Source organism: Microcaecilia unicolor, chromosome 1 (genome assembly GCF_901765095.1).
Source record: "Microcaecilia unicolor chromosome 1, aMicUni1.1, whole genome shotgun sequence".
NCBI lineage: Eukaryota > Metazoa > Chordata > Amphibia > Gymnophiona > Siphonopidae > Microcaecilia > Microcaecilia unicolor.
The window spans coordinates 595,849,986-596,138,343 of record NC_044031.1 but is presented as its reverse complement, the minus strand read 5'-3'; positions in this window follow the sequence as shown (position 1 = coordinate 596,138,343).

Genomic DNA, 288,358 nt, shown 5'->3' with positions numbered 1-288,358 from the left:
AGTAGGTTATTTTCCAAGTTTTCTTGGTAAATTGTTTTCTAAAACAAAACTCAATAGACTATGATATTCATGAAGAGAGTGAGGGGGAAGAAGGGATGTAGACTGAATAATTGCTAAGGAAGAAATTTAGGGAGTCTTTTACTAAGGCGCGCTCACGTTTTTAGCACGCGCTAAAATTGGGTGCATGCTAAACGTTAGAGACACCCCTAGGAATGCATTGGTGTCTGTAATGTTTTGGGCGCACCGAATTTTAGCGTGTGCTAAAAACGTGAGCGTGCCTTAGTAAAAGGGGTTCTAAAGACCCAATATTTAAAACAATATATAAGGTAAGAAAGATAAATGATTTGTTGCACTTTTAATTAAAGGCTATTATAGATTTGTAAGAGATATATAAGAACTCTCATTGGATTTATTATTGGGGCAGATGACGAGTTAGGTAAGACACAGGGCTGAAGAGTAGCAAATCTCCTGGACTGAATGGCATACATCCTAGAGTACTGATAGAACTGAAAAATGAGCTTACAGAGCTTCTGTTAGTGATATGCAATTTATCCTTAAAATCGGGCGTGGTACCAGAAGATTGGAGGGTGGCCAATGTAACGCCGATTTTTTAAAAAGGTTCCAGGGGAGATCCGGGAAATTATAGACCGGCGAGTCTGACGTCGGTGCCGGGGAAAATGGTAGAGGCTATTATTAAAAACAAAATTACAGAGCACATCTAAGGACATGGATTACTGAGACCAAGTCAGCACGGCTTTAGTGTGGGGAAATCTTGCCTGACCAATTTACTTCAATTCTTTGAAGGAGTAAACAAACATGTGGACAAAGGGGAGCCGGTTGATATTGTGTATCTGGATTTTCAAAAGGCGTTTGATAAGGTACCTCATGAAAGGCTACAGAGGAAATTGGAGGGTCATGGGATAGGAGGAAATGTCCTATTGTGGATTAAAAACTGGTTGAAGGATAGGAAACAGAGAGTGGGGTTAAATGGGCAGTATTCACAATGGAGAAGGGTAGTTAGTGGGGTTCCTCAGGGGTCAGTGCTAGGATTGCTGCTTTTTAATATATTTATAAATGATTTAGAGATGGGAGTAACCAGTGAGCTAATTAAATTTGCTGATGACACAAAGTCGTTAACTCGCAAGAGGATTGTGAAAAATTACAGAAGGACCTTACGAGACTGGGAGACTGGGCAGCTAAATGGCAGATGACATTTAATGTGAACAAGTGCAAGGTGATGCATGTGGGAAAGAGGAACCCGAATTATAGCTACGTCATGCCAGGTTCCACGTTAGGAGTTACGGACCAAGAAAGGGATCTGGGTGTCGTCGTTGATAATACACTGAAACCTGCTCAGTGTGCTGCTGCGGCTAGGAAAGCGAATAGAATGTTGGATATTATTAGGAAAGGTATGGAGAACAGATGTGAGGATGTTAAAATGCCGTTGTATCGCTCCATGGTGCGACCGCACCTTGAGTATTGTGTTCAATTCTGGTCGCTGCATCTCAAGAAAGATATAGCAGAACTGGAAAAGGTGCAGCGAAGGGCGACAAAAATGATAGAGGGGATGGGACGACTCACCTATGAAGAAAGACTAAGGAGGCTAGGGATTTTCAGATTGGAGAAGAGACGGCTGAGGGGAGACATGATAGAGGTATATAAAATAATGAGTAGAGTGGAACAGGTGGATGTGAAGCGTCTGTTCACGCTTTCCAGAAATACTAGGACTAGGGGGCATGCGATGAAACTACAGTGTAGTAAATTTAAAACAAATCGGAGAAAATATTTCTTCACCCAATGCGTAATTAAACTCTGGAATTCGTTGCCAGAGAACGTAGTGAAGGCGGTTAGCTTGGCAGAGTTTAAAAGGGGGTTGGATGGTTTCCTAAAGGACAAGTCCATAGACCGCTACTAAATGGACTTGGGAAAAATCCACAATTTCGGGAATAACTTGTATAAAATGTTTCTACGTTTGGGTAGCTTGCCAGGTGCCCTTGACCTGGATTGGCCGCTGTCGGGGACAGGATGCTGGGCTTGATGGACCTTTGGTCTTTTCCCAGTATGGCATTACTTATACACTTATGTACTTATGAAAAGAATTACCACCAAGGATCCTCCCATGTGTGTTGCTGAATTGTAGTGGCATATCATACCTATGAATGATTTAAGTTCTTGCTATGAAATCTTTGCGTTGGGACCTTTTTTGAAAACTTAAAGTTGTCCAACATATAGGGGCCCTTTTACTAAGCCGCATAAGCGTCTACACGTTCCCAATGCGCACCAGTTCCAAGTTACCATCTTTCTACCATGTGGCCCTGGCGGTAATTTCATTTTTGACACGTCAGAAAATATTTTTATTTTCTGGCACGCAGGCGGTAATTGGCATTTTGGATGCTCATTGACCATTACCGCCTGGTTAATGCGTGAGACCTTACTGCTAAATCAATGACTGTTGGTAAGGTCTCAGACCCAAAATGGAGGCATGCGAATTTTCATTTTGCCGCACGTCCAATTTCCGCCCCTAAAAATGGCATATTTTGACAGGTGCACTGAAAAGTGATTCTGTGCACATCCAAATCGTGCGCCTATACTAGCGCAAGCCATTTTTCAGCACACCTTAGTGAAAGGACCCCATAATCTGGAACGGCTTCATCTAAAATCTGAAATAAAAAAACAACTTTTTTTTGAAGATTGATCTATTACCAACGCAAATATAACTTTATTGGGATACTCAATTTGTGATTGGACAGCTTTCAGTTTACATCGCTGTCCAGATCTTGGAGAATTATTAATAATTCTCCTTTTACTTTTCCTTCTGCTAAAGGTTATAAGAGACTCAAAACTAATGAATTATTGTTGGCATATTAAGCCCCCTAATCTCCGACAAGAACTCTCAATATGTTTCTCTCAATCTGATTCTTATGTCCTATATAGGAGGAATCTTAAAATCTATCTTTTTCAGAAATTTGTTCTGTCTAAATAACCAGAGTTACTGATTCATAATCAATTTATGTGTAATTCCTGGGAGAATGTCTTGGCTTCTTAACAGCTATTTATTTATTTTCAGAATTTGTATACTGCCTAAATCTAGGCAGTTTAAAATTTTCTTTTTCAGGTACTGGTACTGTCCCTAATGGGCTCACAATCTAGTAATATATTGTTCCTGGGGCAATGGAGGGATAAGTGACTTGTCCAGGATCACACGGAGCTGCCGAGGGAATTGAACCTGATTCCCCAGGATCTGAACCCACTGCTGACTGTTAGGTAGCAGCAGGAATTGAACCCAGTTCTCTATCCCCTCAGTCTCCCCCCCCCCCCCCAACCCACTGCACTAACCATTAGGTCACTCCTCCACTCCAGCATTGTGAACTGCTTAGAAGCTTGTGGTTATAGCAGTATATAAACATCATTGTTGTGTTTTTGTTAGCGCCTAATTGACTAATTAGTTTACACACACATCTGGGATCCGCATACAACTTTGGGTGACCAATAAAGAATCTGGGGCATAGTGTTGACACAGTGACTGCATTATGGACTAGATTCCTTATATGACATAGAAAGATCATGCTGAAAAAAAAATAAATGCTAAACACTATTGTATAAATGTCGCTCCAATTTGGGCTTCATATATAGAATAGCGTCTAGTGCCAGGTGCTGGACCTAACTTTTAGGCTCGAGGATTTACACCAACTGTAACCTAATCTAAATCCCTGCGTTAAATCCTCATCTCCCCTTACATTCCTACCCGGAACCTCCGCTCACTAGACAAATCCCTCTTTTCTGCTCCCTTCTCCACCTCCGCTAACTCCAGACTCCGCCCTTTCTGCCTCGCTTCACCCTTTACCTGGAATAGACTTCCTGAACTGATACGTCAGGCCCCATCCCTACCCATCTTCAAATCCTTGCTCAAAGCCCATCTTTTCGACTCTGCTTTTGGCACTTAACCTAACCATTACTCCTCTATTCAATACCACTACCAATCTGTTTGTATTATGCATTTGCATACCTTGATTGTCTTTAGCTGTTTAGATCTATTAGTCTGTCCCTATGAACTATTGTGTAATCAGATGTACTATGCTGTCCTAATTTGATTGTCTCTGTTGTTATGTCCTTTAGATTGTAAGCTCTTTTGAGCAGGGACTGTCTCTCTTCATGTTTGACTGTACAGCGCTGCGTAAGTCTGGTAGCGCTTTAGAAATGTTGAGTAGTAGTAGTAGTAAATTAGGCACAAATCTGGAGTATTCTGTAACAGTGTGCATAAATTCTTGGAATGCCATGACAACTCCCCCTTTTCAGATCCACACACTAGAATTTACGCACATATCTTTATAGAATTGTCACGTCTTTGACCGTGACCACCCTCAGACTTACCTTATTTCTGGTGGTCAGCTTCTAAACTGGCTTCTGCCTATCCTTTCTGGAGTAGTTTTCCTTCTGTGTGCTGGCTGCTTCCAGCATGGCTCTAATTACTCCACTCTACTGCACCTGGGGGTGCTGCCTGAGTTAGCTCTACCTCTGTCTCCAGCCTGGCTCTGTTTGCTCCTCTGTGCTGCACCTAGGTATTCTAAGTCTCTCTATGTTCTGTGTGCTCTCTGCCTGCTCCTTGGTTTGTGCTCCTCTCACCCGCTGGTGGCCAGAGCCAGTGGCTGCCATAGTTTGTCTTGCTGTTCCTACCCGTTCCAGACTTTAGCCTAGTCCGGTCCGGTTCTTCCAGGCTGCTGGACTTGTCTCTCTTTTTTGTGCCTGGACAGCCTCCGTAGTCGCTTACTGATGGCTGCAGCTGCTCCTCAGGTGTTGAAGGGCTTTATTAATCACTTAGAGACTGCAGCCTTTGCACCATCTAAGGTCCCTGGTATGTTAGAGTGCTCTGTGCACTGCTACCTTGTCCAGTTCAGTGTGAGTTTCTAGCTTGTTACTAGTAGCTTGGGCATAGCTTTTCTTGTTGGTTTGTGTACAGCTTTACTAGTTCTCCTATGTGTTGTGTTGTGTGAGCTCCTAGCGTGTGACAAGTTAGCTTGGGCATAGTTTTGCTTGTTAGCTTGTGTACAGCTTTACTAGTTCTCCTGTGTTTTGCTTAGTGTGAGTTTCTAGCTTGTGACTAGTTAGCTTGGGCATAGCTTTCTTGTTAGCTTGTGTACAGCTTTACTAGTTTTCTTGTGTTTAGCTTTCTGGTTTTCCCGTGTGTGTTTTCCTTTGCTTCTGGAGCTTCAGCCCTAGTCCTGTCCGCTGCCAGTTTTCCTTGCTACTGGAGCTCCAGCCATAGTCTTGCTGCCTGCTGCCTGACCCGACTACTGCCTGAGCCCGGATATTCTCTGCCTGTGGCCAGACCTGACTATTGCCGGAACCCGGACATTCCCTGCCTGTCTGCCTTGCTTTCGCCTAGGTGCCTGGGGGCACTTCTGTATCCTGATTCCTGTTGTTCCTGCTTGCTAGTTCCAGTTCCGGTTTCCTGTAAGCCCTATCGGCTGCCTGAACCTGAGAGCTCAACCCTAGTGGAATGGCGGCTAAGTGTAGCTGAAGCCTAGGTCCAATGTGTTCCTGTCCAGCGGGTTCCAGTCCCGTGTGTTCCAGTCCAGTGGGCTCCACTCCAGTGTGTACCAGTCCAGTGGGTTCCAGTCCAGTGCGCACCCGTCCGGTGCGTTCCAGTCCTGTGTATTCCAGTGCAGAACTCCAGTCCGGGGTTCCAGTCCAGCCTTGCCTTGTCTCTGCTTTGAAGGTGACCTTGCCTGCCACTGCCACTCCACGGTAGTGGTCCAAGGGCTCACAACCCAGTGCTTCCAGGGAAGAGGCCTGACAAGAATACTCCTTTCAAGATGCACATGTAAATTCTAATTGTTGCCAATTAGTATTGATAAATGATTATCACCAATTATCGGTGCTAATTAGTTCGTTATTCAATTAAATTGCGTGCGGATAGTAGGCATGAACCCAGTTTCCTCTGGGAGTATAAGTATATTCAGCTTAACTACTTATATGTATAGTGGCACTAAATTTACATATTATTTTAAGTGCTGGCACTTAAATTAATATGGCCACTTGGCTGGCTGAATATTCATCATATTTTATTATTTTTTTTCAATCATTTATTTATAATTTTTCATTTTACAAGGGTCACTTGCAAACAGTAATACAGAGATGACTGTACATTAATACAATATTAGAGGAAAACAAGGGTGGTGGAGGGGCTTCTGTGTTTCAATGACTCAGAGGGCTATGCTGAAGGGTTACCCATATCAGACAGGCCTCTGAGGAGAAACCAGACAAAGAGTGTCCCAAACTAGAGAGAGTGGAAAGATAGTGACCTGAAGCTGTACGCTCAACGGCCCAGCTGTCCTCTGAAGTTCTGTCTTTGTTTACTTGAAATTTCCTCTCTGCATTTGCAGTTACTTTAACTGAGAGGAAGGGGACAATGGGGGGTCAGCCGCCGATGACCAGCGTTTTGTCCCCTGTGCAGCAAGTGTGGGACCGCTGCGTGATGAACTGCCCACAGATGACTGGGTTGATGAGTTCTTTGATTAGTGCCAGCGAAGGAGCATCAATGCTCTTGGACCTGGAAACAACTTCATCACTCCCGAGTCATTTAACCACCATGTCCAAAGGAGTGGAGGAGTGAGTTAGGAGTGTATGCTGAAATAGAAGTCATTTACAGCTGAACCCGTGTCCGCGGTGCCACTCCTAAACCCGTAAGAGCTATCAGCTTGGAGTTTTTGGCTCCCGTGGAGGTTACCTTGAATATCATCTGGAAGGCCCTCCAGGACCTAACGGTGGTAGTAAATAATTTTTCTTCAGATATAATCTTATTAGTGAGCCACATGGATAATCGAATCAAATCCTTTGAGAATGAAAAATTGATACAGCAAATGAAGTTCTACAGGAGTAGGAAACGGTTAAGATTTTGAAAATGATAATAGACCAGAAAAATTTGAACAAAATGAATATTATTACAGATTATTAATATTGAGATTGTTGTTTTCCCAGAGTTCCGGGTATGACTCCAAAAGTTTTTTCCTCTGAAATGATTCCTCTTAGTATATTAATTCAAAAGGAGTGAAGCCTGTGAAACTGGGATTACCTTAATCAGTGGGAATTGGATTAGAGATTCAAGTGTTTATATTGTTAAATAATCTCTGGTTTTAAAAGAGAAAAAAAATGAAATCAGGTGTATTATTTCCACTAATATTGGACAATAAGTATGTTTCCAACAAAATTAATTGACTATACACCGTCTTGGGTTTGAAGAAGCCAACCAGACGATCAATGTGGAATAATGATTCAGATAAATAATAATTGGGGATAATCAGGTTAATACCACGTTTTATTTGTTTACTGTTGTTTAACTGATCTCCTTGTCTTGTTTCACTCTCCCTATTTATTTTGTGGTCTAAGAAAGAGAAAGATTGTATATAATCCATATTTTATTTTTAATTATTGTAATACTCGGTATATTTTGTTCCAGTTTCCTAAAAATTAATTAGTATTACAGCTTCAGAATATTAGAGTAGCTCTGAATATTCCTAAAAGACTTGCATGTTTTGGTGGTTCAGCAGTAATGGTAGAACAATGGTTTGGTCACAGCTTTAATTCTACCACATCTCCAACAGGGTCCCTATCTCTTTTATTCTCTATTTCATCCTTTTATCAGGTTCTGTTTCTCTTCTCTTCATTAGTGCCTCTTTTGAGTCTTCCACAGCTGTCCTCACATCTTTCAATTTTCTCACGTATAGTATCCCTTCACTCCATTTGCCACTTTCCTTCCCTTCCAATACTTTTTTCTTTGTGTAGACTACATTTAGAAGCAGCAAAGTTACCTACTTATAGAGTTTCACTATTGTTTAAGAACGTTATTTCGACATTAAGCTTAGAAAGGCTCTGCATAAAAGGAGAGTGTCCTATTCACCTTCCACAACCTCAGTCCTCTCCACAATCATGTCTAAAAGGATGGAATCTGACACCCACACAGCAAATGTTTATCACAAAGGAACAGTAGAAGAGCTCAGACAAAGAGAAGCTACTCGAGTTCTAGGTAGGTTAGATTGGCTTTATAAGTTGCCTAGTTTCATCAAAGATCTTTTTTTGAGAGAGGTTTTATTTCAGTTCTTTACACCAAGGAATAGCTGGCAGAAAAAAAAATCTTTATGGAATTAGAACAGAAGGTTTAATACAAATACACCTACATTTTATACATTTATCCTCGTGTACAATTTTATGAAAGTCCTTTAACACATGAAAAACAGGCTTTATTTATGAATAAAAACTTCATAAAGTTACTCATTAAGGTAAATATTCAGCCTTGTTCTAATTTTTAGGGACATGCATTCATTTGAAACAACATAGAAAATGTAAACATTTTATACAGTTGCTAATCTAAAACTGAGGGAAAAAGAAATTTCAAGGTTTTTTTTCAGTATCTTTCATCATTTCCAGGATTGAACTAGCTATGAGCTGGTGCCCCTGGGGTTGGAGGACACCTGTCTTCTTGGACATGCTACTGCAGCTTGAATCTCTAGTGCTGCAGAGAAACTCCAGTTTTGTGGACCCTAATGCAGCTTTTTGGAAAAATTACCATGCGAAATGCTGGCCACTGTTGGTCCTGGGGAATGTGGAGTACACAACAAGATGTGTGTTTGTTTACGTTCAATTTTGAAGTTTGGACTGGTAATTCCGTACAGTATTTAAGTTCACTGTTTTCGTGGTTGGACATTTGAAAGTTTGTTATTTTGTCCTGTGACAAAACAGTGGATTATTAAGCCTCTAAACTGTATTAATTATTTCTTTAATTGTATTTCTCCTATTGGCTAGCAGGTGGTGTTTTCTTGTTGTAAAGTTGTGGCAGAAAGTTACTATTCTTTCCTTAGTTTAGCACAGAGAGGAAGTACCTGAAGTATACTTTTAAAATGTGCTGCTATGGGCTCTGATTGGCCCAGGAGTTCAAATCCAGTCTGAAAATACTGCATTTTTCTCCAGTCTCAGCCAGGGAGAAGAGAGAGAAAGATCTCTTCACTGAGACCCTGTGAGCAGTTATATTGTAACCTGTGAGTAGCTATATTTCCTGTACTCCCCAGGCACTATCCAGGTAGTGACTAAATGTTTATATAGTTTTAATATTGATCCATATTCAGTTACCCGTTACTGTGTGCTGTTTTTGTTCCATCTGTTTTTATGGTTCAATATTTTTATGACAATAAATCTCTTTTAGTTTATTGACTTTGCTTGTCTGGACTGACTAAGAATCCTGGTGGTTTGTGCATTGGGTCTGTGGGTCCTTTCCAGGAACCATGGAACCCCTGAGAGTGTGGCCCCTGTGACCTAGAATTCACCTTCAGAGTGGGAGACTCGCCCAGAGGCAAGTGGAACCCAGTCACTAGGGTGGAGGGTGCTAGTGTAGAGCATAAACAGTAGGTGCAGGTAGAGCTTTGCCTGGGGATAGACCCTCTATGTGGCCGCGGGTTAACTCCAGGCAGGTGGCTAGGCGTTTAGTGATATATACTATGGAAGTTATTTTGCTAATGATGATGAACAGATCAGTTAGATCATTATAGCTCTATAGGTCAGTTTTGACTTGGAGCTCTTTGCAGCTTTTTCCTTCTTTTTGTATATAATAATATTTTGTTGTTTATCCTACAGTTTGTTCCTTTGTATAAGTGGGACCATTTTTTGTGAATTGAGATATATTGTTGGTTACTATCCCCATTTTTGACTTCTGTAGTGGATTCAAAATATAAAGATAGACATATATTTTAAAAATGGACATATTCCAATCACTACATTACAAATTAACAAATACAAATAAAACAAAAAAATGGAAAATAAGATGATACCATTTTATTAGACTAACTAAACACATTTTTCAATTAGCTTTCAGAGGGTAAAAACTCCTTCCTCAGGTCAGAACAGTAAACTGCTGTTTATAATATGTTTTTATTTATGTTTATTGTAGTCTTGATATACCGCCTTAGCTTAAGAAAGGTTAAAGCGATCTATGAATTGCAAGATTAAAAACAGAAAGGAATTCCATTTAAGAACGTAAAGAAACATTCACACCCTACCCATCTTCAAATCTCTGCTTAAAACTCACCTCTTCAATGCTGCCTTCGGCGCCTAACCGCTTGAGAAATATAGAATGCCCCAATCTATCCACCCTATCAGATTAACTGTTCACTCGTCCTATAGATTGTACACTTGTCTTTAGATTGTTCTCTTGTCTTTTAGATTGTAAGCTCTTTGAGCAGGGACTGTCCTTCTATGTTTAAATTGTACAGCACTGCGTAACCCTAGTAGTGCTTTAGAAATGTTAGTAGTAGTAGTAGTAAGAGAAGAGGGAGTAGGAGAGACAGATTTCAAATACTGTGTCTCTGCATATAACCAAAGGGTCAGCACGTAATTAGGTAGAAAACCAAAAGCCTTCTAGAAAAAATAAGTTTTAAGTTTTGTTTTAAAGCAGGGCAGGGAGAGTTCAGATCTGATATCCACAAGTAAACTGTTTCAAAGGGGCCAGGAAAAAGAATGGCAAGTAGAATCATATTGTGCTTGTATCAGAGAGGGTAATACTAATCTGTTAGCATCAAGTGATCTAAGGGCATGAGAAGGGATGTATGGAATAATCAATGAGGCCATGTAAGAAGGATTGTTGAGGCTGGAGGGTTTTATGAGGAAGAAGTAGGACCTTAAATTGTATGCATTATGAAAGTGGGAGCCAATGTATCTTTGCTAGTAATGGGGTGGTTGGAGCAAATCGTTTAGCCCTAAATAACAAACAAACAGAGGAATTCTGTAGAGTCTGAAGTTAGCAAATTTGGGACTGAGGCAGTCCTGCATAAACTTATTCCCCAGTCTTTCATTAACTCTCTCCTCTGCATCTGCCCTCAACTTCCATCTAGTATCGCCCTCTTATCTCCCCCTCCCCCCCCCCCCCCCCCCCGCCACTGGACACCCCACAGCTGCTGCTTTTCCATATATCTCTCTTAATACATTGTGCAACAAAGCAGTGAACAACATAATATAAATTCTCTTAAAAATAGAAAGAAATACCAGAATTTAAAGGACAGGAAAAACCCAAACAAAATACACATAAAATAGTCTAAAAAGGCAAAAAATTTGAAATAAAGGGCAGAAAAATAATACAATAAAAAGAAAGCAAATCTACTGCAGGTATCCCTCTCTGCAGGTTCGACATAAGAGCCTTTAAGAAAAGGCTTGTTGGAATAGATACGTTTTAAGTAGAGACTTAAACTTAATAAAGACAGCCTCGGCTCTGAGCTTGCAAGGTAATGAATTCCACAGATGTGGGCCTAGAAAGTAAAAAGCCCAGTGATGTGGACATACCATACCATACCAGCAATAGCAGCAGCAAAACAGCATAAATCACTCACAGGGCTGCAGTCTCTAAACATGTAGTTGCTGTCTCTGGTCCACAACATGAAGATTATATTGGAGAGGATGGGACCATCATCCGCAAGAATGGAGACTGAGGTCCCACCAATGATTTATGTTGTTTTGCTGCTGCTGCTGCTGATATGGAAAAGCAGCAACAGCAGCAGCAGCGGGGGTGGCAGTGGGAGTGATCCGGTGAAGGTCCTGCTGACTTTTCTGTGTAGCAGGTAAAAAAAAAGAAAAAGGTGCACAGCAATGCAGCTTAGAGGCAACAGATCTTGGCACCAAGAAGTCATCTCTGGAATTTTGTGGTCACCTCTGGATCTGAATAGTATCCATTTCCCTAATACAAAAAGAAATTGAAAAGAGAAACTCTACACCTTCACCATATTTTCTTTCAAAATCTTTTGTGTAAATGTATGTGACCCTGCATTTCTTTAATTTCCCAGCTAGAGATTTTTATAACAATTACACAATTACCTTACACATTTCTCACACATTCTTCTGCTTTTTATTTCACTCAGTTATCAACTTAAAATCTAATTATTGCACAGATATGTTTTGATATCTTGGAAACTGGCAACATAAATTTGAAGAAATAAAGTCCCCCGTGCTAGAAAATAGAAAAATATTTCTGGCTCGGGAAACGTCATGCAGCAAACACAAAACTACTGCAGGGCACTTGGGAATGCCCAGCGGTACTGCTGCTTTGCCGCATACTACCTGCGCGGAAGCCCTACCGCCACTTTGTCAAAGGGCCCCATAATGAGATAGAGGGTTGTAATGCAACATTTTAAAAATTATTTTTCACAGAAGTCACAGACAGTAAGGGGTCCTTTTTACTAAGCTGTGTTAGGACCTACGTGCACCCAACGCATGCCAATTCTGAGTTACCGCGTGTGCCGGGTGATAATTTCATTTTTGGCACATGTCCACTATGCGCGTCAGAAAATAATTTTTATTTTCTGGTATGCGGCGTCACCGGGCAGTAGAAGGCATTTGACGCACATTGACTCTTACTTCCCAGTTAACGTGTGAGACCTTACCGCTAAGTCAATGGCTGGCGGTAAGGTCTCAGACCCCAAATGGAAGCGCATCAATTTTCATTTTACCGCACGTCCATTTTCAGTCAAAATTTTTAAAAAGGCATTTTTTACAGGTGCGCTGAAAAATGGATCTGCATGCGTCTACAACACTCGCCTACACTACCGCAGTCCATTTTTCAGCACACCTAAGAAAAAAGACCCTTAAGTCTTCACAGAGAATTCTAACAGCTTTTCAGCTAGTAAGACTGAAATGTTCCCAAGTCTTATTTTAATACATCTTTAAACTCACAGGGGCCCTTTTACTAAGGCGCTTAGGCACCAATGTGCGTCCATTTTAAGTGGGGCACCGTTTTTCTAAAGCTGTCGTCCATGAAAAGATGGATTGGTTCTCTCTATGTATGTGGGGTCTGGCAGGAGTGCGCACTTGCGTGGCTGCATGATCCTTCGAAACACTGATTTTTTTTTGTGTGTTTCCCTCTACCAGATCTCCTGACCGTTGGACCCTGAAGCAGGCAATGAAACGTCTGGCCGTGGTCTATCTGGAGGAGAGGAACCGAGAAAGACACGCCTAAGCTAAGTTTAATGCTCATGAACTTATTAGAGTACAGGCAATTTTTGCAAGTAGCGTCTTATGTTGTATGGATGCTGGATGCTGCTAACTGTACTGTAGGAGGTTTTTTCTTGCCAATGATGAAGCAGCCCTGCTCCAAGTGTTTTCAATGCATGTGAGCTTCTCGAGGCTTTTTCCTCCTGTACAGTCAGCGATCCTTTGTCAGATACTTGAATAGCTCCCACCATTTTGTGTGTGTATATTCCTGCCAATGGGGACAGGTGCAATGACATCATGCTTTCAGTCATGAAGAACAGGCAGATCCCTTGCAATCTGCCTGTCCGTTGAAATTCAAAGTGCAATGATATTGCACAAGGAGGTTTAATGACAGGAGATGGCATAATCCTATTTGGACCATTATCTGGGCTGAAGGCAATGGGCGGAGCTTGCTGCCATATTTGTCAGCACTTTTCAATAGCAATCGCTATTGAAAACAATAGCAAGCTTCTGCGGTTTATATTGTTTTATTAAACTTCCTAGGTTTTGCATTCTCTCTGTGAGGAGGGGATCATGGGAGAATGTACATAAGTACATAAACACCGCCATACTGGGAAAAGACCAAGAGTCCATCAAGCCCAGCATCCTATCTCCGACAGCGGCCAATCAAGGCTTCAAGAACCCGGCAACCCCCCCCCCCCCCCCAAAAAAATAATAATGTTCAATGGACTTTTCCCTCAGGAATCTGTCCAAACCCCCTTTAAATTCCGTAAGGCCAGCTGCTGTCACTACATTCTTCAGCAACGAGTTCCAGAGTCTAAATACACGCTGTGTAAAGAAAAACTTTCTCCTATTTGTTTTAAATCTACCATATAAGGGGAGTTGGTGGTTTGGGAGAGTTTTTGAGGGATCTGTGAAGGGGGGAGAGGGTTATATTCAAAATGTATTTGTCAGTGTTCCAGAGCTTACTTTTGGGCCCTCTTTCCCAATAGTTAGTAGTAATGTTTTGGTTAGATTTCTCGGTAATTTTGATAGAAATCAAATTCCAGTACTGTATATATTGGGTCTCGGCGGTAGCAGTGAAAGGTGAGCAGGCTCGGCGCTTCAACCTTCTCTTAGTTCTCTCTCAGCTCTGGTCCCGCCCTCATTTCCTGTTTCCACAAGGGTGGGACCAGAGCTGAGAGAGAACTAAGGGAGGGCTGAAACGCCGAGCCTGCTCGCCTTTCACTGCTGGCACCGGGACCCCGAGGTAAGATGAGCTTTAAATTCTGGGCGGCACGCAGGAAGGCGAGGGCAGAGAACTGTTGAGGGAGGGCGAGCACCGGGCAGGTCAGGCTGGCTGGGAAGGGAACTTCTGGCGGGTCAAATATTGGGGGTGCTCGAGCACCCACAGCACCCACGGAGTTGGCGCCTATGATTAAAGGAATGATTCTGAAATAGTGATTAAGCAAGAAGATAAAATTGGTGGGGTAGTGGTGTTAAATAAGAATTTCTGAAATACATAGACAAATCGAGACCCCGAGGTAAGATGAGCTTTAAATTCTGGGCGAGGGCGGAGGACTGTTGTGGGAGAAGAGGTCGGGCTGGGGTCGGACTGGCACTCGGAGGAGAGGGGGGCCTGGAACTCGGAGGAGAGGGAGGGGAGGGGAGGGAGAGGGGGGATGCACCACCTGTAAAAAAAAATTCAGCACCCCCAATCTTTTTGAAAAGTTGGCTCCTATGCCTTTAATGATTCTATAGCTCTTCTATATTGTGTTGACAAGTTGTAAAATGGTATTGTAGGGGTCCTTTCACTAAACCATGGTAAAAAGTTACCTGCAGTAGTGTGGGCCATTTTTTTACTGTGTCTGGGGAAAAAGGGCTTTTTTAATGGGCCGGGAAATGGGCTTGTGCTGAAATTAAAACTAGCACATGCCTATTTACGGCCTGAGCCCTTACTGCCACCCATTGATCTAGAAGTAAGGGCTCGTGCATGCCAACTGCTGATTACCACTGGGAATGCCCCCCACAGTAGAAAATAGAAAATTATTTTCTACTGTGAGAGTCGGTGCACACCAAACTCATAAATACTACCAGGCAAACATGTTAGCGGTTGTGCCGATTTGGCGCACGCTACCTGTGCATTAGCCCTCCCGCGTCTTAGTAAAAGGGCCCCTCATTTTTTTCTTCCAAAAGTGTAATATCCTTCTATGCTGGGATTACCACAAAACTCTTCTGTTCATGCGCCAAGCACGTTCCCCCCTTGCTTTCGCTTGAACAGCGTGTATATGATTTGCATAACATTTCCTTTGAGCATTGGTAAGCTAATTTTCTGTGCTATTCCGGTGGTATAGTTTCTGTGCTGTTGGCTTACAGCGGGAATTCTGAGCATCGGTGCCTGAGTCTTTGCAGTAACCACATATTATTTAATTTTGGCCAGTAATGCACGCTAACTGCAAAATTGTAATACAGCTTTATTAAAAAGGCCCATTGTCTTCTGGGGTAAAATCTGTGTAAATATTTCATAGGCAGCAATATCAGACTAGTTTGGAAGCTCATAGGCAGTATAGTCATCATTAGGTTGAATATAGTCGGTGAGAGGGAGGATCCCTGTGGAACTCCGCATTCAGGTGTCCATGTGGCTGATGTTGTTGAGTTTGATGTCACTTGATATGAGCGGGTGGTTAGGAAACCCTTGAACCATCTGAGAACGTTACCTCCGATTCCAAAGTATTCGAGGATGTGTAATAAAATTCCATGGTCGACCATGTCGAATGCGCTTGACATGTCAAATTGTAGCAGTAGTATGTTGTTGCCGTTTGCTATCAATTGTTTGAGTTTGGTCATAAGCGTGACTAGTATGGTTTCCGTGCTGTGGTTAGAGCGAAATCCTGACTGGGAGTCGTGCAGTATTGAGAACTTGTTTAGATACTCTGTGAGTTGTTTGGTCACCATGCTTTCTGTTATTTTGGTGAATAGGGGAATGGATGCTACTGGTCTATAGTTCGTTAGTTCATTAGTATTTTTCTTTGCATCCTTAGGTATGGGGGTGAGTAGAATATTACCTTTCTCCTTTGGGAAGAGTCCATTTTGTAGCATGAAATTCACATGGTTAGTTAGGTCCATTATAAATTGTTGGGGGGCCGACTTCATGAGGTTGTTTGGGCATATATCTAATTTGCAGCGAGATTTGGCGAATCTTTTAAGTGTCTGTGAGATAAGATCTTCTGGTAGTATAGTGAATTCAGTCCAGATCCTGTCTGCTGGGTCTAGGCATTCTAGGAGTGTAGTATATTCGTTTGGGCTGGCTGGTATTTTGAGTCGTAGTTTTATGATTTTCTCGTTGAAGTATTTCGCCAAGTCATCGGCTCCTGGAGTGTCTTTGTTATTGTTGGTGACTGGGGTTGTGTCTAATAGTTTATTCACGAGTTGGAAGAGTTTGTGTGTGTCTTTGTAGTTTGGCCCGACTTCAGTTTTGTAGTATTGTCTTTTGGTTTGTCTTATGGCGTATTTGTATTTCCTTCTGAGTAGTTTCCAAGCGTTAAGAGTGGGATCATCTTTTTTTTGTTCCACGTACGTTCTAGTTTCTGTTGGTGAGAACCTAAACGAATCTTCTAGGGTAGTACCTCCTCATATATACTCCAAATATCTTTTTTCAGCCATGATGAATAATTGTGGGATAAATATTTGATGAAAGCTTCCTTTATGATATGCTATTTAGCAAAACCTGAATAGTTCCTGCTACTTAGCCTCCAGAAGCCATGCATGATTTTATGTACATCAAGTTATCACAAAGTGATATATATATATATATATATATATATATATATATATATATATATATATATATATATATATATATATATATATATATATACACTCAACATCTGCCAAGCCAAGTGGGGAGATTGAATCTACCCCACAAATCTTATTGCCTATGAGCCAAGTTGCAAAGATCTGACTATGCATAAACTAGTGATGTATCAGTCTGTGACAGTTTTTTCCTCTGGGAGAAGAGTTGGATAGTTTCATTTTTATTGTCAAACTTAATGTGAAAATTTGAGTTTATTGCCATATGGGATGCAAGTACAATAGACAGAAATGCTTTAACAGGGGAAAAATGCATGATACTCTGGTTCTTGTAAGCTGCAAAATTGTCTACTATAGTCAAATACAATAGCATCAATTTAAAGGCTAATTACGCTCAACTTATTACTCAGAAACCAAGCCTTGCTCCAGATGTGCTTTGCTCCTGAGAATTTGCAGTGTAGTACTGAAATATATAGCTCACAGTACTATCAGAACACTAATAAAAATCCATTCATTTTCTTATGCTTTAAAAGCAGTCAAAGATGACTAGCGTATAAGATTCAGATCTGCTAAGTATTCTAAATGGCTCTGTCTTCCAAGGGTTCCACTTTCAGAATGATCAACGTTAGTGTTCTAGCATTGTTGTATCTCATGATCTTTCATGAGGGAATTTGAGTCTTCACATAGGGGCCCTTTTAGAAAGGCATGGTAGGCTCTACGCACATGCAGCGCATGCCAAAATGAGACTACCGCCAAGCTAGCGCACCACCCTGGCGGTAATTTCAGATTTGGCATGCGCCTATACCGCCAGGACCATCTTTATCCAACCGCACATGGTGTTTCCAGCATTAATCTGCAGTTGGCATGCACCGCCCAGTCACCACGCGTGTAGCGTTTTGAGCCCTTACCACTAGGTCAATGGGTGGCGTTAACTGGCTCAGGCCATAAATAGGCATGCGCTGGTTTCAATTTTACTGCAGGTCCTTTTCCCAGCCCATTGAATCAAAGCCCTTTTTCTCAGACACGATAAAAACTGGCCCAGCGCACGCCAAAAACATGCGCCCACACTAATCCAGGCCACTTTTTGCTAAAGCTTAGTAAAAGGACCCCATAGTTGGCTGGCTATTATAACATTTTCCTCCTTATTTACTAAGCTATGGATGTCATCTACTTAGATTTCAGCAAGGCTTTCGACACGGTTCCCCACAGGAGGCTCTTAAATAAACTAGACGGCCTGAAGATAGGACCCGAAGTGGTGAACTGGATTAGGAACTGGTTGACGGACAGACGCCAGAGGGTGGTGGTGAATGGAGTTCGCTCGGAGGAGGGAAAGGTGAGTAGTGGAGTGCCTCAGGGATCGGTGCTGGGGCCGATTCTGTTCAATATATTTGTGAGTGACATTGCCGAAGGGTTACAAGGTAAAGTTTGCCTTTTTGCGGATGACACCAAGATTTCCAACAGAGTGGACACCCCGAAGGGTGTGGAAAACATGAAAAAAGATCTGAAGAAGCTAGAAGAATGGTCTAACGTTTGGCAATTAAAATTCAATGCGAAGAAATGCAAAGTGATGCACTTGGGGAGTAGAACATGCGTGGGATAAGCGTAAAGGAATCCTGTGCCGAAGGAATGGATCCTCAGGAGCTTAGTCAAGATCGGGAGGCGGGGCTGGTGGTTGGGAGGCGGGGATAGGGCTGGGCAGACTTATACGGTCTGTGCCAGAGCCGGTGGTGAGAAGCGGGACTGGTGGTTGGGAGGCGGGGATAGTGCTGGACAGACTTGTACGGTCTGTGCCAGAGCCGGTGGTTGGGAGGCAGGGCTGGTGGTTGGGAGGTGAGGATAGTGCTGGGCAGACTTATACGGTCTGTGCCAGAGGCGGGGATAGTGCTGGGCAGACTTATAGGGTCTGTGCCCTGAAGAGCATAGGTACAAATCAAAGTAGGGTATACACAAAAAGCAGCAAATATGAGTTATCTTGTTGGGCAGACTGGATGGACCGTGCAGGTCTTTTTCTGCCGTCATCTACTATGTTACTATATTACATTCTCGTGCCCCTCCAACAGGCAAGCAACTGTAAATCATTGGTTACTTATTTTTCACTGCGTTCAACATAAGATACTTACGGACTTACAAGGTTCTAAACATACAAGTATTGCACCCTGTCTTTCCTCCCCTATTTACCCCTATATTCCTTCTTGTTCACTGCGTATAGGGCCCCTTTTACTAAGCGGCAGCAAGCCCAATGCGGGCTTACCGTTTGCTATAACGAAACCACCATCTCTACCACGCCATCATTTCCGGCGCTGCCAAGATTGATTTATTTTTGTAGCGCTGGAGTGTACCCGGCGGTAATCAGCGCTGCCCGGTTACTGCCAGGTTAGTGTGGGAACCCTTGCCGCCACCTCAATGGGTTGACGGTAAGGGCTCCCCCCCCCCCGAAATGGCCGCGTGGCAAGCGCTTTACTTGCTGCCTGGCCATTTCCTGAAGGAAAGCGAGACCTTCCCTTTTACCAGCTGCAGTAAAAGTGGGCTTTGGCGTGCGTGTAAAACACGTGCCAGTGCCGTCCCCCTTTTGCCGCAGCTTGGTAAAAGGGGCACCTAGTCTAACTACCTCAGCTGTTCACTGTTCTCATTTAGAATCAACCCGGCATAGCATTTTTTTCTGTTGCCCCATCCTTCTGGAATGCTCTTCCCTCAGTGATTCAATCAGAACAGTCTTACCCCAAATTTAGATCATTAGTGAAGACTCACCTTTTTGCCCAAGCACTCCCATAGGGGGTGGGGACTTGATTGGACAGATGAAATGATTTGCGTGAGCGTCTCTTTTTCTTTTTGCTATTTTTCAGGATATGTGTTTTTATGTTCCCTAGTGGAATTAGAAAAGGTGCAGAGAAGGGCGACGAAAATGATAAAGGGGATGGGACAACTTCCCTATGAGGAAAGGCTAAAACGGCTAGGGATCTTCAGCTTGGAGAAAAGGCGGCTGAGGGGAGATATGATAGAGGTCTATAAAATAATGAGTGGAGTTTAACGGGTAGATGTGAAGTGTCTGGCAACGCTTTCCAAAAATACTAGGACTAGGGGGCATGCGATGGAGCTACAATGTAGTAAATTTAAAACGAATCGGAGAAAATTTTTCTTCACTCAACGTGTAAGTAGGTGGTAAAGGCGGTTAGCTTAGCAGAGTTTAAAAAAGGTTTGGGCGGCTTCCTAAAGGAAAAGTCCATAGACCGTTATTAAATGGACTTGGGGAAAATCCACTATTTCTGGGATAAGCAGTATAAAATGTTTTATACATTTTTGGGATCTTGCCAGGTATTTGTAACCTGGATTGGCCACTGTTGGAAACAGGATGCTGGGCTTCATGGACCTTTGGTCTTTCCCAGTATGGCAATACTTATGTACTTATGTACTAAATGCAAGGGAGACGTATGTGTTAGGCGGGGAGAGTCTGATAGGCACGGACGGGGAGAGGAAACTTGGGGTGATAGTATCTGAGGACCTGAAGGCGACGAAACAGTGCGACAAGGCGGTGGCAGTAGCTAGAAGATTGCTAGGCTGTATAGAGAGAGGAGTGACCAGCAGAAGAAAGGAGGTTTTAATGCCCCTGTATAAGACGTTGGTGAGGCCCCACCTGGAGTATTGTGTTCAGTTTTGGAGGCCGAATCCTGCGAAGGATGTTAAAAAAATGGAAGCAGTGCAAAGAAAAGCTACGAGGATGGTATGGGATTTACGTTCCAAGACGTATGAAGAGAGGCTTGCTGACCTGAACATGTACACCCTGGAGGAAAGGAGGAACAGGGGTGATATGATACAGACGTTCAAATATTTGAAAGGTATTAATCCGCAAACGAATCTTTTCCGGAGATGGGAAGGCGGTAGAACGAGAGGACATGAAATGAGATTGAAGGGGGGCAGACTCAGGAAAGATATCAGGAAGTATTTTTTCACGGAGAGGGTGGTGGACGCTTGGAATGCCCTCCTGCGGGAGGTGGTGGAGATGAAAACGGTAACAGAGTTCAAACATGCGTGGGATATGCATAGAGGAATCCTGTGCAGAAGGAATGGATCCTCAGAAGCTTAGCTGAAATTGGGTGGCGGAGCAGTTGGGGGGAAGAGGGGGTGGTGGTTGGGAGGCGAGGATAGGGGAGGGCAGACTTATACGGTCTGTACCAGAGCCGGTGATGGGAGGCGGGACTGGTGGTTGGGAGGCGGGAAATACTGCTGGGCAGACTTATATGGTCTGTGCCCTGAAAAGGACAGGTACAAATTCAAGGTAAGGTATACACATATGAGTTTGTCTTGGGCAGACTGGATGGACCATGCAGGTCTTTTTCTGCCGTCATCTACTATGTTACTATGTAAGCCACACTAGCAGCTGCCAGTGCACTAATGCCAACACAGCTCATTCACTTTGAATGGGCTGTGTTGGCATTGCTGCACAGCAGCCACTAGCATGGCTTAGTAAACAGGGGGGATATGTGATTATTTGGAGTACTGCGCACCTACGGAAAGATATAAACAGGATGGAGTCGGTTCAGAGGGCGGCTACGAAATTAGTCAGTGGTCTTGAATGCAAAAATTATAGGGACAGGCTTATGAACCTCAACATGTATACGCTGGAAGAGAGGAGGGAGAGAGGAGACATGATAGAAACGTTTAAATATCTCAAGGGCATTTATGTACAGGAAGAGAGCCCTTTTCAAATGAAGGAGAGCTCTGGAATGAGGGGGCATATGACAAAGTTAAGAGGGAAAGTTTTAGGAGTAACCTAAGGAAGTATTATTTCACAGAAAGGGTGGTGGAGGTGTGGAATGGCCTCTCACTGGAGGTGGTGGAGTCGAGGACTGTTCCAGAATTTAAAAAGGCATGGGATAAGCATGTGGGATCGCTTAGGAGCAGGGAGAATTAGGGGTTACAGGGGATGGGCAGACTGGATGGGTCATATGGCCTTTATCTGCTGTCATGTTTCTATGTTTCTAGATGTGAGAAGGGTGGGTGTTGGAGGAAATTAAGGGGGTAATGTTATAAGGGATATGAGCAAGTAGAACAAGAAGGAAAGGTGATAAAGAGACTTTGTAAATACTGATTGTGTATTGCCCCTGGTATTGTTGTTGTCCCAATTATTTGCCCAAAGAGATTTTGAGTACATTTATTGGCTCAGAACACCTATACCAGAATGCCTGACTTATTGACTGTGTGGAGAATGCAGTGTTTGCAAACTACCTGCCAAACCAAATAAATTTTATATGGAAGGGATCCCAACTTACAGTCGCTGGGTAGAGACTGTAATTCTCTCTTACATACATAAAAAGTGGGTGCACTGAAATAATAGCACATAGGCAGGTGGGATCAGCATGTTTGTATGTATTGAATAAAATAGAGCATAAGTGACAATTCTTACTGGCACATATACACATATATAGTTAACACTTGCCTTGAATTAGGTATAAATGTGTGCATGTACTTTCAAGCGAGGTAATTGTATAAAGGCACATAGGCACATATGTTGCCTTTATACAATAAGGGCCAAATTCTATAAATGGTGCCTTAAAAATTGGCGACAAAAACATGTGGTTAGTGTGATTCTATAAACTACACCTAAAGTTACGCGTAGCTTATAGAAAATGTGCATGTACCATTCTTGCAACTTAAATTTAGGTGCACCCATTTTAGGCCACCTAAAACCAGGTCTAAATACCTATGCCTAAGTAAAGCGCAGATCAGGTATATTCCGTAACAGTGCGCATAGTTTTTTGAAACAACCATAACCCACCCATTTCATGCCCATGGATACACACCTTTTTGACTGCATATATGAGAATTTATGTGCACCGCATTATAGAATATACCTAGAAAGTTCTGCGTGTAAATTCTAATTAAATCAAATTAGTGTCAATAATTGGTTATAAAGTACCAATTATCGGCGCTGATTGGCTTATTAACCAATTAAGTTGTGTGTGCAAAACTTGGCCATGTATCCAAATTAGTGTGCACAACTTAAGGCATCATATATAGATTTTGGGGTAAGTATAATTAATGTGTCTAAAGAGCTCATTTTCACAAGAGAAAAATAAATGTGGCATAAATCTGAATTTGGATGTTTTTCTCACAAAAACATCCAAATTGGTATTTTTAAAACCAATTTTTAGACATTGTTCTATGAAGTCTGTCAGAAGTGCATTCAAATCACAAGGGGGCATGTCAGGCCATGTTAAGGGCGTGATCTGGGCATTCCTAACATTTGGACGTTTTTCAGCCATAATGGGACATAATAAAACTGTCTAGGACTAAAACTAAGACATTTTCAGCTAGACCTGTTTTTATAACAAGGCACAAAAAGGTGCCCTAAATGACCAGATGACCACTGGAGAGAATCAGAGATGTCCTCTCCTTACTCCCACAGTGGTCACTAACTCCCTCCCACCCACCCACCCCCTAAAAAAATGTGATTAAAAACATTACTTGCCAGCCTCTATGACAACCTCAAATGTTATACTCAGGTCCATTAGAACAGCATGCAGGTCCCTGGTGTAGTCTAGTGGTGGGTGCAGTGCACTGGTGGACAGGTGGACCCAGGCCCATACCTCCTCCCCTACCTGTTACACTTGTTGAGGAAACTGTGAGCCCTCCAAAACTCACTGGAAACCCACTGTACCCACTTATAGGTGCCCCCTTCACCCGTAATGGCTATGGTAGTGGTGTACACTTGGGGGTAGTGGGTTTTGGGTGTTTGTTTTTGGAGAGGGGGCTCAACAGACAAGGTAAGGGAGCAATGGTAAGATGTGTACTACTACTTAACATTTCTAGAGCGCTACTAGGGTTACGCAGCGCTGTACAATTTAACAAAGAGAGACAGTCCCTGCTCAAAGAGCTTACAATCTAATAGACAAGTGAACGGTCAGTCCGATAGGGGCAGTCAAATTGGGGCAGTCTGGATTCACTGAACGGTAAGGGTTAGGTGCCGAACGCAGCATTGAAGAGGTGGGCTTTAAGCAAAGACTTGAAGACGGGCAGGGAGGGGGCTTGGCGTAAGGGTTCAGGAAGGTTGTTCCAAGCATAGGGTGAGGCGAGGCAGAATGAGCGGAGCCTGGAGTTGGCGGTGGTAGAGAAGGGTACTGAGAGGAGGGATTTATCCTGTGAACGGAGGTTACGGGCGGGAACGTAAGGGGAGATGATGTGTACCTGGGAGCATGTTACAAAATTATCCAGATAATCTTATTTAGATGGCTAGAGTGGACATCCAGAAGGAACTGGACAACCTGAGATGGGATCTATCAAAATTAGAAGAATGATCTAATGTTTAGCAATTAGAATTTAATATGAAGAAGTGCAAAGTCATGCACTTGGGGTGTAAAAATCCAAAAGAGCAGTATGAAGTAAGGGACGAGAGACTGACATGCATGGATCAGGAGATGGACCGAGGAGTGATGGTGTTTGAGGCTCTCTGGGTGGTGAAACAATGTGACAAGGTGGTGGCTGTAGCCAGAAGGGTGCTGGGCTGTATAGAGAGAGGCATTACCAACAGAAGAAAGGCGGCACCGAGGCCCTGTACAAGATTTGTTGAAACCCCAGTGGAGTATTGTGTTCTGTTTTAGGGGCTGTATCTCTTCAAGGACATAAGTCTTGAAGCAGTTCAGAAGAAGGCAACAAAAAATGGTACAGGGTTTGATCCAAAAGAAGCAGGATACTGGGCTAGATGGACCATTGGTCTGACCCAGTATGGCTATTCTTATGTTCATATAACATATTAGAAGAGACTGCAAGACCTGTGTATCCATATCCTAGAGGAAAGGAGAGATAAGGGATATATGATACAGACTTTTAAATACAAATGTGTTCCAGAGATGGGGAAGCAGTAGAACTAGAGGACATATCATATCATTGTCTATGCAGTTTACAATTAAAAATATAAATCAATTAAAACAGAGTTGTATCAAGAGACTAAGGGCTACAATGTGCACAGACAGAAAAGCTGCAATTGAGGAGTTGACAGGAGAAATCAGTTGGCATATTGAAGCCCCAGGGCTATTATCTGTACAATGGAAAATCAGACATGCTTAAAAAAGAAAACGTTATTGCCTGTTTGGGAAATGTAGTTGGGATTATTCTGTGCAAGGGAAGGGGGAGGAGTCAGAACAGCTGTGATTATGGAACTTTAATGTTCAAAACTCATTAATAAAAAATGTAAAGCTAAAAAGAAATAAGTAATAGTATGACAGGCAGAAGTAGGTATTTTGGGGTTCCTTTATTTCACAGGCTTAATTATGCCAGCTGTTTGGACTCACAGATCCCAATTGTTTTTATTTATTTTATTTTTATTTTTTTAGCTCAGTTTTCTGTGACTTTTAAAGAAATCCAGCCTGCCTCTGCTTCCTTTTTTTGCCCTGTTTTTTTTCCCCCTCTTACTATGAATCCTTACTGGAAAGCAGGTGGTGAAAGCTATTGGAGGAGGAAGCAAGGACTTCTCTCAAATTCTCACATAAAAGGCTCTGCTGCTACAGTCTCATGAAACTAAGCGACTTTAAGAATTTCAGTAAACATATTGTACAGAGCAGAGCACATCCAATGGTGTGGCCTGCATTACTGAGAATACAAAGAGAGCAGTAAGTGTGTGATAATTGCCTTCAGCCCCCTGGAGCAATCCAGTCCTGGGCCCTGGTCCTAAAATTAATAAATTGTGTACTGGGAGAAAAATTCAGACTCTGGACTTAGCAGCCATCTAGGTGAACTGTACATACTGCTAAGATACACAGCCTAAACCAACCCTCAGGAGCTGCCTCTGTCATCTGCAACAACCACACCATCTCTGTACATCTAGAGAGCAAATCTATTCACAGTTCATGCCATATGTAATCAAGATGGGATTATTGTAATGCACACTACTTTGGTGCGACTACAAATGGTTTCCACATGCTCCAATTGATTTAGAATGCTGCAGCAGGGATGAAAGAAGGTTGCAAGTGATTAATCACAGCATACTCGGAGCAAGCCTGGAGTGGTCACCCCCAGAATGATTCAGTTCTTGAAGTGGTTGCGCTGGGTAGTGAACTGTCTAAAAATCTATGTGGTGCCCTCAAAGGAGTTGGTTCAACACCCAGGAAGGGAGTAGTTTTTCTAACCCATGAAACGATGGCCAGGTTCTTCAGATGATTGAGTTTTATTCATTTTTGGTCATCATGGTGGCTCCAGACTGGTCTTGCCATCCTTGGCATGTGGGCTTGATATATGTGATGGTGGACCGCCCGCTGTTGTTGCTAAGAGGACCAAATCTGCTGTGGCTGGATCTAGTTGTTATGGATGACCCAGATCCCTTTTGGCTTACATCTTGGCCCTTGAGAAGGAGGCATCCAAGATGCAAGGGTTATCCAGGTAATTTTCACCTTCCCTGGCATATGTTTTGGTGTGAATAGTCTTGTGCTCTCAGAAAGATCTTTTGCCTTGGTGGGTGGACTTGGTCTCCATCTTGTTTCTTCAAGGTGGGTTTGACTCTCAGGGATCAGGTGGCAGTCTTGGCCTGTTTTGGGACAGGACCGGGGGGGGGGGGGGGGTAAATATGTGGCTTCCATTGCAACTGGTTGTACAATTTATATTTTATTAAGATTTGATATACCGTCAAGCCTTTTCGGTTACAGGGGGTTTACAATTTAAAAAAAATTACAGATATAACCAGAAACTTGATAGGACAGATCTAGCGCATACAGCCCCATGTGCAAAAATAAGAAAAGAGAAAAGTGTGGGGGGGGGGGGGGGGGGGGGAGACCCATAACACTTTTCAATAATACCATGAAATTTCAACTCTGTCAATATATCTTACACTCCCCAGCTGCTTGGGTATCAAATGCTAAATTTAAAAAATGAGTAATAATTTTTAAGTACATTTAAATTCATCTCTGCATGTATCAACTTTGGAAGATTATTCCAAAGAACAGGAGCCAGAACAAAATCAGCAGAACGTATTAATTCTCAGCGAGCCCTAGAAATATGAGGCATTGCCATTCTAAAATCTTGCAAAGATCTAAGAGTCTTGGCTGGTGTATAGGGCAGGGCTAAATAAGAGGGATGCTGCTCATAATAGACTGTATGAGCCAAAGTGAGAATTTTAAGGGAAATTTGAAATGTAAATGATCATATTTACAAACTCCTCACAGCAGTATTCTGTACATCTGTAACCTTTTAATATTGCTCTTAAGTTATTTCACCATATACCATATTCTCATAGTCCAGACAAGAAATTAGTAGTGCATGTATTAAGATATGATGTGCTGCTTCATTAAAGCAATGCCTCACTGCTTGGAGTTGATGCAGAACAAAAAAAAACTCTTTGCAAGAGATGACACCTGATTCCAAAATGTTGACACACCCACACCCAGCAACACAACATAATCAAGGATCGCACTGGACAACTTACCACCACCATTCCCCTTGACCCAATGACGCCTGACTCACACCTACCTCTGACCACAACACAATTTTGTATTTGTTATCAAACGTAATGGCAAATGCCTTTACGGTACTTGTAAGCCACATTGAGCCTGCAAACAGGTGGGAAAATGTGGGGTATAAATGTAATAAATAAATACCATTTCTGCAAAAACTTCACTGGCTACCAGTACAATTCAGGGTTAAATTTAAAATTCTTTCTGGATTCCAAGGACAAGAATTGGGAAATGGGACAGAATTCTTGAACAGGATCTCCCTCAAGGAACCTCTAAGGTCCTCCAAAGAAGCATCCCTAACCACACTCTTGCCAAAGGAAATAATGAAATGTGACACCCACCAGGGAGCCATCTCAGCAGTATTTTATTTTATTTTTTGTTACATTTGTACCCTGCACTTTCCCACTCATGGCAGGCTCAATGCAGTGGGCAATGGAGGGTTAAGTGACTTGTCCAGAGTCACAAGGAGCTGTCTGTGCGGGGAATTGAACTCAGTTCCCCAGGACCAAAGTCCACCACCCTAACCACTAGGCCACTCCTCCGCTCCCATACTCTAAAAAGCACTCCTCGAAAGGATTCTCTCATTGTAAGACTATTCTATTTCAGGAAGCAGGTGAAAGCTTGGCTCTTCTCCCAAGCCTTTACTAGAAAAGATAATTAAATTGCTAGTCAAACACACACGGTTTAATATCAATGACACATACTGCAGCAGGATTTTTCTAGCTGAGATCAGTTGCATGTAACTTTTCAGACTACACATATAATTTTTTTCCTCAAATTAATCATCCCTATCTATCTAAACTCTTGTTAAACTCCTGCCTCTGTTCCATCTCTGCTTGTTCCCTTTGCTGTCTATTAAGAAGTTTAAATATGTATTGTGTTGATGCTGTAAGGAGAAACAGGGGTGATATGATACATACATTCAAATATTTGAAAGATATTAATGCACAAACAGACCTTTTCCAGAGATTGGAAGGCTGTAGAACTAGAGGACATGAATTGAGATTGAAAGGGGGCAGACTCAGGAATAATGTCAGGAAGTACTTTTTCATGGAAGGAGTGGTAGATCCTGGAATGCCATCTTGAGGGAGGCAGTGGAGATGAAAACAGTAACAGAATTCAAAATTGCATGGGATAAACACAAAGGAATCCTTTTTAAAAGGAATGGATCCAAAGAAGCTTAGCGGAGATTAGAAAGCAACACTGGTAATTGGGAAGCAAAGCAAGTACTGGGCAAACTTCTACGGTCTGTGCCCTGATTGTGGCTGGACAGATTCAGCTTCAGAAGTTGGAGAACAAGGCCAGTGCTGAGTATACTTCTATGGTCTGTGCTCTGATTGTGGCAGAAAAGATTTGGATGGGCTGGAGTGGAGCTTTTCAGGGGCTTCGATATTAACTTCAGAAATTTTAGAACAAGGTCAGTGCTGGTCAGACTTCTATGGTCTATGCCCTGAAGATGGCAAGACCAGGTATACATATAGTATCATATACCATATGTAATGAGTTTATCTTGTTGGGCAGAATGGATGGACCGTACAGGTCTTACTATGAGGGGCATTTTCGATTGTGTGTTTCAGTTGGACTTTGGATGTTTTGCGTTAACGTTCAAAATCCGAATAGAAAATACACCCATTTTCGAAAAAAAGAAAAAAGTTGATCATTTTGCGAAAATACTATTTTGAACAATGTTTTCTGCTTTGTGCGTTTATCTTTTCAGGCTATTAAAAAAAAGCACAAGTTCAAATCGAAAAAGCTCAAGCCATTGAGATGTAGGAGGGGCCAGCAATTTTTAGCAGACTGGTCCCCCACATATCCCAAGAGGGCAATGCTGTGCACTTCAAATAAATGCTCTGTGAACAATTGTGTACTTTTTATTATCTTTCTCCTTCCTCTGCTTAGTGTTTGGTTTTCTCTGTATTGCTCTTCTTTTGTTGTGGTATCAGAACTCCTATATTTACTTATTTTATTTCTTTGAGTCATGTTGCAGGTTCACCATATTCTTATTTACTCTATGTTGACTTCATCCAGAAGCTGCATGCCATTTCTTGTGTGCAACCCTGACTGTAAATCCTCTACTGTAACCATATGTCGACTGCATCCTCTTAATACCAGAATCACCACTGTAAATTCATCTGGCACATGAATATTTCTACATAAACATTATGGACTTTAATTTTCTATTTTTTTAAAACTTGTATTGAGACCAGTTACAATCTATAATAACATCTCTTTCTTGCTCTTTCTAGTTGAAATTGGGTAACCAGAATAGACCAACTTCTCGCAGGGGTAAGCCTGGTTACAAAGGGGAGGTACTTCAATAGGAACCCTCGTCTCAAACCTGGTGAAGAAAACAGCAACCCAAGCGAGAACTTAGGGTCAAAATGGAAGCCTTAACATCTGATCCAGAGGACCCACATGAGCAATGGACTGAAACAACAAATTGGAGTCCCCTTGGACGATTGGAAAAGGGGAAAGCAATCAAGACCTCACCGACAAACATATAATAATCCTATGAAAAAATTGTGATATAATTCCATTTTTAAGAGACATAGGAGTGTTCCACAGTTCCGATGTTACAAGATCTCTCTGCAACAGCCATGTCTAAGAGACACTAATATACAACTTACTGTATTTGAACTCTTGTTTGCTTTGGTATTTCTGTTATTATGGGAAAGGAAGTGTATTAATATGATTTTATTACTACAGTTTACCACTCAAAGTTTCAATTTGTAGATGAGCCAAAAATGGTGGGGGGGGGGGGGGGGGGCAGACTACTAACACTGCACCTATAACCAAAGCTTTGCAAGGACTTACTACTTTGGCTGACAAGTTGGCAGAAAACTCAGGCATTGATACCTCCTGGATAGGATGGTTGGACAATGCCTTTGGAAAATGGAAGAACTTCTTTCTGTATGGACTGACCACAATCATTGTTGTTATTTCTATTTTTATATTTTTGGGCTGTTGTATTATACTCTGTGTTAGAAGATTAGTAGAACGCTTAATTGAAACTGCCTTGAGTCAGCAAGATCCTATCGGACAATATGCGTTATACGAAAGAATGCTTCATAATGTTGCACCTGAACATGCTGAAATTCATGCTGATTTTGAAAATCTAAATATTAATGTTAATGAACAGTAATGTATAATACATCCATGCATGATCATCTTCCTTGTCACCAAATACTAATGGGTAACTTAATAAGACCATGGGTGGGTGTTTTAAAGGGTTCCACCTACACCTTATTGTCTTACTACACATTATGCTTTATATATTACACATCCTAGCCACCGTACCTCACAAATATAGTGCACTAGTGTCTCTCCTATTTACTATCCACCTCCTAGTGCTCATGCAATTGCCTAGCCATAACGGGTAAGTCAGGACGGAGTCTTTCCCCCTACTACGGGATTCTCAGGCCTGCAACCTAAGACAGCCTGGAATTGGAGCACCAATCATCAGCTTGCTGAGAACACACAGATCCTAAGGTGTGAATATTCACCTAGGGATAAGACTAGGTGTCATATAAAAAAACACTGGTAACTCCCAACTTTGGTGAAGGTCTTGCTTATGAAGACCTTCAAGGGAGGAACTGTTTATATGGGACATGCAGGTCATGAACCATAAACTAACTTTGCAACAGTAACTGAGAATTATGAGCACAGCTATGCCTCTGTGAACAGGCTATGAACAGGTTAAGAATCACTGAGAAGCTAAATCATAAGAAATTACACAGAATGTGAGTCTCATGTCAGCTTGCCCTTTCTGTTGAGGAGACAGGCAGATATGGAGTCATAACAAAGATATGTGTGGCAAGAGAATACTGTGCATGAATATAGTAATGTAAGGGAAAATTTGCTGCTGACCATGAAAGCAGACACAACGTTGGTTGCTGGGAAGATGGTTTTTGCAAACTAGGATAACCTTACTGACCTTACTTCTGATAAACAAATAAGTTATGAAGAGCTTTGCTTCTGTAAGATAGAATTTACTAGAATATGCTGACTTTGTACTTCCAATACTAGCCTATGGGAGAAAAGGGTATAAAAGGAGAATTATGGACAGAGGCAATCAGAGAGTTAATGTCAGAGGTCACGTTTGTGTCCCGTTTGCTGTCTCATATGAGAATTAATTAATTAATTATATTATGTATTCTAATTGTATTCCTGATTGGTAAGTGTAATAAACAATTACTGATAATACTCATATTACTATAGCCTTCTATGTCTTTCTGTCTCTCCACCTGGTGGCGTTAGGACCATAATTCCTGGAGTCCTGGACATTCCAGGTTATAGGTAACTAGTACTTTTATACCGGGTAGAGGGCAGAAAGGTAAACAGCTCCCTGGTACACACTTTACTGTTGCTCCCTTATCTTGCTGCTGAGCCCTCCAAAACTCACCCAAAACCCACTATCCCCAACTGTCCACTTCTACAGTAGCCATTATTGGTGAAGGGGGCACCTATATGTGGGTACAGTGGGTTTCTGATGAGTTTTGGAGGGCTCACAGTTTCCACCACAAGTGTGACAGGTAGAGGGAGATAGGGACCTGAGTACCCCACGTCATAGGGCACTGCATCCATCACTACACTGCATGCTGCTCTAATAGACCTGGCTATAACATCTGAGACTGTTATAGAGGTTGGTAAGTCATATTTTTATTCACATTTTTTGGGGGGTGGTAGGGAAAGGGGGGGAATGGGACTTGATATACCACCTTTCTGAGGTTTTTTGCAACTACATTCAAAGCAGTTTACATATATTCAGGTACTTATTTTGTACCAGGGGCAATGGAGGGTTGAGTAACTTGCCCAGGGTCACAAGGAGCTGCAGTGGGAATCAAACTCAGTTCCCCAGGATCAAAGTCCACTGCACTAACCACTAGGCTACTCCTACATGCCAATAACAGGGGGTTATTGACCACTGGGGGGAGATATTGGGGGATTGGGAGGGGGGGTCACACCAGATTCCCTCCAGTGGTCATTTAGGGCAACTTTTTGTGCCTTATTCATTAGGAAAACAGGTCTAGCTCAAAATGTCTTAGTTTTAGTTCTGGATGGTTTTGTTTTGTTCCATTATGGCTGAAAAACATCTAGGTCTTAGCAACACCCATATCCCGGCCTTAACATGCCCACGACATGCCTCCTTGAGATTTGGATGCACTGCAAACGAACAGCATAAAAAAAGTTCTGAAAAATAGGTTTCTAAAATACTGATTTGGACTTTTTGGTGAGAAAAATGTCCAAATGATGCTTTATGCCACTTTTTAGATGTTTTTCTAGTTCGAAAATGAGCTCCTATGTTACTATCGAGCTTATTTTCGAAAGAGAAAGTCGCCCATATTTCGACCCAAATCGGGAGATGGGCATCCATTTCCCGTGGGCGGCCAAATCGGTATAATCGAAACCCAATTTTTGGCGTCCTCAACTGCAGTCCATCACAGAGACAAACAAAGATCACGGGGGTGTGGCGAAGGCGGGGCTGGGGCATGGTTATCGGCCGAGGAGAGATGGGCGTCTTTAGCTGATAATCGAAACAAGAAGGGCGTTTTTTGACGAGAATTTGGTCCGCTTTATTTGGACCCTTTTTTTTCAGGTCCAAGTCCCAAAAAAGTGCCCCAACTGACCAGATGAACACTGGAGGGAATCAGGGATGACCTCCCCTGACTCCCCCAGTGGTCACTAACCCCCTCCCACCAAGAAAAACCCAATTTACAAACTTTTTTCCCAGCCTGTATGCCAGCCTCAAATGCTGTACCCACCTCCATGACAGCAGAATGTGTTCTATCCTCTGACAGCCTTTCCCTGGTTCTGATGTGGGTCTTGGGTGAGTGTGACACCTTTTCTGTTAAGGACACTGCAGAGTCACATCAGCAATGCATTGTGGTGGGTGTAGGGTATTGGGCTCCGTGATTCCACTAGCTTGTGTTAAATGCTCACGATGTTGGTAGTTGGTAGGCTCTACTCCCATGGTGCTTTTCCCTCTGCTTACTGGGTCAGAGTGTGCCCTGTTTTGTTTCCGGTAGTCCATGAGGTAGTGGCCATTTGTGTAAGACACTTTTAGATCCATTTCATGTGATAGCCACTTTACAGCACTTAGTTCTTACCTTGAATGTTGCTGAAAGAGGGCATTGTACACCATTCTGCCAGCTCGGACCTACTGCTAATCTCAGTACCAGCGAGACTCGTTGCCAGTGGGGCACAACCTCTGATCTGCAGTTAACTGTGAGTAAAGGTGCTTATTCAAATAAAGGACGTTTTCAGCGAGATTAGTCTTCAGGAGTGAACTGCTGTGCCAAGGTTATACAGCAACAAATCCTGTCCCTGGAGCACTTTTAGTGGGTACTGCAGTGCACTTCAGGCAGGCAGACCCAGGCCCATCCCCCCCCCCCCTTAACATTTGTGGTGGTAAATGGGAGGCCTCTAAAACCCACTGTACCCACATGTAGTTGCCCCCTTCACCCCTAAGAGCTATGGTAATGTTGTACATTTGTCTCTCCCACGACCAAATGGCTTGGATTGGGATGTTTCTGAGCTGGGCATTTATAGTTTCCATTATCGCTAAAAATAAAAAACGCCCATCTCAGAAGTGACCAAATCCATGGCATTTGGTCCGTCCAAACCGTATTTTCGAAACGAAAGATGGACGCCCATCTTTTTCGATAATACAGACTGTCCTGCCTCTTCACATGCCCATTTTCAGACATAGACGCCCATGAAGATGGGCGTTCGTGTTCGATTATGCCCCTCTATGTAAACAATATACTATGCTGTAAACCCCTGATTTCTATATAGGTCACCAAACGTTGAACACCTAAATTTGGGCATGGAGCCCAGATGTGTGCATAAACTAATTAGTCAACAGTGCTAACCAATTACTGAGATCAATTAGAGTTAATTGGCACTTAATTGGAACTAATTTGGATTTATGCTCATATCTGCATACGTGGAGGGGCATTTTCAAAAGGGACGTCCAAGTTGCGATTTGGACATCCTTGCAAAACGGCAAAATCCAAGGGTGTGGAAACCTGTATTTTCGAAACAAGATGGACGTCCATCGTGTTTCGAAAATACAGGTTTCCCCACCCCTTTCATTTTGAAAATACCATCAGGGACATCCAAATCCTTAAATTTAGACGTCCCTAGATTTGGTCGTCCCTAGACTTTCAGTAATTTTCAAAACCAAAGACGTCCATCTCAAAAATGGCCAAATGCAAGCCATTTGGTTGTGGGAGGAGCCAGTATTTGTAGTGCACTGGTCCCCCTGACATGCCAGGACAACAACCGGGAAGCCTAGGGGGCATTGCAGTGGAGTTCATAAATTGCTCCCAGGAACATAGCTCCCTTACCTTGTGTGCTGAGCCCCACCAAAACCCACTACCCACAACTGTACACCACTACCATAGCCCTTACGGGTGAAGGAGACACCTATATATGGGTACAGTGGGTTTGTGGTGGGTTTTGGAGAGCTCATTGTTTCCTCCACAAATGTAACAGGTAGAAGGGGTATGGGCCTGGGTCTACCTGTCTGAAGTGCACTGCACTACCCACTAAAACTTCTCCAGGGACCTGCATGTGCTGTCATGGACCTGAGTATGACATCTGAGGATGGCACGACATATTTTTAAAGATGTTTTTTGAGGGTGGGAGGGGGTTAGTAACCACTAGGGGAGTAATGGGAGGTCAACCTTGATTCTCTCCGGTGGTCATCTGATCATTTAGGGCACCTTTTTGTGCCTTACTCGTAATAAAAACAGGTCCAGGTGAAAATGTCCAAGTGTTCGTCAGGGACGTCTTTGTTTTTTTTGATTATGGGTCAAGGATGTCCAAGTGTTAGGCACGCCCAAGTCCCACCTTCGCTATGCCTCTGACATGCCCCCTCGAACTTTGGCCGTCCTTGCGATGGAGTGCAGTTGGAGACGTCCTAAATCAGGTTTCGATTATACCGATTTGGATGTCCCTGGGAGAAGGACGTCCATCTTCCGATTTATGTCGAAAGATGGATGTCCTTCTCTTTCGAAAATAAGCCCGATAGTAACATAGTAAATGATGGAAGATAAAGGCCTGAATGGTCCATCCAGTCTCCCAACAGTCACACTCATTATCAAATCATAATTAAACCAACAATTAATGCAATATAAAATACTTGATCATTGTCTCTCTTTGGCATTTCTGGGACATAGACTGTAGAAGTCCGCCCAGTACTGTCCCTAGTTTACATGCTATTCTATAACGTTGACCACCAAAAATATCTTGCACACATCCCCAAAAGGGGTGTGGTCATGAGAGGAGCATGAGCAGGTCAGGGGCATTCCAAATATTTAGGCATAGTGTTATAGAATACCAGAGTTATGCGCCCAACTTGCACACCAGGATTTATACCAGGTTCCAGCTGATGTAAAGTTGGTTGCAGAGTGCTCTGGGCTGAGCCCTTTAGAGAATAGTGCTTAGCATGAATTTTTCGTGGCACCTAAATTTAAGCACCATTCTTCGAATCTGGCCCAAAGTGTTCTGCTTTTTTTGAATATTTTACTATGTCTAAGTTATACCTGCTGTATATCACCTGTGGGGCTAAACAGATCACCCCACCTCTGTTCAGAGGGCAGAACAATTGGGAACATAAGACCATAAGAGTAGCCATACTGGGTCAGACCAATGGTCCATCTAGCCCAGTATCCTGTTTTCCAAACAGTAGCCAAGCCAGGACACAAGTACCTGGCAGAAACCCAAATTGTGGCAACACTCCATACTACAAATTTCAGGGCAAGCAGTTACTTCCCATGTCTGTCTCAAAAGCAGACTATGGTCTTTTCCTCCAGGAATTTGTCCAAACCTTTTTGAAACCCAGCTAAGCTAACCACTGTTACCACATTTTCTGGCAAAGAGTTTCAGAGCTTAACTATTTGTTGAGTGAAAAAATAATTCCTCCTATTTGTTTTAAAAGTATTTCAATGTAACTTCCTCGAGTGTCCCCTAGTCTTTGTGCTTTTGGAATGAGTAAAACGTTGATTTACTTCTACTCATTCTACATCACTCAGGGTTTTGTAAATCTCAATCATATCTCCCCTCATCCATCTCTTTTCCAAGCTGAAGAGCCCTAACCTCTTTAGCCTTTCCTCATATGAGAAGAGTTCCATCCCCTTTATCATTTTGTTGCTCTTCTTTGAACCTTTTTTAAAATTCCGCTATATGTTTTTTTGAGATACGGTGATCAGAACTGAATGCAATACTCAAGGTGAAGTCAAACTGAGAATCTTTGTCTTGCTAGTATTTAACTTCAGCATATATCAAGCAGTCCACTGTTCCATACCATTGAAGTATCTAATTATCTCATCAATACCTTCCTTAACAGAATTTGGTAGCAAAAGAATAATGGCAATATCATATGCATACAGGTACATAGTGGCCTTAGAGAAATCAAAAAACCTCCTTAGATTTATCATTAAAATATTAAAAAGAATCGGGGACAGGGAGAAGCCCTGCAAGATGCCCATCATAGTTACCCAAGATTCTGATATGTGTTGCCCCTTCTGAACCTTGTAAATCCTACTACTTAAAAATCCTTTAACCATTGGATCACAGAACCAGTCAAACCAACACTATCCAAAATAACGAATACAATAGAATGATCCACCAAGTCAAAAGCTGAAGAGAAATCAAATTGCATTAAAATGACTTGGTAGCCATATAACATTGCTAACCTAATCTAGGCTTAAGTAGTGCCTCAGTAGTATACCCCCATCTAATCCCAGATTGTGTTTTCAAAAGGAGACTGTGTTGATCTAAATAAGCTTCCAGCTGCTTGGCCACTAAGCCCTCCATGATTTTTGCAAACACTGGAATATTTGCTATGGGGTGATATGGTTTGCCTGTGCTGGATCCAAAGTAGGAGCCTTTAAAATTGGCCTAAGTAAGATATCAATAAACTCAAAGGAAACAGGCCTGCTCCTATGTGATCAATAATCATATAATCATAGTATAAAGCAAAGCCTTAAATTGTGGTGGATTAGATATCAGTATAACCCTCAGACAAATATCTAGTTGACATCAAGAACTGTAGAATTTAGTATACAGGGCCAAGAACTCCTCCATACTTGGTGCAGCAAAGGATGACTAGAGGTGATCTGCAGGGACTCCACAGCATTTAGGCAGACCGGCATCAGTATCTGCTAATTAGCTGGGGTTAATTGATTCAGCAGCAACTCAATCTTATGTTGAAAAAAATCCTGCAAAATCATTTGCTATGGGTTCCAATAAAGAATCCAAGCTCATGACCGAGGACAGTTCCAATTTAATTAAAGAGTTTACAATTTGAAATAATTGTTTAGTATTGGAAGCTGAAGAATCTATTAAATCACATTTAGCCTGTAAAATACTGGCTTTATATTTTCCTACCACCCTTCTCCAATCTAGTTTGATGTCACAGGTGGGCAGGGCTTAGTGCCACACCGCCAGACTTGAAGTTGGCAAAAAAAGTCTCAAGATTAAAATCCTGAGCAGGGCACCACGCACAAGGTTTTCCAGGCAGAGTACCTGATGCATGATGCATAAACTAGTTTCTCTGAATATGTCAGTCACGCAATATAGATTGTGTGGTACAAAAATGTAATAACTAAATAAAGGAAATGTACTTACACATAGTTTATTACAATCACTCCCATTTGTATATGGATATATATGCATGTGAATGGTTTCATATAAAATCTTGACAGGCAAAAAAATACACGCTGTGACATGATGATGCATACCTTGCCAGTGGGTATGTGCAGGGCTAGAGTTTGGACAGAGTGCAGTCTGAGTTTGCAAGTATGCACATAGATCAATCGAATCATGCACTTGCATAATATAAGTGCCTTCATTAACATCTGCTCTCGAGCAAGTATAATTGATGTCTACATTCCAGGTGCATTCTCTGACAGATACACTAGTATTTTATAAAAACAAACAGGCACCTACTTGTCATTATAAAATAGAGCCTAGGTAAGCATCTCTGTATGTTCCTATCTATTGTGCTGCTATAGAGTTACCTTCTATGAGGGTAATTTCATAACAGGTCACCTAGGTTTGGAAGTGGAGAAGGTGTCTATTTTTAGCCTGTATTATAGATACGCATAAGTGCCTAGCAAAAATCCTGTAAACTAGCAGCTAGATCGAAGCCATCAGCAAAAAACCCTTTAATGTTCAATATAGAAGCCTATTTACTAAAGCCCAAAAAACATTTTAGTTACTGTGGGTTAACAGCCACATTTTGAGGCTGATGCTCAAAGCTGGGAGCAAAAGCACATAATACAAAGCCCCATAACACAACAGCAACACAAAAAAATAGCAAAGTAATGCTGAAACAAAATCCTATAGGGTCCTTTTACTAAGGTGTGCCAAAAAGTGGCCTGCGCTGGTCTAGATGCTTATATTGGATGCGAGCAGGTCCATTTTTCAGCGCACCTGCAAAAAGGGCCTCTTTTTAGGCCAAAAATGGACGTGCGGCAAAATAAAAATTGGCGCACATCCATTTTGGGCCTGAGACCTTAACACCACCCATTGACCTAGCAGTAAAGTCTCAAGTGTTAACCTGGCAGTAATGGTCTACGCACGTACAATACCGATTACTGCCCGGCTACTGCCGCACACTGGAAAATTTCCAGTGTGTTTAGTGGACGGGCATAAAAAATGAAATTACCACCCGGGCCAAATGGTACCAGGCGGCAGTTCAAAACTGACGCATGTAGGATGTGCATAGGTACCAACACATCTTAGCAATAGGGCGCCCATGTAAATGATATGTGCAGTTAACTTTCACTAACAAACCAAAAGTAAGGGGACGAACATGCCTGGCACATGCCCACATAGGTTCTGAGGGAAGCGCTGCTCATACGCGCATGCCCAGACAAACCTGGAAGTTCAAGCACATATCAGCACTGTTCATCTACACTTAAATATGAGCCTTTCAAAAACTGTTTCCATTTTAAATTTTGGAAAGGCTTATATTTAAGCACAGAAAAACAGGCGCCAATATATGTTTTCACTTTTGGCTTTGCTTGGACTCAGGCATGATTTTTTTTTTCTCACTATCAGTGCTTAAACCTTGCACAGGCTTCCTTCTGCTTGTAAAAGAAGACAAAAACCTGCAATTCAATGTGAAAAACTGACAAGAAATCTTCTCCTGAAAACCTTCAATGCTGCCCCTGACCTGGTGAAAACATTTTGGCGTTACAGGCCATTATTTTCTTCTGTGCATTGCAGAGCTTCCATCTGAGCATTGCAAAAAAATGCTTACTGACTGCATTAATATCTATTTTAATACATTTTAATGCAATTTGTGACCATCTTTAGGGCACATGTGAACACTCACACTCAAGATCTTTGAGCTTTCTGTGTGCAATACCATGTGTGCAAATCTGGCGCTAACTGCTTTCCAACACTGGTGTTAGTTTTGAGCATCAGCCCCACCAACAAGGCTTACCTGACCCACAAATTTCTCCTACAGCCTGGATGCCCTTCTTCCCTTCTCTCCCAAAAGGGAAAGGGAAATGGGACTTGATATACCGCCTTTCTGAAGTTTTTTCAACTACATTCAAAGTGGTTTACATATATTCAGGTACTTATTTTTTTGTACCAGGGGCAATGGAGGGTTAAGTGACTTGCCCAGAGTCACAAGGAGCTGCAGTGGGAATTGAACTCAATTCCTCAGGATCAAAGTCCATTGCACTAACCACTGGGCTACTCCTCCACTACCAACATTCCATGTAGATCAGCAGTGCGGCTGCTGTTTCTGTGAGTCTGACGTCCTGTGCAGGACGTCAGACTCACAGAAACAGAAGCCTACGTGGCCGCATTGCTGATCTGCAAGGGCAGGCTTCTACATGGAATGTTGGTAGTGGAATAGCCCATGTAGAATCTCAAATAGGGAAAGGGAAATGGGACTTGATATACTGCCTTTCTGAAGTTTTTGCAACTACATTCAAAGCACTTTACATATATTCAGGTACTTATTTTGTACCAAGGGCAATGGATGGTTAAGTGACTTGCCCAAGGTCACAAGGAGCTGCAGTGGGAACTGAACTTAGTTCCCCGAGGTCAAAGTCCACTGCACTAACCACTAGGCTACTCCTTCACTCCACCACCCAAAGGGTTTGAGCTGAATGCTGTGCCTAAAACTTTGCCAAGAACGTCATGGGCCAAGTGCCAGAAGTCTTACATCTGGAGGTACAGCCAAAATATATACCTGAGAATTGTCACCCTCTATTTTCTGCAGTCAAGGGGATAAATACTCCCTTTTTGAAGTGGATTTTTTTTTCCATATTGAACTTCTACATGGAACAAGATTCCAACTGGGGAATTTGTGCTACGGTGCAGAGTCTTTCCTCTCCTATGAGCATAAAGCCTAATTCCTCATTCCTATTCCTTATGAGATAGTAACATACACATACACAGTATTGTGGTTTCTACTATAGCTCCTCCCCCCACCCTCAGTTGTGCCACAAAAAGGCTGTGACCATTTTTTATCAAAATCTTCATGTTCCCAGTAGTTGATGTTCTGTATTTTGAACTTATAGTAGCAAAATCTGATGCTGATACCTTGTGATTAGTTGTTTACTTTTGCTCTGAGTCAATAAAGATATATTTTTAAAAAATCATCTTCTAGTTAGTGTCAAAAATTGCTTGTTAAGTGGCAATTATTGAAGTTGATTGGCTTGTTAAGTAATTAAATTGTGCATGCAAATCCAGAATACGACCAGATTTGCATGCACAATTTCAGTCGTGCTATATAGAATCCGGGGATAACTGTTAATGTGGAAATTGTCATGCATTGTCTATGTTGCTGTTTGTGTTAACTGTTAGCATGTATTATTTATTGTCTTAATATCTACTGCAGCTTTGTAAATAAACCCCACAATGTTTTATTGTACAGGGTTCAGGGCTTGGAGCATATCATTCAGATAGGGCTCCCCCCCCCCCCTCCAACTGAATAGTTGGGAGAAGTCCCCTCCCCCGTGGCAGTAGGGCTGCTGATGTGGTTACAATTGCACAGGCCTTAGATGGTCCTGGCCCAGTGATCCTTTTGTGCAGTAGCTGCAGCTGTGAGGAGGAATGGGGAGTCATGGTACATAAGTGGCATGACAACCACAGCAGCAAAGCCCTGCTTACATTCCATTTTTTTCCAAGAAAATACATGAATGTTATATTTCTCCTGAGAACTCCACTCTAAATAAGCACAAATAGAAACAGGTATGCAAAGCTGATAGAAATGTAGTAAAACAAGTAAGATTAATGTCACGCAAAACCAGTTCAGGAAAAGGATCTAGGTGTCCTCATTATTGATCATATGTTGAAACCTTCTGCTCAGTGTGCACTGACAGCTAAGCAAGTAAATAGAATGTTAGGAATTATTAGGAAAGGAATGGAGAACACAAATGAGAATGTAATGTCTTTGTATTGCTCCCTGGTGCGACCACACCTCAAATACTGTGTGCAATTCTGGTCACTGCATCCCAAAAAGATATAGCGGAATTAGAAAAGGTACAGAGAGAAGAGAAATGAAAATGATAAAGCGGATGGGATGACTTCCCTATGAGGAAAGGCTAAAGTGGCTAGGGCTTTTCAGTTTAGAGAAGATACAGATGAAGGGAGATATGATACATGTCTATAAAATACTGAGTGGCATGAGTAGATGTGTATCACTTGTTTACTCATTCCAAAAATGCAAGAAGTCAGGGGCACACAACGAAGCTGCAAGTAGAGAATTTACAAAACTTTGGAGGAAATATTTCTTCATGCCACATCTAATTAAACTCTGAAATTCATTGCCAGAGAATGTGGAAAAAGCAGTTAGCTTAGCACGGTTTAAAAAAGGTTTGGAACCTTTCCTAAAAGAAAAATCCATAAACCATTATTAAGATGGACTTGGGAAAATCCACTGCTTATTTCCAGGGTAAGCAGCATAAAATTTGTTTTATTCTTTCGGAATCTTGCCAAGTACTTGGATCTTGAGTGGCAGCTGTTGGAAGCAGGATACTAGGCTTGATGGGCTTGATGAACCTTTGGTCTGTCACAGTATGTCAATGCTAATGTTCTTGTTTGGAAACAAACTAGCACAAGGTGAAATAAAGCCATAGTCTGCAAAGTGAATGTCAAAACATAAAACAAACAAACCAGTAGACTTAAACACCTAATTACATTTAAGGTCAATAGGCAAAATCCAAGAATAGAATTCTGTGGGTAATTAAGTCTGAATTCTGACAGGGCATGCTCCTGCATTATAGATATACATTTGTATTCTAGGAGAAAAATGCAAATAAAGACACATACATTTACAGCAAATCTAGCAAAGCTGAGGCCTTAAGTTTTTTTGTTGTTTTTTAAAACTCATTTTGACAATTTTTGGTGTGAGTGCTATCCTAATTGTTATCATCTGCTACTTTGTAATAAATTTCATTTACAATACAAGCTGTTTCCATTTCTCTTGGTTTGGCTTATAAAACAAACTGAAATGATAGAATTAAGTTTCCTAGATTCTTTCCTAGATTCTCCTTGTAGACCACGGGTGCTTTAAGGGGATAAAGAGATTGCTTGGGTCTGGAATAGAAGCAGACACCTATTTTATAAAGACAAGACACAGGGGTACTTTTATTAAGCTGTGGTAAATACTAACACATGCATACAGCAGGTTAAGATGCACTATTGTGGGGTGCGCTTAGGCTTCCCACGGTAGTTTTGGGATCATTGTCACAGATATCAGGAATAAGTAAGTAAACCCTTGTGCTGATCCGGAGACCAGCAGTCAGGAACCCAACGCTTCACCTGCAGCGACCACCATTCCCCAGCAGTTGAGCCCCTGGGTTCGGGTGGCCAACAGGACTTATGGAGTCAGGCGAGCGAGAAGGACAGAGTTAGGCAGTAGTCAGGACAGGCGGCGATTCAGCAGAGGTTATGGCAGGCGACGATCCAGCAGAGGTCAGGTCCAGGTAGTAGTCAGCAAAGGTAAACAGCAACAGAGAAAAACACTCCAGACACCAAGAAGGTAGTAGCTGAGGCAAAGAAGTAGTGAGACGTTCCTGGTTATAAAATGAGGGCGTCTGATGTCAGAGTAGGCACGCCCAGTTTAGGCGCCCCCAAACTGTAAGCGCTCTGGAGCAAGGAATTAAGCATGTCGCAGGCGCATGAGACTGGCTCCGCACTTGATGTTCCAGGTTTGTGACAATCATCATGCACTTCGCAGGAGCTAAAAACATCTCATTTATTTTTTAGCACTAGGGGCATGTCTGTGGGCAGAGAGTAGGTGTATTATGTGCTAATTGATTAGGGAGGATTCTATATATGGCACCTTAAAAAATCCACACTGAAAACATGTTTTCCTAAGCGTATTCCATAAGTGGTGTTTAGAAATAGGTGTGGTATATAGAATACACTTAGTTGATATCTCAGTGCCTAACACTGTGTGCATCCATTTACTCCAATGAAAACATGGCGTAAATCCCGGCACGTAGATTTAGGCACACTGGGCCATATTCTATAACTACGTGCATAAATTTTGAAATGCCCACAAAATGCCCATTTCTCTGCCCATAAGCATGCCCCTTTTTGGCTGCACATGTTAAAAGTTAGGCGCACTGTGTTACAGAATACACTTAGCGAGTTGTGCGTGTAAATTCTAATTAGTGCCAATTAGTGCACATTATTGCTTGTTAAGTGCTGTTGTCAATGCTGATTGGCTTGTAAAGTCAGTTAAGTTACACACACATTGTTACAGAATACGTTTGGATTTCAGCGCAGATCTCTAGGCGCACTATATAGAACCCAGGAGTTAGTGCACAATTAGCGTGCAAGCCCTTACAACCTAGAAAATAGGTATTAGTAAGTGCTCATGCGCTAATGGTGAGACACTAATGGGGGAAATTAGCACTTGTGCAAAAACACTCACTAGAAATCCACTCTAAGGAAAATGACCAATGTAGATAATAAAGGAAGGAAAAAGCCTCAAAGAGCTCAAAACCTAAGCAGATTCACAGAGCTGCAAAGATCTAAATGATCCTTTACTCTTTCATCGGCTGAGAGGTGCCCAGCTCTACCACCGGCTGCCTTTCAGGTGCTGTGGAGGACTTGCAGCTCATCTGCATATCCTTACAGCCTTTTCCGGGGTGACACCCAGGTCCACTCCGATCCACTCAGGGCCTCCGCGGGGCATTTTTCTCTTTGTATCTAATATTTTTCCAGTTGCTAAAGTACCTTAATCGTTTATGGCCCCTATTCACATTCTCTTCCTAGCTCTGTCCCTTCCTAATCTTTTCCCTCACCCCCTACCTCTCTCCGCTACAGGAACTCACTTCCCATCCATTGACTTCATCACCTCACCTTCTCTCCTACCCTCTTCCTCCCTCTTGGCTTTTAATCTCCGTCTCTTTCTTCCCTCCATTTTGCCTTCCCCGTTCCACCTAAATACCTCTCGCCTTCGACGCCTTCGTGGCCACACCTCTCCTACTCTCCTCCGCTCTCTTTTACTCCTTCTCTTACTCTCAGCTGGTGACATCAATCCCAATCCTGGCCCTCCTCACCAACTATTATCCAAACTCTACAGATCTCACCGTGACCTCTCTAACCTCATCTCTATTCCTCTACTCCCCTCCTCTTCTCTGCCCTTCTCTTGCGCCCTATGGAATGCCTGCTCTATCTGTAACAAACTCCCCTATATCCAGGACCTCTTTATCTCGTGTCACCTCCATCTGCTCGCCATAACAGAAACCTGGCTCTGCCCTGATGACTCTGCTTCAGTCGCAGCCCTGTGCCATGGCGGTTATCTATTTTCACATACTCCTCGCCCTGCTGGCCGTGGGGGTGGTGTTGGACTACTTCTCTCTCCCTCCTCCAGATTTCAACCCCTTCTTCCACCTCAATCTCACTGTTTTTCCTCCTTTGAAGTCCACTCTATCCGCCTTTTCTCTCCTCTGCCTCTTCGAATAGCGGTCATTTATCTTCCCCCTGATAAGTCCCTTTCATCCTTTCTCAGTGACTTTGACGCCTGGCTTGCCTTCTTCCATGATCCTTCCTCCCCCCTCTCTCATCCTTGGTGACTTTAATATTCCTGCTAATGATCCTTCCAACTCTTATATTTCTAAGTTACTCGCTTTAACGTCATCCTTTAATCTCCAACTATGCTCCACCTCCCCCACTCATCAAAATGGTCACTGTCTTGATCTCATCTTCTCCTCCAACTGTTCACCTTCTAGTTTCCTTGCCTCTGATCATCCCTCCTCTGATCACCATCTTATAACTTTCACACTTAAATCTCCTCCCTCCCAGTCCCGTCCTATCCTATCTAATGTATCTAGGAATCTTCACGATATTGACCCTTCATCTCTATCCTCCCATGTTTCAAACCTCCTCTCTACTGTGGCACCATCCACGTCTGTCAACAAGGCTGTTTCTTCTTACAACAATACTCTATCCTCTGCCTTAGACACTCTTGCACCTTTGATGACCCACCCTGTAAGGCGTACAAAACCCCAACCTTGGCTGACTTCTAATATCCGCTACCTACGTTCATGTACCCGCTCCGCCGAACGCCTCTGGCGGAAATCTCGGGCCCTTGCTGATTTCTTACACTTTAAGTTCATGCTGACCTCCTTCCAATCTGCTCTTTTACGTGCCAAACAGGATTATTATATCCAACTGACCAACTCTCTTGGCTCTAATCCTCGACTTCTCTTCACCACATTGAACTCTCTCCTCAAGGTGCCCCCTCCCCCAACTCCCCCTTCATTATCTCCTCAGACCCTTGCTGAATTCTTTCACAACAAGGTTCAAAAGATAAACCTTGCTTTCTCTACCTCACCAGCTCTCCCTCCACTAGTCCGTTCCCCTCTCTCTCCTTCCCCTCATTCCCTTTCCTCCTTTCCTGAAGTTACTATTGAGGAAACTACACTTCTCCTTTCTTCCTCAAAATGTACCACCTGTTCCTCTGATCCCATTCCCACCCACCTTCTTAATGCCATCTCTCCTACTCTTATTCCTTTTATCTGTCACATTCTCAACCTCTCACTTTCCACTGCGACTGTCCCTGCTGCCTTTAAACATGCTGTGGTCACACCTCTCCTTAAGAAGCCTTCACTCGACCCTACTTGTCCCTCTAATTACCGACCCATCTCCCTCCTTCTTTTTCTCTCCAAATTACTTGAGCGTGCTGTTCACCGCCGCTGCCTTGATTTTCTCTCCTCACATGCTATTCTTGACCCACTACAATCTGGTTTTCGCCCTCTCCACTCAACCGAAACTGCGCTTTCTAAAGTCTCCAATGACCTATTACTGGCTAAATCCAGAGGTCAATATTCCATCCTCATTCTTCTTGATCTTTCCGCTGCGTTTGACACTGTCGATCACAGCATACTTCTCGATACCCTGTCCTCACTTGGATTCCAGGGCTCTGTCCTTTCCTGGTTCTCTTCCTACCTCTCCCTCCGCACCTTTAGTGTTCACTCTGGTGGATCCTCTTCTACTTCTATCCCTCTGCCTGTCGGCGTACCTCAGGGTTCTGTTCTTGGTCCCCTCCTCTTTTCTATCTACACTTCTTCCCTTGGCTCATTAATCTCATCCCATGGCTTTTCCTACCATCTCTATGCTGATGACTCCCAAATCTACCCCTGATATCTCACCTTCCATCCAAACCAAAGTTTCAGCGTGCTTGTCTGACATTGCTGTCTGGATGTCTCAACGCCACCTGAAATTAAATATAACCAAAACCGAGCTTCTCATTTTCCCCCCCAAACCCACCTCACCGCTCCCCCCGTTTTCTATTTCTGTTGATTGCTCTCTCATTCTCCTTGTCTCCTCAGCTCAAAACCTTGGGGACATCTTTGACTCTTCTCTCTCCTTCTCTGCTCATATCCAGCAAATTGCCAAGACCTGTCATTTCTTTCTTTACAACATCCGTAAAATCCGTCCCTTTCTTTCCGAGCACTCTACCAAAACCCTCATCCATACCCTTGTCACCTCTCGTTTAGACTACTGCAATCTGCTTCTTGCTGGCCTCCCACTTAGTCACCTCTCCCCTCTCCAGTCGGTTCAAAACTCTGCTGCCCGTCTCATCTTCCGCCAGGGTCGCTTTACTCATACTACCCCTCTCCTCAAGACCCTTCACTGGCTCCCTATCCGTTTTCGCATCCTGTTCAAACTTCTTCTACTAACCTATAAATGTATTCACTCTGCTGCTCCCCAGTATCTCTCCACACTCGTCCTTCCCTACACCCCTTCCCGTGCACTCCGCTCCATGGATAAATCCTTCTTATCTGTTCCCTTCTCCACTACTGCCAACTCCAGACTTCGTGCCTTCTGTCTCGCTGCACCCTACGCCTGGAATAAACTTCCTGAGCCCCTACGTCTTGCCCCATCCTTGGCCACCTTTAAATCTAGACTGAAAGCCCACCTCTTTAACATTGCTTTTGACTCGTAACCACTTGTAACCACTCGCCTCCACCTACCCTCCTCTCTTCCTTCCCGTCCACATTAATTGATTTGATTTGCTTACTTTATTTATTTTTTGTCTATTAGATTGTAAGCTCTTTGAGCAGGGACTGTCTTTCTTCTATGTTTGTGTAGCGCTGCGTATGCCTTGTAGCGCTATAGAAATGCTAAATAGTAGTAGTAGTAGTAGTAGTAGTGGCAAAAAAACCTTCCAATTGTTTACTATAGGTGCTTCAAAATCCCCACATACAGGTATTCCAAAATGTGCTATTTCATCTTATTGTCTGTTTTCATAATAGTGTCCATAAACAAATTGCAGCACAAAATAAACACACTTATCTTTCAAGAGCCAGGTGTTGTGAAGAAATAGAGCCTAGCCGTCGCTTTTCAAATAGTGTTCAACACCTTCAGGCCAACGATGGCCAGCATTTCACTTTGCTGCTTCAGGGTCTCGAATGGCGAATATCTTAGGCTTCATCACAGTACTCTGCATTACTCCATGATCCTGGAGCTCCATGGAGTAACGCAGTGTACTGTGATGAAGCCTCACATCAGCACACATCCTACCAAAGACTATTGAGGAAGGCCTTCACTTTTTGTCACCCTTGTTGTGACTGTTTCATCTGTTTGACCTCAAGGGTTACTGTTCTTCTGTAGGTTATATGTGATATATAAATTTGTAACATAAATAAATACATCTTCTTGAGCGAAGTTAGCATCCAAATCAATGCCACGTCTCAAACAAATACCTTGTAAATACTGTAACACACATGATCCATGATGTTGACGGTGGTGGACTGGTCAAATAATACCAAAAGGCTCTTTTTCTCCTCCTCTGCTTCCATTTGTACACCCTTAACCTACAATAGCACCGTTTCAGTTCCAAGGCCAAAACTGAATCCCAACAGACATGGCAGGAAAAAAAGACCACGTCAGCAAAATCTAGTAATTGCAAGTACAGAATATTTTCCCACTATTTTACTAGGAAAAGAGACATTGGACAATATTTCATTCTAATGAGGTTGAATCAGTGATATTTTTTTTAGATATTGGTCTTAGAACTGCTTCTTTAATTGGCAGAGACACCTTGCTGTGCTCTAATATGTCACTTATGTTACTTAAATTATAGGTATTTGGAGGGAAACTGGGAATAGGGTCAGGGTAACATGATATAGTCTTAGTTCCACATAGAAGTTTTTCTACCTCTGCTGTACTGTTTTGAAATGGTGGGCAGGGCAAGATAAGGACACAGCATCTCCCCCTGTGTCCCTTAACTTCTCCCTGTGACCACCATCACCCCTCTGTGTCCCTATCCCCCATTTCATTTATGTTATTTATATTTCATTTGAACTTAGACTACTGCCCTTCCATTTTTTTCTATCTTCTGACACTAACAGCTCCTCTTTAAGGTAGGTACTTACCTATTTGCTGACACCAGTAATTTTGAAATATATGATTTTTGAGTATGGTATGTCTGGACTTCACCTTAGTCAGGATTATGGGGGACCAGGTAGACATCCACCTAAACGTTAAGACACACTGGGTTCGATATTCAAAGCAATTTAAACAGCCAGAAATGGCTCCTGGCCAGTTAAATCGCCTGTTCAGGGCTAACTGCTAATTTTCAGCAGCATTTAACCTGTTAGTGTTGCTGAAAATAACGGATTAGTACTGAACTGCAAATTGGATATTTTGGAGACATTTTGGGGGCAAAGTCGGCACTTGGCTGGTTAAGTGCCAATATAAATGCTGCAAAGTCAGTCCTATCTTTATGCAAAAACCCATAACCGGTTAAGTGCTGAATATCACACATAGGGGCCCTTTTACTAAACTGTGTAGGCGCTTATGCGTACACAATGCATGCCAATTTAGAGCTACCGCGTGGACCTGGCAGTAATTTCATTTTGTATATGCGCATCCAGTAGGTGCACTGGAAATTTTCCAGTGTGCAGCACTAACTGGGCAGTAATTGGCATTCTATGCACGCTGACGATTACCTCCTCGTTAACATGTGAGACCTTACCGCTAACTCAATGGGTGGTGGTAAGGTCTCAGGTCCAAAATGGATGGGCGCCAATTTTCATTTTGCTGCACGTCTATTTTTGGCCAAAATAAGAGGCCTTTTTGCAGGTGTACTGAAAAATGGACCTGTGCGTGCCCAATACACGTGTCTACAGCAGTGCAGGCCAGTTTTTGGCGCACCTTAGTAAAAGGACCACTTAACTAGTTATGCATTAGCCAGCTCCACGGAGCTGGAAATTCACTGCTGGTGCCCAGACATGCCCAGCACTGAATTTCTAGGTTTAACACTGACAATGTTCAGCGAAATGATGATCACTGATGGCTGATTATTGGGCCCACCGTCTCTTCTTGTGAGTATCAGGTCCCTGCATTGCTTCTTCCTTTTTCGGATCCATCACCATTTGTTTAAGCAGATCTCTTCAAAAGGCATCCAAAATTTGTTCATTTGCTTTATTTATTATCATATGTCTGAGCAGCTCAAGGTGATCTATATATGGTGCTGAAAAAAAAAACACGCTTAGTGCTATTCTATAAACCTTGCCTAAAGTTACATGCGGTTTATAGAATACATGTAGTGCCCGTTCCTGCATCCAAATTTAGTCGCAGCCATTTATGTCAACTAAAGCCTGGTAAAAGAGCACACAACTAATTTAGGCGTGGATTGGGCATATTCTGTAACACTGCTTGTAACTTTTAGGAATGCCCACAAACCGCCCATGCCCCTCCCATGGCCACGCCCCTTTTGAGATCCACACGGTCTGATTTACGTGCATTGCTTTATAGAATATGGGGTTTAATGCCTTTAGTAAAAGGGCCCCTATGGTTGTATCTAAGGCAAAAGAATGTTAAGTGACTTGCCTGAGGTCACAAGTCATATCGATGGGATTTGAACAGTGGTCCTGGGTCTCAGCTTATTGCTTGAACCATTCGGCTACTCTTCCACTCTGTTTGAGCCCCTGATCATCTTCATTGCTGTTTTTCTGGGATACACTTTACCTGTGTCCAACTGCTTGCTCACACACACATACACACTTATTGCTCTACAGGTCAAGACCCATGGCTTAGAATAGTCATCTCGCACTCTCATGCTTTGCACCCACTCAATTAAAGAAAAAGGAATTGAACCAGATCAGTACTATACAGCAAATCTTTAGGAGAGACAACAGACTTTTTCAGCTCATCTGCCTAAGATGGAAGACTATAAAAGAGAAAGAAGACAAAGCCTGTATTGGATAAAGAAATTTCTGGTAGCCATTCCCACTCTGTACCAGGCAGCTCAGATATTTCTTTGCAGTGTTTACATAAATAATTAGGCAGGTTAGAAAGGACCATGGCCCTTTCATGCCATTATTATGCCACTATGTACATTCTCTGAAAATAGACCTAAATCAAAACTAATCTTAAAATAGGACAGCTGTCTGCATCTTCTCTATTAGTTCTTCAATAGTGGAGTTTAATTGGTGTCAAGTTTATTGTATTTTTAGAACATAAGAATAGCCATGCTGGGTCAGACCAATGATCTATTTAGCCCAGTATCCTGCTTCCCTCAGTGGTCAATCAAGATCACAAGTACCTCACAGAATCCCAAATAATAGCAAGATCCATGCTATTAATCCCAGGGATAAGCAGTGGCCTTTCATACTTCTATCTCAATAGCAGACTATCCGTACTTTTCCTACAAGCACTTGTCCAAACCTTTTTTAGACCCAGATATACTAACCGCTGATACCTATCCTCTGGAAATGAGTTCCAGAGCTTACTTGTTCGTTGTGTGAGAAACATTTCCTCCCGTTAGTTTTAAAGGTAGTACCATGTAACTTCTTAGTGTCCCTTGGTCATTGTACTTTTTGAAAGAGTAATAATTCGATTTACGTTTACCTGTTGTACACTGCTCAGTATTTTGTAGACCTCTATCATATCCCCCCTCAGCTGTCTCTTTTCCAAACTGAAGTCCTAACCTCTTAAGCCTTTCCTCATATGAGAGGAGTTCAATCTCCTTAATCATTTTGGTCACCCTTGTTTGAACCTTTTGTAATTCTGCAATATCTTTTTGTAAGATATGTGGAACCAAAATTGCATGCAATTCTCAAGGTGTGGTCGCATCATGGAGTGATATAGAAGCATTATAATATTCTTTGTCTTATTTTCTATCCCTTTCCTAATAACTCCTAGAATTCTGTTTGCATTTTTTGGCCACCACCACACCGGGCAGAAGATTTCACTGAATTATCCATGATGGCACCTAGATCTTGTTCTTGGGTGCTGACTCCTAGGGAGGACCCTAGCATCAAATAACTATGGTTTTGATTATTCTTTCCAGTGTGCGTCACTTTGCATTTCTCCGCATTAAATCTCATCTGCCATTTGGACGCCCAGTTTTCGAACTTCCTAAGGTCTTCCTGCAATTTTTCACAATCTGCATGTGTTTTAACAACTTTGAATAGTTTTGTGTTGTCTGCAAATGTAGTCACCTCACTCATCATTTTTACAAGCTTTTATAGATAGCTGAAATATTGATGCACTAATAATCTATATATTTTTGCTTTTAATGTGAATATAGTTAAGCCACTGAGGTAGAAAGATTGCTATATATGAGGTGTAACATCATCTTGCAGTTTTAAACTACTGAATAAAACTGTACAGATGAAAGGGATGATGACTACATTTCAGAACAGTTTTCGCTGAATGGATGTGTGCAAAAGGAACAGATGAAATCATGGCCCCTTTCAAGGAGGATGAGCTGTCCCCTGTCATCCACTAGGGCCTGTCTGTAGAGCAGTATAATGAAGTGCATCAGCAGGGGACTGCTGAAGTGACAGGCTGTGAGGATGATTTTTTGACAGCCATGACAAAGGAGAAAGAAATTTGCTAAGCGAAGTCAGAGTAAAGGATGCCCTGAAAACCTCTCTCTGCCCTGAAGGTATGGACAGGCAGCCCTGACCTTAAGAAGAGTAATTTATGAAGAAGGCACTGGTAGTATGCCAAAGGGACCATGAAGTCATGTAGAGAGCAGGCCTGTCTTGGCTATATTACCACTGGACATGAAAAGCACATGTTACTTTTTTTTTCAGTGTCAGCATGCAGATGTCTTCTTTTGACTGCCCTGCATTTAAAAAACGTGGGGCTGAGATGCAGCCACGCAATATTAAAAAAATTAACCATTTAAGATCCCTATTTACTAAGGGGGAATTTTACTAAAAATAGGTGCGCGCTAAATGCTAGAGACGCAAATGTATTCCTATGGGTGTCTCTAGCGTTTAGCGTGTGCCTATTTTTAGTGTACATTAAAAATGCTAGAGGATGAATAAAACCAGATAGTGATTCATAGGGTCATAAACATGTACTAAGTCTAGTGAAAGTATCTAGGAAAATAACCATCATGTCTTCAACATATTCCTAAATTTAAGGTAGTTCTGTTCATCTCTAACGTCGAAAGGTAGAGTGGTTTTAAACAATTTTCTACAAGATATAACAAGATAGGTTTATCAGGCTAGAAAATGTGATGTACTTACCCCTTAATACATTGATAAACTAATATATAGAACTTAACCTCATACTTAGCCTCATATTGTTGAATTCTTGCACAAAGCAGTATTTTAAACATCGTAATTATACTATTTTTTTCTCAAGAAGCCTCTTTAAATAAATATCTGTATGATGTTAACTCAGATGATAAATTATTCCACAGTTTTGACCCTACAGTATTAAAAATTGAAGACCAATACTCCTCAAGTCTCACCACATGAAAAAAAAGAGTACCCACAGAAGGTTTGTAAAAACTGAATTCAAAGACCTAGGAGGCAGATAGACCTGAAAATTGGCTGCCAGAATTGCTGAAACTTTATAATTCAGTACTTTTAAAAATCAAAGACAAGAATTTATGTTTTATTCTCCATTCTATGGGAAACCAATGTAATCTGAACAAAACAGGTAAAATATGAACAAATTTAAAACATCTTTCAATCAGGTGCAAGCATTTTGAACAACTTTTGAGACTTGTAACATGCATCCCAGTAGGAATAATAATACATTACGATAATTAAAATGTGATGTAACTAACCATCCTAAAATTAACTGGAGACAAATAATTGTGTAAACATCTGTTTTTTAATTACATTTTTAAACATAACAAGTACAATAAGCACTCTAGGAAACATTTAACTGACATCAAGGAAGAAAGAGAATCAAACAAGTAAATAAACTATTAAATAAATCACCAAAATAACATTTCTCCTGGATTATGCATAACATTTATCCACATATGATTATACTATTTAGGTTCCCTATCTATTAATAGTCTTTTTAGCTGGTCTGGTTCAAAGAAGACATAATTAGCATCTGAAAACATAATAACACATTTTGAAGGAAATTATTTTTAAAAAGGTAGCTCCTAGAGCCACAATTCTATCCTTAAGTTTAAGAAATTGTCTACATCTAGCATGCATACCTCTAGGGACATCAGGAAATATCAGTAATTTCCCACCACAAAATAAATAATCCTTCTTAAAAGTAATTTTTCAAAACCAAAACTTTACCAAGCACTGAAGAAAAGGAGACCAGTAGGGTGGAACACACCAAGAAATTAATTATGATTGTAACCTGTAACCTGTTAATGTTACCTCAGATAGAATGTTCTTGGAAGATAAGGGAAAAGCTCTTCAAAACACTAACCTCGTCTCAAGTTCTCCCTGACAAGCACTTGAACGACTTTACTTGGTCCTTTTTTTGTTACAACCAAGCCAAGAAAAAGTGCCTGAACTGACCAGATGACCACTGGAGGGAATTGGGGATGACCTCCCCTTACTCCCCCAGAGGTCACTAACCTCCTCCCACCCTCAAAAACAACTTAAAAATATTTTTTACCAGCCTCAAATGTCATACTCAGGTCCATCGCAGCAGTATGTAGGTCCCAGGAGCAGGTTTAGTGGGTGCAGTGCACTTCAGACAGGCGGAGCCAGGCCCATCCCCTCCTACCTGTTACACTTGTGGTGGTAAAAGTGAGCCCTTCAGAACCCACCACAAACCCACTGTACCCACATATAGGTGCTCCCCTTCATGCGTAACGGCTATGATAGTGGTGTACAGTTGTGGATAGTGGGTTTTGGGGGGCTCAGCACACACGGTAAGGGAGCTATGTACCTGGGAGCATTTTACGAAGTCCACTGCAGTACACCCTAGGGTGCCCGGTTGGTGTCCTGGCATGTCAGGGGGACCAGCACACTATGAATGCTGGCTCCTCCCACAACCAAAGGGCTTGCATTTGGTTGTTTCTGAGATGGGCGTCCTCAGTTTCCATTATCGCCAAAAATCAGAAACGACCAAGTGTAAGGACGACCATCTCTAAGGACGACCTAAATTTCCAGATTTGGGCATCCCCGACCGTATTATCGAAACGAAAGATGAGCATCCATCTTGTTTTGATAATATGGATTTCCCCGCCCCTTCATGGGGATGTCCTGCGAGGACGTCCTCAGAAAAACTTGGGCGCCCTTTTTGATTATGCTCCTTTTAATGAACTATGTTTATTCTAATTGAACTTGTTTGTAGTATTTAAGGTTGCAGTACAATTTTCATTTACAAGAATATTCAGTCAACAAAAATCAAAACTCAGTCTTCAATGAATGTATAAATTCAGCCAACTTTTTACAACCCAAATTCTTACTCTTTTCTCACTTAACAGTCAACCAAAGGAAACTCTTGTATAGCTCAGAACTTCTCTGTACTTACAGCCCCTGGATCCAACATTTCACTACTTTTATGTCAGATTTGTGAGTTCTGTAAAAATTATGTTTGTTTCCACCTTGAATCCATTCTCTTAGGAATGTACATACTTTTTAGGAAATGGGTCCTCTCCCCTACTTGTTTTTTTTTTTTTTGTAGAGGTAACTCCCCATACTGGTCTACAACACAACCAGGCATTTTCTCTAGTCCCTTCTCCCCCCCCCACCCCCCACCCCCCCCCCCCCCCCCGCCTTTGTATCAGAGTCTCTTTAAATCTCTTAACACTCAGGGAGAGTGTAGATAGTTCATCCTATGTTTACTAAGGAGCATTATAGGTGTGTTAACATTTTTAACATGTGTTAACCATGTATATGCCTACAATATCCCTATATGCACCTACATGGTTAGCGTGTGTGCAAAGTGTAAGCGTGCTAAAAACACTAACACAACTTAGTAAACAAGACCCTAAGTGTGGTAGGTGCAGTTTCAGTAAATTTATCTGAAGATCTTCTAGCTTTCTTGGATCTTCTGCCTTCGCCTTGCTTGAAAACGGTGGGGCCCTGCTTCTTTTTCTAGTGAAGTAAGATGGAAACAGCTGCCATGGAATCTATTGCCTATTCTGAGAACAATAAATAAAAAGGAAGAAAACTGCCTCCTTATCACTGCAAATGCGTGCATCGTATCCCTCAGAGTGTTCCTGCCTCAGCACACAATATCAAATTTACTATATTTGATTCACTACTTTCAAAATAAAATTAAAATGATTTTTCTTATTTTAGTATAGTTAGATAGTAGATACTATAAACAGGGAGAAAGAGAAAGCAGCACCTACATATCTGATTGGAACAGCTACTGAGGAAGAAGACATCTACTCGAGATGCTAGCCAATGCAAGAGATACCTGAGAACAGAACATATGAGTTGCCATATTGGGCCAGACCAAAGGTCTATGTTGCCCAGTATCCTTTCTCCAACAATGGCCAGTCCAGGTCTCAGGTACCTGGCAGAGTCCAAAGCATAGGAAGATTCCATGATACTTAATCTCAGGAATAAGCAGTGTTTTTTCACAGATCTAACTTAACAGTTTATGGCGTTTTCCTCTAGGAATTTGTCCAAACCTTTTTTAAACCCAGCTACATTTGCTAATTTTACTGATTGCTACTGCAATGACTTCCAGAGCTTAACTATATATTGAATGAAAAATGTTTTCTCCTGTTTTAGATATGCTACTATGTAACTGCAAGGAGTATCCTACTACTACTACTACTATTTATCATTTGGAAAAATTCCTGGAGGAAAAGTCCATAGTCTGCTATTGAGACAGACATGGGGAAGCAACTGCTCTGCCTTGGGATCCGTAGCATGGAATGTTGCCACGATTTGGGTTTCTGCCAGGCACATGTGAACTGGCTTTGCCATTCTTGGAAACAGGATACTGGGCTCGATGGACCATTAGTCTAACTCAGTATGGCTACTCTTATATTTTTATGTTCTTATGCTAGACTGCATAGAGAGAGACATAACCAGCAGAATGGAGGAGATGATAATGCCTTGGTACAAAACATTGGTGAGCCCTACTTGAAGTCATGCATTCCGTTTTGGAGCCCTACTTGAAGTCATGCATTCGGTACTTTGCTAAGGACATAAAAAGATTTGAAGTAGGGTATGGGGTCTACATCAGAAGAGTCTTGAAGTCCTGAATATATATATATACCCTAGAGGACAAAAGATACAGACATTTAAATACTTAAAAGGTATTAATGAGCAAACAAAGTTTTTCAAAGATGAGTAAGTTGTAGAAGTAGAGGACATGAAATAAAACTGCAAGGGAGTAAATTTAAAAGCAACAAAAAGAAATATGTTTTAATGGAACAGGTGGTGGATGTCTGGAACACCCTCCTTCTGGAGGATGTTGGGGCAAAAACAATGACAGAATTTAAAAAATGCACGGGATAAAACACAGAACTTATGTAGCAAGAGGGTGGAGTCAAAAGCACAGAGCGACAGGTAGAACTCTAATCACCTTGCTGGACAGACTAAATGGATCATGCTAGTCTTTATCTGCCATCTGTTACTGTGTCACTATCAGGCTTACTTTTGAAAGAGAAGGACGCCCATCTTACGACACAAATCGGAAGATGGGCGTCCTTCTCACAGGGTCGTCCAAATCGGTATAGTTGAAAGCCGAATTTGGACGTCCCCAACTGCTTTCCGTCGCGGGGACAGCCAAAGTTGACGGGGCGTGTCGGAGGCATAGCGAAGGCGGGACTTAGGCGTGCCTAACACATGGATGTCCTCAACCCATAATGGAAAAAAAGGGCGTCCCTGATGAGCACTTGGACGACTTTACCTGGTCGTGTTTTTCTTACGACCAAGGCACAAAAAGGTGCCCAAACTGACCAGATGACCACAGGAGAGAATCGAGGATCACCTCCCCTTACTTCCTCAGTGGTCACTAACCCCCTCCCACCCTCAAAAAAAATCTTTCAAAATATTTTGTGCCAGCCTCAAATGTCCATCACAGCAGTATGCAGGTCCCTGGAGCAGTTTTAGTGGGTGCAGTGCACTTCAAGCAGGCGAACTCAAGCCAATCCCCTCCCCTACCTGTTACACTTGTGGTGGTAAATGTGAGCCCTCCAAAACCCACCACAAACCCACTGTACCCACATCTTGGTGCCCCCTTCACCTGTAAGGGCTATGGTAGTGGTGTACAGTTTTGGGGAGTGGGTTTTGGGGGGGCCCAGCGCACAAGATAAGGGAGCTATGTACCTGGGAGCAATTTATGAAGTCCACTGCAGTGTCCCCTAGGGTGCCCGGTTGGTGTCCTGGCATGTCAGGGGGACCAGTGCACTACGAATGCTGGCTCCTCCCACAACCAAAGGGCTTGCATTTGGTCATTTCTGAGATGGGCGTCCTTGGTTTCCATTATCGCCGAAAATCAGAAACGACCAAGTCTAGGGACGACTATCTCTAAGGACGACCTAAATTTCCAGATTTGGGCGTTCCCAACCGTATTATCGTAACAAAAGATGGACATCCATCTTGTTTCAATAATACGGGTTTCCCCGTCCCTCCATCGGGACGTTTTGCGAGGACGTCTTCAGCAAAACTTGGGCATCCCTTTCGATTATGCCCCTCCATGGGTCTCATTTTCAAAGCAAAGGGACGTCTCAAAATGGCAAAAAAAAAAAAAAAAAGAATTCATTTGTCAAAACAGTCCATATTGTGATCTTGGAATGGCAGAATTTGGACATCCTACACTGCAGTTCATCCAAATAGCAAGGGGGCATGTTGTACAGAGGTCTAAAGCATTGCATTTGATAAATTTTCCTAAAATGCTCTCTATTGCTCCTCTTATAACTTAAAAAAAATATCTATTGGAGATATTGAAGATTCCTGAGCAAGCCTATCCTCCGGTCTCTAAAATATATTATCTATTACCATATAATAAGAAGAATACTGATCAACCTATTGCTGAAGGAGCTGGTGTTTCCTGTGACACTTTAAATATTACACAAATGCTTGACGAAGATACTTTGGGCTCTAAACCTGCAACTTTGATTGTGAGTTTTGTATTACAACCTGATCGAGATTGGATATTGAGACAATTTTTTTCGTCACAGAGAGAAACTTTTTATGAACTATAAGATTAGAGTATTTCCTGATGTATCCAGAGAAACCCAAAAGAGGCGCTAACGTTTCCTTAAACTCCACCCGCGGGTTTTACAATTGGGCGGATTATTCTGGTTGAATTTTCCTTGCAAATGTGTATTGAAATTGAACTCAGTGAAATATGTTTTTCCTGATCCTATGCATTTAACATCATTTTTGGATTTATAAGACTGTTGTAACTCCAGTTTTGCAGCCAATAGTAATATCTTCATCTACTCTGTAATTTAACTTAACTTTAAGTCCGAACTGTTCTCTTCCTATATTTAACTTTAAGTAGTGATATAAATTTTTCTTGGAATTTTGCCTTGTTCTCTCCCCTTAATAGTGGACTAGAGATTGGATAAGATTATATATTGCTTATTTTACGTTTATGTAATATGAAGTTTCAATATTACCTATCTTTTCTGTATCAAGAATATTCTTGGAATTAATTCGCAAATTGTTAAAAAAAATTTAAAAACATTTTTTTAAAGAAAAAGAACTGAACCAACTACCAAGGAATATCAGCATTACCAAAAAGACATGCAGACAGAAATTCATGTATCATGGTAGGTAATCTTCTGGGCTTTGTATTTGGAGACACCATGGAAGAAGCATCAAAACAAGATGATAATCTCAGATAACTCATAGAAAGAGCTACTGAAGTCAATCTGAAATATAATAAAATAAGGAAGTACCACATATATAGGACACCACTAGCAAGCGAGGGCATTATAACATATCTCTACATCTGTAAATACGAAATTACTGGAGAATCTGCTAAGAATTAACTACCTCACAAAATATTTTCCCTTCTTTATCAAATGCCTGTAAATCTTATAACATCCTATATAATAAAACACACCTCCAACATTCTGAAGCTGAGAAAGTGAAGCCTTGAAGCATTCGTGCTCTCTCTAAAGCTGTATCCATCTCCTGAAGTGACGTCAGCGTACTTCCGGGTACATCACACGCAGCACTGACCAACCACAGGTGGGAGGGTGGGTGCACGGCGGCGATTGGCTCTACCGTTCAGTGGGCATGCATGCTGAGCTGTGCATGGCAGCGGAGTTTGGGCGGTTGGCGGAGGGGCAGAGATTTTGGCGGTGTGGTGCTGTAATGGGAAGGAGAATCGCTGGGTGGCTGGAGGGGGGCAGGGGACAGAGGAGACTTGGTGGGTGGCTGAAGGGGGCAAGGGAAAAAGTAGAATCACTGGGTGGCTGGAGGGGGAGCAGGGGAGAGAGGAGAATCGCTGGATGGCTGGAGGGGGGACAGAGGAGACACACTCGCACCCAGCAGTCTCTCACTCTCTCTCTGTCTCACACACACACTTGCACATTCACTCTCTCTCTCTCACACACACACACAGTCAATCTCACACATACTCTCTCAAACATACACACTCTGAGGAAAACCTTGCTAGCGCCCGTTTCATTTGTGTCAGAAACGGGCCTGTTTTACTAGTAAGAATATAAGAATAGCCATACTGGATCAGACTAATGGTCCATCTAGCCCAGTATCCTGTTTCACAAGTACTTGGCAGAAACCCAAACAGTAATATTCCATGCTACCAATCCCAGGGCAAGCAGTGGCTTCCCTATGTCTGCCTCAATACAGACTATAGACGTGTCATCCCAGAATTTGTCCAAACCTTTTTTAAACCCAGATACATTAACCACTATTATTACATCCTTTGGCTAAGAGTTCCAGAGCTTAACTATTCATTGAGTAAAAAAATATTTCCTCCTATTTGCTTTGAAGGTATTTCCATGGAACTTCATTGAGTGTCCCATAGTCTTTGTACTTTTTGAAAGAGTAACAAAAATCAATTCACTTCTACTTGTTCTAGAGTAGCGAGGATTTTGTAGATCTCAATCATATCCCCCCTCAGCCTTCTATTTTCCAAGCTGAAGAGCCATAACCTCTTCAGCCTTTACTCATAGGAGTTCCATCCCCTTTATCTATCATTTTGGTCACTCTTTGAACCTTTTCCAATTTCTGCTACATCTTTTTTGAGATATGGCTACCAGAACTGAAGGTAAGGTTGCAACATGGAAAGATACAGAAGCATTACAGTATTCTCGGTCTTATTTATCATCCCTTTCCTAATAAATCCTAGCATTCTGTTTGCTTTTTTGGCCGCCGCTGCACACTCTGGATAAGATTTCAGCATACTGTCTAGATCAACACTTAGATCTTTTTCTTGGGTGCTGACTTCCAAGGTGGACCCTAGCATCACGTAACTATGATTTGGATTGTTCTTCCCAGTATGCATCACTGTGCATTTGTCCACATTAAATTTTGTCTGCCATTTGGATGCCCAGTCTTCCAATTTCCTAAGATCTCTCTGCAATGTTTCACACTCCACACGTGTTTTAACAACTTTGAATAATTTTGTGTCATCCGCAAATTTAATCAATTCACTAGTCGTTCCAATTTCCAGATCATTTATAAATAGGTTAAATAGCACTAGTCCCAGAACAGATCCATGTGGCACTCCAGTATTCACCGTCCTCCATTGGGAGAAATGGCCATGTAACCCTACCTTCTGTTTTCTGTCCAATAACCAATTACTAATGCACAACAGAACAATGCTTCCTATCCTATGCATCTTTAATTTTCTCAAGAGTCTCTCATGAGGAATTTTGTCAAAACCTTTCTGAAAATCTAGGTACACTACATCAACTGGCTCACCTGAAACATAATACTAGATGAGGACACATTGTGAACTTGATTGGTCCAACATGGCATGCCTTTCAACCTAATGAATATGCATGACATGTATTTGCAAACACAGTACCTCCATGTTTGCAAATCCTATCTCTCTCTGGCATATCCATTAGGGAAATCCTAGAAACCCAACACATCTGTGTCCCTCATGGACTAATAGTGAACAGTATTGGTAAAAGGGAATTTTTTCTAATTTTAAAAGCCATTGCTTTGAATTTGAAAGATCTAGAACGTACTATAAAAAAACATTTTTCCTTACTTTTCATGGATCTAAACGTGGCCATATTGAAGATCAAAGATGCTATACACTTCCTTTATTGCATTGGTTTCTCAACCCAGTCTTCAGGAACCAATCAACCAACTTTATAAAAATAGATTACACGTTGTATATCAAATTATGTGCAAAATCCCCTTCCATCTTTTTTTTTTTAGCATTACCACTTTTGGAAACACTCAGAGACCCTTTTAACAAGCTGTGGGAAAAAGAACCCTGCGCTGGAGGCATGGACCGTTTTTCCAGCGTGACAGTGCCCTTTTTACTGCAGTGGATAAAAACTACCCCAACACACATGGCCATGCGGTAAGAGAATTCTTACCACTTGGCCATGTGGCCGGGAGCCCTTACTGCCACCCACTGAGATGGTGATAACGGCTCCCGTGCTAACCCGGCAGTAACCAGGCAGCGTGCGGTGATGCTCAATTGCTGCCGGTTTACCACCGTGCAAGTCATTTCCGGTGGTTTTCGTTTTCCCCCAGAAATGGTGCACGCTCAGGGCAGAACTACCACCGGTGGCCACAATGGGCCGGCGGTAGTCCCGAAAGAGAGAGCAGTAAGCCAACGTTGGGCTTATCGCCACTTTGTAAAAGAGCCCCTCAATGTGAATACTTCAGCAATCTAGTATTATTCTGAAAGTCTGCCAGCATTTTCCAATGCGTCTCTGTAACTGTTGCTTCAAAAGTTGTTACCATAGCAACTAACTTGAAGGAGAGGGTAGACTCAGTCAGTGTTCAAGATCAGGAAAGTAAAACAAATTCAGCTGTAAATGTTGAGAGGTTTTAAGAAAGCCTTCAAATGTGGAAATTTGGACTTTAAAATTAAAAGATAACTAATGTGTCATATGATAAAGAAAAAAAAGAGGCTGTTTATTTCATCAAAATGGGAGAGTTCTTCTATGAAGCATCTAGTGTATTTACAATGATTTTTATGATTTTGGGGTAGTTGTGGTTGGAAATAAAGAATAGTAACTAGAACATGATCTAATACTTCTCAGAAAAAAAATAGACTTGAAAGCTGGGGATTAGTCTAGACAGTCTGTCAAAGTGTTCTACACAGCAGACAGCATCCCTAATCACTAAGGAGGCAATTTTATAAAGTGGTGTAGGCACCACTTATGCAAATTACTTATGCACTTACCTGTAGGCACCACTTATGCACATAAAAGGCACCATCAAATTGACAGGTGACTATCCTGCTTATTTTCGAAGGAGAAGGGCGGCCATCTTCCGACACAAATCAGGAGATGGCCAGCCTTCTCCTAAGGCCGGCCAAATCGGTATAATCGAAAGCCAATTTTGGCCGGCTTCAACTGCTTTCCGTCACAGGGCAGGCCAATGTTCAAGGGGGCATGTCGGCAGTGTACCAAAGGCGGGATGGGGCGTGGTTAAGAGATGGAAAAAAGAAAGCCGGCCCTGACGAGCATTTGGCCGACTTTACTTGGATCCTTTTTGCTCACAACCAAGCCTTGAAAAGGTGCCCAAACTGACCAGATGACCACCGGAGGGAATCGGGGATCACCTCCCCTTACTCCCTCAGTTGCCACCAACCCCCTCCCACCCAAAAAAAAAATAATAAACATTTTTTTGCCAGTCTCTATGCCAGCCTCAAATGTCATACCCAGCTTCATCACAGCACTATGCAGGTCACTGGAGCAGTTTTTAGTGGGTATTGCAGTGCACTTCAGGCAGGCGAACCCAGGCCCATCCCCCCCCCCCCCCCCCCACCTGTTACACTTGTGGTGATAAATGGGAGCCCTCTAAAACCCACCCAAAACCCACTGTACCCACATCTAGGTTCCCCCTGTTACCCTTTCAGGGCTATGGTAGTGTTGTACAGTTGTGGGGAGTGGGTTTTGGGGGGGGGGGGGGTTGGGGGGCTCAGCACCCAAGGTAAGGGAGCTATGCACCTGGGAGCAATTTGTGAAGTCCACTGCAGTGCCTCCTAGGGTGCTCGGTTGGTGTCCTGGCATGTGAAGGGAACCAGTGCACTACAAATGCTGGCTCCTCCCATGACCAAATGGCTTGGAATTGGCAGGTTTGAGATGGCCACCATTAGTTTCCATTATCGGCGAAAACCAATGGCGGCCATCTCTAAGAGCGGCCCAAATGTTGAGATTTGGTCGGCACCGACCGTATTATCGAAATGAAAGATGGCTGCACATCTTGTTTCGATAATACGGTCGGGTACGCCGCTTTACAGGGCTGTCATTAGAGATGGGTGCCCTTATAGATGGGTGCCCCCGTTCGATTATGCCCCTCCATGTGCACTGGGGAAAATTCTATATATGGTGCCTTAAAAACCAGCACTGTAAAACCACACAGTGTGATTCTATACACTTAAAGTTAGGCGTACTTTATAGAATACACTCATGTGCTGTTCTTGCACCTAAAAATTAGGAGCAGCCACCTAAAACCAGGCCTAAATACCTGTGCCGAAGTTAGGTGCAGATCGGGTGTATTCTATAATAATGCGCATAGTTTTTTGTAATACCCACAACCTGCCCATTCCACACCCATGGCCAAGTACCCTTTTCAACTGTGCACATTAGAATTTACATGCACCATGTTGTAGAATATGCTTAGAAAGTTCTGTGCATACATTCTAATTGAAGCCAATTAGCACTGCTAATTGTTTGTTAACATCCAATTATTGTCACTGAGTGGCTTGTTAATCAATTAAGTTGTGTGCACAATTTGGCCATGCATTCAAATTTGTGTGCATAACTTAAGATGCCATATATAGAATTTGGGGGGCTGAGCGTTATTCTATAAAGTACTGCCTAAGTGCCATAGCACCTAATTGCACAGGAGGTACTTATGCAGGCAGAGCATGGGCAGGCCACACAAGAAAAATATCTAGGTGTCATTGTAGACAATATGCTAAAGTCTTCTCAGTATGCAGTGGTGGCGGTGGACAAAAAAGTAAACAGATATTATTAACATAGTAACATAATAACATAGTAGATGATGGCAGAAAAAGACCTGCACGGTCCATCTAGTTTGCCCAACAAGATAAACTCATATGTGCTACTTTTTGTGTATACCTTACCTTGATTTGTATCTGCCATTTTCAGGACACAGACCGTAGAAGTCTTGCCCAGAACTAGTCCCACCACCCAAACACCAGCCCCGCCTCCCAATCTCGGCTAAGCTTCTGAGGATCCATTCCTTCTGCACAGGATTCCTTTATGTTTATCCTACACATGCTTGAATTCCTCTATCGTTTTCATCTCCACCACCTTCCACGGGAGGGCATTCCAAGTATCTACCACTCTCTCCGTGAAAAAATACTTCCTGACATTTTTCTTGAGTCTGCCCCTCTTCACTCTCATATCATGTCCTCTCGTTCTACCGCCCTCCCATCTCCGGAAAAGGTTCATTTGCGGATTAATACCTTTCAAATATTTGAACGTCTGTATCATATCTCCCCTGTTTCTCCTTTCCTCCAGGGTATACATGTTCAGGTCCGCAAGTCTCTCCTCATACGTCTTGTAACGCAAATCCCATACCATTCTCGTAGCTTTTCTTTGCACCGCTTCCATTTTTTTTACATCCTTAGCAAGGTACGGCCTCCAGAACTGAACACAATACTCCAGGTGGGGCCTCACCAACGACTTATACAGGGGCATCAACACCTCTTTTCTTCTGCTGGTCACACCTCTCTCTATACAGCCTAGCAACCTTCTGGCTAAGGCCACCGCCTTGTCACACTGTTTCATCGCCTTCAGATCCTCAGATACCATCACTCCAAGATCCCTCTCCCCGTCCGTAACTATCAGACTCTCCCCGCCTAGCACATACTTCTCCCGTGGATTTCTACTCCCTAAGTGCATCACTTTGCATTTCTTTGCATTGAATTTTAATTGCCAAACCTTAGACCATTCTTCTAGTTTCCGCAGATCCATTTTCATGTTTTCCACTCCCTCCCCGGTGTCCACTCTGTTGCAAATCTTAGTATCGTCCGCAGAAAGGCAAACTTTACCTTCTAACCCTTCGGAAATGTCACTCACAAATATATTGAACAGAATCGGTCCCAGCACCGATCCCTGAGGCACTCCACTACTCACCTCCCCCTCCTCCGAGCGAATTCCATTAACCACCACCCTCTGGTTTCTGTCTGTCAACCAGTTCCTAATCCAGTTCACCACTTCAGGTCCTATCTTCAGCCTGTCCAGTTTATTCAAGAGCCTCCTGTGGGGAACCGTGTCAAAAGCTTTGCTGAACTCTAAGTAGATTACGTCCATAGCACGTCCTTGATTCAATTCTCCAGTCACCCAGTCAAAGAATTCAATGAGATTCATTTGACACAATTTCCCTTTGGTAAAACCATGTTGTTTCGGATCTTGCAACTTATTGGCTTCCAGGAAATTCACTATCCTGTCCTTTAGCATCGCTTCCATTACTTTTCCAATAACCAAAGTGAGGCTTACTGGCCTGTAGTTTCCAGCTTCTTCCCTATCACCACTTTTGTGAAGAGGGACCACCTCCGCCGTTCTCCAATCGCACGGAACCTCTCCCGTCTCCAAGGATTTATTAAACAAATCTTTAAGAGGACCCGCCAGAACCTCTCCGAGCTCCCTCAATATCCTGGGATGGATCCCGTCTGGTCCCATGGCTTTGTCCACATTTAGGTTTCCTAGTTGTTCATACACACTCTCTTCCATGAACGGTGCTAAATCCACTCCACTCTCACATGTACTTTTGTCAGTCCGTCTTGGTCCTTCTCCAGGATTTTCTTCTGTGAAAACAGAACAAAAGTATCTATTTAGCAAATTTGCCTTTTCTTCATCATTTTCTACATAGCGGTTCGCAGCATCTTTCAGTCTCACAATTCCCTTTTTAGTAATTTTCCTTTCACTAATATACCTGAAGAAATTTTTGTCACCCCTCCTTACCTTTCTAGCCATTAATAGTAAATAAGACCAAGAATATTATATTGCCTCTGTATCACTTCATTGTGTGACCTCACCTTGAGTATTGCATTCAATTTTGGGCACCGTAACTCAAAAAAGATATAGCAGAATTAGAAAAGGTTCAAAGAAGAGCAACCAAACTGATAAAGGGAATGGAACTCCTCTCATATGAGGAAAGGCTGAAGAGGTTAGAGCTCTTCAGCTTGGAAAAGAGACAGCTGAGGGAAGATATGATTGAGGTCTACAAAATTCTGAGTGGTATAGAGCAGGTAAAATGAATGGATTTTTTACTCTTCTAAAAAGTACAAAGACTAGGGGACACTAATGGTCTCATTTTCGAAAGAGAAGGGCGCCCATCTTTCGACACAAATCGGGAGATGGGCATCCTTCTTCCAGGCTCGCCCAAATCGGCATAATCGAAAGCCGATTTTGGGCGCCCTCAATTGCTTCCCATTGTAGAGATTACCAAAGTTCCCGGGGACGTGTTGGAAGCATAGTGAAGGCGGGACTGGGGCATGCTTAACACATGGGAGTCCTTGGCCGATAATGGAAAAAAGAAGGGCATCCCTGACGAACACTTGGCCGACTTTACTTGGTTCATTTTTTCTTGCGACCAAGCCTCAAAAAGGTGCCCGAACTGACCAGATGACCACCGGAGGGAATTGGGGATGACCTCCCCTGACTCCCCTAGTGGTCACTAACCTCCTCCCACCCTAAAAAAAACTTTAAAAATATTTTTTGCCAGCCTCTATGCCAGCCTCAAATGTCATAACCAGCTCCCTGACAGCAGTATGCAGTTCCCTGGAGCAGCTTTAGTGGGTTCAGTGCACTTCAGGCAGGCGGACCCAGGCCCATACCCCCCTACCGGTTACACTTGTGGTGGTAAATGTGAGCCCTCCAAAACCCACCAGAAACTCACTGTACCCACATGTAGGTGCCCCCTTCACCCCTTAAGGCTATGGTAGTGTTGTACAGTTGTGGGTAGTGGGTTTTGGGGGGGGGGGTTGGGGGGCTCAGCACCCAAGGTAAGGGAGCTATGCACCTGGGAGCAATTTCTGAAGTCCACTGCAGTGCCCCCTAGTGTGCCCATTTGGTGTCCTGGCATGTCAGGGGGACCAGTGCACTATGAATGCTGGCTCCTCCCACGACCAAATGGTTTGGATTTGGTAGTTTCTGAGATGGGCGTCCTCGGTTTCCATTATCGCCAAAAACCGGGGATGACCATCTCTAAGGATGACCATCTCTAGGTCGACCTAAATGTTGAGATTTGGGCGTCCCCGACCGTATTATGAAAACGAAAGATGGCTGCCCATCTTAGTTCGATAATACGAGTTTCCCCGCCACTTCGCCGGGACGTCCTGCGAGGACGTCCTCAGGAAAACTTGGGCGCCCCGTTCGATTATGCCCCTCTTTATGAAGTTACATGGAAATACTTTTAAACCAAATAGGAGGAAATATTTTTCACTCAGTGAATAGTTAAGCCCTGGAACTCATTGCTACTACTACTACTACTATTTAGCATTTCTATAGCGCTACAAGGCGTACGCAGCGCTGCACAAACATAGAAGAAAGACAGTCCCTGCTCAAAGAGCTTACAATCTAATAGACAAAAAATAAATAAAGTAAGCAAATCAAATCAATTAATGTGAACGGGAAGGAAGAGAGGAGGGTAGGTGGAGGCGAGTGGTTACAAGTCAAAAGCAATGTTAAAGAGGTGGGCTTTCAGTATAGATTTAATGGTGGCCAAGGATGGGGCAAGACGTAGGGGCTCAGGAAGTTTATTCCAGGCGTAGGGTGCAGCGAGACAGAAGGCGCGAAGTCTGGAGTTGGCAGTAGTGGAGAAGGGAACAGATAAGAAGGATATATCTATGGAGCGGAGTGCACGGGAAGGGGTGTAGGGAAGGACGAGTGTGGAGAGATACTGGGGAGCAGCAGAGTGAGTACATTTATAGGTTAGTAGAAGAAGTTTGAACAGGATGTGAAAACGGATAGGGAGCCAGTGAAGGGTCTTGAGGAGAGGGGTAGTATGAGTAAAGCGACCCTGGCGGAAGATGAGACGGGCAGCAGAGTTTTGAACCGACTGGAGAGGGGAGAGGTGACTAAGTGGGAGGCCAGCAAGAAGCAGATTGCAGTAGTCTAAACGAGAGGTGACAAGGCTGTGGATGAGGGTTTTGGTAGAGTGCTCGGAAAGAAAGGGGCAGATTTTACGGATGTTGTAAAGAAAGAAACGACAGGTCTTGGCGGTCTGCTGGATATGAGCAGAGAAGGAGAGAGAAGAGTCAAAGATGACCCCAAGGTTTTGAGCTGAGGAGACAGGGAGAATGAGAGAGCCATCAACAGAAATAGAAAACGGGGGGAGCGGTGAGGTGGGTTTGGGGGGGAAAATGAGAAGCTCGGTTTTGGTCATATTTAATTTCAGGTGGCATTGAGACATCCAGACAGCAATATCAGACAAGCACGCTGAAACTTTGGTTTGGATGCAAGGTGAGATATCAGGGGTAGAAAGGTAGATTTGGGAGTCATCAGCATAGAGATGGTAGGAAAAGCCATGGGATGAGATTAATGAACCAAGGGAAGAAGTGTAGATAGAAAAGAGGAGGGGACCAAGAACAGAACCCTGAGGTACGCAGACAGGCAGAGGGATAGAAGTAGAAGAGGATCCACCAGAGTGAACACTAAAGGTGCGGAGGGAGAGGTAGGAAGAGAACCAGAAAAGGACAGAGCCCTGGATTTAGTAAAAGGGTTAGAGCATCTAGGTTTTAAAAAGTTTTGGCAAGTTTCTGGAAGAAACAATCAAACAGTGCTATTGAGATAAACATGGGGGAAGCTCTCTTAAAATTCTGAGAGCTGCCATAGTACGTGGCCCATGGTCACATACCTGAAGGGGCAGGTCACGCTCTTTGGAGCCTCTTCAGAGCAACTGAAGAGTGAGGGAGGAGCATTTAAGAATTCTTATATCACTGGGTAAATGCTTGAAGAGAGTACGGTTTCAAGATCATTAATAGGAACTGTGCTGTTTTCTATCTCTCCTTTGCTATGTTGGAATTGCTTGAAGCTTTTTTTTTATATACACAAAGGAAGAGAAAAAGAAAATTGCTATATCCCAAGCAGTTAAAGCACAAAGGCCCATGAACTCATTTGTATCTCTTTCCACTTCTACCCTGGTGGTTCTGATTGGTGAAGGAGCTCAAGTTCTCCATACAGAGGAAAATCTTAGTTTGGAAACTCTTTTAAGCCCTAATTCATTCTCATCTCCCACTCCGCCTGTGGCAATGTTGACTGCTGTCCCTTCTACAATTGCCTCTCTGGAAAAGGGAAGTGGAGCACTTGCAAAAAGTTAATGGAGAAGTCAGTAGGACAATTATTAAAACTTATATGTCCCTTTAAGTCCCCTCTGTTATTATCTCACCTACTGAGGGTGATTGTACATCCTGTAGTATTACTGCTCAACTATATTCTGTAGTTAGTCCAACATCCTTGAAACCAGTGTTCTCCCAGAAATGGAGATGAGTCTACCAGGTTGTGTGGCACAGTTATGAAGGTTTTCAGGCAAAGCTGCTTCCGAAATGACTGCAGTTGAGAATGACCTGAGAAGATAGATCAGTTCTTACAAGATCATGGTAAATGTTTGGACTCTGTGGAAGCAGTAGGCTCCTCCTTAATTAAGGGAAGCTCTCTGCTGGAAAATAAGATAGAAAAGTTGGAAAATCAGCTGCAAGCTAATAATTTAAGATTTATAAATTTCCCTTATTGTAATTTAATCTTAGCTAAAGAACTGTTGAGTCAGTACTTAGCTGAAATTCTGCATATGGATCCTACTTCACTTCTGGTGTTAACTAAACTTTATTATATTCCTAGCACTATTAAAAGAACATCAGAAAGTGCAAGTTATGACCCTCTGGAGGGAAGCCTGACAACTATCCTTGAGACTTCTGTTCAGGAATCTGCCTTTAGAGGCACTCTAATTGTGATCTTTTTGAATATATCAGATCGCGAGTTGGTATTGTCAGGTTTTTTTAAAGGAATGATTAACCCCTTTCCATCATCAAGGAATATATGTATATCCAGATAGATCACCTAAGACTCAAGAGGCTCGTAGAGAGCGTCTCAAATTACACCCTAGAGCTATAGCTCTAGGGATGTCTTTTTTCTTCAAATATCCTAGGAGATGTTTAATTTCTTTTCAGACTAAGAACTATGGGGTATTTTATTAAAGCTTAGCTGGAGTTATCTGCAGCAGGGCCCATAGGAATAAAATGGGCCCTGCTGTAGATAACTCAAGCTAAGCTTTAGTGAAAGACCTCCTATGTTTTTTATGATCCTGTATGATTAGGGGAATTTCTCATAGCACAACAGCAGCTTGGGTCTCTTTTACCAAACCGTGCTAGCGATTCCTGATGCAGCAAATGTGCTGCAGGGCTGTGTCACATTTGCTGCATAGGAATCACCAACACGATTTAGTAAAAGAGGCCCCTAGTTAATAAAATAGATGCTAATATTAGTAGATTTGTTACTACAGGGTTGGGTGGGCAATAAAGTTATATTTGGCCCAGTAATATAGCATTTAGGCTGCTTATTTTTCTTTTGTTATATTATTCCTTGATTGGAACTCTTCCTCCCCCACCCCCCCATTAATACCTAGATTAAGAAGAAAGGATATTTAATTGGTTTGATTATATTATTTCCTTTTTTCTTATATTTCTTTATGTAAACGTGTATTTGTTTTCCTAATTGTAAATGATGAAATCTTCAATAAACATAAAGTGTAAAAAAATGGCATTTACTTGTGGACTGGTGCACATATGTGCGTACATGCCAAAATTTCACCGTAGCCTTATTCTGTAAATATGCACCTAACACAGCATGCATTTGCAATGGAGAGTATACATGAGTGGTTCCTGAACTGAACTTCTACTTACACACAAAACTTACAGAATAATGTAAATTACTTGCATTCCACCAGTGCCACTATGCTCATATTAACCCTCTCCTCATGTCACATCATTGGCTCCCTATCCATTTCCACATACAGTTCAAACTCCTCTTATTGACTTACAAGTGCATTCACTCTGCAGTTCCTCAGTGCCTCTCCTCTCGCCCTACATTCCTTCTCAGGAACTCCGTTCAATGGGTAAATCTCTCTTATCTGTACCCTTCTCCTCCACTGCCAACTGCAGACTCCGATCCATTTATCCTGCTGCACCATATGCCTGGAATAGACTTCCTGAGTCAGTACATTAAGCTCCACTCTGACCACCTTCAAATCTAGGATAAAGGACCACCTTTTTGAGGCTGCTTTAAATTCCCAACTCCTATTCACTTGTTCAGCACCCATGTCTGTTTTATCATTCCCACTTTAATTAATTCCATTATCCCTTATTTGTCCTGTTTGTCCTGATTAGATTGTAAGCTCTGTTGAGTAGGAACTTTCTCTTCATGTTCAAGTGTACAGTGCTGCGTACGTCTTGTAGCGCTATAGAAATGATAAGTAGTAGTAGTAGTAGTATATCTGACATTTAGGAACCAACACTTAAACCAGCTTTATGGCTGCATAAGCACTCATGACTAAATGATAGATGTTTATCTAACCTGTTAGTCTGATATTCTATAAAAAAAAGTAGGTGCACATTTTTGATATATCTTAGTCCGATTTGGGACATTTTATGAAAAACATCCAAAAATCGATTGACAAATAGAAGATTTTCAAACCAGAAAAACATCTAATTTTATGTTTCAAAAATTGCCATTTCCTAGATATTTTTATGCTCAGAGTTTAAAAAGGGGTTGGACGGTTTCCTAAAGGACAAGTCCATAAACCGCTACTAAACGGACTTGGAAAAATCCAAAATTCCAGGAATAACATGTATAGAATGTTTGTACGTTTGGGAAGCTTGCCAGGTGCCCTTGGCCTGGATTGGCCGCTGTCGTGGACAGGATGCTGGGCTCGATGGACCCTTGGTCTTTTCCCAGTATGGCATTACTTATGTACTTATGTACTTTCTTTAGGTACCATTAAAAAAAATGTCCTAAGTAAAAAACAGAAAAACAAGCTATTGGAATGTCTGAAGGTCAGTAAATTTAGTAGACTGGCCAAACAGGCATTCCAGCAGAGCAGTGGGGCAGACTAGGGGGCACTGCAGTGCACTTCACATAAAAGGTCCCAGGTACAGCTTTCACCATAATCCCCTTATATTATACTAGTCGTTAAGTCCATTAAAACGGGCGAGATTGCCAGCTACCCTCCTCGCTGCCGCTCCCTCCACCCTCCGTGCCGGGCCCCCTGCACTGACTTGATAGCGCCTCTCACCTCCATGTGAAAGCGCTGCAGGCAGCAGCAGATTGTTCTGCTGCTGCCTGCAGCACTTCCACACGGAGGTGAGAGGCGCTGTCAGGTCAGTGCAGGGGGCCCAATACGGAGGGGGGCAGGAGCGGCGGCGGGGATGGGGGGGAGGGTGGAGGTTGGTGGTGCGCGCGCTGTTCATTTCCAGGCGGCAGCGTCCGACAGTGACTCCAACTCCATTTCCCTCTCTGTTCCACCCTCTGACGTCATCACGTCTTGACGCGAGGACGGGACAGAGAGGGAAGTCTCTACTGCGCATTTGCAGGTGAGTCGGTCACTTGCCATTTATATGTTTGATTGTGAGCCGTCCAGGAATAGGATAAAAAAGAAAACTGTAGCTCACTATGCACCACTATAATAGGCCTCAAGCCTTTAGGTGTCACCTATATGTAGGTACAGCAGGAATTTAGTGGTTATTGTAGAGCTCACACTGTCCACCACAAGTATACCAGTTAGAGTGGGATATGGGCCTGGGTCCCCTTTAGATATGTTAGTGTAATTCCCCATTATTATAGGGATTACTAAAGTAATGGGAGCCCCTCCCTAGAGTCACTGGGAGGGAGGGAAGTGGGTTGCAAAGGGAGCTGGGGGTCCACAGGTGAATATGCGGGGCGTGTATGGAGTAAGGTAAGAAGCCTTTGGGCCTTGGTTTAATTTTATTTTATTTCAATGATTTTTAGTGGTTTATTTTTCAGGCCTTTTCAGGGTTAAAGTAAAATTTTTCTTTTTATGTTCGTGGGGTCCAGGGGTTCCCTTTAGATGGGCTGAGTAGTTAAAAAATGTTAAAATTCATTTTTAATGGTTATTTTGGGTAGTTTTGGTGTGAAGCACTTTATGCAGCTTAGGACATGGATTTCTGGAATCCGACGGTGGCATCTATAAGCGTAGATTTAATTTAACCTGTGTGGAAAATTTGGTAATTTTTTGGTGAATTTTAATAGTGCTTTTGTGGTAAAATTGTGTTATATGGGAATGGAAAATAGATTTTAAAATTTGAAATGTGGACTGGAATCTGCATGACATAGCATGAAGGATCAATATCTAAACAACTGCAAGGAGAGAAAAAGTATCTAAAGAAACTATTACCGCCACTCCTTTTCATAAACGATGCTGGTGTAGGATTATGATAAAAAAATAATTGAAATATAATTGAAAAACCAGCCTCAGATGCCCAGGGAACCTATGCATAGGACTCCACTGAATTGGCTAACATCACAGGCCCTACCACCTTCCGAAAAAGACCACAATCATCAAAAAATCCTCCTATAAGGAGAAAAAATATTGTGGCCAAAAAAACGGAACGTAAATCATGTATCAATTATCAAATTTTGATCAAACCACCCCCGCCAAACATCTATGATTAGTGATGGAACTGTGAAAAACAGCAGACCACTCACTAAACTATACACTTTAACTGACCGCTAACGGAGCAAGATTAAATAACTACACAGTTCTTAATTCTCAACATCTAGTGCTTGTTGTAAAATGTCACTAATCACAATATGACCAGCAAATGTTGTCTTGAAACTTATCTGAATGATTCTGAGTCATATTTTCCTTTTATTGCAGACACCGGTGTATAGATAAACAAAATTTATATTCCAGTGGTGGATTCTGTTCTGTCGTCCAACTGGATCTCAAAACATCTTTTGTGGGTTAAATAATTCCACACTCGCAATGTCTCTTTTTTCATTCAGATAAGTTTCAAGACAACATTTGCTGGTCATATTGTGATTAGTGATGTTTTACAACAAGCACTAGATGTTGAGAATTAAGAACTGTGTAGTTATTTAATCTTGCTCCGTTAGCAGTCAGTTAAAGTGTATAGTTTAGTGAATGGTCTGCTGTTTTTCACAGTTCCATCACTAATCATAGATGTTTGGTGGGGGTGGTTTGATCAAAATTTGATAATTGATACATGATTCACGTTCCTTTTTTTGGCCACAATATTTTTTCTCCTTATAGGAGTTTTTTTGATGATTGTGGTCTTTTTCGGAAGGTAGTAGGGCCTGTGATGTTAGCCAATTCAGTGGAGTCCTATGCATAGGTTCCCTGGGCATCTGAGGCTGGTTTTTCAATTATATTTCAATTATTTTTTGATCATAATCCTACACCAACATCGTTTATGAAAAAGGAGTGGCGGTAATAGTTTCTTTAGATAACATGAAGGATGACATGGTTTTCATTTAATTCCTGTGTAATTGAGACTTTATGTAAAAATTCATGTTTCCTATTGAAACTAAGTGGAAAAATGGATTTCAAAATGGAAAATTTGTCAAAGTTCCATTTAGAAAAAAAAAACAGTAAACAGTCTGTGTGACAACGTCTGATTGGCTCGGAGGAGTCAGGTGCCACAGCCGAGTCCCCGTTGCTTTGGCAACAGAAGTGGTTACAGTTGGCAGAGGAGCCCCAGGGATTGAATGTGTGTTTGCATGTGTGAGAGTAAGAGCAGATAAAGTAGTAGAAAAAAAAAATAAAAGTGACCTGTTTTAAAGACGAGAGTGACCAGGAACATAAGTAATAATGTTGTTCTGCCTGGTAAAAAAAAAAATAATAATAATAATAATTGTTTGAGGGAAAAATTATAAGCTGTACTCTCTTTAATACATCTTTGTGAATTACAGCTGACCTAAGTCTGCTGTCTAAAGAAAAGCAGTCTATCTAGCTTATTTTCAAAAGGAGAAGGGCGCCCATCTTTGGGAGATGGGCGTCCTTCTCCCGATGGCGCCCAAATCGGTATAATCGAAAGCCGATTTTGAGCACCCCCAACTGCAGTCCGTCGTGGGGACGAACAAACTTCACGGGGGCATGTCGGAGGCATAGCAAAGGCGGGACAGGGGCATGCTTATCGGCTGAGGAGAGATGGGCGTCCTTGGCCGGTAATAGAAAAAAGAAGGGCGTTCCTGGTGAGAATTTGGTCCGCTTTATTTGGTCCCTTTTTTATTAGGTCCAAGTCACAAAAAAGTGCCCAAACTGCCCAGATGACCACCAGAGGGAATCAGGGATGACCTCCCCTGACTCCGCCAGTGGTCACTAACCCCCTCCCACCCTCAAAAACAAAACTTTTAAAACTTTTTTTGCCAACCTCTATGCCAGCCTCAAATGTCATACTCTGGTCCATCGCAGCAGTATGCAGGTCCCTGGAGCAGTTTTAGTGGGTGCAGTGGACATCAGGCAGGTGGCCCAGGCCTGTCCCCCCCTCTTGTTACACTTGTGGTGGAAAATTGGAGCCCTTCAAAACCCACCCGAAACCCACTGCACCCACATCTAGATGCCCCCCTTCACCCCTTAGGGCTATGGTAGTGGTGGATAGTTGTGGGGAATGGGTTTTGGGGGGGGGGGTTGGGGGATCAGCACCGAAGGTAAGGGAGCTATGTACCTTGGAGCAATTTGTGAAGTCCACTGCAGTGCCCCCTAGGGTGCCCGGTTGGTGCCCTGGCATGTGAGGGGGACCAGTGCACTACAAATCCTGGCCCCTCCCATGACCAAATGCCTTGGAGTTCTTCGTTTTTGAGATGGGTGCCCTTGGTTTCCATTATTGGCGAAAACCGAGGGCGCCCATCTCGACATCCGGCAATCTCAGCATTTAGGTCGGCCATCTCTAATGTTGACCTAATGTTGAGATTTGGCCGTCTCCGACCGTATTATCGAAATGAAAGATGGATGCCCATCTCATTTCGAAAATACGGTCGGCCCTGCCCCTTAGCAGCGCTGTCCTTGGAGATGGGTGCCCTTAGAGATAGCCGGCCCCATTCAAAAATTCCTCTCCATGGCTGTGTGTGAGTGTGCTCTTTTAAAAAATAAAATTCACAGCAACTGAACTTATGCAATGTGAAGAGTGACAGTTGCTGGGGCACTGCATGAGTGCAAGGGAACTGTGCAGGCCATAGTTCAAAAGAATGACAGAGAGCTGAGTAAGCCAGGGCTGAAATAGGCCATGGCAAGAGAGTGGAAGTATTAAAAGAGTACTGCTTATTGACTGACTGCATGTAATACTGCTTGTATGAGCTAGTCATCCACAACACAGGCTCCTGAAGCATAGGGACCACAGTAAAGAGTAGGAAGCCTTCGTAGGGACATTAATTATTTCTTTGTGATTAGAGAAGACTCCCACAGTATTATAATTCCAGTTCCTTTAATTCTGATACAGGAAGTGAAGGGTTTTGCTTCCCTTTTATTTTAGTTAAAGCACAGGTATCAGAACATTTCTTGGCTTTCTGAGGGAATCGATGCAGGAGCAACAAGTGTTCCAACACCAGGAAAGACCTAAGTCCCATCCAAGAAAGACCTCCAGATAAGTGACGTCCGCACTACACATGAAAGAGTCAAGGAAATACTACCTTGGGACTTTGATTGAGTTAGAAAAAAGGTTGAGGTACCTACCTGTGGAAGATGTGCAACTCTGAAAAGAGCTCCATTTAGCAGAACCTGAAAAAACATATTTAAGCACAAAGAATCAGTTCTTTAAAATAAAAAAAAAGTTGAAAGAAAGGAAAGTTCAATTTTAAGGAAAAAGAGGTGATTTAACACAGAAATACTTATCTGATAGTTGACTGTGTTATGGTTGACACTATAAAGGTTCCGGGAATTTAGCAAGCTGTTATACACATTCCATAAAAACAATGATAAATTGTCTAAGTTAAAATTGTTGACTGATTAAAAACTGGTTGATGCAATTTATAATCATAGCACTTCTCCAATCAATTAAGCACTTTAAAGAACTATAACACTTGAATTGATTTTAATGCAGCTGCATATTTTAACTCAGATTTTAAGAAATACTTTTAACATTTATGTTTTTAAATCTGGTCTTAGTATGTTTTAAAATGATTCTATTTATTGATAGTATTGATGTGAAATAAACTTTCAACATTTGAGAGAGTTGACTGTATGTTTGTTCTCTGTTGGAAACTGTAAAAGATTCAGGAATTGTTCAACACACTTAACACATTACTTTTCTTTGTGGCACCCTTTTTAGTAAACGTTAAAGGGGGAAATCCAACACTGTGACAAGAATTAATTTTTAACAGTGATAACATTTTTACACCACTAAGGGGCGCTACACTAGGACTAACTCTGCTAGTGATTACCAGGTACTGCAAGCTTAGCTAAAATAATGATTTTTACTGATTTAGATATGCTTCCTGCTATATTGCAAACCTTCATTCTTGTATCAGTAATTTTACATTGTGATCTCTTTCTAATTGATGTCTAATTAAAACAACTTAATTTTCAGAGAACGGTTTCTTTCTTTTATATCACCTCTGGGTAAAAAGCATAGCTTTGGGAGAAAGAGTTAGACATATCATAGGCACTTTTCCTGTAACATTCTGAATGGGATTATTAGCAAGAATCCTAAATGAAGTTAATGCTAAAAAAAAAAACATAAAAGCATGTGTCTTGCAAGGTTTCTTTTAAAAAACAAGTTCAAAAATTGAGGCGAGTATGAGGGTTGGCAGAAGAAGACAATGGAAGGAGAAATTACTGGAAGGCTATGAGCACAAACTCTCGTAATTTGGGTAATGCGTTTCAGAATTGCAAGCTCTTAATGGCAGAGGCACATTCAAATGCTGTTGTTATCCTAGAAACTCGGTACGGTCTCGTGAGTGTGATAGAAGCTTACCCAGTTATAATCTTTACAGAAAAGACAGGGTAGGCAGAAAAGAAGGAGAAACAGCAATTCATTCGGAATCAGATTATATGCAACTGCATAGGAAATTGAAAACATTTTAGGTGATGAGTTTTAAATTTTAATTGTTTTTAAAGATACTTGGTCATAATATAATTTCTTATTCAATTGTGTGTTTTATTGATTGATTGTTATTCTTCATGTTATTCACAAGTTCTTACGTTGTTAACTGCCTTGAACCTCCTGTTGGGACTAATATGGTCTAGAAATCATGGACTGGATTGGACTTTACATGCGGTAAACAATAATGGAGGTATATGGCTTTTTTAATTAAGCATATAAAACAGGTTTATACCTGAAAGTGGCTTATTATAAAATTACCCATGGTTTATGTGGGTAAAGCTAGGCGCACGATACTATTGTGTGTATATCTTCACCTGTGATGAGCAGAGGCAGAGCTGGGGCAAAGTTTGTTTTTGCATGTCTACTTTTGGATTTTTTTGAAGTATGCACATATATTTTCTAGAAACTTTTGCAGGTACTAAATAGCAGACAAATATGTGTTTGTCATTTTAGTGGAGAAATTTTAAAAGAGAAAGTAGGTGAATATTTTCTCTATGCATCTTAATGCAGGTGCATGTGGTACAACTTACAAAACTACCCTCTTCTTAAAGCAACAGAAATGCTGTGACTATGCTGAAAGGAGGGGGTTCTGTGGCTTATCTTGGAATAAAGTGGACAACATTTGCATCTAAAGTAGAGTGACATAGATCTACAGCACAAAGAGTAGGTCAGAAGTCTAGAAATAAAAAACATACATAAGACTGGTAGAAGATTTTAATCTCTTGATTGCCGATTGGACTTCTCTATCTGTAGATTTGAGACTCTCTACAGGGAATTGTCTTTAGATAAATGGTCAAAAAACCCAAATAGGAGGGAGTGATAGATGAACTGGTGCTTACAAACTCCAGTGATCATGGAGACAACTTGGAAATTGGCATTCTTCTTCACAGCTCCTAAGCTGTGGAATGACCTTCCTCCCGAGATCTGTTAAGAGCTACCTTTCCCTAAATTCAAAGACTTTAATGTTGCTACTGTTTGGATTTCTGGTACTTGTGACCTAGATTGGGTACTACTGTAAGCAGGATACTGAGCTAGATCATGGGCTAGAGTATTGTGTTCAGTTTTGGAGGCCGTACCTTGCGAAGGATGTAAAAAGAATTGAAGCGGTGCAAAGAAAAGCTACGAGAATGGTAAGGGATTTGCGTTACAAGACGTATGAGGAGAGACTTGATGACCTGAACATGTATACTCTGGAAGAAAGGAGAAACAGGGGTGATATGATACAGACGTTCAAATATTTGAAAAGTATTAATCCGCAAACGAACCTTTTCCGGAGGTGTGAAGGCGGTAGAACGAGAGGACATGAAATGAGATTGAAGGGGGACAGACTCAAGAAAAATGTCAGGAAGTATTTTTTCACGGAGAGAGTAGTGGATGCTTGGAATGCCCTTCTGCGGGAGGTGGTGGAAATGAAAACGGTAACAGAATTCAAACACGCGTGGGATAAACATAAAGGAATCCTGTTCAGAAGGAATGGATCCTAATGAGCTTAGCCGAGATTGGGTGGCAGAGCCGGTGGCGGGAGGCGGGGATAGTGCTGGGCAGACTTATACGGTCTGTGCCAGAGCCGGTGGTGGGAGGCGGGGCTGGTGGTTGGGAGGCAGGGATAGTGCTGGGCAGACTTACACGGTCTGTGCCCTGAAAAGGACAGGTACAAATCAAGGTAAGGTATACACAAAAAGTAGCACATATGAGTTTATCTTGTTGGGCAGACTGGATGGACCATGCAGGTCTTTTTCTGCCGTCATTTACTATGTTACTATGTTATTGGTCTGACCCAGTATGGCTATTCTTAAGTTCTTATAGCATGTTTAAACTGAGGGACAAAAACACATTACACATGCTATTTTGCAACAGGAGATAGAAAGAACACACAAATAGGTGAATGTTTTACATGTATGTCCTTTGCATTCTCTAGTTTTCCAAGAGAAGTCATACGCCTATTTTTTGTTTGAAAATTTGCATAAATGCACTAAAAAAAACATACACATAGTTTGCAGCTATGTGGATTGTTTGAAGATTGTCTCCAGCATGCATGTTCAATTTGCTGTGGATTTTAAAGAAAACCAAAACAAGAATGTTTCAGATTTTCATTTAAATGAGAGAGCTCTACAATGGCTTTTTATATTGCTATTCTATGGTTCAATTTAGCACCTCTTTCATAGCTGCCTAAGTTTTCAGAAGGTCAAAGTTAGTTATTTGAGTCACTGAAATTACCAGGGGTTTGTGATGGCAGGTGAAAACTTGAGATGCCAAATAAAACTGTAAAGAAACCTGAACTGCTCAAACTCAGAGCAGTTGCAGGAGAATAGGTTATTAAAAATTGCTGTTGTACTACACTCTTGTTATCATTTTTCACTCATTTTATCGTTTTTAAGAATTTAGTCATTGCTCTCCAATAAAGTTCCCATCTGAAGCACATTTGATGAAACTATTAGATGGCCCCCCCAGGCGAGTAAATTTCAGCCTGACTTGGCTTTTGTCCCAGAAGGCAAGCATGGTATGCCATTACATTGCACAGTGTGACTAAAAGTAGTGAATTAATCATATTGAGTACTATTTTATTTGGACAAAATGAGTCAGAGTCCCAAGGAATCATTGCCCATTGTTAAGAGTCCTGCTGTCCTTCAGGCAAAATTAAAATTAAAAAAAAAAAAAGTCTGCCTCTTAAGGTGAACATTTTCATACCAAAGAACATAATAGCTGCAGTGTCAAAATATTATTTACTGCAGCATTTTCCAAAGAATCACATTTGCTCACTATTTTCACAATCTAACAATATTCTATTTTTTTAAAGTGTCCACCTAAACCTGATGGAAGCAGATGAGGAGGTTTGATTAATACCCAGAGTTGAGAGCAAACAACGCACAACTATTCAGTTTACTCAAATATTTATTGTCATTAAGGGGCCCTTTTACTAAAGCTTAGTGTGTGCTAATGGAATTAGCATGTGCTAAATGCTAAGAAGCCCAGAGATAAAATGGGCTCCTTAACCTTTAGCATGTGCTAATTCTGTCAGCATGCACTAAGCTTTAGTAAATTGGACTTGATATACTGCCTTTCTGAGGTTTTTGCAACTACATTCAAAGTGGTTTACATACATTCAGGTTCTTATTTTGTACCAGGGGCAATGGAGGGTTAAGTGACTTGCCCAGGGTCACACAGAGTGGCAGTGGGAATCAAACTCAGTTCCCCAAGATCAAAGTCTACTGCACTAACCACTAGGCTACTCCTCCACTAGCAGCATTTCATGTAGAAGCCTGCCCTTGCAGATCAGCAATGCGGCCGCGCAGGCTTCTGTTTCTGTGAGTCTGACGTCCTGCACATACGTGCAGGACGTCAGACTTACAGAAACAGAAGCCTGCGCGGCCGTGTTGCTGATCTGCAAGGGCAGGCTTCTACATGGAATGTTGCTAGTGGAATAGCAATGTCTCTGGTAACATTCAACTGCTAATAACCACAAACCAGGACTCAAAAGCCACCTACTGCGAGTAAGTGTAGTAATAAACAGTTATTTCACCCGTATGTGATCAATAATTTTTATGTGTAGAGTACCCTCAGATATAAACCACCGTGACTGCAGTCAATAATGCTGCTACAGCGTGGCATAGCACTTCTTTCATTGGGTAACTCCTACTATATTTTTTTGGGTAAAGAGCAACCTCTGCTCATATTTTTTTGCATCCCAATCACCACAGTGCTATAAAATCACTTATTCATTTGTTTAAAAGATTACATATACTAGGTGAAAAAAACTGTACACTTACCTCGTGAGTTCTTGCCTCTCTGGCAGAACTGTGTTGCCTTGCTGAAACAATTAGCAATTGCCTTCCCCTGGATCCGCCCGACTCCGCGGGGTTTCAAAACAATTTCCTCAGGGACAAAGGGTTAAGGCTACATAAATCGCTTCTTCTTCTTTATTCTGTCTCAAGCAATCCACAAAACAAGGGCCTTTGTCCCTGAGGAAATTGTTTTGAAACCCCGCGGAGTCGGGCGGATCCAGGGGAAGGCAATTGCTAATTGTTTCAGCAAGGCAACACAGTTCTGCCAGAGAGGCAAGAACTCACGAGATAAGTGTACAGTTTTTTTCACCTAGTATATGTAATCTTTTAAACAAATGAATAAGTGATTTTATAGCACTGTGGTGATTGGGATGCAAAAAAATATGAGCAGAGGTTGCTCTTTACCCAAAAAAAAAATATAGTAGGAGTTACCCAATGAAAGAAGTGCTATGCCACGCTGTAGCAGCATTATTGACTGCAGTCACGGTGGTTTATATCTGAGGGTACTCTACACATAAAAATTATTGATCACATACGGGTGAAATAACTGTTTATTACTACACTTACTCGCAGTAGGTGGCTTTTGAGTCCTGGTTTGTGGTTATTAGCTAGTGGAATAGCAACATTCCATGTAGAATCTCAAATAGTAGCACCAAAATCTCAATAGTAGCAACATTCCATGTAGAATCCTCAAATAGTAGCAACATTCCAGAATCTCAAATAGTAGCAACAGCAACATTCCATGTAGAATCTCAATAGGGAAAGGGAAATGGGACTTGATATACTGCCTTTCTGAGGTTCTTGGAACTACATTCAAAGTGGTTTACATACATTCAGGTACTTATTTTGTACCAGGGGCAATGGAGGGTTAGGTGACTTGCCCAGGGTCACAGGGAGCTGCAGTGGGAATTGAACTCAGTTCCCCAGGATCAAGGTCCACTGCACTAACCACGAGGGTACTTCTCCACTCATGAGCCCCTGAAGGAGATATTTGACTGTGATTTTTAAATATTTTAGAACTCAGAAAGGCACTAAGATGGGCCAGGAAAAGATATTCAATGCTGAGCCTATTTTTCTCCTCTGTCAGGCTCTGTCCCACCTCTGGTACAGACCCCATAGGGTTATTCACCTACCTAGATATGTAATTTTATTCATCTTCCTGCTCCAAATGTGCTTACTCTTGCTTGTAGCAGAAGTAAGCCCAAGCAATTATGCAGCTCTCATCATTTCAAAATGCATTATTTTGCTTTCTTCTGCTCCACCATGCCATCCTTTTCTTTGCTCTGTGTAATTTCATTGGACTGCAATTTGAAAAGAGCATCAAGAGAACTGAAACATTTTTAAAGTGACGTTAATAATGTACAGCAGCACACCACAACTCTTATCTTTGACAGTCTATGGTGCTCATTTTCAAAGCACATAGACTTACAATGGTACATAGAGGGGCATTTTCGAAAGGGACGTCCAAGTTGCGATTTGTACATCCTTGCAAAATGGCGAAATCCAGGGGTGGGGAAACCCGTATTTTCAAAACAAGATGGATGTCCTTCTTTTGTTTTGAAAATACCATCAGGGACATCCAGATCCTTAAATTTGGACGTCCCTAGATTTGGACATCTCTAGAAATGGACGTTTCTGACTTTTGGCGATTTTTGAAAGACATCCCGTGGGCATGGGAGGAGCCAGCATTGTAGTGCACTGGTCCCCCTGACATGGCAGGACACCAACCGGGCACCCTAGGGGGCACTGCAGTGGACTCCACAAATTGCTTCCAGGTACATAGCTCCCTTACCTTGTGTGCTGAGCCCCCCAAACCCCACTACCCACAACTGTACACCACTACCATAGACCTTACGGGTGAAGGGGGGCACCTATATGTGGGTACAGAGGGTTTCTGGTGGGTTTTAGAGGGCTCGCTGTTTCCTCCACAAATGTAACAGGTGGGGGGGGGGGGGGGGGTATGGCCTGGATCCGCCTGTCTGAAGTGCACTGCAGTACCCACTAAAATTGCTCCTGGGACCTGCATGCGCTCTCATGGGCCTGGAGTATGACATCTGAGGCTGGCACAAAATGTTTTTAAAGATGTTTTTTGAGGGTGGGAGGGGTTAGTGACCACTGAGGGAGTAATGGGAGGTCATCCCCGATTCCCTCCGATGGTCATCTGCTCATTTTGGGCACCTTTTTTGTGCCTTATTCATAATAAAAATACGTCCGGGGTGAAAACGTCCAAGTGTTCATCAGGGACGTCCTTGTTTTTTTTCAATTATGGGTCAAAGACGTCCAACTGCTAGGCACGCCCAAGTCCCGCCTTCGCTATGCCTCCGACATGCCCCCTTGAAATTTGGACATCCATGCGACTGACTGCAGTTGGAGACGTCCAAAAATCGGGTTTTGATTATACCGATTGGACGTCTCTGGGAGAAAGACGTTCATCTTCCGATTTATGTCGAAAGATGGACGTCCTTCTCTTTCAAAAATGAGCCCAATAGTAACCCATATAACTTTGTAAGTGTATTGTGCTTTGAAAATGAGCTTCCACATCTACCACATAAGCACCAACAGGTCACTAACCAGAGATGAGTTCCGACCAAGCACTTATTCTCTCACATTGCTACTTTACCAAAAACCTATATCGTATACCTCCACTCACAGCCTAGCACTTGGATGCATTATTTGTCCATCATATCCCTTCAAAGAACACGTTTTAGAACAGAAATATGATGGCCAATCCAGGACCGCTCAGTACAGGGATGTTACATTACAAACTCTCTCAGACATTCCATCGAAACCTTCTTTTCCTTAGACTTATAGTTTCGCCTACTTTTTCTGCCTCTCACACTTGTTCATTATGCTACATTTGTACATTTGGAGACCCCTTAGGTTCTATCCTGTTTAGCAGGTACAGACATCTAGAAATTCTAGTAATTATTGTTCATATGACCTTATTATGTCACCCAGTACATATAATTGGAGAGGAACTGAATGATATAAATACTAAGTCCAAAGATAGTTAGTTTCCGGTCTTTGGTTTAAGTGAATGTCCCCTAGTCTTTGTACTTTTTGAAAAAGAAAAAATTCATTCGTATTGCTAAGGAGACTAAGCCAGTACTGAATAAGCAAGAGGGGGCTTCAGCAAAGGTGAAGAGGACATTTCAGAAGATAACCTCAGCAGCTGAAACAAAGAAGACCAGGGTTCTACAGGAAAGAAATGGCTGCCACCAGGGCTGTGTCATGCAAATTAAACAGAGCGATACCAGCATATGGCCAAGTCTATATATGTATGGTCATTCTAAGACTCCAAGTAAAAACAAAAATCCATACTTGATTATATTTCATGAGGTCTCCCTTGAGTTTAAAGGTGCTTCTTTCAGCTCCCACAAAGTTTCAGACAGTACTTTGCCAACTCTCTGACTTGGGAGATGATTTCCAGAAATTAGTGTCATGAGTCTGGCTGCAAACAAGCTTTTTTTTTTTTTGCTCCTGGAAGAAAGCCCTGAGGCATAGGACTCTTTTATGTGCCTTCTTCATATTTCAAACTGCATTTGACACTTCCCCAGCCCCTACATTAAATAATTACATCCTTCTAAATATAGAAGTGTTTTGGAAACCAAAAATGAAAGAGTTGTCATTTTCTTTTCCCTATTGATTCCGGAGACGTAGTGCTTTATAAGTGGTTTTGAGTATACATAAATGAGGCAGTGTGTTGATTATAAAAGCATTTTTGGCTTCATGCCTTCGGTTTTGGTAGATATCATGGAGGGGATATGCTCAATGTATTTCTTCTGTTCAATTTCAGATGTTGGTGATGTCAGGAAAGTGACTCCGCCCTATGTACAGTGTGGACTGTATTTATAATAAAGTGGCAAGGAGTGGGGGAATAACCTAATGGTTACTGCAGTGGGCTGAGAACTGGGGAACGGAGTTCAATTCCCACTGCAGCTCCTTTTGATCCTGGGCCAACTCACCAAATCTTCCATTGCCCTAGGTACAAAAACTTAGGTGTGGGTAGTGCATGGCAAAACAGCATTACTGCCGGGCGTGCCTAGGTGCCCTGTGGTAGTTCTGGGTTTCCTGCGTGTCATTTCCCATGCTAGAAAATACTTTTTATTTTCTAGCACAGGGAGCGAGGAATAAGCATTCCTGGCAGTAATCGGGTAGTGTGGGCACATTGCCACACAATGCCCAACGCGAACCGCCTACTAAATAGGATGTAGTAAGAGCTCGGTGGGGTTGGGGGGGGGGGGCAGTGGATATGAGCTAATTGAAGTTAGTGCATGACCAAAGAAATGTAAATTTGGTCATTTTAGAGTCAATGCTAAAAAGTGCTGAGTGCATGGGAAACCCACATGTTAAACTACCAACAGCCACTTTTTTAGCACAGACTTCGTAAAAGGACACCTTAGAGACAGAGAAAGTACCTGCATATAATAAATTGTTTTGGTTTACCACAGAAAGACAGTTTATCAAATCCATGACCTTTACCCATAATGCTTCACATGATTCATGGACTCAATTTTTGTACTCGGATACAATTATATCACAGTGCCCACAAACCAGATTACAGCCACTATAAACCATTATGTAGAATAAATGCTACAGTTAGAGTTATAACTCATAAATACATAAATAAAATCAAAATCAAATCTGACAAACACCGAAAAAATCATTAATGCAAAGAAATATAGTATTTTTGTCTCACATTTGTCAAATTTCATGGTATATTTAATTAATTTTACTGATAGCACATTTCTAGCTACGTGCTTGGACCTAAATTATAAATTGATATTTCATGATAGACCGTGACCGAAAAGGAAATGTTTTGGGTTGATAATCAGAAGCACCGCATAAGTATTGCCATACTGGGACAGATGAAGGTCCATCAGTCCAGTTTCCTGTTTCTAACATGGCCAATCAGGTCAAAAGTACCCGGCAAGATCCCAAAAAGTACAATACTTTTATGCTGCTTATCCTAGAGTAATGCTGCGTTGCACTTGAGACTGTTACTGAACTGGTGACTCCCCCTTGAGAAAGTAACCACGAAACGGGGACTGTCGGGGTTTTAAGAGCACCAACTTGTTCAAGCTAAGTGCTACATAAAATAGATGTTAGCATATTTGACAAACAGAAATATATCTTTATATATAAGATTAGCAAAGGGTGGGGGAGGTTCAGTCAATGATTAGACAATACACACAGATAATACACCCAGTCATTGGGTGAAAAATCAAATAATCTTTATCGTGTGTTACATATGAGACTACTCCACTCTCAATAAGCTGAAGAAGCAATACACTTGTATTCATGTGTGTTTAAAACATTTTGTTATATTTTGATGCTCGACAGAGCACCAGGCACAATTGTTTGTTTTATCCTAGAAATAAGCATGGATTTTTCCAAGTCCATTTTAATAATGGTCCTATGGACTTTTCTTTAGGAATCCATCCAAATCTTTTAAAAGCCCGCTAAACGAAATGCTTTACTACATTCTCTGACAACGAATTCCAGAGTTTAATTATACGTTTGAGTGAAGAAAACTTTTCTCCGATTTGTTTAAATTTACTACTTTGTAGCTTCATCGCGTGACCCCTAGTCCTAGTATTTTTGGAAAGAGTAAGCAAGCGATTCACGGTCTACCCACTCCACTCCACTCATTATTTTATAGACCTCTATCATATCTCCCCTCAGCCATCTTTTCTCCAAGCTAAAGGACCCTAGCTTAGTTTTTCCTCATAGGGAAATCTTGCCATCCCCTTTATCATTTTCGTTGCCCTCTCTGTACTGTCCGTCTGTGGCCGTGACAACCCTCAGACTTACCCTGTTTCTGGGAGTCAGTGTCTGTGCTGGCTTCTGCTTGTCTCTGTGTCTGTGTCTTCTTAGGTGCTCTCTGGCTCTGTGTGCGATTGCCCTGCTGACCTCACCTGTGTGGCTATGCCTCTTCCAAGATGGCTGCCGCCTCCTCCTCTTTGCCAGTATCCAAGATGGCTCCCGCTGTTCCTTCCTATGGGCTGACTGCTCTGAGTGTCAAGCCTCTGTTTGGTTGCAAGGTGATTGCTGCAGCTGGGGCTCTGGTGTTGAAGGGCTTTATTAGTCACTTGAAGACTACAGTCCTGGCCTTTGCATCTCATCTAAAGGTCCTGGTGTATAGAGTGCTCTGTACACAGTTTCAGTGTTTGCTCTGTGTGAGTTTCTATGTTTGACTAGCTAGCTTAGGCACCGTGTGGCTTGTAGCCTGTGTATAGCTTTGCTAGTGCTCTGTGTTTGTGTAGACTAGCTAGCTTAGGCACCGTGTGGCTTGTAGCCTGTGCATAGCTTTGCTAGTGCTCTGTGTTTGTTTCCAGTGCATGACTAGTTAGCTTAGGCACCGTCTGGCTTGTAGCCTGTGCTTAGCTCTGCTAGTTCTCTGTGTGTGTTTCCAGTGCATGACTAGTTAGCTTAGGCACCGTCTGGATTGTAGCCTGTGCTTAGCTCTGCTAGTTCTCTGTGTGTGTTTCCAGTGCATGACTAGTTAGCTTAGGCACCGTCTGGCTTGTAGCCTGTGCATAGCTCTGCTAGTTCTCTGTGTGTGTTTCCAGTGCATGACTAGTTAGCTTAGGCACCGTCTGGCTTGTAGCCTGTGCATAGCTCTGCTAGTTCTCTGTGTGTGTTTCCAGTGCATGACTAGTTAGCTTAGGCACCGTCTGGCTTGTAGCCTGTGCATAGCTCTGCTAGTTCTCTGTGTGTGTTTCCAGTGCATGACTAGTTAGCTTAGGCACCGTCTGGCTTGTAGCCTGTGCATAGCTCTGCTAGTTCTCTGTGTGTGTTTCCAGTGCATGACTAGTTAGCTTTGGCACCGTCTGGCTTGTAGCCTGTGCATAGCTCTGCTAGTTCTCTGTGCTTGTTCCTAGTGTTGGACTAGCCGCCCTTGCTAGCCACTATCCCAAGACTGTGTTTGTTCCTAGTGTTAGACTAGCCGCCCTTGCTAGCCACTATCCCAAGACTGTGCTTGTTCCTAGTGTTAGACTAGCCGCCCTTGCTAGCCACTATCCCAAGACTGTGCTTGTTCCTAGTGTTAGACTAGCCGCCCTTGCTAGCCACTATCCCAAGACTGTGCTTGTTCCTAGTGTTAGACTAGCCGCCCTTGCTAGCCACTATCCCAAGACTGTGCTTGTTCCTAGTGTTAGACTAGCCGCCCTTGCTAGCCACTATCCCAAGACTGTGATTGTTCCTAGTGTAGACTAGCCAGCTTAGGCACCGTCTGGCTTGTAGCCTGTGCATAGCTCTGCTAGTTCTCTGTGTTTGTTCCTAGTGCAGACTAGCCAGCTTAGGCACCGTCTGGCTTGTAGCCTGTGCATAGCTTTGCTAGTTCCCTGGGTTTGTTCCTAATACTTGACTAGCCAGCTTAGGCACCGTGTGGCTTGTAGCCTGTGTAAAGCTTTGCTAGTGTCTGTGTTGTTTCCAGTGCATGACTTGTTAGCTTGGGCACAGCTTAGTTGTTAGCTGGTGTATAGCCTTCCAAGTCTCCTGAGTTTGCTCTGTGTATGTTCCTGTGTATGACTGGTTTGCCTAGGTATAGCATTCCTATTAGCCTGGGTACAGTTTACTAGTCATTGTGTTGATTCCTGCCGACTGCCAGAACCCGGACAGTCCCTGCTTGTCTGCCTTGCCTTCGCCTAGGTGCCAGGGGCACTCCTGGATCTTCATTCCTGCTGTTCCTGTAAGTCCTACCGGCTGCCAGAACCTTAGGGCTCAACCCTCGGGGAAAGGCAGTCAAGTGTAGGTGAAACCTAGGTCCAGGGTGTTCTAGTTCCGCGGGTTCCGCTCCAGTGTGTTCCAGTCCAGCGGGTTTCACTCCTGTATGTTCCAGTCCAGTGGGGCCACTCCAGTGTGTCCAGTCCAGCGGGCCCCACTCCAGTGCGCACCCGTCCGGTGCGTTCCAGTTCCGAGTGTTCCGGTATAGCACTCCAGTCCGGAGTTCCGGTCCAGTCTTGTTTCCTCTCTACCTGGAAGGTGATTTTGCCTGCCACTGCCGCTCCACGGTAGTGGCCTATGGACTCACAAACCCCGCGCTCCCGGGGAGGAAGCCTGAAGGTATGCCAAGGTCCTCGAGAGCGCGAGAGACGCGACAGTACCTTTTCTAATTCCCGATATGAACAGCTCCTCCCTGGCTGTGTCACTTACTGGCTCCATGACTGGATTTTCAGCTGGTTCTAGCCTTTTAATTAACATGTATATTCAGCTCGGCTATATTCAATATCAGCAACATTGATTAGACATGATTATACTGCCACCACCATTTTCCATTTAGTTTCGGCTTGCTATTCAGTGTCTGAAAATAGTCATGCACATATTCTGGATTTGCACACACAATTTAATTCGGTCATATTCTGGATTTGTGTGTGCAATTTAATTACTTAAAAAAACAATCAGCACCAATAATTTCCACTTAAGCAATTACTGACACTAATTGGCATTAGTTAGAATTTACGTGCGCAACTTGCTAGGTGTGTTCTGTAATGTTCTGTGATGCAAGGTGTGCTGCCAAAAAGAGGGTGTGGAATGGGCAGTCCAAGTTTTACTTGGTGTAAATGGACACGCCTGGAGTTAGGCTCAGGCATGGCTGCTAGGTGTATATTATAAACTGTGCCTAAATCTAGGTGCGATTTACAGAATACGCCTAGGCGGAAATATTTTTGTTGCTGATTTTACAAGTGCCATATAGAATCTAGTCCTATATTATAATATTTTCACTTTGCCCATAGGTGCTCAGTGCCACAGCTGATTGTGGAGGCAAAGGTGGGTGGGATGGGGTCAGGTTGGGGCCCTGAGTTCATAATTGTCTGACCACCATGCAGAAAGGTCAGCAAAATAGTTGCAGGTAGTATCTAATATCTAAATTTAATAAAAGATATGTAAAAAATGTCAGAGAATAAAGCGGTAAGAAAATTAAACTGGAAACTTCAGTGTCACTATCTTTCTAGATAAGATTTTAGGACAATGCTGGGGAGAAGCTGGTTGTCTTGGTACATATGGGTACCAATGACATAGGAAAATGTGATACTTTATATGTTATACCCAAGTTTGATTTATCCTTGCAATTCTCAGGGCACAGACCGTAGAAGTCTACCCAGCACTGTTCTTGTACTAAGTTCTGGAGCTAATATCAAAGCCCCTTAAATTTTACACGCCAGCCCATCCCTATCTATTCAGTCACAATCCGTGCATAAACCGTAGAATTCTGCCCAGCTCCCATTTTGTTTCCCAATTACCGGCATCACCACCCAATCTCCGCTAAGATTCCATGGAACCATTCCTTCTAAACTGGATTCCTTTGTGTTATTTATGTATTTATTATTACATTTGTACCCTGCACTTTCCCCATACAGCAGGTTCAGTGCGGCTTACATAGTAAAAACAAAGCATTACAAAGGACAGGTAAAAAGACTATGTAAACTGTGATAAACATAATGGCAACAGTGCCCAAGGGTATATGAATTGGAATAGGGGAGGTAGACAAGGAAAGGATAGGATAGGTAAAAGGGAAGGAGATAGGGAGGGATAAGGTATAAAAGGATGGAAATGAGGAAGATAGGAGATTGAGTATAAGGGGATTTGAGGATAGGTCAGACGTGCAATTGGTGTCAAAGTCAGCGTCATCTTCAGAGCAGGAGTAGTGTATGTGAGCTGTATCCCAAGCATGTTTTGAATTCCATTACCGTTTTCATTTCCACAACCTCCGCGGAAGGTAATTCCATATATTCCCACCCTCTCCATGAAAAATACTTCCTGACATTAGTCCTGAGTCTGCCCCCCCTTTAACCTCAATTCATGTCCTCTAGTTCTACCGCCTTCCCGTCTCTGAAAAGGTTCATTTGCAGATTAATACCTTTCAAATATTTGAATGTCTGTTATCATCTCACCCTGTTTCTCCTTTCCTCTAAGGTATCACTGTTCAGGTCAGCAAGTCTCTTCTTGTACGGTTTGCAACGCAAATCCCATACCATTTTTGTAGGTTTCTTTGCATCGCTTCCAGGTTTTTTTTTACATCTTTAGCAAGATACGGCCTCCAAAACTGAACACAATACTCCAAGTGGGGCCTCCACCAATGACTTGTAGAGGGGCCATCAACACCTCCTTTCTTCTGCTGGTTATGCCCTCTCTATGCAGCCAGCATCCTTCTGGCCACGGCCGTTGCCTTGTCACATTGTTTCTTCACCTTTAGATCCTCAGACACCAACACCCCAAGGTCTCTCTCTCTCCCGAGTCAAGCTTACTAATCTCTGCAGTGTGTGAAAAAAAAAAATTCAAAAAACAATTTTTTTTGTAATTTTTATCATTTGCAAGTAGTGCTCAGTTGACTGGGCAACCACCATTAGACTGACTATCAGCTTTTAAATGTGTTGTACCCGATAGTACATCATTGCACTATGCCTCCCACCTGCCTAAGATGTTATGCTTTAACTACTGTTGATGATGCTGAAATTCCTTATCCCAAACTGAAGGTCACTTGAAAAACCATTTATCTTAGTGCTTATTGCGGATAAATTCAGCTGTGGCTAGTGGAAGTCCCAGTCACTTTGATAACGTGCAGTGAAACAAAATATGTGGAGCTTCTGAACCAGTTCCCTGTTGTTATGTATCCTCGGTTCCCTACATGTAAGCATGTTTCGCCGTAGCGTCATCAGGGGAATGCCATTCTAATAGAGATAATATTTACCACAATGTAGCTCAGAGCAATACTTGTACTCAATATTGTGTATCAATCTTATTTCATGAGACTCGATTTTTCCTTGCTGTCACTAAATAATATATCACAGTATATAATGTATAACGGCTACCTTCAGGCAGAAACAGCACAATCTCCTCTCTCTAGTTCGGCCAGAACGCCGGTATATGCGCAGTAGTTACATTCTGTTAACTCCTCCTATCTTTTTAAAATGTTTGGGAGGTGTGTCAAAGCCCACCAATCAATTTTCTTATTGAGTCCTAATGGGGTTACCGTTCGCCACTGATAAATGAGACGCTGCTCCATTTATATTAATGTTGTTTTCTTGTTTGTTTTTTTTCACACACTGCACTGTGATATATATTTTTATGTTATGTTATAGGGGTTTGTTAGTGTACACTAAGTAGAGAAAAAAACCGAAGGAGCTGGGTGGTACCACTGCTGAGAGAAAAGGTCCGGAGGTACCCCTAGGTTGCTACATGCTGCCAGCTTTTAACTTGTAAAGGTCACTCCCCAAGCCTCTTATACCAGGTTCCTGTGACTCTGTCCTCCCTCTGTCCCTCCACCATATGGATAGCTGCAGAGCAGTTAGAAATATTTTCAACCTGCCACTGTCCGTATAGCAGCTGAAAATGTGTAGATAGCAGAGTTACACATTCAACAGCTATGAATTACAGAATCCTTACTTTCAAAAAATAAATTGGCAGAAGGCAAATATAGCAGCTGGGTCAATCTAATGGGCTGCACTTTCTTTCCTTTTCTTCTGCTGATATTTGCCAAAAACCACTACTACCAGTAAATGTATAACTATGATATCCATGTATTTCAGTGTATTATAGCTAGTGGTATGTTAAAAATATCTTTAGCCACTTTTTATTTATTTATTGCATTTGTATCCCACATTTTCCCACCTATTTGCAGGCTCAATGTGGCTTACAAGGTCCGTTATTTATTTATTGCACTTGTATCCCACATTTTCCCACCTATTTGCAGGCTCAATGTGGCTTACAAAGACCTGTTATGGCATCACCATACCAGGGTAAGAATACAATTGGTGTTACAAAGAGATCAAGGGAAAACAAGAGGATTGCCATTCCAGGGTGAAAGATATAATTGGTATTCCGTAGAGGACCAGATATAAAAAGAAAATAGTCAGAAGCTAGGTGGAGTGTTGATGTGTTATAAATAACTATTGTTCCATTTTCACTATCCATATAGTGAAGGGCAGTAGGAAGGTAGAGCAGCAGTATTATCCAGATAGCAATGATTTTCAGTCGCTATTCAGGTTAGATATTTTTGGTTTAGGCCTGCTTCATTATCAAATTGAACCAAGGCTTACCTTTCAAAAGCAGGCATGTACCTAAATATTAACGAGCATAATAGCTTCTAAGGAAGGTATTCTAAGAAGTCAAATTTCTTCTTAGAAGTGGTGCAAGTCCTTATTCTCACCTTCAAGGATCAACAAGTCTGAGAAGGATTTATTAAGGGTATGCAAACTTTTCTTTGTTTAATTTTAATGTCAAAGGGTTCTGATGTTTTGGCCTCTTTTTAAAAAAGATAAATACTATAGGTATTTTTATTTATTTCCCATTTTAGAACTTGCTTTTGAAATAATGTGTGACATTTGTATAGATAAACTTCATGGTAAAATAGATATGGTGGGAATGTTTTGAAGTTTCTTCTGCTGTTGCAAGTTGTATGAAATAAAACATTTGTCTGCTGAAATTTGACCTCTGAAGCAGGCACACCTGTGCCAAAATATCAGTCAGTTCCTCAGATGTGAATGTGATATGAACTGTTTTAGATAAGTAATTCTAAATGTGTTATGAAGAATGAATCGTCTTTTCGTTTTAGTGGGGGGGGGGGGGGGGTTGAAATTGTTTAACTAAGAACTGTTTTATATAAACTTTTGAACATTTCTGAGTTGATGATAAATTCATAAAAATATTGAGGACACATGATGACACGTGACAGTCTAAAGAATTGAGCCTAAGAGTGTGATGCCTCAAAAATATATTGGGAGTACATTTATTATTTGAAAATGTTTATTATTGAAAATTCAGTAAAGAGGTCCCCCTCCCCCACCCCACCACAAATGATACAACAATCAATACAGCAATACTGTCTGTGAACAGACTCTGACTATTGAGCCTGGACTCTAGGTCCTACCCACCCTCTAAACTAGAGTTAGATTTGCATGCAATTCGAGGCAGTATATGGAAATCTCTCTCATGCACATTCATTGTAGATATCCGGAAACCTGATGCAGATAGGTGTGCCCCAAGCGACTGGGTTGGAGATGGTTGCTCTAAACTCCTCTCTTACCCCTCCCCCCCCCCCCCCCCCCCCCCCCCCCCCCCCCCCCCCCCCCCCCCCCCCCCCCCCCCGCTGCAACTGTGTGTTCTGTTTTTTCTGTCAAGTTTATTTGCAGGTTCACCTCAGATCCAGATGTGCACTTGAGTGAGAGTTGACTCATGGTAACCACCCACAGTTGAAGGTTTTCTTGGCATGATACAGGAATGGTTTGCCATTTGCTTCTCCTGAGGCATGGAGGGTTAAGTGACTTGATGGGTTCCTGATAGAGCACTCTTTATGGATTTTTGTTGTAGTAGCTAATGATATATTCCTGAAGCACACATTTCAAATAGCATCTGAAGCAGTACAATTTTTGGTGGAATATTTATTTTCTGGTTCATTGGGAAACAACTATAAGCACTAGGGATTCTTCTATTGAAATACTCCTAATCAAGCGACACCAAAGGGTAAGCGGTTTGTAAGCTGCTTACAGCCGCAAGCTGAGTAAACCCTGATATTCAATGCCAAGAAATGTCTGGCCTATAGCCTTAAATATCCAGGTTAGTGAGGCAACCCAGAAGTTAACCAGTCACCAGCTGATATTTATTTCCAGGCATTTGACATACCGCAAATTGATCCTATATGGGCAACTAAACAGTTTACAACAAGCTAAAACAGAAGTATCTGAGCTATGGGTGTGGGGCAAGAAGGAGGGGAAGGGAGGAGATAAAGATAGCAAATAAAGGGTAAGAGAAGACAAGAACAAGATCTAGGAATAATTAAGAGGAAAGGAAGAGGAGAAATAGATTTCAGGAGTGTTTTAAATGACTAAAGAGGCATTTCAACTCTAAGGGAGTGGGGAAAATCATTCCACAACTTGAGGCCTAAATAACTAAAAACTGGATCTTGGAAGAAAGATAAATGAAGAGCAGAGGGGGAAGGAACACAGAAGATCGAAAGTGACATGAGGGAGTGTAAGGAACAAGACGTTTATGCAGGTAAGCAGGAGCAGTGGGTGCATAACCTTTTTAGAGACCAACATGAGGAGCTTGTACCAAATACAGGAAGAGACAGAAAGCTAGTGCTCAAGATGGAGAAGAGTGACATGGTCAACGCAGTGTGCATGATGAACAAGTTTAACTGCTGTGGATGAATCAACTGAAGACATTTAAAGAGTTCAGAGGAAGACCAGCCTACAGAGAGTTGCAGTAATCAATTCCAAGAAATAACCAGAGCCAAAATGAGGGAGTGGATGGATTGAGTTGAGCGAAAAGACCAGACTGAATGAATATGATACAATGCAAAAAGAGGATTTATCACATTATCAATCTGTGTCTTGAAAGTGAGTTTAGAGTCCAATGCCCAGTTCACTCAGCAAATAGTTAGGACAGCCTTTAAGCTGACCTAATATTTCCACTAACTGGTTAAATGCTGGCTCTGCCCCATGACTGGTCAGAGGGGGTATTCAGCAGCACTATCCAGTTAAGTGCTACTGAATATCTGGGCATGGCCATCTTAGCAGGGTTTAACTAGGCAACAGCCTCTTCTGCCCAGTTAAACCTTTTTGAATATTGATCTTAATGTTTACCTACCTCATTAATTGATTTCATTCATTCATTTATTGTACTTTTTATACCACCTGTACTGCCAATGCATATCTAGGTGGTGAACAATATAACAATCTAAAACATCAAGTTAAAAGAACTCCATTAATCCAGATAGGAAAGAAGAGAACAGCCAATCAAGATAACTCAATCAAACAAACAAACAAACAAACAAACAAACAAACAAAAATCTAATGTAGGTGGGCATCTAACCATCAAGTCAACAATTTGAAGTTCTATTAAGCAATAACCAAAATGAAATAATAAGTTTTCACACCATTTTTAAATTTAGTGAACAATATTTCCCCACGTAATTGAGGAGAAAGGTCTTTCCATAGGCTTAAGAGCCAAATAGAAAAACGCCTGACCGATGAGTGGTCTCGTGCAACACAAAGTTGGGCTAGGAAGGACTAATGTGTTATAATCCAGAAATAAATAATTAGATTGTAAGCTGTTCGAGCAGAGACTGTCCTTCTATGTTATATTGTACAGCGCTGCGTAACCCTAGTAGCGCTTTAGAAATGTCAAATAGTAGTAGTAGTAGTAGTAAATAAAATGTCAAAACTTTAACTAAATCTGAAACTGAACCAGTAACTAATATAATCTGTGTAAAACAGAAATAATATGTTGCTGCCAAGGCACACAAGTCCCTAGCCTTGCAGCAGAATTTTTTAGAACCTGTAAAGCTTTCAGATGAGCATAAGCAATCCCTAGAAGCAGTGCATTGCAGTAGTCAATCTTAGAAGAACCTAAACTCTGTACAACTGCACAAAATTATAAATAAGCGGTCCAACCGATTCTTTTACCGGCTTCCTGCTTTTAATACCTAAAAAACGTTTACTATGTGTTTTTGCTGCAACACAATCTTTTTTTCGAAGTCTCTCTTTGCCTTCCTTATCAGCGCTTTGCATTGACTTGACATTCCTTATGCTGTTTCTTATTATTTTCAGTCAGTACTTTCTTCCATTTTCTCAAGGATTTCTTTTACCTCTAATAGCTTCCTTCACCTCACTTTTTAACGATGTTGGCTGTCATTTGGTCTTCCGTCCTCCTTTTTTAATACGCTCAATATATTTGGCCTGGGCTTCCAGGATGTTGTTTTGAACAGCATCCATGCCTGATGGTAAATTTTGACCCTCGCAGCCTCTCCTCTAATTTTTGTTTTTCACCGTTCTTCTCATTTTATCATAGTCTCCTTTTTAAAGTTAAACGCTAACGTATTTGATTTCCTATGTATACTTACTTCAAAGCTAATATCAAATTCGATCATATTATGATCACTGATATCAAGCGGCCCCAGCACCATTACCTCCTGCACCAGATCATGCGCTCCACTAAGGACTAGGTCTAGAATTTTTCCTTCTCTCGTCAGCTCCTGTACCAGCTGCTCCATAAAGCTGTCCTTGATTCATCAAGGAATTTTACCTCCCTAGCGTGCCCTGATGTTACATTTACCCAGTCAATATCGGGGTAATTGAAATCACCCATTATTATTGTGTTTGCCCAGTTTGTTAGCCTCTCTAATTTCTGCTAACATTTCTAAACCCATCTGTTCATCCTGGCCAGGCGAACGATAGTACACTCCTATCACTATCCTTTTCCGCTTTGCACATGGAATTTCAAATCCACAGTTATTCCAATAAGTGTTTTGGTTCCTGCAGAATTTTCAATCTATTTGATTCAAGGCTCTTCTTAATATACAATGTTACCCCTCCACCAATTCGATCCACCCTATCACTATGATATAATTTGTACCCCGGTATGACAGTGTCCCACTGGTTATCCTCCTTCCACCAGGTCTCAGTAATGCCTATTATACCTAATTTTCATTTAGTGCAATATATTCTAACTCTCCCATCTTATTTCTTAGGCTCCTGGCATTCGCATATACATTTCAAACTATGTTTGTTGTTCCTATTTGCATCATGCTCAGTACTTGACAGTACAAATTTGCAATCTTTTGTCTGCTTTTTATTTTTATTTAAAGACACCTGATCTACTATGGTCTCTTTTGCAACCTCACTATCAGGATACCCTATTTTTCCTATTTTGGTGATATCTTTGAAAGATACCTTATCCCGAACCATGCGCTTTTGAGCGACTGTCAGAGCAGTTTTTAAACTAGAAACGGGGGGAAGACTATCTCCTTTTTAAATGCCGAAGCCAGCAGCCTGGTCCCACCCTGGTTAAGGTGGAGCCCATCCTTTCGGAATAGGCTACCCTTTCCCCAGAATGTTGCCCAGTTCCCTAACAAATCTAAAACCCTCCTCCCTGCACCTTCATCTCATCCACCCATTGAGACTCCGGAGCTCTGCCTGTCTCTTAGGCCCTGCACGTGGAATGGGTAGCATTTCAGAAAATGCTACCCTATTGGTTCTGGATTTGAGCTTTCTACCTAAGAGTCTAAATTTGGCTTCCAGAACCTCTCTCCCCACATTTTCCTACGTCATTGGTATCCATATGTACCAAGGACAGCTGGCTCCTCCTCAGCACTATCTAAAATCCTATCTAAGTAATGCGTGAGGTCTACCATCTTTGCACCAGGCAGACAAGTCACAGGCGATCCTCACGTCCACCAGCCACCCAGCTATCTATATGCCTAATAATTGAATCGCAACTACAACAGCTGTCCTAACACTTTCCCTCCCAGTCAGCACTTGGAGACATATCCTCGGTGCGAGAGGATAGTACATCCCCTGCTGGGCTGGTCCTGGCTTCAGGAGTACTTCCTACTTCACCAGGGTGATGCTCTCCTTCTAGGAGACCTCCCTCTCCAAGGTAGCACAGGGGCTACCAGACTGGAGGTTGGACTGGAGTTCTCTACAACATCCCTGTAGGTCTCCTCTGTCTCGTTTCGAAAATTCAAGGACGTCCTTGGATTTGGGCGACCTTAGACATGGACATCTTTGACTTTCGGCGATTTTCGAAACCAAAGACGTCCATGTCTAAAACTTCCAAATGCAAGCCATTTGGACATGGGAGGAGCCAGCATTTATAGTGCACTGGTCCCCTGAATGCCAGGACATCAACTGAGCACCTAGGGGGCACTGCAGTGGACTTCATAATTGATCCCAGGTACATAGCTCCCTTACCGTGTGTGCTGAGCCCCACAACCCCCCCCCCCCCCCAAAAAAAACCACTACCCCTAACTGTACACCACTACCATAGCCCTTATGGGTGAAGGGGAGCACCTAGATGGGGTACAGTGGGTTTCCGGTGGGTTTTGGAGGGCTCCACTGTTCCTCTACAACATAACAGGTAGGTGGGGTATGGGCCTGGGTCCGCCTGTCTGAAGTGCACTGCAGTACCCACTAAAACTGCTGCAGGGACCTGCATGCAATGTCATGGATCTGAGTACGACATCTGAGGCTGGCACAAATATGTTTAAAGTTGTTTTTTGAGGGTGGGAGGGGGTTAGTGACCACTGGGGGAGTAACGGGAGGTCATCCTTGATTCCCTCTGGTGTTCATCTGGTCATTTCGGGCACTTTTTTTGTGCCTTATTTGTAAAAAAAACACGTCCAGGTGAAAACATCCAAGTTTTACTTTAGGACATCCCTGCTTTTTTCGATTATGGCTCAAGACGTCCAAGTCTTAGGCACGCCCAAGTCCCGCCTTCACCATGCTCCAATATGACCCCCTTGAACTTTGGACGTCCTTGCAACAGACTTCAGTTAGAGACGTCCAAAATTGGGTTTCGATTATACCGACTTGGACGTCTCTGGGAGATGGACGTCCATGTTCCGATTTATGTCAAAAAATGGACATCCATCTCTTTCGAAAATGAGCCTGATTGTAAATTATCCGGTTGAATTTCTATATTCACTGCATCCACCAGTAATGCCACACATCAACTACACTTAAAAATTGGTTTGGCAATCATACTGCTACAAAATCTAAATGCTCCAAAGCTATGTAATGGCATATGTTTAGTTCTTATGCCACACATATTTGAAGCTACAATCTTGACAGGTTGTGCCAAATAACAGCATGTTTTTATACCTAAAATTATATGTTGCTTGTTCACGAGTTGGCTCAAATACGTCTTTACACATATGTATTCCAAATTGAAAAATAAAAAATGTTGTCTATCAAAATGCACTCAAATGAGAATTTATTAAACATATTTAATATATATCTACTCCTATATATATATATATATATATATATATATATATATATATATATATATATATATATAGTTTGTTTTATTTCTTGCATTAAAGACACCAAACAAAATGTAACAACCATCATAAAAAGAGTTAAAAATACAAACTTATACAGTGTTGTTACATACAAATAAACCTTGCTTTCTCAATTACAAAGTACCAATCTATTGCTGAGCAATGCCAGTGGGGGGATAGCTAGTATAAAATATTTTTAGCATGGGGTATGTTTGGAGGCGGAGAGTAGGCATGCCTGCGCTAATCAGGTAGTATGGGTAAATTGCTATACATTGCCTGATTAGCGTGGGAGCCCTTATTACCTAGTAAATAGATAGCAATAAGGGCTCATGCGCTAATGGCCATTCACTAATTGGGAAATTAGTACATGGCCATGAATGGAAAAATAGAAATTGCGACCATGTTACTGCCATGCTCAATCAAAATGGTCTCAGCACGAGGGAGACCCATGTGCTAAAAATAACACAGGCTGCTTTTTAACATGGATTAGTAAAGGGCCCCTTATATAAATACCTGAGGCAATGGAGGATTAATTGGCGTGCCCAAGGACACAAGTCAGTAGGATTTAAACCTGGCTTCCCTGGTTCTCAGACCACGTCTCAAACCTTTGAGGCTACAGGGAGGCACTGTGAAATTGCTTGGATAGTCAGCACCATTGATTGTAGTGGCTCTGGATTCACCCCCTTATTTTAGAATACATTTTGGAAACTTTTCTCTTGGATGACTCACCTAAATTTTCTCTAAGTTAACTTGTTTATTGACCTGCAAGCTCTACTTTTAGTTCTCCACAATTTTGCTTTGATTTACAGGGAAATAAACTGCAAAGTTGTCTGCCATATGAGATATGGTCGAAATTGATTGATATTACATGACTTTATGAATATCATACATCAATATGATACATCTTACAGAGAACATTAAACTGCAGACCTTCAGGAGAATTAAGCAGGCCATTGAATCCCGCCTTTCAATTTTGTACTCTCTCCCTCCCCACCCCATTGAATTTTACAAGCCCTCTCTCTGTGCCATCTTTTCCTATATGTGTATCTGTATATTTGCCATACAGCTGTCTTTCCACCTCATGTATTCTTTCTTTCATCTCTCCAGTCCTGTCACTATGTTGTTGCCATTCGTTTTTCCATATATTTCTTCTTCTTCATTCCGTTTCTTTCTAAATTTTGTCCCTCCTTCCCCCTCCCCCCCCCCCCCCACACAGTATAAAAGCCTGACTTTTTCTAAGCCTATACTCTCCATTCCTATTCATATCCCAATCTAATCTCCCAAACAGATCAGCATTTTAGGAGCATCCTGCCTTTCCTCATTTCTCTCTCTAGTCAACAAGGAATATTCTAACTAAAAATTAGCTTCACAATCCCTATTGTCATGAGCCTCTTTCTTTCTTTGAGCATTCTCAATTCTTATCTCTTTATATGCTAAATCATAGTATTCACATTTTCAGTGGCGTTCCTGGCCTGGATGGCACCCGGGCGGAGTGCCGATGCGTCCCCCCCAGGTGCAGCGCCCCCCCCCCACGCTAAATGACACCTTCCCCCCCTCCGGTGAAATGACCACCCCTCCGGGTGCACGCCGCTGGGGGGTGCCGCGGCACGTGCCTGCTCCGAGTTCGCTAAACTTCACTTCGCTGCAGCTCCCCTCTGCCCTGGAACAGGAAGTAACCTGTTCCGGGGCAAGAGGGAGCTGCAGCAAACGAGCGACGAAGTTTAGCAAACTCAGAGCAGGTGCGCGCCACGGCACCCCCCAGCGGCGTGCACTGGGGTGAACCGCCCCCACCACCCCCCCCCCCTTGGTACGCCACTGCACATTCTCCTCAAGTTTCTTTATATCATCATTCCTTCTCCACAGATGTCATGGCCTCTCGTCTGCTTATCTTCTTTAGCACTTTCCCACCTCTGTACATTCTCCAATGCTAAACACTTGAGGATAAATCCACCCTCTCAATTTTGGAATTCAGTAGCTGAATAAAGACTGAGGGGTCAATATTTAAAGTGGTTTCAGCAGCCAGAAATGGCTCCTGGCCAGCTAAATTGCTTGTCCAGTGCTATCTGCTGATATTCAGTGGCACTAACCAGCTGAATGTCTAACCTTGAATATCTATTTTTCCCAAATATTTATTGTCATAAAAAAGTACATTTAGCTACCATTTATTATACTTTCAAAACACTCAACATGTATTTAGAAAGGCCTGAAAAAATTATATTTGGAGCATTCCAGAATCAGTACCTGTTTATGGTTTCCATTATCAGGCTTCACTTTGCCTTTAATCCTGTTAACAAATGATATTGAATTGATTTACACTTGCTGAGAGCCAGAGAAATGCTGGCTGGACTCATTTGTTTATGAATTTCCCACTATTTTCTATAGAATGAAAAACAAATTTCTCTTTTAATTTGATGTATTGATTTGATATATTGCTTAATACAATAAAGTGTCAAAGCTGTGGTCTTCCTTTTACTATATCTCATTCTACTAATATTTAGGGTTCCTGTTTACAAAGGCATGCTAGTATTTTTATTCTTATGGGCCTCTACATGGTTAGCTCACACTAAAACCTTGCCTTTGTAAACAGAACCTTACAGGGGGATGATCAGAAGCAAACGCCGGGCTAGAGGCTGTTAGCACCATACTAGCGCCGGCGTTTGCTAACGCCTCAGGATCACAACTAACATGCAAATGCATGCTAAACAGGGCATTAGGTATTCCTCCCCAATGATCAGTGGCCAGCGCATCAAAGATTGGGTTGCTGGCTACAGCAAACCCTACGCCAGCTCTGAGCTGGCATTAGGGTTTGGTAGATCATTGGGAGGAATGGTGAGCCCTGTCCAGCATGCATTTGTATGCTGGCAGGCCCCCATTCCCCCAACAAACCTGCCAGTGACAGGGGACTGGAGGTCCGGCGGACCTCCGGTTCCCCCAATGATCCCCCCCCAGGTTCAGGGAGGGCTGGAGATCCGGTGGGTCTCCAGCCCCCCTAACTCTCCCAGCAAAGGTGACCAACCACCCCCCCCCCCCAGCGACAGGGGGGCTCGAGGTCTTTCTGGACCTCTGGGTCCCCCGCCCAACAATTCCACCCCCCCCCAGGTTCAGGGAGGGCTGTGAGATCCGGTGGGTCTCAAGTCCCCCCTAGTCCCCAGCAAGGGGTCCCTGGTCGGTCCAGTCCCCCCTACCTGTGTGTGTTGGAGGAGGGAGGGTAGCCTGCATCCCTCCTCTTCCTGCGACACCGCAAAATGGTGGCGACCAGCCCTGCTGGGCGGGGCTATACACCATATAAGGGCAGGGCTGGGCGCCGCCATTTTGCGGTGTCGCAGGAAGAGGAGGATGCGGCTACCCTCCTCCTCAACACACAAGGTAGGGGGGATGACCACCAGGGACCCCTTGCTGGGGGACTAGGGGGGGCTGGAGACCCACCAGACCTCCAGCCCTCCCTGAACCTGAAGGGGGATCGTCGGGGAGGATTGGAGGTCTACTCCATGATCAGAGATAATTGCATGCTTAAATTTGCATGCAATTATCTCTGAGTCATTGGTGCAGTAAAGCCCCGCGCTGTTCCAGCACTTTTTTAGAGCGCTGTTTGGAACAGCGCGGGGCTTTTGATCATCTGCTTGTTTGGGAGGAAGTTATCAACATGAGCTTGTGTTAAAATGGTTAATTTTACCACAAGTTGTGCTATTTTAGTAAAGGGTCCCATTTTATTTATTTTTTTGGCTTTATTTACCGCCTTTTTGAAGGAATTCACTCAAGACATTGTACAGTAAGAATAAATCAAATATGAGCAACAGCCAATTACAGCAGTAAAAATAACAATGAAAGTATGGCAATGAGATTCTGTGCAAGACGTGGAAGCCCACATTGATAACTTCCCCTCTTAATCAGAGAAGTCTTACAAAAAAGTTACAAATGCACCCCATTACATCAGACTTTTATACCACTAAAACTACCAGTTCTAAGCAGTTTGCAACATCAAGAGACCAAGAAACACCCTTGGGAATTGCATAAACATTAAAGCATCACATAATAAACCATCAGGCAATTAGCATTTTTAAACAAATCTTTTAAAAACCACAGTTTTAAGATTTTTCCTAAAAAGACAATAATTATTCATGTTATGCATAGTTTTTCAAAAAGAGTGAACCTTTTCACTCCCTTTGGAGAAGGCTAAGAGAATGGTTGGGTATTATGTGATCTTCTATGTCTATCGAAGGTAATAAATTCTAACTGGGCCGGAAGGTACGCTGGACAATCACCATTCATAATCTTATACAATATGCAGGAAAATTTAAACATAATCCTGGCTTCAATAGGCAAGCACTGGATCTCTACATAATATTTAGAAATTTGATCAGATTTATATAATGAAAAAATTGATCTACAGCCGTGTTTTGGATTGATTGCATCTTTGAATAATTGATTTAGGAGCACCTAACAATAACAGTTACAATAATCCAATTTGGATAGTAATAATGATTGTACAAGAAGTCTAAATTGAGAAACTTCAAAGAACCTTTCTGATTCTTCTAAGGTTCTTCATCAGAAAAAAAAAGAACTTTTTGTTAAATGCATTAATATAAACATCCAAGACTAAAGACTGGCCAACATGAACTCCCAGCAGTTTAATGACAGACAACAATGGATATGTTATTTGTCCAACCAAAAGATGGTCAAGAAGAGGGTCTGGATTATAAACACATCCCTAATGTAACCAGAGGTTAAACTTTAATGTTGTTTTTAACTTTGGGGGGGTGGGAGTCTGGATACCCCCCCCCCCAGGAGGCAGCAGAGGTGAGGGTTGTGATGGTCAGTGTGATAACAGGCATCCTGGACCAGCAGGTGTTGCAGGGATCCCAGAGGAGAAGGCTGCAAGAACCTGAAAACGGTGTGAAAATGTTTGTCTAAGCATTGGTGTCCACAGACACTGTCATGGAAAGCTGATGTAAATAAAAGTATATTTTAAAAAGAAGAAGGGCTCTGGCCAGAAGAAAAAATATATGTTGGAGTCAGAACAGGTGGCACATGTCGGCTGTGACCTTTACATAAGAACATACGAATAGCCTCATCCTCATCAGTCTGCAGCCCCTCATTACCTCTCTACCCTCATTTCCCCTTACGTTCCCGCCCGTAACCTCTGCTCACAGGACAAATCCCTCCTCTCAGTACCTTCTCCACCACCCGCCAACTCCAGCTCCGCTCATTCTGCCTCGCCTCACCCTATGCTTGGAATAACTTCCTGAGCCCTTACACCAAGCCCCCTCCCTACCCATCTTCAAATCCTTGCTCAAAAGCCCACCTCTTCAATGTTGCTTTCGGCACCTACCTTATACCTTTCTGGAAATCTAGACTATTTGACTGACTGTACATTGTCCTTTAGATTGTAAGCTCCTTTGAGCAGGGACTGTCCTTCTATGTTAAATTGTACAGCGCTGCGTAACCCTAGTAGCGCTTTAGAAATGTCAAGTAGTAGTAGTAGTAGAATAGCCATACTGGGTCACACCAATGGTCCATCTATTCCAGTATCCTGCTTCCAACAGTGGCCAATCCAGGTCACAAGTTCCTGGCAAAAACCCAATTAGTAGTAACATTCCATGCTATCAATTCTGCATTTATAATTTGTATTTTTTTAGTTGAGCTTATATATATATATTTTATTTGACAGTAACCCCTGATGCAGATCATTGTTAAGTGAAACGTCCACATTGGATCCACTTTATGTGAGGGTTTTTATTAATTCCTTCAATAAATGATTTTATTGCTTCAACTGCTTCACATGTTATCTGCTGTCTTCTCCGCTATTCTATTTGGATCTAGACATTGCTGCATACACTAGTATTGCTATAGAAATTGTACATTGTAATAACAGTAGCAATGATAGTATTATACTTTCAGGAACAGATTGTAGGAGTCAGGTCACTTTTAAATGAGCCATATGCTATCTGAATCAAGAAGCATGGAATTTAATTTAAGTATATATATTCCACTTAACCAGAAAAGCAGTTCAAGGCAGACTACAATTCAAAATTAGAAAACTAAAATAACACTCATGAAAAATAATGAACCAAGCTGAGCAATACAGAAAAAATGCTGACATTAAAAAATAAGAGCTCCTTTTACAAAGCTGTGCAAACGATTCCCGCAGAGCAAATATGACGAAGCCCATAGGAACTGAATGGGCTTTGTCATATTTGCCACATCAGAATCGCTAGTGTGTTTGTAAAAGGAGCTCTAAGTACTTTGCCCCATAAATTATTTTGTTTATAATTCTAACTACTGTAAAACTTCCAGAGTAGCCGCTGTATCTTCCTCCCAGGATCTGTTTCCTCTCACAAACACACAGGGCAGTTTAGAAGCTCCTCAAAGGTTCAAGGAAGGATTCCCTGGGAGTTACTGTCATAAGTACATAAATATTACCATACTGGGAAAGACCAAAGGTCCATCAAGCCCAGCATCCTGTTTCCAACAGTGGCCAATCCAAGTTACAAATACCTGGCAAGATCCAAAAAAAAATACAAAACACTCTATACTGCTTATCCCAGAAATAGTAGATTTTCCTCAAGTCCATTAATAATGGTCTATGGACTTTTCCTTTAGGAAGCCGTCCAAACCTTTTTTAAACTCCGCTAAGTTAACCGCCTTTACCACATTCTCTGGCAACGAATTCCAGAGTTTAATTACATGTTGAGTGAAGAAACATTTTCTCCGATTCGTTTTAAATTTACTACATTGTAGCTTCATCGCATGCCCCCTAGTCCTAGTATTTTTGGAAAGGGTAAATAGATGCTTCACATCTACCCGTTCAACTCCACTCATTATTTTATAGACCTCTAACATATCTCTTCTCTGCCACCTTCTCCAAGCTGAAGAGCCCTAGTCGCTTTAGCCTTTCCTCATAGGGAAGTCATCCCATCCCCTTTATCATTTTCGTCTCCTTTCTCTGTACCTTTTCTAATTCCACTATGAGGCATATTTTCAAAAGCACTTTGGGAAGCTAAGTTCCATAGGTTTCTATGGAACTTTGGGAGGCTAAGTGCTTTGAAAATGAGCCCCTATATCTTTTTTGAGATGCAGCGACCAGAATTAAACACAATATTCGAGGTACGGTCGCACCATGGAGCGATACAAGGCATTATAACATCCTCATTTTTGTTTTCCATTCCTTTCCTAATAATACCTAATATTTATTTGCTTTCTTAGCCGCAGCAGCACACTGAGCAGAAGGTTTCAACATATCATCAATGACGACACCTAGATCCCTCTCTGGTCTGTGACTCTAACGTGGAACCTTGCATGACGTAGCTATAATTCGGGTTCCTCTTTCCCACATGCATCACTTTGCACTTGCTCACATTAAACGTCATCTGCCATTTAGACACCCAGTCTCCCAGTCCTCGTAAGGTCCTCCTTGTAATTTTTCACAATCCTCATCAGGGTTTTATGTCCAAAAGCAAGAAGTCCCCCAAATAATTATCTGAGACAATGACTGGGCTTTCCCAGTTATAAGCTCAGGAGTGAGCTTCCTGGTAGGGAGAGCCTTTAAGCAGCTGACAGTAGTTCACACTGTGTCCTTTCTCTCCCCAATTAGTTCAAACAGTCCTATCTTCAAAAGTTCATCAGTTCACCTCCGCCCAGACCAGTAGCCCTTCAACAACCTGGCCTGGCAGATCACCTTCCACTACACAGCAAATATTCACTTGTGCCCTCCAACTTTGCCTTTACTGGCTGGCGTTCTCTTGGTTTGTAATCTCCCATTCCATTACAGCAGGTTCATTTGAGGGTTCCAGAGATACAGTACCTCTTTTTTCTCCTCCAGATACTCCATGGGCTCTGCCTTTCAGGGTCATCTTTCAAGGCTTCCTGTTCTCTCAGAGCTCTAAGGGAATTCCTCCCTTTGCTCACCACACCCAGGAGGAATCATATATTGTTTCCTCAGCCAGGGGTATTGGGTTTCATTTCTAACACTCTCTTTAGGGGTAGCTGGGGAAAAAGGTGACCTTTTACAGTGCTGCTTTCGTCTCTTTCTTTACTAGGAGCCTGACGTTTTCCCTCGAATAGGGCTCTGTGCCCTATCCTCCTCACACTATTTTAAAATATTTCCTAAATAGTAGGTAGCTCTGTATCCTATGAATACCATCTAGTAATTCATTCTAATGTGAGCCTCTGTAAGTTCATACTTTTTCAAAGTGGTACTAAAGTGAAAGTTTGAAAGAGATTAGTTTCCTAAAAGATACCAATCTAGGGTTACAGACAGTGGACTCCAACAACAACAAATTGGGGTATGTAGAAAGAACCTAAACCAGGTATGATTTTAAAAGCATGCAAAATAATTTCATTAAAAACAACATGAGTGGAAAATAGGAACACATAAAAAAGGCAGGTCACATGTCCCGACCTCTTACCTCCAACATCAACTTAGCAATGTTTTTTAATCACCTATAGCTGTGCCAACAGAAAGGTAGGTAGATTGAACAACAAGCCTAAAATTATACATTGGATTCACTCATCTCAACATGGGAAGTTGCCCAATACATATTACCAAGGTCCCAATTGGAGCCTCCAGTGAAAGACTAAATCCAGAACCTGCAAAGATGTAACCACAGGAATGAAAAAAATGAAGAAACAGATATGAAAGGTTACGCAGAAAGAGAGGAAATTTACTAGCTTGACCTAGTCAGAGGAGACTAATCTTAGTAGAATTTCTTCATAGCCTATGGCTTGACTTTTTTTTATTTTATTCTATTTTACCAAAATAACACTCTTGAGTGGAGGAGTGGCCTAGTGGTAAGTGCAGTGGACTTTGATCCTGGGGAACTGAATTCAATTCCCACTACAGCTCCTTGTGACTCTGGGCAAGTCACTTAACCCTCCATTGCCCCTGGTACAAATAAGTACCTAAATATACTATGTAAACCGCTTTGAATATAGTTGCAAAAACCACAGAAAGGCAGTATATCAAGTCCCATTTCCTGTTCCCTTTCTGATGTCCCCTGGCAAGGTCTAGGGAACTTTCTAGAATTCAGTTTCAAACTGTGATGACTCAAGAAAAATCAGAGGGACAGAGCACTTGCTTGCTTTTAAACCTCTGTAATTACTTTCTTTCCTGCTAGTTCATTTTTAAGTCTATTTCTGACCTATATTTCAGAAACACAACCTGAATCATCCATTCTGTGCTATATCAGGGACTCTCCTCATATTGATAATGAGCTGTGAGCTACTCTAAAGTTGAACACTTTCTTATTTTTAATGGTTTCCTTTAATTTTATCACGTAGGGGCCCTATTACTATGGGCAGGAGGGTAGCACTAGCTTGGTGTGCAGAAAGCCGGCCCTACCATTGGGCTCGCATAGGAGCCCGGTGGTAGTTCCGCCTTTCCTGCATGTCATTTCTAGTGCTAGAAAATGCATTTGTATTTACTAGCGCTGGGGGTTGTGTCTGGCAGTAATCGGGCAGTGCCGCATGCTGCCCAATTACTGCCGAGTTTCCGCTGGAGCCCTCACCACCTCCTAAATAGGGGGCGTTAAGGCTCCAGCAGTAAATGGCTGCATGGCAAGTTTTTACTTACGCATAGCCATTTACTGTCCCTTTAAAAAAAAAAGCCCTTTTACCAACGGTGGTAAAAGATGGCCTCAGCACACGGCAATCCTGCACTCCGAGGACCACCTTTTACCACCGTGTGGTAAAAGGGCCCTTATTTTATAAATTGGGTTAACCGCCTTGGCCTTTTCTTAGAAAAGGTGGTATATTAAGTTTTAAATAAACATAAACATACTCTTCATTATAGAACCAGGAAATATAACTTAACCCAAAGAACTTTCCAGTATTTAGCTAAAACATAGCTATCAAAGATATTACCACCCCCCCCACCCCCCCACCACCACTCACCATTTTAGTTTATGAATATGTGGAGTACTTTCTCAGCCACTGAGAGCTAATTTCAATCATTCAAATTTATAAGGGATTCTATTACCCTCCATATCACCTTCCCTCTTCATTGTGGAAACCATCTCCTTGTAGGGAAAGATTTCAGTTATTCATTACCTCAATAGCATACATACATAACAGTGAAGTGTCAAGACCTGACATCAAGAATGCAAGACTGAAAAGAAAGCCACATATTAACAAGAAATCTCAACTCCAGCCCACTTAAAATAGCAGTAATTACTGCTCTATTTGCATTAATGAAGGTTAATGGAATAGACAGGTTCATTTATTTTTACCAATCTTCAATGTTTCAGTACATTCAGACAGGATTCAGTGGAAGCCAAGGAAAACAAATGGATTGTCTCAGTTTCAAACTCTTATGAAAAGGAAAGGAGACAATTAGCTGAGAGAGATTTTTTTGCTCCATAAATATGGTTACCAAGATGGCAGGTGAACCAGCACAGAGCAAGGACAAAATAAATAGAGCCAGGAGAGAAGAAAGGGCTCTGCTCTTAGGAATTTATTTTACAAGACACCTAGAGGATGATTTTCAAAAGTTCTTTATCCTCTCCCTCCTTCCATCTCATAACAATCTGATCAATAACTTGCCATTTGATGTCAGTCAGAAGGTGGCCTTTGTCCCTCCAATGGAGTAATAAGGGAGCTGGTGGTACCTCATTTTGAATATGTGATTTGTATTCCCCCAGTCTTAATTGAATCATACTAGAAGTTCTTCCCACTTATGACAATTCACAGGAGCACTGTACTATAGAGATAACATATTCTGATTTATATGTTGTGTTTTTACGAGAGATCACCCTAATCCGAGATGTAGGATGTATTCCACGTATTAATGAAGCTCATTTTGGAAGCCTAGACCAGATGTATTCCAAGATTATTGAGCTGAAAGAAGAGCAAACAACAGCTAGCATAGTTAAAAGGAGAAGTTTAAGAGGCTAACAGAACATCTTTCAGAATATGGAAAAAAGATCTGAATGAAGGAAACAAGAAGTAACATAAGCACTGGCTAGTTAGATGCAAAGCATTGATAAAGAAGGCCAAAAGATAATATGAAGAGAAACTTGTCTCAGAGGCAAAACTCATAGTAATAATTTTTTTCAGGTATAACAGAATCAGAAAGCCTGTGAGGGAATGTGTGGGACCATTAGACCATCAAGGAGTAAAAGGGGCACTCAGGGACGACAGGGCCATAGCAGAGAGGCTGAATGAATTCTTTGCCTTGATCTTTACTGAAGAATATATAGGAGAAGGATGAATAGTGGAGTACTCCAGGGATCTGTACTGGGACCAGTGCTATTTAACATTTTTATTAATGATATGGAAATAGGAACAATGGGTGAGGATTAAATTTGCAGATAGCACAAAACCATTCAAAGTTGTTAAAATGCATGCAGATTGTGAAAAATTGCAGTAAGACCTTAGGAAGTTGGAAGACTGAGCATCCAAATAGCAGATGAGATGTAATATGGACACGTGCAAAGTGGTGCACATTGAGAAGAATAATCCATATCATAATTATTTGATGCTAGGTTCCACCCTAGGAGTCAACACCCAAGAAAAAGATCTAGATGTCATCGTGTGTGTGCAAAAGAGTTCAGCAGTCAAAACAGCAAACAGAATGCTAGGAATTATTATGAAAGGGATAGAAAATAAGACAAAGAATATTATAATGCCTCTGTATCTCTTCATGGTGCAACCACACCTTGACTGCTGTGTGCAATTCTCATAGCCCTATTTTTAAAAATTATATAGCAGAATGAAAAAAAGGTTCAAAGAAGGGTGACCAAAATGATTAAGTGGATGTAACTGCTTTCATATGAGGAAAAGCTTAAGAGGTTAGGACCCTTCAGCTTCGAAAAGAGATGGCTGAGGGGGGATATAATAGAGATCTACAAAATACTGAGTGGTGTTGAACTGGTAAACGTAAATCGAGTTTTACTCTTTTAAAAAGTACAAAGGAGGTACTACTTTTACAATGAGCAAGAGGAAATGTTTTTTTTTTCACTCAACACATAGTTAAGCTCTGAAATTCATTGCCAGAGGATGTGGTTTCAGTGGTTACTGTATCTGAGTTTTAAAAAAGATTTGGAAAAGTTCCTGGTGCTATTGAGATAGACATGGGGAAAACCACTGCTTGTCCATTGGATCAGTAGCATGAATCTTGCTACTATTTGTGATTCTGTCAGGTACTTATGACCTGAATTGGCCACTGTTAGAAGCAGAATACTGGACTAGGTGGACCATTGCTCTGACCCAGTAGGGCTATTCTTTAGTTCTTATGTTCTTATAGCAAAAAACATATTCAAAGATCATTCTATTGCCTAACAGAGAGTTACTTAACATTCTTACAATAACAAAGAAATTAAATTCCAAGCAGGCTGATCAAACCTCAACCCAGGCAAACTATTCTGATAAATGCTGTGGTTTCTTACAACCTATATCTCAAAAGGAACTGAGTTCACATTGAAGGTGGGAAACCTCTAAGATTACTTTTCCTAGTGGATGACACTCTACCCTCCTTAACTGAAGAAAAGTCCAATAGCAGGTCATTTCCAGAATTCAAGGAGTGGAATGGAACTCAGGTGCCCATTTATCCAAGTATCCAAATTCGTATTATGCACAGCTGTTAATAATTTGGCCTTTATTCTTTAGAAGACCAGTAGCCAATCCAACTCATAAAGCAAAGGGGAGCCTTATCCCATTTTATTTAGCTCTTTATATAACAGCGAGAACTTATCAAGTGACTTCCAATTCAAAAACGTCAACACCATGGAAACCCGAATGCGGAGTACCACAAGGATCACCGCTCTCACCAACCCTTTTCAACCTAATGATGACACCGTTAGCCAAATCGCTATCCAATGAAGGACTCAACCCGTACATTTATGCAGACGATGTCACGATCTATATCCCGTTCAAACAAGACCTAGCTGAAATCACAAACGAAATCACACACAGCCTCCAAATAATGAACTCATGGGCGGATGCATTCCAACTAACGCTAAACGCAGAAAAAACACAATGTCTCATCCTGTCCTCACAATACAACACAAACAAACCCAATACCATAATCACCCAGATTACACCCTACCGGTTTCAGATAGCCTGAAAATCCTGGGAGTCACAATTGACCGAAATCTCACATTCAAAGATCATGCGAAAAATAAAGTAAAGAAAATGTTTCACTCAATGTGGAAACTTAAGAGAATCAAACCTTTTTTCCCAAGGGAAGTATTCCGCAGCCTAGTGCAATCAATGGTACTCAGTTACCTAGACTATTGCAATGCCATTCATGCCGGATGCAAAGAACAAATCATCAAGAAGCTACAAACCACTCAAAACACAGCAGCCAGACTCATATTTGGGAAAGCGAAATACGAAAGTGTCAAACCTCTAAGAGAAAACCTACACTGGTTCCCACTAAAAGAACATATTGCATTCAAAGTTGCACCCTGGTCCACAAAATCGTTCACAGAGAAGCTCCGACATACATGAGGAATGCAAAAAGATCATCACGCACATTCCTTAATCTCCATTATCCTAATTGCAAAGGGCTAAAATATAAATCCACATATGCGACCAGTTTCTCATACGTCTGCACGCAGCTATGGAATGCATTACCGAAGGCCATAAAAACAACGCAGGACCTAACCATCTTCCGAAGTCTACTGAAAACAGATCTTTTCAAGAAGGCATATCATAAGCATTCATTGTAAATACTAAAAAAAACACCATACACGATATATACAAAACCAAACTTTTATCACATGACTGATTAAACTCTCTGAAATTAATGATTAAGCAATACCACTTTAAACCGTATGCTGAATAGGGACTTTATATAGTCGAAAACCCAATGCATGTTACAATCCAATTCACTACTTAGGACCTTCACGCAATACCATCATGTATTATTCTTTACCATGTATGTATGCACATGATGTATATATACAACATGATCTGTTCTTATTATGTTGTGCACATGATGTACATATACAACTTGATCCATTCTAACTATGTTATGTTACATGTTTAGTACCAAGTATGTATGCACCTTAATGCAATACTATTTGTAACTCTGTTATCCGGAAACGGCGATGGTCTGCAAGGCAACCGCCATTACGGCAAATGTAAGCCACATTGAGCCTGCAAATTGGTGGGGAAATGTGGGATACAAATGCTACAAATAAATAAATAAAAATCTGTAGACTAGTCAGCTGTCTCTTGGCGAGACCCATATAATCTACTTGCATTAATTCAGCCCAGAGATGATCATTGTCTGCACTATGAAATTTATCATTTGTAAGTCTAAGAGCTTTGAAAATGAGCCCCATAGAGTCTCAATGGATGAATGATTTCTAGCTTTCCAAATGATTTCTTTAACTACTGTGGAAACCTGGATTGCAAGAGTCAATCCATTTTAATCTCCAGACCATGAACACTATCTTGCAATTTTATCTGCTTATCACCAACAAAGTGTCCTGCAAAGATTTCTTAGCATGATGACTACCAACCCAGAGAATCTGAATCTTCTCAGGAAAATTAAGAGGGTACTGGCCATTCAAGCTTGAATAAGAGTCAAGCAAGTGTGTAACCTGACATAAGTTTGATCCAAATTGGAATCATAAGGAAGAATACATAGCATATGAATAATGCAATGTCCCATTGTATCTCAACAAGGGCCCCATAGACTTCAAGCAGACATTGAATAGGAGAAAATGGGGAAACTTGCAGAACTCCACAAGATAGGATCCAACTTTTAGAACTGCAATTGTTAACAACTTTATGGGGCTTTTTACTAAAGTACAGTAGGAGTTTCCACTTACTACAAATTAAGTGCAAAGTCTGTGCAGTACTTATAGGGGGCATGCCCTACAACTGTCCTGCATTTACCACACAAGGCACTGCATTACATGCCTGGACCAATAGTGCAGGCCCTCCATGCTATCAACCCATACATGTAATGTGGTGCACATGTATTTACTTTCATCAGTACAGATGCCTGCAGTAGTATCTATGAATTCTGCCCCTCCCCCAATCACCAGATTAGCTCTCCCTCCTGATCCCCCATCCCAATCAGCTCCAAACCCCATCCTCCAATCATAGATTCAACTCCCCACTTCCCTAATCACAAGATCTGAACTGCCCATTAAGCTCCCTCCTACTAAGTACATCCCCGTCCCCAACCCAACCCTTCCTCATCCTCCAGACCCTTATCTCCAAACTCCCTTTCACCTCCCAGAAGCAAGGCCTGGTGGTCCAGTGATAAGGAGTAGGAGCAGTCCCACTCTGCTACCATTTCATCCAGTTCCAGCTTTAAAATGGAATTGGTGACCCCACAGAGGTAACCTTGCAGTACTACCATTAGGGGTCAGCCTTCTCTATAAGAGCAACTTCTGATAGGAGGTAAGAGAGATTTGGCCTTGTGATTAGGTGGGTAGAGGTGCTGCTGAATTGTGGTAGCACCACTACACATACCATCTCCTCTTGAGGTGGTGGTAAGTGCAGCGACTCTATTGGCAGTCCTTATAGCTAGTGCTTGGTACTGAACTGTGCATTAGTCGTCACAGCCAGCCGCTCCTCTGTCCACCCATATTCCAGCAAATTCTATATATGGCAACTAAAGTTACATACGTAATTCTGGCCGCATGGTCTAATTGCACACATAACAATTGATTAATGAGCCAATCAATACTGATAATTGGACCCTAACAAGCAATTACTACTACTACTACTTAACATTTCTAAAGTGCTACTAGGGTTACGCAGCGCTGTACAATTTAACATAGAGGGACAGTCCCTGCTCAAGGAGCTTACAATCTAACAGCAGTAATTGGTAATAAATAGAATTTATGCATACTACTTGCTAAGCATATTCTAGAAAGCGGAGCATGTAAATTCTGCTACATGGATCTCAAAAAGGGGTGTGGCCATGAGAGGAGCATGGGTGGGTCTTAGGCATGCCTTACATTTATGTGCCTTGTTATAGAATACACCCACTCCACGCCTAACTTAGGCATGGGCATTTACATCAAGTTTTACTTGGCGTAAATGGCCGCGACCAGATTTAGATGCAGGGCCGGGCATTAGGCATGTTGTATAAACTTATAGAATATGCCTAGGTGTAGTTTTTTTTTCAGTGACAATTTTTTAGGCATGCTATATAGAATCATTCCTATTATGCTCAGCTCCTGACCAATCCCGCATTAAGCAGCTAATGTGGGTTTTTTACCATGTGGTAAAACCCGCTTTTGCTGTTTAACACAGCTTACTACAAGGGCCCAATAGATCTTACCTTTTAAAATTCCAGCAAACCAATTAAGTACAACTCCAGTAATGCCTATATTAGGCAATCTGAAAGGAAATCATGACTGACAAAGTGAAAAGCTGCTGTTAAACTGACATTCAGAATGGACTGGTTTATAACAGTTATGGTAGCAGAAGAACCTTTTTGCCAAATCTGCCAATAAAGATGTTGGACAGTTGTTAAATCTTAAGCAAAACTCTGGATTTTTCAAATACAAACACTTTATCCCTCGGGTTTGAATTCCGAGATTGACTGGTGGCCATTGATTTGATTGGGTGAATCTGTAGTGACGTGGTCCAATCAGAATGGGCGGTCTGGCAATCAGCTGCAAGCTATTTAAAAACTGAACCCGCGCTTAGGTGCAACGGCCATTTTCTTCCCTGTGCAGGAGTATTGCGTGCCATGAATCTTTGAGTGCTGCTTTATTGCTTATGAATATAAGTTAAGGGACATTATTTAGAGTTATAATTTTTGCTGTTGACTTTATTATTTTTTTCTCCAGTGAACCTCTTCCCTGAAGAAGAACTTGAAACCTGGCCACGTTGGTGGAGGTTCTCTTGTGGTGAAAAATTGCTGCCAGTTAAGTCATGTAGTGTGCATAGAACTACAGCTGCTTTATTATTATTATTATTATTATTATTTGTAGCATTTGTATCCCACATTTTCCCACCGATTTGCAGGCTCAATGTGGCTTACATTTGCCGTAATGGCGGTTGACATTTCCGGGTAACAGAGTACAAAAGGCATTACATTAAGGTGCATACATACATGGAAAAGATGAATACATTGTGGTAGTGTGTATTGGTTCCTGAGTGATAGATAGGATTGTAACATACATTAGGTCATCGACTGTAGAGAAGCTATGTTCAACATAGGGTTAAAGTGAAAGAGGTTAGTCAGTCAAGTGATAAGAGTTCGATTTTTCTAGATCATGTGTAGTCTTATTATTTAGTGTTGAGGATGAATGTTAATGGTATGCCTTCTTGAATAGATCAGTTTTCAGTAGCCTTCGGAAGATAGTTAAATCTTGCATTGTTTTTATGGCCTAAAGTAACTTATGGCCTAAAGTAACTTTTGAATATCTATATAAAAAATCTTTTTTGAGGATGAAAGATAAATATATAAAAAAGCCTCTTTAAAAAACAAGATAAAAACAGTGGATCAATGACAATTTGCGCCACAGCATTACTGTGTGTGCTGCAGGACATTCCGAGGATCCCTTTAAAAAAAAACTGTCTGAATGCATAGCTTTGATATGTTAAACGCTGATTGTGGTTTTGCAAATTATCTACGATGTGTGTTTGATGAGGAAGTTTCAGATAAGTGTTTGGGACATTAGGATTAAACTCAAATAAGATGACACAGCAGTTGTAATGAGCATTCATCAATCCTTAGTCAAAATAGACAGGTAACTGATTCATGATAGCTTTTATATGAAATTTAATGAAGATCCTACACCTCTTGTTAAAAAAAAGAGGTGAATACATGCTTCACAGCAAGTTTGTTTGTGTTGATCAATTTCATTACACATTTCGATAAGAGCTTCACAAGCTTGGTGCCAGGTATAAAAAACATGACTCATAAAATATAATTAATTACAAAGCTATAAAATAGCAGACCTATTTGCAAACAATAAACCACCCTTCCAACATTGTTTTCAATAATAACCTTATGCCGGAAATAGCCACGATTTAACCAATTTATGGAACTTTCAAATATCTGCTTTCTAAATGCAGTGACAAAAGTAAGGCATTCCACAGCTTTCTGCTGGTTACTTGCAATTGTTTCTGAGAAGGAATGATCAGTGGGGCTTGTTGCGAAGATTGAAATGATCTCTGTGGAACATAAGAGATCAGCATGTCAACTAAGTAAGGTGGCTTATTAAATTCAACACCTGAAAAACCAAACACAGCACCTTAAAATGAATTCTGATCTCCACTGTTAAACAGTGCAACAACTGCTGAATGGGAGCGATATGATCATACAGCTACTTATATGTAATGTAACAGCTGTGTTTTATATCAGCTGAAGTTGGCAAAAGTTGTGTTTTAGGTAGCTATGTATAAAAACTATTACAAGAGTCAAGACAATGAGGAATAGCCTAAGGGTTAGCACAGTGAAGTGAGGAACTGAATTCAATTCCTACTGTGGCTCCTTATGATCATGGGCAAGTCACCCAACCCATTGCCCTAGGTACAAAACAGATTGTGAGCCTACTAGGGAAAGAGAAAGTACTTGCATATAATAAAAATGTAAACAGCATTGATTGTAACAGAGAAAGGCAATAAATCAAACCCACAATCCTTTACTCTTCATTATTAAGGCATGCACCAAAGTTGACACATCATTCCACTCCAGCAAAGGAAGGACCCTTTTCAACAAATGCAGGCTAGTGAAATAGACTTGTCACAATTTAGCTTTGAATCTAACACGAACTCTAGACTTCGGGCCATAGCATGAGCATTCAGAGGGGTACCGGTTGGAATGGGTTGAAGTCCCAGTACCTTATCCTTCCAACTAAACTAAATACACTCTGACTTTGAAGAATTTACTTCAAGATTGTTCATTTTAAAACCATTTGCCCAGTGCATCCAAGCTGTTAACATTATTCAGTCCCTCTAATGAACCTTCTTTCAAGGTGCACCAATATCTGAATGTCACTGAATAAATAGCACTTATATCCAAATTTCTCAGTTTGAAAAATCACTAGACACAAAAACAAAGAACTTTGGATAAACCACAAGAAACAAAAATTGCTGTTGTGACTAGTCTAACTAACCCTCTGATGAAGATGAACCAGGTCAATACCACAACTCTTACACCAATAGATTGCAAACAGTGAAGCAAAAGAACATGATTAATAAAATCAAAGGTGGTTGTTAGGTTAAGAAGAATAAACAATGAGTCCTGGTCACAGTCAGCTGCAATCTGAATATTGCTAGTGACTGCAGCCAGCACCATTTCTGTCCCATACCCCTCTTGAAATTCAGATTGAAAAGAATGGAGCACATCACTCTCTTCAAAAAAGTCAAGTAGTTCATGAGAAATTTTTTTTTCCTGATAGTTTCCTAAAAATGGCAGATTGTATAATTGCCTATAAGTCTGAATAGCATCAGAATCTTTATTGCTAGCCTTCTTGAAAACAGGCCTTATTACTGGCTTATTTAAGACTGGAGGTAAATAACCCTGTTTTGTTTGTTTGTTTCTTTTTTTGTTTTGTTTTGCCAAGAGGTTGCTCTAAAACACTGCATTGTGCTACTAATGTGAGTTTGTAAGATTTTTGGAGGTATTCATGAGAGACTTCTGAGAAAATTAGAGTCATGGGATAGGAGGTGATGTTTTGTTGTGGATTTAGAATTATTGGACAAAAGAAAAATACAGAGAGTAGGGTTAAATGGCCATTTTTCTCAATGAATGAGATGAAATTGTTGTGGGTAATTTTAGATCGTAAGCTTATGATGAAGACTCAAGTTGCTAATGTTATTCAGATGGCTTTTAAACAATTGCAAATGGTATTTAGATTAAAACCTATGTTCCCCTTGTATGATTTTTGATGTGTGGTTCAAAGCATGGTGCGCCTGGGCTACTGTAATGCCTTGTATATTGGTATGTCTGCTTCGAGTAACAAGACATTGCAAGTAGTACAGAATGCTGCTGTAAGAATAATAGTAGGCTTGTCAAGGTTTTCCCATGTTACGCATGCTCGTAAGCAATTGCATTGGCTTCCCGTTGTGCAAAGGATTCAATTTAAGGTGTTGACAATTGTTTATCAGGCGCTGTTTATTGATGACCACCTTACGTGAAGCAAGCATTGAAGGTGTACCACCTAAGACGTGTGTTGAGGTCACAGTCTGCTATGTGTCTCTCCACTGATGCGGTAATGCTATTGCGTCACACTGATATAAGAGCTTCAACGTTTGTTTCAACTGGAATTTCCTTATGGAATAGGTTACCTGGCCAGCTTAATCAATGCAGTTCAAAAAACTTTTGAAAACTCATTATTTGTGACTGCATTTTGGTAATTGTACATGGATATGTCATCTTGTGTAGGATAATGTTATTCTGTTTTTTTTTTGTCTTCTTTCTGTCGTTTTATTGATTGTGAGTGTTTTTTATGGAAACCATCTAGTCATATAAGTTTTTTAAAATAAATAGATAAATACTTCTTCACACAATATGGTTTAAGAGTTAAAGTGGACTGCACTCACAAGACTCAAAGTACTAGGCTTCAAACATACTGACTTTAGTAGAATGGGTAAGTACCTGAGGAAAGACCTGACGGGATAGGAGAAAAGGAAGGGCAGTGGTCCCAAGCTGAAAGTAGCTATCAATATGACAACAGATTTTATGGAAGAAAAGTAAACAAAAGCAAGAGAAAAAGGAAGCCTATATGGTAGCTGGAAAAGTAAAGGCAAAAGAGGTGGCATTCAAGAAATATAGAAGAACACAAAAAGAGGAACACAGAAAAATTACTGGGTAAAACTCAAAGAAGTAAAGTGGGAAATACAGTTAGCAAAAGCACAGGCAAAAGAAAAATGGCTAAAGAAGTGAGAGGTGACGAGACTTTTTTCAGTTATGTTGGAGAAAATAGAAAGGCTAGAAATGGAATTGTAAGACTGAAAGATGTTGACTCCTGCTATGTAGAGAGTAATGATGTTCTTGAGTCCTTTGTTAAAAATGTTTTGGAATGATCATCTAATGACACATGGGCCCTACTTACTAAGCTGCGCTGTAGGCGCACACAATTTTTAGCATGCGCTAATGATAGAGACACCATAGGAAGTCTCTATCATTAGTGCGCTCTAAAAAGTGTGCGCACCTACAGTGCGTCTTAGTAAACAGGGCCCTAGGAGACAAATTGGCACTCTAAGCTATGTTCGCACTGGACAACTATCTACATTACCAAAGAACTCCATTACAGCTGACTAATCGATCCTCTCATTGACAACCTCTATGCAAAAAAATAGAGCTGGCATGGGAACTGAACTGTCCTTTCAGCACCCAAAATAGCAATCCCCTCACAGGTAGTCTGAAGTTCATTGGCAAGAGAATAAAAGGAAAACTCACTGGGCCCCTACTTGTGCTGTCTGTCCACTGGCTGCAGCACTAAAGCTCTCAATTCAATATCTTTCATGAATCCTACAAACTCAATGACAAAAGACATAAGATGAAGAGGAAAGTAAGGAAACAACCTCAAGGGCGATTTCTGTTTAGAAGAGGAAACACTTTCCTCTTACTGTTTTGTTGCTCTTACATTCTGTAAACCAGAAGCAGAACAGCTTGCTTTTTTTTTTTTTTTTTTTACATTTTTCAACAAAATCCATGCTACTGTAGCTATTCGGATCAAATAGTTGTTTTAAAACACAGAAAGCAGCCCTAACTGTGGAAGATCTTGTACGCACGGAAAAGATCAATACTGCAGCTAATGGCCTAAGGTCTAAGAAAGCCTCACTAGAGGAAATGAGAATGTTGTCTGGAAAACAGATGATGATAATCCTTAGGATAAATGGATTTAGTGATTTCTGTGGCTGCTTCAGTAAACACAGGGCACACCCAGGCTATCATTTCAACAAGTTTCTTTGCAAAAGGGGGAAAGATGATCATTTTCCCTTTCTGCTTTGGCCCTGCTGGTTTAATGTGTTTCACAGAAAAGCTTGTTAAGGGGTGTTACCCTAGAGGTCTCCTGTGTACAGGAGGAAACTTGCTCTGCATGTTCAGTCTTATACCTATTTCAGTCCTGACCAGTTGCGAGAGGGCTAGTGAAAGAAAGAACACTTTTAGGTCACACAGCTTGTCACATTAAACCAGCACGGCCATTTTAATTTTCTGCAGATGTGTGATCATGATCGATGATGGAAGACAAATAATAAATCATTAGAACTGTAAGAGAAGGGTTTTGGTCTCATGCAAAGCCTTTCATAGGAAAAGTAGCCCCCCCAAAACATTTCACAGGAGGATATATAACATTCAATTGGAATGAATTCCATTTTAGAAAAGGTGAGGAAGGCCAAACTGAGGAAACAGATTAGACTGATTTTAGTAATATTCAAAATAAATATATACAAGTGTGCCTTAGTGGATCTCATTTCAATAACTAGGCTGGCAATGGAGCATAGTGATTATGAAAGTTTCAGCCCTATAAATGTTGATAACATTTCCCTCCATGTCACTTATTCTATGAGCTTAGTTTCATGATATTTTATTGGGGGCAGGCAAAGAACTGTGTGAATAATCATGCATTGTTATGTACATTGAACTCAACATAAAGCATATTTTATCTTTATTATCAAGTAAATATTATTGGAGTGGAGGAGTAGCCTAGTGATTAAACCAGAAGGTTTAGAGCTAGAAAGACCAGTGTTCAAATCCTAGTAGCATCCCTTATGTCACGGGGCAAATCACTCAACTCTCTTAGATGAAAACTTAGGGGCACTTAAGTTTTGGACTTTCGTTGTAACACACAGTAAGCCCAAAACTAATGTGGCATCAAGAAGGGGTATTCCCACTATTTTTTCATTGCAGGTCCTGCATTAACATTCGAATTAAAGAGTGGTACCTGTTCCCAATTAAGGTGGAAGCAGTTACTGCCTATTTAGGAGACTGTAAGTGCTTCTACATTAACCCCCAGATTCTCTATATATAGGGGCCCTTTTACTAAGGTGCAGGAGGGCAATGCGTGGGTAGCGTGCGCCAAATCGGTACTACCGCCGGGCTAGCGCAAGAGCCCAGCAATAATTCTTAGTTTGACATGCGCTGAATCCCACGATAGAAAATAATTTTCTATTTTCTACTGCGGGGGCGTTCCCGGCAGCAATCAGCAGTGGGTGCGTGCTTATGGTTACCGCGTAGGTAGTGCATGATCCCTTACTGCTAAGTCAATGGGTAGCCATAAGGGCTCAGGCCATCAATAGGCGTGTGGTAGTTTTCATTTCAGCGCACGCCCATTTCCCAGCCCATTAAAAAAAGCCTTCTTTTCCCAGCCGTGGTAAAAAAGAAATGACCCAGCGCGTGCCCAAAACACGTGCTCACACTACTGCAGGCCACTTTTTATCATGGCTTAGTAAAAGGACCCCATGGTGACTAAAGTTGCACATGTAGTTTGGCTGTGCGACCAAATTGCACGCACAACTTGTTTCACAAGCCAATCAGCGCCAGTAATTGGACACTAGCAAGCAATTATCGGCACTAATTAGAATTTACATGTGCAGCTCTCTAAGTGTATTCTGTAAAGTGGTGCACGTAAATTCTTATGCGCAGATCTCAAAAGGGGGGCAGGACTATGAGAGGGACATAAGTGTTCCTAAAAATTACACATACTGTTATAGAATATGCCTGATCTGCACGGTGCAGGCATTTACTCCAGGTTTTAGTTGGCTTAAATGGTTGTGCCTACATTTTTGTCTTGAGAACGGGCACTATACGTATACTATAAACAGTGTCTAACTTTAGGCGAGGTTTATAGAATAGTGCTAAACGTGGGGTTTTTTCAGCACAGACTTTTTGACCATCATATATAGAATCAGCTCATAACTGTGTAATACTCAGCATGCAGCAAGTGTAATATGCTAGCTGACTAATGCTCTTGCCACACCCACTCTGCACCCATGCCACAGCCCCTGACAGATACATTCAGAAGAACTGAGTAACACGCAATTTAACATGCATCAACAGGCACATTACCACAAAACCCTTTAATACAGTAACATGGTAGCCTGTTTCTGGGTGCTAATTGCACATTAAAGAGTCTTTTTACTAAGCTAGGTTAAGCGCTACTACACGCTTAATGCTGCAGAAAATACCGTGGGAACCGCTACCACATCACATGGTAATTTTTGAATGTGCAGCAGGTAAAAAGACCCCAGGCACACATGGCCATGTGATAAGAGAATTCTTACCGCATGGCCATGCGACAGGGAGCCCTTACCACCGCCATTGAGGGCTCCTGTGCTAACTAGGCAGCGTGTGGCGATGCCCGATTACCGCCGGGTTACCCATAGGCGTAGTTTGACTGTTTCATTTGGGGGGGCAAAGAATGGGTGGAGCATATTAGCATATCATTTGCATATATACATATGCAAATGAATATGCTAATATGGAGGAAGGAAATGAAATTTACAGGCAAAATATCACAGATGCACATTTCAAAAAGCTGACACATTTCAATTAATAAATTATGAATAAAATACTTTTATTTACCTTTGTTGTCTGATCATTTAGTTTTTCTATTCGCTTTGATCCCAGTGTCTTCTGTTTTATGCAGTGTCTTCTTTCCAGTAGGCTTCCCTCTGCTCCCCACCCTCCCAGTCCCATCCATCTCTTGCTCCTTCCCTCTGCTCCCCACCCCTCCCAGTCCCATCCATCTTCTGTTCCTTCCCTCTGCTCACCATCCCTCCGTCCCATCCATCTTCTGCTCCTTCCCTCTGCTGTGCCTGACCTCTCCCAATCCCATCCATCTCCTGGTCCATCGCTCTGCTCCCCACCCCTCGCAGTCCCATCCATCTCTTGCTCCTTCCCTCTGCTCCCCACCCCTCCCAGTCCCATCCATCTTCTGTTCCTTCCCTCTGCTCACCATCCCTCCCAGTCCCAACCATCTCTTGCTCCTTCCCTCTGCTCCCCACCTCTCCCAGTCCCATCCATCTTCTGTTCCTTCCCTCTGCTCACCATCCCTCCGTCCCATCCATCTTCTGCTCCTTCCCTCTGCTGTGCCTGACCTCTCCCAATCCCATCCATCTCCTGGTCCATCCCTCTGCTCCCCACCCCTCGCAGTCCCATCCATCTCTTGCTCCTCCCCTCTGCTCACCTCCTCTCCCAGTCCCATCCATCTCCTGCTCCTTCCCTCTGCTTCCCACCCCACCCCATCCATCTCCTGCTCCTTCCCTCTGCTGTGCCTGACCTCTCCCAATCCCATCCATCTCCTGGTCCATCCCTCTGCTCCCCACCCCTCGCAGTCCCATCCATCTCTTGCTCCTTCCCTCTGCTCACCTCCTCTCCCAGTCCCATCCATCTCCTGCTCCTTCCCTCTGCTTCCCACCCCACCCAGACCCATCCATCTCCTGCTCCTTCCCTCTGCTTCCCACCCCTCCCAGTCCCATCCATCTTCCCTCTGCTCCCCCCCCCCGCGAGGTCCAAGATGGTGACTCCGTTTACCCCCTCTCTTCCTCCCTCCCTCTCTCCGGTGCAGGCAACAATCTTCAGCTTTTTCAGCGTTCCTGGCAGCGGTAGCGATGTACACGCTGCCTTCGGTCTGCCCCGGAAGCCTTCTCTTCAAGTTCCTGTTCCCACCTATGCGGGAACAGGAACTTGAAGAGAAGGCTTCGGGGCAGAGCCAAAGGCAGCGTGTACAACGCTACCGCTGCCAGGAACGCTGGAAAAGACTGCTGCCTGCGCCGGAGGGAGGGAGGGAGGAAGAGAGAGGGGCATAGGCGGTCGGCTTATAGCCACAATTAACACAGAAAAAAAATAAGTAAAAATAAAATAGTCACAATACCTTTTATTAAATTTAGATATTAGATATGTATCATATGTCAAAGAATAAAGTGGTTGCTCAAAGCATATACTAACCACAATCGCTCAACTGCAAAACACTATGCACAAATTTGTGCAAAAACATACTCAAACCTTACTGTACCATAACACTAGGCAGACCCTAATACACCAATATACCACCCATATAGAAAATGCAGACCGTCAACAATATGAAACAAGGGATCATAATATCACAATTCTCATGTAGAGCCACAAAACACCCTTTTAGGGTGGATAGTGTTCACAATGAGCTCCTTTTATTAACAACTATATGTAGATCCTTCAAGAGGTAGTGTGTCATGATTTAGGCTCTAAAACCCTTTCCGATGTTTTGGTGCCACCTCAGTAATGCCAATACACCATCTCTCCACTGCAAAACACTATACACAAACTTGTGCAAAAACACACTCATAACCTTAGCAAACCATAACAGCACTAATTCCAAGGACAGGATGAGCTACAACCTTATGTGTGGAAAAGCAGCACTGTAATTACACCGGGCTCTAAAACACCAGTACACAACCTATTGAAACAACAAAAAAAAAAGGGCTGTAAATACTACACACTAGTAGAATACTGCACCTTGATTACACATGAAAAACACATGACACAACAGATATGAAGGCAAAACTGGAAAGTTACCTCAAGAAGTCAGACTCAGCATGCAGCAATACTAGAAAAATTGAAACTTACATGCAAAATATCACAGATGCACATTTCCAAAAGCTGACATATTCCAGTTAATAAATTCTGAATAAAATACTTTTTTCTACCTTTTTTGTCTGATCATTTAGTTTTTCTATTCTTTGGTCCCAGTGTCTTCTTTCCATTTGATATTTTTTCTCTCAACATGTCCACCATCCTCCTGTGTCCTTATGCGTCCTGTACCATCTGTAGCCCTGTCCTTATCCTTTCTCCAGTTTCAGCATCTGCCCTCAAAGTGTTCCAATCCAGCCCTTAAATTCAGCAATTTCCCCTCCATCCAAATCCAGCATGTCTCCCCTCCATCCATGTGCATGAACTTCCTCTGTCTTTCCTTCCCTCCATCCATGTCCGGCATTTCTCCTCTCTCCCTTCTACTCCATCCGTGTGCATCTCCTTCTTCCCTCCCCTCCATCCATCCATGTCTTTCTCTTCTACCCTTCCATCCAGTGTCATCCCTCTTTCTCTCTCCATCCTTCTACCCATTACCCTCTCCCAATCCTTCCGTCTATTGTCTCCCTCTCCTTCCATCCATTGTCTCCCTCTATCTCCCCTTCCTTCTAAACAGTTCTCTCTCTCGACCCTTTTCCATTCAGCATGTCCTCTCTATCCCCATCCTTCCAGTGTCTTTCCTCTTTCCCTCCCTACCCTTACGTCCAGTGTCTTCCCTCTTTCTGCCCTCTCCTTCCAGCATTTTCCCTCTTTCTCCCTCCTTTCATTCAGCATTTCTCCGTCTGACAGCTAGGGTCTGCCCCAGTTTATCCCCAGCAGCTTCTCTCTCTCTCTCCCCATCTTTCCACTAATCTCTCTCTCTCTCCTCTTCCATCCAGCATCTTCTCTCTGGCTCTCCCCTGCTCTCTTCCATGTCCCCTCTTTCGCGCCCCATCTCTCTCTGGCTGTCCCCTGCTCTCTTCCATGTCCCCTCTTTCGCTCCCCATCTCTCTCTGGCTCTCCCCTGCTCTCTTCCATGTCCCCTCTTTCGCGCCCCATCTCTCTCTGGCTCTCCCCTGCTCTCTTCCATGTCCCCTCTTTCTCTCCCCATCTCTCTCTGGCTCTCTCCTGCTCTTTTGCATGTCCCTGGCTCTCCCCTGCACTTTTCTACTTTCTCTCTCTCTCCTCCAGCGTCCTCATGCATCCTACCTTTCTCTTCCCTTCCCTTCTTGCTCCCATCACTCTCACTCCTTTCTCCACCCCCCTTTTCCTATTCCCTGCCATTGCTTTCCTTCCTCCCTCTTCCCCTTAGATGTGGCACCTCATATCCTCCTCTCTCCACCCCCTTTCCCTTTGGTCTAGCAGCTGGCTGGCATGATGCATCGCTCTCCCCCCCCCCCCCCCCCCGGACTAGTTCGGTATCGCTTTCCCCCTCCGCTCCTGTCATGTCTTGAACGTCGAGGATTCCTTCCGGTAGCAGCAGAATCGGCAATGATGTAAGCGCTGCTTTCAGCCTGCCCCAGAAGCCTTCTCTGGACAGCGTCCCTCCTACGCGGGAAACTGTACAGAGAGTGCTTCCGGGGCAGGCTGAAAGCAGCGCTTACATCATTGCCGATTCTGCTGCTACCGGAAGGAATCCTTGACATTCAAAGACGACGTGACAGGACAGGAGCGGAGGGGGAGAGCGATACTGCAGTAGTCGGGGGGGGGGGTGGCGGTAATGATCGCGCGGGTCCACGGGAGGGAGGGAGATGTTCAAGGCAGCGGGAGCTGCACCCGGGGTGGTCCAGTCTGCCCTGCCCTTGCTGCACTTCTGGCTGGGGAGGCTTAGCCTCCCCAAGCCTCTTATACCGGGCGCCTATGGAGAGGGGTAGACGTACACACTCCTCTCCATCCGCTTGGCTTCCCTGCCCTCTCTGTCTGCGTCCCGCCCGAAAGGAAATGACGTCAGAGGAAGGCGGGACGCAGATAGAGAGGGCAGGGAAGCCAAGCGGATGGAGAGGAGCGCGTGCCTGCATGTGGTTTTTTGTTTTTTTTTTAACTAATGGCGCGGCGGCGCCTCGCGTCGTTTGGGGGGGCATTGCCCCCCCTCGCCCCCCCCAGTCTACGCCTATGGGGTTACCGATATGCAAGCCATTTCTGGGGGGGGGGGTTCCCCCAGAAATGGCGCACGCTTGGGGTAGGACTACCGCCAGCAGTAGTGATGGTCTGGTAGTAGTCCCGGAAGAGCGAACAGTAAGCCCGCATTGGACAAACCGCCGCTCTGCAAAAGGTCTCCTTCAAGAGCAATGGCAACAGAAGAACATCTGTGCACTGCAGGTTTATGCACATAAAGCTCCTTGGTGACCTACTACCTCTAACATAGAAGATTTTTGATTCATTTGAAATATTTGAACTTCTTCAATATTGATAGACCCCTGACATAGGCGGTCTTGTCAAAACATGGACCGTGTTGGTGTCTGTTCAATAAAATATTGAGTCAATGCCCCCACTGTTCAAGGCTCCTTGTGCTTTTTGGTTTTTGCTCCAGCAGCTCCCTCCGACACATCCTGTCACCCTCTGATGCCATTTCCCATTTCCTACAGAGTGGAACGGGTCAGAGGGAGCCTACAGTGCGGGCAGAAGACAGTGTATTTACGTTGCTACGCTGCTACTGTTCTCTAAGCAACTTGGAAGGTATAGGGGAGCGAGTGAGGGAGGGAAGTGCAGTGTGAGGGCCATTCATTTTATGAGCCATGATTAAATTTTTTAATCGCGACTAATAAATAACACGTTAATCACGGTATTAACTGCGATTAACATGCAGCCCTAACTTTCTTTTCTTTCAAGGGGGCATGTCGGCATTCCTCTGCTAACCAGCTCACACATCTACACTTTGCCACCAAAACAGGTGTTGGTAAGTGCTTCCATGATAATATTTAAAAAGGGCCACACGCTAATGGCAACATTAATGGAAAACAGAAAAAAAATGGTATTTTTGCAGCTGTGGTAAAAATGACCTGAGTACATGGGAAAGACCTGTGTAAGGGCGCGCTAAAGCCAATTTTTACTGCAGCTTAGTAGAAGGACTCGTAATCGCTTAAAGCACAAAAGAGCCCCCTTAGACTGTAAGCTCTCCAGGGACAGTGAAACATTTGCTGCAACTGAATGTAATTCACCTTGAACTACCATTTGAAACACATGAGCTAAATATAAATAAAGAACAGTAATACATTAATGAGGGGACTTTTATAACAGGATATCTAGGCTGTGAAGGCAGATATGTTGTATTTATTTTCTAAGGGCAAATAGATGTTTAAGAATATTTATATCAAATAAGTGAGAAGGAAAACAGAGTATCTATCCCAACAGCAGTGGTGTAGCCATGGGAGGCCTTGGGGACCAGGACCCCCCCCCCCTTTGCGCTCATGTCCCCTCCAAACATGCAGCACATCGTTAGGTAGTAGGGCTACTGCGCGAATAGTGTGTAACAAAAAAGTTCTACCGTGGGGCATGCCCAGGCACCTAGTGGTAGTTTTGTGTTTGCTGCAAGGCATTTCCCACACCAGAAAATATTTTTCTATTTCCTAGCATGGTAATCGGCCATCGCCACATACTGTCTGATTACCGCCGGGTTAGTGCGTGAGCCTTTACCGTCTTCTAAATAGGTGGCAGTAAGTGCTCAGGTAATAAATTGCTGTGCAGCAATATTTTTATTAGTGTACAGCTATTTATAACTTCCATTTAAAATAATAGAAATTCCTACTGCAGTAACAAGTGGCCTTGGCGAGTGGCAATTTCACTCGCCTACACTACCGCATGCCACTTTTTACTGCAGCTTTGTAAAAGGACCCTAAATGCCTGGTGGGGATGCAAAGCCCCACCAGCCAAAGAAATTCTGGGTACGAACTGCTCACCTTCTTCTTGTGCTGCTGCTCTAATTGGAAGGCGGCAGCGTGCCTCCAAGTGCTGATGCTGGGACTTCTTGTGTATGCTCAATTTGCACAAGAACTGAGCATGCTCAGGGGGTCTCGGGGTCAGCTGAAGGCATACTGCCGGCTTCCGATTACAGCAGCAGCAGCAGCACAAGAAGGAGGTAAGTGGTTTGTATCCTGAATTTCTTTGACTGATGGGGCTTTTTAATGCGCACAGGGCAGGGGCCAGGGATGGGGGGAAGGAGGGAGGAGGCCTCGCTGGTCCCCCCTCCTGAAAAAGAAATTGGAGGGCTGGCCATGCCCCTGTCCAACACTCTATCATAAGGATTAGATTTATAAAATATTGGACCATCAGAAATTAGAATGTCTAAATTTTTTAGAGATTATATAGAGGGGCATAATTGAAAGGGAAGTCCTCATTTCGATTTGGACATCCTCGCAAAATGTCCCCATCCCGTGGTGGGGAAAACCGTATTTTCGAAACAAGATGGACGTCCATCTTCATTTCGATAATACGGTCAGGGACATCCAAATCCTGAAATTTGGTCGTCCTTAGAGATGGTTGTCCCTAGACGTGGTCATTTCTGATTTTCGGCGATAATGGAAACCAAGGACGTCCATCTCAGAAACGACCAAATGCAAGCCATTTGGGCGTGGGAGAAGACAGCATTTGTAGTGCACTGGTCCCCCTGACATACCAGGACACCAACTGGGCACCATAGGGGGCACTGCAGTGGACTTCATAAGTTGCTCCCAGGAACATAGCTCCCTTAACTTGTGTGCTGAGCCCCCCAAAACCCACTACCCACAACTGTACACCACTACCATAGACCTTATGGGTGAAGGGGGGCACCTAGATGTGGGTACAGTGGGTTTCTGGTGAGTTTTGGAGGGCTCGCTGTTTCCTCCACAAATGTAACAGGTAGTGGGGGGCCTGGGTCCATCTGCCTGAAGTGCACTGCAGTACCCACTAAAACTGCTCCAGCAACCTGCATACTGCTGTAATGGACCTGAGTATGACATCTGAGGCTGGCATAGAGGCTGGCAATCAATATTTTTATATTGAGAGTGGGATGGGGTTAGTGACCAATGGGGGAGTAAGGGGAGGTCATCCCCGATTCTCTCCAGTGGTCATCTGGTCATTTCGGGCACCTTTTTGTGCCTTGGTCATAAGAAAAACACGATCAGGTAAAGTCGTCCAAGTGTTCATCAGGGACGTCCTTCTTTCTTTCGATTATGGGTTGAGCACGTACTAGTGTTAGGCACTCCCAAGTCCCGCCTTCGCTACACCTCCGATACGCCCCTTGAACTTTGGCCATCCCTGCGATGGAAAGTAGTTGGGGACATCCAAAATTGGCTTTCAATTATACCGATTTGGGCAACCCTGCGGGAAGAACGCCCATCTTCCGATTTATGTCAAAAGATAGGCGTCCTTCTCTTTAGAAAACGAGTCCAATAGTCTCATTTACTACGTAACTTTGTAAGTCTGTATGCTTTGAAAAGGAAAACCATCATTACCCATTAATTTGTCATGTCTACATTAACCCACTTTTTTTCAATTTTTGCAACTTAATTTTGCAAAAATTGAAAAACTGAAATTGTGTAAAAGAAGTTTTCAAGTGTGCACTTATCTTAGGAAAGGTGATATCACAGTGCAATCTAGGAGAGTTGTTTCCAACATGGCATCGTGTTTTTTTCTACTGCATCAAGGAAAAATCTCCTAGAAGAAGAATTTTTGAAAAAATTGTTCATAAAGAAACAGCAATATGACTCTAAAATTTTCATATCATTTAAGACACACAGTTCATTCATAAAAGAAAATGCCAGTGCAACTGAGAGACCTGATAATGGTCCAATTCTGTATGACTTGCGGCAAAATAAAAATTGGCGTGCGTCCATTTTGGGCCTGAGACCTTAACGCCACCCATTGACCTAGTGGTATAGTCTCATGCGTTAACTGGGCAGTAATGGTCTATGCGCATACAATGCCGATTACCGCCCAGTTACCATTGCGCGCTGGAAAATTTCTGGCTCACTTAGTGGACGTGTGTAAAAAATGAAATTACTGCACAGACCATGTGGTAGCCGGGCGGTAGTTCAAAATTGACATGTATATTACGCAAGTAGGTGCCTACACGGCTTAGTAAAAGGGCACCTTAGAAAGGATGTACCATGTAGGAATTGAGATGTCCAGGTTGGGATATCTCAAATTCCCCTAGTATTTTAGAATAGGATCTGTTAACAGGGAGCCTGTTCTTTTGTAAAATAAATGGTGAGATGGATGTTTATGCACTGGTTACGTATGGCAGAAGCATCCATTTTAGAATCATAAATGTCTACGATATCAGCAGATCAACATGGGCACATAAATGTTTATGTGCTGATATATACAAAATAATGCTATAAAATAGTAATATAAATGTTTATGCACTGGAACAAAAACATTTGTCACCCATTTTAGAAACATAAATAATTATTTTTCCCGAAGCTGTCATAGACCCCGTTATCCCCTGCCAGTTTTGCTTTTAGAGTAGGATGGGACATTAAGAGCAAGATTCTATATATGGCACCTGAAAATTCCACGCGGCAAAAAATTACGCCTAGGTATATTCTCTAAAGTACGCCTATATTTTATAGAATAGACTGAAATTTCCATGTGGTATATAGAATACACAGAGCCCTGGTCCATGTGACTAAATTTAGCCAGTCAATTATGCCAACTAAAACCTGGTGTAAATCTCAACGCCTAAAAGAGGTGTGGAGCAGGTGTGTTCTATAATAACACACATAGATTATAGAAACACCCATGATCCGCCCACTTTTCAACTATGCAACTTAGCATTTATATGCACCATGCTGTACAATATGCTTAGAAAGTAGTGGGCGTAAATTCTAATTAATGCCAATTAGTGCTGATAATTGTTAACATCCAATTATCAGAGCTGACGTAGCTTGTTAACTAATTAATAAAGAACAAAATTAATTACAGAGCGTATACATAAGCATGGATTAATGAGACGTGGAGGGGCATAATCGAACAGGGCGCACAAGTTTTTCTGAGGGCGTCCTCGCAGGACGTCCCTGCGAAGGGGCGGGGAAACCTGTATTATTGAAACAAGATGGGTGTCCATCTTTTGTTTCGATAATAAGGTTGGGAACGCCCAAATCTCAACATTTAGGTAGACCTTAGAGATGGTCGACCTAAATGTTGAGATGGTCGACCTTAGAGATGGTCGTCCCTGGTTTTCGGCGATAATGGAAACTGAGGACACCTATCTAAAAAAGGACCAAATCCAACTCATTTGGTCGTGGGAGGACCCAGCATTTGTAGTGCACTGGTCCCCCTGACATGCCAAGACACCAACCGGACACCCCAGGGGGCACTGCAGTGGACTAACTGATGCACTAACTGAATGGAAATAAGCCCTTCCTTTACCGATCCCTTAGCGATTCAGAAAGGAACGAGCATGCATGCACTGTTAGCTCATTTGCACACGATTTCCTTCTTAAGGAGGGGAAGCCAGTGCAGAGCAGCCAAGCGTTATGCGTGGCTGCTCTGCGCATGCCAAAGATGGTTTCATACACGCAGACAAGCTGCGTGTATAATAGCCATCTACAACCTTAAATAAATTGCTGTCTACAACCTTAATAAAACACGAGTCCAGGTGCTCATCAGGGATGTCTTTTTTTTTGTATGGGTGAAGGACGTCCAAGTGTTAGGCGCCTTCGCTATGCCTCCATCCCCGTGACCATTTGAGGATGTCCAAAATGTGGATGTTTCTGTGAGAAGGACATCCATGCCTTTGCTATGCCTCCAACACCCCCCCTTATTTATTTGGATTTTGGATCACAAGTAGCAGCAATGGGGTTTGAACCAGCCACCTCTGGATTTCAAGACTAGTGCTCTAACCACTAGGCCACTACTCCACACCCTTGAGTTTTGGCCGTCCCTGGGGGGGGGGGCAGTTCAGGACATCCAAAATGTTTGAAAGAAGGACGTCCACACCTTCACTATGCCTCCGCTGACACACACACACCTCCCTCCCCTCAGGGCCCTGCATACTGCTGCAATGGACCTGAGTATTACATTTGAGGCTGGTAAAAAAAAAAAAGTTTTTAAAGTTTTTTTCAGGGTGGGAGGGGGTTAGTCACCACTGGGGGAGTCAGGAGAAGTCATCCCCAATTCCATCCGGTGGTCATCTGGTCAGTTCGGGCACTTTTTTGAGGCTTGGTCGTAACAAAAAATGGACCAAGTAAAGTCGCAAGTGTTCATCAGGGATGCCCTTCTTTTTTCCATTATCGCTCGAGGATGCTCATGTGTTAGGCACGCCCCAGTCCCGCCTTCGCTACGCCTCCAACACGCCCCCGGAACTTTGGTCGTTCCCACGACAGGAAGCAGTTGGAGATGCCCAAAATCGGCTTTCGATTATGCCGATTTGGGCGACCCTGAGAGAAGGACGCCCATCTCCTGATTTGTGTTGAAAGATGGGCGCGCCCATCTCTTTCGAAAATAAGCCTGAAAGCCAACATGGATTTAGGGGGTCTTTTACAAAGCAGCAGTAAGCCCAAAGCAGGCTTATCACATGCTAAAATACAGCTACCGTGCTGGCGGTAGCTCCGATTTGTGTCAGAATATGGCCGGCGATCTCTTTCAAAATAAGCTGGATAGTGGAATTAGAAAGGGTACAGAGAAGGGCGACAAAAATGATAAAGGGGATGGGACGACTTCCCTATGAGGAAAGGCTGAAGCAGCTAGGGCTTTTCAGTTTGGAGAAAAGATGACTGAGGGGAGATATGATAGAGATCTATAAAATAATGAGTGGAGTGGCACGAGTACACGTGAATCGCTTGTTTACTCTTTCCAAAAATACTAGGACTAGGGGGCACGCAATGAAGCTACAAAGTAGTAAATTTAAAACAAATCAGAGAAAATATTTCTTCACTCGATGTGTAATTAAACTCTGAGATTTATTGCCAGAGAATGCAATAAAAGCAGTTAGCTTAGTGGGGTTTAAAAAAAGGTTTGGATATCTTCCTAAAAGAAAAGTCCATAAGCCATTATTAAGATGGACTTGGGGAAACTTCACTGTTTATTTCTAGGATAAACAGCAAAAACTGTATTGTACTGTTTTAGGATCTTGCCAGGTACTTGTGACCTGGATTCCCACTGCTGGAAACAGGATACTTGGCTTGATGGATCTTCGGTCTGTCCCAGAATGGCAATTCTTATGTTCTTAGGTGCATTGTTAAATACACTTTGATTTCCACATGAAAATCTCAATGCAACGTATAGAATTCCAGGGTAAATGTTGGGGGATTAAAGAGAAGACCTCCCTTAATCCCTCTGGTGGAGTGCTGATCAACAGGAGCAGTTTCCTGAAACTTAGATGCCCCAGGTAGCAGTTGTAAATCCTGAGGTCGACCTTTTGGACAAAGACATATAGTTCCCTCTAAAATGGAGAATACAAGCTTATTTTTAGGCCTACTCTAGTCCCACCCAAAACACACCCTGACTATACTCCCTTGAAGCTTATGCAACATAGAGGGGAATAATCAAACGGTGCCAGCGAAATTGATGGCCGGCCATCTTTGGGCCCGGTGCCATAAGCGGGTGGAGTCAAGCATATTTTCAAAATACGCTTGGCGCCGGCCAAATCGCTCGCCAGGTTTTGAATAGGATCGCCAGCGGATCGCCGGATTTAGATGAGATGGCCGGCTAAGTGTAACAGGTGTGGGGGGGGGGGGGGGGAATGGGCCTGGGTCCACCTGCCTGAAGTGCAGTGCACCCACTAAAAACTGCTCCAGGGACCTGCATACTGCTGTCATGGAGCTGGGTATGACATTTGAGGCTGGCATACAGGCTGGCAAAACATCTTTTAATTTTTTGTGTGTGTGTGGGAGGGGGGTTGGTGACCACTTGGGGAGTAAGGGGAGGTGATCCCCGTTTCCCTCCGGTGGTCATCTGGTCAGTTGGGGCTCTTTTTTTGGACTTGGTCCTAAAAATACATGGACCAAGTCCGCCCAGCAAAAGACTTGTTCGAGCTGGCATTTTTTTTTCATAATAAGGTGAAGCTGGCCATCTCGTAACCCCGCCCCCCTTCCCGCTTTCGCTACCCTACCAACAAGCCCCCTTGAAGGTTGGTCGGCGCTGCAATGAAAAAGCAATTGTGCCCGGCTAAAATCGACTTTCGATAATACCGATTTGGCCGGGATTGAGAGATCGCTGGCGATCTCCCGATTTGTGTCGGAAGATCGCCAGCGATCCCTTTCAAAAATAAGCCTGATAAACATCTAAATGTCAGTTTATGTATGTCTATAACCCAAATAGTGCTTCTAAAATTATCATAATATTTATTTAAAAGAGACACCTAGTTTTAGGCAACAGTAAGGCATGTAAAAGGTAGCATTTTGGGGCCCGTTTACTAAGGTGTGGTAGACCTAATGTGGGCATACTGAATGCTAAAAGAGAACTACTACGGGACGTGCTAAGGCATCCCGTGGTAGTTTTCTGCTTAATGCGCTCTAATCCTGCACTGGAAAATATTTTTTCCAGCCTGGGAGGCGTGCCCATGGGTGGAGAGTAGGCGTGTCTTTGCTAAACAGGTAGCATGGGCTCGTTACCGCTCGCTACCCGATTAGAGCAGGAGTAGCGCAGGAGCCCTTACCACCTTTTAAATAGGTGGCGGTAAAAATTACTGCTAATGGCCATGTGATAATGGGAAAGTTAGCACATGGCCATTACAAAACAAATATGGCAAGGCGGCCATTTTACCATGGCACTACAAGTGGCCACAGCACATGGAATACCCATGCACTAACAAAAGTGCTGTCTACTTTTTGAGTGGCTTGGTAACAGGATCCCTTTATGAGGTCATTTATGTGCGTAAGTGGCATCTTATAGAATACTGCCTAAAGTAGGCATGGGCATTTATACCAGCTATAGAACGGTGTATGTGGGTGTGCCTTAATAAACGTGTGTTTTCAAACATTTGCACTAGAATTACATAAAGGAAAGTAGCTACTTTGCTTTTTAATAGGCTTTTTAATTGGTGACTTTTATAGGATTGGGGGGAAATGTGCCTGTGTTACAGTGTACATATCATGAAATTAAAAAATCTGTCCTAACTGATGCATCAAGAAAAAAAATAAAAAAACTAATTGTGCCAGATTTTTTTCCTGTTAATTTCTGAAAACTATCAAAAATAATTTGAATTTGTCAGTGTATTGCAGCTGATTGTATTGCAAGGAACTATGGACCCTGTTTACCAAGTCATGCTAGAGGTGTGACATCGCGCACTAACCGTCTAGATGACCATAATATTCACTATGGGTGTTTATGCACTAGGGGCCCTGTTTACTAAGGTGCGCTAGCATTTTTAGCACATGCTAAACCGTGTAGACATCTACACAGTTAGTGTGCGCTATTATTTAATGTGCGCTAAAAATGCTAACACGCAGCTTAGTAAACAGGGACCTTAGCTTCATAAGAATGTATTATCTGAAAGCATGCTAACAGTTAAGCAATAGACTCTACCACAGAAGCTCCTTTTATTAGATTATTGCCTGAAACAGCTGTTAGTTATCTCCAGCTGAAGGTGAGGGTAACTCTCAATCACCGTTAAGGGCAATTACTCCGGTAATAAAACCCTCCATCAAGACACATCTAGTTTTAAAAATTTAAAATTAAAAAGGATAACTCCAGTGCATAGTATTAATAAGTGTTTAATATTTCTCTGCACTCCTTTTTTTTGGGACAGTCTTCTTAATGATTTACACACGTAAAAAGCATCTTACCTTAGTAAGTAGGTCATTTGAAAATCACCCTCCCTATGCGGCTTAAAGTTTGTGAAGTGCTTCACAAGGCAAGGACTTCGGAGGTGAGGCATTCCTGAGTTGATTTTAGGGCAGAGGAAGAAAATAATACATGCATGTTGAAAGAAGTCAAATGATTTGTTAAAAAAAATTTTGACTCAGGATAATGTAGGCTTGGTCGAAAAAAAAAGGACTAAGTAAAGTTGACCAAGGGCTCGTCAGGGACACCCTTCTTTTTTCAATTATGGGTCGAGGATGCCCAAGTTCCATCTTCGCTACGCCTCCGACTCGCCCCCGGGAACTTTGGTCATCCCCGTGATGGAAAGCAGCTGGAGACGCCCAAAATCGGCTTTTGATTATGCCGATTTAGGCGACCCTGGGAGAAGGATGCCCATCTTCCGATTTGTGTCGAAAGATGGGCGTCCTTCTCTTTCAAAAATAAGCCTGATAATCATGCAAATACCAGTTGTAAGGAAATGTGTACAATGAAATGATCAGAAATATGAAAAAAATACAACACATTGCTCCACTAAAGACCCCAACTTGAACATGAGGGATATTTTAAAAGGCATTAATGTAGGTAAAATTGCCCTGAGTGTACATAAGTTTACCCAGCCTGATTAGAGGTACTCCTAGGGGCAGGACTAGGAGGGGTAAAAAGTTTATGAGCAGACTAATTTATTGCTTAGATTTATCATCCACCTATCCATATTGGCCCTGGGTGAAGTGCTTTATAAAATACACATGTATATGAATACATTTACCAGAGAAATTTATACATGTTTAATAGATCTGATTGCCTCAATGAAACTGAAATTACCTGAGAAATTAAAGGGTTTGAAGTATGAAAATGGTGCAGCATCAGCCATCATCATGTTAGCAGCAGGCTTCTGTGAAGGAAAAAGAGGAAGACAATTAGGATGACAGCTTGGACTTCATCCAGCCAGCTGAACTGACTTTGTCAGCTCTGTCCAGAGATAACCTTTCTGTATTTTCAAGGGTAATTAAGCACACAAATGCAAGTCTACTCCTATCTCTGCTGGGAACCTGCCTCTAGCTACTATGTAAGTCTTCTTTGCTAGTACTTCAGCAGTCACTTAAAACAGGCACTGGCTGGCTGACCTCAAGGTCACGCCTAAATAAGCATCTTTGCTTGTGCTGAATTATAAGGTTGTACAGCCATGCTGTTCACAACAACAGCATAACAGTTATAGACTGGATTCATCATAGCTCCGAAAAAGATTACCAAAGTCAAACAGGCCTTTCTTTTTCCCCTACTGCTTTATCCTGGCCTAAGGCTTTTCACCCTCTGCCCTCTGCGGCAGAGATTCTTGTTGACATTCTTCATTAATTGGTTCATGGGAGACGCATTCCAGCAACCGAGTTATCCATTTATCACAGACTGTCACACTTCAGGTTCATAGTGCATTATTAGAGAAAAAGGAAGGAAGTTGGATTTCCAACTGTTCGCGACAGAAGATTTCTTTCTGCCCATATTAAGCCCACGGCGATAAACTGTGTCTGAGCTGCTCACAGCTGCAGGTTGAACTGACCCCAAATATTCAATGATGGGGTATGTGCAGTTCCTGGCATTGAATATCCGGGAATCAGTAGTCAACCAGAAGTTAACCGGGCACTGGCCGATATTTAGACCGGTGACAGGTTAACTTTAGCATGTAAAGAAACCCTTTTATTAAGCAGCAGTAGGCACTAGCACATGCCTAGCATGCACCAAAAAGCACCCCCGCGGTAGTGTGTCAATCACCATGTGCTAATCTTCTGCTAAAAAATAGGTTTATTTCTCAGCAAGGGAGGTATGTTTATGGACGGAGAGCAGGCATGCCCTGCGCTAATCTAGTAGCACGGGTACATAGCCACATGCTGCCCGCTTAGTGTGGGAGCCTTTAACCATCTTGTAAATAGGTGGTGGTAAGGTCTCACACACTAATGGCCATGTGCTAATTAAGGCATTTGTGTCATGCCTTCACCTGTGTCATGGACTCAGGCTCTAAGCAAACTGACACGGACTCAGGAACAAAGTGAACTCTTGGGCTGCTGTCGATGAGAGGCAGCAGCAAGCAAAACCCTCCAACCAGGACTGGGCTAGGCAAGCAGGACTGGAGAAGACTAGAAGTGCACAGAGCACAAAGGCTGTACTAAGACACAAACCAGGACTGGACTGAACTAGTAGGACTGGAGCAGACTAGAAGTGCAAAAAGCACACAGACAGAAATAGACCAAGAGTGCACAGAGCACACAGGCTGCACTAACACACAAACCAGGACTGGACTAGGCAGGGAACACAGGGACAGAACTAAGTAAAGCCAGAAGAGAAAACACGCAAACGGGCCTCAAGGCCAACCTGGAACTGATGCACACAGAGCCCTCTCATGTGGGCCACAAGGCCGAACAGGAACCCAAACACAACAGCAGAAGGAAAAAGAAACTAGGCAGAGTTCAAGGTGAGACAGTCTAGGCAGAGCTCAAGGCTGGGCCACATGGCCACACAAACACGCAATAGAACAAACAGGCAAAAGAAAAGTCAGAAGTGGTAACCCTAGCACATAGACAAGCTGAAGAACTCAGGCAGAAGTGCTAACCCTAGCATACAGACAAACAGAAGAACTGAAGCAGAAGTGCTAACCTTAGCACACAGACAAACAGAAGAACTGAGGCAGAAGTGCTAACCCTAGCACACAGACAAACAGAAGAACTAAAGCAGAAGTGCTAACCCTAGAACACAGTCACAGACAGAAACAGGAAACAGGGGAGAAGTGCTACACAAGCACACTGACAAACCTGAAGACCTTTGGCTTTGCAAAGGCCGTGAATGAATGTCCTCACCTTCCTTATGAGGGCCTTCACTAATGATGTCACAACTACAGAAAATAGACTTGAAACACACTGAACACCAGAGTGAGGCTTGGAACACAGAGGAAGTGGCAACAGAGGTAACAATGCAAAGAAAAGAACATACTGGAGCTACCTCTGAAGCTGACCACCTGAAGGCAAGGTGAGACTGAAAAGTGGAGTCATGGCCACATTCGTGACAACCTGTTTTCCATGGTCTCCAGCAGCATTCCATGCCAAGAAGAATCTTTTATATCCTGAAAACCCCACACTTCCTTTATAACCCTGCAAGAGGGCACTGTCTGATGTCATCACTTTCTGTCTGGTAGTATATAAGGAAGTTCCTGACTCCCAGCCAGTGCCTCTGCAATGGGTTGCCTAGCCTAGTATAGTATGTCACAGCCTTGTTCCAGCCTGTGGCTTCAGTCCTGTTCTAGCCCTGCTCCAGTTCATGCCTTCAGCCTTGTTCCAGCTACTCCCTGGCCTTGACTTTGTCTGGCTAGCCCCAAAGGGCTCTCATAAGAGCCACTTTCTTCCCTGGCTTGTCAGAGCACCTTCAACGGCTCTTTTAAGAGCCACTTTCTGGAATGGTCTGGAATGGTCAGGGAATGATTTGCCTGCTGCCAGTCGGGGTCCACCTAGCCTTTGGGTTGGGTAAGCAGCGTAAACCTGAATGCAGCCCAAAGGATCACCTACCCTGAGTCATGACAATTTGGATGCTAAAAGGATGTCATGTTTATCTAACTTGATCTTAGCTCTGCCTTTGATGCAGTTGACCATCTTCTATGAGCTCATCTACAGGAGACAGGGTTGATAGAAATCACCCTTAATTGGTTTAGCTCCTACTTTTCCTTCCATACTTTCTAAGTTGTGATTCATTAAACAGCTTCAAAGTCTCACCCCTTGTCATGTGGTGTATCACAAGGGTTGATTCTGGTGCCCACACTATTTAATATCTATGTCACAAATGTCAGGAAAGTGAGCTCTTGGACTGCAGCCAGAGCTTTGGCAGACAAGTTACCTGGATTGGCACAGGCAAGAATCAGAACAGACTGGACTGAAGACAAAATCAAGAACAGGCAAGACTGGACTAGACAAGACAGGACTAAAATAAACCAGGAGACTAGACAAAACAAGGCAGAAGTAACAAAGTACAATAGACAAGACAAGGACCGGATCCAGACGAGGCAAGGAAAACAAGCAATGGGGCTAGAACTGGAACCCAGATAGGACAAGGCAAGACTCAGAACTAGATTAAAACTGGGTCCAGAAAAGGGCAAGACCAGGACAAGGCAAGGACTGGATCTGGACAGGACTAGACTGAATGAGACAAGACAAAGCAAGGCTAGACACAAAACATGGCAGGAGCTAAGCAACAAGAACAGAAGTAAAACTATAAACAGGGCAGGAACAGGATTTGGCTTGGCTAGAACAGGATTCAGAAACAGGCTTGGCTTGGCTGGAACAGGATTCATGAATGGAGGCTTGACTTGGCTGAAACAGGATTCAGAAACAGGCTTGGCTTGACTTGGCTGGAACAGGATTCAGGAACAGGCTTGGCTTGACTTGGCTGGAACAGGATTCAGGAACGGACTTGGGTTGGCAACTGAAACAGAATTCAGGGACAGACTTGGCTTTAGCAGAAAGCAGGAACAGAGCTTAACTAAAGCAGAAAGCAGGAACAGAGCTTGGCTTTAACAGAAAGCAGGAACAGGGTTTAACTGTAGCAAGAGTCAAGAGCAGGACTAGACTGAAAGCAGGAGACAAGGGTAGAGTCAAACTGATACAGACACCAAGAGCAGGGTGTGGCTCTAAAGCCAAGCTTCCAGGCACAAGGTTCAAAATCAAGACACACAGAAACAAAGCATTCAAGCACAAGACTCAAAGAAACACTGAACAGACCTTCAGGGGCAAGACTCACAGGAACAAAGCCAGGTTGGAATCAAAGCATGCAGGAACAACGCCAAGCAGGAATTGGATCTAAACAAGGAACACAAAGACAAGGTTAAGAGACCTCTTGCAAAGGCAAAGGCATGAGAGTTCCAAGGTGCTTATAAAGGATCTTACTTATGATGTCACAACTTGGAATGAGGCTTGGACAGCAGAAACACCAAAGCGAGGCTTGGATAACAGATGCATCAATGCAGGAACAAAGCAGTCCAGAGAAGCCACAGAGCCAGACCACCGGAAAAAGGTGAGTCTGGATGGAGGGACATTGCCACAGCCGTGACAATCTACATGGTGTGGCATGAAAAAGTAACCTCCACCCTACAGTTTGTTTGCTGTTTTCTCAGTAACTGCTTTAAATTTCACAAATAAATGTTATCTACTTATTTTGTCATCATACTTATGTATTACTATTAAACAACATTTAATAAAGTGACATTTGGACATTTTTCTCTGATAAACGTCAAAATCACGATTTTCAAATCTCGGATTTGAGGCATTTTTCTCTGCAGTGCATCCAAATCACAAGGGGTCATTCATTGGGGGTGGGATTTGGGCATTCCCCAAATTTGGGCATTTTTCTGCCATGATGGAACAAAGCAAAAACATCTGGGGCTAAAAGTTAGTCATTCTGGTCTGTTTCTATCGTGCCTGTTTCAATCATGCCTAAGTCATAAAAAGGTGCCCTAAATGATGAGATGACCACTGGAAGGATTAAGCCATAACCTTCCTTTACATCCTCAGTTATCACCGACCCCCTCCCACCCCCCACCCCCAAAGATATGAAAGAAACAGTACATACCAGCCTCTATGACAGCTTCAGATGTTATGGCCAGTCCTATTGGAGCAGCAAGCGGGTCGCTGGAGTAGCCTAGTAGTTGGTGTAGTGCATTGGAGAGAAGGGGACCCAGGCCCATATCCCACTCTAACTGTGATGCTTGTGGTGGAAAGCATGCACCCTCCAAAAACCACCAAAAACCTACTGTACCTAGATATAAGTGACACCTGCAGACATAAGGGCTATTGTAGTGGTGTACAGTTGGGTACAGTAGGTTTTTGGTATGTTTTAGAGAGATGTGTACCTGGGACGTTTTATGTGAAGTCCATTGCCGTTCCCTCTAGGGTGCTCCACTACTCTGCTGGGATGTATGTGTGGGCCAGTCTACTAAAAATGCTTGTTTTTGTAAGGTTTTCCCTTGGACAATTTTTTTCTTCAAAAATGGACCAAAAAGATAGATGCACTGAGCACAAATACAACTAGCAAATTGTCATTTTTGAATCAAAAAGTTGGAAATTCTTCTGGTTTGAAAATGGCCATGTTCACTACAGGATTTGTGGATGTTTTCCGCAAAACATCCAAAATCGGATTTAGATGTCATATCAAAAATGCCCTCTTAATTATCTTAAGCTATATCGATCTTATTGACATTTTAACATTATTACCTAGTGATTTTTTTTGCACATTAAAATTATTCAAGCTAAAACACAGTAAAATGTCATTCAGATGATACAATTAACAATATGTCTGAATTATGAAGTCACTTCGACATATTTTCTTCACAGTGCTGAGCTTCCGTTCTTGAGATGAAATGCAGCCACTATCTCCTTTGCTCCAAAACCTTGTTCTGGATTCTCATTTTGTCCACTACCAACACCTTGCCCACGATTGCCCTTCCGGTCAGAAATGCTTTTAAAGAAATTATCTGTAAATTATCGTATTATCAAATGCAAATTATTCAAATTCAAAATATTGTTTATAAAAGTTTATATTGTGACATCATTAATAGTAAATGGTTACCCCATTTATATTTTTAAAAAATGGTAGTTTTACAGTGCAGTTTGAAAACTTTTTTTGGTTTATTTATAGTGGAGAAAAAGACCTCAACAGTCAAAGCATGGCAATATAACATCAATATAATTAATGCCAGCATTCCATTGACTCCATTATTTTCATAGGTCATAAAAAACTCCACTGGATCGTGATGTGTCTCTCCTATTTAAACAAAAAAAAGTTACTTAGCTTGTGCTATAATACCCAACGGGGCTCTCCGTTTCACTCTACAATCTGGCTTTGTCAGGGGGCCAAGTAACCGGTGGCAGATCACGATACCTACAATTCAAAGTGATACCACAAAAAACTAATATTTAAATATTTATAGTGAAAACACTACATTACATATATACAAAATAGAACCCACAGACTAACCTTAACCTATGGCGTCCTTTACTCATATGACACCGGTAGTGAAAAGCACCTGCCGGAAGTGATGTTATGGAATTTAAACCAAGGCAGAAATCAACAACATGTGTACTAGATATAGATGATTGATGAGAAACGTACTTCAAAAGAACACAGACCATTCTATTTGTGAATTTAAACCCCGTGGTTCGAGGGATTGTAAAAGAAAGATCCATCGCTGTCCTTTTCTTGTTCCTATCACCCCTACGAGCTTTAAGGGGAACATGATCTATAGCAAAACATCTAAATGAATCAAAGTCATGACCCTTATCCTGGCAATGAGCCACTATAGGAGCACCCTTCTTTATCAATTTGATGCAGGACTGATGTTCTGTGATCCGATGGTGTAAAGGACGAGCCGTTTTACCAACGTAAAATTTCTGACATGGACAAACAAGAATATAAATGACATGTGTAGTCTGACAATCTGTGTTGTGTCGTAATTTATAGATTTTACCATCAACAGGATTCCTAAAATCATTTAATTCTGAAGTGATGGTACACGTTTTGCAACGATGGCATTTCTTGTGTCCACCACTGCTTGCATGTTGATTAAAAGGGGGCAAGTTTGCTGGACTGACAATTTCTTTCAAATTATGTGTTCTGGAAAAGGCTATTCTAACTTGTTGGTTACATAAAATGGAGTGTGATTGCATGATAGTCCAGTTACGTTTTATAATCCTCCTCATATTGTCACCTCCCTTGAAAAATTGAATAACAAACATATTGATATCTGATATATCCTGTTGTGAACGCATGGAATCCTGTAATAGAAGATCTCTATTGTTATGTTTGACCCTCCTGTATGCTGTCTTAATAACCCATTTGGGATAACCCCTCGTAATCAAATCCTTTTGGAAAGTTTTAGAACAGATCTTAAAGTCTTCATTATTTGCACAGACCTTCCTAAATCGCAAAAACTGTGAGAATGGCAAACTGTTCTTTAAATTGGTAGGATGACAGCTACGATACTGAAGAAGTGTGTTTCTATTGGTGAGTTTTTTGTATATCTTGGTATTAAACTTCTGATTTACAATAGAAACATCAATGTCCAAAAAATGTATGAGTGGAGAATTCATGCGTGAATTGAATATTTGAATGGCATGAATTAAGCCAAAGGACACATTGATTAAGAGATGCCAAGTCGCCATGCCATAGCGTGAAGACATCGTCGATGTAACGCCTCCACATGGCTATTTGATGTTGGAATGGACAATTGGCTAGCCATCTGTTCTCAAATCGTACCATAAACAAATTGGCAATGGCAGGGGCGAATGTAGTGCCCATGGCGATGCCTGAAACCTGTAAATACAATTCACCGTTGAATAAAAAACAATTTCTAGTCAATGCCATTTCTGCCACTATAAATAAACCAAAAAAAGTTTTCAAATTGACACCACTTCCATTTCAATGTTAAGGTTGTTTCAATTATATTCAGCTTTATATTGGTTTTATTATTTTTTCTTCTATGGCCCTCGCTTTAGGGTGTTTTCAATTGTTGGACCTACTCAAATTGTGGACTTTAGGGAAATAAGAACTGGTCTATTCCCTTATATGGTATTCTGTTTGAATTGTATATTCTTGTGTTCTCTTTTTCATTGTTAAGTGGAAGCTTGATGTTATAATTTATTAATCAATAAAATAACAAAAATCACTGCTGAGTGATGCTGTTCCTTTTTTTGAACATGTTTTATACATGAGTCAAGGGCAATCGGTGATTCACTTGTTTGGGAGGCTGAGGAGTAGATAGAGCAGGAGGTGGACATCCAAAAGCAGCACAAAATTTCTGTTTTCTTTCACTACCCCTTCCTACTCTGCCCACCAGGGACTTTTAGATTCACACAATCTGCTGCTTTCTCCTCTCTGTGTCCAAGAGTATAGGCTGACTGCTTAAGGTGGTGATGCACCAGAAAAACATGTTATTTATTTAAATGAGGTGGTCAATGAACTCCTATACTCATATCCTCCCTATGCATTTTACATTAAATTTCTCATAGCCATAGTATATCTAAAAAATGTAATTGTATTGATTTAAGAGATTACTTATATTTGGTCATTTTACTATTGTTATGCTGTTAACAATAAGTTTTATATTAAACTATTATTTTTCAACCAATGTGTTGTGACCCAGAGCTGTATGGGGAGCCCTCAGGGATCCCACTGGAACCCCCGTGGGGATCCTGAGGGCAGGAAATAGTTCCTGTGGGATTTCCATGGGCGTTACAAGCCTCTTAGCAACCAACTACCTACCCAGGGTCCTCCATAACACCCAAGTACCGCCTCCTTCTCCTGCTTTCAATAATTTAGCAGAGCCACACTTGCTATCTGTCCGTGCGGATGCAGCAAGTCTCACGCTGATGCATGCACGGGCCAGCAGTGTCAGAGGTCACCTGATCTACCAACGCATGCTTGTAGCGTCCTCTAAGTACAGCATCAGCCTGGGTAGAGAGCAAATGCAGCTGCAATGAAGTGAGGGAGGACTTGGAGGACTTGCTACTCAGTGCCAGTTAACCCTGGTGGATTAGTGAAGGGAGGACTCAGAGCTGTACCTTGACAATGTTTGCACCTTGTAAGTGTGTCGCGAAATGAAAAAGGTTGAAAATCACTGTTAAACTGTACCTACTGTACACTGCATAGTTGTCTACATTGACACCTAGATCTTTTTTCTTGGGTGCTGACTCCCAAGGTAGACCCTAGCATCAGATAACTATGGGGTCCTTTTAGTAAGGTGCACTGAAAAATGGCCTGCGGTAGTGTAAACACATATTTTGGGCGCAGGCAGAATCATTTTTCAGCATACCTATAAAAAAGGCCTTTTTAAAATTTTTGTAGAAAATGGTCATGCGGCAAAATGAAAATTGCCGCGCGTCCATTTTGGATCTGAGACCTCACCGCCAGCCATTGACCTAGCGTTAAAGCCTCACAAGGTAACCGGGTGCTAATGACCTACGCGCGTCAAATGCCACTTGCCTCGCGTAGATGACGCATGCCAGAAAATAAAAAATATTTTTTAGATGCGCATAGCAGATGTGTGCCAAAAATGAAATTACTACAAGGGCCACACAGCAGCCAGGCGGTAACTCGGAATTGGCGCGCGTAGACGCTTACGTGGGTTAGTAAAAGAGCCCCTATAATTTGTATTATTCTTCCCAATGTGCATCACTCTGCATTTGTCCACAATAAATTTCATCTGCCATTTGGATGTCCAGTCTTCCAGCAATTTTTCACAGTCTGCATGATTTTTAACAACAACTATCCCCCCTTCAGTCCATCCAGAACTCTGCCGCACGTCTTATCTTCCGCCTTGACCGATATACTCATATCACCCCTCTCCTCAAGTCACTTCACTGGCTTCCGATCAGATACCGCATACAGTTCAAGCTTCTCCTACTAACCTACAAAGGCACTCGATCTGCAGCCCCTCCTTACCTCTCTACCCTCATCTCCCCTTACGTCCCTACCCGTAACCTCCGCTCTCAAGACAAATCCCTCCTTTCAGTACCCTTCTCCACCACCGCCAACTCTAGGCTCCGCCCTTTCTGCCTCGCCTCACCCCATGCTTGGAACAAACTCCCTGAGCACATACGCCAGGCCCCCTCCCTACCCATCTTCAAATCATTGCTCAAAGCCCACCTCTTCAATGTCGCTTTCGGCACCTAATCACAACACTTCTACTCAGGAAATCGAGACTACCCCAACTTGACATTTCGTCCTTCAGATTGTAAGCTCTTCTGAGCAGGGACCGTCCTTAGTTATTAATTTGTACAGCGCTGCGTAACCCTAGTAGCGCTATAGAAATGTTAAGTAGTAGTAGTAGTTTTGTGGCATCTGCAAATTTAGTCAACTCACATATCAGCAAGAAAATAGATAGGGAGACTAGGAATAATGATAAACAAAGGATGAGAGAGGCAATATTTAACTGGAAAGCTATGAGCGCAAAAGCTTGCAGTCTATGCAACAAAGTTCATGATCTGCAAGCTATGATGATACAGGCAGACTTGGATATTGTTTCTATCATAGAGATGTGGTTCAATGACGCCTATGAATGGGATGCAAACATACACTCCATCATTGTAGCAAATGTTTTTCAATCATTGATACGACTTGTACTTTATAAAAATCATCCAGTGAATGTATAATACAGCTTGCACTCTTGACATTGCAATGGGTCCAGTAGTTTTCCTAAGAGAATTAGTTTTTTAGTTGTTGTTTTTTTAAGGAACTAGTTATTACGCCCCTAAGGCATGATGTGATGCCGGATTCATTGAACAAAGGTTTAGTTCAACTAATTATTAAGAATGTTATCATCTACATCCTTCTAATTACCGACACATTTCAAGCTTGCTTTTATTAGGAAAGTTAGTGGAGAAGGTAGTATGCTTACAGTTAGATGCGTTCGGTCAGACATAAGATATTAGATGAATCACAACATGGGTTTTAAGTTCATCATGGAACTGAAACTTTATTAACCTCTTTATTGGATTCATTATTGAAGGGACTTGAAAGACCTAATATAGCTTAATGGCTGTTCTTTATTGATCTCACTGCTGCATTTGACACTGTTAGAGAAGAAATGTTAATGAAACAGTTGATACAAATTGGAACTGGGGGTTCTTGTTTTGAACTGGTTCTTTCAATTTTTAACAAGGCATCAACAGGAAGTTGGCAGGCATTCTTCTTGGTACTCCCAATTAGTTGGAGTCCCTCAGGACTCGGATCTATCTTCTAACACTTGCATGCTTCCACATTAACCCCCCCACATTCTGTATATGATGACTAAATTTGTGCATGCAAATCCACACAGCTGATTTGCGCATGCAACTGAACTGATTAATGCCAATAATTGGCTGCTAACAACCAATTACTGGCTTTAATTGGGAGTTACACACACATCGTATTCTATAATGATGTGAGCGTAACTCCTATAGTATGTAATTTCGAGGTGCATGTTTAGGGGGTGTTTCAGGGGAAGTCCTATGAGTTAAATGCATTTTTATAGAATACACCTGATCCACACCTAATTTAGATGTCAGTGCTTACACCTGGTTTCAGCAGTCGTAAATGCAGGTACCTTAAGTTAGGTACATATTAGGCACTACTCTAGATGTATAATTTTTTTCCTCGCTGATTTTTCAGAGCAATTTAGTGAGGGGTCCTTTTACTACGCCATGTAGGCACCTAAGGGTGCCCAATGCACGCCAATTCAGAGTTACCACCCAGCTACTGCGTGGCCCATACGGTAATTTCATTTTTTAAGTGTGTCTGCTACATGCGCCAGAAAATCATTTTTATTTTCTGGCGCTGCAAAAATCAGGTGGTAACTCCGACTTGATGCGTGTAGGCGATTACCGCATGGTTAACGTGAGAGACCTTACTGCTAAATCAATGGCTGGGGGCAAGGTCTCAGACCCAAAATGGACACGGGGCAATTTTTATTTTGCCGCATGTCCATTTTCGGCAAAAATTTTAAAAAGACACTTTTGCAGGCACACTGAAAAATGGATCAGCGTGCGCCCAAAACTCGCACATACACTAATACAGGCCATTTTTCAGCGCACCTTAGTAAAAGGACCCCTGAATCTAGTCCTAAATGGAGCTCCAGCTGCACACAGAAGACAGTTTCAATGATGATGACTGGTGCACAGGGAGCTGAATTGGGGGCCCTTTTACTAAGCTGCATAAGCGTCTACGCGTGCCCAACACGCGTCAAAATGGAGTTACCACCCAACTAATGTGTGGATCTTGTGGTAATTTCATCTTTGGCATGCGTCTGATAGGCACGTCTGAAAAATATTTTCTTTTTCGGTGTGCATAACGGATGCGTGCCAAGTGTCATTACCACCTGGATTCTTTACTGCTAGGTCAATGGCTGGTGGTAAGATCTCAGACCCAAAATGGATGTGTGGCAATTTTGATTTTGCCACACACCCATTTTTGGCAAAAAAAAGGCCTTTTTTACAGGCGCGCTAAAAAAATGGATTGGCGCGCGCCCACAACCTGTGCCTGCACTACCGCAAGCCATTTTTCAGCACATCTTTGTAAAAGGACCTCTGGTTAGTATATGTATCATAGAAACACTAAAAGCAATAAATGATATGAAATTTTATGCACTTATTTCAATGGGCTGCAAGGCAAAACAGTATTTTTTCTAGTATTGTCGATCCCAATGGTACAATTATACCATGATCAAAGTAAATAAAGGTTGCAAAGTGTTTAGAAAATGAATGATTACAGGGAACTGGTCTCCTGACATGTCTTATCAATCAAAATGAAATGTACATAAAAGATATATCAGCCTTAAAATTACAGTTCTTACCCAGCAGTTAGTCATTGCTATATATCTGACCACCTCAAAAGTTTTGCCAACCACTTGCTGTGACGAAATGTAGAAGTCATGCAAGCTCTTAGGGAATTTGGCTCTCATGTTGACAATTTTCATATTTGCACCATACACTACTCAATGATTCAGGAAGTGGAAGGCTTCTGATATGCTGTCTGCCACTGTGCTGGAGCAAGGAGAGCTATATGGGCACAGTCCATGGTTTCAGACATCACTACAGTAAAAAAAAAAAGGACTCAGTCGTTTCAAAAGTAGTATAATAACACATTAAAAAAACATTGCAAAACTCCAGACTATTGTTCGCACTATGACTTTATTAGTAATCAACTCAAATCACTAACAGCATCAATAATGGATATGAAAAAAATGTGGAAAAAATACCTCATAAGGTAATTTTATGGCAGCTGTATTATTCTGAGGTCTTTGTCTCCACATTTTTTTTCATATCCATTATTGATGCTATTATTTATTTGAGTTGCAGTCGATTACTAATAAAGTCATAATGTGAACAATAGCTTTGAATTTTACAGTGGTTCTTTCTGTGTTATTATATTACAGTGTATTGTTCCCATCTCATTGAACATAACAGCATTACCATAGAAAGTCCAGAGAACAACACCACAACGGCATTAATCATAGAGGTGTTAGTCCCAAGCAATTGCTCTATGAATCGTGTGGAAAGAAAGAAAGAACATAAGAATAGCCATACTGGGTCTATCAAGTCCAGTATCTTGCTTCCAACTGTGGCCAATTCAGGTCACAAAATCCTCAGGTAGCAAGAAATGCAGTGCAAGCCCAAGAAAATGTGGCAGAAAGATTCGTAAATTTGACCCATCGTTTTGGGTGCCACAGGCTTGATCAAAAAGAATTTCCAAACAGATCTGGATAGGTTGCCCATACATGTTCCATCTTATAAACTCTAGAGGCATACTACAAGTTGTATGGCAGCATGCATTATCAGTAAATTTGTGAGACTGAGGTCATACTCTACATACTCTGGCTTAAGAGTGAGGTTCATTCCTGTCATGGTATGCACAAAACTCACCCATTTGGAGAAATTGCTCCTGAGAAAACCCCATTTCATGACTTCTCATACATTAGTCTCTTGCAATTACAAAACATATTTCTGTACTCTTCCTTTCATTGCCAGCATCACCTGCCTGAAATCACATGAGCAAGTGGGCTGGTTCATATGCCCACAACATTCACACTGGTCTGGAATAATCCAGATGCAAGAATATGAAGCAAAAACTTGTCTCAGCACTATTGCTTCTTCAGTCTAATCATCGGTACAATTTTTTCTGTATAGTTTGGCATTAAAAATTAATTGTTCAGCTACCAGAAAATACTTATGACCATAATAAAAAAAAAGAACAAATCAAATACTTATCTTAGAGGTCCTTTTACAATGGTGTGCTAGTGTTTTTAACGTGCACTAAAAATAAGCATGCGCTAAACGTTAGAGTTGCCCATATATTTCTATGGGTGTCGTTAGCAATTAGCGCATGCTAATGCTTAGTGCACCCTAAAACCACTAGCGTGCCTTTGTAAAAGACCCCCTTAGCTTACTTGATGCAATCCTCAATGGACCACAAATATTTCCATTCTGCAACATACATCGCCCAGACAGCTTCCTGTGTCTTCACTTCACAGTGCCTAGCAAGCTACCCGACATGATCATGTTTTGAGGGTCACAGATAATCTAAATGCCAAACATAAGAAAATGCATTAAAGGTACAATTTTACTTCATACTCTATAATATGGTTGAAATTTTTTTAGTCAAATTCAAGATGGAACCTGGATTTAAAAAACACAAACAAATTGAAATCAGCCGATCATTCAACAGTCACATGATCATCCATACCAATCGCAAAAGTGAAAGCCATTTGATTTCTTCATTGAGGGGCCCTTTTACTAAGCTGAGGTAAAAAGGTGCCTGAGCTAGCGTCAGTGCATGTTTTTGACGTGCGCTGAGGCCCCCTTTTACCGCATCAGATAAAAGGCTGTGTTTTTGAGAAAAAGAAATGGCCATGCGGTAAGCGAAACAATTACCATGCGGCCATTTCCGGAAGGGGGAGCTCTTAACGCAACCCATTGAGATGGAAGTAGGGGCTCCTGCACTAACCCAGTGGTAACTGGGCAGCTTATTTACCACTGGGTAAGCCCCGGCACTACAAAAATAGAATATATTTTTGTAGCACTGAAAATGGTGCTTGCTGGGGGTGGGAACTATCACTGGGCTTCTGTGGTAGTTCCTGATTGGCACAGGCAAAACCATTACCACACACCAAACCTTTAGTAAAAGGGCCCCTAAGTTCTTTAGTAGTAATCATAGCCAGTGGCATAACTACGTAGGGCAAGGGGGGCTGGGCCCCAGTAGATTTGGCTCTGGACCCCCCTGCCGACAACCCGCCCGACCCCTCCCTTCTGCCGTCAACTCGCCATCACTTGCCTTTGCTGGCAGGGGACCCCAACCCCCACCAGCCGAGGTCCTCTTCTTCTCGCAAAAGGCTTCTTTCTGTTTCTGACGTCCTGCACATTGTACGTGCAGGACGTCAGACTCACAGAAGGAAGCCTTGCAGATCAGCTGATCTGCAAGGCTTCGTTCTGTGAGTCTGACGTCCTGCACGTACAATGTGCAGGACGTCAGAAACAGAAGGAAGCCTTTTGCGAAAAGAAGAGGACCTCGGTTGGCGGGGGTTGGGGTCCCCCGCCAGGAAAGGTAGGCGACGGCTGGTTGGCAGCGGGAGGGGGGGGGGGTCGAGAGGGTCGGCAGCAGGGGGGGGTCAAAGTCGGAAATGGTGGTGGGGGGGGGGGTCAGCGGCACCAGGAGGGCTAAAATGTGCCCCCTCACCTCAGGCTCTGGACCCCCCTCCCGTCGAAGTCTGGCTACGTCCCTGATCATAGCTAATTTATGTATCCAAAATTGTTCTCTATATGCCAGACCTATGAAAGCAAAGTACCCATGGGCCTGCAAACACCCTTCTGGAGTTTCAAAACTACTCCAAAATTACAGTTGCATGCAAAACGTTAGGCACTGCTCGCCAAATTGTCTGTTCACGTAGAGATTCACTAAAACATAAAGTGACAAAACCTTTATGTGATACAAAGGTAAATGTATAAATCAGTGGTTCCCAAACTGTGCACTGCGAAACCCTGGTGCGCCGCAGCAAACTATCAGGGGTGCTGTGGCAAATTCTGACCTCCCTCCCACCGCCACCCAAACCCATCCCTGCCACTGCCACATCTTTAGATGAGCAAAAGCAGCAACTGTGAAACTGGCTGTAGCCACACAGGGCCGGACTCTTCATCATACACGTGCTGCTAATCCTGTCCCCTTGAACATCACTTCCTGTTCCGGGGCACAGCCGGCAACACCTGTATGGAGAGTCCAGTACCGCATGGCTGCAGCTTGTTTTGCCACTGCTGCTGCTCATCTAGAGAAGAAGCAGCAGCAGCAGTGGCAGGGAGCCTGAAGTGGAGCTGGAGACTGCAGAGGACCCCCCTCCCCGGGCTGTTCCAGGTGAAGATGAGCAGTGGGGAAAAAAATGTGTGGCTTGGGGGGTGGAGACCTATGTGACTGGGTGGGGGAGGAGGTGCCACGAAAAATTGATCAGACACTAAGGGTGCCATGAACCGAAAAAGTTTTGGAACCACTGGTATAAATAATGATAAGGGTAAAAAACAACCCACACAAATTATATCCAATTTATATCAGAGTTTGTATAACAACTAATTTAGGTGCATAAACAAAATACTGAAAGTAATAGTGATAAAAAGGGCATCAGCGAGTATTTTCCAAAAATTGAAAGGTTATAGGAAGAACAGTTCAGACTCTTTTCAGACTTCTAAGCAAAATCTTGGTCCCAAGCCCACTGTCATGTGATATGTGAATAAAGCACCTTTTAACAATTATTTGTGTTTCATAATGTATTTTTGTGTCCATTTTTTCTTCTTTTGCCCATGTAATGCTCTTAAAATAACAATAATGAAATCCAAGACCATCAAACACTTATCTGCAGCAGTGCTGTACACAAAGTTTCAGTTACAAGCACAAAAGTAAAACAGCCTATAGTACTTCAACTCACTGGCTGCACCTGTGCAACTGTTTTGGTGAAGAACCGCCTGCTTCCAGGACATTAATGGAAGCTTAATAACTTCAGAGTCTCACGAATCTTAATGCTGGGTTGTATTTTCAATCGATAAACTCCTAAATAAAATACAAAAAATGGAAAGAATAAATTGTAGATGGAACAAACATCAAAACCACATACCGTTGCTTATATAAATACAAGTTTTAAACACAGAACTGTGGTCAATACATTTAAATCTTCTTCTTAGTGTGAGGCGGCAGCCAAAAAAAGCAAACAGGATGCTAGGAATTATTAGGAAAGGGATTGTAAATAAGACCAAGAATATTATAATGTCCATGGTATGACCTCCCTTGAGTACTGCGTTCAATTCTGGTCATCATAGCTCAAAAAAAGATACAGCGGAATTACAAAAGGTTCAAAGAGCAACCAAAATGATAAAGGGGATGGAACTCCTGTCATATGAGGAAAGGATAAAAAGGTTAGGGCTCTTCAGCTTGGAAAAGAGATGGCAGAGGGGGATATGATTGAGGTCTACAAAATCCTGAGTGGTGTAGAACGGGTAAATGTGAATCAATTCTTTACTCTTTCACAGATTAGGGGACACTCAATGAAATTATTGGAAATACTTTTAAAACAAATAGGAGGAAATATTTTTTCACTCAAAGAATAGTTAAACTCTGGAATGTGGTTTTATAGATCTGGCTAACACAATCAGAGAAGAAGGGCTTCTTTTGTTCTGTTTACCATATACCAACAGACAAGAATATCCTATTTAAATTTGATAGCTGTCATCCATGCAGGTTTAAGAGAACATTCTCTTGGGACAGTTTTTAAGGCTTAGACATGTTTACTCCACTATTCAAGAATTTTAAGTCACAATCATTTCTTGTGTTGCAACATTTCAGAGAGAGGGTTATCCAGAGAAAGTTATCCAATGAGCATTTAAAAGAGCACGTTGACCTGAAAGGACTTAATTATTGTTACTGTCCATTAAACATTTGGTATTTGTTACCTTATTTGGCAGCTATTGTGACAAGGCAGTAGTGAAGGCTTGTCATGAAGTGGGGAAAATTCCTACTACAGGTCCCAGAAGGCATTGAGAGCACCAGCTCAAAACATGGAGTGGTGTTACCTTAATGGAACAGGGTGGTTATGGCCCCATAAATCCCTCAGAATCTGTAAGGGAAGCCTCAGCATTAAACACGGAGGGGAGTCATAAGGAAACAGTCAGAAAACAGCTTCTTACCTGGAAAGAATGACAAAGAGTGTGAAGCTCTGGGGTTGTGTGTCTGTTGCCCAGAGCAGAGTGCAAGGTCTTCCTGTTCCCCAAGGGAGGAGAGAAAAGCCAGTAGTTTTTTGTAATTTAAAAAAAAAATTTTAAACACTCCAGGAACAGGAAAAAAACACTAATGTGACTTCCTTTATCTCTGTTCAGTGGAAAACTGCTAAATCAGAGCACCTTTCTGCAACCTAGATGTACCAGGTCTAAGTACAGATATTCAACTATTTAGACTTCCGTAATTGGAGTTGGATGGCCATATTATAAGCCTTCTCTAGTTGCTCACAAAACACATTGAGACCACACACTCTTGCCATATGGACGTATTGTAGTGTTAGGTGTTCATATCCTGCCTTTGTAAAATTGGGATTTGGACATCCATACAAAATGGACATCTAAATGCCAGTTTTCAGACAGCCAAAACAAGAATAGAGCTTCCTAAATAACCACCTTAATCACCTTGGATGGATAACCCTAAAGCAGAAATTTCTACTTCAGTTCTTTAGCTTGTTCATAGAAATCATTCACTGAGGAACATATCCTTTGTATCCTCAAAAATTGACTGATAGATAAACTCTTCTTGAGAAGGTATGGATGATGACTGGAGAACTTCAAATAATTATTATGGTCCATCTGTTTATAATACAAGGCAAGTAGTGATTCTTCCCCTTTCTTCATGAAGTCAGATCCAAAAAAAGAAACCATTGAGGCCCCCTGTTACTAAGCCACGTTAGCAGCTGTCAGTGCAGTAATTGCCACGCAGCAGCCTCTAGCGCAGCCTTGTAAAAGGGGGCCTGAGTGACTGCATTGTGTGTGTGGGGGGGGGGGGGGGGGTACAGTGCCACAGGTGTGTTGTTCCAAAATATTTTTCACAATCTGCGTAACTGCAATTTCAGGAGTATGTGGGCCCAGTTTACTAAGCTGCACTGTAGGCATGCTAGCATTTTTAACACGTGCTAAAAATTAACATGCACTAACACTAGAGACACCTATATATTCCTATAGATGTCTCTAGCATTAGCTCATGCTACTTTTTAGCGTGCACTAAAAATGCTAGCACACCTTAGTAAACATGGCCCTTAGTGTAAAACGCCTCTATATCAGCTTTCACCAGCAAAATAGAGTATTTTATTTATTAATTTTGTATAGTGAATACATTGGTTATTTATGTTTTTTTGCACCATATTAGTTGCTATAGAAACTCTACTTTCTAACTGTACTTGACAGTTAAACATGGCATCTTCCTTCAAAATATTAATACAATTAAAATAAACATGACATCTTTTTGCAAAATATAATGGATAATTATTATCTGCTAATTTTAAGTTTAGAAATAATATAAAATGCCTCTTAAAATTACCCTTATAAAATAATGTAAGAAGCCCAGCCCCCCTGCTAGGTATCAGTGTTTTGAAGTTTTCCCAAATCAATATCTCTACATGCTTTCCCTACTTATTTTCTCTCAACTACTTTGTTGAATGTATTGGTTTTATCTTCTAGCAATTTGGGAATTTACTTACTCTTGACTGTACAATTTGTTTCAATGGAATTTTGAAAATAAAAAATCAAAATCACAGGAAAGTCATACAGTGAATGGTGAAGGTGAGTTTTGAAGAATATGGGATCTTGGGATCTTGCCAGGTACTTGTGACCTGGATTGGCCACTGGGCTAGATGGACCATTGGTCCAACCCAGTATGGCTATTCTTATGTTCTAATGTGAAAGTATCATGTTTTTGTACCTGAACCAGGATGCTACATTGTCAGACACATTTCTGTACGTGTCTTGTGGATTAATTTGTTTTTCTTTCATGAGCTTCAGAGGGTTTCTTGTCTTCTGCAAATTTTATAAACCAGCCGTCACCATTTCCCAGTATAATACATTATTCTTTTAAGTTTCTGCTTGCACTTTTTGTTTTCAGTTGACAGTGTCTCATGATGTTTCCAAAGGTGCTTTAGTAGTTTGGGGGGGGAAAATACCCTATCTACATACAACTTTTATACACATTTTTTTGGATGTCCTTTCATCATCACAGACCTGTAGAGTGCATAATAACTTCCTGTTTATTCTGTGATAAATGTTATTCCTTTTTCTCTCATGTTGAGCTAGAAATATATTTTATCACAGTAGATATTTGTTGTGTATCATTCAGCATTCCAAAGTGGGTTAGGAAATTTCTCATGGTTCTCTAAAAACTCATTGGCAATGAGTACTTTTCCATCTAATTTGATTCCCCAGGATTTGGGATTTACTCAGCGCATTTTTCTACGTAGCAAAAAAGGTGCCGGTACTCAAATGCCAGGTCATTCTTCAGGGGTGGGGTAATCACTGAGGGACCCATCCCACAATAGCCAGGCCCCCTGCAACTAGTCACAGAATCCATGACAAGGCAGAATTGGTGTGTAGAGCCTGAGGTCTTTCATTAAAACTTGGGGATCATGGGTCAATTTTAGCAGACAATGGAAAAGGTGCCGGTACTCAGTACCCCCAAGTGCCCCCTCAAAAAAAGCCCTGGATTTACTTCTCACTTTTTTTCAGCAGTAGTTGAGCATTCTGGGTGAGGTGAAAAATAAGTAAACCCCCAGAGTGTTTTGCAATTTTCTTAGCAGCCACTTTGAATTTAAATGACAAATTTTATGTACTTATTTAGTCATCATATTTACATATTACCCTTAAAAAACATTTAATTATCTTAAGCTATGTTAATGTTACTGACACTTGAGTAAAAGTGAGGCTTAAAACCCTATGGCCTCCCAGGATCAAGGCCGGCCCCAGCCAGTGAAATAAAACTTTTGTTTGTGACCCAAAGAGCTAGCTGGTGCCTGGAACTGTGTAGGAAATCATATGTGCATGATCTGAATGTTCCACTTAGAATGAGGAAAGAATACATAATCACAACATATTAACTCAAAGGATATGGCCATTCCTTAAATAGAATTCTTAAAGACTAAAGATGGAAGTATAGTAAATAAGAAATATTAACTATGATAAACTGCATTAGAAAATCAGGAATACATCATAAGATACTCACAGCCAGCTACAAAAAGGATACTGAAAGTCTCATCAACTTATCTGTAAAATTTTTACTATACCAAATACCAAACTGTCTGCTCAAAATACAGTTAGCCAATGTTATCAATTTGTTAAATTCCAATTTGCATAGAAGTTAAATCACTCATAATGAAGGAATATATAAAGCTTGTCCACTATTTTTAAAATTGTCTACTGCTATTTACCCTTGTTCCAGAATTTTAAAAAATAAACCACCTGCAAGCATTATCACTTCTTCTAAAGAAATGATAAGCCTTCTTTTTAAAGAGTGAAACTTAATTAAAATAAATTGAACCTTAATAGCGTAAAAAGGTATTACTTATAATTGAAATTTGAAGGAATGTTACAAACAAGTTAAGGGGCCCTTTTACTAAGCGGTGTAGGTGCGTATGCATGCCCAACATGTGCCAAATTGGAGTTACCGCCCAGTTACCACATGGCTCTTGCGGTAATTTTAATTTTGGCGCACATCCTCTAAGCACGACTGAAAAATATTTTTTACTTTCTGGTGGGCAGCAGCTATGTGTGTCAAGTGGCATTTGATGTGCGTAGACCATTACCACCCAGTTGCCGCGTGAGACCTTACCGCTAGGTCAATGGATTGCGGTAGGGTCTCAGACCGAAAATGGACGCGCGGCAATTTTCATCTGTTTTCAGGGGAAAAAAGGCCTTTTTTTGTAGGTGTGCTAAAATATAATTCTGCGTGCACCAAAAATACATGTCTACACTACCACAGGCCATTTTTTCAGCTCACCTAAGTAAAAGGACCCCTAAAAGATTTAGGGGTCCTTTTACTAAGCTGCAGGAAAAAAGGCCCAGCAGTAGAGGCAGGGGCCATTTTTCCTGTGCACCAGGGCCCTTTCTACCTTTGAGATGGCAGTAAGGATTCCCATGGTAACCTGGTAGTAAGAGGTCAGCATGTGACAATGCCCAATTACTGCCAGTCTAGTGCATGCCAGGTTAGCCCCACATTGGGCTTACTGATGCTTTATAAAAGGGCCCCTTAGGGCCTCTTTTTTCAAACCATGCTAGCGATTCTTGGTGCGGCAATGCCAAAAAAGCTCATTCACTTTGAATGGCTTTGTCAGCATTGGTGCATGGGAATCGCTAGTGTGGTTTGGTAAAAGAGGCCCTTAGATTTCTACCTAGTACTATGTTCATATAAGCATGAAATAAAATTGAAACCCAATAAATCATAATATAAAATTTTCTTATTTATAAAACATTAGGATTTAACCCAAGTTAGCATGAAACGTATAACACTAAGAGGAGATTTTTCGATATGATGTTCAAATGGCATGGCAATGTAGCTGCATTAATTACTGCAGAAATGCCCACTGTCTGCCCCCAAACATGCTCCCTCCACAGTAAAACTAAAAATAATTTATTTAGCATGTGGTGTGTGGTTGCAAACCCAGAACTTACCACAAGATGCCCGAGTGTGCCGTGGTAAGCCCTTTTTAGCTGCGGTAAGCAGCATGGCAACAGGACCCCTATAGTGTCTAATGTTATGCCTTCTCTCTGGGTATTTGGCAGAGTATAGAACATGACTATGAGAAGACTCAGAACTCTTGAACCAAAATCTTCTTTAATGCAGTAATCAAACAAGGAAAAATAACTTACAGTTCAGATGTGCTGGACAAGAGTTTTTGCCTTGCAAACTGGGAGTCTGTTCTCCACCAGCTCTCTCTCTCTCTCTCTCAAGCAAAAGAAGCTTGATGGCCCTTTTTCTAAGCCGCGTTTATGTGCGTGCAGCTCATGCCCAAATGAGACTATCGCCAGGCCAGCGCGCCCTCCTGGTGGTAATGTCAGATTTGGTGCGCACCCATAACATGTGGATGAATTATTTATTTATTGCCTCCTATGTGCACCAGTTCTGGTGGTAATCGGCACTTGGCACGCGCCGACCAGTCACCACACATGTAGCATGTGAGCCTTTACTGCTAGATCAATGAGTGGTGTTAAGGGCTCTGGCCAGCACACACTGGTTTCATTTTTACCACAGGCCCTTTCCCCATCCCATTAAAAAAAGCCCTTTTTTGTAGATGCGGTAAAAACTGGCCCGGCGCATGCCCAATACACGTGCCTACACTACCGCAGGCCACTTTTTACTGCTGCTTAGTAAAAGGACTCCTTGGAGATTGCAGCAGCATGCTGAATTGTAATACTGTTAACACTTTTACAATGGCAAAATTTTGATAGAGTGGAGTGGAGGAGTGGCCTAGTGGTTAGAGTGGTGGACTTTGGTCCTGGGAAACTGGGTTCGATTCCCACTGCAGGCACAGGCAGCTCCTTGTGACTCTGGGCAAGTCACTTAACCCTCCATTGCCCCAGGTACAAATAAGTACCTGTATATAATATGTAAGCCGCATTGAACCTGCTATGAGTGGGAAAGTGCGGGGTACAAATGTAAGAAAAATTTGAAAGGATCACACAACAGAATACAGCATGGGCAGTTTCAGTTCACAGAGGAGATATGCTGCAGACTAACTCTAACAGACCCAATGGAGAGAGAAGGGGGGCAACAAGCCCATCATACACTGAGAACAAAGCAAGCCAATAGAAAGATTCCCATAAGTCAAAGGGAAATGGACATGTGCTCTGAAAGAGCCTTTTACAGGGAACTACAGAATTACAGGAATTTGTAGTCTTATTATATATCCTATCATCTGCCCCCATGCAAATAGGGAGCAGAAACAGAACATCTAACCATATTTCTTATAGCAAGAATTCTCGTGTAAATTGTTGAAAGTATTGAGAAAATAAATAAATAAAAAGAACCTCTGCACTTACGTTATAGCCTACCAGGGCAATTCTATAACCAGGTGCCTACATATTTTTGCCCTTTGAGTATGTAAATGTACAAAATACTGTCATATTTGCAGGCAAGTGTACACTTATGCACATAAGATGGTTTACTAGGGGTAATTTTGTAACACCTTACATATTTACCTTATAACATTAAAAAGTTTGCAAATACAGTAAATGAAAATCTTGCCACTACGGGCAGGATTATGCACATACCGCCTGATAATCAAAAGTATTTAACACACTATGAATGGCACCTGGCTGGTTAAATACCCTCAAGCCAGCTATCTGCTGATATTCAGCGGGAGATAACCAGCTATGTCTTGCTAAATATCCCGGTCAGCGGCTAGCCCAGTCACCGGCTATGTCGCGTGACATAGCTGGTTACCACTGATTGTCAGCAATTGACCAGTTAAGCTTAGTGGCTAGACAGACCCACATAAATATCAGGTCTATCTTTGGCTGCCAGAACCTAGCTGGTCAGCTGATGAATATCGGCTTAACCGGCTATGTTTGCAGCACCAAAACTCCCCCCTCCCCCCCGGAAATTCAATGCTAGTGGCTGGATACAGCCCCGGCATTGAATTTCTGGGTTCACCAGCAACAGCGGGAGTTAGCCAGTCTAACGCCTGCTGTCTCAATATTGGGGCCATACTTTCACCTGGATATCAGTAAAACAATTTTATTTAAAAATAAATACTTTTTGCTATTAAAACCACTACTAAATGGACTTGCGAAAAATCCACAATTCCAGAAGTAACATGTATAGGATGTTTGTACGTTTGAGAAGCTTGCCAGGTGCCCTTGGCCTGGATTGGCCGCTGTCGTGAACAGGATGCTGGGCTCGATGGGCCTTTGGTCTTTTCCCAGTGTGGCATTACTTACGTACTTATGTATTCATGAAAAGAATATTTATAAAAATAAATTGTACAAAGCCTCTCAGAAAATCTCAGAATCTGTAACCTCTGCCCATAATCCTTTCCATAACACACTTCCATGTGTATTCTTTTTCAGCACATTATTCATTCAGTACTTTTCTATTTATTAACTGATAATTCCTAATCAAATCAGAACCACCAAGATACAATAATGCATCTTAATAAATCATGGTAAGCATAAGATATCTCATCCTTTATCTTACCTGCCTTTCAGTATTTATACTGCCATTTCTTTGTTTCATTGTCATTTACCTGGAAGATTATGTGACTCTGAGGAAAAATACATTTATTGAAAGCACTACAAATATTTTAGTTTTTCTAATGCTATTATCATAGACATTAGACTATAACATAGACCTTGAACTGACCTCTTGTTCATTAAAGGGCCCTTTTACTAAAGGGTTCTATGGCTATCACCCCGTTGGCATGCAGTAAACTGGACTTACTGCCGGGCTGCTGCAGGAGCCCGACCTCTGCTGCATGCTGTCTCTGGCACTAGAAAATGCATTTTTATTTTCTAGCTCTGGGGGCTTACCCAGTGGTAATTGGGCAGCCCTGTGTGCTGCCCGGTTACCACCAGGTGATCGCAGGAGTCCTCACCACCTCTGCAGTGGGTGGTGGTAAAGGCTTCCCTGGGAAATGGTCACGAGACAAGTGGTTCACTTACTGCAGGGCCATTTCCCTTTTTAAAAAAAGCCTTTTACCTGCTACGGTAAAAGGGGGCCTTGGCACGCGGCAAATCCACGCACCACTACCACAGGGCCCCCTTGTACCACAGCTTGGTAAAAGGGGCCTTAAATACAAAACTATTTGCAGTTATATTACCGGCTCTTATTAAATTCTGATTGCTCAAGTTTCTGAAACATGAAACATTCTGGGGTTTTTAAAATCATACCTGCATTTGTCTGTCTGTAGCAACCCAGCTAATAGGTAAACTACAACTGGTTTCCAGAAATAGTATTAGATTTTATATGTAATAGGACTGCAGGGAGAAGGGGAAGACATTTTGTTTTAACATTGCTTCTTCCGAAATATAAATATAGAATCTAGATTTGCCACAGTAAAAAACAAAATATGTTGCTATTAGTGAATCGATAACTCCATTAAGCATAATGTGTGCTGATGGTGACATCTAATACCAACCACATTTAGACAGCTGCAACTGGGAAGGGGAAATTAAGGGCATAAGACAGTAGACCAGCTACACTGAGGAGGTGGATGGTTGAGAAGATGATAGAACACTATAACTCAGTGTCAGCTGTAATAAAGTGCTGCATAAAATGTTGAGAAACTGAATTGATTTAATTGGCTGGTTATGTTTCTGTTACATTTACAAGACTCTTGAGAATGTATTGATTAGGGTACAGACCACTTAACAGGTTTATGTAGTCATTAAACTTTATATGGAGGAACTTGATTTAGGAAATAAATATTTAGATAAATATTTCTAAACGATTGAGAACAAATTTGTCTGTTAAGAAAAAAATGGCTTTATTGACTTATAAAATGAAATGCATATGAACATTTTATCATTTTCTCAATTTGATACAATATAATGAAATCACCTGATTATCTGTTCAGTAATTTTTAAGATTTAAGAATCTTCATATGGTGGCACATGCTCAAAAAGATAAATATTGCATATACCTTGGCCAAAGGGAAGAAGCAATGGTTTCAAGTTAGATAATAATGTAGTCCCCTCTTGTTTGCTCATTTCTTAAAATTTGATATGTAATCTTTCAGTAACTATCTCAGTAGTTCTCAAACCAGTTCTAGAGGCACACCCATCCAGTCAGATTTTCAAGATATCTACAATGAATATGCATGATATATATTTACATATCAAAGAGGCAGTACATGCAAATCTAACTCATGCATATTCATTGTGGATATCTTGAAAGCCCAAGTGGGTGGGTGTGCCTGAGGACTGGGTTGAGAACCAGTGAACTACAGCAAGATGGGAACATATAAGCTCATCTTTGCCCTGGTTCCTGAGCTACCAGAACCCTTTTCCAAATCCTTGTCACCTCTCGCTTGGATTATTGCAATTTGCTTCTCACTGGTCTTCCGCTCAGCCATCTCTCTCCTTTCCAGTCTGTCCAAAATTCTGCGGCACGACTTATTTTCCGCCAAAATCATTTTACCCATACTAGCCCACTCCTCAAGTCACTTCACTGGCTCCCTGCCCGCTTCCACGTACAGTTCAAACTTCTGTTACTGACCTTTAAATGCATCCATTCTGCAGCCCCCCCATTACCTCTCCTCTCTCATCTCTCCCTACATTCCTCCCCGTAATCGCCGCTCGCTGGACAAATCTCTCTTGTCATCCCCTCCTCCACTGCTAATTCCAGGCTTTGTTCCTTTTCCCTTGCGGCACCTTATGCCTGGAATGGACTTCCTGAGCCTGTACGCCTAGCTCCATCTCTACCTCTTTTCAAATCTATGCTGAAAACCCACCTTTTCACCACTGCTTTTGGCTCCTAACCACTACTCAATTCTCCTATCCTTGTTCCTTCTCACCCAGTACTTTCCTTGTCCTTAATTGTCTTGTCTGTCTGTATTTTTAGATTGTAAGCTCTATCGAGCAGGGACTGTCTCTCTGTGTCAGGTGTTCAGCGCTGCGTGCGTCTGGTAGTGCTATACAAATGTTAATAATAATAATAATAATAAAGTTCAAGCTCAGTGTGTTTGATATACCTCAAATATTACAGAAAATCTCAGTAGCCACCCTGAAATTGCAAGAGGAACTGTGGAGGAACATGCGCTGTGGACAGGGCTATGAGTAAGTTAGACTTTGCATTACAAGGGGCCTCTTTATTATTGTGCATTACTTTAATAACAGTTAATGAAAATGAATGAGTATGTGGGTACTGTTGGTGCTGAGTATGGATGTCACTCCTGAGGAAGCCTAAAGTGAAATGACTCACTGTAGAGCATATCGGCAATGATATACAGATAAGTGTCCACTGTAGTTAATCTTCACAGAAGTTCTGAATTGGAATTACCTGGCCTTTTACTTTAAACCAAAATTTTCTAGAAAAATCCATGATAAGGGATTGGCAAATATACTCAAGAAGAATTAAAAGAAAAAAAGAGGAGGTTTTTTTTTAGTACTAGTCCAGTGAGTTGTAAGCAGGACAGAATACTGAGCTTCTGAAGTCATTTTCCTCCATGTAGTCATCTTCATGTATGAATGAACTTAGTATTGTTTAATATTACTTGCATAGGTTGGAGAGTGATTATATTTCCACAGCAAGTTAACGCCACTGGATTATAATACACAATCTCAAATTGGACAAGAGAAACTTGGAGTCAAGATTGAGAACTGTAGATAGTAACATTAGTGGTATATTGATGTTTCAGCTATCTAGACATTCCAGTAGTGCCCACATGTGTCCAGGCACTGATTTTCACAAGAACATATGTATTTATTCACCCCGGAAGCCTTCAGAACCAAATATATTTACTCCAATCAGTGGAAGTACTGTAGAATTGGCACAGCTACAGTTCCTTTTGAAAAACTGCTTCTGACGTTTAAACCTTTGTTTCTTCCTTCACGTAGAAAGAAAATGTTTTCTCAATTTTGGCATCTATGGTGTTATGAATTGTCTTTAATCATGTGGCTATTATGAGTTCTGTGTCTGTATTTTAAAGTTTAATGGACTGCCTTTCAATTCAGTTTAATGAGTTGTTTTTCCAGATCAGAACTAAAGGAGAGTTACAATCAGGCACAGTTGGTAGTTTCAAGTTCTTTAAGACTTACTATTTAAAGCTGTACTGGAGGCAATGGAGGGTTGAGTGACTTGCTCAAGATCACAAGTACCGTCCATTTCCATTTATTTATTTGATATTCTGCTTACTTTAAATCGATAAAGTGGTTTATTAAAACAATATATAAGTATGTTACATTTTAATTAAATAAAATTACATTAACAATAATAATAATGCTAAAACATAATTAACTATCATTAAAATACTTATCAAATAGCCAAATGCCTATTTTGAGCCAACAATTTCTAAAGTAGTGATGGCTGTCATTTGCAATGATATATTCCATGTCATTGCAAGTCATTAATGAATCAAAATGAGCAGAAAAAAATGACATTTTCCAGCTGATATTTAAAACCCTTTAACCAGCCAAGAATGGTTCCTGGCTGGTTAAACAGCACTTCACAGGCTATCGGGCAATATTCAGCGGGAGATAGCCAGATAACTGCTGCTGAATATTGCCAGTTAGTGACTAGTGGCTAGTCAGTTATATCGCATGATATAACTGGCTAACCACCAATATTCAGAGCACTGCTGGCTAAGTTTGGCAGCCACATTAGGCCGCCGAAATAGCTGGCCTATCTTTGGCTGGTTTTTCAACTTAACTGGCCAATGATGAATATCGGCTTAGCCGGTTAAGTTGAAACCAGCCAAATATACCAGGATATTCAACAGCAGTCACCAGAAATGGCCAGGCATTGAATATCCGGGCTCAATTCCAACTGCAGGAGGCACCCAAAACATGCCTTCAACATGCCCCCTTAAGATTTAGGTGAACTGCATAAAAAAACTTCATAAAAATGAGTTTCAAAAATAGTGATGTGGACTGCTTTGTGCCTTTTTTGGATGTTTTTTTTCTGTTTCAGAAATGAGCCCCTTCATGCCTAACTTCGGGCAGTGGCGTTCCTGGGGGGGCGGTGGGTGCAGTCCGCCCCGGGTGCATGCCGCTGGGGGGTGCCACGCGCGCCTGTCCTCCGTTGTTCCATGCTTCTTCTCTGCCCCGGAACAGGTTACTTCCTGTTCCGGGGCAGAGAAGAAGCATGGAACAATGGAGGGCAGGCGCGCACGGCACCCCCCCCCCAGCGGCATGCACCAGGTGGGGGGGGGGGTTCCTTCGCGGGGGTGTCCTTTCGCCGGGGGGGGGTCCGCACTGCATCCGGGGGGCGCTGCACCTGGAGGGTAGGGCGCATCGGCGATCCGCCCCGGGTGCCAGCCCCCCTAGGAACGCTACTGACTTCGGGTATGAGCATGTTCATGCTTAACTTATGGCAGTAAGATGCACAAATGCAGGTATTCTATAACATCACACCTAAATTCTGGGAATACCCCTGACCTGCCCATGACCTTCCCATGGCAACACCCCCTTTGGAGTTGCATGCAATGAAATTTAGGCTCATGTTATAGAATAGGGCAATTGGGCAGATCCTCATGTAACTCCTAATTTCTAAGAATTAAGTGCTTAATGCCAATTATTTATTTATTTATAACATTTGTATCCCACATTTTCCCACCTATTTGCAGGCTCAATGTGGCTTACATAATTCCGTAAGTGGTGGTTACCAGTTCCAGATAGGAGAAATACATAGTTGGGGTAAAGGGACAGATTAGGTTAGGTTACAAGAGAAAAGTTCGTCCTAAGATAAGAGCTAAAGGTAATAGGTTAAACTTCATTCATGACAAAAAAACTTGAACAATTAGGATCATTAAACTGGAAATCAAGATAATTAGCAAGACAGTTGAGATATAGAGAATACATGTTGTGTAGTTGCGTTTTGTTAATCTGAATTTATAATGAGTTGTTATTGTATGCTTTCTTAAATAAATAAGTTTTCAATAGTTGATTTGTTAGCACCTAATTAGCTAATTAGTCCACATATGGATCAGTGATCTACGCCCAAACTTTATGCCTATACAGAATCCAGCGGTATATGTCTTAGTTGCTTTGCCAATAAATTCCATAAATAGGGGCGAAAATACGGAAAGGCCTCAACCACCTGGTAGGAATATAATCTCCTAAACAATGAGCAAGATATTGAGGCTCACTGCTGTATGAATAATTTGGGGCATGCCACAAGACTTCAGCTGATGTTATCAACTATGTCCCCTGCCAATTGTGATTGTGTTTTAAAAATTTGTCTTGACCTATTAGCTGTTAGCTAATAGGGGTAATCTTATTAAGAAGCTCTTATATGGAAACATAACCCCTAACCATCAATACCATTAGGCTGCTGCTAGGTTCATCAGCACCATTTTGGATGGTGGCTAAAGCAAGGGCAGGAGCAAATGTGGATTGCTCCTGCCTGACTCCCTAAGTAACAGGGATTTTGCAAACGTATGTCTGAGAGGGTGGGGGTGTACCTTGAGGAGGTTTCAAGGCCTGGGTGGCAGCTTCCAGTTGGGGGAGAGTGAACCTCTGGATTGGGGGGGGGTCAAAGGTTATGTGAGTTCTGGTTTGGGAAGCACTATCAGGGGGGTGCAAGAGGGGGTTTCAGCTTAGGGAGGTGGGTGCTCTGGCCACTACTAAATTGTTAGATTGCCAGCATGATGTTCCCAAGCAGTAAAATAACTCTTTTTGCTGGGGTTATTTTACCAGCTATAACATGGCCCACAGTATGCTTTATATGCATTGTCGTGTTTTGCACTTCATTACTATGAACCACAGAGTACATAAGAACATCAGAAAAGCCATACTGGGTCAGACCAATGGTCCATCTAGTCCAGTATCCTGTTTCCAGCAGTGACCAAGCTAGGTCACAAGTATCTGGCAGAAACCCAATTAGTGGCTACCAATCCCAGGGCAAGCAGTGGCTTCCTCATGTCTGAATAGCTATGGACTTTTTCTCCAGGAACTTGTCCAAACCTTTTTAAAACCCAGATACGCTAACTGCTGTTACTACATCCTCTTGGAAACAGTTCCAGAGCTTAACTATTTGTTGAGTGAAAAAAATATTTCCTCCTATTTATTTGAAAAGTACTTCTATGTTACTTCCTTGAATGTCTCCTAGTCTTTGTACTTTTGGAATGAGTATAAAATCATTCTACACCACTCAGGATTTTGTAGACCTCAATCATGTCTCCCTTCAGTCTCTTTTCCAAACTGAAGAGTCCTAAGCTCTTTAACCTTTCCTCATTTGAAAGCAGTTCCATCTCCTTTATCATTTTGGTCGCTCTTCTACACACTCAGGATTTTGTAGACGTCAATCATGTCTCCCTTCAGTCTCTTTTCCAAACTGAAGAGTCCTAAGCTCTTTAACCTTTCCTCATTTGAAAGCAGTTCCATCTCCTTTATCATTTTGGTCGCTCTTCTTTGAGCCTTTTCTAATTCTGCTATATCTTTTTTGAGATACGGTGACCAGAACTGAATGTAATACTCAAAGTGAGATTGCAACCAGCATCAGAGCTCTAATGCAGTTTGATAATTATCCCCCCCCCCCCCCCCATAATCGTCTGTGGGCATTGCAGATCAATAAGTCATCCTCCTGTTTGAATTTTTACACATGGAGGCAGATTTTTACACCTAGAGGCAGATTTGAGAAAGGATGCATAGAGGAGAATTCAAATGTCCAATCCAGGATGTGTGGAATTCCCATACTGTTTTACACAAGGCTCTTCCAAACATAAAGTTTTTCTAAAGAAAAAGCATACTTTTCCTCCACCTACATAGCTATGAGAGCTGATCTGTAAAATCACTTCTCCTTCTGCAAAGAATCCCATCCCAGTATTTGCATCCCCTGTAGTAGGTGGCCCCTACCCTGATGCCAGCTTCCCAACCCCCCTAGCAGAACGCAAACCCAACCCTCCTACCAGCACACTCAACCCCTCCTCACAGCACCTCATGCCCCCTGCCTGCACCTGTCATTCCTCACCAGCACCCAATGCCCCCTGCCTGTAAAGGCATTCCCACAGAGCAAACCCAACCCCCATGCCAGTAAAGAATCTCACTCCCCCCAAAACCCTACTACTATTACTACTACTACTATTTAGCATTTCTATAGTGCTACAAGGCGTACGCAGCGCTGCACAAACATAGAAGAAAGACAGTCCCTGCTCAAAGAGCTTACAATCTAATAGACAAAAAATAAAGTAAGCAAATCAAATCAATTAATGTGTACAGGAAGGAGGAGAGGAGGGTAGGTGGAGGCGAGTGGTTACAAGTGGTTACGAGTCAAAAGCAATGTTAAAGAGGTGGGCTTTCAGTCTAGATTTAAAGGTGGCCAAGGATGGGGCAAGACGTAGGGGCTCAGGAAGTTTATTCCAGGCGTAGGGTGCAGCGAGACAGAAGGCGCGAAGTCTGGAGTTGGCAGTAGTGGAGAAGGGAACAGATAAGAAGGATTTATCCATGGAGCGGAGTGCAAGGGAAGGGGTGTAGGGAAGGACGAGTGTGGAGAGATACTGGGGAGCAGCAGAGTGAGTACATTTATAGGTTAGTAGAAAAAGTTTGAACAGGATACGAAAACGGATAGGGAGCCAGTGAAGCGACTTGAGGAGAGGGGTAGTATGAGTAAAGCGACCCTGGCGGAAGACGAGATGGGCAGCAGAGTTTTGAACTGATTGGAGAGGGTAGAGGTGACTAAGTGGGAGGCCAGCAAGAAGCAGATTGCAGTAGTCTAAACGAGAGGTGACAAGGGTGTGGATGAGGGTTTTGGTAGAGTACTCGGAAAGAAAGGGGCAGATTTTACGGATGTTGTAAAGAAAGAAACGACAGGTCTTGGTGATCTGCTGGATATGAGCAGAGAAGGAGAGAGAAGAGTCAAAGATGACCCCAAGGTTTCGAGCCGAGGAGACAGGGAGAATGAGAGAGACATCAACAGAAATAGAAAACGGGGGGAGTGGGGAGGTGGGTTTGGGGGGGAAAATGACATTAGCCCTCTGTCAATCACATTTCAAAACAACTTGTGGGTTAGGGTAGAAGAGAAATCTGTCTCGTGAGCCAAGCCAACCCCAAAGCTGCAGTCTCTGCCTTAAACAGTTCACGGGACCTTAGGCATGCCACATAGAACACATCAACAGAGAGATTTAGAACCTTTATGGTCACAATATAAAAAGGAGCAGATATGCTAGTCTGATTTCTGCCTTGTTTGTGAACCCATCACATGATTTCAGCTGTACCATTATCAAGCATGTATAGTAGAATGCTGATCTTTGAGGTCCAAGTTCTCCATGACATGGACTTCATCAAGGACAGCAGAACAAACAGCAGAGCAACAAATGTAGAAATTAATAGCGAGGTCTTTTAATTCAACCAAATAATCACTTATGCCTGATGTGGCCATATTTAACCAGAAGTTTGCGTCAGAGACAAATCTGTAGGGCAAAAACAAAATTATAATCACATACTAACAATCAATTAAAAAGTAAATAATATACATTGTTTAATTAATTAAAACAGAGGATAAATCATATTAAATTCATATAAGAACTATACATATCTATATAAAACATGCAAAGGCATAAGATTACACAAAAATACTAGGACTAGAGGGCATGAGTTGAAGCTACAGTGTGGTAAATTTAAAACGAATCGGAGAAAATTTTTCTTCACCCAACGTGTAATTAGACTCTGGAATTCGTTGCCGGAGAACGTGGTACGGGCGGTTAGCTTGACGGAGTTTAAAAAGGGGTTAGATAGATTCCTAAAGGACAAGTCCATAGACCGCTATTAAATGGACTTGGAAAAATTCCGCATTTTTAGGTATAACTTGTCTGGAATGTTTTTACGTTTGGGGAGCGTGCCAGGTGCCCTTGACCTGGATTGGCCACTGTCGGTGACAGGATGCTGGGCTAGATGGACCTTTGGTCTTTCCCAGTATGGCACTACTTATGTACTTATGTACTAAGATAAATCATATAAAAATCATAGGAGATGAATCAGAATAACAACATAGAAATGTGTGAGAAACTACATACTATGATTGACATATGACAAGTGGGCAAAATATTTCATCAAAGTGTGAAAAAGCTTTTTGATAGCTTCTATTCTAAAATTCTTTTGAGATCTTTTTATGGTGCTCACTGAATTGATTTTATAACTGTTTTAGAATTCATCTTGACTGTTAACTCTAGAGAGAAGTGTATTTTTGGTTTTACCTCTCTAGGTATGTACTGCCATTAATTTGTAATCCTGTCTGCATTAGTTGAAATGTTTGAATTGTCTCACAAGCATGTTTCACTTTTTTACACTTTGATAAAATATTTTGCCCACTTGTCACATGTCAGTCATTATATATAGTTTTTCACACATTTCTACGTTATTATTCTGATTCATCTCCTCTGCATGTCCTACATAGATTTGTATCTTTCCTATATCATTTTCATATGATTTATCTTTTGTAATTTTACTCCTTTGCATGTTTTATATAGATACTAGTAAAAAAGGCCCGTTTCTGGATCAAATGAAACGGGCGCTAGCAAGGTTTTCCTCCCCAACACCCCCTCCCTCCCTACCCACCGGTTCGTCGTTCTGAAGCCACTGACGCCATAGGTCCGCACCTCGTGAACGCACCTTCATCAGCTTCTTGGTTGTGAAGCCACTGATGCCATTGCCCCGCCCTCAATGCGTGACGCCATTGCTCCGCCCTCAATGTCATCACATTTGACGCGAGGGCGGGGCCCAGCAACATGGTGCTTTCGGTGACTTCACCACCACGAACCCTTCATTACGGAAGTGACGTCAGTGTCCTCAGAACGTTGAGGGTGAGTTTTATATACGGAAGTGACGTCCGTGTCCTCAGAACGTTGAGGGTGAGCTTTATTATATTAGATGTACAGTTCTTATATGATTTTAATATGATTTATTCCAGTGGCATAGCAAGAGGGATGATTTGCAGTGGACCTGATCCCAAGTAGAGTAGGTCCGGATTCATCTCTTTCTCACCCCACCTGCCCACCCACTGCCATCAAAACCCAAAAGAAAAGAAATACCTGAGCTTGCAGGGATGCAAGTCCTGCCAGCTGAAAACCTCCTCCTGGCAGAAAGAGCATTTAGACCCTGTGCTGCTGCCAGCAGTGTCCCAGAGTCACTGACATGGCCATCCTCCACAGACGCATGCAAACTGAGCATGCATGAGGGATGGGGCGGTAGTGGCTCGGAAACTGACTGCATAGGGTGTAAGGACTCTTTCTGCGAAGAGGAGGTCTTCAGCTGGCATGGAAAGGCTTGCGGATCCTCGCCATCCACGCCAATGTAGCACTGATTTGGGGTGGGCCTGAGTCCAAAATGGGTGGGTCCTGGCCTATCTAGGCCAACCTGTGACTATGCCATTGATTTATTCTATCTTTTAATTAATTAATTTATAGGCCTTTTCATGGATTGTTAGTATGTGACTACAATTTTGTTGTTTTGCCCTACAACTTTGCCTCTGACGCAGCCTTCTGGCAAAATGTGGCCATGTCAGGCATAAGTGATGATTTGGTTGAATTAAAAGTCCTTGCTATTACTTTCTACATTGTTTTTGGTCTGCTGTTTGTTCTGCTGTGCTTGCATCACAGATCTTCTGCCTCTCTAGTGTTTCCTCATGGACTTCACCAATGCATGAAACATGCAACGAAGACATAGGCCTAACACTCATGAAACTTATCAGAGTAAAAATCACAGGGTAGCAATACAAATGCTTGGATGGAACTTGAAGCTGACTCCAGAAGAGAGCAGTGGGTCCACAAAGAATACCGTCCAGGATGCACACAATACCAAATTTATTAAAACTCAGAAACCTGATATGTTTTGGCTAATACCTACATCAGTTGTAATTCACAATCAATAAAAAAATAAAATAAAAATATATCAAAGACACATCATATAGTTGGTATTGTATGTATCCTGGACTGCATTCTATGTGGACCTGCTCCTCTCTTCTGGTGGCTAATGCATTTTGTAGTGGGGGGGGGGCTCTTCATTTATTTCCTATATGCACTCAGAGCTACTTACCAGCTGCGAGCTCTACCTGTAAAGGCATGTTACAGATACCAATAAGGAGTCCTTTCATAAAATGCCTTATGAGCTGGTTATTCCGCTTTATCAGACATTATTTTGAAAGGGTTGCAGTGTATAGAGTAAATCCATATAAAACTCAAATACAAAGATTTTTACTCTCTTCCTGTGGTCACATATAGTACATTTTCAAATAGCAGCTGTGACAAATTATCAAGAAATAATTCAGACAATTGTTAAGCAAGCAAGTCCACCCAGCAGGCAAATAATGCAGCCAGTACTCACACAGAGTGCATGTATAGAAATTTTCATCAAAAGAATAACTATGCCTAGGATCTTTCCATCTAGGTTAAATAGTGCTTTGTGATTAATCATCTCCACTGGAATCATTTTTTGGAGACTAGCCATGTTGTGAATATGACTAAGATCATTATTCAAAAAATATACCATGTATTAATTCAAAGCAGATAACATTTATAGTGTAACAAAAAAATGCATTTAGTTGGATCACCTTTAAAATCATTGCAAGTTAATGCCGAACATCTAAAGCACACTCAAAGAATTCATAAGGTAGAAACTGGAGGAGCGGAAGGCATGAAAATGAAAAGAGAAACAGGTCTTGGTGGCAGAATGAATATAGGGACAAAGAGAGAGTGAGAAAGACTGAAAGAACTGAATAGAAAATTCAAAATTTTGAAAGAAGGTTTAAAATATTTAAGGAAAACAGGACCAGGAGATGCGAAGACCTGGAGGATATTATAGAGATTGAAATAAAACAGCTAGTATAAAGAAGAGAACTTCAAAAAGAATTTAGATGGGGAATGAAGTCAGGCAGATTACCATGGCTGAAGTAAGAGAAGACGGAGAAAAGAGGAGGCAGGAGCAAAGACGATGAGATAAAAAGAAAGACACCATGGAGAGGAAAAAGCAAAAAAAGGCAAAGAACTCGCCATGGAATGAATCAGTACATAAGTATTGCCATCCTGGGACAGACTGAAGGTCCATCCAGCCCAGCATCCTGTTTCCAAAAGTGGGCAACCCAGGTCACAAGTACCTGGCAAGATCCCAAAAAAGTACAATACATTTTATGCTTCTTATCCTAGAAATAAGCAGTGGATTTTCCCCAAGTCTATTTTAATAATGGCCTATGGACTTTTCCTTTAGGAAGCCGTCCAAACCTTTTTTATACCCCACTAAGCTAACCACCTTTATTACATTCTCTGACAATGAATTCCAGAGTTTAATTACACTTTGAGTGAAGAAATATTTTCTCCGATTCGTATTAAATTTACTACTTTGTAGCTTCATCGCATGCCCCCTAGTCTTAGTATTTTTGGAAAGAGTAAACAAATGATTCACATCTACCCGTTCCACTCCACTCATTATTTTATAGATCTCTATCATATCTCCTTTCATCCGTCTTTTCTCCAAGCTGACGAACTCTAGCCGCTTCAGCTTTTCCTCATAGGGAAGTGGTCCCAACCCCTTTATCATCTTCGTTGCCCTTCTCTGTACCTTTTCTAATTCCACTATATCTTTTTTGAGATTCATCGACCAGAATTGAACACAATATTCGAGGTTCAGTCACACCATGGAGCAATACATAGTAACATAGTAACATAGTAAATGACGGCAGAAAAAGACCTGCATGGTCCATCCAGTCTGCCCAACAAGACAAACTCATATGTGCTACTTTTTGTGTATACCCTACTTTGATTTGTACCTGTCCTCTTCAGGGCACAGACCGTATAAGTCTGTCTAGCACTATCCCCGCCTCCCAACCACCAGCCCCGCCTCCCACCACTGGCTCTGGCACAGACCGTATAAGTCTGCCCAGCACTATCCTCGCCTCCCACCACCGGCTGGCTCTGCCACCCAATCTCGGCTAAGCTCCTTAGGATCCATTCCTTCTGAATAGGATTCCTTTATGTTTATCCCACGCGTGTTTGAATTCTGTTACCGTTTTCATTTCCACCACCTCCCGCAGGAGGGCATTCCAAGCATCCACTACTCTCTCCGTGAAAAAATACTTCCTGACATTTTTCTTGAGTCTGCCCCCCTTCAATCTCATTTCATGTCCTCTCATTCTACTGCCTTTGCACCTCCGGAAAAGGTTCGTTTGCGGATTAATACTTTTCAAATTTGCGGATTAATACTTTACAAAGGCAGTATATACCAAGATTATAAATTCCTTGATATTGTACATATGAAGGGCAATTCTACATGGTGTCCAGAAAAATGTCTCAAGATACTTTGCAATTGTTTAAACATTTAGCATGACCTTTGAAAATATATTAGATCAACCTTTATTAGGAAACTCCCTTAGCAAATGCTTCAAGCTGAATGCCTTATTTTGCTGCAAAAATGTAATCGCAAGTTTATCTTCTTCGCTAAACGCCATTTTGCTAGAATGGATCTTAATGGTCTCTTCCTGAATGGTGTCATTTTGAAAACAGGGATCATCCAGTTTTTGCAGCATCTTGCAAAATATGGCTGGCAATAATAGTAATAATTTTTTAATAATAGCTCATTTGTTTTTGGATTATTTGGAAAAATGTTGTAGGTATAATCTAAGGGCCTGATATTCAGCTGGCAAAAATCAGCATTTTGCTGTCCAACATTGGCATTAAACCCAGAAATTCAATGCTAGGCCACATATGGTTATTGGCATTGAATTTCTGGGTTTGCAGAGCCGGCTAACACATAGGGGTCCTTTTACTAAAATGGCCTGAGGTAGTGTAGGCATGTGTTTTGGGCGTGCTCAGATCCATTTTTCAGCTCACCTGCAAAAAAATGCCTTTTAAAAATTTTTTGCCGAAAATGGATCTGCGGCAAAATCAAAAACAGCGTGCATCCATTTTGTGTCTGAGACCTTACTGCCAGCCATTGACCTAGTGGTAAAGTCTCACATGGTAACCGGGTGGTAATGACCTACGCACATCAAATTCCACTTTGCGTGCATCTGAAATGTGCGTCTGAAAATAAAAATTATTTTTTGGACGTGCTTATCAGACGCACACCAAAAATGAAATTATAGCAAGAGCCATGCGGTAGCCAGGTGGTAACTCCATTTTGGCACATGTTGGGCATGTGTAGACGCTTACGTGACTTAGTAAAAGAGCCCCTTAGCTGTTAAGTGTGATATTCAACATTTAACTGACTATGGGCTACCACGTAAAGATAGGACTGACATTTATGGGGTCCAATTAATGTGGTTAACCTGGCCATTCAAATGCTGAATATTGGTATTTACTACTACTACCACTTATCATTTCTATAATGCTACTAAATGTACACAGCACTGTGCACATTCTCCGGGATTCTATCGGCCTTATTTTCTAAAGTGATGGGCGCCCATATTTCGACCCAAATTGGGAGATGGGCGCCCATCTCGCAAAGGCGCCCAAATCGGTATAATCGAAAGCCGATTTTGGGCGTCTTCAACTGCACTCCGTCACGGGAATGAACAAAGTTGACAGAGCCGTGTCGGAGGCATGTTGAAGGCGGGACTGGGGCGTGTTTATCGGCCAAGGAGAGATGGGTGCCCTCGGCCGATAATCGAAAAAAGAAAGATGTTTTTACCGCAAATTTTTTGGACCCTTTTTTTTCACAAACAAGTCCCCAAAAAGTGCCCTAAATGACCAGATGACCACTGGAGGGAATCGGGGATCACCACCCTGACTCCCCCAGTGGTCACTAACCCCCTCCCACCCCAAAAAAACAACTTTATCAATTTTTTTCCAGCCTGTATGCCAGCCTCAAATGCCTTACCCAGCTCCATCACAGCAGTATGCAGGTCCCTGGAGCAGTTGTTAGAGGGTGCAGTGGACTTCACCTAGGTGGACCCAGGCCCATCCCCCCCCCCCCCCCACCTGTTACACTTGTGGTGGTAAATGGGAGCGCTCCAAACCTCCCCCAAAACCCACTGTACCTACATCTAGGTGCCCCTCTTCAGCCATAAGTGCTATGGTAATGGTGTAGAGTTGTGGGCAGTGGGTTTTGGGGGGAATTTGGGGGGCTCAGCACCCAAGGGACAGGAGCTATGGACTTGGGAGGTATGTAACTTTTTTTTTTACTTGTTACAAGTGCCCCCTAGGGTGCCCGGTTGGTGTCCTGGCATGTGAGGGGGACAGTGCACTACGAATCCTGGCCCCTCCCACGACCAAATGGCTTGGATTTGGTCGTTTCTGAGATAGGCGTCCTCGGTTTCTATTATCGCCGAAAACCGGGGACGACCATCTCTAAAGACGACTATCTCTAAGGTCAACCTAAATGTTGATATTTGGCCATCCCCGACCGTATTATCGAAATGAAAGATGGCCGCCCATCTTATTTCGATAATACGGGTTTCCCCACCCTTTCGCGGGAACGTCCTGCGAGGACACCCTCAGGAAACTTTGGCGCCCCATTCGATTATGCCCCTCCACGAATATCAGGCCCTTATGTTCCTAAAATATCTGATACACACATGTATTACAAAAGTATGTTCTGAAGCACCAACATACATGTGTGAGTTCCAGTACATACCTGCACGTTAATGCTGCCTTTTGGACCCTGTTGATATGTTAGATATTGATGCCTGTTAAATGGATGCTCCCACTGCATGTAATCATCAATGACTAGAGGACAATCAATGAAGTTACATAGAAATACTTTTAAAACAAATAGGAGGAAATAAATTTTTACATATTTACATATTTATTATTTATTAAGAAAAACGTAATATACCACCTTAAACTAACAGGAGAGGCCACTATAGTACTTAAACAGTAACATGAGTCCACTACCTCTACAAAATGCAGGTGAATAGATTGCCACACTCTCCATTCCTGATGCTGGTTGATGATAAATGACTCCTCTCTATTGGGTATGTTGGATCCAGTTTAATCTGGCGGTATATCTCGTCTTTAGCACATGCTTCCCTCTGAGAATCAACCAAGCATATGATAGTCAAAGGACCGTATGGGTAGGCTAACCCCATAAGTTCCATACAAGCTTCTTTAGATATCTGTCCAATCAGCTGATTTTTGGCAGCTTCATGCCAGCCACTCTTCCAGTTTCACTATCCAGTATGGCTTTGTGTACTGGGTCTCCCAACCAGCACCCTTTCAATGATACAGGCTGAAGCCCTGCTCTTCCATGGGCTTTGTTAACATTGGCTCAGATTCTAAGGAGAAGCTGGTCCATCTCTGGGCTGGTCACCATCCATTCTGAGGCCAAATTAACAGGAATCTCCAAATTCAGTTCTCTCATAGCCAGGCATACATAGTCCAATATGGTGACCGGTGTAAGCAAACCTGTCTCCAAGTCCTTTGACACTGTCCATATCAAATTCTCCTTCCGGGGTTTCAGAAAGTCCTTGGTCTTTGCAACTGCCTCCACTTGTCCCTACAGCAGCATAGGAATGGGAGCAGCCCTCATTCCCATCATGATGGCTTCCTCCCGGGGCAAAACCACTTCCTTCTCCAAAGGCCGCTGATGCCACCTGAAGGCTGCCGACAACACCCTCGACCCCAGATGGTATTCAACTGGGGCTCAGGGCTACTCTATGACTTGGAGGATGATGATACAGGGAGGTTGATGCTTGTCTCCTCCTCCCCCTCACTCCCTTAAGCCATCTGGTGCCTCCCCCCGGCTCTTGGGTTTCAGCTTTACCCAAGACTGGGGTCAACTCCTCGACTCGGCTTAAAACCGAGGTGGACTCCACATGCTCCAAAACAACTAGAAACATAGAAACATGACAGCAGATAAAGGCCATATGACCCATCCAGTCTGCCCATCCTCTGTAACCCCCAATTCTACCTGTTCCTAAGCGATCCCACATGCTTATCCCATGCCTTTTTAAATTCTGGAACAGTCCTCGACTCCACCACCTCCACCGGGAGGCCATTCCACGCCTCCACCACCCTTTCTGTGAAATAGTACTACCTTGGTCTGTCCCAGTGTGGCAAAACTTATGTACTTGGGATTCTGAATGGAATCTTGCTACTCTTTGGGGTTCTACATGGAATGTTGCTACTCTTTGGGGATCTTGCCAGGTATTTGTGACCTGGATTGGCCACTGTTGGAAACAGGATGCTGGGTTTGATGGACCTTTGGTCTGTCCCAGTATGGCAATACTTATGTACTTAGGTTACTCCTAAGCCTATTCCCTCTTAACTTTGTCATATGCCCCCTCATTCCAGAGCTCTCCTTCATTTGGAAAAGGCTCTCTTCCTGTACATAAATGCCCTTGAGATATTTAAACGTTTCTATCATGTCTCCTCTCTCCCTCCTCTCTTCCATCGTGTACATGTCCCTATAATTTTTGCATTCAAGACTGCTTACTAATTTCAAAGCTGCCCTCTAGACTGACTCCATCCTGTTTATATCTTTCTGTAGGTGCGGTCTCCAGAACTGCACGCAGTACTCCAAATGGGGCCTCACCAGAGACTTATAAAACGGCACTATCACTTCCTTTTTCCAGCTGGTCATGCCTCTCTTTATGCACTCAAACATCCTTCTGGCTTTGGCCGTCACTTTTTCTACCTGTTTGAAAGCTTTAAGGTCATCAGACACAATCACCCCCATGTCCCGCTCTTCCTTTGCACACTGAAGCACTTCACCCCCTATACTGTACCGTTCCCTCGGATTTTTGCGACCCAAGTGCATGATCCTGCATTTCTTTGGATTAAACCTTAGTTGCCAAATATCGGTCCATTCCTCTAGCTTTGCTAGGTCCTTCCTCATGTAATTCACACCCTCCAGGTGTGAAGTCTCTGTCCCCCCCAACATAGGCTCTTCAAAACTGGAGTAATATATTTGTTCCTGCCTTTGTACATGAGAATTTGTATGGCAGTATTCCGCATAAATTGAAGTTTATGAGCCAAAGCATGGCTCAGGCCAAAACACAAAGAGTTAAAATAGTCAATACAGTTCAAAATTGAAAAAAAAAAAAAAAACAGGGTCCTCATATCGTGCAATGAGAATAGGACTGTACAGAACAAAAATGCCAGATTGCAAAATAAGAATATTTAATCACTGTAGAAATCTGAGAGGTAAAGGTTAATAGGGAATCAGATTTAAAATCCAAAATCATAACACATTTGGTGAGGGATTCACACAACCTTATGAGCAATGAAAAAAAAAAAGATTCAGTGACCAACGTGGATAAGGAGGCTCATATAAAACACTGTGCTTTCTATTGCCGGAAAAAAACATGGAAGGGTAGGTTATCTGATGACTCTTCCAACACAAAAAAGATATAGTAGAATTGGAAAAGGTACAGCGAAGGGCGACGAAAATGATAGTGGGGATGGGACGACTTTCCTATGAAGAGAGGCTGAGAAGGCTAGGGCTTTTCAGCTTGGAGAAGAGACGGCTGAGGGGAGATATGATAGAAGTGTATAAAATAATGAGTGGAATGGATCGGGTGGATGTGAAGCGACTGTTCACGCTATCCAAAAATACTAGGACTAGAGGGCATGAGTTGAAGCTACAGTGTGGTAAATTTAAAACGAATCGGAGAAAATTTTTCTTCACCCAACGTGTAATTAGACTCTGGAATTCATTGCCGGAGAACGTGGTACGGGCGGTTAGCTTGACGGAGTTTAAAAAGGGGTTAGATAGATTCCTAAAGGACAAGTCCATAGACCGCTATTAAATGGACTGGAAAAATTCCTCATTTTTAGGTACAACTTGTCTGGAATGTTTTTACGTTTGGGGAGCGTGCCAGGTGCCCTTGACCTGGATTGGCCACTGTCGGTGACAGGATGCTGGGCTAGATGGACCTTTGGTCTTTCCCAGTATGGCACTACTTATGTACTTATGTACTTATATAAAAACAAAGAGGTGCAAAATCCAAAAAGCTAAAAAGTTTATTGTTATATGTACACCTCTAAGACTGGACACGGTGCCGTGTTTTGGCTTTCTGCCTGTGTCAGGAGTCTGTGGAAGTGTGCCTCAGATTTTGCCTAAAAACTGACAGAAAGCCCCAAGTGGCTCAGAATATGAGGAGTCAGAAAGAGACACCTTTTAAAGAGTGATACATAACCGCAAACGCTGTGTAGCAAAATTCTTCTTTCCAAAAGCAATGAAGTGCCAGCCCATCCACAGCTATCAAACTAATTACTGGACATAAAAAATTTGATCATGTTACTCATTGAATAACCTATAAACTATTGCTACTTTTAAATAAAGTCTGTGCCGCTAGTGAACCTGCATACCTATTCCGCCTTTAGACCCCTTACTGCCTGCCCCTCTTATATACTTAGGTCATCTCACCGGAACCAGCTCATTGTTCCTACTTTTTGGAAAATTCCTTATGACACCACACAAAAATCCATTTTCTCAGTCCAAGGCCCTGAGCTCTGGAACAAATTCCTTCCCCATCTTCGACTCTCTACTTCCCTTCAAAAGTTCAAAACAGATCTCAAGACATTCCTCTTCGTTGATGCCTACAATTAACACCGCCCATCATTGCACTTACGAGGGCACAGGTTGCCGGCCTGGATCGCACAACCCCTATCCTTCTGTGCTTTCCCCACCCAGCTTTCCTATCAAATATTGTACTTCATCCCCTCTTTCCCTCACAGTCTGCCATTCTGATCTCTCAACCACTTCCTGTTTACATTCAGAATGTAAGCCACCCAGAAATTCATTTGATGGGCTTGGTAGAAGCTCTTAATCAGCTTGGAAACTAGGACAGGGTTTCTTAAATGGTGTACGGTGGCTGCTCCTCAGGTGTGCAGCGAAGTCCACAGGGACCCTACAGGATCAGAACAGAATTAGGCATTTTACTATCTTCCTCTTCCCACTGGGGCCTCTCTCCTCTCCACCGCAATTCTACAACTTTTGCGGTTGTCGACAGCTATCAGAACAGGCCTTTCTCTGGCCAGCCCCGGGTTCCTTCCTTCCAAAACAATTGCTGCATGCCCAAAGACACAGTGCTATTCATTTACTGCTAATGCAATTTAGTACAAATTGTGCCTAATATATATACAAACACTATTACCTGCCTCCATGAAACATAGGGGCAAAACACAGACATTTACAATTTTGCAATTTTCGAACATCGTTTATATATATTTTGTTTGTTTGTTTGAGGTCATGTTTTTTTCACAAATTTATACATATGGCCACTAATCCAACTTTTACTTCATGCTCATTTTATATTTTAGTAAGATATGTCCTTTAGAAAGTGAGCACCCTGAAGCAGCACCGGTAGCATGAAAATTCACATGCACAAATTTACACCTGCTCCAATACAGCTTTAAATATGTACATACACTCTATGCATGTTCATTGCAACTCCCGCTCAGGGCTAGTATTAAACACACTGGGGCCCAGGGCAGAATTTGGAGGATGTCCCAAAACTCACCAGTAGGCTGTATCTTCTTCAGCTTCAGATAGGCTTGGAACCACCATACATTGTTCCCTCTATGCTGAGTGGGAGTCCTCCAACTGCATTGCTGCCAATGGGGATGGTGCTTCAATATTGTTTTTTCAATCACTAGAGACAGGCAGGTTCCCTGCAGAGCTTAGCTCTCCCTCACTATTGAAAATGTGATCGTGAAACAGCACCCCCTACTGGCAAGACTGTAAGTGGAGTACTCCTGATAAACTTAGAGGGGAACAGTGCCCCCATAGCATGGGTGTCCAGGACAATTGTCCTGTTTATGCTCCCTTTAATGCCGGTCTAGTTTCTGGTCCTGCTCTACCCAAATTACACCCACTGGACGGTGCACATATAAGTATGTGCGTTATTGTCGGTGTGTACTTATGCATGTGTATAAAGTCACATGATTGTAGAAAAGTTTTACAAACAGTAAAATGTTTCCAAAATAACCTCCTAAATGTCACATTCTGATTCTGAGCTCCAGAGATCTGACTATAACCCTAGATTTTGTTTTTGTGGATTGCTTTTGTCTATGATACTTTTTGTTGGACCAACATAAAGATTACCAAGAGATGCTATCATGGATAATCTTTCCATGGGTTCCTTATTCACCTATAACTCATATTTTGAGCAATTATTAGCATGATGCATATTTCATCATCAAGGGTTAATACTTATACTATTTGCTTTGTTTGTGGTAGCCATGAATAACAAAGCGATGCCAATTAAGCAAAAAGGTACTGCCATCTGCCATCATTTGATAATACAAGATGGGAGAGTTCCAGTCTTTAGAGCTAGGGGCAAGCAGCATGAGTTCAGTTCCTCAGCTGTAGACACGTTTCTAATCTAATTTACTTCTTCTTCTTACATTGCCAAGCTTTTCAACGCAGATCAATGAGATTAAAAATGGTGATTAAATTAGGATAATTGCAGCAAAGTTAAATCACTTTCTCATTTAAAAACATCATAATAATAGAAAAGGAATGAAAGAGATTTGTCAGAAATGTTGTCATAAACGAGAAGAGAATAATGGATCTTCAAGAAAACAGACAAGCTTTCTGGCTTGTGAATTGTTCATATCAAAATGCAAAAGCGCAGACTAATATAAATTCCTGTCATGTTAATCACACTTAATATTCTGAAATTAATGTAGAATAAGAATGAAAGCCTAGATTTAAAATAGAGTATTTAGACTTTAAAAATACATAGAAACTTATATGGCATCTACTGGTGCTGAAAAAGTTTACAGCTCATCTGTATATTCTTCCTGGGAATATACCCTGAAGGATGCTTCCCAGGTCCACCCCAGCCTACTTGAGCCTTCACTCTTGCTACTCCATTCAGTCAATTGCCAGGTTCTCGAGACATTTCCTGGCTATTTGCATATTCCAGCATCCTCTACGGATGATTCTCAGACCCACCCCAACTCTCTCAGGCCTTGTCTCCTTCTACCTCTGTGCACCATATTATAACATTTTCACAGACTTGTAGTGTCCCTTCTATTTTTTATGATCCCACTAAACTTTCTATTCCAGATGCTATCTCATCCCAGCCTTATTCTCTATCACAAACAACTATATACTTCAAGACACACTGCTCATTTTCTATTTTGATCACCTCATCAGCCATTTTGACTTCTACTCTCTTCTCTGCTCTTGAGCTTCAAAATTTTCTTCCTTTCATTTAGCTATTTCTGAACACATGTTATCTTTATCATTGTTGTCATGCCTCACCTACTTTTTAATCTTACTCTCCATCTCCTTCTCCTTCTCTCTCAGCTGTAGATATCAATCCCAATCCTGGCCCTCCAAGGCAACTCTCAACCCAACTGAACAAATCAAATTGCAACCTCTCCAATCTCATTCCTATTCTTTTATTTCCTCCTTCTTCTCTCCTTTCCTCATGTGCCCCGTGGAATGTTCATTTGGTTTTCAATAAGGTTGCCTACATTCTTGACTTCTTTATCTCTTGAGTTAGCTTTTCTCTGAAGACTCTGTTCAGTTGCTGCCCTCCACATCGGAGGTTACCTTTTTTTCCTGTACAGCTCACTCAGTTGGCCATGGTAGTAGTTTTGGACAGGCTGTTACTCTTCCTGTAGATTTCAGCCATTTCTTCCACCCCAGTCTCACTCCTTATTTCCTGTCTGTTCACTCCTCTGCCTTTCCAGTTGGTTGTCATTCTCACTGATTTTTACTCCTGGTTTTCCTTCTTTCTGGAACCATCTTCCCCTTCCCTCATTCTTGTGGACTTTAAAATTAATGCTGATGATCTCTTTGACTTTTATGCCTCAAAGGTCCTTGCTTTAAACTCCTCATTCAACCTCCAGTTATTTTACTTATTTACTTACTTATTTATTTTAAACACTTCTAACCCGCCTACAACTAGGCAGTTTCCATAAAAACATAGAGAGATGTGGTAGCCGTGTTAGTCCACTTCTAAAAGCAGTCAATAGAAATAGACCTTTGAAGTCAAAATGATTAAATATTTTGACACCCAGCAGACAGGAATTAACAAAGATCTGGGTTTTCTAGCCCATTATAATCCATGAAATTTCACTGCTTTCTCACCCTCTGATCACCATGCATATTTCCCTGTCCCTCACCCTCTCAGCCCTCTCTGTTTCTCACCTAGACCACCCCTTCCTCATCCTTTCAGACTGTCACTGAAATACTTTGATGTTTCACTTATATATGCTGTTACTTATCAAAATTTGCTTATTTCTGATCTGATGAAGGAGGGCTACCTTCAAAAGCTAATAAAAAAATGTATTAAGTTAGTCCAATAAAAAAGGTGCTGGGCGTCCTTCTCTCAGGGTCACTCAAATTGGCATAATCTAAAGCCAATTTTGGGCGCCCTCAACTGCTTTCCGTTGCGGGGATGACCAAAGTTCCCGGGGGGGGGGGGGGTGTCATAGGCGTAGCGAAGGCAGGACTGGGGCATACTTAAGAGATGGGCATCCTCGGCCAATAATGGAAAAAAGAAGGGTGTCCCTGACGAGCACTTGGCCGACTTTACTTGGTCCATTTTTTTTCACGACCAAGCCTCAAAAAGATGCCCGAACTGACCAGATGACCACCGGAGGGAATCTGGGATGACCTCCCCTTACTTCCCCAGTGGTCACCAACCCTCTCCCACCCTAAAAAAAAAAAAACTTTAAAAATTTTTTTGGCCAGCCTCAAATGTCATACCCAGCTCCCTGACAGCAGTATGCAGGTCTGTGGAGCAGTTTTAGTGGGTGTAGTGCACTTCAGGCAGGCGGACCCAGACCCATCCCCCCCCTACCTGTTACACTTGTGGTGGTAAATGGGAGCCCTTCAAAACCCACCCGAAATCCACTGTACCCACATGTAGGTGCCCCCTTCACCCCTTAGGGCTATGGTAGTGTTGTACAGTTGTGGGGAGTGGGTTTTGGGGGGTTGGGGGGGCTCAGCACCCAAGGTAAAGGAGCTATGCACCTGGGAGCAATTTTGGAGTCCACTGCAGTGCCCCCTATGGTGCCCGGTTGGTGTCCTGGCATGTGAGGGGGACCAGTGTACTATGAATGCTGGCTCCTCCCATGACCAAATGGCTTGGATTTGGTCATTTCTGAGATGGGCGTTCTCGGTTTCCATTATCGCCGAAAACTGGGGACGACCATCTCTAAGGACAACCTAAGGACGACCATCTCTAAGGTCGACCTAAATGTTGGGATTTGGGCGTCCCCGACCGTATTATCGAAACGAAAGATGGGCGCACATCTTGTTTCGATTATTCCCCTCCATGTTATCTAAATCTGTCATTGAGGTAATCTTCTTATAAAACTATACTCTCCCCTGCTTTGGACACTTTTGCTCCTCCTATTCCCTGTCCTGTAAGGCTTACAAAACCCCTACCTTGGCTGATTTCCAAAATCCACTACCTACATTCCTATGCCCATTCTGCAGAGTACCTCTGGTTAAAAGTTTGCACCCATACTGACTTTAATCATTTCAAATTCTCACTGACCTCCTTTCAGTCTGCTATTGCACTCGACAAACAAGAGTACAGTACTATGTCCATTTGACTAACTGTTGCCTCCATCCCTTGCCATCTCTTTGCCACACTAAATGTCCTCCTCAAAGTGTTTAAACCTCCAATCCTCCACTTCACTTTCTGCCCAGACTATGGATGAGTAGTTCCATGACAAGGTTCACAACCAGGTCATATCCATATCCCCTTCCCCCACTTCATTCTCACATCCTTCCTTCAACCTCACCACACTTTCTTCATTTTCTAAAAGCAAAGAGGAAACTGCACATTTTCTTTTCTCCTACAAGTTCACTACCCGTTCCTCTAATGCTTTCCTCTGATTCTCACCCATCTATTCAATACTGTTTTCTCTACTATCATTCCTTCTGTCATGTCCTCAGCCTATCAGTTTCCTCTGCAACAGTTCCTGATGCCTTCAAACATGCTTTAATTACAGCATTTCTCAAAAACCCTTCACTGGACCCTACCTGCTCTTCCAAATATCAACCCAACTCCCTTTTCGTTTCTACATCCATACTACTTGAACATGCTGTTCACGACCACTGTTTTGATTTTCTTTCATTCCAAGCTATTCTTGACCCATGCAAATCTGGCTGTTACCTTCTACTTTCTACTGAAACAATCTTTATTGAAGTCTCCTGTAACCTGTTCCTAGCCAGAAATAAGGTCTTTTACGCTTATCTTTCTTGTTCAGTCTGCTGCTTTTAACACTGTTGATAACCACTTATTCCTTGATATGCTATCCCTTCTTGATTTGGGGGCACTGCTTTGTTGTGCTTTTATTCTTACCTCTTCCCTGTTCCACTGTCATACCTCAAGGCACAGTCTTAGGATCTCTTCTTTCTATCTATCTGATCCCTTGGTGCTCTGATTCCTCCCATAGTTTTCAGTACCATCTTTACACTGATGATTCCCAGACCTCTTCACCTAAAATCCAGGCCTAAGTCTCAACATGCTTTTCTGACATTGCTGTGAGGATATTCTACTGCCATCTCAAATTGAACATGGCCAAAACTGAGCCTTTTATCTTTCTTCCTAAACCTACCTCTCCTCTTCCCTCATTCTCTGTTTCTGTGAATAATGCTATCATCTCTCCTTTCTCCTCAGCTTGTAACCTTGGCATCATCTTTGACTCATCTATCTCTCTTCCTCTGCACATATGAAACAGACTGCTAAAGCCTGTCAATTCTTTCTCTATAACATCCCCAAAATGTGGACCTTCCTTTCTGAACACACTACAAAAAACCTTATCTATACTTTCATCATCTCCTGCTAAGACTACTTCCACCTGCTCCTCACAGGTCTTTCACTGAAGATTGTAAGCTCTATTGAGCAGGGACTGTCTCTCTGTGTCAGGTGTTCAGCGCTGCGTGCATCTGGTAGCGCTATACAAATGTTAATAATAATAATAATAACTATCTCTCCCCTTCAATCTATTAAAAATTCTGCTGTATGACTTATCTTCTGCCAGCGTCACTACACTCACAAAACCCCTCTTCTCAATTCACTTTTTTGGTTCCTTATCCATTTCTGCATACAGTTGAAACTCCTCTTACTGACATACAAGTGCACTCATTCTGCAGCTCTTCAGTATCTTTCCCTCTGCAGATTTCTGCCCCCACAGGAACAAGAAATCTGAAATAAAAGCTGAGGACATGGCAGGACCTTGCTTTTAGCAAGCTCAGACTTAAATTCCTATGGTTCTTTACTGATATTACCGCTAGCATTGCAGTCCTGGGCAGGGGTGATACAATTGCAATAGCACAGTGGTACAGTTAGGTGGCAGGTAGAGAAGGGAGATACTGGATAGAGTTGCTAAAATTCACAGGGAGGCAAATGCCCCCCATATACCACCACCCCCATAACTATGAGTCAGGAAAACAAAGATACAGATGGAATAAAAATAGCCAATACAATAAAATGGGGAGTGGGTGACAAGACATTGTTTAGATTTGTTAGTGATAGGAGATAGAAGGAACTGCAAAAGTGGCAATGAGATATTCAAAGGTGAAGAAGAGGAATATGCAGAGGGTAATGAGGATAAAATGAAGTTGCTTAAATATTTCTGTTCTGTATTCACAGATAAAGGGCCAGGAGTAGGACTGCAAACGATTAATACAAATACAAATGGAAGAGAGGTAGACGTTGAAAGATTTTTACGAAGACTGTGTTCATAAGAAGCTAGCTAAACTAAAAGTAGACAGATGGGGTAGATGGGATACTTCCAAGGGTACTGAAGGAACGTAGAGAAGTTCTGGTAGCTCTGTTATCTGATCTTTTCAATACTTCTACAGAGTTGGGGAGGCCTCATAGTACAATTGGTAGGTCACTTGTCTATTGCTCCCACAACCTCAGTTCAAATCCCTCCCTGGGAGCTCTGTACCCCACCTCTGGCCAGCTCAGCCATCCATTCATTTTCAGTCAGTAAATAAGTACCTGGCCTTAGCCACAGAGTAAACACAACTGGGGAAGGCAATAGTGAACCACCCAGCACATAGTCTGCCAAGTAACTGTCAGACAAGCGGAAGCCACCGTAAGTTATTTGTTACTTGGTGCTTACATAAGGAGACTACTTTTACCTTTTATAGAGTTGGGAGTGGTCCCAGAGGACTGGAGCAGGGCAGATGTGGTCCCTCTCCACAAAAGGGGAAGTAAGGAGAAGGTTGGGAACTACAGAATAATTAGTTTAACTTCTGTGGTGAGTAAATTAATGGAAAGAACTCTAAAATAGAAAGTAGTGCAAGTTCTGGAACCTAATGGAACCTGAGGCAGTATGGTTTTCCTAGAGGTAGGTCTTAATTTCTTTGTCTGGGTGACCAGAGAGTTTGATTGAAGAAGGTGCTAGACATGGTGTACTTATATTTCAGCAAAGCCTTTGACACAGTTCTACATGTGACTTCCTTTATCGGGTGGACTGGCTGTGGGGGGTTGTAGCCAGCGCTTTGGGGGTGGGGGTAGGGGTGTGTGGGGGATGGTTGGGGGAGGTTCAGGGGAGGGGTAGAGATTTGAGGGAGCAGGATGTCGGGAATGTTATTCAAGTGGGGACATGGAATGTTAATGGTCTTGTCTTAACAATCCAGGTAAGCAAACCATTGTATTTCATGAACTGAAAAAGTTTCATTGGGTCATTATTTTGTTATAGGAAACTCATCTGAGACCTCGGGATCAGCATTTATTAAGACATATTTGATTTGTGTCACTCATAGTTCGGGGGAGGGGTGGGTCGGAGGAGTTGCTATTCTAGTTCATCCCAGATGCTCTTTTTTTCTTGAAGGGGAATTTAAGGATGATACTGGCAGATGCCTTGCTCTTAAGGGGTATCTTAATGGGAGGGAGGTTTCCATACTTAATATATATGACCCTAATCACAAACAAGGGGAATTTTTTAGACATCTTCAACATTCTTTGGGGTCTTTTGTTCAGGGGAACCCCTATTTTGGGAGGGGATTTTAATATTGTGCCAGATCCAGTGATGGATTACTCTAGAGGGGGAAGAAAGTATACAAGGGGGAAGAAAGTATACAAGAACTCACAGGTGTCAGTTGTTGTCGTTTATTAAGCTGTTTGAGCTTCTTGATATTTGAGGAACTATATTCATTATTCTCATGCCTGAGATAATTATACTAGAATTTATATCAGCAAAACATGCTTCAAAAGTGCCAAACCACTCTGAGAAAAGTTGCATTGGCTCCCAATCAAAGAACGGATCATCTTCAAAATCTGCACTTAGTCCACAAAATCATGTACGGCGTAGTCCCAGGATACATGACAGACCTTATAGACTTACCAATAAGAAACAAAGTCAGATCATCAAGATCCTACCTAAACCTACACTACCCAAATTGCAAAGGACTGAAATTCAAAACAGCTTACGCAACTGGCTTCTCCTACATAAGCGCACAACTATGGAATGGGCTTCCAAAAGCTGTGAAAACAATCCACGACCACTTGAAATTCAGGAAATCACTAAAAACCTACCTATTCAAAAAGGCCTACCCCAACGACCCCTCGTAACCCTCTTCACCTACCAACACAGCATGACTATGATCGAACAGAACATCACACAATCTTCATCCATTCCGACCCTCCACTTATACCTCATACGATCACTATACAACTTTGTATTTGTTATCCACCGACTGGGCAAACGCTTTTGACGGTACTATGTAAGCCACATTGAGCCTGCAAATAGATGGGAAAATGTGGGGTACAAATGCAACAAATAAATAAATAAATATCCTGAAAACCCCGACAGGCTAGGTGTGCCCCTAGGACTGGGTTGAAAACCTTTTCTATAGACCCTAAAGTGACTGAAACTGGTTGAGTGGAAGATGCCGAAGAGTAGCAGTAAATGCTGTTTACTCAGAGGAAACGGTTGTTACCAGTGGTATTCCACAGGGATCAGTTCTTATTCTAGTTCTTTTTAACATTGTTGTAAGCTGTATTGCAGAGGGACTGCCTGATAAGGTTCATGTCTATTAGATTCTTGATATATTGCCCTTCTCAGGTACAACCAAAGCAGTTTACAAATTACATACACATATTTTTCCTGTTCCTAATGTACGCACAATCTAAATTTTGTTCCTGGGGAAATAGAGGATTAATTGAATTGCCCAGGGTAACAAGGAACCACAATGGGAATCAAATCCAGTCCCCAACCATTAAGCTAATCCTACAATCTACTTGCCTGTTTATGGATGATACTGTAATATGTAATAGGGTAGACACCCCAGATGGTGTAGATAAAATGAGAAATGTTCTAGCAAGGCTTGAAGAATGGTCTAGAATTTGGCAGCTAAGATTTTTTGTTTATTATTCATGCTTGTATCCCACAATTATCCAAAAATGAGTTTTGGTTCAATGTGGCTTACGTTTATCAGTTGTTAGAGATTACATTGATTCAATTACATTTACAAGGTTGTATGATGCTGTGTTTTACAGTGGTTGGCAAGATAATTATTAGAAACTTAAACTCACTCTAATTGCTCCAAATCAACAGGATATAGATGAGACAATGAACTACTATATTATCATTTAATAATGTATAGCCTCATACGTCCAGGGTACCTTTATAAAAATTAGGACACCACTGACTGACATTCATCATCGGCTACCACCACCTACCTTGCGCTGCAGAGAAAAACTCTCCTATTTACATCTAATCATGAGAGAAAAATCTGCAGTGCTTAGGCATATGGGACAATCAATTTAATAAATCATAAGTTCAAATGCTCATCAATCCTAGATAAGACCCCAAAAAAACTATATCAAGGGTCTAAAAAAGAAGAAAAAATGTTATCAATTATGAAATATATGAAAACAACAGCCAGGTTAAACAGTTCTATGTGTACACTTAGCTTTGCCTCTTTTCAAAAAGCTCAATCGTTGTTTAATTCTCTTTTGATGTCCATGGCTGTGAAAGAGTGGGAGCAAAACGTGGACTTTAAGGAGTTTCTGATATAGTATTGCTCTATGCAGTTTTGAAGATAATTATTAGTGCATATGGAATAGTCAATGGGTTTCTTGAGAAGATATGTTTTAGTTCATTTCTTAAAAGAAAAATGTGTTACAGTTGGAGGTTGTATTGTGTATTGTTGTTCCAGAATGATTAGTGCATATTTTACTCATAGAACTGCCTGAAGAGTTGGGTCTCTAGGTTTTTAGGTCTTTTCTGAACTGGAAGTAGTTTGTGCTGCTTCTTATGACTATGGGAATTTAGTTCCACCATTTTGAACCCAGGTAGCTAAAGCTCACCGTGTAGGTGGACTTGTATAGTATAGTTGTATATACATATATATTATAGCATTTAGCATTTAATGCTAAAAGGGGGCAGGGCAAGAGGGAGATAAAAAAGGAAAGTAAAAGAGTAAAGGGGTCTTTGGTTCCTTCCCGCTAAGACTCAAGGGTATGATGGAGAATCCCAGACCTTGAGAAGTATAATTAATGGGGAAGTGATATTGGACTTCTGCTTCAAAGCAGAAGCATTAACTGATGAACCAATCCCAGAAGAGGAGTGAGGAGTGACTATTACGATATCCCTGAGGGAAAAGACACTTCAGGATGGAGAATAGGAGATGTGAGAGCCCTGTTCTTGAGGACAGAAAGAAACAGGTGGTGGGGTAGAAGGGATTCCCTGATAGGACCCAGTGTGATGACAGTCAATGACTGTGTCAGAATTTAAAAAGGCATGGGATAAGCACGGGGGATCACTTAGGAAAAGGAAGAGTTAGGGGTTACAGAGGATGGGCACACTGGACGGACAATTTGGCCTTTATCTGCCGTCATGTTTCTATGTTTCTATAAATGAGTGGTGGTGGAGAGTCCTGAGTTGAGTAGTGAGGGCTTCTGCCTAAGATCTGGAATAAAACATTTGTAGTTGTCTGGAGAGAATTCTGAAATAGTAAAATGAATTAACGAGTTAAAGAAGAACACTGTCATCACTGATATTTGAACTCTCAATATATGCTAGTTTACCCTTGTAAGCATTCCTGAGAATTGGATAAACATTGGACTGTTCAGTAAAGTTAGCATTTATTTCATATTGGTATGGAGTGAATCATTTACATTTACAGACTTTGCAGAGTGGGTGAATGCCTCTCCGGCCCCAGCCTGAGTCCCAACTATAAATTGAAATATGGACCTGACCCCCCTCATGCTTGACAGGACCTCAAGGTAAGGCCCAGACAAATTTTACCCCCAGTGCCAGGGTTACAAGATCTACTACCTTCTTCCCCCATCCCTTCTTGTGTTATATTAACCCTTCCTTTCCTTCCCTTGGTTGTCATCACTCGATTCTTCTCCTTTTCATCTTCCCTGCCTCATCAGCTCGTAACTTTGGGGTCATCTTCGACTCCTCTCTCTCCTTCTCTACACATATTCAACAGACTTCTAAAACCTGTCATTTCTTTCTCTGTAATATCACCAAAATTCATCCTTTCTTTTCTGAGCACACTACCAGAACCCTTATCCACACTCTTATTATCTCTCGTTTAGACTATTGCAACTTGCTTCTCACAGTTCTCCCACTAAGCCATCTCTCTCCCCTTCAATCTGTTCAAAATTCTGCTGCATAACTTATATTCTGCCAATGTCACTATGCTCATATTAGCCCTCTCCTCAAATCACTTCATTGGCTTCCTATCCATTTCCACATACAGTTCAAACTCCTCTTATCGACTTACAAGTGCATTCACTCTGCAGCTCCTCAGTACCTCTCCACTCTTATCACTCCCTACACTCCTCCCCGGGAACTCTGTTCACTGGGTAAATCTCTCTTATCTGTACCCTTCTCCTCCACCGCTAACTCCAGACTCTGTTCCTTTTATCTTGCTGCACCATATGGCTGGAATAGTCTTCCTGAGCCAGTACGTCAAGCTCCATCTTTGGCCGTCTTTAAATCTAGGCTAAAAGCCCACCTTTTTGATGCTGCCTTTTACTCCTAATCCTTACTCACTTGTTCAGTACCCAGTGTTTTATCATTCCCATCTTAGTAATTTCCTTATCTCTTATTTGTCCCGTTTGTCTGTCCTAATTAGATTGTAAGCTCTGTCGAGCAGGGACTGTCTCTTTATGTCCAGTGTACAGCGCTGCATACATCTAGTAGCAGTAAGTAAGATAAGTAGTAGTAGTTTTCAACTGACTTCACCATCTGTAACTAGGCAGCTAAATGTTTCCTCCTCCTTCATTGTAATTACCTCCTTCCCCACAATTGCCATCACGTCTCCATCTTTCAAAAAACTCCATCACCCTTCCTCCATTCTCACTTCAAGAACTGGCAGTGGTTTTGTGCACTGAAGCTGTGTTTTCTAGGGATTTGAGAAATTAATTTCTGAAGTCATTTGAAATATTAAGTTTATCTTAGGGGGGCTTTTTAATTAATTGCATTAAGCAGCTAGTGTGGGTTTTACTACATGGTAAACATTAGTGCTAGCTGCTTAAGGACAGGACATGGGCATGATATGATAGAGTGGAGGTGTGGCTGACTGTGAGAGTTGGCGTGCGGTTCAGCACTATACTAGCTGTCTTGATTACCAATAGCATGCAGCACTTAATGCCATTTTGAACCTGGGACTCAGATGGGGCAGAAGTAGAAGGGGACTAGTACTACTGTCCTGCATAGTAGACAACAGGGAATTTGTCTGGGGTGGGTCAGGCAGGGATGACCTTAGGCAGGGGTGACAGGGATGGTCGCACAGGGCCTCGCGCTCCCAGGGGTCCCATGGTGGAGGCCTTGGCATGTCCCTCTTTCTCCTTCTCCCCACCTTGAATTCGTCTCTCCCTCCCGCATCCTCTAAGTTATTTCACCCCTGATGCCGATTAAGGCACGCACTGGGGCCAGCGTTGGGGCCTTCAATCCTCTGCAGGTCCTGCCCCTGCAGAAGCAGGAAGTTACTGCATGGAAGGTGGGACCAGCAGAGGGAAAGCCCTGATGCCTGCCTCAGCAGTGCAGGACTGGCACCCTAAACTACCCCATCCCCTTGCAGACGGACATCATGTCTCCTGCGGCTGCACCGTCTCTTTCTTTCTCCTTGTCCCCCATCTCCTCCTCAGCACCTTTTTCTGTATCTCCCTTCTCTTCTGTCAGTGGGCAAAGCTTTCTCTGCATCTTGAGAGGAGGACGTGGCTGAAGGAAGGCCTCCAGGGCTGCCAAAGCATCTGGCTTATATTGGCTGCCCCTGCCTTTGTTGCGACGCAGAGGAAGCTTTGACCGCTGGCAGGAGAGACGAGAAGGGGAAGTCAGAGAAAGGTTCAGGGAGAGGGGCAAGGAGAGGGGGTAGGTACTTGGTTTGGGAGCAAGGAGAGGGGGTAGGTGCTAGGTTCAGGGGGCAAGGAGAGGGGGTAGGCGTTAGCATTGAGGGGGAGCAAGAAAAGGGGGTAGGTGCAGGCATTGAGGGTGGATGATGCACTGGTAGAGGATGGGCATCAATTTATAGGTTTTGGGGACACCAGAAACCCTAGTGCCAGCACTGCAGCAGTGTGCCTTAATCTCAGCTACACTATTGGGGGTGCTAAACTCAGGAGGAACTAGACAGAGATGGACATGAACTGGGCCGGGGGAAGATGGAGATGTGCTGGTTGGGGAGAGAGGCTGGTAGGAAATGGACATGTGCTGGGCCGAGGAGCTGGAGGGAGATGGACATGTGCTGGGCCAGGAGGGGTGCAGTTTCAGAGAGATGGAGATGTGCTGGAACAGGGGGAGGGTGGTTAGGGGGAGAGGGAAATGGATATGTTCTGGACCTGCCAGGATGGGGAGTACAAGAAGGGAGAAACCAGACTGGGGAAGGGAACAGACAGAGACTGGATCAGGGGCTGGGAAGTGGAACAGATGCAGAGAAGGAGTTATGCCAGACCACGAGGAGGGGGGGGGGCAGGGGATAGAGAGGGAGAAATGCTAGATCTGTGGGGTATGGGAGGAAGCGATGAGAGAGGGGACTGACAGGGCACAGACAAGAGATGCTGAGCATGAAATAAGAATAAGGGACACAGGCACTGCTGGAAAAGGGGTGGATAGGGACGCTAAGAGGGCAGATGCTGGACAGAACAGCTAGCGATGCAGAGAGAAGATGGATGACAGACATGGAGAGAGAAGAAATGTCAAGTGGACAGGAGATCCAGGAGAAGAGACATGGAACAAATCGAATGGGAAATAAAATGCTTAGACTACTAAGGTAGAAAAAAATTATTTTGAATTTATCGGTTGGAACATGTAAGCTTTGGGAAATATGCACCTCTGATATCTTGCATTTCCATTTCTGTTTCTCTAGTAATGATGTATATGCAGAATCTGACTCCTTGTGTATTCCAGTTCAGATTTTTGCCTTCATATCTCTTACTAGTCTGTGATTCCTTGTTTTATATTTGTTAACAGTATATCTGTGTTTTGAACATGTACATTATTCTGCTAGCATGTAGTTACAGTGTAGAGATCTGTAGCAGTCTCATTTGTTCTGTTTTCTCACTAGATAGTGTATTGGGGTTTTAGGGTCAGGTGTAATATTTATAGTAATATTTACAGTGCTGCCTTTTCATAGATGAGGTTGTTTGTCTTTGCGTTCCTACTTGTTGAGGTCTCCCTAGATACTCTTTGGCTTGCTATAGCTGATTTAGGGAAAATGTTGCTACCTGTAAATACTGTATGTTGTGATTTTGACTTTAGTGAAATATGTCTTTTTGGGGAATCTGTGCACATGACATCTTTTTTGGCTACTAGGGGATCTCCGGTGTTACCTCTCTACTGGTGAGTTACAGTAGTGGGGAAATTTTAAAGTACTTTGCTCACATACCTGGATCTTTTCTTAGTTAATTAATATTTTTTCTTTATTCTCTTCTATGTTATGAGAATTGGAACTCCTAATTGTGGTGGATTTAACCAGAAATTATTCAGTTCATTTTCATTGCTTAATACTAGCAGCCCTGTTTACTAAGCAGTGCTAGAGGCGCATTAACATTTTTAACGCGCATTAACCATGTATGTGCATACAATATCCCTATAGGTGCCTACATGGTTAGCACATGCGCTAAGTGTAGATGCGCTAAAAACACTAACGCACCTTAGTAAACAGGACCCTTGGTTTCCTATGATTGAATTGTGCTTAATTGAATTAGTTTTTTCTGTACAAGTTTTGCTTTGTTTGTCTTTATTTGAAATTTCATAAATAAAAATGTTAAAACACATCTAATCATCAAGGGTCAGAGCTAGGCAGGGGTGGTGCTAGGTGGAGGCAGGGCTAGATGAGGGCCCCACCGAACTGGTCTGCACAGAGCCCGGCAATTGCTAAGACCAGCCCTAGGGTCAGGATGTGCATTTGAGGGGTGAGGTCACTGGAGTCACTGTCTACAAGGGTAGGGTTTGGTAGCAAGGACAGATCTTGGGGGGTTTCTATTCAGGGATGATGAGATGTGGAAAATTATCTTGAGAGAGAGCAGATCTTGAGGGGGTTGTGATTAGAGGAGGACCTTGATCAGGGTGGAGGTTATCTGGGGAGGTATGGCCAGGCTGAGGGGATGAACAGAGTGTGTGACTGGGGTGGGGGGTTGATCAAGGGTCTGTGTGGTTGGGGTGAGGTTGTTGATGTTTAGGAGGGAGGGTTTGCGTGCACTGCCACAACAGATCATTGTTTCTTTTACTTTACACCAGTATTGCGTTGCATTCACTAGCAGATACATAGAGGGGCATAATTGAACGAAAACGTCTATCTCCATGGGCGTTTATCTCCGAGAACGGGTCCGTGAAGGGGCGGACCGAACCGTATTTTCGAAAAAAATAGACGTCCATGTTTTATTCGACAATTTGTGAGCTGGGCGTTTTTGTTTTTCAGTGATAATGGAAAATGAAAGCGCCCAGCTCAAAAATGAATAAATCCAAGGCATTTGTTCGTGGGAGGGGCCAGGATTCATAGTGCACTGGTCCCCCTCACATGCCAGGACACCAACCGGGCACCCTAGGGGGCACTTTTACAAAAACAAAAAAAAAAGGTAAAAGAGCTCCCAGGTGCATAGCTCCCTTACCTTGGGTGCTGAGCCCCCCAAATCCCCCTCAAAACCCACCGCCCACAAGTCTACACCATTACTATAGCCCTAAGGGGTGAAGGGGGCACCTACATGTGGGTACAGTGGGTTTGGGGGGGCGGTTTGGAGGGCTCCCATTTACCAGCACAAGTGTAACAGGTGGGGGGGATGGGCCTGGGTCCACCTGCCTGAAGTCCACTGCACCCCCTAATAACTGCTCCAGTGACCTGCATACTGCTGCCAGGGAGGTGGGTATGACATTTGAGGGTGAAAATAAAAAGTTGTGAAACGGCATATTTTGTGGTGGGAGGGGTTTGTGACCACTGGGGGAGTCAGGGGAGGTCATCCATGATTCCCTCCAGTGGTCATCTGGTCATTTAGGGCACTTTTTGGGGCCTTATTCGTGGAAAAACAGGGTCCAGGAAAAGTGCCCTAAATTCTCGCTAAAAACGCATATTTTTCTTCCATTATCGGCAAAAGGCGCCCATCTCTGATCGCCCGATAACCACACCCCAGTTCCACCTTCACCACGCCTTCAACACACCCCCATAAACTTTGTCCGCATCCGCGACGGAGTGCAGTTGAAAACGTCCAAATTCGGCTTTCGATTATACCGCTTTATTCGTTTTTGTGAGATAAACGTCTATCTCCCGATTTGGGTCGCAATATAGGCGTTTTTCTTTTTCAATTATAAGCTGGATAGTAACATAGTAGATGACGGCAGAAAAAGACCTGCACGGTCCATCCAGTCTGCCCAACAAGACAAACATATGTGTATACCTTACCTTGATTTGTACCTGCCTTATTCAGGGCACAGACCGTACAAGTCTGCCCAGCAGTACTTCCCGCCTCCCAACCACTAGTCCCGCTTCCCATCACCGGCTCTGGCACAGACCGTATAAGCCTGCCATCCACTATCCTCGCCTCCTGACCACCAACCCCTCTTCCCCCCACCTGCTCCGCCACCCAATTTCGGCTAAGCTTCTGAGGATCCATTCCTTCTGCACAGGATTACTTTATGCATATCCCACACATGTTTGAATTCCGTTACCATTTTCATCTCCACCACCTCCCGCGGTGCACTCGTGTTATCCTTGAATTAATTTAATGTCGTGCCTGCTTGACACCTGTCTGCCTTGTGCAGTAAATGCAGGGCAGATGGTGGAAACAGCCCCTGCATTTACCGCACAGCCTTTCCACTTAGGGCAAAAACGTACCACACTTGTAATATTTGATGAACCATCTTTGCAAATATATTGAAAGTGGTTCTTAAATACTGCCAGTTTTCTGTCTTAGACAAGATAGTACGTTTGCCATGCTAGTCCACTTGAATGCCTGGAAATAGAGGTTAAGAAACCAAAATAAGAAAAAGCTATCACTTTATATATTTTTTGTTTTGTGTGTTGACCTATGTTTCCAACCAGAAACTTAAGTGCAGATCTTTGCAGGTGCTTCTTGTAGGACTTTTCATTTCACTAATACAAATATTGTTTCACTAGCTTTCAGGCATTATATATCAAAACGTCTGCTGCTCAAGAAAATCATCTGAGAATTCAGAAGCTAGTACAACATATTTTACATCAGACAAGCAAAAAGAACATGTACAATTATATCTCATTCTTTCTACCTACTGAAGAAAGCTATAGTGCAGCCTGACACATGCACCCAAAATACATTTGTAACTCAAATGTTGTTTCAACCACTGGTGTCTTGTAATATCTTTAGTAAATTTCATTCTCTCTTATATATAGGCTTACAGAAATTAGTCTGCACTATTCATTCCTTTGGATTACCTCTGGATGGAGCCCCAGGTGGCTCCTGAGGGATTGGGATTGTTGATTCTTTTTTCCCCAATTTTCCTAAATTAGGTGGTTTTCCTTCATGCTGGGAATATTCTATAATTTGTCCTCATCTTTAGAAGGCTAATCAAGATGTGTCGCTGCCCTCGGGTTTTCATCCTATCACAAATCTCCCATTTCAGGCTAAGCTGACAAGGAAAACTTTTTTTTTCAGCAGATAAGTAAGCTCCTGTCGTCTGGTAACACATTTCACCCAAGACCATCAGGCTTCCATAAGAATCACAGTACTGAAAGTGCACTTCTATCTCTTCTAAATATCACCTGTCACCTGAATGGCAGGAATGATGTTCTCCTTATTCCACTTGAGGTAAAGCACTTAACTGTTTTCATAGCTACATTTCATTTTGTCCTCTTCTTCTACCAGCCACTATCATGCGGCATACCACAAGATTCAAGTCTAGTACTTTGCAGTGGCGTTCCTAGCCTCGACGGCACCCGGGGCGGATCGCCGATACGCCCCCTCCCCGGGTGCAGCGCGCCCCCTGCGAAATGACAACCCCCGGGTGCACGCTGCTGGGGGGGGGGGTGCCGCAGCGCGCGCCTGTCTGCTCCCAGTTTGCTACACTCGCTAAATTCTCTCGTTCGCTGCAGCTCCCTCCCTCTGCCCCAGAACAGGAAGTAACCTGTTCCGGGGCAGAAGGAGGGAGCTGCAGCGAACAAGAGAATTTAGCGAGCGTAGCGAACTGGGAGCAGACAGGCGCGCGCTGCGGCACCCCCCCAGCGGCATGCACCCGGGGCGGACCGCCCCCACCGCCCCCCCTCCCCTTGGTACGCCACTGGTACTTTGTTATTTAATTTTTATTGTACCACTGGCAATTCTTATTCAGGATCACTTCTTACATCTCTATGCTGATGATATTCAGTTATTAATTGTACTATCCAAACCCAGCTCCATAATTCTCTTTCTCAGATTGATTCTTGGATTTCACAGCATAAGCTGATTCTGTATACCTCTAAGTCAGAAGCCCTTTGGAGTCCAAATCACCACCCATCTCTCCTATTCTCTCTCAGTATAAAATCAAACATCCATCCTTTTTAAAGACCAACTTTTGTCTTTGGGTATTTTCCTAGACCACCAGTCAATTGGGTTTTCAGGATATTCCAAATGAATATGCACGAGAGAGATTTGCCTATTATGGAAGTAATAGGCAGGGAAATCTCTTTCATGTATATTCGTTGTGGATATCCTGAAAACTTGACTGGCTGGAGGTCCCCCCCAGACAGGTTTGAGAACCATTCCTTTACCCCATGAATCACCACACTAATTCAGAAATCATTTTGTGCACTACATAAAGTTCATTCCTTAAAGTTAAGTCTATTCTATAATGAGGTGCACCTAAATTCTAAGTCGCATAGTTGAAAAGGGGCATAACCATGGGTGGGGCATGGGTGTTTCTAAAATGTATGTGCATTATTATAGTATACACTGTACTATACCTAATTGAGTCACAAAAGAGAGGGAATACAGCATACAAGAGCAACCAAACAAACAAAGCAAATACTGGGCCTTCAGGATTGAGAAAAATGTAGTTCTTTATTTATAATGGAGACCCGACACGGTCCGTGTTTCGGCGTACGAACGCCTGCATCAGGGGTCAAGGGACTCCTATAGGTCAGCAAGATAATAAGTTGACAGAGATGTGGAATAAACAATCAGGTTATAATACCTTTCTGAACTGCAGTGAAAGAAGCAGAGTACAGCCGGCTCCGTCTTCAGCAGCTTTCTCCTTCCCTGTTTCTGAGTCTGACGTCCTGCACGTTGTATGTACAGGATGTCAGAATCAGAAGCAGAACAAAGCCTTGCGCCGGAAGAGGACCTCGACTGGTGGGGGTTGGGGTCCCCCGCCAGCAAAGGTAGGCGACGGCGGTGGTTGGCGGCAGGAGGGGGGTCGAGAGGGTCATCAGCAGGGGGGGTCAAAGTTGTTGGTGGTGGCAGTGGCGGCAGTCAGCAATGACAGGGCGGTCAGCAATGGTGGGGGGGTCGGTGGCACCGGGGGGGGGGGCTAAAATGTGCCCCCTCACCTCGGGCTCTGGAACCCCCTCCCGGCGAAGTCTGGCTACGCCCCTGGTTACAGGTAAATTTAGGTGCCGCCATTTGTACCAATGAAAATGAGGTGCAAATACCCGTAACTAAATTTACATGTGGAGCACCATTACTCTATAATTATGCATGCGACTCAAAACTACACCCCGATCCAACCTGAAATGCCCATGACCCTCCCTTTTTTGCACCCCCTTTTCAGGCCGTGCATAACTTTTAGCCTTTGAACCCACACCTAAATTTTCGTGTGTAATTATTACTGCCAATTGTTGGTACTAATTGACTCATTATTCTATTAAATTGCACACACAAATCGGGGCTGTGCCTAAATTTTCACATGCAATTTTTGGTGACTTTTATAGAATCAGAAAATAAGTGTACACTTCACTGCGTAAGGGCTAGTATTCTACACATTTACATGCAAAGGGGACATGTAAATATGGGCCTCTAGTTTATAGAGAGGGACATAATCGAACGTCGCCGGCCAAATAGATTGCCAGCGATCTATGTTGGCAGCGGCGCTACAGCTGGCTGGAACCGTATTATCGAAAAAGATGGCTGGCCATCTTTTTTTTCCAATAATACGGTTTAGCCCAGCCAAATGCCTTGGAGTTCGCCGGGTTTGAGATGGCCGGGTTTGTTTTTCAGCGATAATGGAAAGTTATGTCGGCCATCTCAAACCCCGGCCAAATTCAAGGCATTTGGCCATGGGAGGAGCCAGCAGTTTTAGTGCACTAGCCCCCCTGACATGCCAGGACACCAACCAGCCACCCTAGGGGTCACTGCGGTGGACTTCAGAAAAACTCCCACGTGCATAGCTCCCTTACTTTGGGAGCAGAGCCCCCCAACCCCCCCCCCCAAACCCACTACCCACAAATGTACTGCACCCACTAAAATTGCTCCAGGGACCTGCATACAGCCTCTAGGACTTATTGCTGCTGTATAACTTTGGCACACCAGTTCACACCTGAAGACTAATCTCTCTGAAAAAGTCCTTTATTTGAATAAGCACGTTTACTCACAGTTAACTGCAGATCAGAGGTTGTGCCCCACTGGCAAAGAGTCCCCTGGTACTAAGATTAGCAGTAGGTCAGAGCTGGCACAATGGTGTACAATGCCCTCTTTCAGCACCATGCAAGGTAAGAACTACGTTCTCTAACGTGGGTAACATAGGAAAGGGAACTAAAACTGACTTACAAAAATGGCCACTACCGCATGGACTACAACAGGAAACAAAACAGGGCACACTCTGACCCAGTTAGCAGGGGGGGAAAGCACCATGGGAGTACAGCCCAGTACCCTACACCCACCACAATGCATTGCTAATGTGACTCTGCAGGGCACCTAACATAAAAGGTGTCACACTCACCCGAGAGCCACATCGCAACCAGGGAAAGGCTGTCGGAGGATACAACACATTTTGCTGTCATGGAGGTGGGTACGGCATTTGAGGCTGGCATACAAGCTGGCAAAAAAGGTTTTAGTTTTATTTTTTTAGTATGGAAGGGGGTTGGTGACCACTGGGGGAGTATGGGGAGGTCATCCCCCATTCCCTCCAGTGGTCATTTGGTCAGTTGGGGCACCTTTTTGAGGCTTGGTCGTGAAAATAAAAGGACCAAGTAAACCCAGCGAAATACTGCTTAACGCCGCTTTTTTTTTTTCATTATCGGCGAAAGCCGGCCATCTGGTAGCCACGCCCATGCCTGCCCATGTCCCGCCTTCGCTAATCTACCGACACGCACCCTTGAACTTTCGCCGGCGAAGCGACGAGAAAGCGGCGATGCTGTCTAAAATGGTGCTTTCGATTATACCGATTTCACCGCTTTTAAGAAATCGCCGGCCATCTCCTGATTTGTGTTGGAAGATAGCCAGCGAGCACTTTCAATTATAAGCTGGAGAATTGCCATTTAGAGCAGCTATTGTACAACGGGACACCTCCAATGAGAACGCACAACAGGATCCTACTCTGTAATGTCACCAGTGTGCCAGGTGCTGTCGTAGACTAGCACTGTGTATCATATGATTCTTACAACCCGCCAATTCCCAGCAAATGGTTCAAAGTGGGACACAAAACTAAAATATGAAACAAAAAATAAAAAGAAATTAACTATAGAGTTTCTGAAGCAAATACGTTTTCAAGTGTTTAAGAAAAGTTAAATATGTTATTCTAAGAGAAATGGGTAAAGAACACCAAAGACTTTACAGCATGATAAGAAACAGAAAGTTCTAATGAAAACTTATATTTAACACCAGCTAACAAAGGAATATAGAGAAGACGGGTCATTGCTGATCTAGAAAGAAAAAAAGAAGCAGGTGGAAGAGCAAACAATCTTACTAAATAATCAGGACTATAATATTCGAATAATTTATAGATCAAACAAGCCAACTTAAAAAAATACTCTGGCCTTTACTGGAAGCCAGTGCAGATGAATAAGACAAGGAGTTGCATGGTCATATCTTTTTTTTAACTAAAAATCAATCTGGCTGCAGTATTCTGCAAATCTTTCAAAGGACAGAGCAAGGTAGATGAAGCAAAGCAATACAAACTATTGTAATAATCTAGATGTGACACAATTCCTACCAACAAAATATATCGAATGAATCTCAACAGATGAAATTTGATTTTGCCACTGCATTAACTTGTGGAACAGAGTGGTATCCAAGTAAACCCCGACTACTAATCATTTCTATAGCACTACTAGATGTTTGCAGTGATGTACACTTTATATGCAGGTAATGCTTCTGTCCCTAGGGGACTCACAATCTAAGTTTTTGTACCTGGGGCAATGGACAGTTAAGTAACTTGCTCAAGATCACAAGGAGCTACAGTGGGAATTGAACGCAGGTTGCTAGGATCAAAGCCTGCTGCACTGACCACTAGGCTACTCCTCCACTCCTAATACTTTCAAAACTTTTTCAATGTCAAGAGACAAGCTATTGGTCAATGTTATTCTAGAAACGGGAAGTGTATCAACTTGGCTAAACCACAATAATTTTGTCTTGTCTTTATTGAGTTTAAAAGCATGAGCTGTGCTTAATTTTTCAATTCCTTCTATGTAAGATGTGATATTTAGGTGCAGTAATAAAGATATTTTTTCTAACATTTACATGCCAACAGTTATACCAGCCGTACACATGACATAACTATAACCATGTAAATGAGGCTGGAGTGTGTGTATCTATCAATATTCTGTAAGTCACTGTTCCTTCTAAGCTGAGCAGGAGTCCTCCAGTTACAGTCCTGCCAGTGGGGGGTGCTGTTTCACTATTACATTTCCAATAGTGAGGGACAAGAAAGTTCTGCAGGACTCCAGGGAACCTGCCTGTCCCTAGCAATGAAAACACAATATTGAAGCATCACCTCCCACTGGCAGCAATGCAGTCGGAGGACTCCAGCTCAGCTTAGAGGGAACAATTCTGTAAGTTACACATGTGTAAGTAGAAGCCCCACTCATATCCCACCCATGCTTAGCCAAGGTGCACCCTCTCCCCTTGCATTTACCCCCTGAGGATTCCTTTTACTAAGTCATGGTAAAAAGTGGCCTGCTATTAGCGTGTGGCCATTAAAACAGATTAGCGCGTGAGCCCTTACTGCCACCCATTCTGTAGGCAGTAAGGCTCACACGCTAAGCACGTACAAATCAGCATGCAGCAATATAGCTGCACTAAGAGACTAGGGCCAGATTCTATATAAGGCGCCTAAAAAATCCAGGTGGTAAACATTTCCAGCTAAGCGTATTCTAGAAGTGGCGCCTAGATTTAAGCGCAGTATATAGAATATGCTTAGTTGATATCCCAGCACCTAAAACTAAGCACCTCCATTTAATCCAATGAAAGCACGGCATAAATCCTAGTGCTTATATTTATGCAGAATGAGCCAAATTCTGTAACTATGCGTGTAAATTTAGGAACATTTATGAAACACCCATTTCCCTGCCCATGACCACACCCCTTTTGAACTGCACGCATTTAGGCATAGTTCATTGCAAAATACACTTAGCAAGCTGTGCATGTAAATTCTAATTATTGCCAATTAGCGCTCATGATTGTTTGTTAAGCCAAGTTACATGCATTGTTACGGAATATGCTTAAATTTCAGAGCGGAATGCTAGGCGCGCTGTATAGAATCCGCTCTCCACCCCTGACAAGCTCCCTGCACCAAAAATTAAATTTTATTTTTTAGCATGTGGGTAGCATGCACACATGGCAAAATTACTGCATGATGCCTCAGCACACCCTGTGGTACGCCATTTTGTGCTGCAGTAAGCATGCGTTAGTGCTTTACAACAGCTTTGTAAAAAAAAAAAACGCTAAACATTATAAAATTGCTCTTCATACGTTGATGTTAAAAAACAGCTCACATGCTGGCAAAACAGTTAACAGTAACGGTAAATGGTGCCAGATAAAGGCCCATTCTAGTGTGCCCAGTAAAGTGGTTAGGATTGTAACTGATCTGTGACAATATCATCTTTATTGTCTGGAGTTCTAACTATCACTCCCCCTAATTCTAGAATCTCAGTATCTAAATCTAAGTGCTAAGATTATAGAACAGAATTCATGCTCTACATCCTTTATTTTAGTTCCCAAATTTGGGCAACTTTTACAGAATTGCCCCCCCCCCCCCCCCCCCCACACACACACACACAAACACCAGTTACCTCCCTCCATACTTTTCTGAAGCATGTCAGCCATTTATGTTTTCATTTGCACAGAAATGCTCTATAATTTGATACCATTCTCTTGCTGTGTTTGTCTCATGCCTTTTTGAATTCCTTCATTGTTTTATTTTATTTGCTGCTACCACCTCTGTTGGAAGGGCATTCCAAGCATCCACCCCCTTTCTCTGAGAAAATATATCCTGATTTTGCTTTCAGATTCTTCTCCCTTCTGCTTTATGTCATGTTTCTGGTTCTACAGTTTTCTATCTTTGAAAAAGTTTTCAAGTATTTAAACCTCTGTATCATATCTCCCCTGTCCCTCCTCTCCTCCTAATCTCTTTTCATACATCTTCTGACATAAACCTCATCACATTTTGGTCACATTCCTTCATGGTTAGATGCACCTTTATGGATGTTAACTACTGCATTAATGTGAGATTTCAAGATAATGCAAGGCAGGGTTGGGAAATGGGAGGACAGTGTATCTCATAGTTAATGTGGGTTGACCTTAATGTCTGTTGACTGCTACTGTGGAAGATTACTAGTGAGATACATTTGTTACATGCATTCAGTTTGTTGAATTCAAGAGTCAAAACTTAACAACCCATACATATAAGCCAGTGTGCACGAAATCAATTTAACCTGCATTAACCTACAAATTAACATGCACAACGATGATTTCTATGCATAAGAAAGCTTTCACATGCATCAAAAAGTGTTTGTGTAAAAATGAAGGCCAAAAATGAACCAAAACATTTTTCTTTGCAGTAGTTAACAATGTAAAAAGTTTTTATGTGTAAAAATGAAGTCAAAACATGAGCCAAAAATTTTTCTTTGCAGTAGTTAACAATGTTCTATGCTGTATGGGATCTGACATTAATGCATGTTGCCTTGCAGCCATATGCATTAAGATCAGGGTTCACTCTTCTCACAGGCCAGGAACGCCCTCTATATTTACTGCAGAGATTTATTCAGCTGCCATGTGTTTACAATTATAGTTAATACATGTTAACTGCAAAATCTTAATACAGTTTATTAAGTAGGCCCCTTAATATGTCAATTGATCCGACATAGCCTAAATGAAGGGTCCTTTTACTAAGCCATGTAAGCGCCTACACACTCCCATTGTGCACCAATTTGGAGTTACCGCCCGGCTACCATGTGCCTCTTGCAGTAATTTCATTTTTGGCGTGCGTCCACTACGCGTGCCCGAAAATTATTTTCTGACACCACCAGCTATGTGCGTCAAGTGGCATTTGACGCGCATAGATCATTACCGCCCGGTTAACATGTGAGACCTTACTGCTAAGTCAATGGCTGGCGGTAAGGTCTCAGCTCCAAAATGGACGCATGCCAATTTTTATTTTGCCACACATCCATTTTCAGCAAAAATTTTTAAAAAGGCATTTTTTGCAGGTGTGCTGAAAAATGGATCTGTGCGCACGCCCTAAACATGCGCCTCCACTACCGCAGGCCATTTTTCAGCGCACTTTAGTAAAAGGACCCCTAAGAGATTAATCCAAAATATATTTTTAAGCTTAGACTCAAGGCACTCAGTACCAGGAGTGAATTCTGTTGCACTCAACCCTTGTGAAAAACTGGGCCATTGAGCAGACACGTGTGAGGTTCTACCACCAGCCTACAAGTAAGTTCAATTCTCAGAAGAGCCTTGTCTAGATGAATCTTTGACCTCTAGCCAGCAGGTGTCAGAAAATTCCACTCAGCTGCTCTATGCCTGCCACATCTTGTCAGAAACTGTCTTGTTCCTTTCTGGATCTGTATATAAACCCAGGCCTCTTTGCAGAACCTGGTCCGCACTTCATAGAGCCAGTCAATGCTTTAGTTGCCTTGTTATGTTTCAGACTCTGATTCTCCATGTTTTGATTCATCCTGTATCAATGTACTTTCTTGGTGATTGACTTGGTACTCTCATTTCCAATACTCTTATTGGATTCCTCTGGTATCCAGTAGTACAGCTCAGGGTGTGGGTATGAGCAGCTAAGACCAGGCAGCCATCAACACCGGAGAGCTCAACCTGAAGGAGAAGTGGTTGCTACAGACAGACAACCCTGCTCTATCTTCTCTTCATCCAGGGTAGCTTGTCATGTGAAGAACCTGTCTGTTGAACTCATCTGCTCACCATTTTTCTGAACCCCTTATTAATGCCTGCCATGTTGAGGGCAAACTATGCTCTGGTCAATATTCAGCCAGTGGCGGTCAGCAGTTCATTAAGCACCGAATGTCACTGGGTAACTTACACCTGAATATTCAGTGCTTGGCTATGTCCAGGCATCAGCATCTGACCAGACATGTGTTGGCTGTCGGGACTTATGTGGATCCCAGACAATATTCAGCCGGGACCTGCATAGCGAAGTGAACAAAGTTAGGACACAATCTACATATCTCCCAGCTTCTCTTCAAGCCCTTCCACTGCCCATTTTCAAATTAGCAAAGCGTCTATCTTTTTTTTTTTTTTTTTTGACAATGGCCACATGCTAGATGGTTTTGTGCTCTGTGTGCTTATTTTTTTGGTTCATTTTTGAAAAAAAAAAGTCCAAGTGCAAAATGCAGCTGCCAAGGTTAAACCCTTTTGAATATCAGGCCCTCTATTGCCAGTCATTGCAAAGCAGTAGAATGTACCATAGCAATCACATCTAAGCATATATTGAAAGACAAATGACTGGGTACCTACAAAGAATGTTAGGCCACTAATTTTCTGTACACACAAAAAAAACAGGATAGGGTGAGTAATGTTTTACCCAGGAAAATGGACTTTTTGATTATTGCTCACCCTGCCTAAAAGTAAAAAGGCAGGCGTGTGCTTTTCAACAATGAGCATACCTTTATCTGCATGGCTGCAGACGTGTTCCTGGCAGTAGGGCAGAGAATGAAACAAAACAACATAAAATGTTCCACGCAGTGTCAGACCAAAGATCCATTCAGCCCAGCATTCAATCTCTGAGAATGGCCAATCTATGTCACAAGCATCTGGCAGGAGCCCAAAACTATGCAAGTTTGTTTTATTCCAAAATGTTACCCACAGAGAAAGTAGGCATAGTTCTCTGTGGGTAATATTATGATAGGCAATAATCAAAGCAAAACTACTGGTGAAGATTTTCTTTGATTATTGGTGCATACCCCACAGATAAAAGTACCTGTGGAGTTTGTACCAAAACAGAAACTGTTCAAAATTGTCCCTTAACAGGGTAACTTTCAAACAAAGCATATATGTGAAAAGTCTGCAAAAACTTTTTACCTACACACATTAAATCAGCAGTTGCCATCATCTACACACAGTGTGCTTAGAAATAAGCTTTTTCTTGTACTTTCTGCTGCTTGATCATTGCACTTTACTTTGATCCAAGGACTGTGAGCTCTGTTCCCCCTTAAGTGATGTCATACTTCTAGGATATTGTCCCTGATAAGAATCATGGTACATATCTGGAAGCTTGCCATGTAAGTGGGCGAGAAGAAAGGGCACACCACTTTTTGTACATCCCTTCACATACTTTTGAATGTTTTTGTGTATTCTCTGGACAATAATTTTTGATTTAAATAGTTTTCTGGGTAAATACATATGGAGGCACATTTTCAATATGACGTTCAAATGTCAAAATTAGACGTTTACCAGAAAGTATTTAAAAATGCAAGCCCATAATGGAAGAAACAAATAAATGTATTCTGATATTCAATAATCCACAAAACAAATTAGAAAGGGGATACACTGAAAATGTCATATACGTTCTGAGATAAATATTTCTGCCAATTGGAAATACACTACACAAAACATACAACAGTGGTACTGGTCCCTGCGTCAAGAAAACATCCACGGCAATGGCAGCACATTCTCTCCATATGCAAACATACCTCCTGCAGATGGAGGAACATTCCTCAGTGTGGTCAGTCATGTCCACACTGAGGAAGTCTAATTTCAGTGTGCTAGAGACAGAGCTCCATGCCCTGGCACAGGAGAGAAATATTCAAGCACCACCACTTCCACCTGCCACCCCACAGCATCTCCTTGAGGGCATGGATATTGATTAGAGGCAGCTTAGAAAGGTGACTGTGAAGCAGTGCCCCCCAGGATCGCAGCACCACTCATGTGCAAGCACCATACATAGGCAGGGTCACATACAGTGAGGTCCTTTTGTTGTTGCAATACGTTATTGATTTTTCATAAGAAAGAATAGCAAAACATTGGTGAATCAGAATGTCCAGAATATCGAATGACAAGTAATTATAAGGCTCCCTCCACTTAGTGTTGACATGATGGGATGAGAGGCTGCACATATCTGGATCCCTCCCTTCCCCCCTCCCCCCAGCGCCAATATGGTGCACCACACCTATATACTGATGTGAACATTGGCAGCAGCTCAAAGTACATTGAGCCACCCAAAGGCAAAGCTGCTTTACTCCACTGCCTATTCACACCTCCCAGCAACAGTGCACATCAGTGGCGTAGCCAGACCCAGTATTTTGAATGGGCCCAGAGTTAACTTAGATGGGGTCCTTCCACACCATGCCACCCCCCCCCCCCCCCAGAGGTCTAAACAAATGTAGGTTTTTTTTTCACCTACCTCATCAACATCTCTCCTCCTCCTCCGCATGATCCCTTATTGCTGCCTGCGCCAGCTCCATAGGCTTCCAGCAGCTGTATCCCGCCAGACAGGAAACAGGAAATGACATTAGCAAGGGCAGGACCCAGCCAACGGAAGCCTGTGGGGCCAGCTCAGGCAGCAATAATGGATTATTGCAAGCACCAGGGACGCCTGTAATGTACAACAGGGAGGGATGAGGTTCAGCAATGGGTGGGCAGATGCCAGGGTGCCGCGAAGGAGAGATGTTAATGTAGGATTCTGCCGCTGGGTGGGCCTGAGTCAAGAATGGGTGGGCCTGTGCCCACCTGTAGCTATGCCACTGGTGCGCATGCTCTACAGAAAGGCCACCATGCCATCCTTTGTCCCCATGGCCACCTCAGCTCACACAGCACCCGTGCATGTGTACTGTATACCCATCCCCTCAGCAGTACCCCCCCCCCCCCCCCCCCCCCCACAAATCTGGCTTTAGTCATCTGTCAGGCTATGTAAGGATCATTGCACAACAGAATAATAATGATATTAATAAATAGAAACAGCTTATAACCCAGTCTGGCCTTGTAGTTCAGAGCGGCTGACATTACAAAAGACTAGTCAACTTCAGGAATCACATAGATACATGAAAGCCAATATGCTAGCAACCAGAACATAATTCAAAGTAAGCATACCTCTTGGACCTTCAAACAGAATTACACAGAATTTAAGGCAATTTTTTTTAAAAAGAAAGGTTTTTAAATTTCATCGAAAGCCCGCATAGGAGGTCAAAGTCTTAATCATAGCCGAGATCTCCTTACCAAATTTTGCAGTCTGAAAGGCTAAACGGGATTCATATATTTTTAACCTTACTATACCATTCACAGATGGAAAGGAAAAGAAATTAGTGCTCTCTTTTCTGCAATGTTTAATAGCTTTAGCTATCTTAGGGCCTCTTTTACCAAACCATGCTAGCGATTCCCATGCAGGAATGCCAACGAAACCCATTGAAAGTGAAAGGGCTTTGTCGGCATTACCCCACTGGGAATCACTAGCACTGTTTGGTATAAGAAGCTCTTAAAATGATTATAAAAATGTAATGGTACAAGCCCATATAAAACTTTGTAGAGAACATGTCAATATAAATTTAATTCTCCTTTCAACTGCAAGCCAATGTATTTTTACATAAAACCAAGATAGTCTATCAGATATTTTTCAGAGAAAAAAATTGGCAGATTTTTTAAAGTACTTGTTTAATGCAATCTAAATAAGCTAAATTGCAATAGTCTGATTGACTCAAGATCATGGATTGTACTAGTACCCTAAGTTGATCTTCAAAATATTTACCAATCTGTCAAAGTTTCCTAAGCAATATGAAGGTTCTATTAGTCAGGTCCCAAATAATGTCTGTTTGTGACACCAAGAAGGCACATCACCTGAACCCTGTCTCTACCAACTTGTGTTCTATAGATGATTCAGCATGTACAGGGACGCCGGTACAAGAAAAAATAGCACAAAGACCCTGGCCTCATCCAACCAATGAGGGAATGCCACAGGTCCCAATGTAAGTCCCACTGACATTGCATCCCTATAACAGCTCTGCCCTGGATCAAGGCCTGAGTATGCAGTTACCCTCATTACAGTGTGCCCCTGCTCCCATATCCACTAGAATATGCTGCAGCCAAACCCAAACCATGAAATGATATGGAAAGGAAGGGGGAGGGGCAGTGGGCAGCCAGACCTGACATTTTGGGTGGGCCCAGAGCTAATATGGGTGGGCACTATGTATATAGGTATGAGTAGTATTTCTTGGGATAATACTAAATAATAACCTCCCTCTAGCCCAGCATCAGCCCTGCCCTTCCCTCCACCCTCCATCTCTCCCTCTAGTCCGGCATCAGCCCTTCCTTACCTCCACATCCTTCCCTCTAGCCCGGGATCAGCTCTGCCCATTCCTAACCCCACATCCCTCCTTTTAGCTTGGCATCAGCCTTGCCCTTCACAATCCCCCATCCCCACCCAGGTGCCCAACAAAAGGGTTTTTTTTTGCCTGAGCACTGCAGAGCCCCCCCCCCCCCCCCCCCCCCCCCCCCACCCAGAAGCCCACTACCATTTTATAATATATATAGTTTTACCTGGGCACTGCAGAGAAAGTTTCCTGCCCCCGAAGAGGCACTGATCAGTGTGTGCACATGGTGCAGTGCTGGAGAGGAGGACCAAGCAGGCTCCTATCAGTGCCCGTTGGCCACTGCAGTGGCTGCTGTCTCCTGGCATCTGGGGCTGGATGAGTGCCCATATTTCCCCACCGCCGAGCTCCCGAGTTCTAACTCCCTGACCTCAGATTTCTTCAGGGCTCACTGATGTCTGGTGCCATGGCAGGACGCCCAAGCCAGCCGGACCATTGTGTGCGAGCCGTCCAGCGTCTCCCCCCACCTCTCCCCTTCGCAGCATCTCCCATCTGTCTCTGTCTCAAAGAACGACAACGTGGATGCAGCTTGCAGCAGCTCACAGGTTTGCCTGCTGTGTTTTGAGTGAATGGCGATGGCTGCGCGGGGGAGTGGAAACAGAGATTTACAAAATGGCTTCCTTCCTCACAGTGGACTAGAATACATGTGCTGCTGGCTCACTTTCAGTCCACTCCCGAAGTTGCAGCGGCGAACGGGCGGCCGTAAAAGCAGCATGCAACCAGGCTCGTCGACTCCATCCTTCCTTCGCTTCCTGCCCTCTGCGTCCCGCCTTCCTCTGATGTCATTTCCTTTCAGGCGGATGGGACGCTGAGAGGGCAGGAAGCGAAGGAAGGAGTCCTAGGACGGAGTCGATGAGCCTGGCTGCTTGCTGCTTTTACACCCGCCCCTTCGCCGCTGCGGGCAAGAAGACTAACGATTCGGAGTAAAGCACCTGCAATCAACTGAAAAGATTAATCCGGAGCACCTACAAGAGGCTCGGAGGCTGACGACTTTAGCACTGGTAAAAACAAAAATAACACCAGAGCTGCGATTGGCTCACAGACTAGGACTGGGTGGGCCTGGGCCCACCCAGGCCCACCCGTAGCTACGCCCCTGGGGAGGGGGAAGGGAGGTTGGACAGCACCCACCTGTGACCCAAAGAAAAGTAGCCAACATGTCACACTGCTAGTTAAAATATTCAAACTGTGGTCATCTCCTCAGGAACAGAACTTCCACTGCTTGACACTTTGTTTAAATCAGGTGGGTTTGTGTTTGTGTGATGAATTTCAGGATGTGAAGACCACTAGTTTTGAGCATTTTTACTTTTGGTGACAAGGACCCTTGCCCAGAGCCTACTAAATAACACAAAACCCTGCAAAAAGACACCCAAAACCTGTACAGAAAACTTACCACACCATAGCAGCCCTACTCCACCTATGAAAAGACAGTGCTTTAAATATAACACTGGGCCCTAGAGCACCAATATACCCGATAATGGGAAACTGGAATAAGCTGGACTGCTACTACTACTACTACTATTTAGCATTTCTATAGCGCTACAAGGCGTATAGATTCTTTCACTTAAGTTTTTGTTTTAGCGATTTTTCTCTGAAGTCAAGTATTGTGGTTCCTTTGAAAGTTGAAGGAACGAGGAGTTTTAACAATCTTTTCTGAAAGGGTTTTTTTAATGCCTATGAAGCATTTTAATCATGTTGAATTCCTGCCACCCTTTACCCTAACAAGTACGGTGAAGGTAGAGTGCTAAGGCTTTTTCCCTTTCAATTGCTATGATTGTACTCCACTTTTGTAACTTGAATTATTTAAGTGCTACTAGCTCTGAGTATTAGAAAGAGAACATATTGTGTTTGAAAACAAGATATTTGATCGCTTTCTTTCCTCGTGTGGATTTATTACAGATTCTTACATAGACATACATGCTAGTAGAATCCTTCACCTCAGTCGTACATGTAGAATATGGACAGACCCTCACCTAATACAAAATAGGGGCCACAAAAAAACATGCAGACAAAAACTGAAATGGAGACTCCACTCCCCTCTGCCCAAACAATCCAGGACAATATTGGTAAAAGAGAAACAAATTTATTTCCCCCTGTACAATGCACATTGCAAAATAAAAATAGAAAAGAAATGTATATTTCACAAAGCAGGCACATCCCAGTCCTTAAAAAATATTAAATAAAGATTTTTTTTAATTTTTTTTTTACCTTTGTAGGCTGGGAATTTTGTTTTTCTAATTAGGCTGGTCCTAGTCTCTTTTCCACTTTCCATGTGTCAGTCTTCTTCCAAATTATTTTCAAGGTTGGCCTTTCCATTTCTTCTCTCACCTCTTGTCTTCTTCCTTTTCTTCTCTATATCTGTCTGGCGCTGATCTTTCATTTTATGTTTCCAACTCTCCCCCCCATAAATAAATAAATAAATAAATAACACACATTTTTCCTCTTCTCTTCATTTATATCCATCCATTCAATTGTACTCACATTCTCCCTTTCTCTCTCTTTCTAGTCCTTAGTCTCCTTTTCACTTCTCATCTACCTACTGGCTTTTCCTATCTCCTCCTCATTCCCTGTCCAGCACTCCCATTGCCCCCTCTGTCTCTATTCTTCCTCAGTCTCCTACCTCCCCCCTTCCTCCACCATTCCCATCATCTGTCCTCACCCTCTTAACCCTCATCTACCCTCCACTGCCTGCTGCATCCCTGCCTCTCCTTCCTTCCCTTGCCTCCAGGCCATTCTGTCTCTTATCATATACCCTATGTCCTATTGCCTCTCTTTAACCATCTTTTTAAACCCATTTGTACCCTCAATCGACCCTATTGGAGACCCATCCCCTTCCTCTCATCCCTCTCCCCAGAACCCCCATCCCTTTTCATTACCTCTCATCCTCTCCAGTCTTCTAGGTCATTGTATTATGTCTAAACCTTTCCCCAAATGTCATCCCCTTTTCTTGGTCCTCTTCTCTTACCCCTGATTTCACACCCTCAGTCATTCTCCCAGTTATCTTCTGATCTGTCCCCCTTCTCCCCCTCCCATCCCATTCTGCTCTGTTTTCACTCCCTGCTCCCTAGTCCCATTCATCTTCTGTTGTGCTCTGTTCCCCTCTTAGTCCCGAATTCAGCTGTGTTCCCCTTCCCCCTCCCACAAGTGCCATGCATCTTCTACTCTGTACCTTCCTCCCCTCCCTGAGTGCCATTCATCTTCTGCTGTTTCTAGGATTTCCTGTCCAGTTAACATTTTTTCTCACTCCATGTCCACCATCATTCTCTCTGTGTCCCTATCTTTCCTATAAAACATCTCCCCTCTGGGTCTCTGACCCCCTTCCCATGTTCAGCATCTGCCCTATATCCCTATTCCTCCCCCTGGGTCCAGCATCACCCTTTTGTCCCTGTCCCTCTGCTTGTACAGCATCTTCCTTTCTTTCCCTTTTTCTTGAACCATACCTTACCCCACCCCACCTCACCTCAGCCCAGGACCAGCATCTCTCCCCCTCTCTCTCTCTCTTCCCTACCCCATTCCCACAGTACTGCACTTCTCTCTCTCTCTCTCCCCTCCCCATGAGTCCTGCATCAATCCCCTCATCAAAGCTCTATTCCATTCCCTCTCCAGTTCAGCACCCCCCCCCCCCACCCCAACTGGTTTGCCATCTGTGCCCCTCTCTCCCTTCTCTGCATTTTGGCTTTAGTCATCCTCCCTTCCCTTACTTATGGTAGATGTATCTTTTATTCTTCCTTCTCCCTCTCCCCAGGTCTCATCCTTCCTTCCTCCTCCTTGGCAGTCCTCTAGTATTTCTATTGCTGATGGCATCATCAGCAAGTAAAACAAACTACCTTCATCTTGCCCCAAACGTGTTCTCTCTACTGTGTCGGTCCTCCTCTGACATGACTTTATGTGTCCCTGTAGGTGGGACACAGTAGAAGGAACGCTTCTGGGGCCAGCCAAAAGAGGTTTGCTTTACTTGCTGATGCTGCTGGCAGCCATAAAAAGACTGATCACTGAGGAGAAGGAATGAAGGATGAGAGATACCAGACTGCATAGGATAGGGGAAAGAGGGAAAAATGTGTGGACCCTATAGAGATGCCTGTGGTTGCATAGGCGCCATTTTCTTTGAAATCTGTTTGAGGAAGCGACCACTCCCCCAGCTATGCCTCAGCCAGCAGGCACCTGACTCTCCAAGAGGAACAAATGCAACCAGCACTCCAGCAGCACCACCCTCCACACCAGCCACTAGTGGCACCAGTGCCCACACCACCCAGCCCAGCTTCACAGCAACATCCTCAGCTTCAGCCATGCAACCAGCATCTAAGTGGGCACAGATGGAACTCACAGGACCCCAGGCCAGCGGGTCTACTTTGCAGCAAGGTCCCTCTGGGGCAGCACACACTGTCTTACTGGGTGCTGTGCCCAGCAGCAACTCAGCTACAGGGCCAACAAGGTGGCCCAATTTTCATGGACCAGCAGAAGCAGCTGCATCTCCTGACTCCTCTAAGGACAGTGGCAGCCCCATAGGTGAGGACTCAGACACTGTGTTTGCTCCTGCAAGTCCTGGACAATCCCCTGCAGCTAGAGGAAGGGGTGGGAGAGGTGGTCCGCAGAGGGGACGGGAAGGATGAGGTTTAGACATGCATAACACAGCATTTATGGCATACATGTCTAAATCTTGATTTTGCAATGCTAGCTATAAACATCTAAATCTCAAAACTGCCAACGGGGCATGGTCTGGGCATGTTTGGAGTATCACTAGTGCATTTCCCATTTCAGAAGGGGAATGCATGTATATTTTGGATATGTTGGAGCATTCAGATTCAGAGACAACTGTGACAACTAGGGCTACACTTTTAGTATCTTTTGTTTACCACCAGATTAGAGACTCAGTTTTGAGATTATACTTCAAGACTGTTGATAATTCATTAATGGGTGGAAAAGTGCAGGTGTTTCCAAATGTCTCCAAATGGATGCAATCTAGATGGAAGAAGCTTGGAATGCCCTCCCGCGGGAGGTGGTGGAGATGAAAACGGTAACGGAATTCAAACATGCGTGGGATATGCATAAAGGAATCCTGTGCAGAAGGAATGGATCCTCAGAAGCTTAGCCGAAATTGGGTGGCGGAGCAGGTGGGGGGAAGAGGGGTTGGTGGTTGGGAGGCGAGGATGGTGGAGGGCAGATTTGTACGGTCTGTGCCGGGGCCGGTGGTGGGAGGTGGGACTGGTGGTTGGGAGGCGGGAAGTACTGCTGCACAGACTTGTACGGTCTGTGCCCTGAACAAGGCAGGTACAAATCAAGGTAAGGTTTACACATATGTTTGTCTTGTTGGGCAGACTGGATGGACCGTGCAGGTCTTTTTCTGCCATCATCTACTATGTTACTATGTTATGTTCTTCTGTTGTTAGATTAGAAGCCACTTTCCAGCTTAGATTTCCTTGTAAATGTTGTACTATCTGAATGTTCGATATATAATTTATGAACCTTTGCAGCTGAGATGTTTACATGAGGGAAAGGGGGTAACCTTAATATGACCTCCCTTGTGTTTAGGATCATTGTTTGACTTCCGGTTTAGTTAATTGAATTGAGGATTTCTTACCAATTGCCTTTTTTCTTTTATTATTTCTTTAATAATATCCATCTTTCCATGGATTTACTATTCTTGGATCTCCAGATTTATTGTGGACTGAGTTAAAAGAGTATTTCATTTTTGAATGTATATTTTGATTTCCTTGTTTATAATCTGGATTTCTTGCCAAAGATTTATGCCTTTGTTGTATAATTGAAATGCAATTTAAAAAAACAGAAGGGGAATACATGTCTGTGACCAAAAAGGTGGACATTGGGATCTACACCTACTTCCCAGGATTTCTAGGCATCATAAAAGTTCTTGTTTCACGTAGCATAGCACTGGAGGGAGTATGGAAGATTACTCCCTTAATTCCCAATTGTTAGTTCTCTCCCAGAAGTGATACTGGCAAAAGGACACTGGGCTTTGTGACTGCATCAGAACAAATAGACATGTATCTGGCTGATATTCAAAATGATTTAACTAGCCGTAAATGGCCGCCGAGTGGTTAAATCACTTGTTCATGGCTATACAGTCATTTCCAGCGGCACTTAACCAGTTATTTTCACTGAAAATGACCAGTTAGCACCAGATTCAAAAGCAGCTAACTCATTGGTGTTCCAGAGGCAGTTGGGCTAAGTGCTGATATTCAGCCCCTCACCTCATAAGTAAACCACTTAAATTGAACGGAGGCAGGGGTTGCGATTGCAAGTGGAGCTAAGGAGGACGAATGACAATCCTCCCATCTGAGACTGTGAGATGTTTTCTACAGACATCAAAAACTACTATCCTGCTTATAATTGAACGAGAAAAAATGCCAAGTTCCGACCTAAATCAGGAGATGGACGTTTATCTCACAAAAAACGAATAACGCTGGGTATAATCGAAAGCCGAACTTGGACGTTTTCAACTGCACTCCATCGCGGAAGCGTACAAAGTTGACGGGGGCATGTCGGAGGTGTGGTGAAGGCAGGACTGGGCATGGTTATCACCCGAACGGAGATGGGCACTTTTCGCCGATAATGGAAAAAAAAGTATGCGTTGTAGCTAGAATTTAGGGCACTTTCCTGGACCCTGTTTTTCACGCATAAGGCCCCAAAAAGTGCCCTAAATGACCAGATTACCCCAGAGGGAATCGGGGATGACCTCCCCTGACTCCCCCAGTGGTCACTAATCCCCTCCCACCACAAAAAATGATGTTTCACAACTTTTTATTTTCACCATCAAATGTCATGCCCACCTCCCTGGCAGCAGTATGCAGGTCCCTGGAAAAGTTGTTAGGGGGTGCAGTGGACTTCAGGCAGGTGGACCAGGCCCATCCCCCCCCCTACCTGTTACAATTGTGCTGCTTAATGCTTATTAGTCATCCAACCCCCCAAACCCACTGTAACCCACAGTAGTGGCCCCCCTTCACCCCTTAGGGCTATATAATGGTGTAGACTTGTGGGCAGTGGGTTTTGAGGGGGATTTGGGGGGCTCAACACACAAGGGAAGGGTGCTATGCACCTGGGAGCTCTTTTACCTTTTTTTTTGTTTTTGTAAAAGTGCCCCCTAGGGTGCCCGGTTGGTGTCCTGGCATGTGAGGGGGACCAGTGCACTACGAATCCTGGCCCCTCCAAAACAAATGCCTTGGATTTATTCGTTTTGAGCTGGGCGCTTTCATTTTCCATTATCACTGAAAAACAAAAACGCCCAGCTCACAAATTGTCGAATAAAACATGGACGTTTATTTTTTTCGAAAATACGGTTCGGTCCGCCCCTTCACGGACCCGTTCTCGGAGATAAACGCCCATGGAGATAGATGTTTTCGTTCGATTATGTCCCTCCACGTTTACCTGTTTCAGCCAGTACCCTCTTAGCCTCAATAATTGGAACATGGGCTACACTTGTGATCAATCAGGACAGCAGCCATTGAAGACCATTTGACAAATTCTACAGTTTTTTATCATTGAACACCATAAACCAGGAGGCATCTCCATTCCATGACTTAGCCTTTATCTTCATGGAATCTCAATGCTCACATTATTAATTAACTTCCAAACACGAAGGACATTCAAGCCAACAGTAGTCTTCAGGGAACTGGATGGGGTTACTGAAGCCACAAGATGTAGAGCTGGAACTTCACTCTGGACATGCTCCACAAATCCAGGAGCCCAAGAGGCCTCTAATAAAGTAGAATATTGTTCTTTGTGCCCTCCTCCCCTAGTTATTACAGTTTAGAAAAGAGGTGCATAGTAGCATCAACAATGACATGAAGAGTCAAAAACACAATCATGAGGAGAATGCAAGGTAGGAAAACAGTTTCTTTTTTTCCTTTCTTTTTTTATTTTAAGAGGGTGTGTGTATGTTTTGACCTGAAACAATGCCCACGAAAGAGAAGGAAGCTCACAAACATTTCAAAAGTAGATACAGTTTATTTATAATTAGCCCCAAGCTTTAAAAGCAGATGCAATGTCAATCAGGCTTATTTTCGAAAGAGAAGAGCGCCCATCTTTCGACACAAATCGCAAGATGGACGTCCTTCTCCCAGGGTCGCCCAAATTGACATAATCGAAAGCCAATTTTGGGCGTCCTCGACTGCTTTCCATCACGGGGACAACCAAAGTTCATGGGGGCATGTCAGAAGCGTAGCGAAGTCGGGACTGGGGCGTGCTTAACACTTGGGCGTCCTCGGCCGATAATGGAAAAAAGAAGGGCGTCGCTGATGAGCACTTGGACAACTTTACTTGGTCCATTTTTTCTTGTGACCAAGCCTCAAAAAGGTGCCCAAACTGACCAGATGACCACCGGAGGGAATCGGGGATGACCTCCCCTTACTCTGTCAGTAATCACTAACCCCCTACCACCCTCAAAAAAAAACTTAAAAAATATTTTTTGCCAGCCTCAAATGTCATACTCAGCTCCCTGACAGCAGTATGTAGGTCCCTGGAGCAGTTTTAGTGGGTGCAGTGCACTTCAGGCAGGTGGACCCAGGCCCATCTCCCCCTACCTGTTACACTTGTGGTGGTAAATGTGAGCCCTTCAAAACCCACCACAAACCCACTGTACCCACATGTAGGTGCCACCCTTCATCCCTAAGGGCTATGGTAGTAGTGTACAGTTGTGGGGAGTGGGGTTTTTTTTTGGGGGGGGGGGGGGCCAGCACCCAAGATAAGGGAGCTATGCACCTGGGAAAAATTTCTGGCATGTGAGGGGGACCAGTGCACTACGAATGCTGGCTCCTCCCACGACCAAATGGCTTGGATTTGGTTGTTTCTGAGATGGGCGTCCTCGGTTTCCATTATCGCGGAAAACCGGGGATGACCATCTCTAAGGACAACCTAAATGCTAAGATTTGGGTGTCCCCAACCGTATTATCGAAACAAAAGATGGCCTCCCATCTTTTTCAATAATACAGGTTTCCACACCTCTTCGCGAGGATGTCCTGCGAGGACGTCCTCAGAAAAACGAGCACCCCGTTCGATTATGTCCCTCCACATCTTTTATATGTGTATATATATATTTGTAAGTGAGTACAATGTATATATTTACAGCTAATATTAATAATAACAGTACATCACTGCAATATGCCACAACATCCAGGCCCATTAACTTTATTCAACTCAAGCTGGGGAGTCCCTCCTACCGGCAGGTGAAGCAAGGCCCAGTGACTGAGCATATGACTTCAACTTTCAGAACACCACAGTTCAGTTAACTAATTCACATTCTGCTGTCTGGGTCGGCTGACACAGATCCAGACAGGCATGCCTTGCCTAATTCCTTTTATGGGTCTTCTACTTGGTGAGCAGACAGTGTTCACTTGTTTACTACATGATCTGAACAAAACAACTTATATAACATAAAGCTATAGAGCATGTGCAAGACAGTAAGGTCATTTACAGGACAGCAGATGTTCTAAGTGTTAGCTGACCTGTTTACACGGATGGGCATTTTTGACATGAAATCTAAGTCCAACTTTGGACGCTTTGCTCAAAGCGTCCAAAATTCGAATAGGAAAGAAGGTCATTTTTGAAAAAAGGAAACGTCTTTGTTTGTTTGTTTTTTTAAATACCTTTTCGAATAAGGTTATATGCTTTGTACTTTCTTTTTTTTAACATTTTCAAAAACAAAAAATGCACAAGTGACAAACATAGCAGCAAATCGAGCCATTGGGATGTAGGAGGGGGCCAGCATTTTTAGCAAACTGGTTGCCCAAATATCCCAGGAGACATATAAATGCTGTTGGGTACACACCTCACCTTTGCTCCTTTATCTACTGAGCCCCCCTAAAATCCACTATCCCCAACTGTACACCACTACAATTGCCCTTATAGGTGAAAGAGGAACCTGAGTTTGGGAGGACTCACGTTTTCCACCACAAGTGTAACAGATAGGGGAAGGTATGGCCTTCGGTCTACCTGTCTACAGTGCACTGTGCCCACTATTAGAGTACTCCAGGGACCTGCATGCTGCTCTGAAGGACCCGAGTATAACATCTGAGGCTGGGAAGGAGTCAGTGGCCACTGGCAGATTAAGGGGATGTCATCCTTGATTCTCTCTAGTGATCTTCTAGTCATTTAGAACACCTTTTTGTGTCTTAGTCATTCTAACAGATATACAGTAGCTCAAAACATCTTGGTTTTAGTCCCCAATGGTTTTGGTTTGTTCCATTATGGCTGAAAAATATCCAAGTCTTAGGAATGCCCAAATCCTGCCCTGAACACGCTCCCTTGAGATTTGGATGCGTTGCAGATGAACAGCATAGAAAAATGTCTGAAAAGTAGGTTTCAAAAATACTGATTTTGACCTTTTTGTGAGAAAAAAAAATCCAAATGCTGCTTTATGCCATTTTTTAGATGCTTTTCTCTTTTGAAAATGAGCCCTATAGTGTAAGTCAAAGGGCAATGGATCATTATCTAAAGTATTACCACTATGGGTGAGGGGGGCAATGGCAAATGTACCAGTAGAAAAAAGAACCAGGAACAGGCCAAAAAATGTTCTGTTTCTTCCCTGGACGCCTTGGGATCTTGCTGCTGCTGTACCATGATCTTCATAGATTACTACTACTACTACTACTATAAATCACTTTTATAGCGCTACCAGTCGTACGCAGCGCTTTACAATTGAACATGAAGAAGAAAGACAGTCCCTGCTCAAAAGAGCTTACAATCTAAATCAGGACAAACAGACAGGACCAAAAAGGATAAGGGAAAGACAGACAGAAGGACACATAAGGATAAGATAAAAGTTACAAGTCAGGAGTCGAAAGCAGCATCAAACAGGTAGGCCTTTAGCCCGGATTTGAAGGCTGCGAGGGATGGAGCTAGACGTAATGGCTCAGGAAGCCTAGTCCAGGCATAAGGTGTGGCGAGATAGAAGGAGCGGAGTCTGGAGTTAGCGATGGAGGAGAAGGGTGCAATTAGGAAAGATTTGCCCAGTGAATGGAGTTTTTAGGGGAGGAGTGTAGGGAGAGATGAGGGTGGAGAGGTAGTGAGGGGCTGCAGAGTGAATGCACTTATAGGTCAACAAGAGGAGCTTGAATTGTATATGGAAACGGATAGGGAGCCAGTGAAATGATTTCAGGAGAGGGATGATATGGGCATAACGACTTTGGCGAAATATTAGTCGTGCGGCAGATATATGGGGGTTATGGAGAAACTGTCCATTTGTTGCCATTTTCCACACTAAATATATCTAGATAATTAAAATCTGTACAGTCTCTTTTGGAAACTACAGGGAAGTATTTTAGCTAGATTTCTCCTTTAACAAGAAGATTTTTCCAGAAGGTTATTAATATATTGCCATGATTCAGCATTGGGGGAGCAAATGATGCTAAGGCCTATGTTATAAAAATGCAATAATGATAGCAAATCAACCCATACAGATAAATTGACTGAAATAGCTGTAAGGCAGGGCATTAAATCCAGTGCAAGGAAAAGTTCCATAACTTGGATGATTTATGATATATTGTGACAGATCCATAATAGCAGAAATCTTAAATGCCTTTTCTTAATGGAAGTGCAAGATTAAAAAAAAATAATAAAACATTATGATGAAAATGTAATCTTACTGTAATATAAAAAAATGGTATTAAAAGTAATTGCCACCACTCTGCATTGCTAATGTACTAGTGCTCAGTTTCAAAATAAAATAATACCAAAGTGCTGTGCACCATGTCAGTAGAAATATGTCTTAAATCTGAAATGATGAAAATACTCTGGCAGTGCAAAGAAATGAATCAATGGGGTGTGTAAATACAATATCATTCAGTTGTTCTTCAGCATAATTGAGCAATGGCTAATCAATAGTGAAGAGGATTGCACTGGGAGATGAAATCGAAGTTAGTAATTCTGGCAGTTCCATAATAGGTTGAATATACTTAGATCCTCTTTTACCAAATTGCGCTAGCGATTCCCACACAGCAATGCCGACTGATTCCCACTATAGCTCTTGTGACTCTGGGCAAGTCACTTAACCCTCCATTGTGTCCCAGGTACAAAATAAGTACCTGTATGTAATATGTAAAACTGCTCTGATGATAACCACAGAAAGGCAGTATATCAATCCCACCCCTTTTCGGAGAAAATATTTCTTCACTCAACGTGTAATTAAACTCTGGAATTTGATGCCAGAGAATGTGGTAAAGGCGGTTAGCTTAGCAGAGTTTAAAAAGGTTTGGACAGCTCCTAAAGAATAAGCCCATAGACCATTATTAAGATAGACTTGGGGAGAATCCACTATTTCTGGATTAGCAGTATAGAATGTTTTGTACTTTTTTGGGATCTTGCCAGGTATTTGTGACCTGGATTGGCCACTGTTGGAAACAGGATGCTGGGCTTGATGGACCTTTGATCTTTCCCAGTATGGCAATACTTATGTACTTATGTAAATCTCTGATTAATTTAACCAGACCGATTACTCCCATTTCTACTACTTTTCTTTCCCTGTAAAAGAATTAAGGAACTCTTTTACTAAGCTGCAGTAGGCACCAGCGCATGCCTAGAGCGTGGCAAAAAGCACTGCTGTGGGACATGCTGAGGCATCTCATGGTATTGTGCTGATCGCTGCGTGCTAATTCCATGCTGAAAAATATTTTTTCTTTTTTAGCATGGGAGATGTGACTATGGGCAGAGAGTTTATGTGCCCATAGTCACATCTCCCATGCTAAAAAATAAAAAATATGGGCAGAGAGTATGTGTGCCCTGCGCTAATTGGGTAGCAGGGGAACATTGCCATGCACAGCTCAATTACTGCAAGAGTCCTTAGCAGCTACAAAATAAATGGCGGTAATGGCTCCCGCAGTAATGGCCACGTGCTAATTGGGAAATTAGCGCAATGACATTAAAAATATATATACAAATGCGTCCATTTACTACTGCACTAAAAGTGACCACAGCATACGGGAAACCCACACTCTAACAACAGCGCCGGTCACTTTTTAGTGTAGCTTTAATAAAAAAGCCCCTAAGGGGGTCTTTTACTAAGCTTAGCTCGAGTTATCAGAAGCAGGGCCCATAATCTAGTAAGTCTTATCCCACCTTTGCGATCGTTTTTCTTTCTGATAATATTTTAAACAACTAACTTTTGTATCAAATCATATCCTTTGTCTCGGCTGCATAATTTTTCTTTCAAAAAGCACTGAGGTAGTCTTGGGATATACTATGTAAGAAAAAATATTCAAAGCAATGCTAGTACTTCAATATTTAGCTCACTGTATCAATATTGACCTACTAGCCCTAAGGGTTTCTCTTATTTTCAGCCTAAGGCAAAAAGAATTATTCACCGACTACAGCTCCACGGAGATAAACATATTTTACACGTACAAAATTTTGCCTGAATCAGTCCACTTCAAAGTACATTAAAAAAACATATACAGAGTAATGCTTTTAAATTAAATTTTGACTCACTGAAGTGAACTTGATTTCGAAAATAATGCTTTAAAATTGAAAGTCAATAAGATCTTTGCACAAAACGTTTACTGTATATCCTACGCTTCCTGCTGAGTGCCACTAGCATGCAAATTAACACATGGAGAATGAATCAATAAGCTAGGACACGATTTTGAACTCCAAGATAATAACCAGTATGCTTTAACATTAAACATACCTATTCTCATGCTGCAGCCTTGTTACTTTAAACATTTAAAATGTTTAATAAAAATGGGATTTACAAAAAAATCTAGATTGCTCTTTTAGTCCCCTCTTAGCCACTAATGTCAGAAATATCATGAGTAAACATTATCTACTATTCTATCTCATTTTTATTCTCATATGTGATTTTCTGGTTCAGTGTAGTAGGAGGTGGTGGTCAGAGTATATAGGTCAAGAAAATCAATTAACAAATCTATAACAGAGATAACATTTAAAAGCTATTTCAGTACTGATACATTTTTGTAGTAACCTTGGATTTCAAGAAATTGAAAATCTGGATTCTTCAAGCACTCTGAAATGTGTATATTGTCTCTCTTTATTAATAATTAAAGTTGATAATGGCAGTAGTATAAGTTGAAAAGACCCTTTACTAAGGTGCGTTAGTGTTTTTAGCGTGCCTACGCTCAGCATGCGCACTAACCATTTAGGTGCCTATTGGGATATTGTAGGTATGTACATGGTTAACGTGCGTTAAAAACATTAATGCGCCTATAACACTGCTTAGTAAACAGGGCTCATAGTTTTGTCACATTTAATCTGTATATTTTTGACACGTGACCATGCTCACTTCTAATCTTTTCAGCCAATGAGCACTGAGTCCCACCTTAGTCCTGCCCACTTCCCCACCCTAGTCATAAGTACGTAAGTATTGCCATACTGGGACAGACCGAAGGTCAATCAAGCCCAGCATCCTATTTCCAACAGTGGCCAATCCAGGTCACAATTACCTGGTAAGATCCCGAAAAATTTCAATACATTTTATGCTGCTTATCCTAGAAATAAGCAGTGGATTTTCCCTAAGTCCATTTTAGTAATGGTCTATGGACTTTTCCTTTAGGAAGCCTGCTAAACCTTTTTTTAAACCCCGCTAAGCTAACTGCTTTTACTACATTCTCTGAAAACGAATTCCAGTCTCCATCTATACCCTGTTCATATCCCAATGCTTTTGATGATCACTGGATGTTCTGATAATATCACCACTAGTGACAACATCTGAATTTTTCTGGCCACATCCCTTTTAGGTAATGTAACCAAGAAAGTGACTTCAAGAACCCCATGTGGACAGGAAGTGGTCGTAAATATGCCCTAACCCTACCTCTTTAAGGGACCCTTTAACAAAGGCACATAAGGGCCTATGCATGTCCAGCATGTGCCAAATCAGCACTGCCGCCCGCATGCCCCGGATGGCAATTCTGAATTTGGCATGTGCCGAAAACACTCAGTAGAAATATTTTCTATTTTCTTCTGTGTGGTGCTTACCCGGCGGTAAATGGCAGTGGGTTTGCGCTGCATGCCTACCGCCTTGGTAGTATGTGAGAACTTACCGCTAAGTCAATGGGTAGCGGTAAGGTTTCAGGCCGAAAATGGATGCGCACTGGTTTTTATTTTGCCACACATCCATCTCCGGCCCCTTAAAAAAAGGGTCCTTTTTCTAGTATGTGGTAAAAACTTGCCTGGTGCGCACTCAAAAGACGCACTTGCACTGCTGCAGTCCACTTTTTGCCATGGTTTAGTAAAAGGGCTCCTTTATGACATATCCAAGATGATGACCTCCAGTAATCTATGTAGCCAGAAGTGACATTATCAGCATGGCTACCACTACAAAACCCATGTCTGTTTCTGTTATGCTTGCTGTGAATAAATTGTGATATGTTGATATTTTTTTTCTTTCTGTGTGTGACTGCCTGTCTGCCTCATTATCTCTGTTGATTTTTATAACCCCCTCCCCCCATGCATATCTCCTTGTATAATGCTTGAATTTATTTCTCTCTGTCTTTTTACGGCTTCCAGCATATTACATATGCTCCATTTTTCTCAGAATGCGCTCTCTCTCTCTCTGCAAACCTGTGGAAATAGGAATCCCCTCATGTGCATGCAGAAAACATTACTCAAACTTTGTGCATGCAAAAGATTATCTATAAAATGTAAGTTTATAATTTCCCTGGGAAACTTTGAAAGATGAGCAGAATGTGCATACTTTTCTTCTGAAAATTCACCAGTATCTACACACAGTGAAATATGTGCATGTACAACTTATGCATATAATATATCCATAGATATTGCAGAGCTGTATAACTTCAGCACAATTCTTACCTCATGATACTAAGGCAGGGCTGTTACAAAATAACACAGAAGTCGGTATTTTACTATAAACAGTTTCAAGTGTCCAGCACAGAGAGTCAATCCAACCAGTCATTTAAAATATAAGAACATAAGAGTAGCCATATTAGGTCACACCAATGTTTCATCTAGCCCAGTATCTTGTTTCCAAACCGTGGCCAAGCCAGGTCACAATTACCTGGCAGAAACCCAAATTGTGGCAACATTCCATAATACAAACCCTAGAGCAAGCAGTTGCTTCCCCATGTCTGTCTCAACAGCAGACTTTTGACTTTTCATCCACAAACTTGTCCAAACCTTTTTTAAGTGCAGATATGCTAACCACTGATACCACATCCTCTGGCAAAGAGTTCCAGAGCTTAACTATTCGTTGAGTGAAAAAAAAATTTCCTCCTATTTGTTTTTAAAGTATTTCCATCTAACTTCCTTGAGTGTCCCCTAGTCTTTGTACTTTTGGAATGAGTAAAAAATTTACTTCTACTCGTTCTACACTACTTAGGATTTTGTAGATCTCAATCATATATAAAACCAATGTTCCACTAGTGTTTTCTCAGCAGCTCTTTTCTTAATGGCATTATTGAGCACAGGATTGCCTTAAGAAAAGAGCTGCTGAGAAACCACTAGTGGAACACATGATACTCAAGGGACACAGGTTTGATGACTTGCGTTTTGTGACAATATGTAAGATCAGACCACATTGGAAAGGAGGTGATATTAAGAGCCTTTTGCTGCAGGAAGAGCAGAAGCTGATTTTCTAAATACACTGATACCAGCAGGTTTAAATCGGGAATCTGATCTTTCAGTGTTTTTGTAAACGAAAAAGGGATATTTTATATGACAAGCACATGTTTGAAACACAAATACATTATTTTTAAATTATGATTTGTATGGATATTATTTTATTTAAGACATATATCATTTTGAATATAGGTTTAAATCTTTATAAAATTATTATTTGACTGTATAGCAATTTTAAATATATTTTAAAACATGCATATTTATAATTTTTGTGAGGTTTTAAAGTGCTTTTAGGTATTAAAAATGTTTTTTTGTCTAAAACTCTTTGATTGTAGGCATTTTACTGGTTCCCCAGTTCCAATGACATCATTTGTGTCATTGGAATGCATCCAAGATGGCAGTTGGAACGCATAGAGGGGCATTTTCGATATGACATCTAAGTCCAACTTTGGACGTTTTGCAAAAAATGTCCAACATCTGAATAGCAAAGAAGGTTATTTTCAAAGAAGAAAAACGTCTATCTTTTGTCTTCGAAAATAGAATGTTTTGTGATTTGGACGTTTTGTTTTTTGGTCCATTTTCAAACAAAAAACGTCAAAGTGCAAAACACACAAAATCAAGCCATTGGGATGTAGGAAGAGGCAGCATTTTTAGTAGACTGATCCCCCTGACATCCCAGGAAAGCAATAGAGCACGCTAGGGGGCACTGCAGTGGACTTCGTAAAATGCTCCCAGGTACACATCTCACCATTGTTCCCTTACCTTGTCTGCTGGTTATTTAGGGCACCTTTTTGTGCCTTATTTGATATAAAAACAGGTCTAGCTCAAAACGTCTACGTTTTAGTCCTGGACGGTTTTGTTTTGTTCCATGATAACTGAAAAACGTCTAAGGAATGCCCAAGGTCCGCCCTGAACACACCCTTTCCATGCCCCCTTGATATTTGGACGCACTTCTGATGGACTTCATCGAAAATACTGATTTGGACGTTTTTGTGAGAAAAACATCCAAATGCAGACTTATGCTCACTTTTTGGATGTTTTTTCTCTTTTGAAAATGAGTCCAATAGAATTTTAAAACTTCAATCATGTTTTCTAAGCGATTTACACAGCGTTTTTTGAAAAGAATTAGGACCCTGTTTACTAAGCAGAGCTATAGGTACACTAACGATTTTAGGAATATATAGGTGTCTCTAGTGTTAGCATGCACTAATTTTTAGCGCATGCTAAAATCGCTAACACACCTATAGCGCTGCTTAGTAAACAGGGCCCTTAGTATTTTGAGAAGGGAACATTGAGATCTATTGAAATTTGCCATCGGTTTTCTCATTTATATTTTTTAATATGATCCATTTTGTAATTGGTGGATTTATTCTCTCAAACGATGCTGATTTGCATGCTCCTGATTTTTACAATATCCCCAGTTCAAAATTCAAGCCCTTTAAAATGAACATTTTTTGATAATAGCACTTCTTATAAGCCAATATCCATTATATCTTTTTGAAAATATTGACATTTGGCTTTTTTGTGACTCCTGTTCACAAGAGTTTTTAATGTTAACTTTGACCCTGCTACTATAAGTAGCCTACTGATTCAAGATGGTAGATTCTCTACAAACACAGTAGTGAGAAGAGGTTTTGCTGGTCAGCAAGTGTTGCTGTCATTTGGTATCCAGGAGATGCAAATTGCAAGTACGCTTGGGTTTAATACTACACCGTTAAGCAGCTGTAGACGCTGATGACAAGTTTTGGTAAGTTTCAGCTGTATACCAGTTACACACAATAATTCCACTGGTTTCAGAAGAACCCCTTATTGTGTTGAATCTAGGCCCATGTAGGGTTCAATTGTCAGGAATTAGACGAATAAATGACTCTGTGATCCACTTGACAGTTGTGGCTTGGCTTCTTCCACTCTTGTGGTTTGTTCAGCATCAATGATGAAACATATTCCTACAGAAGGTGTTGGTTATGATCCTTGATCAATCAAACGCTATGGTTAAGTTATTATCCTGCCAGCATTAGTTCTATTGTTCTTCTTCTTATAATCAAGGATAAATCACCTCTGATTGTTCAAATTATAGGCCGATAGCTAACATCCCTTTCGTGGTTAAAATTCTAGAATCTATTGTAGGGATATAACTCCAAGAGTATTTGGACTTATTTGATATTTTGGATAGTCACCAATCTGGACTCAGAAAAAAATATATAGCACTAAGACATATCTCTTATTGCTTATGTCTGAGCTAAGATTGATAAAGGCTGTGCTTCCATACTAATGCCGTTGGACTTGTCTGCCGCGTTTGACGTGGTGGACCATGATATCCTGCTGCTTAGGTTGTGTCAAATTGGTATATCTGTCAAAGTGTTTTATTGGTTCTCATCTTTTCTAAAAAAAAAAGATCAAAGCTACGAAGTGTCTGTTAATCAAGACTATTCTCCATCCCGGTTTCCGGGTTGTGGGGTTCCCCAGGGTTCCTCATTGACCCCGATATGGTTATTTCTATTTCAGTTCCATTGTGAAAGCTATTAGAAAGAAGAAGAAACAAAACAGCGAAGAGACTAACAAAAGCAAAAAAACAAAAAATATAAAAAATAAAAATAAAAAATATCTAATAAAAACGTCAAAAATTTAAAATAATCATAAAATATGTATTTAAAAGATGAATCCATCAAAATCAAAAAATTACATAAAAAAGACGACACTTTGGATGTAAAAATGAAGAATCAACTTTATTAGCCAAACTGTAGCAGGGAGAAAGGGACTCGACACAGCTGTGTTTCGGCCGTACTGGCCTGCGTCAGGAGTCTTCTCTGCCAGCTGTTGATTATTAATTCTATCCAAATATAAAAAGAATATGTATGTCAATAAATTGAAGCTATAGCGCTCAATTGTGCTGGAAACGAAGTTGTTGAGCGGAGACAATCAGAGCAGCGTCTCTGATCTATGCAATTGATTTTCTTGCGAAGACTGGTTTCTTCTGTTTTTTGTACTACGAAAGCTATTAAAATCCATGAACCTGTCTTAATATATCTATGCAGATGATGTTCAGATCATTTTTTCTGTTACATGTTCATTATCTGAATTGTATATGCATATTCAGGATTGCTTTTCTCAAATCTCTAAATGAATGTCTGATAACCGGTTAAAAGTGAACATAGAAAAAAAGTAATGTTATGGGTTAATGGTAAAAATTTACCTTTTCCCCCAAACTCATCCTGCAATCTCTTAAGAGTTTAGGAGTCTGGTTGGATTCAAATCTAAATGGCAACTCAAATATTAAGAAATTGACAACTAACCACTTATCCAGTCTCAGATTTTTATGTCAAGTATGCTCTTACTTTTCTGTTAATGACTTGCAGAAATTGGTTTAGGCTCTCTGTCTGGGTCTGACGTCCAAATCTTTAGCCAGTCTTCAACTGCTTCAGAGCACGGCAATTTAATTAATTCTTTCTAAAGTAAATATGAGCATGTTTACACCACTATAGCAGAAACACTATAGAAGACTCTTCACTGGTACCCTGTTGAGGGCCAGAATCCACTCAAAGCTGTATGCTTTGTTTTAGACCTTGAATGGACCTCTGTCCTAAATATTTCTTAACTTTGATTTTTTTTGTTCCGAAAATACTAGAACTAGGGGGCATGCAATGAAGCTACAAAGTAGTAACTTTAAAACAAATTGGAGAAAATATTTCTTCACTCAGCGTGTAACTAAACTCTGGAATTCATTGCCAGAGAATATGGTAAATGCAGTTAGCTTAGCAGGGTTTATAAAAGGTTTGGATAGCTTCCTAAAGGAAAAGTCCATTATTAAATTGGACTTTGGAAAATCCACTTCTTATTTCTAGGATAAAATAGGTGGGGAAATGTGGGATACAAATGTAACAAATAAATAAAATGTATTGTACTGTTTTGGGATCTTGCCAGGTACTTGTGACCTTGGCCACTGTTGGAAACAGGATACTGGGCTTGATGGACCTTCGGTCTGTCCCAGTATAGCAACCCTTATGTACTTATGTAAGTCTATAACCAGGATTATGCATGTGAATAAATTGCAGTTTCCCCTTTATCTAAAACCTTGATTTGCAACTATGACTAAAAGATTATTTACACTGGCTGTTATTCTCATTTGGAACGCCTTAAGTGCTTTGAAAATATGCATATTTGCCTCCTATTATCCGAACTGAGACAAATTATCTCAAATTTCAGAAATTACTTAAATCTTTATTTTTCTCCAAATACTACTCTTAAATTATTGTATTACATAATTTGAATTTTTTAGAAATTTATGTTGTATTGATTTTTATTGTGTATAAATTTTCCTTCTGTTTGTGAACCATTCTGAGCCACCTGGTGTTGATACAGTATTCAAGATTATGATTTATGATCCAAATAATGCTGAGAAGTCTTTCATCTGCGAAAGTTCCAGGGGCATAGCCAGACACCCAATTTTGGGTGGGCCTGTGCCCAAGATGGGTGAACAGAACTCCGGCCTTTTCCCACAAGTAATTTGCTCTCTCTCTCTCTTGCTGCATGCCATATGATCTATCAGACATCCCCATCCCCCGCATACCCTTTTAAATAGCAGATTTTCACTGGCAACGAGCAGCAACTAATACACAGTGCTCATGTTGGCCCCACAGCCTTCCCTCTGATGCAACTTCCTGTTTCTGCATAAGCAGGAATACATCAAAGGGAAGGCTGCAGGGCCGGTGCGAACAGTATGTATCAGTCGCTGCTTGCTGCAGGCGAAGATCTGCTATTTAAAAGGTATGCAGGAGGGGCAGTTGGGAGTTTTCAGCTGGTGGGGCTTGGGAATCCCTGCCAGCCACATTAGAGATGTGCTGCTATTGGGTGGGCCTGAACCCAAAGTGGATGGGCTTGGGCCCACCCTTGGCTACGCCACTGCTGCAAACAACTGAGTCAGTTTCTTCTTTTAGCTTCTACTCTCTGTATGGTCTGCACCGGTGGGTTAGCCCCCACTTCAGGTAATCGATGCCCTGCTACAAGCACTTTCCTACGCTTACAGTCTCCTTACAGTTAAGGAATGATTCTGTCTTCAGGTCGTTTATTTCCATCACATGCTGCATCTTTCCAATTAATTCCTCTCACAGCCACCCCTTTCCTTTTGTATCGGCCTGATTGCTTAGCTGTAACCTCAGGCAAATCCATTCCTGTAACTGCCCCTTTATCTTTTATCCTGTAACTTTATCTTTGAACTAATTCTAGGTCAGTTCCCACCTGGAGAGTTCCCAACCACCAATTCCTATCTGGACAATTCCCACTAAACTAATTGGTGGGTGGGAACTATCCCGTGAGAAATGTCTGGATGGTTACTTGCCAGATACCCATTTAACTACAGGTGTAGGGAGGTGGTGGCAAGAGGGGCATCCCCCCCCCCCCCCTGGATTTCATAGCCAGTCACTGCTGCCTGCTTCTGCTGCTAGTCCTATACACATGAGCACAAGTATTCTGTTAGATAATGCAAAAAAAATTACTTCCTCCCCTTGAGAAATTCTTCCCTACACTACTGCTTTTAGGTGCGTTTGTATTATAGGCATGCACTTTTATTATATACATATATATATATATATATATATATATATATATATATATATATATATATATATATATATATATATATATATATATATCTATATATAATGAGCTGGTCACCCTTCCAGACTCCGGCCAGCTTCTCACACACACACACACACTTTACTCAGAGCCTGCTACTTAAACCCTTCTCATCCTCAAACACAAGCATCTACTTCCCTTCTCTAGCTGTCACCTTTTCCAGCGAGAGCTTCCCCAGTGTTTCCATCTACCTCCTACAGCTTTCCACCACTCTCTTAATAAAGCTGCCTGCAACCCTCTCACACCTGGTTCAATTTCCCAATCAACTGCTGGCTTCTCACTCTCCTGCCTAGAGTCCTCCCCCTGACTCTGATTCCCTTGCTGCGCAGTGCATTCTGGACCTTGTAGTTCCCTGCTTCCTCACTATATATATATATATATATACAGTGGTGGAAATAAGTATTTGATCCCTTGCTGATTTTGTAAGTTTGCCCACTGACAAAGACATGAGCAGCCCATAATTGAAGGGTAGGTTATTGGTAACAGTGAGAGATAGCACATCACAAATTAAATCCGGAAAATCACATTGTGGAAAGTATATGAATTTATTTGCATTCTGCAGAGGGAAATAAGTATTTAATCCCTCTGGCAAACAAGACCTAATACTTGGTGGCAAAACCCTTGTTGGCAAGCACAGCGGTCAGACGTCTTCTGTAGTTGATGATGAGGTTTGCACACATGTCAGGAGGAATTTTGGTCCACTCCTCTTTGCAGATCATCTCTAAATCATTAAGAGTTCTGGGCTGTCGCTTGGCAACTCGCAGCTTCAGCTCCCTCCATAAGTTTTCAATGGGATTAAGGTCTGGTGACTGGCTAGGCCACTCCATGACCCTAATGTGCTTCTTCCTGAGCCACTCCTTTGTTGCCTTGGCTGTATGTTTTGGGTCATTGTCGTGCTGGAAGACCCAGCCACGACCCATTTTTAAGGCCCTGGCGGAGGGAAGGAGGTTGTCACTCAGAATTGTACGGTACATGGCCCCATCCATTCTCCCATTGATGCGGTGAAGTAGTCCTGTGCCCTTAGCAGAGAAACACCCCCAAAACATAACATTTCCACCTCCATGCTTGACAGTGGGGACGGTGTTCTTTGGGTCATAGGCAGCATTTCTCTTCCTCCAAACACGGCGAGTTGAGTTCATGCCAAAGAGCTCAATTTTTGTCTCATCTGACCACAGCACCTTCTCCCAATCACTCTCGGCATCATCCAGGTGTTCACTGGCAAACTTCAGACGGGCCGTCACATGTGCCTTCCGGAGCAGGGGGACCTTGCGGGCACTGCAGGATTGCAATCCGTTATGTCGTAATGTGTTACCAATGGTTTTCGTGGTGACAGTGGTCCCAGCTGCCTTGAGATCATTGACAAGTTCCCCCCTTGTAGTTGTAGGCTGATTTCTAACCTTCCTCATGATCAAGGATACCCCACGAGGTGAGATTTGCGTGGAGCCCCAGATCTTTGTCGATTGACAGTCATTTTGTACTTCTTCCATTTTCTTACTATGGCACCAACAGTTGTCTCCTTCTCGCCCAGCGTCTTACTGATGGTTTTGTAGCCCATTCCAGCCTTGTGCAGGTGTATGATCTTGTCCCTGACATCCTTAGACAGCTCCTTGCTCTTGGCCATTTTGTAGAGGTTAGAGTCTGACTGATTCACTGAGTCTGTGGACAGGTGTCTTTCATACAGGTGACCATTGCCGACAGCTGTCTGTCATGCAGGTAACGAGTTGATTTGGAGCATCTACCTGGTCTGTAGGGGCCAGATCTCTTACTGGTTGGTGGGGATCAAATACTTATTTCCCTCTGCAGAATGCAAATAAATTCATATACTTTCCACAATGTGATTTTCCGGATTTAATTTGTGATGTGCTATCTCTCACTGTTACCAATAACCTACCCTTCAATTATGGGCTGCTCATGTCTTTGTCAGTGGGCAAACTTACAAAATCAGCAAGGGATCAAATACTTATTTCCACCACTGTGTATATATATATATATATATATATATATATATATATATATATATATATATATATATATATATATATATATATATATATATATATATATACATATACACATAGTGCATGTCAGATAAGCGCATGCTCTGTTTAACTGCCGTTTTTGGTGCCATCAATTTCTATGGGAACAAACTTCGGTTTAGCGCACCACTGATAAGTGCAAGATTCGCTTACATGCATGGTTTAAGACTGCTCCTCTGCAGGGAAGACTCCGCATAAGCGCACACACGGAATATGGAAGCCGATCGGCACGTGACAACCAACGAGATTTCAAATTTACCGCCCCTTTAGCTGCCACAGGCAGAATAAGTGAAAGAATGTTGTTAGAGTGTACACTGGGGTCGTCGTCGTGGCGGAACTTCAAGACTAACACTGGCTGAACAAATAGAAGTTCTTAAAAAATTAGAAAACAAACAAAGTCAAGCATCTATTGCTAAAGAATATGGTGTCAATCCCAGTCAAATTTCATGTGTCTTGAAGCAGAAAGACCAGCTTCTGGAAGACTAGCAAAACAATACAAATCTACAACGGAAACGAAAACGGACGGGAAAAGCTGAAGAGGCAGAAGATGCTCTTCTTCGGTGGTTTTCTTGAGTCAGGAGCAGACAGTTTCCTGTCAGTGGTCCACTGCTTATGGAGAAAGCTAACCAGCTAGCTGAAAGTCTTGGACTAACTGAATTCAAAGCCACTGTTGGATGGTTGGAAAGATGGAAGGAGACGAACAACATAAAATTCAAGAAACAGCATGACATTAGTTCTCTGACTACTCTTGTCCATGGTTCTAACTTTTATAACTTCGTGTTCCATATACTTATCATTGAAAGTGCATAATCATCATGACATAGCATATTTCACTGGAGTTACATGTCCATCAAATTATAAATGCAGATTCATCATATCAAAGCGTTTTTTTTTAACATCAGCAAAGTCATTCTGATTTGCAAAATCATCTTCCTTGCAACCATATTTGGGTTTTTTCCACCCACCTGCTTCTGTGGTTAACAGAAAATTCCCCTTACGTTAGCAAAGTTATAAACCATATTCTCTTGCAAAGCAAATTTCTATTATATTTCCATGTCAGCTCATTTTTCCCTTTCATAAGCAGAAAAGGACATGAGATTCTGTGTCACCCTTGTTTACCAGCTTCTCAGTGACTCGCCCTCTTGACCTGTACTGTGAGGCCTAGCTTTACTCATAAATGTCAAGCTGCCATAGCAGGCCTGTCATTTGGGTTCATGTTGAGCATGTCCCGTTTCTACAGGATTTAGGCACGTGAGGTTATAAAACAGCACGCAGGAATATGCCTATGCAAAATCTAATGATTGTTAATATCAATTTATTTCTAGCTAATAGCTTGTTAGCTCATTTATTTGCACATAGATGATCAGTGCACACAATGTGGTGCCATATATAGAATCCAGGGGATAGTGTGCACTCTTTCTCAATGTATGTGCATGCACAAATCAATACACAAACACAAACTATTGCACATGTGCATGTTATCAAGAAAGAGTGTGCCCTATGTGCAAATAGCATGTACTGTTTAAGGAGAGAGTGCACTACATATGCATAGTACGTGCTCTTGACAGTGAAAGCATATCTATATTTAGCTGCAGCACTAAATAAATTCATAACTATTATTACATTAGACTACACACAATATAGAGAATTAAGCTGTTGGAAGCTCACCCCTCTCCCCAACACACATACACCTCCTCCCATGCCTCCTATTTTCCAAGTTCCCCTACCAAAAGTTCTGATCTCCCTCCTGACTCCCCCCCCCTCCCCCAAGAGGCCCAGTCTCTCCTCTCAATCTCTCTCTATCAGGTACAAATTCCTTTCCTACAAAACCACTATCCCCCAAATTCTATATACGGTAACTAAAGTTGCGGACACAATAATTTGCCACTAACAAGCAATTTTTGGCACTAATTAGAATTTATATGCACAACTTTCTAAGTGTTTTCTGTAAAGTGGGACACGTAAATTCGTATGCATGGATCTCAAAAGTAGACGTGGCAATGGGCAAGCATTTACACCGGGTTTTAGTTGACATAAATGGTCATGCTTACATTTTAGTCACGGGAACGGACACTACATATATTCTATAAACTGCACCTAACTTTAGGTGAAATTTTATAGAATAGCACCAAGAGTGGGTTTTTTTGGTGCTGTATATAGAATCTGGACCAATGTGTTTTGATCCCCTTCTGAACCCCCCTTCTATACATTGTGATCCCTCCTGTGAACAGAAAGGCTGACGGACACAATGGCCACATCCCGCTAAGAGCTCTCCCTTCTCCCACCAACCCCACCACCACCGCCACCCCAGAAAGTACTCAGGACATGTAGGTCTCCTAGCAATTTGCCCAGGACAGAGTCAACTATTGAAAATGGTGCCTCTGCCTCCTAGCGAACAGAGTACTTATTTCTGATTTGAATGTCCTTCTGAAATGCTGCTCCACGGGTCTTTGCAAAATTACACCAGCGAACCCTTGGGAAACTGCAACTAAACTGAGTCTCTACTGAAGGTGCTGTTATAGTTTTGTTTTCTGGGGGTGGGGATGGGGAGTTTTTGAGTTAGGATTCAAGGAAATCAGAATGCATTTTGGGGATCCACAGTAACTCCACAACTGTATCTCCCATACAGGACCTTTTAATCCACTACAGCCCTAATCAATTGAACTGGCAGATGAAGAGTCTGCCTAAGAGCCAGTGAACAGATCTTGCCAGCATTATGAAATCTGTATCTGTGAGATCTGTCAGTAGACACTGGCGTTTTTCAAGACAGCGTCCAGTTTGATTGAATGCACGTCTGGCATGAGCTAACAACTCTATCTGGAACCAGACAACTTCATACATTTGTCTGATTACTGCTTCTTATTCAATACGAAGACCTTAGCTGACCCCTGAGGCAGGCGCTTGTGCGCCGAAACACGACCTGTGTCGGGTCTTTGTAATAATAAAGGACGGATGTTCTCTCTCTCTTGAAGGCCCAGTGTTGCTTTTCTGTGTGTATAGTAGACACTGCACTGACATACCTGATCTGTCTTTGATCAAGCTACTATGGGTGGGGAATGAAAACCCCTGTGTTTTGCCAAAAACTATGTACAAGAATCCCTGATCCTCTGGTACCAACACAAAGTCAAAAATCACACAACCAGGGAAAAATATGTCGTATATGAGTTTACTGCACAATAAAAAAAATTGCCAATATTTTTAAAATATTTTTTTTAATTAAAAAAAATTCAAAACTTAAAAAAGGTATATATATATACTTTTAATTTTAATGAAATTTATTACTGTGTAGTAAACTCACATATGACATATTTGTCCCTGGTTGTGTGATTTTAACCCCTGTGTTTTAGCTGAGTGCCTGGACAGTAGTACATTGCTAGATCTGATAAAATGGACTGGGTACACTGCAATCTTTTTTTTTTGTTTCTTTTTGTTATAAAGAAAACATATCACCTGTGTTTTGGGAACCACTGTCCAAAATATTAATTCAATCTGTTGGGGAAGGCTGTCCTTCTCATGCAAAGAAGCAAGAGAGAGAGAATTTACCTATTCAGCATTAATAGGAAAAAGAATTGTAAATAAATTGCTTTTTCCTTATGCTGTAAATACCTACCAAACCTACCTCAAATATATATGACCTATTAGACATACCAACTCGGTATGTGAAATGCCTGCATGCAAGAACTCTATGGTCCTAGCTGATATGAGTCCAATGCATTACTTTCAGGATCTCTTACGTCGAACCTCATGTAACCAGGAAGCTGTAGCATCACTATACAACATAAAGAACTAGCATTTTACAATAGAATTCTACAAATATCCTAATTACATCTCACGAAGACTGGCATTTTATCAGACATGCTCTTGCCTTTCTGTATGGTAATGGTCCATTCTAAATTACTGTTTATAATTTGATTTCTTATATTTAAATAATTATTGCTTTGTTCGAACTTTTGCTGTTTCTAATGAAATGGTGACTCGGTAATGATTTGTTTTCTTCTGTTTTTGTCATTTTCTTTCTTTCTGATGATGATGTTGACTTGATCTGGAGCCTGTTCTCATAGCAACTGTAGAAGTGATGTGTGGGTGGCAGGAAGTAACACTAAGACTTTAAGGCCTAGCTACACTGAGCAAGCTAAAGAGGGGATGCATGAAAATTTATTAATACTGGTACTGGAAAAATGTAATGCTAAGATGGGAGTACTAACTGTACATAAGTATTGCCACACTGGGACAGACCAAAGGTTTATCAAGCCTATCATCCTGTCTCCAACAGTGGCCAATCCAGGTCACAAATACCTGGCAAAATCTCGAAAAAGTTGAATACATTTTATGCTGCTTATCCTAGAAATAAGCAGCGGTTTTCCCCAAGTCCATTTTAATAATGGTCTATGGACTTTTCCTTCAGGAAGCTGTCCAAACCATTTTTAAACCCCACTAACCTAACTGCCTTTACCACATTCTCTAGCAATGAATTCCAGAGTTTAGTTACACGTTGAGTGAAGAAACGTTTTCTTTATTTTATTTATTTATTTGTTACATTTGTACCCCATATTTTCCCACCTATTTGCAGGCTCAATGTGGCTTACATAATGCCGGAGAGTTGTTGCAGACTCCGGAGTAAACAAATACAAGGTTTTGTTGTGGTAAGATAAGGTTCATGTGGTAGGATCACATAAAGGAATCGTACAACGGAATAGTTGTTTAATGACCATTACGAACTTTAGTGTTGTGTAGCAGATATCAGGCATTTATGTTGGATCAGAAGGGTATGCCTTTTTAAACAGGTGAGTTTTTAGTGTTTTTCTGAAGTGTAAGTGGTCGTACGTAGTTTTCAAGGCTTTTGATAGTGCGTTCCATAGTTGTGTGCTGATGTAGGAAAAACTGGATGCGTAAGTTGATTTGTATTTTAGTCCTTTGCAGCTTGGGTAGTGCAGGTTTAGGTATGATCGTGTTGATTCAGATGTGTTCCTGGTTGGTAGGTCAATCAAGTCTGTCATCTATCCCAGTGCTTCTCCATAGATGATTTTGTGAACCATAGTGCAGATTTTGAAGGTGATGCATTCTTTGATTGGGAGCCAGTGTAGTTTTTCCCGTAGGAGTATAGCGCTTTCAAATCACGTTTTTTCCCGAAGATGAGTCTTGCTGCCATGTTTTGAGCGGTCTGAAGTTTCCTTAAGGTTTGTTCTTTGCATCCTGCATAAATTCCATTGCAGTAGTCTACATGGCTTAGTACCATTGATTGGATCAGGTTGCGAAATGTTTCCCTCGGGAAGAATTGTTTCACACGTTTTGAGTTTCCACATTGAGAAGAACATTTTCTTTGTTGTGGATTTTACTTGGCTCTGTAGTGTTAAGTTGCGGTCCATTGTAACTCTGAGGATTTTCAGGCTGTCTGAGACCGGGAGGGTGTGATCTGGGGTGTGGATGGTTGTGGGGTTGTCCGTGCTGTGTTGGGATGAAAGGATGAGACAGTGTGTTTTTTCTTTGTTGAGTTTAAGTTGAAATGCATTTGCCCAAGAGTCCATGGTATTCAAGCCGATCTTGATTTCGTTAGTGATTTCTGTCAGTGTAGATCTGTAATGAATGTATATAGTGACATTGTCTGCATAGATGAAAGGGTTGAGGCCTTTGTTGGATAAGGTCTTGGTTAGTGGAGTCATCATTAGGTTGAAGAGGAGGATGGAAAAGAAAGGCCCCCAATAAGGGCTGAGAGGAATTCTGCTGCTGAGAAAAGCAGCAGGAGAAAAAACAAGTTGAAAAAAGATGGCTGCCATTCCTACCAAAGATATTGGAACCACTGAAGTTGGAAATGGCCTGTTTCAAGAGGGGCAGACAGAACTGGTAGATGTGCTCAATCAGTCAGCTCTTGTGGACACCTCAGTGTCTGCCAGCAGGCATGTGCGACCACCTGGCCGGCACATGTAGGCTTGTCCTGCCACTCAAGCCAACTCTGGTCTGGTGATCCAGCATCTCCACAGTTCCCCCTGCTCTCTTGGGTATGCTTTGTTGTTGTTGTTTTTTTTAATAAGGTTCTTGAAGCCTGAGTAGAGTGGAAATGGTAGATGCAAATCGCTTGTTTACTCTTTCTAAAAACACAAGGACTAGGGGGCCTGTAATGAAGCTACTAAGTAGTAAGAATAGTAAGAGACAAAACCAAATTCCTATTACTATCCAGCCCACACAACCCCACATCCTACCAAAAATTCACAATCAACCAACAAACATACCACATCGAAACACAACTTAAAATACTAGGACTCACTCTTGACAAGCATCTAACATTGGACAATCAAATATCAGCAGTAACATCAAATGCTTCAGAACACTATGGAAGCTGAGAATAATAAGAGACTATTTCCCTAGACAATCTTTCCATATACTGGTCCATTCAACAATACTATTGCAACTAGACTACTGCAATGCAGCATATGTAGGGTGCAAGGAAAACACACTAAAAGCACTGTAAAAAGTCCAAAACACGCGTGCAAGACTGATTTTCAAGAAATCAAAATACAAAAGAGCAACCCTACTGCTTAAACACTACATTGGCTACCAGTCAAGGCAAGAATATTTTTCAAAGTGAGCACCCTAATCTTCAAGATACTATTTGGAATGGCACCCAAATATATACTTAACATGATTGAACTATCCTCAAGATATGCCAGCCCAGTAAACAGAAACTACCTACTCCTACATCTACCCATCTGCAAAAACACCATCTACAAAACTATCTACACAGTAGTATTTAGCTATCATGGTTCCAAATGGTGGAACTCGATACCAAAAACCATAAGAAGCATCACAAATGTCCTCCAATTCAGAAAAGAAATGAAAACATATCTCTTCAAAAAATTCTCAACTCACAGTCTGGAACACCACCTCCAGTCACCCTTACCACTGGAATCACAGAAATGGTGGGAGAACTCTGCTCTACCGCACTTGACCTTGATTGAGCCTTAGAAGACACACCAGACTGACCCTTTTTCTTCGTCAGCAATCTAGACCAAGCAGAAGCCAAAGCACCCCCCCCCCAATGGAACCACCACACTCCTCTGGCCACCACAGGACTTGACCCCAGACTGTTTTCCACGGCTCCTCCCCTCTTCCCTTGACCCCCTCCCTACCCACACCAGCAAATTATATATATATATATACATAAAGTTTATATATATAAACTTAAAACTAACTGTCCAATAGCCTAAAATAAATAACCAATACCCACACAAAATAAAATACCCACCCCCTCAAATACATCCTTTAACCCTGTAGTCAACCCACACTTACCCCACCAAACCATAGAACTCCAACCAGCACTGCTCCTCAATCAATTCTCCAGGCAAAGGGAATAATAAATACTGTCACCACCACCTTGCAGCTCAGTCCTTCAATTCCTAAAGCTGGGAAGAAGATGCACAGCCGCATGACCGCGACCGTGGCTGCAATCCCCTCACCCAGCCAGAAACCGGAAATAATAAAATTGAAGCCCTATTGTCTCCACTGATCCAAAACAGCAGCTGCCAACCAAAGAAACGCCAGGTAAGTTAAACCACTGAAATAACCATAGGAAATTCTCTAAAATCCTCTCACAAAATTTCCTAACCACCCCAGCCACCCACACCCGCTCCTGCCCACCCAAAGATTAACAAAAAACCACTAAAACCTTTCAACTTTCCCCAAGCCATCTCATGCCAACCACCAATCAAACACCATTCATAATCCTCCAATCTGCTTCTTTCTAGTTGCTATCCTACTATAATGTACCATTAACCCTTTCAACCCTTCCTTCCCATTCCTCCTTTTTTATCCACCCTCCCTCCCCCCACCTTTTCCATACCTATTATCCATCCATTCCTTCCTCTGACTCAGTCAATGCTATACACCCTCACACTTATTATTATTAATTATTATTATTATTATTATTATTATTATTATTATTATTATTATTGAAATGCACCTGCTGAAACTGCCTCTGCAGTAGAAATGCATTGGACTATTATTTTGGGAACTTTATTTCTCTGGAATCCCCAATCGAATCCAGCTTATTTTCACTCTCTGTGTTCTCCACCATGCCAAATTTGTCATTGATCCATTAAGTTTCTTGGTGCTTTGTAGCTTTTACTATATGAGAGAAAGTGAAAGTGCCTTGGTGCTTAGTAGCTCTTACTATATGAGACGTGGGGTAAGGAATAATATATTGTAGAGGAATATATTCGAGTTATTCCCCAAGTTTTCCACATCATCACTGTGACCCCTGACACAGGTGCTAGTCACCGAAACACGGCCCGTGTCGGGTCTTTTTGTCAAGGCTCATTCATTAAAGAACTGTGTTCCATTTTTAAAGGCCCATGGTGCTGTTTTTTTTGTTTGTCCATTAAGTTTCTGGACAGTTATTTTACCCTCAGATAGATGAACAAGTAAACAGAGAGATTTTTGAGTCAATTTTGAGCCCATATGAAACATTTGTTTATAATATTCTGTTGCGTTGGGAAAAAAACCCCGAAACCAAGTGACTACTACTACTTGTTTCTATAGCTGTACACAAAACATGTAAGAGACAGTCCCTGCATGACAGAGTTTACAATCTATTCAGGACAGACAGGACAAATAAGGGATAAGGACAAAGAGTAGCAAGATTCCAGAATCCCAAAGACTACTACTTGTACTAATTATTATTTCTATAGCACTATTAGACATATGCAGTGCTGTACACTTGAACATATAAGAGACAGTCCATGCTGAACAGAGCTTACAATCTAATCAGGACAGACAAACAGGACAAATAAGGGATAAGGACAAAGAGTAGCAAGATTCTGGAATCCCAAAAACTGCTACTAATACTAATTATCATTTCTATAGCACTAGACAAACGCAGCACTGTACACTTCAACATGTAAGACACAGTCCCTGCTCGACAGAGCTTAGTCTAATCAGGACAGACAAACAGGACAAAAAAGGCACTAAGAAGATACATTTATAATGGAAATGATTAAAACAACATGGCTATTGAACAGGTGAAATTTCTGATATGGATATGCTGATCGGGGAGTCATCAGCACAAAGATGGTACTCAAAACCATGGGACATGGTCAGAGCACCAAGGGATTACGTATAGAGAGAACTCCCAAGATAGAGCCCCAAAGTATGCTATGCTATTTATGTTTTATATACCGCACATATTATCCATAGTGGATTTCTACGCAGTTTACAATTTCAAAGTGAAAGAAGAAAAAACCTCTTCTCTTGAAGAGGAATATACAACAATAGCAGAGTTTAAAAAGGGGTTGGACGGTTTCCTAAAGGACAAGTCCATAAACCGCTACTAAACGGACTTGGAAAAATCCAAAATTCCAGGAATAAACATGTATAGAATGTTTGTACGTTTGGGAAGCTTGCCAGGTGCCCTTGGCCTGGATTGGCCGCTGTCGTGGACAGGATGCTGGGCTCGATGGACCCTTGGTCTTTTCCCAGTATGGCATTACTTATGTACTTATGTACTTATATTTAATAGCTTTCTGCTAAACTCTTAAAACCAAACATCGCTAGACTATTAAGACTCAAAGAGTTGTGTTTTCAAAAGTTTCGGAAAAAGAAGAGGAGAGATCACCTGTTTTAAATCTATTGGCAACAGATTCCAAAGTCTGGCTCCTTGAACTGAAAATAAACTATTATAAATAGATTTATAATGTACATTTTTGAGTGAAGGGAATCCTAAACTTAAGGTCCTAGAAAAACATAATTGATGACCTTGAAGTGATACTACTATTAGTTCCCCTACTCCCTCAGAATTTAGTCCATATATAAATGTATAAATCAAACTAATAATTTTAAACTGTAGATCACTCAATACCAGAGAATCCCTGTCAAACGTATTTACTCCCAAAATCAATCCAGCTGTCGTGTTTTGTAAAAACTGCAAATGTCTCTGCAACCCAGATGAAACTTCACAATAAAGAGAATTACGGTAGTCTAGCTGTGGAAGTAACACTGCCTGAACTATTGTCCTAAAATTATTTTGAGATAAAGAAGACTTAATTGCAGGCTGATAGTGGGATAGAAGTGGATACGCATGTAAATTCCAAAAATGCACCTAAGCACTATTCAATAAATATGCAAATATCTTGCGTAGCACATATTTTACAAATTGGCAAACACCTAAGCAGAGTCTGGGCAGATCTTGGGCAAGACTCAAACTTATGCACGTAACCTACGGAATGTTATAAGTTATGCGTGTATCTCTGGCATTTAAAAGCGAGCACTTATGCCAGCTCTATGGCTGACGTAAGCACTCACACCTAACCAGGTATACACATGGGGGGAATTCTATAAGTGGCACCAGAATTTGGGCACTCAAAAAAATTGGCACTAAGTACTATTCTAGAAAGAGAAAGTGCTTTATATAGAACAGTGCTTAGGTGTGGATTTCACACCTAACCTTTAGGCACTAGACTTACGCCTGCTGAAACCAGGTGTAAATCCCAGTGTCCAAGTTAGGCGCACTTAGGCCAAATTCTGTAATTCCATGCGCAATGCTTTGGAATACCCCTGACATGCCTCCTGTCCAGATACAAGCAAGTTGGAAAACAACAAGGCAGGCGGTCTGCCAGATCCAACAAGGAAAGTAAAAAACAAAAAAGCAGACCTTGTAGAAAACATGGTCTTTATTAGTCAATTAAAAGCTCCCAGAAGTTTCAACTAACTGCACAACATTTTCAGATAAAGGCTGTTCTCAGAGTATTGTTTGCCACGCTTCAACAGCTGCACCAGCCAGACTGATTCTGAAGTTTTACACCAGCCGGTTGCTACTGCTCCTGACGCAGCCTGTAATTCTGGCGAAGCATGGCCATGTCAGGCCTACTTTCTGCTTAGTTTTTAATCCATAGTAGGACATAGCCTCCATGGCTTTCTAATTTCCTCAGTAGTCTTTCATGAGGTACTTTGTCAAATGCCTTTTGAAAATCCAGACACACAATATCGACCTGTTCTCCTTTACCCACATGCTTATTCACCCCTTAAATGAAATGTAGTAGATTGGTGAGGCAAGATTTTTAATCCATGCTTTTGAGTATGCTGTGTAATTTTGTTGTATAATAGTCTCTACTGTTTTGCCCGGCACCGACGTCAGGCTCACCGGTCTATAATTTCCCGGATCACCTCTGGAACCCTTTAAAAAAGTCGGCATTACATTGACCACCCTCCAATCTTCCAGTACCATGCTTGATATTAAAATTAATAAGCCAATTGTTACAGATAATTGCCACTTAACAAGCAATTATTGACACTAATTGACATTAATTAGAATTTAAGCTTATTCTATAAAGTACGCCTAAATTTAGGTATACTTTATAGAATACGCCTAGGCATATTTCATTTCAATACCAATCTTTTAGACGTGATATATAGAATCTAGTCCTAAACGGTTAAGTTGATGCTAATGTACCCTGTATCAAATATATATTTAAAAGTTTTACCTGGCAGGGAAGGGATGTCAGGAAGTATTTGGGGCTGCTGGAGTGCGTCCTGCAGTGGGGACAGACCCGTTGTGGGAGTCATGCTTCCGATGAGTCTCGCAGGGTTCCGGGCCACTTGATGGTGTTAGTGGCCAGCTGGTGTTGGTGGAAGAGGTTTTGGATGTTCTTGGGGCCTGGGTTGCGCTAGAGTTGCTGCAGGTGTGATGCTATGGATGTGCAGTGATGTTAATAGTGACATCACGCACGCATGCGCATTAGTAAAAACAATTCTGATTGCTCCAAATGTGTTTCAGAGTTTAGGGAACACTACACCACCAATTTTTTTTAAACTATTTACAGTAGGACACACTTGTTTTGACCCAGGAAAGGTCTTATAATAAGTGGTAGCATTTATTTAACTGGGTGTGAATTGCGCATGAATGAACTGTGTGCATATGGTGCACTTTTAATTAAAGTTGGTCCATTGATTGCTGGGAAAGTGTGGAGTTTGCAAGGTTTAAAATTAAGGGATTCTAATGAGGAGAGCTTGCAGACATGTGCACAGGTGCATTTATTTATTTATTTGTTGCATTTGTATCCCACATTTTCCCACCTATTTGCAGGCTCAATTTGGCTTACAGTTTTCCGTCATGGCATTCGCCAATCCAGAGTGAAAGATACAATTGGTATTACATAAAGAAACATGGATGACATAATAAAATTAAGCTATCAGGTATAGAGAGAAAACATTCAAAATATCAGATAAGTGGTGGTGCATTACAGTTCCTATTATGGATCATTGTGGTATGCCTTGTTAAAGAGATAAGTCTTCAGTAATTTACAAAAGTTAATTAGGTCGTAAACTGTTTTCAGGTCAAATGGCAGTGTATGCCACAACTGAGTACTCATGTAGGAAAAGCTGGATGCATGTATTAATCTGTATTTTAGTCCTTTACAGCTGGGGAAGTGAAGATTCAAGAATATGCGTGCTGATCTTTTAGCATTCCTAGGTGGCAAGTCAATAAGGTCTAATATGTAGGCCGGGGCATCTCTGTGTATGATTTTATGAACCGGAGTGCAGACCTTGAACGTAATATGTTCTTTAAGTGGAAGCCAGTGCAACTTTTCTCTTAGGGGTTTGGCACTTTCGTATTTTGTTTTTCCAAATATAAGTCTGGCTGCAGTGTTTTGGGCTGAAGTTTCTTGATGATTTGTTCTTTACAGCCAGCAAAAAAGTGCATTGCAGTAGTCTAGATGACTTAGCACCATTGATTGTACCAGGTTGCGAAAGATTCCCCTTGGGAAGAAAGGTTTTACTCTTTTGAGTTTCCACATTGAATGGAACATCTTACTTGTTGTATTCTTCACATGGCTTTCAAGTGTAAGATTTCGATCAATGGTAATTCCAAGAATTTTTAGGGAGTCTGAAACTGGAAAGGAAAAGTTTGGTGTGGTTATAGTGGTGAATTTACTTGCATTATGTAGTGATGAAAGTATAAGACATTGAGGCATATTTTCAAAGCACTTAGCCTATGGAACTTTGGAAGGCTAAGTGCTTTGAAAATATGCCTCATTGTGTTTTTTCTGCATTACGTTTTAATTGAAATGCATCCGTCCATTAATGCATGATTTGGAGGCTGATTTAATGCATGATTTAAGCTTTGTTTCTTTGCAAAACACTGCGATTTTAGGAAGTTCTATTTAGGGTTTTTGTGAGTTTAATAGAATGCAAGTTTTTTACGTAATTCACATTAGGGCATTGCTCTGATCTGAATTATATAGTTTAAATCCAAAAACAAAGATTTTAAAGGATATTTTAATATAAAATAGAGCAACGGATTGTTAGTGTGTGAGTACTTGAAAGGAGTTCTCTGATTGGCTGCACTGCCAGGAAAAGGAACCTGACAAGAATCAGTTGCAGGGAGAGCAATGGACAGCTTTGAAGAAGACATGTTTCTGTTGGTGTCTGTGAAATTGTGTTATGAAAGAAAGTTTAGTGTGAGTTCAGAGTGTATTGTTTTAAAAATAAATATGAGAGTGTTCAGGAAAAGGTATGACTGAGAATATTTAGGTTTAACATACATTCTAAACAGAAGTTTAAAGTTTGAGGACAAGTTAGAACTTTTCAGTTAAAGTTAATTAAGTTATTGAGAAGAAAAATAAATGATGAGATAGCAGATGTTATTGGAAGAGTGATTCACTGAATATGGTCTCTTCATGAGAGAAGGAATTTTGTTAGAGACAGAAAGTGCTAAATAACTTTTTGATGTTCACTGTTGAAATAAATATAAAAGTGAAGCCAAGATAAGAGAATAAAATTAAAAAAACTCTGACTGTGAATTAGTTATTTTAAAATTTTCTGAAGAAGTTGAAAAATCCTAAGGGAAGAGACAAGCCCAATTCTGAAGAGGATGTTTATTCCTCTGAAGCAAATTTAGGGCCCCTTTTGCTAAGCAGCAGTAAGCCTAACACGAGCTTACCGCTCGCTCAACAGGAAGCCCGTAGCAGCCTGGCAGTACTTCCCACCCTAGCATGCCATCATATCTGGTGCTATTTTTGTAGCGCCAGAGTTTACCTGGCGGGAATTAGGCAGTGCCGCACGCTGCCTGGTTACCACCAAGTTAGCACAGAAGCCCTTACCGCCACCCCAGTGGGTGGCAGTAAGGGCTCCCCTCCCCCTCCCAAATGGCCATGTGGCATGTGCTTTACTTGCTGCATGCATTTCCTGCAGGAGAGACTTCCCTTTTACCTGCTATGGTAAAAGGAGGCCTCGGTGCAAGTGAAAAACACACACTGATGCCAGCGCAGGCCCCCTTTTGCTGTAGCTTGGTAAAAGGGTCCCTTACTTTATACTTTTCTCTCATTTTTGATGTGTGATTGAGATGTGCTTAAATGACTCACTAATGAAGAAATTCAAGAAGATGTTCAGAAGCTTGTAGTTTAAGACAGGGAAATGTTACAGTGTTGCGTACGTCTAGTAGCACTATAGAAATGATAAGTGGTAGTAAATGTTAATTGTAGTTAAATAAGGACACTCAGACAGAATTGATTTTCCTATAAAAATGAATTTTATTTTCTTACAGGGGGATGATAAGAAGTAAACGCCGGCGCTAGAGGCTGTTATCGCCATTCTAGCACCGGCGTTTGCTAACGCCCCATGATCAGATCCCTCGAGCGCGTGGGCTCTGAACGCAACTAGCATGCAAATGCATGATAAACAGGGCTAAACATATTCATCTCCAATGATCAGCGGCCAGCGCACCAAAGATTGGGTCACTGGCTGTGGCAAACCCTACACCAGCTCCGAGCTGGCATTAGGGTTTGCAGATCATTGGGGAGGAATGGTGAGCCCTGTCCAGCATGCATTTGCATGCTGGCAGGCCCCCATTCCCCCCAACAGCAAACCTGCCAGCGACAGGGGGCTGGATGTCCGGCGGACCTCTGGTCCCCCCGACGATCCTCCCCCCCAGGTTCAGGGAGGGCTGGAAATCCGGTGAGCCCAGACCTGTCAAACAAGTGCAGGAGGATTGTGCTGAGTGCATGCTCAGGCACAATTCTCCCACACTTCTACCCCATGATCAGAGATAATTGTGTGCTTAAATTTGCATGCAATTATCTCTGATCATAGGTCTAATAATGCCCCACACTGTTCTAGCGCTATTTTTGGAGCGCTGTTTGGAACAGTGCGGGGTTTTGATCATCTGTCAGTGAGTTGTTTTCAGTACAGGTTCCTTGTGACAGGCAGGAAATATATATATATATATATATATATATATATATATATATATATATATATATATATATATATATATATATATATATATACAAACATTATAGGGAGGCAGATTTTCTCCTGTTACGTTTATTTAAAGACAAGTTTTAGTGAGGTGATCAAGGCAAACTAATTTAAGACAGATGAAGCAATGAATCCAAGAGAGCCTGAAAATAAAGATAAGTAAAGAAGAAGACAGTTACAAAGGACTCTAGACTTTTAAAAGAAATAGCACATTAACATTTATATATATGCTCACTTATACTTACCTTTGAAAATATGGGACCTGGAACAGAGAAAGAAAATGTGTTAACAGTTTTAAAATCTTAATAGAAAACAAACTGAGAAAATGAATTACAAGTAGTACTTACTTTTTAGTTCACCCTGTAGGAAAAAGGGAAAAAATGAATTTGAGTGAACTCATTTGTTAACTGAAAGTATTTAACACACTTCTTGTACAATATTCACATAAATGTTTTGTGTGGATATACATACACCTGTAAAAGAAACAAAATTAGAATTGTAACATCTGGATCCAGTAGGCAGAATTTTAATGATTTATTGTGCACTTTTTAAAGTATTTTAACAGTTTTTAATATTTTTAACTAGTTATATTTAGGGCCCTGTTTACTAAGCCATGTTGTAGGCATGCAAACTTTTTAGCGTGTGCTAATTCTAGAGACACCCATAGGAATATAATAGGTGTCTCTCATTAGCACATGCTAAAAAGTTAACACGTCTACAGCGCAGCTTAGTAAACAGGGCCCTTAATGACAAGTGCAATGAATTCACTGTCTGCACTTTATTGAAGTATTTATTCTTACCTGAGTAGGATATAAGAGATATGTAAGGTCAATTGATTCTCTTAACAGCATTACACTTATATACAATAATTTTTAGTGGTTTTCTTCTGGTGACATCTTTTGTGGGTGGAGTAATTTCTTTTGTTATACCTCCTTCCTGAGAGTTGAGAGCAGTCTGAGGTAACTCGGCTGTTCCATGACTACACAAACAGGTAAAAAGTAAGACCTTGTGCATCTCTCAGCAGAGCCGGTTACACCATGCCCTAACTCTGCCCCCAGACTGCATCTAACCTAGCTGCATTGGGAATGGCCAATGAGAGTACATATTCAGTGGCACTAACCTATTAAGTGCTACTGAATATTAACTGCCAGCTTGCTCAGTGGGGGTTTAACGGGGCAGGTCCTCTCTTTTGAATATCAACACCTAAATTTGTACTTTGGAGCAAAGGCAGAATAGGGGATATGTGTACTTGAAAGGAAACTCTGGAATGAGGGGTCATGGCGTGAAGGTGAAGGAGATAGACTCAGGAATATTCAAACAAATAACTTTTTATGGAAAAGGTGTTGGATGCATAGAACCTCCCAGCAGAGCTGATGGGGACAAGAACAGCATCCAAACTCAAGAAAGCATGGGACAAGCACAAAGGATCTCAGCTAACAAGGGGGTCCTTTTACTAAGGTGCGCCGAAAAATCGGCTGCGCTAGTGTAGGTTCATGGTTTGGGTGCGAGCAGATCCATTTTTCAGCGCACCTATAAAAAAGGCCTTTTTAAATTTTTGCTGAAAATGGACGTGCGGCAAAATAAAAATTGGCGCCTGTACATTTTGGGTCTGAGACCTTACCGCCAGCCATTGACTTAGCGGTAAGGTCTCACACGTTAACCATGTGGTAATCATCTACATGCATAGAATTACGATTATCACCCATTTTTTTGCCGTGCGCCAGAAAATAAAAATTATTTTCTAGCGCACGTAGTGGACACGCGTCAAAAATGAAATTACCACAAGCCACGTGGTAACCGGGCAGTAACTGCAAATTGACGCAAACTGGATGCGCGTAGGCGCCTACGTGGTTTAATAAAAGGGCCCCAAGGTATCTATCCGGTACCACCGCTGAATATTGTGATATTCAAATAACAACCAGCACCTGCCCAGACCCAGATATTCAGTGTAGGTAGCCTCATAGGTGCTACCACTGAATAAAACACTGACTGACGCTGGTTGAATATGAAACCCTACATTTTAAATCTTAGAAGCCCTTTTACTAAAGTACTCTGAAATCAGGGCTTAGCATGTTTTAATATAGGATTTTCTGATGCACTAAAGCATAGACTTTATGCAGCACATATTAGACTTTTTAAAATATATTTTTATGCAGGACATATGCTAATGTATCCAGTAGCACGTGTGCTACTTGCTGGGATTAACACTGGAGAACTTACCGCCTCCAGTTGGCATACACTAATTATAACACACTAACTGGATAGTGCAAGAATGCCCACTCTCTATGATACACTCCTGTCCAAAAATATTTTTTTTAATACTTAACATATGCTTAGCATGTGACAACAGGGAAATTACCACCAAATGATTCAACATGTTTTATGATAAGCCTTTTTTTTACATTACATTACAAATTGCATTTATCAACCATTATCACAAAGTTCAAGGCGGCTCACAATAAGAATCAACTGAGCATCCCTAGGAATAAAACAATTGAGTACAGTATTCCAAATTAATTCTCAAGTACTTAACACAAATTTCTGGAATAAGAAAGCTTTTAAAGACTTTCTAAACTTTTTATAATCTGATATACATCTTAAAGTCAAAGGTAAAGCACTCCAATTCCTCATAGCTAAAAATATAAAAGATGTAGAAAATAACCTCATATACCTAATCTTTCAACTGCTAGGATATTACATCATTAAGAAATGCTTAGGAGAAGCATCATGCACTAGCCGTGCTTTAGTAAAACAGCCCCTTAGGGGCCCTTTTACTAAGCGACTTAGGCGTGTACGTGCATCAATTGTGAACTACCGCCCGGCTACGGCATGGCCCAAGCGGTAATTTCATTTTCTATGCATGTGCACTACATGCCCCAGAAACTTTCTGGCATGCGGTGCTAACCAGCATTGTACGTGTGCTGACACCACCCGGTTAACATGTGCGAATTCGCCGCTAGGTCAATGGGTGGTGGTAAGGTCTCAGGCCCAAAATGGACGTGTGCCGATTTTTATTTTGCCACACGTCCATTTTCAGCATTAAAAAAAGAGACCTTTTTTTGCATTTGCGCTGAAAAATGGACCTGCGCGCGTCCAATACACACATCTACACTAGCGCAGGCCACTTTTCGGCACACCTTAGTAAAAGGACCCCTTAATTTCCTAACTCTCCTTTAAGTAGTCTTGTTGATTTCAGCCATGAATAAATATATTCCTTGATGGCTTAGTTTATCTGTCTATTGTGACTAGGTCATAAATTCCATGGAGAATGGATTGCCTCCTGAACTCTACAGAGCAGCATACATTTCATAGAATAATAAAAAATTATTAGTAATAGTGGTAGTGATATGGGATTGATCATCCAAGCACCTTGTATTTTCCTATATTGTCAAAGCAGGTGTGAGAAAGGCTGACAGCAAAGTTTTGACGTATAAATTGAGTGAATCAACCCCCTTGCACAAAGCACAAACAGACTTTGATGGATGATGTGAACTGATTATGCTGTAGTAATATCCTATTTTCTCTTTGCTGTATGCTGCAATGGACTTGCTTTGATAAAACATGTTCCTGATGAATTATTTGCATAATTGTACTAAACAACTGAAGGATAGTCTGATTAAAATTTAATAAGCTGAACCAAACCAAAGCAAAAGTATTTTACATGAAACCACAAATGTGCATAGTTAAACTACTAGAAACAGTAACATAGTTCACATACTGCAACAAAGCTCCTACATTTTTAACCATTTAATGATGGAAGTAAGGCAGATTTAATTTAATTTAAAATAGACATTTATAGTCCGCTTAACCTTTTCCAGTTCTAGCCAGATTACAATATTTTTTAACATAGGAAGTTACAAATGATCCACTTAACGTAGTTTTACAAAATTATGATCATAAGCCTGATTAACATCCAGAGCATAATTTAGATAATTTCAAATATTTTTGAATAAACCAGATTTTCAGTAATCACCCACACTGCATATAATTGCTAATCATTCTAATGTCTATAGGCAGTGAATTCCACTGTTCAGGACCTTTCCCAACTAAAGTTATTGTACTTGTGACAACTAAATGACACATTTCTTTGATGAAATAACCAATTTAGGAGGGAAGTTACAAATGTGGGCTATTGTTAAATTGGGTTATTTTAACCCAGCTTAACAGCAGCCCTGTTGATAACATCCCCCATTAAGCTCAGAAAATTAGTGTTATTCATAATGAAGGGAAGGGAAATGGGACCTGATATACTGCCTTTCTGAAGTTTTTGCAACTACATTCAAAGCAGTTTACATATATTCAAGTACTTATTTTGTACTAGGGGCAATGGAGGGTTAAGTGACTTGCCCAGAGTCACAAGGAGCTGCAGTGGGAATTGAACTCAGTTCTCTAGGATCAAAGTCCACTGCACTAACCACTAGGCTACTATCAATGGGGGCCTGCTATATGCCTTTCTGTGGGTACAATCAAAGTAGTTTATTTATTTATTTGTTTGTTTGTTTGTTACATTTGTATCCCACATTTTCCCACTTATTAGCAAGCTCAATGTGGCTTACAGTTTGCCAGTTCCGGTATGAACAAATACAAGTTGATATTATGGTAGAATAAGGTTCAGGTATAATGAATACTTTGGGGGAGTTTAGGGAGGAAGAGTTTGGATATGTCCATTACGGTCTTTGGTTTCATTATGTCGCAGATATCCAGGTTTTTTATGTTGGTCCGGTGGGGTATGCCTTTCTGAACAGGTCTGTCTACTTTTTAGTTTAGTTTTTATGAAGCAATGAGTAGACAAATTAAGCCATCGTATATCCTTTATGTAAGGAAAGTAAATAAAAGCAAGAGAAAAAGGAAACCGATATGGTTCTCCAAGCATGTGGTTGAGATAATAAAGGCTAAAGAGTTGGCATTCCAGAAATACAGAAAACTCAAGAAAAGGAACACATGGAGGATTACCGGATGAAAATGAAAGAAGCCAAGAGAGAGATATGACTGGCAAAAGCGCAAGCGGAAGAACAAATGGCTAGAAATGTAAGGAGGGGTGACAAAAATTTTTTCAGGTATATTAGTGAAAGGAGAATGACTAAAAAGGGAATTGTGAGACTAAAAGATACTGCGAACCGCTATGTGGAAAATGATGATGAAAAAGCAAATTTGCTAAATAGATACTTTTGTTCTGTTTTCACAGAGGAAAATCCTGGAGAAGGACCGCGATGGACTGGAAATAATACAATTGAGAATGAAGTGGATAGAGCACCATTCACGGAAGAAAGTGTGTATCAACAACATGGGACCGGACGGGATCCACCCCAGGATATTGAGGGAGCTCAGAGAGGTTTTGGCGGGTCCTCTTAAAGATTTGTTTAATATATCCTTGTAGACGGGAAAGGTTCCGAGGGATTGGAGAACGGCGGAGGTGGTCCCTCTTCACAAAAGTGGTGATAGGGAAGAAGCTGGAAACTACAGGCCGGTAAGCCTCACTTCGGTTATTGGAAAAGTAATGGAAGCGATGCTGAAGGAAAGGATAGTGAATTTTCTGGAAGCCAATAAGTTGCAAGATCCGAGACAACATGGTTTTACCAAAGGGAAATCGTGCCAAACGAATCTCATTGAGTTCTTTGATTGGGTGACAGGAGAATTGAATCAGGGACGAGCTATGGACGTAATCTACTTAGATTTCAGCAAAGCTTTTGACACGGTTCCCCACAGGAGGCTCTTAAATAAACTGGAGGGGCTGAAGATAGGACCTGAAGTGGTGAACTGGATTAGGAACTGGTTGACGGACAGAAGCCAGAGGGTGGTGGTGAATGGAATTCGCTCGGAGGAAGAATAGGTGAGTAGTGGAGTGCCTCAGGGATCAGTGCTGGGGCCGATTCCGTTCAATATATTTGTGAGTGACATTGCCGAAGGGTTAGAAGGTAAAGTTTGCCTATTTGCGGATGATACTAAGATCTGTAACAGAGTGGACACCCTGGAGGGAGTGGAAAACATGAAAAAGGATCTGAGGAAGCTAGAAGAATGGTCTAAGGTTTGGCAATTAAAATTCAATGCAAAGAAATGCAAAGTGATGCACTTAGGGAATAGAAATCCACGGGAGACGTATGTGTTAGGCAGGGAGAGTCTGATAGGTACGGGCGGAGAGAGGGATCTTGGGGTGATAGTATCTGAGGATTGAAGGCGACGAAACAGTGTGACAAGGCAGTGGCCGTAGCTAGAAGGTTGTTAGGCTGTATAGAGAGAGGTGTGACCAGCAGAAGAAAGGGGGTGTTGATGCCCCTGTATAAGTCGTTGGTGAGGCCCCACCTGGAGTATTGTGTTCAGTTTTGGAGGCCGTATCTTGTTAAGGATGTAAAAAGAATTGAAGCGGTGCAAAGAAAAGCTACGAGAATGGTATGGGATTTGCGTTACAAGACGTATGAGGAGAGACTTGCTGAACTAAACATGTATACTCTGGAGGAAAGGAGAAACAGGGGTGATATGATACAGACATTCAAATATTTGAAAGGTATTAATCCACAAACGAACCTTTTCCGGAGATGGGAAGGTGGTAGAACGAGAGGACATGAAATGAGATTGAAGGGGGGCAGACTCAAGAAAAATGTCAGGAAGTATTTTTTCACGGAGAGAGTAGTGGATGCTTGGAATGCCCTCCCGCAGGAGGTGGTGGAAATGAAAACGGTAACGGAATTCAAACATGCGTGGGATAAGCATAAAGGAATCCTGTGCCGAAGGAATGGATCTTCAGGAGCTTAGTCAAGATCGGGAGGCGGGGCTGGTGGTTGGGAGGCGGGATAGTGCTGGGCAGACTTTTACGGTCTGTGCCAGAGCCGGTGGTGGGCAGCGGGACTGGTGGTTGGGAGGCGGGGATAGTGCTGGACAGACTTGTACGGTCTGTGCCAGAGCCGGTGGTTGGGAGGCAGGGCTGGTGGTTGGGAGGTGAGGATAGTGCTGAGCAGACTTATACGGTCTGTGCCAGAGCCAGTGGTTGGGAGGAGGGGCAGGTGGTTGGAAGGCAGGGATAGTGCTGGGCAGACTTATACGGTCTGTGCCCTGAAAAGCACAGGTACAAATCAAAGTAGGGTATACACAAAAAGCAGCAAATATGAGTTATCTTGTTGGGCAGACTGGATGGACCGTGCAGGTCTTTTTCTGCCGTCATCTACTATGTTACTATGTTACTATATTCTTTAAATGATCCCAGAGTTAAGCAGTGACATCTTCACTAGGATTTCCAGTTATTATAGAATTTGCAACCTGCAAGACAAACTCACCAACAGCTCTCGCCTACCTTTGATCCAACAACTTTAATTGGAAACTGGGCTTTAATGTTTATATTTTTACAAATTTCATACCATCTGCAAGCCTAAAGGTTATCAAAGTAGTGTACTGATATAGTACTAAAGTTCATTAACCGGTGCCTTAAAAAAAACAAAATCACTTAAATTTGAGATCAGATGACAGATAGGGAGCTGCACATTTGGGAAGCTTGCCAGGTGCCCTTGGCCTGGATTGGCCGCTGTCGTGGACAGGATGCTGGGCTCGATGGACCCTTGGTCTTTTCCCAGTATGGCATTACTTATGTACTTATGTACTTATGCACATAACTATTTACATTCTTAAAGATTAAACACTTCTCATGAATCTTAACATAATTTCAGAGATTCGGGTTCCTATCCTCATAAACTGACCCGCCATACTACAAAAGAGACAAAGAGGGCAATAATCGAACGGCGCCGGCGAAATACATGGCCGGCGATGTATTTTGGTGGTGCCGCAAACAGCTGGCCAGACCCGTATTTTCGAAAAAGATGGCCAGCCATCTTTTGTTTCGATAATACGGTTCCGGCCAGCCAAATGCCTTGGATTTGGCCGGGGTTTGAGATGGCCAGCTTCGTTTTTTAGCGATAATGGAAAGTTATGTTGGCCATCTCAAACCCTGGCCAAATTCAAGGCATTTGGCCGTGGGAGGAGCCAGCATTTTAAGTGCACTGGCCCTCCTGACATGCTAGGACACCAACCGGGCTCCCTAGGGGTCACTGCGGTGGACTTCAGAAAAGCTCCCACGTGCATAGCTCCCTTACTTTGGGAGCTGAGCCCCCCAACCCCCTCCCCCCAAAAAAAACCCACTACCCACAAATGTACTGCACCCACTAAAACTGTTCCAGGGACCTGCATACAGCCTCTAGGACTTATTGCTGCTGTATAACTTTGGCACACCAGTTGACACCTGAAGACTAATCTCTTGGAAAAGTCCTTTATTTGAATAAGCATGTTTACTCACAGTTAACTGCAGATCAGAGGTTGTGCCCCACTGGCAAAGAGTCCACTGGTACTAAGATGAGCAGTAGGTCAGAGCTGGCACAATGGTGTACAATTCCCTCTTTCAGCACCATTCAAGGTAAGAACTACATTCTCTAACGTGGGTAACACAGGAAAGGGAACTAAAACTGGCTTACAAAAATGGCCACTACCGCATGGACTACAACAGGAAACAAAACAGGGCACACTCTGACCCAGTAAGCTGGGGGAAAGCACCAGGGGAGTAGCGCCTACCAACTACCAATACCTACACCCACCACAATGCATTGCTGATGTGACTCTGCAGTGCAAATAACAGAAAAGGTGTCACACTCACCCCAGAGCCACATCACAAGCAGGAAAAGGCTGTCGGAGGACAGAACACATTCTGCTGTCATGGAGGTGGGTACGGCATTTGAGGCTGGCATACAGGCCGGGAAAAAAAGTGTTTAAAGTGGGTTTTTTTTGGTGTGGGGGGGGGTTAGTGACCACTGGGGGAGTACGGGGAGATCATCTCCGCTTCCTTCCGGTGGTCATGTGGTCAGTTTGAGCACCTTTTTGAGGCTTGGTTGTGAAAATAAAAGGACCAAGTAAACCCGGCGAAATACTGCTTAACGCCATTTTTTTCCATTATCGGCAAAAGCCGGCTATCTGGTAGCCACGCCCATACCCGCCCATGTCCCGCCTTCACTTCGCCGCCGACACACCCCTTTGAACTTTCACCGGTGAGGCGACGGGAAAGTGGCGATGCTGTCAAAAACGCAGCTTTCGATTATACTGATTTCGCCGCTTTTCCGAGATCGTCATCCATCTCCCGATTTATGTCGGGAAATGGCCGGCGATCACTTTCGATTATAAGCTGGATAGTCTATTATATACAGGTACTTGTTTTGTACCTGGGGCAATGGAGGGTGAATACTTTTCTTTTTTTCAGGTTCCCTGGTCACAAAAAATCCCCTGCTGTTTTCCCTGTCTGCTTGCTGATCAATCACGTGACCCACTCTCCGTACTGACATAAGCCCGCCGGGGTCTTTAAATTTAACATATTGGCGGCAGCCTGTGCTGCAGGTGGGCATACAGGGAGCACAAACAAGGAGCAAGTAGTGCTCATTGGGCAAGTTACTTGGGGCGATCTTTGACTAAGTATGTCAAGATACTTTTTCAGTTGTTGGCCCTTTTTGGATTCTTTTCTGTTGTATTTCAGTATTCTTTAGTTATGGATTCTTTTTGCCAGCCGACACCTGTACATATTACTACTAATCGCTAAAAGATTATCCCGTCTACTTTTCCCCTTGCACCTGGGCTCAGCGTACATTGCTGCGTTCCTTTTCCACTTTGTGTCTCTCTCCCGCCCTTCTTTTTGACATCTGTTTCAATGTTTGCCTAATTTACATTCTTCCCCTACCCCGCTTTCTAGCTCGTTTTCTTTTGGCCTTTAAATTGCTTTTCCTTGCAGGCAAAAATGTCACTGGTTCGTGAACAATTTTGTGATTACCAACTTGACATGATCTGTCTCACTGAGACTTTGCTTCGGCCTGGGAAGAAATGATCTTTTTAAATTCCAGCCCCCTAGGTTTCAGTCTGTATTCCTCCCTCTCCTCTAAACGAGGTGGAGGAATTGCTATCCTATTGCCTTCTTCTTTCACAGTCACTGAAGTATCTCCTCTCCTTGTACCCAAAGGTTTTTGGTTTTCATATTTATGCTCCTTTTTCCCTTTATTTGGTAGTTTATATAGAGGGGCATAATTGAACGCAAACGCCTATCTCCATGGGCATTTATCTCCGAGAACGGGTCCGTGAAGGGGCGGACTGAACCGTATTTTCGAACAATATAGATGTCCATGTTTTATTCTACAATTTGTGAGCTGGGCGTTTTTGTTTTTCAGCGATAATGGAAAATGAAAGCGCCCAGCTCAAAAACGAATAAATCCAAGGCATTTGTTCGTGGGAGGGGCCAGGATTCGTAGTGCACTGGTCCCCCTCACATGCCAGGACACCAACTGGGCACCCTAGGGGGCACTTTTACAAAAACAAAAAAAAAAGAGCTCCCAGGTGCATAGTACCCTTCCCTTGTGTGTTGAGCCCCCCAAATCCCCCTCAAAACCCACTGCCCACAAGTCTACGCCATTACTATAGCCCTAAGGGGTGAAGGGGGGCACCTACATGTGGGTACAGTGGGTTTGGGGGGGTTGGACGACTAAGCATTAAGCAGCACAATTGTAACAGGTAGAGGGGGGATGGGCCTGGGTCCACCTGCCTGAAGTCCATTGCACCCCCTAACAACTGCTCCAGGGACCTGCATACTGCTGCCAGGGAGGTATGACATTTGAGGGTGAAAATAAAAAGTTGTGAAACATCATTTTTTGTGGTGGGAGGGGGTTAGTGACCACTGGGGTAGTCAGGGGAGGTCATCCCCGATTCCCTCTGGTGGTAATCTGGTCATCTAGGGCACTTTTTGGGGCCTTATTCGTGAAAAAACAGGGTCCAGGAAAAGTGCCCTAAATTCTAGCTACAAACGCATACTTTTTTTCCATTATCGGCGAAAGGCGCCCATCTCTGTTCGGGTGATAACCATGCCCCAGTCCCGCCTTCACCATGCCTCCGACACGCCCCCGTCAACTTTGTACGCTTCCGCGATGGAGTGCAGTTGAAAATGTTCAAGTTTGGCTTTCGATTATACCGCGTTATTCGTTTTTGTGAGATAAACGTCCATCTCCCGATTTAGGTCGGAACTTGGGCGTTTTTCTCGTTCGATTATAAGCAGGATAGCCTTCTATCAATTGCTATGGGCCTTGAAGATATATTAATTCAAACACTATCAGATATTTCTGCTAAGTTTCCTAACCTATTAATTCTTGGTGATTTTAATGTGTAGACCCTTCTTCATCTAGTTCTGCCTCATTTTTGTCTCTTCTCACAGATCTTGGTTTCTCTCAACAAGTTCTTTTTGCGACACGTTTATGTATTTATTTGTTACATTTGTATCCCACATTTTCCCACCTATTTGTAGGCTCAATGTGGCTTACATAGTACTGGAGAACTCCGGTGTAAACAAATACAAAGTGATATTGTTGTAACATAAAATTCATGTGGCATAGCCACATTAGGGAATTGTACAACGGAAGAGTTGTGTTATGTCCATTACGTACTTTAGTTTTGTTGTGTTGCAGAGATCAGGCATTTATGTTGGATTGGTACGGTATGCCTTTTTAAACAGGTTAGTTTTTATTTTTTTTCCGGAAGTTTAGGTGGTCGTACATAGTTTTCAAGGCGTTTGGTAATGCTGGTCATACTCTTGTTCTATAAACAACACCTAAAGTTAGACATGGTTTACAGAACACACATAGTGCCATCCATGTGACTAAATTTTAGGCGCAGTCATTTACAGATATTTAGGTATTATTATTGATTCTTCCTTGTCCTTCAATGAACAAACATCTGATGTAACAAGGAGTGGCCTAGTGGTTAGGGTGGTGGACTTTGGGGGAACTGAGTTCGATTCCCACTTCAGGCACAGGCAGCTCCTTGTGACTCTGGGCAAGTCACTTAACCCTCCATTGCCCCATGTAAGCCGCATTGAGCCTGCCATGAGTGGGAAAGCGTGGGGTACAAAAAATGTAAAAAAAAAAAGTCTTTTTATCAACTGCGTAAGCTACGTTCAATTAGAAATTCCTTAAATAAATCATCATTATCTACACTAACTCATACGAACATTATATCACGTTTAGATTACTGTAATATAGCTTACACAGGTTTATCAAAACTTAATTTAAAACGACTACAAATGATTCAAAATACAGCAGCTCGTATTATTTGTAGAGCCTCAAAATAAGATAGAATTACCCCATTGCTATACCATTTGCACTGGCTTCCAATAGAAGCTAGGATAAAATTTAAAATTTTAATATTGACACACAAAGCTTTTTATGTATCTAGTCCTTCATATCTGTTTAATCTTATTATACCCTATATGCCAACTCGGACACTTTGCTCATTAACAGATAATAGACTGGTAATTCTGCTTCCATCTAAAGCTAGATGGGAATGAACACGAACATCTGCATTTTTTTTCTTGGCTCCAACACTTTGGAACTGCCTTCCTAAAGAACTTAGGCTTGAGGATTCTTATACTCATTTCCGTAAAATTTTTAAAACACATTTTTTTCAAGAATCATTTGGAAATATTGTTTAGAACAAATTGGGATTTTAAAAAAGGGGGATTATGTTCCTTATTGTTGTTATTGAACTATGTATAGCCGGGAGATACTTGTGAATGTTTCTTTTAGTTGTATACTAGTAAGAAAGGCCCGTTTCTGAGGCCAATGAAACGGGCGCTAGCAAGGCGCTTTGGTTACCATCCCCTTCCCCTTGTTGGTGGACTTACCCTCCGTGCTTGAGGGTGGTTGTGGTCATGTCGCCCCGCCCCATGACGTACAGAGTGGCTGGCTGGCTCCCTCGCTGCGTGTGACCTACAGCCTGCCTGCCTCACACTTCCTCCGTTCGTCGTCACGTAGTAGATCGATGTATGCCCCGCCCTCACATCAAAAGTGATGACATCGAGGGCGCAGTGATGCGATTGGTCAAGTGTCATTGCTCCGCCCTCGACGTCATCACGTTTGACGCAAGGACTGGGCAAACAGTAATGGGGATAAATTCCAATATATGCCGCCTCACAAACCAGAAGTTGCAGCTTCATTAGAACGTTGAGGTAGCGAATTATGTGTGGAAGGGGCGTGGCTGAGGCCGGGTCTATCACTGAGTGAGTGAGTGGTGCCTGAGTGACAGTGAGTGGTGAGTGGTGACAGCCTAAGTGCAGGGCTCCAGTGTTTCCCTGCCACAAAGTGAGCTTCAGAATGTTTGAGGTGAGAATTATTTATATAGATTCTTTGTTTGGATGGTTTGCTGTGCTTTCCTATCATATATGGATTTCAGAATATGCATATTTTAATTGTTTTTAATGTTATATTTTATTGTAAACCGTTCTGATTTACTCTGTAATAAGTAACGGTCTAGTAAATAAATAAACGATAAATGATACATATATGTTCTATAACACTGCATAAATTGTAGAAATGCCCATGACCTGCCCATGCCCCTCCCATGGCAGTGCCCTCTTTTCAGATCCACTTGGTAGAATTTACATGGTCTACTTTATAGGATTTGCTTAGCGAGCAGTGCGCGTAAATTGCAATTAGTGCCAGTTAGTGCTGATAATTACTTGTTAACATCCAATTATCGGTGCTGAATGGCTTGTTAACCAACTGAGTTACATACACAAATCAAAATACACCCAGATTTGCAAGCGCAACTCATGTTGCACTATATAGAATTTGGGACTAACTGTGCATTAGCCTGATAGCACAAAGTATAATGCGTTAATTGGATAACATTTCCTTGCCTATTCCTTGCCCATGCCACACCCCCCGGGAGAAAAATTATGAGAAATCCACTAACGTGTGGCTTACCGTGCAATTACAGGCAAACTACTGCCAATTGTGATAGTTGTATGTTAGCCCATTTTCACACAGTGGCTGCATGTTTACCCCCAAATTCTATACATGGTGCCCAAAGTTAGGCATGCAATTGGGCACACAGTTATAAAATAGAGTCAGTTATGCATATAACTTAATTAGCTAATTAGCACTAAATTGGCAATAAATTCAACAATTGGCTTCAACAAGCCCCGATTGGCAATAATTTCTAGTTATGCAAGAAACTGATTTACGCCCCTATTCTATAATACAAAACAACTTACGCATCTAGTTTTTCCTACATAAGCACACAACTGTGGAATGCATTACCAAAAGCCTTGAAAACGACGTACGACCACCTAAACTTCCGGAAATCACTAAAAACCAACCTGTTTAAAAAGGCATACCCTACCAATCCAACTTAAATGCCTAATCTCTGCAACACAACCAAACTAAAGCACGTAATGGGCATAGCACAAGTCTTCCGTTCTCCGATTCCCTAATGTGGCTGTGCCACATGAACTTGATCTTACCACATCACCACCCTGTATTTGTTCACACCGGAGCCTGCAAAGGCCTCTCCGGTACTATGTAAGCCACATTGAGCCTACAAATAGGTGGGAAAATGTGGGATACAAATGTAACCAATAAATAAACCTAGCAGCTAAATTCTGTGGTGTGCAACTCCAAAGGGGGCGTGGATATGGAAGGGGCATGAGAAGGTCAGGGGTGTGCCTGTTGGACAATTCTTAGCCACTAGCATTTACACCAACTTTTGAGCAGATGTAAATTGGTGCAAAAATGCAGTCTTAGGTTAGTATTCTGTAACAGCACCTCCACGCAGAACTTCTGTTATGAATTCATGTTTAGCATGCACCATCCCAACACCAATTACTCCCTAAGGATTAGATTCTCTATATCACGCCTAAAAATTGGCGGCAAAATGAGATTTGCCTAAGCATATTTTATAAAGTACACCTTAATTTTGGCACATTTTATAGAATGAGCCTAAATTTCTGAGAGGTATACACCAAGCGCTGTTTCACGTAACAAAATGTAGTCATGGGCAATTACGCCAAGTAAAAATTGGCCTCAATTATGCACAGACCAGGTGTATTCTATAATAGCGTACATAGATTTTAGAAATGCCAGTGACCCGCCCATTCTACACCCATGACCACACCCATTTTCCAACTGCACAACTTGGAATTTATGTATACCATGTTACAGAATACGCTTATGGAAGACAAAGCAGATACAGTGGAATACAAGGACAACTTAACTGAAGGCACTTCAAATAGAAAAGTCACTCTAATGCCATAGGTCACAAAAAAGTCACTTTTTTTGACCTACAGCATTAGAGTGACTTTTTTTTTTTAACCTACGGCATTAGAATGACCTTTCTATTTGAAGTACCTTCGGTTAAGTTGTCCTTGTATTCCACTGTACATTTGTGAGTTCGACAAATAGATTTTTTAAGTAGAAGGTACATGATCACACAGATTAGTCCCTGATGCAGCCCAGTTGGGCGAAACACAGCCCGTGTCAGGCTTTCTGATTGTATTTTCATCAAATTTCAATTAAATACTGTTTTTTTCATATATGTATCTGCTTTGTCTGTGTTCCATCTTGGAGTTTGCATATCGGTTACCTTGTTGTTTTCTTGGACCACAGAATACGTTTAGATAGTTGTGCATGTGAATTGTATTTCATGTCAATTAGTGCTGATAATTGCCCCTGATGCAGCCCAGTTGGGCGAAACACAGCCTGTGTCAGGCTTTCTGATTGTATTTTCATCAAATTTCAATTAAATACTGTTTTTTTCATATATGTATCTGCTTTGTCTGTGTTACATCTTGGAGTTTGCAGATCGGTTACCTTGTTGTTTTCTTGGACCACAGAATACGTTTAGATAGTTGTGCATGTGAATTGTATTTCATGTCAATTAGTGCTGATAATTGGTTGTTAACATTCAATTATCAATGCTGATTAACTTATTATGGACTGTACTTCGATTTCCACACGGAAATCTCAGCACGATACATAGAATCCCGTGGTAAGTGCCTAAAAGAGCCCCTTAGCTTATTACAACTATCCTATATATATTTGAAGTACCTTCGGTTAAGTTGTCCTTGTATTCCACTGTACATTTGTGAGTTCGACAAATAGATTTTTTAAGTAGAAGGTACATGATCACACAGATTAGCCCCTGATGCAGCCCAGTTTCTCCACTTTAGAACAATGGGCCAGGGTGTTCCGCTTCAGGCTGAACAGGGAAAAAACACATTCCTGCTTATAATCAAACGAGAAAAACGCCCAAGTTCCAACCTAAATCGGGAGATGGACGTTAATCTCACAAAAACGAGTAAATCCATATAATCGAAAGCAATGTTTCAGTGCGTCCGTGTCGCTCGTACGTGGACGTAAAAACGCCCAAATAAGAGGCGTGTCGGGGGCGTGTTAGGGGCGGTGATACGACGTGGACGGGTACAATGTATAATGAATAGCGAAATGGCTCTGGTTGAGCGGGAAGATGGGCGTAATATGATGGACCCGAAATAAAAGCGACCAGAGCAAGGGGGAAAGCGTCTTTAGACCCATTAGCGATTGTGTGTAGTTGGAGAGTGGCGATATTGTTGGTGGAAGAGCTGAAGTGGTGGTTGCAGAGAGAAAGCCGAGCGTGTTGAGTACCTGTGACGGTCGTCTGTGTGCCCTGCCTCTTTTTGTGTCATACCCTTTCACCGTTCCTTACTCCTACTCCTTTGCTCCATCGCCCCCTTCCCCTCCCCCTATCCCTCCCCATTCACTCTTCCCACGTGTATACTCTATTCCCTGACCTCCGTTTGTCTCTGTGTGCCTGTACTGTTTGGCGAGTGAGTGGCCAGAGGGCGTGGTGGCTGGAAGTGACAGATCTGTGTGTGTTGCTGTTTGACTACTAGTCCTAATACTTGCACTGGTGGTGGGGATATGGATGCACTTAATGCACTTGTGGCATACATGCTACACGAAGAGGCCACCCACCGCAGGAGGTATTCACGGCCCTGAGTGTTTAGGCCCCGCACCACCTTCCTACAACTCACTGACCAGCAGTGTCTAACAAGGTTCAGGTTTGATAGGGCCACTATTCGTCAGCTGTGTGAGCAGCTGACACCCCTCCTTCAGCCCCAGACACGTAGGAATAACCCCATCCCTGCCCACCTCAAAATCACTTCCGCTCTCTCTGTCCTGGCCACTGGCAGTTTTCAATCCGTATTAGCTGCTAACACAGGCCTCACCCAGGCTTCTATTTCACACTGTCTCACCCAGTTCCTGGATGCCTTCATAACTCACACCTCACACTACATCACTTTCCCCACCACCCCCAGGCCCTGCACAACAACATGGCCGCCTTCTATGCTGTTGCTAGATTCCCCTCGGTCATCGGTGTGATAGACTGCACACACGTAGCCCTCAGACCCCCCCGGGCACACGAAGCCACCTACAGAAATAGGAAGGCATTTCATTCTATGAACATGCAAGTTGTATGTGATGCCCAGGGGGAGATATTAGACGTGTGTGCCAGGTACCCCGGCTCCAGCCACGATGCCTACATCCTACAGCACTCGGGCATCTTCCGCAGGTTCCAGCGAGGGGAGTTCATTGGTGGATGGCTACTAGGTAAGTGCAACATGCATGTACCACCCATACTAGACCTCCTCCACTGGGCAACCCTCCGCCCTGGCTTCCTCCACCACAACCCACTATCCAAATCCCCCCGCCCGCCCTGTACCTGCTCCAAGCGATACACACTCATCTATCTCATTCTGCTTTTCTGCAAAGGTGACCGAGGCTACCCGCAGAGGACATGGCTTATGACCCCCCTGATCCACCCACAACCAGGGCCAGAAGAAACCTACAACAGGAAACATCGCAGCACCCGGGGGATCATTGAGCGCACCTTTGGTTTATTGAAAAACCGCTTCCGCTGTCTGGACCGGTCTGGAGGAGAGCTGCTCTACAGTCCAGAAAAGGTGGCCAAGATCTTTGTGGCGTGCTGTATGTTACACAATTTGGCCCAGCGCAGAGGACAGCCTCTCCCAGAGGAGCCACAGCCACCACCAGAAGAGGCCCCAGATGAGCTGGAAGAGGAGCCCCCTCCACCCCCAGCCCACAGAGCAGAGCTCAATGCCTACCAGCTTGGCGTAAGAGCAAGACAAAGACTCATTGAAACAAGTTTTAGGTGAATGTAAGTGAACATTTATTTTTTACATACAGTGCATATGTGTTTGTTCAAGCCCACCACCACCACCCCCACCACCCCCCTCCCACACCCACCCCCCTCCCACCAACCCTCACCCTACAGCATGTCCCATCATTTTCCCCTTCCCTTCCCCCGTCCCCTCCTACCCCTCCCACGCCCTTCCTTTGCAGCTGGTGCTGCATGGGAAGTCTCTTCTGAGCTGCTGCTCCCAGTGTCCTCTTCCCTATCCCCACGGCAGCCTGCGGCTTCGGCTGCACCGTGGAAATCGGGCCACCTTCTTGGTTCTAGTGGTCTGGCCACAGGACCCAGAATGGGAGCAGCAGATTTGGCGGGTGCTGCAGGAGTGGGTGCAGAGGCTGAGGATCGCAATGCCCACCTCTTAGCTGGTGGTTGCTGGTGGTCAGTGGAGGAGGAGGATGTTGATGGCAGGGGCTGCTCCAGCAGCACGGGGGCTGGAGTAGGCACGGTGCCCTGAGGGCGCAGGTGTTGGATGCTCTGCTCCAGCCGTCTCAGTTGCTGGAGCACCTCCTGGTGGCCTTCACGTTGCGCCTGGAGGAGTTCCTGGTGTGCTCGCTGCTGTGCCTCCAGTGCTTGGCGCTGCAGCTCCAGTTTCTGCTGGCGGTACTCCTCCAAGCGCACGTTGTGGCGGAGTAGTTCCGTGGCCAGTCGCAGGAGTTGCCTCCTTTGGCCGGATGGCCTCTGGCGGGGAGCTGGGCCCTCCTCCTCCTCACCAAAGTCCTCCAGTGCTGGAGGTGCAGCCTCTGCTGGTGCAGGTGGTGGTGGTGGTGGTGGTGGTGGCAGAGGCTGTGCAGCTGGTGGTGGTGGTGGCAGAGGCTGGACAGCTGGTGCAGGTGGTGGTGGTGGTGGTGGCAGAGGCTGGACAGCTGGTGGTGGTAGAGGCTGGACAGCTGGTGCAGGTGGTGGTGGACGCGGAGGATGCACAGCTGGTGCAGGTGGTGGAGGCTGGACTGCTGGTGCTGCAGGCTGTGGAGGTTGAGGCTGGACGGATGGTGTAGGGCGTTGGCCTTGCAGGCCACTAGGGCCAGCCTCCTCTGAGTCTTCACCTGTATAGCACAAGAGTGAGGAATAGTGTTGGTGCAAATAACCCACTTTTGTCTTTCAGCATTCATATACATTGGTATGTCCCCCAACCTGATGACCCAGCAAAGAGATGGTGAGGAGGAATGGAATTGACACGGGTACGAAAGAGAGAGGCCCGCAGGCAGCTGGGTAGAGGTGGTGGATGAGCAGCCAAGAGAAGGACACCACTCACAACATTGTGCTCAAGCTGTTAGTTGTATAATTGTTAAAATGAACAACATTGCAGCATGTGTTGTGTTACTACTGACTTGCTAAACTGCATAGAACTGCTTTATGACCCCCATTACAGGCTCCTTCAGTTGAATGCATGTGGCCCACACTCAGTAGAGCACAGAGGTCACAGGAGGAACTAGGCACAGTTTGGTAATGGGAAAATAGGAGGGAGTAGTAGGGAAGGACGGCCCCCAGAGTTCTGCCACAGTAGTAACCTACACACACCCATAGGAGCCAACTGGAAAGTAATATTGGGGGTGCTAAGCCCAGTGACCAACACTCCTCCCTGCACAGCTACATGATCTTTCCTCAATATTGGGGGTGCTCACACACACACACAGCACCCACCCTGTCTGCTTGCTCCTATAACACACATGACCACTACCACTACTCAAATAGAGCTTACAATTAATTCTATAAATATGGGCACACAGGACAAGTAAGAGGAAACCCAATGACAACGGTAGGGATAGGGAGTAAGGGTAGAGAGCTAGTGAGTAGGGGTTACCAGGTCACAACAGCATCATAAAGGTGGCCTGTTAATATACATAAAGACAGCCAGAGATACTCCCCCCCCCCACCTACCTCCCTCCTCCTGCCCCCCACTCCTCACCTCCCTCCCCCTGACCCCAACTTCTATAACACAAGTGTACTGCAGCACAACAGATACCCCAACTGCATAATGAAACACCTACCTGAGTCCTCAGCCTGGCCCGAGGTGTCCAGGGAGCCAATCCCGTGGATGCCCTCCTGGGGTAGGAGGGAGTACACCATCAGCTCCATGGGTGTAAGGTTGGCAGTGTCATTGCCTGGGGGATTGGCCCCCGCCTTCCTCCGAACATCCCTCCTCAGCTTCCGCCACTTCCTCTTGCAGTCCTCCACGTCTCTCCCAGCATGGAAGACAGCATTCAGGCTGTCCCGTACTGCCTCCCATTCGCGCTGCTTTACTGTTGCTGCCAGCCTCTGCCCTGTGGGAGCAAACAGACTCCGGTGCCGCTGTACAATTTCATGCACCAGGAGCTCCACCTCTGCATCGACAAAATTACCCTTCCGGGTCGGCGGCATGCGTGGTGGCATTGTACCAATGGGGTTTTCGAAAATACGGAGTGGGCGTTTATATAGGCGCCAAGAACGCCCATTGAGACGGGGGAATAGGCGATTCTGATATGGGCGTTTGTTTTTCAATTATACACATAATTCCTAAGCGTGCCCAGCTCAGATAGCGATTAGGAACACATGGTTTCGATTATGAGTAGATAAGTATGGGCGTCTCCACCTGCCTTCCCTTTCTTCATTGCCATTTTACCTGCCATTCCCTGCACTTAGACCTTGCCGGTTGTTCGTAATAATCATTTACAGGGTTTTACCCTCACTTATATGAAGGTATGTGTTTAGCAATGTATGCTTGGGTACACCTGTGTATTTAGGGGGGGGGGGGGGATTATTGTTGGCCCTCAGCCACCACGCCTTCCGTTTCCTCTCTTCCACATCCCCTGATGCTCCCTTCCTTTCTCCCATTCTCTCTGCCTGGTTGTAGCAGGCAGTGTGTGGGGGCCACGAATTTGCTACACTCACCCCAAATCAAGCACCTCTCGGTAAGGGTCATTTCAATCAGGGAGATGTGCAGCTAATGTTCCCGAAGATAAAAGGCGCACTACACAGTCTTGAAACAGACGTTCATGGTAAGCTCTCGTTTGTCTGCCACCTCTTCTCTTTGTGCTCATAGTCAAGGAGTGTGCATTCACTGTATGTATGTAGTCTGGAGTCAGATGTTAGGTAGCTCTCTTTTCACCAGGTTCCTGTGCACTGTACTGTGGGGTTGGCAGGTCCTCAGTGGTGTGGGCCAGCTGTTGGAGGTGCTGTATTGGTTCCCGGTAGCTTCCATCTTCCTTGTTTATGTGGTGTACCCCAGTCCCCATTTATGAAGTGGCCACCCATTCTCAAGGTCCATAGGCAGGGGAGGGGAGAATGATTAATGCAATGGATGTGTATAGCACATTATGGAACACCTTCCTAAATTGCTCCATAGGTAGTAGGGTAGGGAACATGCACATTACATTGTTTTTAATCGGTAGCCTGGACAAAATGATCGAGGTGGCTACAGGTAGTGCCACTGAGGCCTATGACGTGGTGGTGAGGGAGAGGGGTGTGTGTACAGGTACCAACCCAAAGTAACTGGTGGTGGCTAAAACCTGGTGGCTGCTGTGGCCTAGTGGTTAGAGTACCAGCCTTATAATCATAAGGTTGTTGGTTCAAATCCCACCTAAGGCAAGTCACTTCAGAGACAAAGTTTGACACAAACCCAGAATACTTGAATGTAACACACCTTGATCGACTACTGGAGAAAGTGTCATCACAGCTACAACTAATGAGCACCATTTTTATTTGTGCCCTTCCCTAACACAAGTATTACATTGCAACTGTGATGAAGTAACCATCCATCTATTGGGTTTCCCATTGTTTCCCTTTTGCTCCTCAGCATTATATACCATAGCTGATGTATTCAATGTGAAAATATGAGCCAGCTGTTTGTAGGTCCTTCTTGGCCCCCCCCCCCCCCCCCCCCCCCCCCACCAATGTGGCTTGTGGGTAAGGATATGTGTCCATCAGACAGCAAACACTTTGTATGTGGTACCTGGAGTTATGTGGAAGTGTGTACCTGGCAGATCACACGTGGTACACTATTAATCTCTTATTGATGGCACTCTGTATTGTGGGTCAGTATGGTGGAGGGGAGGGAGGAAGGGAGAGAGAGATGCTGGCTGGCCATTTTTATTCATGAACACAAATATCCATCCAGCCTCCCCGGCCCAACCCCCCTGCACATATGGCCATGCAGGTTGGAATGAACAGGTGGCGTTCTGTATGGCCAACATTCTCAGACATACATCACCTTCTCATTCACACAGCACATTTAATGCTATGCATATTGCTGCCTCCTTCCTCTCAACTCAACAGCACCATTTGGTGATATGTAATGCACAAGGGAGACAAACACACACACACACACTGATAGTTATATTGTAACAAAACATTTATTTCCCCCCACCCCCACCCCTACAAAATAAACCCCAACAATGCCCTCCTCCCCCCCACAACTCCCCACACAACCCCAACAATTCCCTCCCCCACCCCCCACAGAACCCCCAACATTTCCCTCCCCCCACACACACAACCCCAACATTTCCCTCCCCCCACACACACAACCCCAACAATTCCCTCCCCCACCCACTCCCCACACCCCCAACAGGCCCCCCCTATTTAAATTAAGGGCGGCCACGCCCTCTTAGTAAGGCCCTCTGTAGCAGGGCAATGAGCAGCCCCAGCAGTACCCTTAGTGGGCCCTGGAGCTGCTCATTGCCCTGCCGTAGGGCTGTCACCTCCTGCAGCAGCTGTTGCTGGCCAACTATAAGCTGGTGCTGGCCATCTACCAGCTGCTGCAGGAGGCGCACTACAGTAGCCGGGCCAAAGGCTGGAGGTGGGCCAGGGGACACGGAAGATGGCCCAGGGGATGGAGGTGGGCCAGGGGACACAGAAGCTGGCCCAGGGGATGGAGGTGGGCCAGGGGACACAGAAGCTGGCCCAGGGGATGGAGGTGGGCCAGGCGATGGCGCTGCATGTGGGGAGGGAGAGGTCTGATACGGAGCTGCAGGTGGGGAGGGGTCCTCATGAATGTCCAGATCCTCATCTATGATGAGGACTCCCTCCTCCGAGTCCTCCTCCTCCTCTTCTTCCTGGTGGCCCGCCTCCTGGCCTGGCTGCTGCTCCTCCTCCTCCTCCATGTGCCCCTTCTCCTGCTCCTCCTCCTCCTCCTCCTCCTCCTCCTGCTCCTCCTCCTCCTCCTCCTGGTGGCCCTCCTCATCCTGCCGCTCAGCTTCCTGCTGGTGGAGCCCTGTGTATGTAAAAGGAGTGTGATTGAGATCAGTGCATACACCATGGCTTGCATAGTGCAGTAGCTGGGTGGCGTGAGGCAGGGGATGGGGCAGGGTGTGGTAAGGCGTAGCCTATGCCCATGGGGAATGAGCTGCATCAGATGACATGAAACAGAACCCTGGACCCTCCTCTGACACACACCACACAGGACATGTGGCCATACCAAATTCATTGCTGACCAGCATGTTTGCATTGTGAGATGCAACGAGGGGTTGATGGGCAGTTGTTGTAGGAGTTATTGGGGGGGGGGGGCAGTGGGAAGGGTGTTGAGCACAATTCTTTTATGTGATTTAGGCCATAACATGCAGTAAAAGTAGGGCCTCAGGCAGCTGTACCAGGACACAGTAATCAGCCACCACAATAAGGGGAATAGTAAAGTGTGGCATATCATCTCATTCATCTCGGGGGGATGGTCGGACGTTGCAAGCACGCTCATGGGAGAACCCCTGCAACCTGCATCCTTGATCTGGGACAGATATGGTATTACTAGGTGGCTATTAGGCACATGGGAAGTGATATTGTACAACACATTTGCTTTATTCATGAAATGTATGTAGTAATGTGTACAGGTGTCCTGTTTTTGAATACTTACGGCGAGCCCTGAGGTGCCTTCGCACCGCCAGGATGAGGTCGGGCCTCTCCCGCCTCACCCGGCGGAACCGCCTCCTTAGGGACTCGAGGTCCCGGTGGACTCCAAAGCGTCTGTAAGATATAAGTTTGTAGAGCAGGGGTCAGGGGTGTTAGTCCTTTTTGTCCTCTGCACACATTCATTTGCTATTCACATACCAGAGAGAGAGGGTCTACAGTGTTGGGGGGGGGGGGGCACCTCCATTGGTAGTGAATCATAGGAGCCACCTTTTTACCATTTTGGGGGGTGGAACCCCCAGTGGAGATGACCCCTCCCTCCATACATATTTGATATTGGGGATGGCGTGGTCAAGCACCCACAGCAGCCACCGAGTTGGTTCCTATGCAGATGATGCCAGAGAGGTGGGCATGAGGCCAGACAGTACCGTTTGTATACATTATAATGTATGCTTGTTAAACTACTTTATATGTGTTATCATGACCATGTTATAAAGTATGGTATAGGTTTCATTGGTCTCATGCTTCCACTATTCGGAGGCGTTGTAACCCACTGGCTGCAAAGAGGGGTTGGAAAATGTGGCCTTCACATAACTAACGAAATTTTCACATAACACTAATAGCATAGTCACGATACTAACCTAACGAAATACATTCTTGTAGGGATGTGGGAATGGTGGTCGTTTAAATAACATACAAATTATTAGTGATTGTGCATGTTCCTATATTACTCATGATCCTTGCATGGACACTCCAGTTACTGCTGGTAACATTGATGACGGAGCTGTTATATGTGTAGGTACAGGAGGGGAGGGGGGTTGGGCCATAACCTTACCTTTGTAACCTTTCCCGGATGCGGGACCAGGCTCGCATGGCCTGCAGCCTGGGGGGCAGGTGGTGGTGCTGTATGAAGAGGGTGTGCCGGTGCCTTAGGCACAGCCTGACGAGCAGCAAACTCTCCTCCTCTCCAAAATTCGGCTCTCGCCGTTGTGCCATTTTTCCACGTGTTGGAAAAGAAGTGCCTTATATAGACGACCTTGCGTGAGGGACGTCGTTTCATGCACAGCTCCATATATGGATGACCATTCCATATATGGCCCCTATCAGCACGTGGACGCCGTCGTAAGCATAGACGTCTTTGACGTGCACATGCCTGCAGGAGTGTGAAACGTGCCTTATATAGATGAGTATGACGCACCCCACCCGACCCTTTTCACATATACACAATATGCATTTACTGCATGTTCAGTAGGTGTACAGTGCATGCAGATCCGGACATTCAGATGGGCACATATGATGAAAGTATGGGTGGAGCAGCATGATATGTCTGTAGTTGACACATATATGCGTTCCTCATATATTTCCGTACCCGGATGGCATGAACAACATGTACTGTACTTGCGATACACCTTTGTACATTATTTTACACACCACGTGATTTGGTCGTTTGCACCTGCAATAATCGACCATCTTAGGGCGCCCAATTTAGTCACGCTTATGCGCTCGTCATTTGATTGTTTTCTTACAGGGATAATCGATTATCGAAAAACGCCCACACTATTTTTCCATTATACAGGTCTATTTTTGGGCGTTTTCGTAAGAACGTCCTAATTCGTACTTGGACGATCTTTCCATTATGCCCCTCTTGGTCTCCAAAAAAAAATGTTCCAGGCCATGTGGAGGATTCGACGCATCAGATACCTCCTTCCCAGAGACTTGTTTCGTACCCTTGTCCATTGGCTCGTCCTATCCCACCTGGATTATTGTAGTGGTATTTATGTGGGCTGCCAGGCCTCCTTATTGAAAACTTTCCAAACGGCTCAGAACACTGCGGCGAGGCTCATCCTAAACGAAAGGAGATTCGCACACGCCGACCCCCTGCGATTTAAACTTCATTGGCTGCCTGTACAGGAGCGCATTGCTTTTAAGATCTGCTCCCTAACACATAAAATCGTCTATGGGGCTGCTCCGGAATACATGCTTCCCTTGATCGATCTTCCGCCTAGAAATGCCAACCCTGCTGCTCGGTCCTATCTCCACCTCCATTTTCCGAATTGTAAGGGAGTTAAGTATAAGAAAATCTTCGCCTCGTCTTTCCATTATTGGAGTCCCAAATACTGGAACACGTTACCTCGTCACCTTAAAACTCAAGTGGACCATGCTCTTTTTAAGAAGTTGTTAAAGACATTCCTCTTTGCTAAGACTTACCCCTCAATTTACCATGTTGATTAAAGCATCCCTTGTTCCTTACCCTATCTAGTTCACTTTGTTAGTTTCTTCCCTCCTACTCACTTCTTTATGCTTGCCTAAACTGTTAAGTTTGTACTCTTATTTAATTCTCTGTAAGCCACATTGCGCCTGCATGTGTGGGAAAATGTGGGATATAAGTCACAAATAAATAAATAAATAAATATATAATAATTCTCACCTCCAACGTTCTGACTTGCTGCCTGGGACCATGGCTCATTCCGAGTTGGTCTGCTAGGCTCTGTAGATCAGGCTGACATCACCGTAGCCATTATGATGTCAACTTCAGAACCCGGGGGGGGGGGGGGAAAAACATGCCTCACAGCTGATCCATGTCCAGAGGAGGGTCGCTGGACATGGGTGGCTGGAAGGGGGCAGGGGAGAGAGGAGGGTCGCTGGACATGGGTGGCTGCAGTGGGCGCTGGACATGGGTGGCTGCAGGGGGAGAGGAGGGTCGCTGGACATGGGTGGCTGCAGGGGAGCTGAGGAAAACCTTGCTAGTGCCCGTTTCATTTGTGTCAGAAACGGGCCTTTTTTACTAGTTTTTTTTATATTACACAAATATTTGTTTTTCTGACAGTTGCTATTTACTTGTACTGTCCTTCCAGAGGTGAAAAATAATGTAAGCAACTTGAATACCAAAATGCCTATGTATAATGTCCTTGGGAGTGCTGGACACCTTTAACAGTAAAATGGTTCAAGCTAAGGTAACCCCCCCCAATTCAGTTGGCCACACCATAAAAAGCCATTTACAATATGGGGTTCTTTTTTCACAGGGGAAGAGTGCAGCTCTCTATTAAGTCCTCTGACGAACTGTAGCACAAGCACACTGTATATTAGGTGTCTTTCTCTCCAAAATATTGCACTGCACACTGGAGTTTGTGGTTCTCAAAGCACTCCTTTTGCTGAAAAGCTTTATAACAAAAGTTATTTACAGCAAACCATTGAGATATTACTCTCTTTTTTTTAGGAAGACAGGACAAGATGAAGTGACACATGCATAACATAGTGAGTTCAACTTATCCACATGAATTTTACTCAGTGAGTTGCTGGCAGACTATCCACAGGCTGCCACCGATTTCTCTACAACCTTCCACTGCAGGAGAGCTTGGATGCTGAAATATCTTTGATTGTTGTAGTAGCTCCTTTGCTCTTTATTTATCACTTTGCTTCTCTGAAAGTCTTTTCTGACATCCAAAGAATTTAGAGAGCAATTTTCAGACTGCCCATGGTGCCTGCAGGCCAGCAGAAGCGTAGACCCTCTCAGGCCTGCAGGATTATTTTCAAGGGGAAAATCTCTGTGAAGGTTCCTTTTGAAAATGGTAGCTGATAAGTTCATGGGGGCTCTTTTGTACTTGTGTATTTTGCACCTGCTTTGACAGAGGTGCAAAGCCCAAGTACAATGGAGGGATTTCAGAATGAAATCCTGTCTGCACTTTCCTTCCCCTGACCTAACTCAATCACTTTTTTAACATGGGTAAAATTAAGCATGCTGTAAAACAATTGTACCCACTATAAGGGGGGAGGGGGAGATTTTCACACTCTTTTATGTGAGCAAACATGTCTTTTACTCATGTAAAATATTTTAAAATGTTGTAAGAGACAATTTTATGAGACACCTAGGTGAAAAGTCCAAAAGGTTCCTATTTTATAAAGGCAAGTCATCAAAACAAAACTATCCCAGAGAAGGAAGAAGAAAATTCACAAGCACATGAAACTAACCATCTTCTCCTTCAAATGTATATGGGACTTTCAAAGTCAAACAACTTTCATTCAGCGTTCCCCAGATTCTATAAATGGCGTCTAAAAATGTGTGCACAAATCGGCAAGTGTAGCCAAAATGAGCGTGCAACTTAGATTGAATAACAAGCTAATCAGTGCTAATTGGGCCTCTAACAAGCAATTATCAGCACTAATTAGAATTTACATATGCAACTTTCTAAGAATATTCTGTAAAGTGGTGCACATAAACAGGTGAATTTTCGAAAGAGAAGGATGCCCATCTTCCGACCCAAATCGGGAGATGGGCGTCCTTCTCTCAGGGTAGCCCAAATCGGCATAATTGTAAGCCGATTTTGGGGATGACCAAAATTCATGGGGGGCATGTTGGCACCGTACCGAAGGCGGGACTGGGGCATGATTTAGAAATGGGCGTCCTCGGCCGATAATGGAAAAAAGAAGGGCGCCCCTGACGAGCATTTGGCCGACTTTACTTGGTCCATTTTTTGTCACGACCAAGCCTCGAAAAGGTGGCAGAACTGACCAGCTGACCACCGGAGGGAATCGAGGATGACCTCCCCTTACTCCCCCAGTGGTCACCAACCCCCTCCCACCCAAAAAAGAAAATTTAAAAACATTTTTTCCAGCCTCTATGCCAGCCTCAAATGTCATACCCAGCTCCATCACAGCAGTATGCAGGTCCCTGGAGCAGGTTTTAGTGGGTGCAGTGCACTTACTACTACTACTACTACTACTTAGCATTTCTATAGCGCTGCTAGGGTTACACAGCGCTGTACAAGTTTAAACAAGGGGAAGGACAGCACTTCAGGCAGGTGGACCCAGGCCCATCCCCCCCTACCTGTTACACTTGTGGTGGTAAAGGTTGAGCCCTCCAACCCCCCCCCCCCCAAAACCCACTGTACCCACATGTAGGTGCCCTCTTCACCCCTTAGGGCTATGGTAGTGGTGTACAGTTATGGGAAGCGGGTTTTTTGGGGGGGGAGGGTTGGAGGGCTCAGCACTGAAGGTAAGGGAGCTATGCACCTGGGAGCAATTTGTGAAGTCCACTGCAGTGCCCCCTAGGATGCCCGGTTGGTGTCCTGGCATGTGAGGGGGACCACTGCACTACCAATGGTGGCTCCTCCCATGACTAAATAGCTTGGATTTGGTCGTTTTTGAGATGGGTGTCCTCGGTTTCCATTATAGCCGAAAACCGGGGACGACCATCTCAAAAACGACCTTTGTTTTGGTTGTTGTCGGTTTGATGAGGTGAAGTGTATCTAATCAGTCTTTGGTGATTATGTAGTATGGGGATGGTGTTACTTTCTGCGAGTGGGGTAGTTAGTGTTAGATGGATCAGTGATAGGAGAAATTTGTTGGTATTCATTTTGGTATTAGTTCAATTTGGGCTCTTGGTATGCCGTGTTCGATAGGGTACATGGTTGGACTTGGGTCTTTGTTTTTGTTTTTTTTGTTTTTTTTATAAATAGATACAGATAATTTACTCACAGTCAGGTGAATTGGAGGTGTTGCTCCAGAACGTAGTCTCCGTGACTCTGAGAGCTGTAACAATGGTTGGAGGTAGGAAACTATTTAGACATATTCCGGTACGTGTTTTTATGTCCTTTGTGCGTCTTTCCAGGAATGCAAGTTTATGCAAGTTTTATAGGATATCGCTAAGCATGTGTTTTTTTCAGCGCTGATTTTTTAGGCACAGTTGATAGAAACTGGCCCCCTATATTTAGCTGTTTCAATCATCAGTTTAATTTTTTGTGTGTACATATAAACAAAGCGTTCATGGGGAAGTACTGTGACAGGATTTGCTGCTGCTGTATCACCGGCTGGGAACTTGTGCTTAAATATGGGAATAGGTAAAATTGGGATAAAGGGATAGATTCAATATATGGTGCCTGAAAATTCCGCATGGAAAAAAATTCACATAGGCGTATTCTCTAAAGTATGCCTACATTTTATAGAATCGGCTTAAATTTCCGCACAGTATATAGTGTCTCTCTACATGACCAAATTTAGTCATGTAAACACACAAAGCCAGCTGAGCATTCCAACAAGATAAATTTTTGTTTCTAATTCTGGAAGTTAGATATTTTGATAGGATTTGGAGGTTTTTTGCCCATGATGACAGCGAGTGCTCCTATAAATTAAAGGCGTAGTGCCTAGAAGATCGGAGCTTGTTGAGGCTTTTTCCTCCAATTTTTGGTAATTGAATTAGATTATTGTGTATGCAGCTGTACATGATATTGCAGGTATATTGTTGATAAGAGGATATTTTGTTTTTTTGGGTTATTACAAATTTAGTTGTGGCCATTTATGCCACATTTTACTTGTCATAAATCCCGATGCATAAATTAGGCGCAGAGCGAGTGTATTCTACGTGCATAGATTTTAGAAATGCCCACACCCCGCCCATGGCCATGCCCCCTTTTCAACTATGCAACTTAAAATTTACGTGCACTACGTTACAGAATACACTTAGCAAGTTGTGTGCATAAATCTTAATTAATACCAATTAGTGCTGATATGCTTGTTAACATCCAATTGACAGCACTGATTATCTAGTTAACCAATTAAGTTACATGCATTGTTATAGAATATGCACGGAAATTAAGGAACGATATATAGAATCCAGCAGAAATGGGTAATTTCAGTGTATTTTTTATATTATTCTGCTTGTCTAACAAAAGTAGTTTATAATATAGTTTAGCCATTAAAGTCAATGTTTAGATTTAGATTTATTACTTACAACCTGCCCTTATCCAGGGCGAGTTACAAAAAAAACACACATAAAAGTATATAAAACATACAAGTGTCATAAATACAACAAAAAACAATCCATACAGTGAGCCTCCTTTGCAACCCGTGTGGAAGAAAAAAAAAGTTACATACAGTATGTCCAACAGTGACATGAATGGCCAAATACAGGAAATGTGCCTTTAAGTGGTGTTTAAATGCCAGTAAGTGAGTCTCATGTTTCAATCCAGATGGTAATTGTTCCATTCAGAGGACCTAGCAATCAATAAGGTCCCTTTTCTGGTCATATCCAGATAAAAATGATTCAAAGCGAGTAAAATCAAGCAGAGGAATAACCAGACAACAGATTTTGGGTGGGCCTAGGCAAGAAGTGGGTGGGCACCAAGTGTTCTCCCCACCATCACCACCCAAAAAAATATTTCAGATGGCGGGAAAATGTTTCTTTCCGCCTTGGCAGTCTGCAGCAGGGATGCACTGAAAACTGAGCATGCACAGGTGCCAGTATTGTGGAGAATAGCATTTTCATTACCATCAAGGGGAAGTCTTCAGCTGGCGGAACTTGGGATCCCCACCAGCTACCACTAAATGTGTGCTACTGTTGGGTGAGCCTGAGCCCTAAGTGGGTGGGCCCTGGCCCACCTGTGGCTACGCCACTGAAATCAAGTTTCCAGCAACCACTGAGCATAACTGTTGTGATGGTACATATCGCTGAATGACATTCTTCAAATAAACAGGAGAATCATGGTACAGTACACAATTAACTAACAATAAGAGTTTAAACTTCATCCGAACTGCAATTGGTAACCATTGCAATCTTTTTAAATAAACCGAGATATGATCACATTTTGACAGACCAAAAATTAGGCGTACTGCTGAATTTTACACCACCTGCAAAGATTGAACACAAATTGTAGGCAGTCCCAAGTAGACAATGCTACAGTAGTCCCACATGCGGACTGTGAAAAATTGCAGGAAGACCTTAAGAAATTGGGAAAACTGGGCATCCAAATGGCAGATGAAATTTAATGTGGACAAAGGCAAAGTGATGCACATTGGAAAGAATAATCCAAATCATAGTTATCTGATGCTAGGGTCCACCTTGGGGTCAGTACTTGTCTTCACATGCACACTTAGTAGCCATTGGCTAATTCCCTTATCAGTAAAGTGTGATCCCAGCGTGGAAAACCAGCAAACAAATAAGTAGTATGAAACACCTGGTGTCCTTCTCTCTGAACACATATTTCCGGTGGAACATCTTGGACTCTGCAGGGTCCTCAGTCTCTCTTTATCATCAAGGTTATATCCATGTGTGTCTGCCATATATGGGCCGCATAGCCTCATTATTCATGTTGTAATGTAAGCCACATT